This window comes from Pogona vitticeps, chromosome 1 (assembly GCF_051106095.1).
Source record: "Pogona vitticeps strain Pit_001003342236 chromosome 1, PviZW2.1, whole genome shotgun sequence".
NCBI classification, from domain to species: Eukaryota; Metazoa; Chordata; class Lepidosauria; order Squamata; family Agamidae; genus Pogona; species Pogona vitticeps.
The window spans coordinates 172,387,147-172,675,504 of NC_135783.1; the positions used below are offsets into that span (position 1 = coordinate 172,387,147).

Below are 288,358 nucleotides of genomic sequence, written 5' to 3' on the forward strand. Positions count from 1 at the left end.
CAATTTCATATTTCAGAAATTAAGCCATGTTTCACCTGTTCTTCAAGGCAGTCTCCAAGTGCATCATGAAACGATCACAGTGCCCGATACAGCCCAATTCCAAACAATACCCAAAGAAACCTTTAGCGTGACCCGAAAGCTTGCTTCCAGTAGAAAAGCAAAGACACAGATCCCAAACCCTGAGGATCATGCGTTACCTGAAGTATGAAATCCTCAGTCCCAGGACATATTTTGCCTATCAATAGCTTAATTGACACTCAGGTATTGATGATTTCAGGAGCATCTTTAAAGAAAATGGGTAGCTGACTGTAACAGCCACCCTCAAACCTCAGAGAGTGGTTGCTACTTCACTTTAATCTCTGCTGCCACCAACCTATCCTTTAAATCAAAAAGGACTAGGGTTTCTCTCAAACAAAACAGGTTTATTGATTCACAAAAAAATAAAAGTAGTAAATCACAGGTGTAAAATCAATTAATCAATCACTGTTTCTCAGACACTAGCTCTCACAGACTTTCCCTCACTGACAGGCTTTCTCTCTCACTCTTCCTAATAATCACTTTTTACTCTCATCTCAATCTCCAATCTCTAATCTCTATCTCTATCTCTCAAAACTCATTTCTCAAACACCATACACACCCCTTTATATCCCAGCTCCTCCCCCTTTAGCACCACCTTCCGTCCCTTCATTGGCTGCTGTTCCACTGCCCAGCTGTGACGGACAGGTGAGGGCAGGGCTGAACGTTACATACCTCCACCCTTAACAAGTTGTTTCATGGGGGAATCGCTATAGTGCTTTCCTCTCATGAACAACAAGGAGCTTGACAAAATTACATTATCCCAACATTACACTCATACTTACCACAACATTTACATAAACGATAATTCAACATCCTAATACATTAAATTTGCAATCCAATTAGCATATCTCAACACTTACATTGTCTATACAGGTGCAAACTTAATAACATATCATAACCTTTAAAATGTTTACATATAATTGCCTTTGAATACACAGCATATAACATTTATTAATGTGTACATTAACATTTTATTACTTTCACCATTATACCACAGTCCTTTTCTTTCTTATTCAGTCTTTGGCACACCTTGCCAGGTCGTCTGCCACACCATTATGAGTTTCTTTTGTCTGCACTTTAATCTTTCTCATTCCCTGCTGTATGGCATATGAGTTCTCTCTTACCACCTCGTTACAGTCCTCTCCAAGAGTCCAAAACTGTTGAAAGTCCAAAACTGTAGTCGTGAAGGAGTGATAGTGCTCTTACAGGAAATGTCCTCTCCTCCTGTGCGGCTGGAGACATGGCAAAGTCCACCTCCCCCTGCACCTTCACGATGCTCACAACTTGCAGACAGCTGGGATCCCTCATCAACCTGCAGCTTTCCTCTCTGGAACCACCTCAGATGAAGGATCTTGCAGTCATCTGCCTGGTTCGGCGCGACTCCCGACCTGAATCCGGACCTCTCCATGATGGCGACGCCTCTCTGGCACTCGAGCCCCCTCTGGACGTGGTCTGCCACTGGCACAGTCTTCCATCTCTCCTTCCGTCTTGAAATTTTAGCTGCTCTACAGAGTTTCACCTCTGGAGCTGCTAATGTGCTGCTCTTGATTAAACACTTTAAGCAGGGCACCTCCAGAGCTAGCCTATCTCTCGCTTCCCTTGCTCTCAGCACCACTGGCTGGGTTAGGCTGGGTTTCACCCTATTTATCCTATGATAGGTCACCCCTCTGCCTTCCCAATATGGCCATGCATGTTTTCGCAGGGTCTTTTGCCTCGTCTTGTTTTGGACAAACCTTGCTTTCCAGCCCCAAATTTTGGCTAGATAGGTCAGACCTCTATCATGTGTAACCAAAAGAACAAGGTTTATTGAAATAACAAACAGGGTAAATAACAGAATCAGGTAAATAGGAAACTGTAACGTGGCATAGCCCCAAACATACACATATAACAGATTGGTTCCCCCAGAACCCTTTAAGGTAACGCACAGACCCTGAACCTATCAGTTCTGGCTACCTAGAAAGAAACCTGAACCTATCAGGTATGTACTAACTGACACACAGTTGTACTCAGTCTGACACACAGACTCCCACTCCTAACTCTCCACATCAGCTCCAAATATATATACAGTACAGCTCCTCCCCCCGATGTCCCGCCTTCCACTCCCCATAGGATGGAACTTTCCCTCCAAACCCATGACAGACAGGTACCATCAGTGCTGTATGTGACACCTCCCCTCTTTATAAGTTGTTTTGCGGGGGAAAAGCTAAAGTGCTTTTCTCCAAAAAAACAACCAGGATCAAAACACAAAACAGTTATACATTATAATACAATACCCTACTTACTCACTCTAGGTCAAACATCTCAATTATGCATTTAAACGTTAATATTTGCAATACATTAAGTTACCTTTATTAATACAAACCAAGCCTGTTCAATAAACAGGTACATTTAACTTTTGGTCACCAAAATATACATAGTCCATAGTTTCTTCGCCGTCTTCACTCGTCGGGTCTTCTTGACAAGGCGTCAGCAACACAGTTCATTGACCCTCTGACCACCTTCACGTCAAAGTCAAAATCTTGCAGGTTTAAAGCCCACCTCATAAGTTTACTATTATGGGTTTTCATTGTCTTTAACCACTGCAGTGGTGAGTGGTCAGTGCACAGAACAAAATGTCTTCCCCAGATGTAAGGTTTGGCCTTCTGAATCGCGTATACTATGGCCAGGCACTCCTTTTCCACGGTTGCCAAATGTCTCTCACCTTTCTGGAGTTTCCTACTCAGGTAGGACACTGGATGCTGGTCACCATTTTCATCCTCCTGGCAAAGAACTGCTCCTACCCCGCTGTTAGACGCATCAGTGTAGATGATGAACTCCCGGTTGAAGTCGGGAGCACGCAGCACTGGATAATGGACGAGTGCCTCCTTCAACCTCTGGAATGCCTCCTCACAGTCGCTGGTCCACGGGATGCGGTCATCAGTCTTCTTCCGCGTCAGATCGGTCAGCGGAGTCACTATCTCGCTAAACCTCGGGATGAACTTTCTGTAGTAGCCCACCAACCCAAGAAATGATTTGACTTTTTTCTTGGTGTTGGGTCTGGGCCAATCACGAACGGCTTCTATCTTGGCCTCTAGGGGTTTGATCACTCCTCCCCCTACTATGTGACCCAAGTATTTTATTTCTGGGCTACTCAGTTGACACTTGCTTGCCTTTACTGTTAGCCCGGCTGCACTTAACCTCTGCAGCACTATTTCCAGGTGTTTCAGGTGATCTTCCCAGGTATTGCTGAAGATCCCTATATCGTCAATGTAGGCCACAGTAAAGTCACTGAGCCCTGCTAAGGTCTGGTCCATCAGCCTTTGGAATGTGGCTGGTGCATTCCTGAGACCAAAACTAAGGACTCTAAACTCATATAGACCAAAAGGGCTGCAAAATGCGGTCTTTTCCTGATCCCTGGGATCAATCCTTAATTGCCAGTAACCCTTTACTAGGTCCAACGATGAAATGAATCGACAACCCCCTATGGTTTCAATCAGGTTGTCTAGCCTGGGCATTGGGTAGGCATCAGGAGTGGTTACACGGTTTAATTTCCGGTAATCTACACAAAATCTAATGCTCCCATCAGGCTTGTCCACCAGGACTATCGGAGAGGACCAAGGACTAGAAGAGGGGACAATTATGTTCTCCCTAAGCATCTCGTCCAGCTCCTTCCGCACCTTGTCCCTATAGGGTCCCGTCACTCGGTATGGGGATACTGCTTGCGGGGTTGCATCCCCTGTGTGGATCCGATGCATCACTCCCTTCACTATCCCCGGCTTATTCGAAAAAACCTTATGATATTTAGTGAGCAGCACTTTTAGTTCTTGCTGCTGGTCTTGGGTGAGTGCAGGACTGATCTTCACCTCATCTGGGTTGTATTTCACTTCCCCTCTACCCTCCCAGAAGGGTAATTCAGCTTCCTCACTCTCAGCTGCTTTTATGGCAAATAAAACCCTCTGTTCCCCTCTGTAGTAGGGTTTCAGGGCATTCACATGTACCACCCTTCGTGTTTGGTGTTCCTCCTGTTCTATAAGGTAGTTCAGATCTGACATCTTGGAAATGACCCTGTATGGTCCTGCCCATTTGAGCTGCAGTTTGTTCTCTTTGCAGGGCCTAAGCCAAAGCACTTCCTCCCCTGGGTTAAAGCGCCTCTCCCTGGCTTTCTGGTCATACCAGGTTTTCTGTCTGACCTTCTGAGCTTGCAGGTTTTCTGCTGCTAGCTCTAGGTTTCTCTTCAGGTCGTTCATTAAAGTGTCTATGTACGTCACAACATCTTGTGGGTCATCCTGGGTGATCTGCTCCCAATTTTGTTTGATTAAATCAAGTGGACCTCTTACTTTTCTCCCAAACAAAAGTTCAAACGGACTGAACCCGGTACTGGCTTGTGGCACTGATCGATAAGCAAACAAAAGGGATTGCAGCTTCTGGTCCCAATTGTTTGGATTCTCTGCCAAGTAAGCCCTAATCATGCGCATCAGAGTCCCATTGAACTTCTCCGTTAACCCATTACTTTCGGGGTGATAGGCAGTGGTTTCCTTGTGTTTAATTCCACAGATTTGCCATAACCGTTTCATGAGTTTTGATGTAAACGATGTGCCCAAATCTGTGATTATTTCTGAGGCAAATCCCATCCTGGACATATACCCCACCAAGGCATCTGCCACTGTGTTAGTTTCGATGTTAGTCAAGGGAATGGCTTCGGGGTACCTCGTGGCATGGTCCACAATGGTGAGAATGAACCGGTTCCCCCTCTTTGTGGCCTTGGGCAAAGGTCCCACAATATCCACTCCTATACATTTGAACGGGGTGTCAATCACAGGCAAAGGGCACAACTTCGCTTTGGTCCTGTCACGGTTATTCCCCTGCCTCTGACACACATCACATTGTTTACAGAACTCCTTGATCTGCTTCCCTATTTCAGGCCAGTAAAAATTTTGTGTGATTCTCTGCTGTGTTTTGTTCACCCCTAAGTGCGCAGCAAACATGTCAGAGTGCCCCCTTTGTAAGATCATGGGGCGATACTTTTCAGGTACCACTAGCTGACTTCGGATCCCATCTCCCCCTTTTGAGATATTCATCAGGGTCTCTCTATATAAAATTCCCTTTTCCTCGCGAAATCTCGCTGGGGTTTCAGGTGTTAGCTGGGTGTCTGTCACCTTTTCAAAACACTTTCGGAGAGTGGCGTCTGCCTTTTGCTCTTGGCCAAATTTGCTGTCCGTGGCTAAGGTTTCCGCCACGGCTTCGGGACTACCCTCATCTGCTTCAACCTCGGGCTCTTCAGTACCCCCCTGAACTGTCCCCGTGGTAGCTTGTGAGCGTGTAATCACTAGCACCCGTTTCACATGTTCAGCCAGGTCATTTCCCACGAGCACGGCTGCTGGCAGAGTCGATGAAATCGCTAGCCGCCAAACTCCCCTCCAGCCTTGAAAGCTCACAGGTACCTCAGCTACTGGCAGTGAGATCACCTGCCCCTCAATCCCTGCCACCTTCAAGCTCTCATTTGGGATTATATACTTCCCAGGAATAATGTCTGGATGGCATAGGGTCACCTGGGAACAAGTATCCCTTAGCCCCCTATACTGATGGTCAAGTATTCCTACGTCCACCCCTGCGGTCTCAAACAATTGCGAATCTGTCCTCACTAGTAAGCAGCGCTTGACCTCCACAAGAGGACCATTTTCCCCAGCCTGATCAGCAGATGTAACTGGTCCAGAGTGAGTAGCCATGGTAACAGGCTCCCTCAGTGGCAAGGAGCTTTGCTCTGTCTGGACACAGAACACCGCTTTTGGCTTGGTTCCACTCAAATCATGAGGCAAATTTCCCTTTAGCTGCTTTAATTTCTCACACTCTGAGATTAGATGGCCCTTTCCTTGACAGAAATAACATTTTCTGATGTATTTGGAGTCTTTCTCATCTGGTTTTGGTTTTCCCTCCAAAATCTGAGGTCTTGGTGGTTTCATCTCTGAGGGCTTCCCTTCAACATGGGCCCCTCCCCCTTGCTGGTTTTTCCCTGGTCCCTGAGAGTACCTGCTGTAGGTTTCTTTGGGCTTACCCACAGTTTTCCCCTCAGCACCTAAGGGCTTCCTTATTTGGGAAATAAAATCTGCGATCTCGGCCGCTTCTGTCACCGATTTAGGTTTCCTCTCCCTCACATGGAACTTTAGTTCCCCATGCAGGACTGAATAAAATTGTTCCAGCGCTATCAGGTCTTTGAGCTGCTGGAAGGTCTCTGTCCCCTCCTGAGACAGCCATTTCTCTAGCAACCTCACCAGTTGGGCCCCCACTTGGGTAAAAGTCTGCTCTGGTTTTTTTGTGAGTGACCTGAATCTTTGCCTCAGCTGTTCCGCATTTATCCCATGTCGGGCAAACACCAGTTTTTTAAACTCAGAGAAGTCTTTCAGCAGTTCCACTGGCATCTCTGCATAGACTTCTGCCAGGCTGCCACTGATCAAAGATCGCATAATGGTCATCTTCTCAGTTTCCCTTACTGAGAAGTCTACAAACGCTCTTTCCACGAGGGAAAAGAACACCTCAGGGCAATCTCCCTTGTGGTACACAGGGAATTTCTTCAAGTCAGTTTTAGACAATGGGCCCACCTCAGAATCTCTATTGTTATTATTGTTCTGATTCATCAGTTCCAATTTTCTTAACTCAAACGCCATTCTCTCTCTCTCCAATCTTTCTTCTTTTTCCATTCTCTCTCTCTCTCTGTCCATTTCAAATTGTCTTTGCCTCTCCCTTTCCCTTTCCTGTTTCTCTTCCCTTTCCATTTCAAGTTGTCTCATCCTAAATTCATGCTGTTGGGCTAGGAGCATTTTTCTGAGTTCTGAGGTCAGTTCTCCCGCGCTCTCATCCTGCACTGAGCCAAATTCCTCCTCAGAACCTTGGTCTCCCTGTGGTTCTCTCACTTCCCCCATTTCTGCCATCTGGCTTCGAGTCAAGGGCATAATCCCCCCCCAGAACAGGCTGCCTTCAAAAGTCAAGCTTCAAAATAAAACGACGACTTTTTTCCTTTTGCCTCAGAAACAGCCTTCTATAGACTGCTGCTGTTCCTTCAGCACCAACTTGCAACTGTTGCCAGGCAGAATCCACCCCCTCTGCTAGGCCTCTCAGCAGACAGGCTAGATCACTGTTACTTCACACAGTTTTGCCTCAGCCCTTTCCCGCCAAAACAGGTTGCCTCAGAGCTCCCTAATCTAGTCCCCCCAATCCGAGTGTGCACGTTCTTCCACTAGCCTACCTCCCCGTGAGGTAAGCCTAGAAGATTACCTACGCGCCCTCAGATTGTCCCTGACTAGACCCCCCTTGCTCTGGGCACACTTGCCAAGGCTTTGCTGGACCACTGGACAACTGGACTAGTCGTATCCCACACGCTGGACACCAATCAATGTGACAACCCCAGACCTACTGGAGTAGCCCACACTGTAGTTATGCTGCCACCAACCATTCCCTGTAAGGAGTCACACAGACCAGGAATGGATTTTACTAAACAAAAGAACAAGGTTTATTGAAATAACAAACAGGGTAAATAACAGAATCAGGTAAATAGGAAACTGTAACGTGGCATAGCCCCAAACATACACATATAACAGATTGGTTCCCCCAGAACCCTTTAAGGTAACGCACAGACCCTGAACCTATCAGTTCTGGCTACCTAGAAAGAAATCTGAACCTATCAGGTATGTACTAACTGACACACAGTTGTACTCAGTCTGACACACAGACTCCCACTCCTAACTCTCCACATCAGCTCCAAATATATATACAGTACAGCTCCTCCCCCCTGATGTCCCGCCTTCCACTCCCCATAGGATGGAACTTTCCCTCCAAACCCATGACAGACAGGTACCATCAGTGCTGTATGTGACAGGCTGGGTTTCACCCTATTTATCCTATGATAGGTCACCCCTCTGCCTTCCCAATATGGCCATGCATGTTTTCGCAGGGTCTTTTGCCTCGTCTTGTTTTGGACAAACCTTGCTTTCCAGCCCCAAATTTTGGCTAGATAGGTCAGACCTCTATCATGTGTAACCACATGTGGGCGTGCATCCCCGGTGTCAAACCTATGCACTACACCCCTGGCTACTTTAAGCTTGTTGGAAAAACTATGCTTGACCCTCTGAAGCACAGCTCTAGCTCCTTTTTGGTTTTCTGGGGAAATTGAGGTACAGACTTGGTCCTCCTCTGAGGGGTATTTGAGTTCCCATCTCCCTTCCCCACAAGGTAACTCGAGTCTTTCTTTCTCTGCCCCTTTCAATTCTAGCAAGACAAGGTCTCCTTTCTCATGGAAGGGCTCGATTACTTTCCCCTGGTCTCCTGTCTGACTTGTCTTTCCCTCTAACGTATTGCCGTAACTTCCCTCGTTCACTTGGGAATTTACTCGCATCATCTTATGAGGGGAATAGGTTTCCAAACTCTTGACAAGCTCTGAAGTAAACCTGCTGCTACCCAACTGCCTCAGCAGAGCATCTCCAGTATTCTGAGCCTGAATATTTTCCAGGGGAACTGCTTCGGGAGAACATGTTGCACCCTCAGTTATGTTCAGACTGATTTCGCTTCCAATCATGATATCTCTGGTCAATGGCTCAACTATGCCAAATTCAACACTATGGTCTGGGTTCAACACGGCAGGTAAAGGACACAGCTTGGCATCAGATTTGCCACTGTAGTCCCCTTGACCCTGACCTCCTTTACACCTCTGACCAAATTCTTTTACCTGCTCCTCCACTTCAAGGCAGTAAAAGTTTTGTCCTAATTTCTGGTCAGTCTTTGTTATGTCCATATGAGCTACAATGGTACCAGCATTCCCCTGCTCCTCTGTCCCTACTGGATCCACAAAGGCCTCCTTGTCCAACTGGTCTTTTCCTGGGAAGACCCTATCTGGACTCTCTGGATTTAATTGCTCTTCACCAAAAGGCTTAACACAGTGATACAACTTGGGATCAGTATTTTGTTCCCTTTTAAAAGTGTTTTCTAGTGGGCTCTCAATTGGTACTGATTCAACTGTAAGGTCCTCTCCCCTCACCAGCTCTGTCTGAATTTCACCCATATCCTCTGCTTTGCCTATTTCTTCCTGCTGGGCACGAGTTTGTACTAAAACACTTTTGACATGCTCAGTGATATCATTCCCAGTTAAAGAACGTACAGGCAATCGATCAGCCACTGGCATAGTAATCAGTTCTGCGCCTATGCCTTTAACTGACAGGCTTTCACCTTTCAATATTTTCTCAGGAGGGATTATGTCTGGATGGCTCAAAGTGACTTGAGAGCAAGAGTCTTTCAGAGCCCTACATTTGGTCTCATTTACGAAAATACTGTTCACAGAACTTTTAAAAATTTTCTGGTTGGCCTCTATTAAAGAGCAATGGCCAATCTCAGCTACAGGCAGCTGTTCTGTTCGCTGTTCATGACTCTCTTCCCTAGCTGTATTTGTACTATGAGTTATTGTTTCGCCATTTTCTGAGGTAACTTTGTTAGGCTGCACATAATACACTGACTTAGGCTTGGGTAAATCAACCTTTTGACCCCCTTCTCTGGCCTTAGCACTTTGTGAAATGAAATGGTCTTTCTCCCCACATCCCAAACAAGATCTGAAGTTTCTCTGTTCTGGGCTAAGGGTCTTATCTCCCTTCCCCTGACAGTCACTCTTTTCTTCAGCTGCCTCTGCTTGTGTTGCCATGGGTACTGACTCCTCCCCTTGTGTATTACCTTGTCCCTGCTGGACACAGTAAACACCTTTAGGTTTGCTTAAATTTACTTTCTGTGGTAAAAATTCTTTATTTTCTCTGCCTTTACCACACTGGGACGCAATGTGACCTTTCTCATTACATTTGAAGCAGGTCCGAGCACTCCATTGTTCATTTCCAGTCCCTTTTACTACTTTTCCTTCCAAATTTTGCCCTCTGGCTTGGCTCTGTTCTGAGGCTTTTCCCACAAAATGGCCGCCAACCCTCTGCTGGTATTTAAATTGTCCTCTGGGATATTTATTAGTGTCTTCCCACATTTTCCTCATGCCTTTTCCCTCAGAAAAATTCAGATTTTGAAGTTGAGAATTAACATGTGTGCCTACTCCTGGTTTCTGAACAGTTTGAGGCTTTATCTTTTTTTTCAAAATCATCACCCTTATCCACTTCCGCTTTGGACTGCAAAGCTTTTCCCTCAGCTTCTTCCTTTATGCCGTATGCCTCCTTAAAAACTTGCTTCAATAGTCCAAACCCAGCTCTCTGTTTCTCTTTCAGTTGTTCAATGTATTCATTTTCCATTTGCTTAAAAATATTATTAATATTTTTAATATCTTCCATATAACTATCCCAGTCATCCCCATTGGATTTTTCCTCACTATTTCTTTTCATTTGACAAGTGATGCAGCTCTGACAAAATTCTTTTATTTCTTTTCCCATTTTTGGCCAGTAGTACTTCTGGGATATTTTCTGCTTAGTCCCTGCAATACCTAAATGTCCAGATAAGGTGTCTGTGTGACATTTTTCCATTATTTTCAGTCTATATTTAGAAGGAACTACTAGCAGTTTTTCTCTCTTGGAGTTTATTAAGATCTTCCTATATAAAAGACCTTCTTCTTCAAAGTATCTCTCATGGTTCTCAGGGCTTACTGGATATTTGCTCACCATCTTAAAGCATGGTTGCAACGTTGGATCTGCTTCTTGATCCCATTTTCTGAATTCAATTGAGTCTTCTCCCTTTGAGGTCTCCATTTAATTTCCTGAAGTAAATTCTCCCTCAGCATCCCCATTTTCCTCATCTGACCCAGTTGCCATTACACCAGGCATCTGTTCAGTTTTCTTGCCTCTAGTCAAAGGCATTTTCCTTCCCACAGGCTTCTGTTCCCACTTACACGCCTTGATTTTAAAACGTACATTTTTCCCCGGTCAGTGAGTCTGCTATAAAGTTGCTGCTCCACCAGCACTGGCAAGCTAGCTACTGTTACCAGGCTTCAGCCTCCAGCTAGGCCTCCCGCCAAAACAGAATTCTTCTGCCTTAGGCTACTGGTTCTTAACCTTGGGTTACTCAGGAGTTTTGGACTGCAACTCCCAGAAGCCTTCACCACCAACTGTGCTGGCTAGGGTTTCTGGGAGTTGCAGTTCAAAAACATCCGATTAACAAAGGTTAAGAACCACTGCCTTAGGCAACAAATCTTACACACACACACAGCTTCCCCTTGTCCCAGGTTCAGCTGCCTTTGAGTTCCCTCAGCCTAACTGCCCTTGGCTCCGCTTTGTCCTCTCAGAGTTTTCCCCAAACTCAGGACAAGCCAGCCAATCTGCCACAGCTTTTGCTTTGGGCAACTCTTCACAGAAATGGTCACCACAGAGCCTCCCTGTCTTTGCCCCAATCTGAGGTCCCGTACCCTTCTACTAGACTTGCTCCCCGTGAGACAAGTCCTAGAAGGTTACCCACGTGTTTACTCAGACGTCCCTAACTAAAGACCCCTGCTCTGGGCACCTTTCCAGTCAAGGCTTCACTGGATCACATGGATCCCACCGCTGCCACCAATTTAGTGTAACAGCCACCCTCAAACCTCAGAGAGTGGTTGCTACTTCACTTTAATCTCTGCTGCCACCAACCTATCCTTTAAATCAAAAAGGACTAGGGTTTCTCTCAAACAAAACAGGTTTATTGATTCACAAAAAAAAATAAAAGCAGTAAATCACAGGTGTAAAATCAATTAATCAATCACTGTTTCTCAGACACTAGCTCTCACAGACTTTCCCTCACTGACAGGCTTTCTCTCTCACTCTTCTTAACAATCACTTTTTACTCTCATCTCAATCTCCAATCTCTAATCTCTATCTCTATCTCTCAAAACTCATTTCTCAAACACCATACACACCCCTTTATATCCCAGCTCCTCCCCCTTTAGCACCACCTTCCGTCCCCTCATTGGCTGCTGTTCCACTGCCCAGCTGTGACGGACAGGTGAGGGCAGGGCTGAACGTTACACTGACCATTAGTACAATGGGACCTTGAATCTTTTCAGTATAAAGTTATATTTTAAGCTCCTATCTACTCCTCTAGGTTCCTCACTCAAGGCCTCCTGAATTCCTGCCTGACACTTTGTCCACTATGACACCATAGCTTTTCACAGGTCATGAAGCATACCTTCAACCACCATCTTGACCTAGCAGGAAGATCCATCTTGACCAGATGAAGGCTCAGCCTTTCTGTTAACTGCCTCTCAGTTTGCAGAGATACAGGCCAGATTGTGACCTCATTCTGACATTGTAGGATTCTGACCAATGGCTAGGCAGGTTGGGAGAATGGTGGGAGCTGCAGTTAAAGAAAGCAACTTTATCAAGCTCTGCTTGGCATGTCATGAGCTTGCCCAAGGTGACACAGCCCAGTTCTTCCTCCCTAAAGGCACGGTGGGAAATCTCCCTACCTATTGCTCCACAAGCATCCTTCGTAACAATACCAACAATAACCTCTGGTGTGACCTGAAAGCCTGCTTCCACTAGAAAAGCAAAGACACAGATCCCAAACTCTGAGGATGACTCTTTACTTGAAGTGTGAAATCCTCAGTTACAGAACATATTTTGCCTATCAATAGCTTAATTGACAATCAGGTATTAATAATTTCAGGAGCATCTTTAAAGAAAATGGGTAGCTGACAATTAGTACAAGGGGGCCTTGCATCTTTTCAGTAAAAAAAATATACGTATTTTAAGCTCCTATCCCCTCCTCTAGGTTCCTCACTCAAGAACTCCTGAATTCCTGCCTGACACATTGTCCACTATTACACCATAGCTGTTAACAGGTCATGAAGCCCACCTTCAACCCTCATCTTGACCTAGCAGGGAGATCCATCCTGACCAGTTGAAGGCTCAGCCTGACTGTTAACTGACTCTCAGTGTGCAGAGATACAGACCAGATTGTGACCTCATTCTGACATTGTAGGATTCCTACCAATGGCTAGGCAGGTTGGGAGAATGATGGGAGCTTCAGGTGAAGAAAGCAACTTTATCAAGTACTGCTTGGCTTGTCATGAGCTTGCCCAAGGCGACACAGGCCAGCTCTTCCTACCTGAAGACACAGTGGGAAATCTCCCAACCTCTTGCTCCACAACCAGCCTTTGTAACAATACCCAAAGAAACCTTTAGCGTGACCCGAAAGCCTGCTTCCAGCAGAAAAGCAAAGACACAGATCCCAAACCCTGAGGACTACACGTTACCGGAAGTGTGAAATCCTCCATCACAGGACATATTTTGCCTATCAATAGCTTAATTGACACTCAGGTATTAATAATTTCAGGAGCATCTTTAAAGAAAATGGGTAGCTGACAATTAGTACAAGGGAGACTTGAATCTTTGCAGGATAAAGTTATATTTTAAGCTCCTCTCCACTCCTCTAGGTTCCTCACTCAAGGACTCTTGAACTCCTCCCTAACACATTATCTACTATGACACCATAGCTGTTCACAGGTCATGAAGCCCACCTTCAACACTCATCTTGACCTAGCAGGAAGATCCATCCTGACCAGTTGAAGGCTCAGCCTGACTGTTAACTGACTCTCAGTGTGCAGAGATACAGACCAGATTGTGACCTCATTCTGACATTGTAGGAATCTGACCAATGGCTAGGCAGGTTGGGAGAATGATGGGAGCTTCAGTTGAAGAAAGCAACTTTATCAAGCTCTGCTTGGTATGTCATGAGCTTGCCCAAGGCGACACAGGCCAGATCTTCCTCCATGAAGGCACAATGGAAAATCTCCCAACCTCTTGCTCCACAACCAGCCTTCGTAACAATACCCAAAAGAACCTTTAGCGTGACCCGAAAGCCTGCTTCCAGTAGAAAAGCAAAGACACAGATCTCAAACACCGAGGACCACACATTACCTGAAGTGTGAAATCCTCCGTTACAGGACATATTTTGCCTATCAATAGCTTAATTGATACTCAGATATTAATAAGTTCAGGAGCGTCTTTAAAAAAAAAATGGGTAGCTGACAATTAGTACAAGGGGGCCTTGAATCTTTTCAGTATAAAGTTATATTTTAAGCTCCTCTCCACTCCTCTAGGTTCCTCACTCAAGGAATTTGCTGCTGTTGTTTAAGGCACGAGCTGCTGGATAGCTCGGTGGTTTAGGTATCTGGCTGCTGAGCCAAAGGTTAAGTGGTCAATTTCCTACTGTGTTTCCTTGAAAGAGGCCGGAATCAATTATCCATAGGGTCCCTTCCAGCCCCACAGTTCTAAGATGATGATGATAGTGGTGATGATGATTGCATGTGCACCAGCATAACTAACCAATAAGATTCTGGCCAGTAAAAAATAGGAGAGACATACGGAGTCAACAGACTTCTTTTTCATTCATGTCAGAAGCAATCCAATGGTGATATCATTAGATAAAGGTAAAGGTAATTAAATGTAATTAGAGAGTGTATTAAATATTCATTCCCTGCTTCCATACTTTTTGCAAAAAAAGAACGTGAACAAGTTTGATGGGATATCACTGACTGTATATTTTTTAGAAAGTGGAGAAGATATGAGGCTTGGTGTTTTGGTCCTTCTCTTTTCTCTGCCGGCTCCCCAGGCTGATGAGGAAGGTTTGAAGAAAAGTTACTACTGCCTTTTGCTGAGCATGGTTACAGCACTCTGCAGGATTAGGAATCCTGATTGGACAGGCCTTCCAATTGCACAGAGCACCGCATGGAACATTTTTTTTTAAAGGAAGCCTTAAAGAAGACAGACAGCCACATTATTGCTATTGGTATAGTGTTCATGAAGCAAATTTATGAAAGTAAATTCATGCAGTGTGGGTTAATACAAAATTCTATGTACCACATATTGGCATTTAAATTGCCATTCACACAAGGAAGATGCGTTTCAACAGTCCACATCTCACACAGCCCCCTTCCTCCCCATCCTCCCCCTTCACTGCCAATCACCACCTTCTTACCAACTCCTTACACTGGTTTCAAATCCCTTCTTTTTTTAAATGGTTAAGAAGTTAAGTATCACTGAACTGACACTGAAAGTATTTGAATTCTGACTGAAGCAGTAGGGTACACTCCCATACTATGTTCCACTCTGGACACTGTCACTTATGTCATCTGGATGTGCCCAGAAACTACTCCAAGAGTATATGATCATGCAAGCTAAAAGCAAGACAATGTGATGCAACTGAAAACACTACATAACCCCATAGGTCCTGCCAGGAGAACAAAATATCCTGCATACTTATCTCAAAAGAGTGGTACTATACCATACTCCTCACTTGTGATTAGCGTTAACATTGCATACTGTAGTTGATGGAATAAATATCAAAAGGAACAGTGGGGAGTATGGCACAAACAGAGAGGCAAATAATTCCCTGGCCTCTCCCTGTGTTGTTGGTAAATGCACAACAGGGAAATATTCTCTAGTTCCCTCTGGACGGCCAGTCATGATGCTGCATGATGACAATATAAACATGCAAAAGGCTTGACAAAACCATGTTAAAAGAATAGCACAAAACTCAGCAGATTCTTTTAAATGTACCTTTTGAGAGTAACTAGAAAACATTGTTCATCTCATCAAAAAAGCAACTATTCTCTTTATTTCTTCTGGAATGTAATTTAATCACGTTCACATTCTACCCCCACAAGTAAATTTAACTTTTAATTCCTGAGCTCCTGCACTGTAATCATATTCAGACAAACACAGTTACCAACTTTCTATCTTGCTTATCAACATGAGGAGGTCAAGGGATGGAGAGGCAGGACAAGAGCATCCACCCGCACCTTTTTTCCATGCTTTGTATTTTCACACACTAAATAGGGCAATACAGTATATCTGGAAAGCTTCTCAGTTATCCAGGTGAGGTTATGTGGAAGTTGAGTCATGGCAAATGGACTTCTGTCTTGTCGGGTTGAAACGGTTTGCTACTCATCCAAGTAGCTTCTTCAGTCTGAGGACAGTTGGTGGGAGATCCCTGATATATCCTCCATGTATTGGTTTCACTTTCCTTTGGTCAGAATAGGCTCCTTAGATGGACAAAGGACCGGGGGTGAGGGATAATCACACAGTGATAACTGAATGATTACACTCCTTTCAATGTGATTAAAAAATACATGTTTCCAGACTCACCCCCCCAAAAAAAAAATTCTAGGTAGCAGATATGAACAAACTATCCCCTACCTCTCAATCTGAAGAAATAAGAACCGTTAAATATGTTGTTTGAGATTTATTTATTTATAGAAGAGTTACAATGATCAGCTACAACATTTAATTGTTTTGCCTGCAGTTACACACTAATGGAACAGGATCAGCTACATGATCCTTTAATTTGAAGAAGGGAAGTCTCATTTTGAGGGCTGAGACAACCATCCTGAAAGTTGGCACAGTAATTTGCTTAGGACTGCAGTAAGGAATTTAACAACACAGATTTGGTATTGCCAGAGACCAACTGGGGGGGAGAGAGAATTAGGATGGGACAGAAGTGCCCCTCTGTCCACAGGAAAGGAGTTCTGTCAGCAGGTCAATGTATTCATCCCATACACCCAACATATTTGCAAAAAGTTCTTGGGTCTCCACTAGTGGAAAGGGGTCAAAAGAGGACATGGGGGGGGGGAAAGCAAGATAACATTGGGTCTGCCAGCTCAGAAATCCTTTCATGTCCACAGCATAAAGTGAAAGTGGACCCCAAGGCTGGCCTACCTTCCCCCCCCCCTTCCTGCATTGGTTTTGAGAAAGAAAAAACCCAGGGGGTGGATGATGGGACAGAGCTACCCTTTCATCTTTTAACCTATGCTTAGCAAGCTAAGATGAATTGTTTGGTGAATTGTCTGCCAGATGATATAATATCCCCTACTTAGGATTGCTTTATAGTATGTTATTATTACATCAATATTCAGCTAACCACCATAGAGGGCTTTGGGAAAGTGTTCTTTACAGGCGCCCATACTATGACCAATTCCCAGCACTGGTATTGGTCACAGTACTCCCCACATGGCAAGAGAAAAAAAAACCCAAAGGGGCTACAACAAGAATGACCCTTCCCAAAAGACAAAGAAAAAAAAAATAGATGGCAATTCTTCTCCCGTTAATGTTTGTAACTGACAATACACCAACATCTTGTGCAAGAATTTTTCTTAACGAACTTTTCACATTTTCCTGGTAGGCAATTATTAAATGGAAATCATTAAAGAAACGTATCACTGCAATGGAAAAGAGGAGAGCCATCTCTGAATAAAATTCTTTTTTAAAAAAACAAAAAACACTTGACCTTGGAGGCAAGTTGCACATTGCTGGCATCAGAAACTCACATTCCTACAGACACACTCAACTGAACTGTGCAAATATGTTACAAAACCCATGACAGTAAACCATGAAGGCTCGGGTGCCTTAAACCACTTTTAATCCTGTATAGCCTTGTCCTTCCTTTGCCAAAATCCCTAGACGAAAAGGTGAAGAGGGCTCTAAGAGGTTCAGGAATCTGCACAGTCACAGTTGTTTGCAGACGAAAGCAGAGCCTGTCTAGACGCCCTCCCTTCAATCGTAAAGAGAGAAACGGTTGAGCTAGGAATTCTGCCTGGAAGTTCACACATCCTTTGCTTTCTATTGACCAAATTGGTTACACGGGTATGTAGGTATGGAAGTGACTTGTGCAAGTCTTTATTTTCTGTTTGTTTGTTTTAGTAAAGTACACCCACAAACTGCTCCCAGATATCCAAAGACAGTTGCAGGATGCCTCATGATCTACAAAACCAAGGCCCTTTTGCTCACACTCCTCTTCCTTCTGTACACTATCCCTTCTTCTACTGAGACTTTGATTTGCTTTTTTTGCTCACTCTTCCACCTTTGCCACAACATTTCCTGCAGCAGAACAGACAACACTTTAGTGAGATGATGAGAGCAAGAAGCACTACAGCTAGGAGGAAGGCAATGACATCAATAGAGTGGTACTGGACCCAGTTCAGGTCATGGGCTGCTGGCCGCAAATGGGCCGCTCCCTTGTGCTTCATAACGAACTCGACCCAATGCACCGCAAGATCAAGAGGATGGATGGGCCTGTCCAGGTGAAGTTCCGAGAGACGCTGGATGTTCTCTTTATATCTGAAAGCATTTTAAGAAATAGTGTTACTTAGAAACTTTATATATGCTGAGAAATAAAACACACCCTAGAAACCCCAGACTCTGTGAGTGGAAGGCAGAACCCAAGGAGGTGCTCAGTGGAGACTCTCTGTTTTGCCTATCATCTTACATTGTTTCAGTCTGAATGACCAATAAAGGTAAAGGAAAAGGTTCCCCTTGACATTTAGTCCAGTCGTGTCCGACTCTAGGGGGCGGTGCTCACCCCCGTCTCCAAGCCGTAGAGCCAGCGTTTGTCCAAAGACAGTTTCTGTGGTCACGTGGCCAGCGCGACTAGACACGGAACGCTGTTACCTTCTCACAGAGGTGGTACCTATTTATCTACTCGCATTTACATGCTTTCGAACTGCTGGGTTGGCAGGAGCTGGGACAAGCAACGGGAGTTCACTCCAATGCGTGGATTCGATCTTACGACTGCTGGTCTTCTGACCTTGCAGCACAGAGGCTTCTGCGGTTTAACCCGCAGCGCCACCACGTCCCGACCAATACATGCCAGCAAAAATGGTAAAAATGAACTACAAAAAAGGAGGAAAGTAGGCAAGAAGAAAAAGTTCCATTGGTCTTTAACCAATTTGCACACGAGAGGTATTTAGTTTTAAATATGGAACTTACTTAGGTACAACCAGAAACCCAGTTTGCTACTGGCATACCTTTCATTACTCACTTTTTATCATAAATGACAGCCTGGAGGGCATTGGATATGTCCTTCGCAGTCATTTCAATTATATTCAGGATCACTCCAGCACCTCGAGATTCCACCCGCTTTGCATTATCCATTTGATCGCCAAACAGTGGCATCAACACCATTGGTACTGCATTGCAGATCCCCTCATATATCCCATGAGAGCCGGCATGGGTTATAAAAGCTCTGGTTTTTGGATGAGCTGTGGAATGAGAAAGAGATGACAATGAAAAAAACACAAAGAGGTCTATTTTATTTGCTACTTACTATGCAACTAGAATAGCCTATATGAAAAAAATTGCATTGTTACAGATAGGGATGCAATTTTTGGACTACAAATCTCATAATTCTCCATTCTACTTGACAGGCAGATACCTAAATGTAGTTTAGGAAAATGTCCTGAACTGGAAAGCTTTTAGCTCAGCTCAGTTTCTTGTTCCTGCCCTAATGCTAGATGGGAGATTTATTTCTAAGCAGGAAGCTAGGCAGAGCTAGGCCTCCTGGTTTAGACCCTTTTCCCAGTTGTGACATATTTAAAAGTCTATAAAGTCTCAGAATTCCCTAAATGGAGAAATAAAAATAGCCCAAATAGTAAAAGCTGGTTTGGATTGCTTACTTCATACATTTGCCTAGCTTGCCTGTTGTAGTACAGTGGGGTCTTGACTTGAGAACTTAATCCGTATTGGAAGGCGGTTCTCAAGTCAAAAAGTCTGTAAATCAAGTCTCCATTGACCTACAGTGCATTGAAAACTGATTAATCCCGTAACAGGCCGTTTTTGTTCTATTTTGGTTTTTTTCTGGTCTGTAAGTCAAATCTCAGTCTGCAAGTCAAACCTAAAATTTGAGGCCAGAGAAGTCTGTAACTCAAAAAGTCTGTAAGTCAAGCCGTCTGTAAGTCAAGGGTCCACTGTAGCTCGGAGGGCTACCTGTCAGGCAAGGTATGGCAATAAGCTCTGCACAACAGCACCATTCCTCTGATGTTTTCTGTTTCCTTTCTTAGTTTACCATCAACCCTGGAAGCCATCACAAAATGCAGTACTTGAGCTATGGCTTCCTCTATTTCCTGTGCATGTTAGACTGTGATGATCAGATGGAAGAAACTGGCAGAAAGGTAGCTCTCTTGCCCGTAATTAGGCAAAATAATAATAATAGTCTGGTAATCAGGTAATGGATATAAACTGACAGAAGAAATTCAAGTCAATCAAGTATGGACTATTTTAAAACAATGTTTAAATGTAGGTTTCCAATCCAAATCTCAGACAAAAACAAAAGTAAAATGAAAAATAAAGAAGACAAAAACTTTGTGTCACCTTAAGGACTAATTGCTATATTCTAATGTTAGCTTTCATGGATAGGTTCAATGCCTCAGACCAAATCTATGTTTTGAATCTGAATTTTTAAAATTCCACTGAATGCAATCAAGTGAAATTAACATCATGAGAAAATGCAAAAATGAGGCTATGTGCACAAGATGTTTCCTAACCACACTTTTGCTCCAAAATGCAGCTATGGGGGAAATGGGCCAGTGATCATGGAACAGTGACAGCAAACAAAACAGCTTCGAAATGGAAATATTGACAGGACAAATGGCCAGTTTCTTTTGTTACTGCTTTGATCAGATGTGCAGCCCCATGTAGTTGGCATTTCAGTAAAACCATTGAAATCAACCACAAGTGTCTCTGATGCCATATTTCATTTGCTGCTAAATTCTACTGAACCCAATGTGATTTCAGTCAATCATAACTGATTTCTTCCTTATTGCTTTATTTGAAACAACTAAGTAGATACAGATTCAGAGTACCCAGTTTGTTGCTTGTGGGCATCAAGGTGCCCACACAGCTCTGTTCTCCTTATTGCCAGATTAGAAATAACAATGGCGGATTTGTCTATTGATGTCTGCTCAGTTCCTCCTACTATTCTAGTTGGCCCCCTAACTGGAAAAATAGGAGAGGATTAAAGATAGAGAACAGCTTTAATTGTCTTTCTTCTCACCACTAGTAGTGTCTGATAGAACCTTTCTCTGCCTTCTTTCTGCTAGTAGCATCTCATTAGGCCTATTCTTTATGAATTAATCAGAGATATGCACCCAGTTTTCCTTCTAATAACAAAGCAAGATACGCAGGGCTCCCTGTTATGTAGGACTGGGATTGCAGCCTCATTTAGAAGGTGCTTCTAAGTGAGATTTTGATCATACAACTCTTCCACATCAAACACAGAATTCTGTGGGAGGAGGGTGAATTCATCATATTGTCTCTGTTTCATATTTGTGTGTGTGTGTGGGGGGGGTTACCACTACTTCTTCTATCTTTTTTCTTATCAGAACAAAGCCCATTAAGGAGGATAGAACAGCTACACAATACCTTCTGAGTTGAAGGTCTAAGAATCCACCATCTGGAAGCAGCATTTTTTTACTTCTGTCCAACCTCCTTTCAACAATTTCCCTTCTTAGTAATGCTTGATATGTAATTTTCCTTCTCTAATCTTCTCTTGTAAACTAATCTCCTTGTGATGTTCATACATAGATTCATCTGAGAACACGTCCTTTCAACTTTATGCTAACTTTTTATATAGTATAGACTGGCTGGATATCTCAGTGAGGTAGGAAATTATTGGTAGTTCTACCCCCCCACTGTGCCTCTTGGGAGAAGAGACAAGCCTGTGTAGCCACAGGCAAGCTCAGAAGCAGGGAAACTTGTTCTGAGTACCTGGGGAACCTGGCAAAGGTAGCCATAAGTCAGAATCGACCTGACAGCACAGATTTATTTTCACCTGAATTTTTTCAACACAGTGTATCCTTGTTCCTTAGGAAGGAATCAACACTTTAATTTCCGACCAAGACATACCAAGCAGGTCATTCTGTGGAAGCCACTTAACAAGCTTTGTGTTTTTGGCAAGATTCGGCGGGACTTCTCCTGTATATCTCCACAGCACCTGCATAGATTAAAGCATTTATAAAACCTTCAAATGATAAGCACACACATATAAAAGAAGCACAGTTCCTTCTTTCTTTCCTAGGAGGGAATTGCCTCTTCCATAGTAAAATTTGGTAAAAAGACAAGATACCACTCTAAGAAATAAACAAAGAACAAAGCTGCCTAAATTGTCTAAAACCAAGTATGATTATTGTGACACAACAGTATTTTACTATTATGCAAATTTAATTTGAATTAAGAGTCTTCATGACATGCATTTAACTAAGAGGTTTTTTACATAGTTGCAATCCTAGCCCTGAAATGGAGAACATTTTGTTCTTTTTAAAAATATATCCTTAGAAAAGTACAATTGTCAATTTACTGGTGGAAAACTTAGGTTCAGGAACTTATTCAAAGGTAACTCAGTATCCATCTTCAGACAATCAGAGCAAGTCTTCTGTTTATCTATAGAACCCTTTTGCTCCTCTCTTTGAATTGTGAACAAGCAAACGAGAAAATCTGCAATTAAATCACTTGCTGAAATTCTGTTGATTAATATAGTAGGTCACAACAGAATAAGGCCACTGATACTGATTCACATGGGCCTCCTCTATGACTTACTATGCTAAAGCAAGTCACAGAGGAGTTGATTATTTGAATCAATGGAATTTACAGAGGAGTTAACCAACCAAATCCCAACTAATTCAATGGGCCTAGCGTAGTGCAACTTATTGCACTAAGAAGTAGGATTTCAGCCATTGTTTCCCATTTCATGCAGACATTAGTAACTATGTATATTGGCTTTAAACAAGCCAGAATATTTAACCAACTTCAAATGGTACTTTAAAACCTAGCTCATTCTTAAACTGAAATATCTCATTTCCTGGTTTAGATGGAATAGAAAATGGTGTTTAATCAGATACTTTTTGATTATCCATGCCACTAAAGGAAACATAAAGGTGTTGTGTGCATAAGCATTTATATATCAGTTTATTCAAATCTGAACAAACTACTAGCCCAATAAATCTATGAATAAGACAATACTGGAATTATAATCAGTGAATATTATAGATAAATTATTATAAATATTTGGTCAGAACTCAGCAAAAAACATGTCAGGTATTAATAGGAAATAAAGATATTGTTATTTACCTTGCAATAAACACTATGATGTACATCATACATTATTACCTTTCACCAAATTCTTGGTATGAAAACTAGTAGCTTCTCTATTGCCAAATCTTTGCAATACTATGCTTGCTGAAAATTATTCTTATTCCAACCTCTAGCACTAGATTCTCTGCTCAAAAAACACAGACTACAACTAATTCTGATAAATTTGTACAAGTGAAACTAGAAGGGAAACTGCCTGTACTGATTGTTCATAAAAGAGAATATAATAAATAGAAATAATAGAAATATATCATTATAACTATTTTAGACCCTAAGGTGCAGAATCTGCACATGGGTCATGTAAAGTCATCCCTGTGGCAGCAATTTTTGGGAATCAGTTTCCAGGCACCCTCTCCAGTGGCCCCCAACAACTTCCTGACAACAGAAGTAATTCCATGGAACCTTCAAGGGAGAAATCGGGAATGTTTTATTTCTCAAAATATTGCTGCAGCTATCAGCCTTATGTATGAAAAAAGATTCCAGCCAATAATTGCAACCTTCTGGCTCTGCTACAGTTTCAAATGAAAAAGCTGTGGTTACCTGAATCAGGAAGAGGGCTCTAGAAGCCAATCCAATACTATCTTGTAGTAAGATAGGGCTTATGGTAACAGGAACTTCTGAGTTATTTTAAAACAGAGTGAAACATACTGTGTGTGTAGTGAATGTGTTCTCAACAAATAAACAAGAGATGTACTTGTTTTTCTTTCTTACCGTCTGAGGTATTGTTCCCAGTCCTTCAGCAATCTCCATGGCCTTTTTCATTGGAATTTCAGAGACCATTGAACCCAAGGAAAACACTACAATGCCATGTTCACCAGAGTTGTTCACTATAGCTTCAAATTCCTACAAAGGAACAAATTTCTAATCAAAAGTTGGTATCTGGGATAGCGTATCATTTGGGTAGAGCATCTCTCATCTTAACAAGTAGCTAGAAAAAAAATAACATTCACTGTGATTTCTCCTAATACAGTGGGGTCTCGACTTAAGAACTTAATCCGTATTGGAAGGTGGTTCTCAAGTCGAAAAGTTCTTAAGTCGAATCTGCATTTCCCATAGGAATGCATTGAAAACCATTTGATCCGTATCTGCTCTTTTCTGTCCATAGAAACTAATGGGAAGCTGCTATTCTGCCTTCTGCCACTAGAGGGGGATATTTTCTTTCTTTTTTCCCCTTAGGTTCAGGGAAGGCAGGGAACACTAAAGGCAGCACTTTAGAACTCTTTTTTTTAAAAAAAAACGAAGCCAATTTTAAATAATGTTTTAAAGCATGTTGTGCTGATTTTTTCAGCACAAAGGCACTCAGGCAGGCTTTTTAGGTGCTGAGCAAGCCTCCGGAAGCCTGCTCAGAGCCAGCCGATCAGCTGTTAGGCGGGGAGAGGAGCGGGGAAAACCACAAAATGGCTGCCAGGCTCTTTCTGGGTGTCGGCTTTTAGCTCTTTCCTGCTCTTTTTCCTGTGGTTTGGGGGCTACCAAGGCCTGGTAAGTGACTTTATTTAACAGTACAGTATTTATTTTTAAGTTTCTGACCCTTTTCCCCCCTCCAGAAGCCTCTAAGGGGAGGGAGGGGGGACTTTTTTCCCTGTTCGTAACTCGAGGGAAGTTCGCATGTCGAGTCCTTACTGTCCCTATAGGGCAGGTTAGTAACTCGAATTGTTCGCAAGTCGGGTCGTTCGTAAGTCGAGACCCCACTGTACTGTCTGGTAAAATTGTACATACTTTTATACAACTTGACAACTGATTTGGAACATGAATAGGAACCCGGTAATTCCAGTATTATTCTGTTTTAAGGAACTAAATTATGCTTTATTTCAGTGTGAAGAACTGTTGTGACACCGAGAAAGGTATTATGGAAGAAATATACCAATTCAGCATTGAAAGACATTGGGAACCTTTTAAAAAAACACCCTACTACCAACACTTGTATTTGTGACATTTTGATGACTCATTGTGCATAACAATGCTTTGTTATGTGCCATTGAATGGGAACCAACTTATAGCAACCCTAACAGGGCTTTCAAAGGAAGGGCTTCATCATACCTGCCAAAAGAACCCCTGTTATACTGAATCATTCCATATGTCTATTGTACTGATACATTTATTTTCATGGTCATGGAGTGTTCAAAAAATATTTAACTGTATTGATTCATTTATTTCTATTTGAACCATTATAACAGATTACACTGCTCTCAATCTGTATTGATTCATTTTTTCGACTGTTTCTTGGGGCAATCAACACCCCCTTATCCTTTTTTTGAAAAATAACAAAAGAGATACATTTGACAATACAGTAGAGAGATCCAAGCCTTCTCTCCTCTTCCCCTTTTCCCTTCCCTCCTTTACCAGACCCCTTTGCAAAAGAAATAAATTGACAATACAATATTTATGAGACTTTTGTACAGCGTTGGGAGGAGGAAACAGCTTTGAAAGACTTGCAAGGTATTGTGAAGAGCAGGGTTAAAAAAATAGAGAGAAGACACACAACACTCCTTTCTTTACAGTTAAAAGCAGGAAATGTGCCTATTCAAGCCCTCTTTCATCTGCAAAGGAGGCGTGGAAGACTGTAGCCTTTGAGTTGTCTCCTTCTGAGCAATGTATTTATGTTGTTTTTGCTAGCAGCAGCAGCTGTTACTGCTGATGTGTAGATATACCTTAAAAGATTTTTTTAAAAGGGACACAAGTACAATGCCCATGAAGTGGCCATAGGACCTAGAAACCCAACCCATTTGCAAAGGAAATAATAATAAAAAAAGGAACAAGCACTTAGATCACATAAAGGAGCCATTGAATCTCACAGACTGCCTTGGACATTGGTAAGATTCCTAAAGGGAGATTTACCACTGCTTGACAGATTATTAGGGATCCGGGTATTAGAATTAGTTATGGAAGCTTCTATCTAGTTTATAATATGGGTTTGTTTGTAAAAGGCCAGCAATATGTCTGATCCTCTCCAAAAATGATGTATCTCCCCAACCTAGTAGGTACTCTCAGTCTGCTGAATGAAGGTAAGTGTAACAAAAACAAACAACCAGTGGCACTTCAAAGATTAACAAATTTACTTCATTGTGAGCTTTTCTGGATTATAACCATCAGACACTATTTCCTTGGTATCTCCACTTACTTTGACTGGCATTTTAAAATTTTTGTTGCTTGTGCTAAAACAGACTAACATGTCCAGCTTTTGGAAAACTATACGAAAATAGCAGATTATTTTTCCATTTCCCCAATTATCTTTGATTCTGGCTACATGAATCTACAATCTAGAAGTGACACAGAGTTGCCTAAATCTGTCCTTGGGCTTAAAAAAACACCATTTATTTTAAATTTGTTTTCCAGTCATCACATAATGGCCAAAATCTAGTATTACATTGACTAGATGCTTTGAAGCAATGAAACGTACAGAGGAATTCACCAAATCCCCACATATTTAGTGAGTCTACTCTAGCTGCAACTTACTACAGTACTTGATTTCAGCCAACATCTCTTAGTTCTAATGCTATATAATCTGTTCAAACATTTCAAACCACCTTCCTCTTACCATTCTTCAGGGTTTTTTTTAAATACAAAAGCTTTAACAATATGCATGACTGGCAAAAGATCCAACCTGTGCAAGCGGACTCTTTTTTCCACAGTTTATTCCACCTATGAAGACCATATTGGGCATGACAGGCCTTGGATATTCAAATACAAAGTCATAGCGCAGAAGCCAAACAGATGCTTGACTATAAAGCTCTGGAACAGTCATGTCTCGGTGCAGGAATTCCTTGCTTAGGAGTTCATATGGTGAATAAAGAAGATAGCATATTATGAATTCAAATGAGCCAACCAAAAAATTCTTGACTCTCTGATTAAATGTCATGTGATCCGTATGGGCTGTGAAGAACTTTGGGACATAAGAATGTGGGTTTGGACACTGAGTTGCCACAGAATCTAAACCACATGGTATTCCACGTAAGTAGTAAATAGAAGGAAGGGATAAATACTCAGCCAAGATCTGTCCACAGGGAGAGACTGGGTCCATAAATATAACATCAAATCTGTTTTCTTTGATGTAAGTAATCATCTCCTGGTTATTCAAAAGTTGCTTGCAGTTACTGAAGAAAAGTGTTGTGATATTTCTTATTCTTGCAAATGTCTCGGTCATTTTGGATAGGAAAGACTGCTGTGCAAAAATCTTGTGGCCAAGCTTCTGGAATTCTGCTTTCAAATATTCCATTGTGTAGGGTACAGCAAATGTCTTCATTGTGTAGTGATCAGATGGTTTCATCCACAAGTTTGCATCAGGAGCAATAACAACTATTTGGTGTCCTCTCTGCTGAAGGTGTTCCAGAACTGGATGAATGCTGAGCCAGTGGCTGCCATCCATGGGTATTACCAATACTTTCCCCCCATCAGAAGGGGTCCAGAGAGAGAAAATAAGTAGAAGCCATGCAGGTAGGTGAAATATGCCTTGACCCGTAAAAATCTCCTTGCCGGTTGCACGGACCTTAATTCCAATGATGAATCCCTTTAAAAATCTCATGGTACACAGCATATGAAATGTAAGAAATGAGTGAGCCTTCAGCCTTTTTCGCTCTGTTAATATTTGTCTTCCTCAGCACTCTGATTGGGAAGTTCTGAGCCTTGACCAAAGTTTAGCTTTGCAGTCCAATTTTGACTAGATGGTAAACAATCAAGATATTTGTGTGACTTGCAGCAAATTCAATTTAAGCCTGGAGATTACCTTCAAAGGAAGGTACCTAAAAATGCCAGATGCAGGGGAGGGATATCAGGAGACAGGTATCTAGTTGTCTTTTGTGTTCTCGGAGGTATCTGGTGGGGCCCCTGTGAGATAAAGGGAGCTGGACTAGATGGGCTCCTGGCCTGATCCAGCAGGGCTCCTCTTATGTTCTTAACAATAGAGCAATAATGGAGACAGACTGGACAGACTCACTTTCTTCTAATTCACAAAAACAATTAATCAATCTGAAAGCCAGAAATATTTAATTTTAACCATTAAGCACACATCACTTTCTAAGTGTTGTCATTAGGACTGGAGGAGGGGAGAAGAGAGTTAATGGACCAGAATACCCACTTAACATTCGTCTGAACTCCTGGCCAAGTCTTGCCCTGTAAAGAAGTTGACCACAGACAATGTGTGGCAGTTTTCCAAACACTGGCTGGAATCCAAGCCTCATAATGTCACCAGCCACAGCGGTATTTGTTAATAGAAAGCTTTATATCCTCCATCTCCTAAGGTTCTTAGGCTCCCTTTGGTCCTGAGGAACACAGGACAGGGGAGAGAGTCTGAAAATTACCACAGCCACCAGGACTAGAAGTGGCAATTTTTAGACATTTGAGACTCCGCCCCACTCCCACCTGCTGGTCTCAAAGGCTTCTCCAGGGCCAGAGCTGTCCTAAGGAAAACAAGGAAAAGGAATGGTTGTTCTGGGTTTTTCGGGCTCTTCGGCCGTGTTCTGAAGGTTGTTCTTCCTGACGTTTTGCCAGTCTCTGTGGCTGGCATCTTCAGAGGACAGCAACCTGTGCTCTGGTGTAGTTGGCTTGGGAGTGCAGGAAACCTCTGATTACCAAAATATGGCTGCGGGTGATGATGTCATAAGGCTTATATGTGCTGTAACTGTTAGTGGATTTTAGCCACAAATCATATTTTAAAAATTAGACATTGTGTCAAACACTTTGTCTAGGGGGCTATAACGAGTCACCCTTCCTTTCACATTTGGAAGGTTCTTTCCTACATAATTGCATCATTTCTGAATATTTCTGTACAGCCTGATCCCCTACACCACATTTTCATTCAGATGATTAAAACAACAACGTATTTCTTCACAAAAACATTCATAGCTCAGAGTACTACAGCCTCTAAAGCACCTTTGTCCCCATTTCACCTGCATGCTAAGCAGCAGAAATCTCTCCTTTCTCCATGCTCTGTGTGGGACATCTACCCCCTCACCAAGATCCCTAATTCCTCATGTTCATGCATCCTCCAGCCCTCTCTTTGAAGCTCCTTCTCTATCCATTGTTCATAAACACTTTTCATAAAAATGTATCTGCCCACGTTCATTCATACTTTCCTTTTGGAAGGTTCTGTGATACTCCCTCAGTGAATATGGTGGGTTGGCAATATAAAAGTGATTCAAAATTTATCCACTCCCTTTATTTTATTTTGTGAAGAAGAAGAAGAAGAAGAAGAAGAAGAAGAAGAAGAAGAAGAAGAAGAAGAAGAAGAAGAAAAGCAAAATGTGCTGCTTATATACTGCTCCATAGTGCTTCAAGCACTCTCTGGGTGGTTTACAAGTTAATTATGCAGGCTACACATTGCCCTCCCCCCCAGTGAGCTGGGTACTCATTTTACCGAACTCGGAAGGGTAGAAGGCTGAGTCTACCTTGAGCTGCTACCTGGGATTGAACCCCAGGTTGTGAGCACAGTTTTGGCTGCAGTACAGTGATTTAACCACTGCGCCACGAGGCTCAGTACTCCTGATACTCCTGGTAGCAATTGGTGCTAATAATCTTTAATCATTAAATATATCCTTTAAAGTAACTACCCCATGTAAATCAGCAGATTCTGGAACTATAACGATGGTTTTATTTTCAAAGCACACAGTAGTTGAGACCCAATACTAAACTGCAATTAGAATAGTCCCATTGAATCAATGGAACTTATGGATGAGTTGTCTCATCAAATTCCCATTGACTCAATAGGCCTGTTCTAGTTAAAAGTTACTACTGGATTCCAGGCATTGGGGGATACACTTGAGTAGATGCTCTGTTTATGTACAACAGACATAAGGATTAAATACATCCACTCTTGGTTGGTTTATACTCCACTGGCAACACTGCGAACTCTTAACCAGTGAACTGCTCACTAAAAGCTGGGTTATTCCTCCTCCTTCTGGGGTTTAATGCTGAAGCAAGGCTGAAAGGACCTATTACCATCACCTGCTGACACCTAGGACAAGGGACGTGGTGGCACTGTGGGCTAAACCGCAGAAGCCTGTGCTGCAGGGTCAGAAGACCAAGCAGTTGTAAGATCGAATCCACATGACGGAGTGAGCGCCCGTCGCTTGCCCCAGCTCCCGCCAACCTATCGGTTCGAAAGCATGCAAATGCAAGTAGATAAATAGGGACCACCTCAGTGGGAAGGTAACAGTCTAAGTCGCACTGGCCATGTGACCACGGAAGATTGTCTTCGGACAAACGCTGGCTCTACGGCTTGGAAACAGGGATGAGCACCGCCCCCAAGAGTCGAACACGACTGGACAAAATTTGTCAAGGGGAACCTTTACCTTTACCTTACTGACACCTAGGAGAGTGGCTATTATTTTACAGCTGGTCCACTAAATTGCAGGCCTGCAAAAACAAAATTCACCAGAGACCAGATACAGCCGGATTCTGCAGACTTTGATCCAGATTACCAGCCAAAACAACCTTACCATCAGTCATTCTTAGAATGGGCTATCTGCTTTTACTTCCACTACCAAAGCATAAAAACAAAAATAGGCAATACTTTTACAGACCACTAAAAATCATCATTCAATCCACAAGCTTTTGTGGATTAAAACATAACTTCATCAGGTTTGTATCAGAGTGAAGTACTTAACATCCAAAAGTTTTGGAAAGATGGGGGTTTTCCCAGGAAAGTTACTATTAGATATAAAGTCCAAAAGTTCTTGGCAAGATGAAATTCACCAGGCACGTCTCTCTTAGATGTAAGTTAGGAAGCAGTATGGTTGGTGTTTTATGGTTACAGCTGAAGCAGCTGTGGATTGAGTGTAATACCGCAGTTCTGCTTGGCTGGGGATGGGGTGGGGCCAGGGAGGCAACACAGATTCTCCAAACAGAAACATGTCCTTTACAAAGAAAGACCAAATGGAGAGGTGTGTGCCCATGTATGGCCTGTGCTTCTCTGTTTGGAGAACTAGGCTGTTATACTCAATCTACAACTACTTCAGCTGCAACCATAAAACAGCAGCCATACAACTACAATGCCAGGCAGTGTTGCTAGAGAGGATGAAAAGATAATGAAGCACCACAGAGAAAAGACATGGAAAGTCATGGATTTTCCAGCATAGACTTTAACTGGCTTAGCTGGGTGAGAATATTGTTTAAATGTTTTGTTTGTATATTCTTAATACACTTAGAGGCTAAGCAATGCATTTTAATTTATTTTATTTTATTTACTTTTAAGATCTATGACCATTTTCCATGCTTTTTAAGTACTGCTAAGGAGTAAGTTACAATGCTTTTTCTTTTCACTGATTTGTTTTAGAGATGTATTCTCTGCCTTTATAAGCTGTAAATACTACTTGTATTTCTGGAATGTAACTTTAAAAATTCTCATTGTTCTTTTTTACTCTTACACATTTGCTCCTGTGTTTTATATTCAAATATGACTTACATTCTGCCTATATCTTAACTTTCTACATGTGTACCTTTCAACAAGTTGCAGGAATTGATTTTTAAAAGTATTTCTGCCTACAGTTTTCTTCGTAGCTGAAAGGTTTTTCGATTTTACAACAACTTTGAAGTATCTTGTGCATATGGAACATAGAAGCAATGTAGGTAAATAAAATTTATAAAATTAGACTAGGTGATGTTTCCTGGAATTATTGCAACAGTGAAAAGACGTTGACACTCAGATGGATTTTAATATGATTATCTGTGATCTTTGGTTTCATTCTGGAATTAACACTTTACTGCAGTAATTTTGAATCTTGGGCAACCCATTGCCCTTGGACTGAAATTCCCAAAAGTCTGCACAAGGTTTCTGGAATTGTAGTCCAAAAACACCTGGGGTACTCAAGGTTGGGAACCTCTGCTTTACTGGGATAAATGCCAGTTGTGATGAACACAGGCTTCTAATTCCCCCCCCCCCCCCAATGTCTATGAAATTCTGTAGGACTTTAGAGGGGCAGGGACTTCGGATATTAACTGAACTAACCTGACAGCATAATCTTGGGAGCTATAACAGTGCCCATGGAGTGGCAACATGCAGTCGAAGGACCCTACTTTCCCCACCACTGATACAGGGTCTACACCAAATGGAAATCTTTGTTGAGACTCCTCTGACACATAAAGAAGATGATTAGAGGGAGCAGAGCTAAGCACTTGCCTCTAAGTGAGTTGTGGAAGAAGGATCCATTAATACCCAAACAGTGCATCTCTCTTTGTCTTTCTCTGGTAACCAGGTGGGAAGCAGAAAATCTCCTCAAAGGTAAGTTGCAACCTATTGGGCAAGAAGGGTTATGTCTAAAAATCTCAAAGCAGTGCCCATTAGAGAAGCACTGGGTCTCCAGAGTGGCCCTCAGACCCTCCTCCAACCACACTTGAATGTAACAATGCAAGAGACAGAAGACCTTGTAAAATAACAAATATGTACTTTTACAATAGAGAGTTACACACCTTGGAGAGCGGCTTCTTCCGTGCACAGTTAATGCCCCCAATAAAGACTATATTGGGCATCACTGGGCGGGGATACTCAAAGACAAAGTCATACCTCAGCAGCCAAATGGATGCATTATTGAATAGTTCAAGAACTGTAATCTTCCTCTGCAGAAAATCTGAAGCAAGATGTTCAAAGTTCGTGAAAAATATGCGGCAAAGTACAAAATGAAAAGGCACAGCTAAGAAATTCTTCACACGTTCCGTAAATGCCATTTGATCTGAGAGACCAGTAAACCCCAATGGTATGTAAGACAGTGGGTTTGGGCACTGAGCAGCTTGGAAGTCTAGGCCACAGGGAAGTCCACGCAAGAAATACACCGTAGGCAAGGCGAGATGTTCAGCCAGGATAGGACCACAAGGCAGGACGGGGTCTGAAAACATGGCATCAAAGTTGCTCTCTCGGAGAAATGTGACAAGCTTGGAGTCATGTAAAAGGCTCTTACAAGAAGAAACAACGAAGTCTGTAAATTCTGTTATATTTGCATAGATTTCAAAAACCTTCAACAGGAATGGAGAACTATGAAAAACATTTTCACCTATGGAATGATACATTTTGTCCAGCTCCTCTTGAGTATAAGGCACTGAAAATGTTCTTACAGTAAAGTGTTCAGAGGTCCGCATGAGAAAGCTGTTTTCTGGCATTACAACCACAATGTTATGTCCCCTTTCTGCGAGCTTCTCTAGTACCACCTGCATGCTAAGCCAGTGACTTCCATCCTGCGGCATAACCAATAGCTTCTCGCTTTCAGCAACACGGCACAAAGAGAACAAAAAGATGAGCCCGACAGCTGCCTGACAACCTGAATTCAGCCGTGCTGTCATTATATTCTGGACACCTGAACGGTTTACGTGCTTTAGGTCTAAGGTATCAAAGTACGTATCACATACTATAATAATATGACTTATTTAAAAACCCAACTGGTTTTACATATGTTAATATTTAACTGATGCTTTCCCTTGAACCTGGAAAGTTTAGGACAAGGGTTATAATGTACTATTTGAATATTAACAAAAATTGCTTTAGCAACAAAGTTTATACAAGGTGACTCAGCACCATTGCACAGATTGATTCTACATCACATGAAGATTTCATAAGCATGCTTATTGAAGATACTACGGAGTATATGCCTGTCTTTTTAACTTACTTTAAAAGAGGGAGGATATGTGTTACCTTGTGTGACAATGGAACAACATAAAATCTCCTATCTTTCTCAAGACATTGCCACGAGAAAAAGTGGATCTTAACCCTCCAAGCACATTGAGGCGAGTGTGACCTCAACTCTTTTACACTTACGTGCATGGTGTACAAAATAAAAAGAGGTGGAGCAAATAAAAGGAGTAGCAGTGGAACAAAGGTGAATATCAGATTAGTAAAGTTGTGCAACATAAATTGCTCATTATATAACTATCACCAACACGAGAACTCTATACAGAGTAACTTTAATGTTTAATCCCATCGTATCTGAATAGGAATCAAGTTTTTCTGCAAAAAAAATATCCTTGGTGACATTAATGGACTCTTGAACTAAATGAAATGCCACAGATTTCAGGGTTCAGTGTGTGTTGTGAATGCAAGAACACTAAGTGATTAAGTGGATAAAGACAATACATTTAAGAAGAGCATTGAATTTGGAAACGAAGGGCATAATACTATACAGTAAAGAAGGAGCATGGTTACACTAGAAAAACATATTTGAATCAGATTTAGTATGTTTTAAATCGATTTTTAAAAGGTGAGTACATGACACACATGTAAGCACAGACTGTTTTGACCGAGACTCATGTTACTTTGATTGGAAGTGAGGTATTTGACTCTTCCACCAGAGGGTTTTTCTAGTCAAAATGTCTCTGGTTAGTTTCAGTCCTGACTGGTGCTTCCCTGCTTCCCCTACTTCTCCACCCATGGTGGAGTGTGTGTGTGTGTGTCTGTCTGTCTGTCTGTCTGTCTGGGCACACCAGCACAGGTCTTCCTCCTTTGCAAGCATAGTCATGTCTCTAGTCAGTTTCAGCTCCAGTTCTGTTTCTCCCTCCTCATACATGCCTGCCTCTGTGTTTCTCTCCTTCCTATGTTTAGTCTCATCTCCAGTCAGTTTCAGCCCTGCCAGCCCTATCTCCCTTCTCCCTCCTTGGAAAGCCTAGAAGTGCTGCTCTAGTCAGCAATGCCTCTGGTCAGTTTCAATCATGGCTCCATTGTTACCTCTCCTTCTCCCCCCCCCTCTCTGTGTTTGCGCACACGCGCAGATATGTCTGTTTGTCTCCCAATATGTGTTGGGCTGCAAGGAAACTTCTGGGTTAATTTTTTTCTGTCATTTGATTCTAGCACTATTCCAGATTGCAAGAAATAAAAATATTTAAAAATTTGTAAAAATAACACCACAGCAGCAGCAGCTAGTGATTGTGAGGGGCAACTAGTGCAAGGGCAGGTGGGTGCATGGCAAAGCCTCAAATGCAATGATTGTGGGTGGAGAGAAATTCAGATCTGGAGTAACTAAACCCCTTACCCCTTTTTATGCCCCTTTTTGTGGCTCTTCTGCCAGCTGATCTCAGCTATCACAGCTGCTGTGACATCAGCTGGCACATGAGGCTTCTGCCCATTCTAAACCTGCTACAGATGGCATATCTTTGAATTTGGAACTATCTTCAAACCTGATTTTTCCCCATCTTTCAGCTTCAGTTCACCAAACTGTTAAGTGTTGCCAATTGTCAGTCTCCACTAATATAGACTCACTGAATAAAAGACACTAACATAAACTCTGACTTACAAAACTCCCATTAATTCAGTGGGTCTACTTAAGTTTAGAATTACAGAATTACAGAAGGCTTTCAAGGCTGTTGAGTGCAATAGTGGGAAGGTAAAGGTAAAGGTAAAGGTTGCTCTTGACACTGAGTCCAGTTGTATCCGACTCTAGGGTGCGTTGCTCATCCCTGTCTCCAAGCCATAGAGCCAGCGTTTGTCCATAGGCAACTTCCATGGTCACGTGGCCAGCGCAACTAGACATGGAATGCCGTTACCTTCCCACTGTGGTGGTACCTATTTATCTACTCGCATTTACATGCTTTTGAACTGCTAGGTTGGCAGGAGCTGGGACAAGCAATGGGAGCTCACTCCGTCATGTGGATTCGATCTTACAACTGCTTGGTCTTCTGACCTTGCAGCACAGAGGCTTCTGCGGTTTAACCCGCAGTGCCACCATGTCCCTTTGCAACAGTGGGGAATATAAGACCAAATTCTGTTCTAAGGAGGTGCCAATCCACCCACCCCTCTGAGCTTTTCCAGATCACTGAACGTTTTCCCTATGAACACAATTATTTCATTTTGCTTCCCCAGCTTTCAAATGGAAATTTCCCCATTCTAATAGGCTGAAATGCTCTCCCTAAGGGGCCATTCCTGGTAGTAAGTTTTTCAGCTAACGTGTACTGGTGGTTAGGGCCCCCACCATTTTGAGCAAACCTAAGGCTTTTGAAACATTCACACACTGGATTGTGTCTCCCCCCCCCATTCAAATTATTTGAACGTGAATCCAGCCCAAAGTTCTCCATCTTTGCTCAACCTCAGTAAAGACCATGTTAGGGATTATTGGTCTAGGATAGTGGTTCTCAATCTTGGGCAGCCCAGGTGTTCTTGGACTGCAACTCACAGAAGCCTTCACCACTAGCTATGCTGGACAGGGTTTCTGGGAGTTGCAGTCTGAGAACATCTGAGTTACCCAAGGTTAGGAACTACTGGTCTAGGATATTCAAATAGAAAACCATACCTCAACACCAAATAGATGAATTGCTTAACAGAATTGTTACATCATAGAAGAAACTCAGAAGATAAATTGTCAAACTGAGAAAACCTACTTGCAACAATAAAAAACCCAATGACTAAACTAAGGTGTTTGCTACACACATTGGACATAGTGCATGTGGTCTGTAAAAGATAAAAAAAAAATCTTCTAGGAACCAATGAAGGAAGGCTTGGGGACTGAATAGCTGTAATGTCCAAACCATAGACAATGAATCAGAAAAAACTTAACAGCAGGAATATTCTGTTAATATTCTGAAATATGCATAGGGTGTTCCAGTGGCTATAAAGATAGCATCAAAGTGAGTCTTACTGAGATACTTTTTCAAGACTTCATTGTACAATAAGTAACAACAGGTAGCGTACATCACTTTAATATGCTTTCTCAAATGTTCATGTGTTAAAAGATCTCTGATAAAAAAAACACTCCATCATAAAAACTAGAATGCCCAAATGCCACAGACGCTACCTCCAGTTCCTCCTGCATGAGAGGTACTAGATAAGTCTTGGTCTTATATGGTAGATTTTTCAAAAGTAAGCCTGTTGCTAACACACAAAGTACATTTTCATGACCTATCAAACTGCGTTCCTCGGCACCTTATTCAAACTGAGCCAGTGGCTTCCACCCATAGACAATGCTAATAGCTTCCCACCCTCTTCAGGATCAAAGGAGATCAGAAGAAGAAATTCCAAAGGAACCAGGGAGTGCAATAGCCATTTTTCTGTTCTGAGGTGAGGAGAAAGGAACTCATTCTGATAGTTACAGCTCAAGGCTTTATGCCGTGAAGCAAATGTTTAATTAATCTAGATTTGTCCATTATAGTACATAGCAAACCATATCAGGTTTGGACACAGCTAGTTGTGAAAATCAGTTGGGGTCAATTAATGGGACTTTCAAGCGAAGACAGAGAAAAATCCTTTTTGAATCAGAGTAAAATTCCACATTGGTTAAAAAACAATGCTGTCATGTTGCCACAGGGTGTCTCCTAGCCTCATGTGGAGGTTTATTGTCTGCCAGTACAAATGGCTGTGGTATTCTGAAGGGCAGTGGGCCTGTTGGAGATAGTCCACCACTATAGGCTGTTCTTCAAAGCTGCAGGCAGGATGAGCCACTTAAAGTGGCTGTCTTATCTGTTGCTGAAATCACTGGTCTTTCAATGGAGTTTGGTGTTCAGTACCATGACCATGGTGGACACTATCACTCCAAGTAACTTTTGTACTGCTACAGCCATGACACATTGCTTGCAGATGAATGATGTGGCTGACGATGATTTTTGCAAGCCTGTCCCTTGGAAGAAAGGCTCAAGCAACATAGGAGTCCAGGACTGGTCTAATGTACTGGACGACACAGGTAGGTCTGAATTGGAATTTTTAGGTTTCACACAGAGACAAAGACCTTTCAGAAGGCACACAGTGAGCAGTAGATAACTGCTGATGCCTACATTGGGTGGGTGCTACCCACAGCAGTATATTTTAGGAAGATCCTTGAAACTATGTCTATGCTACCCTGAAGTGGCAAATGTTGAATTCTAGGACAAAGCAAAGAAAGTGGTGATGTGCAGACCTGATTATCACATGGAAATAGGTGTCTTTCCGCTTGACTACTGCAAAGTAGTCTCGTCTCTTGAGCAACTGGGATAATGGACAGAAACTTCACTTCTTTAGGGCAATGCAGAAAGGGTAGTTGTGCAATCCATCTATAGAAAGATACATCTGGGTTCTATAATAACTATACTGGGTCACTAAAAGGTTACAAAAATGGTGATTTTTTTTTTTGTTCTCCAGAATTCTTCATCACACAGAGATGGTATAAAAACCACAATTAAGGTAAACTGTCCCAAAACTGAGCCCGATGTGATGCCCATTACTCTTGAAACTGACAAAGAGCTGAATACGATACTTTGCAGATTTTACACAAGATGTCAGTACTTAGAACAAACAAATGTGGCATAGATCTTAGAATGCAGGGAGGGGGAGATGATGTCCAGCCTCCTCACTTATTTATTAACTCGCTTTAAGGTATCCAGCGTGGTGGTGTGGATAGAGTGATGGTCCAGGAGTCAGAAAGCCTGGCTTCAAATCACTGCTTAGCCATGGAACATCGCTGGGAATGTAAAACTAATAAAACCATTCCATAAATATCTGACTTACCTTGAAATCCCTATTACGGTTACTTTAAGTCAGTTCCAGTTTGAAGGCATATAACATAACAAGTGACTGAGGCAAGTGCTTTTGTTAGGATTTAAAAGCAAATAACTAAACAACTGTCCTGTCTCTTGCTAAATGACAGTTTTTTTAAAAAGCATAAATTACCTCCCTGTTATGAAAATGCCAGAAAAGTTCAATATAATCTCCACAATACATTGTGGAAGCCTTGTTCACGAGGAGACAAATACCCATCATGGTCACTTCACTGAACTAGAAAAGCTTTGCATCATCATTTTACCCATAAGTAGAATGCTAGTCCACCTTAAGGAATTTGAGGATAAGCCAATGTCTTCCATTTCTACATCCTCTACAGAATTCAGGCATGCTATGGTGGGTTTTTTAAAGTGAAAAGTTTTACAAACCTGAGACAATGGTTTCTTCCAAGCACAATTTATCCCTCCAATATTAACCATATTCGGCATCAGGGGTTTGGGATAACTAAACACAAAGTCTTCTCTCAGCAGCCAAACAGATCCACCACTTAATAGCTCTACTACAGTCATATCTTTTTGCAAGAACTCTGAAGCGAGGCTTCCATAGGGAGAATAGACAAAATGACAAAGGAAATATTCTGTAAAGTAAAACAGCATATTTTTCACACGCTGGACAAATGTCATATGATCCGAGTATTTTGTAAAACTTCTTGGCACATAAGAAGGAGGGCTTGGGCACTGAGCAGCATCAGAGTCATAACCACACGGAATTTTTAGCAAGAAAAACACAGAAGGTATGCCAAGATACTCAGCAACTATCTGGCCACAAGGCCAAAAAGGATCTGTAAGAAGAGCATCAAAGTCACTCTGCTTAAGATAAGTCATCAGTTCTTGGTTATACAGTAAATGTCTACAATTAGAGTAGAAAAAATCAGCTGTTTCTTTCATTTTTGTCTTCATGTTAGAAACCATAACTAGGAAGGGAACATCTTCAAATGGTAGTTTTGCGAAGCCCCGCATATTTTCATCCATTTCCTCTGCGGTGAAAGGCACGGGATAGGTTTTCAAAGAAAAAGCATCATCTGATTGTTTTATGAGCAGATTTACTTCAGGGGCAACAACAACTATCTCGTGCCCGTTCTTGTTGAGCTGCTTCAGAACTGGCTGCATGCTGAGCCAATGGCTTCCATCCATGGGTATCACCAGGAGTTTCCCACCAGTAACAAAGTCCAGGGAAGGCAAGAGAAGCAACAGCACTGCAATATACCCATTCGGGCGAAACAAAGGAGCCATCTCTTTCTCTCTGTGCAGAGGTTGGGTGTATCCTTGCAGTGGTAGGCTTCAAATAATCGGTGGACTTATATACTTGATATAAAGTCAGCCCTCTTATGACTTCTTGAAGTTAATGTTTAACTAAGGGAAACATTACCTTTGGACAGGAGGTGTAGCCCAGTGGCACAGTACAGTATATGCTTCATATTCAGAAGGTTCCTTATTGAATTTGTTGCACCTCCACTTAAAGAATTCTAGGCAGAAGGGATAGGGGGGAGACTGCTCTGCCTGGAGCCTGACTCATTTTTTAACTATGTGCTTTCTCCCAGTCCTGTCCCAGGGAATTAATCTGCACTTGAAAATGGAAACATTTCCCAGAGTAGAAACTCTGAAACAGGAGAATACATCATATCTGAAAGCATAACTCCATAAGAACTAAACAATTAAAAGTCCATATTTAGAGATCCAATATATATAAAAATCCAAATTTGGAGTTCAGCTCCCACACTCATTAGCAGGCAAACTCCAGGAATGGGGGCATCCACCAGGGGACACGCCCTACTGCTGCCAATTTTATTTTCATACCACAGAAGGCAAAACAAAAACAAAAAACAAAAACAAAACCATACACTTTCAAAACAAGGTGCATATGGAGTGCACACATTTTTGAGCTGAATTATGCTACCAGGAGACTCTGGGGAGCATGTTTTATATGAAAACATGATGCATGATTCTGGTAATTTGTTGTTAAAGTAAACCCGAATGGTATTGCCCCTACTGTCACACTGCCAATATCCAACAATACAGCAGCATGATGGCGTTTTCAGGACCACCATGTGCTTCTTTTATTGTTGTAAACTGCCCAAAATAGTGCATCACACTAATGGGACTGGTAAATTATATAGCACATGGTGGTAAATTATAAATAACAAATTAAAAACATTTAGTGAGATAAGCAGTGGCACCAAAGACAAATTCTCTATATGACAGCAGGACCACAGGTATAAAATCAAGCAGGATCAGTGTGGAATGCCTCCTGAAGAAATAGCAAGGCCTTTTTTTTCTGTGCCAAACACGGCCCATATACAGTATCAAGGGCCCATATATCATGACTATATGCTAATGTGGACAGGCTCTTAGAAAAAACAAAGAGCCTCATGGCACCATAAAGACTAATAGATTTTATTTCGCATAAGCCTTTGAGGAGTGCAGCCCAATCATTCAGAAGTTGCAATGGCCTGCAGCCCATAAAAGTTCATGCCACATAACACTCATTAGCTTTCAAGATGCCATTCTTTGTTGCTATTACTACAACAAACAAGCACAATTACCTTTCTGTCTTAAGAGTGTCTTAAGAGACAATTAAAGGGAAGTCTAGCTGTGCAAGAGCAAAAATCAAAGATCTAATCATCCAGCTTTCTACTTTTTGGCTAATAATTTGTGTATTACCTCCCACGGCCACACATACGGATCTTTCTTCACTGTGCTTCCTTGAGGAGGGGCTAGACTTGATGATCCAGAGGGTCCCTTCGAGCTCTGCAGTTCTATAGATGTCACCAGGAAACTCATCCAGTGGCACATCATTCCTGCAGAAATTTCTTAACAGGAATAATGTAGAGCAACATTTTCCTAATGGGTGTATAACAATAAGCTGGGAATGCCTGCAGCCATTCTCTCTTGTGGGAGAGAGATCCCATGTGTAAATTTCTCATCTTTCACACTCTCTGCCTGCTTAGATATAAATTTCCATTGACATCAGGCGGAGGAGAGCAGCAGCTGAAGTATATTCTTGTGTGTTTTCAAGAGATCAGTACTTTAAGCATGTGCAGTTCTCCCAAGTTCTGCCTGTGGTTGCTTGCAATGCACACACAAACACAGACACCACGCTACAGCAAGTACGGTAGAAGATGCCATTATATATTTAGCATGTTGCAGAGTTTGTTCTGGTTTGTTGTAGCCTACCAGGCACTCCACAAAGCCTGTAGGGCTGAATTGGTTGCAAATTGTTGTCTTGTTTTTTCTTTTGCAATCTTGTATGCTGCCTCTAGTAGGTGTGGCTGGGAGCGGCCTTTCTTTGCTGTGGTAATTGTCACTATATCCAGCCATAACCAATATTTCTCTCTTGCCTCTGAAATCAAAGAGAGACCCACCTTTCTGCTCTGAGTCTTCCCCTCTCTCCTGTCTGTTGGATGCAGTCTGTCAGTGTGTTGAGGCCTCTCGTTTGAAACAGTCATGTTTTGTCAGTTTGCTATTGGATTGGTTCAGCTGTAAATAATGAAACCTTTTATTCTTTCTACTTCAAATGTCTCAGAGTGAATTATTGAGACTGTAACTGTAACAGTTTTATGAGAAAAAGGGGTAGACTAGTCTGGGAATCTGACACTAATTCTACTCTGTGAATCCCTGCTTTTCTGCTGTACAGTTAGAGGAATTTAACCAAAATTCGAAACTCTGCAACAGAATTTTCATACATCAGTCTCATAAACAACAGTTGAGGAAGTAAGTCTGTTTCTAAGCCATGTCATAAAAACCACAAGTGGTTCCTCAAAGGAATGAATGAAATAATCAAAGACTTTGAGAAGGGAGAGGAAAGTATGTGGCGGCTACATATTTGAGACCAAGACTGAAGAGTTCTGGAGTCAAATCTCCACTTGATCACAAGACACCCATTGATATGCATGCTGATGGGGGGGGGAATTGTCTGGGGGAGCCATCCTACATACTTCAGTCTCTCAACAATCACAACCAAGAACTTGTCTGCATGGTCTCAAATGAGTGGATTGGATCAAGTTAAATAGTATTCCCAGGCGGTCCAGTATGTCATTAGACATTCTTGCATCCAAATGGCATACAGACCTCAAGCAGCCAACAGAATTGTTCAGGGCAGAGGGAGATATAGTGGGGGGAACAGCAGTGACAGCATTAGGTAAGGGACAAGGACAAGAGACTATTGGTTGCCCCTAATCTGACCCCAAATTTAAATAATTTGGCTAGCTTTGGCGTCAGGTCCCCTGGGTTGAAAGTGCTGCTGCCTAAATGGGAAAACAACAGCCATCCAGGACTCGATCCTGGATGAGCAGGCTGATCCGGCTTGCATCACAGAGACTTGGTGGATGAGGCTGGGGGTGTCAATCTCACTCAGCTTTGTCCACTAGGGTTTTCTGTGCAGCACGGCAAGACCTGGCAGTGGTGAGGTAGAGTCACAGTGGTCTCTTATGATTCCATCCCTGACACCAGGTGTCTCATCCCCCAGTTTTCCAGGTTTGAATGTGTGTATATGAAAGTGGGAGCCCAAGACAGAATAGGGGTTCTGTTGGTGTACCACCCATCCCACTGCTCAAGAGCCTCCCTTCCTGAGATAGCTGGTCTGGTCTCAGAGGAGGGATAGAGACTAGATCAGCGATGGCAAACCTATGGCACGTGTGCCACAGTTGGCATGCAGAGTGCTCTCTGCAGGCACGCGAGCCATAAGTTGCCAGATCACTACTCCCCTCCTCCGCGCAAGCAAACCTGCGGAGGCAGCCGCAGCCGCAGTGCTGGCACTTCAACAGGCAGCGGGCCGTGATCTGGAGCAGCTGGTGCTGTATCTGGAGTGGGGACTTGAAGAACCTCCGTGCCCAGGATTCCCCCTTCCGCCACCACTTCCGGTTCTGGCACTGCCTGCCAGCTGCTAGTTTGCATTCCCCCCTCCCCCAGTTTGGGCACTCGGGCCCAAAAATGTTTGCCATCACTGGACTAGATCAATGATGGCAGAAAGTGGGGAAACTTTTGAAAAAACACAACCTACAAACAGTATTCAAGCCCACCAGAAAAATAAAGCAAATGTTACAGTCAGTAAAGGACAGAAGGGACCCTCTCACCACTGCAGGAGTATACCGGATACCTTGCAGTTGTGGCTAGGTATATATTGGAACCACAAAACGAAGCATCCACACCAGAATCAAAGAACATGAGAGACACTGTGGACTAAAACAACCAGAAAAATCTGCAGTAGCTGAACATGCCCTGAAACAAACTGGACATGAAATTCTATTCCAAAATACTGAAATACTGGACAACACCAGCAATTGTTACGTCAGACTGCACAGGGAAGCCATTGAAATCCACAAGCACCAGCAAAACTTCAACAGAAAAGAGGAAAGTGTGAAGCTCAACAAAACTTGGCTCCCAGCTCTCAAAAATACAGCATGCAAAAGGTGAATGAACTCTACCCAGCTACAAGGACAGGGGATCACTACACACAAAAGACCAGCTAATGACACCCATCAACCGCAGGAACAGACAATATCTTCTCCTTAGCACAACAATACACCTACAACAATACACACTAATCACCCATCTACAGAAAAAGACAAAGGCCTATCTCACAGCCATAAATACTGCACTCCCAAAGCCAACTACACCAGAGCACAGAGTGCTGTCCTCTGAAGATGCTGGCCACAGATTGGCGAAACGTTAGGAAGAACAACCTTCAGAACATGGCCAAAGAGCCCGAAAAACCCACAACAACCAACACGATGGCAGAAAGCTTAGAGTGAATCAGACCAAACACCAGCTAGGGCCCATTGGAAGTCCTATTCCATGGCAGTGAGGTGGCAAAGAAGTCATTCCTCTCTGCCACCACTGCATCTACAGAGTTGTTTGGCAGAGCTCCTTCGAGTGGTCAAGGGTCTATATTACATGCTGACCACACTAGTTTCCTGTGAAGAATTTGCATGACACCACATGTTTTTTGGACCTTTGCCCTTCCCGGCTTATAAAAGCTGCCAGAGAGGGATTGGCCAAGTGGGTAGGAGAAGCGGTGAATGTCTGCTTGCAGCAGGGTAGAGTCCCAGCATAATTGAAGGAGGCAATAAAAGACAATTGCTGAAAAATTCCTCCTTGGACCTCACAGTACTGGATAATTCCTGGCCAGTCTCTAATGTTCTATTTTTGGACAAGATGCTGGAGCAGGTCATGGCTTCTCTGCTCCAGGGATTCCTGGATGAGAAGAATTATCTAGATCTATTTCAATCTGACTTCAGGCTTGGTTATGGAATGGAGACAGCTCTGGTCACCTATGTGGGGAACTGGACATGGTGTGTGTTACTTTTGCAGGACCTCTCAGCAGTTTTTGATACCATCAAGCATGGTGTCCTTCTGGGCTCTCTCTCTGGGATAGGACTTGGAAGCACTGTTTTACAGTGGCTCCAACCCTTCCTGAAGGAGAAAACTCAGATGGTGATTTTGGGGGACTCCTGTTTGTCATCCTGGCTTTTGGTCTGTGGTTTCCCTCAGGGATCTGCTTTGTCCCCTATGCTATTAAATGTCTACATGAAACTACTGGGAGAGGTTGTCTGGAGTTTGAGGTTCCCTGACAACAGTGTGCCCATGACACCCAACTCTTATCTTTCCTTTCCATCTAAATTCAAGGAAACTGTTTTGGCTTTAGATCCAGTGTCTGGTGTCAGTAATGGACTGGGTGAACTAAAATGAAACTTAATCCAGACAAGACAGAGTCAAAAGCCAGTTTAGATAATAGGGATCCAGCCTGTGGTGGATGGAGTTATACTCCTTCTAAAACACAGGTGTGCAATTGGATATGCTTCCGGATTTGTCTCTGAGCCTGGATGCCCAGATTTGCACAATTAAAACTAGTGTGTCAGTTGCACACGTTCCTGGAGAGGTCTGATCTAGCCACAGTGAAACATGCTCTAGTTACATTCTGGCTGGATTACTATAATACGCTGTACATGGGGCTACCTTTGGGAAATGTTTGAGAAACTTCAGAAGGTTTAAAACGCTGCAGCCAGATAACTGGCACTGGTTACAAGGATCACATAACACTCACACACAGACACACACCCGTTACAGCAGCTCCACTGGCTGGAGATCCATTTCTAGGCACAATTCAAAGTGCCCACTCTAACCTATAAAGCCCTGAACCAGGGATGTTGGCAAGTCTTTGGACCAAATGGGAGTTGGGACACTGACACAAAGATTCGGAGTGTGCATGAGCCACCCAGCTGTTAGGCCGGTGCACGGACAGAAACAGTAGGCCACCCTACCTGTCACCACCACCATCATCCTCAGAGGCAACAGGCCTGGATTCCTTTCCCCAGAGCTGGCTCCTGCCTTTGCACATGTGCTAGCCTATCAGCTGGGTAGCAACTGTGTGGGCAGAAGCAGCAGCCAGCTCCTGGAAGGGAAGCCAGGCCTACTGTCTCTGAGGATGATGGCAGTAACAGTGGTAGCAATGGCAGATAGGGAGGCCCATCAAAATGCGACTTGGAAAAATGGTTCTGAGTCATGAGTTGGGCAGGAGTCCTTTTTTAAAAAAATCCAAGTCTGAGTTGAGTGGCCAGTGCAACTTCATTTGGACTCAACTGTAACTCACAACTCGTGAGTCCCATCCCTGCCCCAAACATTTGGGGTCCAAGTTATCTCAAGGATCATGTCTGCCTTCATGAGCTTTCCCTGGTGTTAAGATCATCAGGAGAAGCCTTTCTCTTGGTCCTTGTGGCTGGGTAGAGTTCGCTGACCTTTTGCAGGCTGCATTTTTCATTGTTGGGAGCCAAGTTTTGTTGAGTTTCAAACTTTCTTCTTTTTTGTTGAAGTTCTGCTGATGTGGATTTCAATGGCTTTCCTGTGCAGTCTAACATAATGATTGATGGTGTTGTCCAGTCAATGAACAATACCCAGCCACAAGGACCGGTGATCACTTCACACAAAAGACTACCTAACAACACCCATCAATCACAGTGACAGATAATCTCTTCTCCTTATCACAACAATACACCTACAACAAAACACACTGATCACCATAATCATCCATCTGCTGAAAAGGACACAAGCTGATCTCACAGCCATAAATACTCTACTCCCAAACAAACTGCACCAGAGCACAGAGTTCTAACTCCTGTCCTCTGAAGATGCCGGCCACAGAGACTGGTGAAACCTTAGGAAGAACAACCTTCAGAACAAGGCCAAAGAGCCCGAAAAACCCACAACAAACATTTGTTTAATTCTTTTAAAATATTTGTATGCTTTAAAATATTAAGACTCTCTTTTTAGTCATATAACCCTCCTTGGGTCCTTTTTAAAGGCCCAAGGTGGGGCTAAATAAATGAATAAATGAATAAATGAATAAATGAATAAATGAATGAATGAATGAATGAATGAATGAATGAATAAATAAATAAATAAATAAATAAATAAATAAATAAATAAATAAATAAATAAATAAATAAATAAATAAATAAATAAATAAATAACCCTATTTTTGTCCACAGAAACCTGCTGTCAATTTGCTAATATTATGAAATATTTCCATGGAGGGACTGAGGAAATGAAAAATTTTTAATTGTATTAAGGCAGCGCATATGCACTGCTTCACTTTTTTTAAAAAAAGCCAAGAGACAGGAAGGGGCAAGGACAAGGATTTTTCTTTGCTTTTATCTTGTATTTTTACATTTTTTCATTTATATTTTCCAGATTAAGTAGGACTTGGTTTTTCTGTATGTTTATTTTATGGTGGTCACCCATAGTGGCAAGGCCACTAGATGGTGCAGTATGGAAATATAATGAATGTCTCCAATATCCCATTATTGGGCAAGATGCTGGAGCAGGTTGTGTCTTCTCAGCTCCAGGGGTTCCTGGATGAGAAGGATTATCTAGATCCATTTCAGTTTGTCTTCAGGCCTAATTATGGGATGGAGATTGCTTTGGTTGCCTTGGAGGACAACCTATGCAAGGAGCTGGACAAGGGGGAGTGTGTTCCTGTTGGTTCTGCTGGACCTCTCAGAGCCTTCCAATATCATCGACCATGGAATCCTTCTGGGCCATCTTTCTGGGATGGGACTTGGAGGCACTGTTTTAGGCTTCAGTCCTTCCTGATCTAGAGAACCCAGAAGGTGATTCTGGGGGGCTCCTATCTGACACCCTGGCCACTGGCCTGTGGTGTCCCTCAGGGTTCTGTTCTGTCCCCTATGCTATTCAACACCTGCACGAAACTGCTGGGGGAGGTCACCCGGAGTTTTGGTGTTCAGTGTCACCAGTACGTGGATGACACCCAACTTTATCTCTCCTTTCCATCCAAATCTGAGAAGCTGTCTCAGTTCTAAATCAGTGTCTGGGGTCAGTAATGGACTGGATGAGGGTGGATAAATTGAAATGGGACTGGTTACAGGGAACATATAACTTCCTTGTTCCAGCAGCTCCACCAGCTGCCAATCAGTTTCTGGGCACAACTTGAAGTTCTGGTTTTAACCTACAAAGCTGTAAATGACTTGGGTCCAAGCTATCTAATTCTAAAAGACTGAATCGCCCTCTATGAGAGGGTTTTTAAATGGACTGTTGTGCTCTGTTAAAACTGTTGCTCTAAATGTGTTTTAGTGTTGATTTTACTTACCATTTTAAATATAATACAGTGGTGCCTCGCATAGCGAGGTTAATCCGTTCCGGATTAACCTTCGCTATGCGAAAACATCGCTAAACGGGACTAAAAAAGCCATAGAAGCGCATTGAACTTTGTTCAATGCGTTCCTATGGCTTGAAAACTCACCGTTAAGCGATGTTTCTTCCATAGCGCCGCCATTTTCGCACCCTCGGTAAGCGAGGGCAGGGCGCGAAAATGCGGCGCGGACCTTCCGGCGGCCATTTTGGAACCGCCGATCAGCTGTTCTCCCCCGCTTCGTTTTGCGAAGATCGCTAAGCAAATCGCTTAGCGATCATCGCAAAGCGAAAAATCGCCATAGGGGCCATCGCTGAGCGAACGCTCCAGCGATGGCCCGGACCCCCTCGCTATGCGAATTCATCGCATAGCGAAGCACTCGCTAAGCGAGGCACCACTGTACTTGTTTATTTCTTTCTTAAACTTTTAAATATTTGTATACTTACTGGTTTAGTTTTTAAATACTGTCTTTGTAATTATGTAAACCGCTCTGGGTTCTTTTTATGGAGAAAGGCAGCATAAAATTTTTTAAATAATCAGTCAATCAATTAATCAAGGTCAAGTTGAGAATCTGCCCAATTTGGCTTTTATTTTGTTTTAGGTGACACAGCACAAATGTGCTGCTCTAATACACTTAAATGTTTTTTTCATTTCTTGGCTCTTCCATGAAACTGAGGAATTGCTTAATTTGCCAGTATCCTGAAGTGGTTTTCTTCTTATTTGCCACAATATTCATAAATATTCACAATATTCAGCTTGTTTTGGATCATTTTGAGCAATCACATGAACTGGAAGCAATCCAAACCTGAGTAATCCTTCCTGTATCAAAAATATAGAAACCCTGGACAGGACCAGAAATGTAGGATCACTCTATGGTTGAGTTGGTTTGCTCCAGCAAAGGCGTTGTCTGATTGCTATCTTTGGAAGCACACCAGCCGGTCCCTGCAGTGGACCAAAGAGCAGGCTAAATGCCCATTTAGTCAGACTCCAAGTATATTTTTCAGATTTTATAAAATTAATCTCTGTCCTCTTTTCCTTAACCAGCAGCTCCAAGACTCTTCTGGACCCAAATGTCTATGTTCAGTCTGAATATCTGCAGACATATTGAGGGTTATATCTGCTTGTAATGTGCACAACCCTTTGCATGCGCTTCAAGACAAAGAGAGGGATTTGACGAAATCACTCTGTACAGCTGACCAGCATGATTACTTCAGCATCAGTCTTATAAACTGCAACTGAGGAAGTACACCTGCCTCTGGCTGATATCACTTGAGATGGTTGCTCAGATGACTGAACACAAGAAGTAAAATCCTTGACATAGAAAAAAAAATGGCATGTGAAGGAGTGACTTAGTGGCACTTTAGAGCACGACTGGGGAACCTTGGATTCATACGACTATCTGCACTTGGCTGTGACTTTCTCCATTTGACACTGCGCTGTTCACCACCACTCAGCCTCCTTATCTATTCCACTCAGCACTTATAAGCCTAGAAAAGAGCATTATCCTTGATGGTTTCAGTAGGGTTTAAATGCCAATGACTGCATTGGCAAGGAGTTAACTTCTGTATGATTCGGAGACCTTTAATATTATTCATTTTATCATGACACTAAATTACAAATATCTTTCAACTCATAATTGTATTTTCATCACTAAAATACTCAAAATTAAATGTCAGGAAAGTGTAATGCACTGTGTCCATAATCAGCAGAGAGGGAGGGAGCCCTGTGGATTTCACCATGATGTAAATGCACCCAATAGCACTGCACTGTGACCATCAATAGGAAAGCCTTGAAATCATTGTTCTGCCTCCAGTACAAATATTCTGCACTAAATTCAGAACCCTATCATGATGACTTTTGAAAAAGTGAAAGGACTAACAAACCTGAGACAATGCTTTCTTCCAAGCACAATTTATCCCGCCAATATTAACCATATTCGGCATCAGGGGTTTGGGATAAGTGGTAACCAAGTCTTCTTTCATCAGCCAGATAGTCCCGTTACTTAATAGTTCTCCTACAGTCATATCCCTTTGCAAGAACTCTGAAGCAAGGCTTCCATAAGGAGAATAGACCAAACTACAAAGGAAAGACTCTGACAAGTGAAACAGCATATTTTTCACACGTTGGGCAAATGTCATATGGTCTGAATATCCTGTAAAACCTCTAGGAACATAGGAAGGAGGCTTTGGACACTGGGCAGCCTTTGAATCCAAACTACACGGAAGTCCATTCAAATAAAACACAGAAGGTATCCCAAGATGCTCAGCAACTATCTGACCACAAGGCCAAAATGGATCTGTAAAAAGAGCATCGAAGTCACTCTGCCTGAGAGAACTCATCAGTTCTTGGTTATATAATAATTCTTTACAGCCAGAATAGAAAAGTGTAGATGTATTTTTCAGTCTCTCAATTCTTCTAAAAATCATATTTAGGAGAGGAATGTCTTCAAAAATTTCTTTTCCAAAGTCTCGGATAGTTTCGTCCAGTTGTGCCTGGGTGAAGGGCACTGGATAGGTTTTCACAGAAAAAGCATCATCTGATCTTTTTACATGCACATTTACTTCAGGTGCAACAACAACTATCTCATGGCCGTTCTTGCTGAGCTGCTTCAGAACTGGCTGCATGCTGAGCCAATGGCTTCCATCCATGGGTATCACCAGGAGTTTCCCACCAGAAACAAAGTTCAGGGAAGGCAAGAGAAGGAACAGCACTGCAACATACCCATTCAAGCGAAACAAAGGAGCCATCTCTCCCATACTCTTTTCTCTCCTTCTCTGTCTCTAAAGAGGTTGAGTGTATCCTAATATGAATATGTTCCAAACTGTTATCTTCTTGTGTCATTGATCATTAAAATTTGTCCTCTTATGACTTCTTGAAGTGAATGTTTAACTAAGAGTAACCTTTGGACAGTCCAGTGGCACAGTGCATGCTTCAAATGCAGATAGCCCCTTGTTGAATCTGTAGCCCCTCCCTTCTGCCTGAGGGCCTGTCACAAAACCTGAGCCATTTGTTTGCCTTTCCTCCTTTCCTCCCTGTTCTCTCCGAGAATCATCCTGCATTTAAAATATAAAACACTGCCAAACCAAAAACTGTCATCATTAAAAAAAACCACATTAATATGCATTTAGAATATACTTAGGGTATATAATTGAGGAGAGTCCAAATGTCCTAGAATGGGTGGAAAACATGCAGCCCAGATAATGGATATTACATTCCTAGGTGTGGTTTGTTTGTTTTTTTGGCACATATTGACACTTTTTGCATAGCTGAAATGGTGGCACTGCTGATAGTGCCTTGGACACCATACAACTGGCATTTGGTGCCACTACAAAATTCTGCTTTTAACTCCTCTTCCCTGCCAAAATAAAAAGAGATGCTGTGTCCAACACTTCTTCAACAGCTGTCTTTTACTCTTTGGTCCTATTTATTTCTTCTCTCAGAAAAGCCATGGTCTTATACATGAAATAAAGGAAACCTATCAAATTATAGGATTGAGTGTGTTCTCGGTTTTATCGCTATACATTTTGTTTTCACCAGCTTTCCTACCCAGAGTCATAGACTGATTAAACAGGACACAGAATATGTTATTTGCAAGGCTGGAGCACAATAACAAAGCACGCTAAGCCTTCAGTGCTTTTTAGATATTTAAAAACTGTAGCAGATAGCCGAGACATCACCTGTCTGTCACTACGGAACCTTGATGGGAGAGCCAATGGAGAGACAGGAAGGTGGGGCCAGAGGGGAGTTAGACAGTTAGAGAGGGACAGTTGGGAATGGGGAATAGGAGTTAGGGTTTAAGAGTGCTGAAAGAGGGTTAGAGAGCTGGAGGCTTGGGACTTGGACCAAGGCGGTCTGAGATAGATAGATAGATAGATAGATAGAGTTAAAAGAGTTACCTGAATGAACCTAACATTGTTTAATATATGTGATTCACTTGTGATTTATACTGCAATTTCCAACTGATTATTAACCCCACCCTGTTCAATAGACTGATTGTGTTTGGCAGCATAAGTGTCCAGTACTTAACTGATGTTAAAGAAATAACATCTGGTCACAGCGTGAAGAGAAGGAAGGAGTGTGAGCCGTTGGGAGGATGAAATAAAACAGGGGTCACAAGGGCGAGCGCCACAAGTGGGGACCAGCAGCGGGATCTGAAAAAAATAATCCAGTAACGCCAAAGAAAAGAAAGAAGGTTTCTGGAGTTGCGAATATCTGTTAGTCAGGGTGATCTGCCATGGACGGAGTGGGTAACTCTCTAGAACCTTTGGGAAAAGCTTAGTGGAGAGGCTCCTAAGTGCATATCGGGGACTAAGATAAGGAAGAACTCTGAGGAAACAATTTCTGGTAAAAGTTTACCTTAAGCTGGAAAAGGACCAGTAGGCTAGCTTGTCCTAAGCTCTAAGGAGAGAGCACTCAGGGGACAAAGTGGAGGCCAGGGTTAAAATAAGCTGAGGTGATCTAAAACCATAAAAGCTGGGACTGTTTAAAACAAACATTTCAGTTTACTTTTGGGGGCTAGAGGCAAGCAGAAAATTTGTTTCTAACCAAGGGACTGGCTGAGTGCCAGAGGTATAAACAAAATAACGCAACTGCGGCTGCCATGGGGGGGAGGAGATACAATCTTACAGCAGCTCTCTAACTCAGAAAAAAGGTGCTCTTTTAAAAACTGAGGTTTTTAAAAGAGAATAAATTGACTCAAGAGAATAAATAAATAAACATGCCTACCAAGCGAGGAAAAGGGGGGGCAAAGGAAACATCATCTCTTCCTCAAGATTTACTTCACGAGGAGGAAGAAGTCTCAGAACAGAAGGATGAAATTCAGGAGGGTAATGTTTCAAGGGAAGAAACAGAGTCAATCTCCCAGGATTTGGTGAAATGGAAGCTGCAGGAGGAACTTAAATTAAGAGAATTGGAGATAAGAAACTAGGGCTGAGGTGGAGGAAAGCAGGAAATTTCAACTTGAGGTTGAGGAAAGACAGAGGGAGGCTGAGGAAAGACTGAGGGAATTTGAGGCTGAGGAAAGACAGAGGGGATTTCAACTAGAAATGAGATGAATGGAATTAGCAGCCCAAAATAATAACAGTAATAATAATGATAAAAATTCTGAGAGGGGACATTTATCCAAAGCAGACCTTAAGAGATTCCCCATATTTAGACCCTGAATCGTTTATTATTTTGTTTGAACACGCTTGTGAAGACTTTGATGTGAGGGGACCAGAGTGCATGATAGTGATGAAATCTGAAATAAGTGGTGAGTTGGCAGAGATCTACTCTCAGATGCCTTTAGCCCAAGCCAGGGACTACGAAGAATACAAAAAGTTGGTTTTCTTGAGGTTTGGAATCAATGCTGAACATTTAAGGCAGAAGTTTAGGGCATTGACCAAACAGCCTGAGGAATCCTATTCCCAGTTAGGGGCAAATTTAATAAAATACCTGGAAAAATGGCTACAACAAGAGGGGTCTGAGACAGTGCAAGACCTCAAGAATATTATGGGGCTAGAACAATTTTATTCACTTCTACCTGGAGACCTGAGGTACTTACTGAGAGATAAAAAGCCCAAAAATGTTCAGGAGGCAGACAAAATCACTGATTTTATTACCAAAATATGACACCTGAAATTTTCTGAGGTAAAAATTGGCAAGAGAGCTTGGGAGGATAGAAAAAAAAAGATCCCAGAGGCCTTAAGGACCAACAGGAAGTTGGAAGCCATTTTGTAGGCAAACCCTCAGAGCAGAGCCAACCACGATATAAGAACTGGGAAGGAGAGGGGGATAAAACCCTAGTTTTGAACAGAAGAACTTTAGATCTTGCTTTGGCTGTGGAGAAAAAGAACACTTCATAGCTCAATGTGCTAAAAATATGCAGTTTGGGCAACAAAAAAGAAATTTGCCTATGCCTAAGGCAGTATACTACGTGCAGCAAAACAAAGTTACCACAGGGACAGTAGACCTGGGAGCCACAGCAACCCCAGTTACTGTTACTGCTAGAGCTGAGAGCCAGGAACAATGAGAAGAACAACTTCCAGAAGCAGAAGGTCTTCATTGTTATCTAGTCGCAATTAACCAGGAGCTTTTTAAAAGTTATGCAGATAGTATTTATATAAATGAGACTAAATTTATGGCTATGAAAGATTCAAGCTCTCAAGTGACTTTATGTCATCCAGACATAATCCCTCAGGAATACATATTGAAAGGTGAAAGCCTAATGGTTAAGGGAATTGGAACAAAGATGATTACTCTACCAGTGGCTGAAGTACCAATAAAGTATTAAGGGTGGCAAGGGATGTGGAAAGCAGGAATAGATGATTGATTACCAGCACCATGTTTAATAGGGATAGATCTCTCTGAGCATGTTAAAAGTGTTTTAGTACAAACGCATTCCCAGAAAGAAAATAAAGAAACAGCTGAGGAAAAACATGAAATTCCTACAGAAATAAGGAGAGGAAATGAGACAGCTGATGTAATACTTATTAGAAATCCCCAAGAGAATACATTTACAAAAGAACAAAAAGCAGATTCTGCACTGGAGCAATGCTTTAAGAAAGTTAGCGAAGGACCGTTAACCCCTGAGAAACCCGAAAGGTACTTTATAGAAAAAGACCTATTATATAGAAAGATCTTAGTGAATCCCAGGACGGCAGGAGAAAGCATTCATAAGCAATTAGTAACTCCTTCCAAATATTGAGAGAAAATAATGGAGAGGGGACACGCAGGCCCCTTTTCTGCGCATTTAGGCATTACAAAAACTAAGCAAAGAATAGCTCTGAATTTTCACTGGCCTGAAATGGGGAAGCAGATAAAAGAATTTTGCCAGAGGTGTGACATGGGTCAAAGGCAAGGGAATAGTAACGACAGAACAAAAGCCAAGCTATGCCCTTTACCTATTATTTCTACCACTTTTCAACGCATTGGTTTAGACATAGTAGGGCCACTACCCAAAGCCACCCAGAGGGGGAACAGATTCATACTGACTATCATTGATTATGCAGCATGTTACCCAGAAGCAATTCCTCGGAGAAACATAGAAACTCAGACAGTTGCAGATGCTCTGCTGAATTACATAAGTCACACTGAGACCGTGCTGCAACGGTTAAAAGAATCAGGGCTAATGGTGAAGACCAGCAAATGCCAGCTGGGTAGCTTTGAATTGAAATATTTAGGCCACTTAGTGGGGGGGGGAAATCAGACCCCTAGAAGCCAAAATTGAAGCAATTAGCAATTGGCCTAGACCCACAACCAAGAAAAAGATCAGGTCTTTCTTAGGGCTAGTCGGCTATTATAGGCACTTCATACCCAGGTTCAGTGAAATAGCTGACCCTTTAACTGACCTGACATGTAAGAAGCAAGCTGAGAATATCCAGTGGACAAGCAGCAGCGAGGAGGCGTTCTCGAAGCTGAAAGGGGTGTTGATGACTGGTCCAGTCTTGAGAGTTCCTGATTTCCAGTGCAAGTTCACCATCTTTACAGATGTGTCCAACATCGGGTTGGGAGCCACGCTAAGCCAGAAGGATGACGACGGAGACCATCATCCAGTGTACCTGAGCGAGAAGCTGCAGGCAGGCAAGAGACACCTTCCCACCAGCGATTGTGAGTGTTTGGCAATTATATGGGCTTTGAGGAAGCTAGGAACATACATATGGGGAAGACATATTGTTCCAGACAGTGACCATTCCACAAGGTTCTGGTTGCAGACTAACAAAGAGAACCATAAGCAATTGTGAAGGTGTGACCAACTCCCACCAAGCTGTGACTATGGGTACCAGAGATGAAAGAGACTCAAAATGTTGTGGCAGATGCCCTTTTGAGAGGACCCAAAGATTGAAGAAGGAGAAAAGGACTATGGAAAAAGGCAAATGCAATGAAATGTAAATGGTTCAAAATTAAATGCTATAAAAAGTGTATTAAAATGAAAAAAAATGTAAGTATATAGAAACAAATGGTAAGAAAAGCTGAAATGTAATGAATGATGAAAAGAAAGCCTAAAAGCTGAAACGTTAAGTAAGTTTAAAAGTAATTAGAAATGCAAAAGTAAATTAATACAATTTAAATGCATAAAGTAATAAGATTAAAATGTAGTGGTTTATAATTGATAATGACATGCATGAAAGCTCCAGGTTGTTCCTGAGGGTAAACCACCATAGGTTTTACCCCAGGAAACAACTTTTTAAGGGGGGAGGTGTGTAGCAGATAGCCCAGATGTCACCTGTCTGTCACTGTGGAACCTTGACGGGAGAGCCAATGGAGAGACTGGAAGGCGGGGCCAGAAGGGAGTTAGACAGTTAGAGAGGGACAGTTGGGAATGGGGAATAGGAGTTAGGGTTTAAGAGTGCTGAAAGAGGGTTAGAGAGCTGGAAGCTTGGGAATTGGACCAGGAGGGTCAGAGATAGATAGAGTTAAAAGAGTTATTTGAATGAACCTAACCTTGTTTAATATATGTAATTTCACTTCCTGTCATTTATACAGCAATCTCCAATGGAAATTAACCCCACCCAGTTCAATAAATTGATTGTGTTTGGCAGCATAAGTGTCCAGTACTTAATTGATGTTAAAGAAATAACATCTGGTGGTAGCGTGAAGAGGAGGAAGGAGTGTGAGCCGTTGTGAGGATGAAATAAAACAGGGGTCACAACGGCGAGTGTCACATGAAATAAAGGAAACCTACCAAATTATAGGATTGAGTGTGTTCTCAGTTTTATTGCTATATATTTGGCCATCTCATGAGAAGAGAAGACTCCCTGGAAAAGACCTTGATGTTAGGAAAGTGTGACAGCAAGAGGAGAAGGGGACGACAGAGGATGAGATGGCTGGACAGTGTCTGCGAAGCAACCAACATGAATTTGACACAACTACAGGAGGCAGTGGAAGATAAGAGGGCCTGGCATGCTCTGGTCCATGGGGTCATGAAGAGTCGGACATGGCTAAATGACTAAACAACGGTGATTTGGTTTCCACCAGCTTCCCTACCCAGAGTCACAGACTGATTAAACAGGACACAGAATATGTTATTTACAAGGCTGGAGCACAATAACAAAGCACGCTAAGCCTTCAGTGCTTTTTAGGGATGGACACCAATTTAAAAACAAATTATAAAATTCATTTAAAATGGCTGATTCATTTACTCATTTTTGCTCTGTTTTGCGGCTGTTTTCAGCCAGCCCCCAAGCCATCTACAACCTGTTCCTGTCAATCAGGCAACTCTCTAGGCCAGGAGTCGTCAACCCCTGCTCCACGGCCCCATGCCAGTCCATGGGCTTGCCGTAACTGGGCCACGGATATGGATCTCTGCCCCCCCCATGCACACACCACCAGGTTCCCCCTCTTATCAGGCATGGCCTAGCAGGCAGATGTGGGAGCCTCCCAACAACAAATGGTTAACAATTAATAGAACACTTTGCTGTAGGCCCAGCCAGTAGATAATACTAGAAAAGGTTCATCTTACGCAAAATGTTTTCTGAAAATATTTGAACAGTTTGTGCTTGGGCTACCTGGGGTCAATCAGGTGCAGAGCATACTAGAAACCCCAGGTGCACTTGGAGGGACACAAAGCCTTAGCAAACTATACATACCGGTGTCAGCGATTTCGCTTCCTCGCAATTTATGCCTCCTATGAATACCATGTTGGGCATGATAGGCCTGGGATACTCAAAGACAAAGTCATAACACAAAAGCCAGATCGAACCGTTCCGATAAAGAGTTGGTAGGTGAACATCTCTCTGTAGAAACTCTGAAGCAATATCTTGATACTTATTATATAGTGTCTTGAAAAGCGTTGTCTCGAAAGAATTAGCAAACAGATTAATCGCACGTTGGACGAAAGACATTCGGTCCGTGTGCACAGTATAACATCTTGGAATATAGGAAACAGGATTTGGAGACTTACAGATTGCATGCTCTAAACTGCATGGGAATCCTCGAAAGAAATACACAGAAGGGATGAAGAGGTATTCAGCTAAGATGACTCCACAGGGCAAAGCTGGGTCTGTGAATAGGGCATCAAAATGAGCCTCCTCCAGGTACTTAATGATTTCCCTGTTCTTCAGCAGGCTCTCACAATTCTCAAAAAACAGGTTTATAATATACATATTGTTCCAGTACTCCTGAAAAATTGTAAAAGGAAAAGAAACCTTCTTGAAGAGGTTTCTAGAGAACTTCTGAAATCCAATGTCAAGATCTGCCTGCGTGTATGAGACAGGATATGTTTTCCGCTTGTAATACTTTTCTCCTTTTAAAAGCAGATTCACTTCGGGTGCCACCACCACAATCTCGTGACCTTTTTCACTGAGCTTCTGCACAACAGCTCGCATGCTGAGCCAGTGACTTCCATCCTGAGGTATAACTAGTAATTTCTCACCTTCTGTGAAGGTGAAAAGGGCAAAGAGAGAAAAAAGCCACAAAGCCAAGCTGTTAGCCTGAAGAAAAGAAGAACCCATCTCTCTCTCTGTTCAGAAAAATCTTGGCAATGAAAGGAATCTCTACTGTATCTTGTGCTTCTTTTTCGTTTTGCAGTGTAGGGATAGGAAGGACAACTTGCTCTCTTTTAAAGGCTCTTTTTCACCTGAATTCTGTTTAATTATTAGTTTATTGTAATTTCAGAGGGCAGAATCTGAATGTTTTGCAAGATAGTGCCAGGTGACAGAAAACTGGGAAAGAACTATTGCAACTATGTGGCGCAACAACTACCTGGTGGATTAATTAATGAAATAAGTTCATGAAAGAGAATAAGTTACCCTGGAGCAGAAATGAGTAAAGACAGCTGTTGGGAACAGAGTGACAGAGAGAATGCATACAGAGTAAGCTTTTGATGAAAGAGTAGCTCTCATTCAGATACCACACTAAGAAGGTTTAACAGTGGTTTAGCACTGTGGTTTCCAATGTGGGGTATGTTTTCCCCAAGGGGTATGAACCAGGACATTTAGAGGTGCACAAAAATTGAATAATTGCAGGAAAATTGTGCAAAATAGTGAGGAGGTACAGTTTTCAAACAGGTAAAAAGAGAAAATATAGTGAAGAATACACAAAGTATGGATTTTCATATATAGGAGGACTGTGCATAGTATTATCCAATGGTAGCATTAAGCTTTCTTTACTCTTGTGGCATTTACAAACAAAACATGCTGTACAAACAAGGAATGCGGGATTCTTTGTTCTTCAGAAGGCTTTGACAATTGATTAAAACATTTCAAGCAGATGCAGCATGCTCCTATATCAGGGGAACAGGGGTAAATTACCCCAAATGGGGTAAAAGTGAAAATCCTGGGGGTAATGAGCAGAGTTCTACCCCCTCCCTTCCACCCCCACCCTCTGCAGCCAAACCTCAAATTGTAAGCCACCTCTCCCTGTTACTTCCTTGGTTGCAGCAGGACACTTGTAAATAAGAGATAAGCCTGCTTGATTGGTTACAGCTGTGGATTAGCCCTGGGCAATCAATCAATCCGGGGCTTCTGAATGACTGCTTCCTCCGGAAATGATTGCAAGCAAGCAGGAGGAGGGAAAGGATCAAGTTAACGAGGGAAGGAGGAAAGGAAGGTGCGAGAGACCGAAGGCTGCATCAAGCTTATTTAAATGCATGTAGAAATGGAGGGAGAAAAGGAAGGGAGGTTGGATGGATGTGTGTGTGAGAGAGAGAGGGATGGAGGGAGAGAGACTGACTCAAAACTATGAAAAAGAAGAGGCAAGCAAAAGAGAAAGCTTGAATTAAGATGGGGGAGGGTGGCTTTTTAAGGTGCTGTCTAGGTTTGTCATTGCTTTCCTCCCAAGAAGCAGGCGTCTTTGAATTTCGTGGCTGCTGTCCCCTTCTGCAGTGATCATGGAGCCCAAGAAAATAAAATCTGTCACTGCCTCCATATCTTCCCCTTCTATTTGCCAGGAGATGATGGGACCAGTGGCCATGATCTTAGCTGTTTTTGAGCATAACCTTGCTAGCATATGAAATGAGTGCAACTGTACAGTAGTTAGAGCACTCTTTGGCACTTCCCTTCTTTGGAATTGGGATGTAGACAGATCTTTTCCAATCCTCTGGCCACTGCTGAGTTTTCCATTGATGATGATAAAAAAAAGCACACTGGTCCTTTGATATTGGGCTGTGGCAGTAGGGTGGGTGACGTGACTTTTAGCCTGGTTTGTTCCTTTTTGCACACCACACATAGAATGATTAAAGTGGTAGGGAAAGCCCCTCCCCCAATTCTGCATTGGCTGTCTCTAGCAAGCATGTCATTGCTAGCACCACTCTGGTAGCCACTGATGATGATTAAATCCTCTGCGAACTAGCAAAAATTTAATGCAACTTGCTAGGCACGTTGGACACCTTACTACTCCCTATACCACACCATGGCTGGAGTGCAATGTGTTCCAGCAAAAATAGTGCACATCTTTATCAAATTTGGTGCATCCTACTAGTTCGGTACACAGCCTTTGTCGATTCAATAATTTTTTTAATTCAAATAATGTATGATTTCCTTCCTTTCAAATCAAGGGGTTAATGTCAGTGTATATAAATTTTGGGGGGTAAAAGGTAAAGATGTGATGGCAAGAGGAGAAGGGGATGACAGAGGATGAGATGGCTGGACAGTGTCTGCGAAGCAATCAACATGAATTTGACACAACTACGGGAGGCAGTGGAAGATAGGAGGGCCTGGCGTGCTCTGGTCCATGGGGTCACGAAGAGTCGGACACGACTAAATGACGACGAAAAGGTAAAGCAGTTCCCTGACCCCTGTCCTATATGCTCCTATTATCATGGCTGGAAAGGAGACTTCATCAAAGAGTTGCTTAACAAACTGACGAAGACAGAAGGCATAATTTTCTGGTGTATAGGGCACTGCAAACACTTTCGTAGTGTAATACTTTGATTCTTTCAAAAGCAAATTTGCTTTGATCATTATTACCCTGAAACATAAGGTTGCTGATTAACCAATTCTGACTCAGACTGCACTGTCATAGTGACAAGTGAACTGCTCTGACTGGGTCAGTTAAGGCAAAAGTTAAGTAACTGTGCTCCTCCACATGTTTACAGGCTGCAGCATTCATGATTCCTAACCATTGGCTGTGCTGGTCAGGGTGGACGAGAATGGGAGGACTAAAACATATGGGGGCATGCTGATCACTTAAGGAAAGTTCATACTGATTTTTCTTCAGAAACAGGTGTCAAGGACATTAAACTAATATGAAATGTGGTATGTCATAGGTGCTGTCCAGCACTGAAAAGTTCTGAATCAGTATCCTATCTACTGTTCATATACATGAAATTCAAACCATGCTATGGTGATCTGACAAGATGTTGGTTGTGTGCTTGGTCATGCACAACTGACTATGGACATTTCCACATTGATACGTATCAGATCACTGTGGAAATGCCCATAGCCAGATCTCTGCACACATGTAAACATTGATCAGGTTACTGCTCCTGCTGTACATAATTTTGTGTAAAATTTCAAATTGTTGAAATAATCATTACTTCTAAATATATTTAGAAGTAATTATTAGAGGTTATTTAAATATCACAAAGGGCAAAACACACCAATTATTTACCTATCCAAACTATTAAAATTATTTCTAAAATGAATTTGCACCTCACTGTCAGCTCATCCCAACTTAACAATCTATCTCCAGTTGTAATTAATTTCCATAACAGGGGGGCAGAAAATGCCACACAAAAAGGAAACTGGGAATGTTTTGCCCTTTGATCCTTTTCATCAATGTACTGTTACTCCAAACTTTTCAATTTTGTGTCATCCACACATTTGACAAGCAATTGCTGCACTCCCTCATCCAAGTCATTAATAAAAATGTTGAAGAGCACCAGACCCAGGACTGAGCCTTGGGTTACCCCACTTGTTACCTTTGCCCAATTGGAGAAGGAGCCATTAATCATCACTCTCTGAGTATGATTCTGTAGCCAACTGTGTATCCGACTAAGACAGTTGTTCTATCCAACCCACACCTAGTTAGCTTGCTGATCAGGATTTCATGGGACACTTTGTCAAAAGCTTTGCTAAAGTCAAGATACACTATGTCTACAGCATTCCCTTTATCAGGGAGGTTACCTGATCAAAAATGAGATCAGATTAGTCCAGCAGGATATGGTCTTGGCAAACCCATGTTAGCTTCTAGTTATTGCTGCACTGTTTTCTAGGTGCTTGCATAGTGACTGTTGTATAATTTTTTTCCAGAATTTTCCCTGGGATTGACATCAGGCTGACCAGCCTGTAGTTCCCAGCTTCCTCTTTTTTTGCCCATTTTGAAGATAGGGACAATATTAGCCCTCCTCCAATCATCTCACTCGTTTCCCATAATTTCAAGAAAATAATGGTTCTGAGAGTTCTTCAGTGAATTTCTTCCATACTCTTGGGTGCAGTTCATGCGCCCCTGGAGATTTGAACTCATTCAAGGTGGTAAGGTATTCCTTGATTATTTGTTTATCAATCTCCAGCAGCAGTCCTGTCCCCTCCACTTGCACTCCACATTTGTCTGGAAATTCAGTCTGTCCTATGGGAAAAGACTGAGCTAAAACAGGAACCGAGCACTTCTTCTATAATTTTTCCATCTCCATTGAGGAACTGAGCCACTGTTTCTTTTCTTTGTTTCTTGCTATGCACATACCTGAAGAATGCTTTTTAGTTACATTTTGTTTCGCGAGCTAATCTCAGTTCATTCTCAGCTTTTGCTTCCCTAATGCCATTCCTGCATTTCCTTGCTACTTGTCTGTATTCTTCCTTGGTGGCCAGGCCTTCTTTCCACTTCTTCTGCATGTCTTTTTTAGTTTTCAGGTCGACCCTGAAGTTACACTGGCCTTTTTAGCTGCTTCCCACCTTTTTGTTTGAATTTTTTGTAGCTGTGCTTTTAGAATTTCATTGTTTTTATGAAACTCCCGCCCTTCTTGAATTCCTTTTCTTGTTAGGTTCTCCTGCCAAGGGATCCTACCCATCCTTGTTCTGAATTCATTTAAATTGGCTTTTTAAAAATCCAGCATATGTATGTGGGGCTACACTCTGCTTTGGTTTCCTTTGAAACCAAGAATTCTAGTAGAAAATCGTCACTCTCACCCAGAGTTCCCCTTACTGCCTCTTCCTCCACCAAGCAGTCTCTTGGTGAATTTGCCGCCCAACATATATCCAGATAATTGAAATTTCCCATCACTACTACATCATGTCTCTTTGAAATCCATTGCAATTTGTTTTTCAAAAGTTTCATCAGCTTCCTCTCCTTGGTTGGGCGACTGGTAGTAGACTCTGATGACCATGTTCTTCTTTGTTTTTGCCCCAACTAGATTTATCCAGATGCTCTCAATGGGACATCCAATCTCTTCCTTCTTTATTTCTGTGCAGGAATGCATATCTTTTACATAAACTGCAACTCCACCTCCTCTTCTATTTGCTTTGTTCTTTTTGAACAATTTATATCCTTCAGTTGCTGTATTCCAGTCGTAGGAGTCATCCCACCAAGTTTCAGTTATTCCTATCAAGTTACCATATTTATCTGTTTATAAGCTGCCCTATTGTACAAGACAACCCCCACTTTTCTAACCCCAAATTAGAAAAATTGATTGCTGCTTTCCCCACCACTTCCTAAGCCCCATGGGGCTTAGTAAAAAGAGGAGGAAAGTAACGATCAAAGGGCTGCAGGATCACTTTGCTCACTGTTTCCCCCCTCCCTTTTATTAAGCCCCGTGGGGCTTAGCAAGTGGTGGGGAAAGCAGCAAGCAAAGTGATCCTGCAGCCCTTTCATCACTGCTTTCCCCCTCCTTTTGCTAAGCTCCGTGGGGCTTAGCAAGTGGAAGGGGAAAGCAGCGATTAAAGTGCGGTAGGATTGCTTTGATCCATTCCCCCCTCCACTTGTTTTTGTTCTCTCCTCAGCTTACCTCTGTGTATAAGATGACCCTCAATTTTTAGTCTAAAGATTTTAGACAAAAGTGTTGTCTTGTATTATACATGGGAAAATATGGTGTATTTGCCCTCCTGCAGCATGGATTCTTTCCAAATAAGATGATGGAGCCAACCATTTTCTCTCTCTCTCTTTAAAAAAAAGCAGTACAGGTACTGGTCTTTTCAATTTATGTACTGAAATCTATTTTAAATCTGGGATTGTTCGATGTAACCTATTTCTGAACTAGGAGGAAAACAGTTTTACTTTTTTTAAAACATACTTCGAAAGCCCTATGTCCAAACTTCCCCAAATTTGGTACGGAGCTGTCAACTACAACTGTGCCAAATTTAATGGGGATCCAAATACCAGTTTCAACATTATAAATGTTTGTTTGCACAGTCTTTGTCTTTTCTCTTCCTCTCTGGCCTTTTCCCTCTGAACTTCTGCCACACCCAAAGGAATTGTGTCTGCACAACTTACTCTGCCATTTTGAGTTATCAAATGAAAGTTTGTTTTCCCGCTCCTTCAGTTTTGGACTCAGACACTAAATACCTCTTGCTAACATTTAGCTCATTGTCAGAACAGTAACTCTGATGTCATGTTTGTCCATAACTAGTGATGGGCCAATGATTTGTGATGGTTTGTGGCTTACTCATGAAACATGAATCATGAAGTATCACACACATACACCAAAAACCAACCAGTTCACTATTCATTTTTTGGGTTAAAGAATGTCCATTCATGTAAATGTGACATGTAAAAGAATTTACTGAGAGCACAGCAGACTTCAGAATACCAACTGAAAGCGGGAAAGAACAAAGGCATGCACAGGATCAGACTAAACACTTATTGTTCTTTGTGGTCTGCCATCCATGGGTTTTACCAACTATATTTCACAAAGACAATCACATTGTGTTCGGACTAAAGACGGGGACAAAGTGGTCTCAGTTTGTGGGTCATCAACCTTGACAAACCACAATTTTACCCCATGGGGCTATCTAAAATAGAAAGGTGACCCTTACTGCCTTCCCACTGCAGCTTACCTTGACCAGCTGCCTCCTCCTGCTCCACCGCTCCTTCCGCCGAAACAGAAGCTAGATAGGCAGAACCATGTTCTCTGTTCCAGCAGCCTAGCTTTTGCAAGGAGCAGTGGGGAAGGCTTCCCCTTGGGCAAGCCTGACCGAGGAGATTCCCCCTGCTGCCTTAGCATGGAGGATTGCTTCAGTCAGGCTTCCCCTGTCTTTCTATGCCTGGCTGAGCACGGAAACATAAGGGAAGTTGGACCTAAGGGATCCCCTACCCCCACTGTCTTTGCAAACACACCAGGAGGGGAATTGTTTCAGTCTGGCTTCCCCCATCTTTCTATGTCGAGGCAGACATAGAAAGACAAGGGAAGTCTGGCCAAAGCAAAAGACAGTGGGGGGCTTCCTCTTTCTATGCCCCTGCAGCACAGACCAGGGAAGCCCGATTGATGCCCCCCAGCCACTGTTTGCAAAGACAATGGGGGGAATTCCTTTGGTCAGGTTTCCCCTGTCCATGCTGCAGGGGCATAGAAAGACGGGAAAGTCAGAGCAAAGCAATTCCATCCCCCCCCCCCGTCTCTGTAAACAGGGATGGCTGGGATTCCCTTCGGGCAAGCTTTAGCAAGCCACCGGAAGGGAAAACCCCTCTCTGCCTATGTTCCTGAGGAACAGCTGATCCGTGGGGGCATAAGTGGAGAGGGATAGATGAAGGGAGGAATATAACTGGGTTATATTCATTGCTTCACATTTGTTGTGGTCTATGGACCTCAAGAATACAAAGCAATGATATTAGTCGAATATCGCAATTCATGTTTATATTCATCCCCATGTCTAGTTCATACCCTTCTGTTATGATAAACATCTAACATAATTCATAACCAAATATTATGCTATATATCTTGTGTGTGTTTATTTGAATCCCCACTGAATTCAACAGGGCGTGAGGCCCTCCCTGGGCTCCCAGACCATCTCTATCCTCCCCAATCCTTGGCCAATAATTAACCCCCCAAATTTTAAACCAAGCTGTAGAAAGCCTCTGTGTGGTTCAATTTGTCCTTAGAATACAATGCCTTCTGAGGCTTTTCAGGTGTCCCAAAAAAAACCTTTAGAAAGGAAGTATGACTACACAGCATTACATTCACAAATCTATTTTACTTATATCAGATTTCATAGTAATAATCAGTGGACATACCGGTGTCAGCGATTTCGCTTCCTCGCAATTTATGCCTCCTATGAATACCATGTTGGGCATGATAGGCCTGGGATACTCAAAGACAAAGTCATAACGCAAAAGCCAGATCGAACCGTTCCGATAAAGAGTTGGTAGGTGAACATCTCTCTGTAGAAACTCTGAAGCAATATCTTGATACTTATTATATAGTGTCTTGAAAAGCGTTGTCTCGAAAGAATTAGCAAACAGATTAATTGCACGTTGGACGAAAGACATTCGGTCCGTGTGCACAGTATAACATCTTGGAATATAGGAAACAGGATTTGGAGACTTACAGATTGCATGCTCTAAACTGCATGGGAATCCTCGAAAGAAATACACAGAAGGGATGAAGAGGTATTCAGCTAAGATGACTCCACAGGGCAAAGCTGGGTCTGTGAAAAGGGCATCAAAATGAGCCTCCTCCAGGTACTTAATGATTTCCCTGTTCTTCAGCAGGCTCTCACAATTCTCAAAAAACAGGTTTATAATATACATATTGTTCCAGTACTCCTGAAAAATTGTAAAAGGAAAAGAAACCTTCTTGAAGAGGTTTCTAGAGAACTTCTGAAATCCAATGTCAAGATCTGCCTGCGTGTATGAGACAGGATATGTTTTCCGCTTGTAATACTTTTCTCCTTTTAAAAGCAGATTCACTTCGGGTGCCACCACCACAATCTCGTGACCTTTTTCACTGAGCTTCTGCACAACAGCTCGCATGCTGAGCCAGTGACTTCCATCCTGAGGTATAACTAGTAATTTCTCACCTTCTGTGAAGGTGAAAAGGGCAAAGAGAGAAAAAAGCCACAAAGCCAAGCTGTTAGCCTGAAGAAAAGAAGAACCCATCTCTCTCTCTGTTCAGAAAAATCTTGGCAATGAAAGGAATCTCTTCTGTATCTTGTGCTTCTTTTTCGTTTTGCAGTGTAGGGATAGGAAGGACAACTTGCTCTCTTTTAAAGGCTTTTCTTTCCCCACCTGAATTCTGTTTAATTATTAGTCTATTGAAATTTCAGAGGGCAGAATGTGAATGTTTGTTTTGCAAGATAGTGCCAGGTGACAGAAAACTGGGAAAGAACTATTGCAACTATGTGGCACAACAACTAACTGGTGGATTAATGAAATAAGTTCATGAAAGAGAATAAGCTACCCTGGAGCAGAAATGAGTAAAGGCAGCTGTTGGGAACCGAGCGACAGAGAGAATGCCTACAGAGTAAGCTTTTGATGAAAGAGTAGCTCTCATTCAGATACCACACTAAGAAGGTTTAACAGTGGTTTAGCACAGTGGTTTCCAATTTGGGATATGTTTTCCCCAAAGGGTATGAACCAGAACATTTTGTTGTTGTTGTTCAGTCATTAAGTCATGTCCGACTCTTCGTGACCCCATGGACCAGAGCACGCCAGACCCTCCTGTCTTCCACTGCCTCCCAGAGGTGGGTCAAATTCATGTTGGTAGCTTCGATGACACTGTCCAACCATCTCGTCCTCTGTCGTCCCCTGCTCCTCTTGCCCTCACACTTTCCCAACATCAGCGTCTTTTCCAGAGAGTCTTCTCTTCATATGAGATGGCCAAAGTGTTGGAGCCGCAGCTTCAGGATCTGTCCTTCCAGTGAGCACTCCAGGGTGATTGGTTTGTTCTCCTTGCAATCCAAGGGACTCTCAAGAGCCTCCTCCAGCACCACAATTCAAAAGCATCAATTCTTTGGCAGTCAGCATTCTTTATGGTCCAGCTCTCACTTCCATACATTGCTACTGGAAAAGCCATAGCTTTGATTATGTGGTCTTTGTCAGCAAGGTGGTGTCTCTGCTTTTTAAGACGCTGTCTAGGTTTGTCTTCACTTTCCTCCCCAGAAGCAGGCATCTTTTAATTTCGTGGCTGCTGTCCCCATCCGCAGTGATCATGGAGCCCAAGAAAGTAAAATAGGCTACTGCCTCCATATCCTCCCCTTCAATTTGCCAGGAGGTGATGGGACCAGTGGCCATGATCTTTGATGTTGAGCTTCAGGTCATTTTTTCTGCTCTCCTCTTTCACCCTCATTAAGAGGTTCTTTATTTCCTCCTCACTTTCTGCCATCAGAGTGGTATCATCTGCATATGTGAGGTTGTTGATATTTCTTTCAGCAATCTTAATTCCAATTTGGGATTCCTCCAACCCAGCCTTTTTCATGATGTATTCTGCATATAAGTTAAATAAGCAGGGGGACAATATACAGCCTTGTTGTACTCCTTTCCTAATTTTGAACCAATCAATTGTTCCATATCCAGTTCAATTGTTGCTTCTTGTCCCACGTATAGGTTTCTCGGGAGATAGATAAGGTGGTCAGGCACTCCGATTTCTTTAGTTTGCTATGGTCCACACAATCAAAGGTTTTGCATAGATGTTTTTCTGGAGTTCTCTGGCTTTCCCCATAATCCAGCGCATTTTAGCAATTTAGTCCCTACTTCCTCTGCCCCTTCGAAATACAGCTTGTACTTCTGGGAGTTTTTGGTCCACGTACTGCTGATGCCTACCTTGTAGGATTTTGAGCATAACCTTGCTAGAGTGTGAAATGAGTGGAATTGTACGGTACTTGGAGCATTCTTTGGCACTACCCTTCTTTGGGATTGGGATGTCGACTGATCTTTTCCAGTCCTCTGGCCACTGTTGAGCTGAATTTAAAGAAAGGTTCCTTATAAACTTTTGGCCAGGCATCAGTAGAGAATATGAACAGCTTTCTGACAAGGTGATTATGTTTCTGATGCCATTTACAAATATGGAGCTGGTGAAGGGCTTCCTCTTCTTATAACTTTTTAAAAATTCAATACTATAGTAAGCTGTAGTCTTACATCGGTTCAACCTGATATCAAAAAACTATATACCTCAAAACACGTTCAAGGATCACACTGAACATTTGTTGTGTATAAAATATCTGTTGTGTGTTTTATCACTATTATTTCAAAACAATAGTTTTTCAATTAATAGTAAATTCAGTAACAAATACAATGCATTAATTAATGGAATGTAGTTTTTAATGTAATTTGTGATGTATTTACTTGAACTCATGTATCTGTTCACCTTTTTATTCCATTGCTTTTAAATCTCATTATTGGCCCATTTAATTATACCGTATAAATTTGAAATAACAGCAACCATATTAATTACGAACATTTTGCTAATATAAAGGATACAGTTTATGGAAATGGGTTGCCAAGGGGTGATAAAATGTTGATCCTATGATGATCCTTGCCCCATTTCATCTTCTGCATTTTTAAAAAAGTATTTACATGATATTTGCACAATCTAAAATTTGAGGATTGAGTGCCATTGGAATGCTGATAACACCCAGCCACGCCTCTCTTTCTCAATTAGTAGCAATATGGCTGTTGCAGTTCTGAACTCTTGCCTGAATGAATTAACAAACTGCTGAGAGGAACAACTTAGTCAGGCACTGGGAATATACAGTACAGTAGCCTGTTTTGGATAAGGCTGCACCTGTTGTGTAGGTCAGAGTTTGAAGGCCCAGATGGCTGCTGTGGGTAGGAATGCCTTTGTTCACCTTTGGCTTGCGTGCGTGCTCTGTTCCATTTTTGGAGGATGATAGTTCTTCTGCCCTTCCCTTGTTCACTTGCAGATCAGATGAATGCAACATGATCTACAATGGGCTTGAAGAAGGTTCATAAAAATCTGGTTGTGCAAAATATAGCAAAGCCAGTTTGCTCTCTGATGCACATTTATCAAATAACAGTTTTTTCTATGTTCACATCCACTGCAACATTAAAATAAGTTATTTAAAACCCAGATATCGTAACTGAAGAAAATCTGGTTGTGGCTGTAAAGATTCTCAGGTTACATAGAGGATTCCTCTTACCACTCTGTCACACAGCCCTTCTTCTACCTGGTTTGGGTTATACCCAGGTGGGTCTGCGCAGCAATGATCAAGAATTGTTTCCTGTGAACCCACTTCTTCCCCAGCACACTCCAAGTCACTTATGTCTGGATGTTTCACTGAGGGTGGGGGAAAATACACCAGCAGGTTGTTGCTTCTGGTTGCAAACCAATCCTGCATGTAACGTATATTCTAAAGTATTATAAAACCTCTGAGTGCCTAAGACACCAGACTTAATACTTTCAACCCTTTAGCTCTCTGAATAAATCACAGCTTGTGTAAATATTTATAAGTTTATTAAAAAGAAAAAATGGCAAAGCATAACAACTTGACAAACATTTAAATGTTTCAGTAACAGCAGTGATACACAAAGAGCATCATCACATAGAACAAAAGCAGTTTTAGAGTTGAAGGCATTGTAGAACTTTCCCACAGAATATAAGAATGTTTGCCTAAGGCTATCCATACTTACAAGCATACAGAGTCTCCAACATAGTTGATTGTATAAAAGCATAGCGTGAAAGCCTAATCCATCCTAACTAGCTACCTTCCACTTTATATCCCATCATCCCCTCATGAGCTGGCTTGAGTGTTCCACTAATCACACTGGGTCTTTTAATTGGGTCTAGCTGTACCATCCAGAACTTCTTGACTGGCATCTTAGCGCTTACACTCACTAATAGGCAGTGGTGCAAGCAATCATGAAAATAATTCCTTTCCCTAGAACCTGTCAAAGGCATAGATAACAGTCTTCATGCTATCTTGAAACAGCTCTATCCAGTTCTCAAAATATGTTTGCTTAGTCTAGTCAGCTGAAGTATTTTACAAAATTTAGAGAGGTGATGTTAACTCCATTTCTGCAGATTCTTTCACAGTGACATGCTACGTTTTCTACTTGCAAAATAAAAGGGAATAATAACACTAGATTACACTACAGGTCTGGTGTAAACAACTCCTCAATTCTACTTTGCCTTCAACTATTTACTGTCAATTACATTAATCTTGTCTTCAACAAAGGATAGCAAAGAATTAAAATTTTCCAGGTCTGTGTGGAGATACAAAGGATTGAATTTGGAACCTTGTGAATGCAAAGCATGGGTTTTACCACTGAGCTCTAGCCCCTCCCCAAATCTACCACCTTAACTTCAGATGGGGTGCAATCCTTAACCTCCTCCTTGAATCATGTGAGAACATTACTGTGACGGTTGCCCCATGTCACTTCTGTCACTCACAGTCAGGTTCTCATTTGCATGAGCCTAATGAGAGGAGTGGAGGGGCGGAGTCAGCGGATATAAGGAGGTTTGGCAGAAGAGATGGGAAGAGAGGAGATATAAAACTGCAGAATGAGAGAGAAGGAATAATAATAGAGATAAGCTGGTCTAGAGCAGTGGTTCTTAACGTGGGCGATAATGCTCCCCAGGGGGCGATTTCATTTTTCAGGGGGGCATTAGAACGAAAAGGGGCAGCGTGGGGGCGCTGGAGCAGAAGGGGGGCGGTAGGGGGGCGCTGGAGCAAGCCAAACCTGTGAAGATGGCTGCAGCCTTTTTACAATGCGCATGAATATATATTTTCCTCCAGTCTTAATTTAGTTGCAGAGTTTTCGTCTTGAAATTTTCAGTTTCTGCATTGCGGTTTGTTTTTATGCCCTTTTTATATTTCTTTTTGCGTCTTAAAATTTGCTTACAACTAAATCATTAAATGGTACTTTTGGGGGGCATTTCATTTTCTTGGAATTGAATTTTGTTTTCAGGGGTCATTGGATTTAAGTGTCTTAAATAAATAAATGAATAAATAAATAAATAAGTAAGTAAGTAAGTAAGTAAATAAATAAATAAATAAGATCTCATCACCGCGGGGAGGGGGGGGCGATGATAACTTCCTCAATGGCTCAAGGGGGCGTTTCTTTCAAAAAGGTTAAGAACCACTGGTCTAGAGAAATAGAGCAGGTGGTGAATGTGGCAAGATATACAATATTTGAATGATTTGACTATATGCATTGAATAAATAACATCTGTGATTCTGGTTAAAGTTATTATAATTCAATAAATAAGTTATGTTGGCAGCAACCTGACAAGTGTCTGACTAAAGTTCATTATTTATTGTGGATAAAGGAAATCCACTGGTGGCAGTGAGAAAAATGGGGGAACGTCCCAATTGTTATCTGCTGGTGAGAAAACAGCATGAGTCCTTTGTTTGGGGAAACAAGCAGGAGTTACCTGGTAAATGTCACAATTACTTCAGGTTCAAATTATTACATTATAGCCGTTAATATCCAAGATGGTATTTTGAGATCTGAGAAGTTATCCCTTGATTATAACACCTCAAGTCTGCTTTTGCTGTAGAAAACTCTTTTCTAATTACAGTATTTTAAATATTTAATTCCCCTTCATGGATTGCTGCCTTGTCGTGGCGAAGGGGCTTGAGTAACTCAGAAAAGCTATGGGCTATGCCGTGCAGGGCCACCCAAGACGGACAGGACATAGTGGAGAGTTCCGACTAAACGCAATCCACCTGGGGTAGGAACCGGCAATTCCACTCCAGTATCTTTGCCAAGAATGCCCCATGATCAGAAACAAAAGGCTAAAAGATATGACGCTGGAAGATGGTGTCAGCAAACACGAGTTCGAAAACTCACGTGTAAGCCTGGACAGAGAGCAATCAGGAGTTTGCACATGCTAAAATGGGCTGAATGAGTCCAAATTCAGCTAGCCATGATACAACCTCCTTCTCACAGGTCTGCCCACATAAGAACACCCTGGTACTCTCAGATATTATTGTGAAAAGGTCAAGTGGGCTTTGTAGTCCTTAGACTTAGCTTGCACCACTGACAGGACTCTAAGTAAGCGAGGCCGAGGCAGCACTCTCAGATGACCCTATTGTTACATACAGCACTGATGTTACCTGTCTGTCATGGGTTTGGAGGGAAAGTTCCATCCTATGGGGAGTGGAAGGCGGGACATCAGGAGGAGGGGCTGTACTGTATATATATGTGAAGCCTGTGTGGAGAAGTTAGGAGACGCTGGGATGTGACGAAGCAGCAGCTGGGAAGAAGAAGCTGGTGTGGGAGTCTGTGTGTCAGACAGGGTACTACTGTGTGTCAGAGTACCAACCTGATAGGTTCAGGTGTCTGAATGGTTAGCCAGAACTGATAGGTTCAGGGTCTGTGCTTCAAGTTAAAAGTGTTCTGTGTGAACCAAACTGTGTGCCTGTATGAGTGAAACCAAGCCACGTTACTAGATCTTATTCACCTGATCATTTTATTTTTCCTGTGTGTTGATTTAAATAAACCTTATTCTTTATTTGTTTAAAAATCCATCCCTGGTCTGTGTGACTTCTTATAGGGAATGGTTGGTGGCAGCTTAGTTAACGTGTGGCAGATCCCAGTAGGTCTGGGTTTGTCACATTGATTGGTGTCCAGCGTGTGGGATACGACTGGTCCAGTTGTCCAGCGGTCCAGCAAAGCCTTGGCAAGTGTGCCCAGAGCAAGGGGGGTCTAGTCAGGGACAATCTGAGGCGCGTAGGTAATCTTCTAGGTGTACCTCACGGGGAGGTGCGCTAGTAGAAGAACGTGCCAACTGGGGAGACTAGATTAGGGTGCTCTGAGGCAGCCTGTTTTTGGCGGGAAAAAAGCTGAGGCAAAACTGTGAAATAGCAGTGAGCTAGCCTGCCTGCTGAGAGGCCCAGCAGAGGGGGGTAGACTCTAACTCGCTACAGTTGCAAGTAGTGCTGAAGGACAGCAGCAATCTATAGAAAGCTGGTTCTGAGGCAAAAGAAAAAAAAAGTGGTCGTTTTATTTTGAGGCTTGACTTTTTAAAGCAGCCTGTTCTGGGGGGGGGGGATTATGCCCTTGACTCGAAGCCAGATGGCAGAAATGGGTGAAGTGAAAGACCCCCAGGTAGACCAAGGTTCTGAGGATGAATTTGGCTCAGTGCAGGGTGACAGCACGGGAGAGCAGAACCCAGAACTCAGAAAATTGCTCATAGCCCAACAGCATGAACTGAGGATGAGGCAATTTGAAATGGAGGAAAGGGAAAGAGAGGAAAGATTAGAGAGAGAAAAAATGCAGGAAAGGGAAAGGCAAAGACAATTTGAAATAGAGAGAATGGAAAGAGCAGAAAGATTGGAGAGAGAGAAAATGGCGTTTGAATTAAGGAAATTGGAAATGATGAACCAGAACAATAATAACAATAGGGATTCTGAGGGAGGCCAATTGTCTAAAGCTGACCTGAAGAAATTCCCTGTGTACCACAAGGGAGATTGTCCTGAGGTGTTCTTTTCCTTAGTGGAAAGAGCGTTTGTGGACTTCTCAGTGAGGGAAACTGAGAAGATGACCATCATGCGATCTTTAATCAGTGGTAGCCTGGCTGAAGTCTATGCCGAGATGCCTGAGGAACTGATGAAAGATTTTGCAGAGTTTAAAAAACTGGTGTTTGCAAGACATGGGATAAATGCGGAACAGCTGAGGCAAAGATTCAGGTCCCTCACAAAGAAACCAGAGCAGACTTTTACCCAAGTGGGGGCTCAATTGGTGAGGCTGCTAGAGAAGTGGCTATCTCAGGAGGGGACAGAGACCTTTCAGCAGCTTAAAGATTTGATAGCGCTGGAACAGTTCTATTCAGTCCTGCATGGGGAACTGAAATTCCAGGTGAGGGAAAGGAAACCAAAATCTGTGGCAGAAGCAGCCGAGATCGCAGATTTTATTTCCCAAATAAGAAAGCCCTTGGGTGAGGGGAAAGCGATGGGGAAACCCAAAGAAACCTACAGCAAGTACTCTCAGGGACCAGGGAAAAGCCAGCAAGGGGGAGGGGCCCATGGTGAAGGGAAGCCCTCAGACATAAAACCAAGACCTCAGATTTTGGAGGGAAAACCAAAACAAGAGGAGAAAGACTCAAAATACACCAGAAAATGTTATTTCTGTCAGGGAAAGGGCCATCTAATCTCAGAGTGTGAGAAATTAAAGCAGCTAAAAGGAATTGTGCCTCAGGATTCGAGTGGGACCAAGCCAAAAGCTGTGTTCTGTGTCCAGAAAGAGCAAGGCTCATTGTCACTGAGGGAGCCTGTTGCCATGGCTACTCAATCTGGAACAGCTACATCTGCTGATCAGGCTGAGGAAAATGGTCCTCTTGTAGAGGTCAGGCGCTGCCTGCTGGTGAGAACAGATTCTCAGTTGTTTGAGACAGCAGGGGTGGACGTAGGAATACTTGACCGTCAGTATCGGGGGCTGCGGGACACTTGTTCTCAGGTGACCCTGTGCCATCCAGATATTATTCCTAGGGAATATGTGATCCCAAATGAGAGCATGAAGGTGGCAGGGATTGAGGGGCAGGTAATCTCACTGCCAGTAGCGGAGGTACCTGTCAACTTTCAAGGCTGGAGGGGAGTTTGGCGGCTAGCAATTTCATCGACTCTGCCAGCAGCCGTGCTCGTGGGAAATGACCTGGCTGAACATGTGAAACGGGTGCTAGTGATACACGTTCACAAGCCACCACGGGGACAGTTCAGGGGGGTAATGATGAGCCAGAGACGGAAGCAGAGGGGAGTTCAGAAGCTGTGGTGGAAACCTTAACCACAGACAGCAGATTTGGACAAGAGCAAAAGGCAGACGCCACTCTCCAAAAGTGTTTTGAACAGGTGACTGACGCCCAGCTAACACCTGAAACCCCAGTGAGATTTCTGGAGAAAAAGGGGATTTTATATAGAGAGACCCTGAGGAATATCTCAAAAGGGGGAGATGGGATCAGAAGTCAGCTAGTGGTACCTGAAAAGTATCGCCCCATGATCTTACAAAGGGGGCACTCTGACATGTTTGCTGCACACTTAGGGGTGAACAAAACACAGCAGAGAATCACACAGAATTTTTACTGGCCTGACATAGGGAAGCAGATCGGGGAGTTCTGTAAACAATGTGATGTGTGTCAAAGGCAGGGGAATAACCGCGACAGGACCAAAGCAAAGTTGTGCCCTTTGCCTGTGATTGACACTCCGTTCAAATGCATAGGGGTGGATATAGTGGGACCTTTGCCCAAGGCCACAAAGAGGGGGAACAGGTTCATTCTCACCATTGTGGACCATGCCACAAGGTACCCTGAAGCCATACCCTTGACTAACATTGAAACTAACACAGTGGCAGATGCCTTGGTGGGGTATATGTCCAGGATGGGATTTGCCTCAGAAATAATCACAGATTTGGGCGCATCGTTCACATCAAAGCTCATGAAACGCTTATGGCAAATCTGTGGAATTAAGCACAAGGAAACTACTGCCTATCATCCTGAAAGTAATGGGTTAACTGAGAAGTTCAATGGGACTCTAATGCGCATGATTAGGGCTTACTTGGCAGAGAATCCAAACAATTGGGACCAGAAACTGCAATCCCTTTTGTTTGCTTATCGATCAGTGCCACAAGCCAGTACCGGGTTCAGTCCGTTTGAACTTTTGTTTGGGAGAAGGGTGAAAGGGCCCCTTGATTTGATCAAACAAAGTTGGGAGCAGATCACCCAGGATGACCCACAAGACGTTGTGACATATGTAGACTCTTCAAGGAATGACCTAAAGAGAAACCTAGAGCTAGCAGCAGAGACCCTGCAAGCTCAAAAGGTCAGAAAGAAAGCTTGGGATGACCAGAAAGCCGGGGAGAGGCACTTTAATCCAGGGGAGGAAGTGCTTTGGCCTAGGCTCTGCAAAGAGAACAAACTGCAGCTGGGTAGCCCAGAAATAGAATACTTGGGTCACATAGTAGGGGGAGGAGTGATAAAACCCCTAGAGGCCAAAATAGAAGCAGTTCGTGATTGGCCCAGACCCAACACCAAGAAAAAAGTCAAATCATTTCTTGGGTTGGTGGGCTACTACAGAAAGTTCATCCCGAGGTTTAGCGAGATTGCGGCTCCGCTGACCGATCTGACGAGGAAGAAGGCTGATGACCGCATCCCGTGGACCAGCAACTGTGAGGAGGCGTTCCAGAGGTTGAAGCAGGCGCTCATCAACTATCCAGTGCTGCGGGCTCCAGACTTCGACCGGGAGTTCATCGTCTACACCGATGCGTCTAACAGCGGGGTAGGAGCAGTTCTGTGCCAGGAGGATGAGAATGGTGACCAGCATCCAGTGTCCTACCTGAGTAGGAAACTCCAAAAAGGTGAGAGACATTTGGCAACCGTGGAGAAGGAGTGCCTGGCAATAGTCTACGCGATCCAGAAGGCCAAGCCTTACATCTGGGGAAGACATTTTGCTCTGTGCACTGACCATTCACCACTGCAATGGTTAAAGACAATGAAAACCCACAATAGCAAACTTATGAGGTGGGCTTTAAACTTGCAGGACTATGACTTTGAAGTGAAGGTGGTCAGAGGGTCAGTGAACTGTGTTGCTGACGCCTTGTCAAGAAGACCTGAAGAATGAAGACGGCGAAAGAAACATGGACTATGTACATATGTCGGTGACAAAAAGTTAAATGTACCTGTTTTTTGAACTTGGTTTGTATGAATAAAGGTAAATTGATGTAATGTATATGGTAAATGTTTAAATGCCTAATTGCTATGGTTAACTTAGAATGTAAGTATAAGTAAGTATGGTATTATATGTATAACTGTTTTTGTGTGTTTTATCCAGGTTGTTTTTTGGGAAAAAGCACGTTAGCTTTCCCCCTACAAAACAACTTATAAAGAGGGGAGGTGTTACATACAGCACTGATGTTACCTGTCTGTCATGGGTTTGGAGGGAAAGTTCCATCCTATGGGGAGTGGAAGGCGGGACATCAGGAGGAGGGGCTGTACTGTATATATATGTGAAGCCTGTGTGGAGAAGTTAGGAGACGCTGGGATGTGACGAAGCAGCAGCTGGGAAGAAGAAGCTGGTGTGGGAGTCTGTGTGTCAGACAGGGTACTACTGTGTGTCAGAGTACCAACCTGATAGGTTCAGGTGTCTGAATGGTTAGCCAGAACTGATAGGTTCAGGGTCTGTGCTTCAAGTTAAAAGTGTTCTGTGTGAACCAAACTGTGTGCCTGTATGAGTGAAACCAAGCCACGTTACTAGATCTTATTCACCTGATCATTTTATTTTTCCTGTGTGTTGATTTAAATAAACCTTATTCTTTATTTGTTTAAAAATCCATCCCTGGTCTGTGTGACTTCTTATAGGGAATGGTTGGTGGCAGCTTAGTTAACGTGTGGCAGATCCCAGTAGGTCTGGGTTTGTCACACCTATGACAAGTGTACTGTTCAGAAAACCAATTGAGTTTTATAATTTTTATTTTATTAAAGAAAAAGCATGTTACTAAGTATCAAAGCCAAATTAAACCAAAACAAATAAACTAGCATTGTGCTGTTTAGTTACACAGATGTAGTGAGGCAAAGAAAACATGAAAAATATAAAAGAGCTCAAAAACCTTACAAAAACACAAAAAGCCATTAAAAAGAATAAAAACAGTTCCACTCCAGTAATTCATTAGTAAAAACAAAATAATCCAAGTAGGTTATAAAAAGGCTATAGTCCTCAGTGATCCTGTAGAACAAAAATCCCTAAACAAAAGTAAAAATCCATTATATGTCCCATAGTCCTTAGAAAAGAAAAATCCAGTAAATATACCATAGTCCTTACAAAATTACAAGAGCATAGTCCATATGGAGTATTCCAAGAAAAGAAGTCCATAAAGAATATTCCATAGAACAGTCTATAGAAAATAGTCCATGCACAGTCCTTAGGCAAAATCCCATAAATCCAAAAGTAATCCAGCAAAGCATAGGAACCAGTCCATGTAGGTAGGCCACCAGTCCGTCTCGAAAGACATTAGGGTGAGTCCCAAATGGCTGAAGAGTAGGTCACGAATGACTGAAAGGTCGGTCTTGGAAAGACAATGTCCATAGGCAAAAAGTTCCTTTTTCAAGAGTAACTGGCAAGGGCTCATCGCACCTTCCCACGATGTCATCCAATCAGAGTTTGTTACTAGGCAAACAGTCCTGTTGCATCACATGACTTCCTTCCCATACGCACCAGATGTTATTTGGGTTTTCTGTGGTTTATCAAAGAGTCACAACAATTCCCATCTATCTAATCACACCGAGTCCTTTCTCAGGCTTTCAGAATAACATTCTCTCTGCTTGCCTAGAAAACAACTTGTCAGCATAGCAAAGATACTTTATACAAAGAAACAAGATGGAACCTCTCTGGCTCATTTCTTAATTACAAATCCCATATGCTTTAAAAGATTTTAACTCAAAAACCCATCTCATCACAGATGGGACCCTCAGGTCAAAAGGCGTCCAACATGCTACTGAGGAAGAGCGGAGGACAAGTACAAGTAGCTCCAGAGCTGATGAAGTGGATGGGCCAAAGCCGAAAGGATGCTCAGCTGTGGACGTGCCTGGAAGTGAAAGGAAAGTCCGATGCTGGAAAGAAAAATACTGCATAGGAACCTGGAATGTAAGATCTATGAACCTTGGGAAGCTGGAGGTGGTCAAACAGGAGATGGCAAGAATAAACATCGACATTCTGGGCACCAGTGAACTAAAATGGATAGGAATGGGTGATTTCAACTCAGATGATTATCATATCTATTATTGTGGGCAAGAATCCCGTAGAAGGAATGGAGTAGCCCTCATAGTCAACAAAAGAGTGGGAAAAGCCGTAATGGGCTGTCAATACGTATCCAAGGCAGACCTTTCAACATCACAATAATCCAAGTTTATGCATCAACCTCCATTGCTGAGGAGACTGAAATTGAACAATTTTATGAAGATTTACAACACCTTCTAGAACTGACACCGAAGAAGGATGTTCTTCTCATTCTGGGGGACTGGAATGCTAAGGTAGGGAGTCAAGAGATAAAAGGAACAACAGGGAAGTTTGGCCTTGGAGTTCAAAACGAAGCAGGGCAAAGGCTAATAGAGTTTTGTCAAGAGAACAAGCTGGTCATCACAAACACCCTTTCCCAACAACACAAGAGGCGACTCTACACATGGAAATCACCAGATGGGCAACATCGAAATCAGATTGACTATATTCTCTGCAGCCAAAGATGGAGAAGCTCTATACAGTCAGCAAAAACAAGACCTGGAGCTGATTGTGGCTCTGATCATCAGCTTCTCATAGCAAAATTCAAGCTTAAACTGAAGAGAGTAGGAAAAACCACTGGGCCACTCAGGTATAATTTAAACCAAATCCCTTACGAATACACAGCAGAAGTGAAGAACAGATTTAAGGAACTAGATTTGGTGGACAGAGTGCCTGAAGAACTTTGGATAGAGGCTCGTAACATTGTACAGGAGGCAGCAACAAAAACCATCCCAAAGAAAAGGAAATGCAAGAAAGCAAACTGGCTGTCCAACGAGGCCTTACAAATAGCAGAAAAGAGAAGGGAAACAAAATGCAGGGGAGATAGGGAAAGTTACAGAAAATTGAATGCAGACTTCCAAAGAATAGCAAGGAGAGACAAGAGGGCCTTCTTAAATGAACAATGCAAAGAAATAGAGGAAAATAACAGAAAAGGAAAAACCAGAGATCTGTTCTGGAAAATTGGAGATATTCGAGGAAAATTTTGTGCAAAGATTGACATGATAAAAGACAAAAATGGAAGGGACCTCACAGAAGCAGAAGACATCAAGAAGAGGTGGCAAGAATACACAGAGGAATTATATCAGAAAGTTTTGGATATCCCGGACAACCCAGACAATATAGTTGCTGACCTAGAGCCAGACATCCTGGAGAGTGAGGTCAAGTGGGCCTTAGAAAGCCTGGCTAACAACAAGGCCAGTGGAGGTGATGGCATTCCAGTCGAACTATTTAAAATCCTAAAGGATGATGCTGTTAAGGTGCTACATTCAATATGCCAACAAGTTTGGAAAACTCAACAGTGGCCAGAGGACTGGAAAAGATCAGTCTACATCCCAATACCAAAGAAGGGCAGTGCCAAAGAATGCTCCAACTACCGGACAATTGCATTCATCTCACACGCCAGCAAGGTTATGCTCAAAATCATACAAGGTAGGCTTCAGCAGTATGTGGACCGAGAACTCCCAGAAGTACAAGCGGGATTCCGAAGGGGCAGAGGAACTCGAGACCAAATTGCCAACATGCGCTGGATTATGGAGAAAGCCAGAGAGTTCCAGAAAAACATCTACTTCTGCTTCATTGACTATGCAAAAGCCTTTGACTGTGTGGACCACAGCAAACTATGGCAAGTCCTAAAAGAAATGGGCGTGCCTGACCACCTTATCTATCTCCTGAGAAACCTATATGTGGGACAGGAAGCAACAGTTAGAACTGGATATGGAACAACGGATTGGTTCAAAATTGGGAAAGGAGTACGACAAGGCTGTATATTGTCACCCTGCTTATTTAACTTATATGCAGAATACATCATGCGGAAGGCTGGACTGGAGGAATCCCAAGTTGGAATTAAGATTGCAGGAAGAAATATCAACAACCTCCGATATGCAGATGATACCACTCTGATGGCGGAAAGTGAGGAGGAACTAAAGAACCTTGTAATGAGGGTGAAAGACGAGAGTGCAAAAAACAGTCTGAAACTCAACATCAAAAAAACTAAGATCATGGCCACTGGTCCCATCACCTCCTGGGAAATAGAAGGGGAAGATATGGAGGCAGTGACAGATTTTACTTTCTTGGGCTCCATGATCACTGCAGATGGAGATAGCAGCCCCGAAATTAAAAGACGCCTGCTTCTTGGGAGGAAAGCAATGACAAACCTCGACAGCATCTTAAAAAGCAGAGACATCACCTTGCCAACAAAAGTCCGAATAGTCAAAGCTATGGTTTTTCCTGTAGTGTTGTATGGAAGTGAGAGCTGGACCATAAAGAAAGCTGACCGCCGAAGAATTGATGCCTTTGAATTGTGGTGCTGGAGGAGACTCTTGAGAGTTCCCTGGACTGCAAAGAGAACAAACCTATCAATTCTAAAGGAAATCAACCCCGAGTGCTCATTGGAAGGACAGATCCTGTACTTTGGCCATCTCATGAGAAGAGAAGACTCTTTGGAAAAGACTTTGATGTTGGGAAAGTGTGAAGGCAAGAGGAGAAGGGGACGACCGAGGATGAGATGGTTGGACAGTGTCATCGAAGCAACCAACATGAATTTGACAAAACTCCGGGAGGCGGTGGAAGATAGGAGGGCCTGGCGTGCTCTGGTCCATGGGGTCACGAAGAGTCGGACACGACTAAACGACTGAACACACAAATATTTAATTAGGTGTGAAATGCTGCATAATCAACTACTTGTGCCCAAGAAACAGTCTCTTTGTTTTGGAGCCATGTATAATTGTATACAATATTTGCCATGTAGTCCGACTCTTAGGTCTGATGAAGTGGACCTGTCCAGAAAAGCTCACATTAAAATGCAGCACTTAATTTTTAAGATACCACATTTTTGTCTTTATTTTTTTCTTGTTTTTGCCAGATATGCTAGCACAGAGTAACAGTTACCTCTTCTAAAACTCCTTATTCTATTGATTGTTGTGTTTTTATATTTGAAAACCACCCAATGGTCACATATTAATAAATACAGAAAAAAGTACATTCTAAAATTTTTGCAATGCCTCAGGCAACATGTTACCATGTTGGCTTTTCTTCCAATTGCTGCTGATAGGTGATGCATAGTCTGTATTTATGGTGAAAAGATCTTGTGCTGCTTGCCACTTCGCCACTACTAATCCTCAGAAAGACGTGTCACTCTTTTCAAGACTTAGCTGTGCCTACAACACACCAGGTACAGAACTATCGGCTGAAGAGTCGGAAACCTCTGGAGCAGGGGGCCCTTGTTTCCAAATAACTGGACTACGGTGCAACCAGGAGACGGAAAGAGCGCACGGGGCAGGCAAGAGGAGAAGGGCGGCTGCTCCTTCTTCCCTGCTTTCTGCCAGGGAGAGGCAATATACGTATTGGGGAGTGAGCTGACTTCTCAACATGGGGAAGAGGAAGGAAGGGAAAGGAAAAGAAGAGGAGGGCCAGCGGGAGGAGTCCCCTGCCCCAGAGGTCTCTTCCCCGAGGGCAGCCCCCATTCTCCTTCATCATCATCATCATCCGACTCTCAGCTGTTGTTACTCTGCTGGTGGGTGCAAACGTTCACACGCACCCGCTCCTGCGCCCCCCGCTGCAAGCCCGTCCAGGGGGCCTCTCTTCCGCCGGCAGAGGACGCGCCCGCTCCCTGTTGAAGGAAGGAGAAGAAAGGGCCGCCGCTTCCGGCAACACGGACCAAGGCAAATGCCCCGAGTAGGGGCCGAGGCCCTGTCCGGCGGCCAAGCTCCCGCTTCCGGCCCAGGCAGGCCCCGCGGGAGGCTCTGCCCACCTGCGCTTCGGGTGCAGCGCCGAGAACTTGGCGAGCGTCTGAGGAACTACAACGCCCACAAGCCACTGCGAGCCGCCCGCCTCTGGGCCCGCGGAAGCCAGGGCCGATGCCGGCGGCTTGATTGCGATCGGGAAGGGAAGGGCAATCCTCCCAAGCTTCAGCTCCGCGGCCCGGGAGGACACGACGCGGCCTTCGGGTGGGTCTGGCTTTCGAAGCCTGTCTGGCGGCGTGGCTGAGGGACGCGGCCGGGGGTGAGGGTGGGGCCGTCTTCCTGGTGAGCGTGAAGGGGTGCGGAGAAAGGCGACGCGGGGAGGGGGGGGGTAGCTTTCGTACCCGGCTGCCTTCCGGGTCGGGCCGCGGTGGCTACCCGGCTGACCGGGCGGCAGCGCCCGAGGAGTTGGCCGTACTCTTCGTTGGGCGCCTGCCCGCTCTCCTTCCTTCCCTCCCTCCCGGGCCTGGCCTTTTCTGGGGTGGCGGAGCGCTTGGGACGCGCGGGTGGGGAGCCGGCTTCGTGTGGGGCAAGAGAGGAGCGTTCAGTCATAGGAGCCCCTGAGGACGATAGCCTGAGGACACGCTGTGCTAAAACAAAAGCTTTCTCCTTTTCACCACGTTTTTTGGGAGGGAGGGGCCTTGTTCGATATGCTTAGGCGTGGTTCGAAACTGGAATGTCCAACCATAAAGATTTTTTTTTTTAAACTATAGGGGCAAAGCTTTTATCCATGTAAAGCATTTTCTCAATGCCTCCTCTCCTGTTTTGTTCCCATTTGGATTTGATGCAGTGGTGAGAATCGCTGCATTGTGCTCTGCGAACTACACACGTGTGTGTGCTTCCGCTGGCAAATTTGTCTTCCTGTGATGAGAACACACAAAATGTTAACATGGGCAGGTGCTTTGCCATCGCTATCCTTTTCTGCCAAGCATCCCCTGAAGCTGCTCTTACCTGCTGAGGTTCTTCTTCATAAAACCGGCTTGTCCTATTCAGTATCCTGGCTGTGGATTTTCCTCCTTTTCCTTTTTAGCATACCCTCTCGAAGCTATTGTTTCTATGATTACAGATGTTTTTTCTAGTGTCTAATTGCAGTGTGGTAATCAGCGCAAGATATCTGTCATCCCAGTAAATAAGAAAATCGGTACATTTCTACCCTGTACATTTCTACAGATGTGACTGATGTTTTTTTAAACTTTTTTATCCTTTAAAGGACTCTTGGAAATCTACAATGTTTGGGAACTTGTTTGATGAAGACTTTTTCATGTTGCCAGACAGTCCATGTAAACAGCCCAAGTCCAAACTCAAAGATGCTGAACCACCATTTCCTAGAGAAAGCACCCATTTAAGTGGAATAAAAAACCAGGGTGGAACCTGCTACCTTAATTCACTTCTTCAGACCCTGCTGCTCACACCTGAATTTAGAGGTACAGTATTTTAAAGTTATAATGTTAAAAAATATCTGTTTCTAAATGTTGGATTGTTCACACAAAGTAGTTGAGCTTTACCTTATCAGTTATTAGACCCAGGAAGAAATATAGAAAAACCTGTTTCAAAATGTGTTTTCTGTATTGTTTACCTTTTGGAATGCAAAAAACAAAAAGAATAAGACCCAACAACTGTATAGTTTGGAAATACTTATTTCAGTCTGATTGTGTTTGCATGACATAACAAGTTACAAATCCTGGGTTTTCATAAACAGTCAGCATGTTAGGGCCTGCTGTTGGTTTGTTCCTACTTGCAGCAGGAGCAGATAAAAAATCCAAGAAAGTTCACTTGATGATTTGTTTAATGTGCCATGCAAATACTGGCAGCTACCAACTTCTAGTTTGTTTCTTGAGAAAGCATAGAAATTAAAAGGGTGTTCAGCTAGCCACCCAAAAACTAAAATGTCAAAGGTTGTAATGGCTATAGAAGGAGAAGGTTAAAGAGCCATTTGCTTAAGGTTTTCTTAAAGATAACAGGAGTGGCAGCATTTATAAGCGTGATGAAGTGGAAGGAGACACATAATTTGAATTCACAGGAGGGTTTGGAACTAGAGGAATGCTATTCCGCATGGAGAGAGATGTGTAGTAGAACAGTGTGTATCAGTACACTACCTGTTCATGAAACACCAGTACAGTGGTGCCTCGCTTAACGAGCACACTGTACAACGACGAAATTGCATAGCAATCCCTTTTTTGGGATCGCTAATGCGATCGCTCAACGAGCTTTAGATAGGCGAAATTCGCTTTGCGAAGATCGGTAAGCGTTTCGCTTACTGATCTTCGCAAAACGAAGCCCCGACGATCAGCTGTTCGGCGGACAAAATGGCCGCTGGAAGCCCCAAAATGGCCGCGCGCAGCGTTTTCGCGCCCTCCCCTCGCTTAACGAGGGCGCGACAATGGCTGCCGGCCATAGGAAACTTCGCTGAACGGTGAGTAAAGGAGCCTTTTGGAACGCATTAAACGATGTTTAATGTGTTCCAATGGCTTTCCCTGTCCCGTTCAGCGATGTTTCGCTATAGCGAAGGTTAATCCGGAACGGATTAACCTCGCTATGCGAGGCACCACTGTATTCCCACAGAACGTGGCTTCTTGTGTTGTGTGAGTACATCTTATATAACAACATAATCTTAGAATTGCAGAGTTGGAAGAGACCCTATATGTGCATTTGTAGCTTAAGATCTTGGCTAGGATATGTAGATTGCAAACAGGCACTTCACATTTCTAGATAGCAACAAATATGCTTTATGAAACCTCAAAATATCTGTCACTCTCAGTATTCCCTCCTGTGTGTAATATTATGGTTTGAATTATGGGTAATTCTTGGTGTTACAATGTCACAAATCAGAGAAAACATGGTATCCAAAACATTGTTGCAAAATGTGTATTTCCTAATTTGAGTATTAAATGTTTCTTCTACTAATGTGAGTTATTTATTTTTTAATGTAAATAAGTCTGTACTGGTGATACTTAGGGAGAAAGTATTATTTGTTCTCTTTGTCTTTACAGAAGCACTGTTTTCCATAGGCCCTGAAGAACTTGGTTCTTTGGATGACAACAGTAATCCAGAATCAAAGGTGTTGAGGTCTATTTGCAATATTCTCCATTTATTTAGTCATTTCATAATGAATAAGAATGTTTTATCATGTAAAGCAGGGAACATGTTTTTTCTTCATTTGAGCCACAGAATAAAATGGTTCCATTAGAGATTTTGGTGCAGTGTTCTCAGCATGGCTTAAAACCTCTTCTGGGCATCGAAAGGATCTGCAATGGTGAAATCAAATTTACCTCTTCAGACTTATTAGTGTTATAACAAGGGTGATTAAAGGTTATGATAAGGGTCATTAAATTTTAAGGTCATTGCTAGAGATGCAGCTGCTCTGTGAAGTAGTTAGTCTCTTAAAATGCGGACTGCTGACGTTATTTATAGGTAATACTGTAAACTAATTTGCAATACAGAAGACAGAGTGCCTAGGGATGAAGAGAACAAGGGATGAAGCTAGGAGGGCTGAGAAGCTGTTAGTGGACAGATGACAGATCGGGGTAGATATTTGGATAGTTAGAGGCAGAGCATTCCAAAAGAGCTTGGAAGGAAAAGGGTTTGTAAGCTGCCAGTGCATGTTGTAGTTGCTGCCATTGCAGCTGGTTTCCACACCACTATGAAATATTCCTGTTAGTGGATTGTAGCAGCATGTGCACAGTGGTGCCCCGCAAGACGGGCGCTCCGTTTGACGACGAAATCGCTTGACGTTGATGTTTTTGTGATCGCAAAACGATGTTCCCTATGGGGGAATTTTGCTTTGTGATGATCGGTTCCCTGTTTTGGGAACCGATCATCGCAAAGCAATGATTTTTTAACAGCTGATCGGCGGTTTCAAAATGGCCACCGGGTAAACAAAGCGGCCGCCCGCTGTGTTTTCGCATGGATTCCTCGCTGCACAGGCAGTGAAAATGGCTGCGCTATGGAGGAACTTCGCTGGACGGTGAGTTTCAAGCCCCTAGGAACGCATTAATGTGGTTTTAATGCATTTCTATGGGCTTTTTAAAGTCGCATTACAACGTTTTCGTTCTACAGCAATTTTGCTGGAACGAATTAACGTCATAATCTGAGGCACCACTGTACTTCCATACAATGGTGGTAGCATGTGGAGAACTGCTGCATGAAACAACTCTTACGGTAGATGTGATTTTAAATGGCATCCAAACAAAGATCATTGTATGTAGAAGCATATCTGAGGTGAGGTGATGGGCAGCTATGGGGGGCACACCCCATTATACGTATAGTATGCTCAGCTAAGAGAAAAATGATATTGACAATACAGTGAGAAAGAAGGGCTCTATGTGTTTTTCTCAAATGAATATCAATCCATTTTAAGATGAGGCGTTCATGATGTCAGTCTAGGAAAAAGCATTTGTCAGGATGTTGCATAGTGTTTCCCCCTGATGTAGTATAAACTTTTTGTTTGGTAGACGTTTTTGGCATTAAAGCTTTCTAGAGGTTTTAATATAAAATGGTAAAGGATTGTGTTGTTCTTTCAGGCTTCCAATTTATTCTCAGTGTTTGGAGGTCACACTCTAAGGTTGTAATCCTTTAGTCTTTGGAAGAAAGAAAAACTTGAATGCAAATTTTATATAAATCAAAGGAACTAATTTGAAGAAACGGGGAAGGAAGCATCAGCCTTTGGGGTTGGAGACAATTTCCTTAAATCTAGTTTTGCTTTGATATGCCTTGTCACAACTAGTAAAGACTAGCTGTTTATGGGCTGAAGGGGAGATGGAATCTCTATTTGGCTTCTTCCCCTGAACATGAACAATTGATGTCTGTGAAGGGATTCTCTTATTAATGGCCTTCTAGTTGTGGGTAACAGGAAGTATGTGTATGTTGCAAAGAGAGGACCAGGAGTCTTCCCTGATTTCTATTTTTAAGAAGCTCAATGATATTAAAATAAGTTTGGTAAAAAAAATTTAGAGCTATTTCCACAGAGATTACTCGTGTAAACATGGAGTCTTATGTGTCTTTACACTGTGTTTTTCACTACTTACGATAAAAAGAGCTAATTGATTCGTTGCACATTTGAGTGAGCAAGAAATTAGTTGGCTATAAAATATGGACTAAAAAACTGTAGTTCACCAATGGATGATCCATTTAGTGCAAACTTCAGTCTGCCTTGAAGAGGTGAACTATGCATAGTACTCTCTCAATAAAATTAATGTGAATTTAAAGTGCTTTATTTTTGCTGATCCATATTGTATGTTTCTGGGAGCAACTTCGATATTAATAAGAAAGCTTTTTATATTTAATGTAGCATCTTCACATATATGGTCATTTTGTTCAGGTTCGAATAATTCCTTTGCAACTTCAGCGGTTATTTGCCCAGCTCTTGCTCTTAGATCAACACGCAGCGTCCACAACAGAGCTCACTGAAAGTTTTGGATGGAACAGTCATGAGGTACAATATAGTATTTATTGCTACTATTTCTACTATTGCTCACAAGGCTTTTCTTTCTTTCCATTTTTCAGAAAAAGAAAATTGTGCAACTAGTGTGCTTAATACAGTAGAGTCATCTATTGTATCAAATATTGTTGTTTGGAACTCTAGATGTACATAATGATTTTTGTTAGAGAGTTGTTTGTGTGGTTTAAAATAAGTGTGAAATCCTACATTTCCTGTAAACATACCGTTAGCAGCTTTCTCAGTAGGTTATACAATTTCTCAAAAAAGGATTGAGGAACCTTTTTCTGTCTTGTGTGATGCTGCTACAGTCAGAGCTAATTTTATAGTTTCACTTCTTACTGTTGGAGCAAACACCTGGCCATAATGTTCAAATTTCCTTTGTGTGTGAACCCCTGTGCCACCAGTCTGGCCTTGTATCTCAAATCTCCTGCAACAGAGGATTTTTGTTTAAAAACCCACTTACATCCTATTGTTTTTTGATTCTCTGGTTGCTTCACTGGGGTAAAAATCTAATGTTCATACATTGCTTTCATTTTTCCCTCTATGGCATCTTGCCATTTACACGTTCTGCAAGAGGTACCGTATTTTTCGCTCCATAAGACGCACCTTTCCATAAGATGCACCAATTTTTTAGGAGAAGAAAACAGGAAAATATAATCTGTTTTCTTAGCTCCATAAGACGCACAGACTTTCCACACCCCTGTTTTGTGGGAAAAAAGTGAGTCTTATGGTGCAAAAAATACAGTAATTTCAAGACCTCTTCATAACTTTATGGCTCACAATATACATGGCATAGTTTAACTTCACCTACAGTGAAGCATTCTGGAGGAATACCCTTGTTAGGTCTAGAAAAGGGGTGCAAGAAGCCTAGTCCGACACTTTCACTGGTTTGACCCCCTCCTTGCTATTCTTGCACCAGCAGGCAGAAACATTCCTTTTTAAGTACTGTAGAAGTTTGGCATTTAAATGTGGATATTTTATGGGATGGTGGGTGGAAGCCGATGTACTTTAAAATTTAAATGTTTTAGTAATGTTTTAATAGGTTTTATACTTGTTTTATTATTCAAATTTTAATATTTTATCTGTCGTATTTTATACACTTAAAAATGTTTTAAACTGCCTTGAGTACTTTTTATAGAAAGAAGTGATATATAATTAGATTCATAAAAATATAAATAAAATAAAATCTCCAGAAGGTGGACCGTAGTTACCTGAGAGGCTTAAGGATGTTCCTAATTGTTTTTGTGCATATATGGCCCTAAGCTCCTTACATGACTGTCCTGCAAAATGTCTTGTCATTTGCTTATAATTTTAGATGCTTTGAAGTTATTTTAAATCAAATGTAGTCCCATGTTTTGTTTCTCTTATTTTTCCTTCAGGAAATGAGACAACATGATGTCCAGGAGTTAAATCGGATTCTATTCAGTGCCTTAGAAACCTCTCTTGTGGGGACCTCTGGCCATAATCTTATAAATGAGCTATACCATGGGACAGTTGTTAATCATATTATCTGTAAAGAATGCAAGAATGTCAGTGAGAAGCAGGTAAATCTCTATGGAAGTTCCAGAACTTGTTTCCTCTGGGAACAGACTGTGAAGTAAGCAATGACTAGTTTATATGCAAATAGCTGTCCGCAAAAGTTTTTCAAATATCTGCTTAAACATTATCCAGATAGTTACTCTGTTAGATGAGGCTTTCATATTTTTGGAAATTGTTACAAAGAATATGAACTAATTTATGTCTGAAGTTGTATTTAAATTAAAATGCAATGGCTGAAATCCTACACATGCATAATTTACACACATGGTAGTTCCAATTATGCCAAGGCAGAAGTGTTGTTCACAACGCACATCTACATGTGAAATGTGCAGTTGGTTGTTGCTGGGTCCTAACACCCAATACATTTATGCAGGTGTAATGTTGCATTTTGTCAGGATAAACAGGATTCTGTCTCATTTAGTAGTTGCATGAGAAAGCTTTTCTGCTTCTAGTTTGGGAAGATATGATGACCGATTTAGAAGTTATTCTGGGCTAGCCTAGATTTTCTCATTTGGTTTCACAATTCTGACTATTTTCCTTTATGGCTCAGCTATTGAAATGGGACTTGCTGTGGTTGATAAAATAGACATCACAAATTTGCTGTTTGTGATTTTAAAAAAAATTATCAGAATTGACCACCTCATTCTGACTATTCAAGCTTTGATATTCAGTTGACACCTGCTCGTTTGGGTGTTGGATTTGTGTCAGTGGGCTTTGAAGACTGATGAAGTCATAAAACACCTGTCTTTGGAAGAGTGAGAAAAATTAAGTACAGCTGTGAACATAATCATATTTATAGCTTTTTCTCTCAATACATAATATGTATATATTTATGGTATATATAAGGTAAAGGTTCCCCTAGACATTTAGTCCAGTTGTGTCCGACTCTACGGGACAGTGCCATAGAATTTTTCCATGCCTTAGAGCCAGCGTTTGTCCAAAGAGTTTCTGTGATCACGTGGCCAGCGTGACTAAACACGGAACACTGTTACCTTCCCACCGAGGTGGTACCTATTTATCTATTTGCATTTGCATGCTTTCGAACTGCTAGGTTAGCAGGAGCTGGGACAAGTGATGGGAGCTCACTCTGTTGCGTGGATTTGATCTTATGACTGCTGGTCTTCCGACCTTGCAGCTGAGAGGCTTCTGCGGTTTAACCCGCAGCGCCACCATGTCCCACGTATTATATATACATATCATATAGTGCACATATAATATACAAATAATATATATTATATGTGTATATATATATATATACAGTGGTGCCCCGCATAACGGGCGCCCCATTTAACGACGAATCCGCATAGCGATGGTAAAACATCACTTTGCGATGATTGGTAAGCTGTTTCACTTACCGATTTTCGCATAGCAATGTTTTTTCTAACAGCTGATTGGCAGTTCCAAAATGGCCGCTGGGTAAAAAAATGGCCGCCCGCAGTGTTTCTGCGCCCTTTCCTCGCTTACCAGGCAGCGAAAATGGCGGCCGTATGGAGGATTTTCGCATAACAGTGAGTTTTTTGCCCATAGGGACGCATTAAACGTGCTTTAATGCATTCCTGTGGGCTTTTTTGTTCTGCATAGCGACGAATCCATATAGCGACGATTTTTTCGGAATGGATTATCGTCGCTATGTGGGGCACCACTGTATATACACACATATACACATATAATACAGTATAGTATATTATATATAATATAATTTGGCACATATTTTGGCATAAGTATCTCATAATTAATGTTTCTATTAGAGAATTTGCTTAATTCCTTTTACAGTTAGTAGAATATCGAGTACAAATAAAAACTATACAGAGAAAGCATGAAAGAAAAGCTTAAATCTCAGTAGTCCATCCCTTTTCACAGTGACTTGCACTTTATATGTTAAAAATCACCTTGGAAGCATTTTAAAATAGAAAAAAGGTTTATTTACATTTGCAGTCTCTAATTACAGTCAGAAAAAAAATAGCAAAAATGGGACTCCACACATGGAAGAGACATTCTCCACGCTTGGTACCTGCTCAGAGGTCAGGAAAGGAGAGAGAGAGAGACTAACAAAGGAAGCAAAACAAACAAGCAGGAATATAGAAGGAGCACCAAAGTTGGGAAAAGACCTTCAGCACTAGGTTAGTGGGAGAAGACGATCATCTTTGATTGTCGAGAGCTTCTCTCACTGATAGCAGTGTTAGTGTATGCAGGATTGTTATTATCTCAATAACTTCGGCTATCATATTCCTACTCAGTCAGCTGACGGGTGAACAAGCCTTCAGTGGCACATGAAATCCCTTTATGTGAGGAAGCAAACAAATGAGAAATCTTCAATTAAGTTTTAGATTCCATTTCCCCCCTAACAAATAGGGATTATTGTACTTAATGGTTTTGGAACATTTCAGAGTATTTGATCAAACCATGGTTTAACATTTTGGCTTTTTCCTAAACTGTTAACCATAGATGCCATCTGGATCCTTTTTAACGTCAACATTGTTTTTACTGAATCGTATATTCTGTGATGTCTTCAAATGTTATGCTCCTAATACTTTGTAGGAAGATTTCTTGGATCTAACAGTTGCTGTCAAGGGTATATCTGGCTTAGAAGAAGCATTGTGGAACATGTATGTGGAAGAAGAACATTTTGAGAAAGAGAATCTGTATAGATGTGGAGAATGCAATAAATTGGTTGAAGCCACAAAGGTAATGTTTCACATCTGCTACGTTTCCAAATATAGTCTGTAATAGAGCAGAATAAATCCACTCTTGTTTGTTCTGCATAAAATTCACTTAAGTACATAATCTGTTTTTTGTGTCATGGAATTATAATATTGCATAGTAAATAATTTAAGTTCAGCATTGTTATAATGCTTATTATTTTTATATTTCTCAGATTTGTGTCTTCATTTTCTATGAAATTGTAGTCAAGTTGCCAAACAGTGATTTACCGTATATATAGAACTTCAATTTCTATACCACCCCATTAGTGCTGAAGCACTATTCTGGGCAATTTACAAAGGATTAAAAACAAAACAATTGTGATGGCTTTTAGCTAATACAATAAACTTAAACTTGGATTAAAAACAAAACTTTACAATAGAACACTACAATATAGCACAAAATTGCAATAATGTGGCAAGAGCATTAAAAAAAAAAAAGACCCAGTGGCACCAACAAATTATGACAGTGGAGCTGGAGGCAAAATGCTCAAGCAGGGTCATATTGGAAAGCCTGCCTGAAAAGAATTGTTTTCATCTGTCTCCTAAAAGAATACAGGGAGGAGCCAGGTGTTGCTCTTCTGGGAACTGTTTCTATAGTCTTGGTGCCAGCACAGAGAAGGCCCTACCTCTGGTGGATATCTTTCGGACTTCTCTCGGGGTGGCTACCTGGAGGAGCCTAGCCAGAGACAATCTGGTGGCCAAGGCAGGTGACAATGGGAACGATGCTGTGGCCAGTAATGTGGTCCCAAACCATGAAGGGCTTTATATTCGAGTGTCAAAGCCTCATGCTTTAGTTGTTCATATGCACATGTGTGCGCGTGTGCGCACACCCACCCACCCACACCACACTGGTCTGGAAATAATTGGACACTGACAGGTTTTGTTGTTTCGGCTGTTTACCAAAATAAATGCAAGTTACAGTGAAGTGAAATAATGACTATGGGCTTAAAGTGCAGACTCTCAGCTTTAATTTGGGGGCATTCACGTCCAGGTTAGAGAAAGGGTTTAAGAATTACAGCTATTTAATATGTAGCCCTCTCTTTTTTCAGGGAAACAAAAGTAATTGGATAGTTGACTCAAAAGCTGTTTCATGGACTGCTGTGGGCTATTCCTTCATTATTTTGTCATCAGTTAAGCAGGTAAAAGGTCTGGAGTTGATTCCAGGTGTGGCATTCCCATTTGGATGCTATGAACTCACAACATGCGTTCAAAGGAGCTCTTAATGCAAGTGAAACAGGCCATCCTTAGGCTGCAAAAAAAAGAGAAGGAAAGAAAAAGAAAAGGAATCCGAGAGAGAAATAGCAGGAACATTAGGACTGGCCAAATCAGCAGTTTGGCACATAATGAAAAAAAAGAACCAACTGGTGAGCTTGGCAACACAAAAAGGCCTGGATGTCCACAGAAGACAAGCGTGGTGGACGATCGTAGGATCCTTTCCATGGTAAAGAAAAACCACAACATCCAGCCAAGTGAGGAACACTCTCCAGAGGGTAGGCATATAATTATCCAAGTCTACTATAAAGAGAAGACTTCACTCAAGAATAGAAAGGCAAGATTAGACTTTGCCAAAAAAAAATCTTTGAAAGCCAACCCAGTTCTGGAGCAGCATTCTTTGGACAGATGAAACTAACACCAACCTCTACCAGAATGATCTGTGGGGGAAATTATGAGGAAGACTTGGAACAGTTCATGATCTGAAGCATACCACATCATCTGTGACACACGGTGGAGGCAGTATGATGTTATGGGCTTGTATGGCTTCCAGTGGCACTGGCTCACTAGTGTTTATTGATGATGTGACAGAAGACAGAAGTAGCCGGATGAAGTCTATAGGGATATATATTGTCTGCTCAGGTTCGGCCAAATTCAGCAAAGTTAATTGGATGGTGCATCACTTTACAGATGGGCAGTGACCCAAAACATACTGCAGAAGCAAACCAGGAGTTTTTTAAGGCAAAGAAATGCAGTATTCTGCAATGGCCAGGTCCATCACCTGATCTCAGCCTGAACAATTATGCATTTCGCTTGCTGAAGACAAAACTTAAAGTACTTTTACTTTACTTTTACTTTTATTGAATTTATACCCCACCCCTCTAGACAAAGTCTACTCGGGGCGACTTACATGAGTGATAAAACAGGATAAAATAACATATAGAAAACGTAATAGCCAATGTCTATATACATATCTACAAACAACATCTGAAGACAGCTGCAGCAAAGGCCTGGCAAAGCATCAGGAAACGCAGGCTTTGGTGATGTCCATGAGTTCCAGACTTCAAGAAGTCGTTGCCTGCAAAGGATTCTCAACAAAGTATTTAAAATGAACTTTTTATTTAGGATTGTGTTAATTTGTCCAGTTACGTTTGAGTCCCTGAAATAAGCCCCTAAACTGGTATCAGTTCCTAAACGTTTCATACAGTAATTTTGTTTAACCCCTTAAATTAAAGATGAAACTCTGCACTTCAGTTGCATCTCAGTGGTTTCATTTTAAATCCATTATGGTGGAGTACAGTTAGAATTATGAAAAGTGTGTCAGTTTCCAATTATTTTTGGACCTAATGGTATATAACGGGAGGGAGAGAGAGAGTATAATGCAGAAAAAGCAAATATATTACTGTGTCCTTAAAATATGAATACTTTCTTGAAACTTTTTGATCATTTTGCAGTCTGCAAAACTACGCAAGTTGCCTCCATTTCTCACGGTCTCCCTCTTAAGATTCAACTTCGATTTTGAGAAGTGTGAAAGATATAAGGAAACAAGCTGCTACACTTTCCCTTTCCGGATAAACCTCAAGCCTTTTTGTGAGCAGGTTGAAGTTTTTCTTTCTTGGTATCTAAATGTTCATACAGTTGTCTGGTATCATCCTGAATCATTAATGCAAGTTTGTTTATTTTGGATTCATTGTTGGTAGTTTTGCAATGTGTCCTCCTGTTTACCTGCACAGCCCTCATTTGCGCCTATGACCTGGACTGATTTAGTTGCTCATATCCAGTTTCTTAGCACAGAGATTGGAATACATTTAATATCCTTGGAGCTATTTGGCTAAATGCTTCATGACGTTGGTTATGGCAACCATTGGCCCATTTTGGGGTTTTAGTCCTTTTCCCAGCTTTACCTAGGCAAGTGAAAGTAAACCTTTTTAGGGCCTGAGTGCCCACACTCAAAACAAAATAAAACAAAAAAGTGTGCATGGTGGCGGAACCGGAAGTGGCAGCGGAAAGGGAAATCCCGGACACGGAGGTGCCTTGAGACTCTACTCCGGATCCGCCGCCAGCGCCAGCTGTTCCAGATCCTGGCCCATCGCCTGTCGAAGTGCCAGCACCACAGCTGCAGCTCCCTCCTGAGGTTTGGCTGCGGGGGGGGGGGGGGGGAGTAGCAATCTGGCAACTTACAGCTCGTGTGCCCGCAGAAGGGGCTCTGCGTGCCAGCTGTGGCACACATGCCGTAGGTTCGCCATTGCTGACTTAGGCTGCATCCAGAGCTTAAAATATATATCACAGGGAATCAGTGGGGCTTCCAGCCAGGCTGCAGAAGCTTAAACTGTGTTAATTTTTTTTGTATAACCTCAGTCTCATTATAGAACCTTCAGTATATTAGTCATACTACTTGATCCTCCTAGATCTGCATATCTGAGCAAAAAGAGCATTGCTTATCCAAGGAGCACATACTAAACTTTAAAAAGTTATTTTCATATAGGTTCTGTTACTTGTTTAATTATAGGCGTTGTTTTGGTTTATTTAGAACTTAGTAATTAAGGTCTTATTTTGCCCTCAGTAGTTTATCATCTCAAAATACATCTGCTGTTCAAAACTCATAATAGAGCAATCTAACATTCCCTATGTACAAGGAGCAGAGATACCATTGTACAATGGGCACATGTTCTATTGCCAAAGCTGAGGGGGAAGGGTGGACATAAAATCTGAAAATAGCAGCCAGTGGAAATACTAGAAGAGTTCGCTGATCCAGAATTATGTCAACTGTGATACACAAATGCTCCCCCACAGAAAGAGAGAAAGTGAATTAAAGGTGACTGGGACATAACCCTGGCATACCCATCCTTGTATGACAGCCTACAAAACACTACATCAACCCTATAAGCAAGGTTTGAATTTCCTTATGCTGCTCACAAGCAAGAGTTGGGGTACAAAGCTCGAAGGAAGGAGAGATCCCGAAGTTATGGTAACCACATAGTTCTTGAGGCAGGAGACCTGCTGTGCTTTGAAATCTGGAGAGGAAAAAAAAATCCTTTGCCATGTAGCCAAAGGGAGAAATGTTGATTGCACTTCATCCTGAAATCTTTGTGTAGAGAAGATAAGGTACACAGAAGTAACTACTGAAATCTTGTTGCTCAGCTTATGAAAAATTGCAGCTTTCAGTCCATTCTTATCCACTTATCCAGTGTTGAAATAATTCTCCACACTGGAGGGCACATAGCTTGCAGCAAACCAGCCTGTGCGCATGCTTCCAAGAATGGTGGCAGGGATTCTTTATTTGCCAAATAGGAATGAGCTGAAAGTTACTATTTTTGTTAATGATAAGCAATAGGAGTTTAACTATTAAATGATATGAGCAGAGCTTCCAGAGATAATATTGGTTTGTGGTAGGTTTCAAGATATTCAATTAGCTGACCTCCAGCTGTTTAAATGTTCAAAAGTTCTGTTCCTGTTCATAGTTCAGACTTGTCTGCTTTCTTATTTTCTGGTTTTATTGGTGTCTCTTGTCTGTAATACAGTGCATTGCAAAAAAAAAAAAATCAGCTTCTTGAAGATAGGTTACTGAGCCAAACTTCTGATTTGGGAATAGCTCTCTAACTAATGGCACTTAGTTATCATCTAGAGCAGTGGTTCCCAATGTTGAGTAACTCATGTGTTCTTGGACTGCAACTTCCAGAAATGACAGCCAGCACAGAAGGCTTCTGGGAACTGCAGTCCTTGGTTACCCAAGGTTGGGAACCAGTGGTTTAGAGCAATATGTTCTGTTTTATTTCCTCCATTTTGATCCCCCCACTTCTGTTGTAGAAATGATTTTTTAAACAACATGCACATTATTGTTTTGGTTTTTAGGCTCATTTGGATGATGTGGAATATATGTATGAACTCTTTTCTGTTATAATACACAAAGGCGGCTGTTACGGAGGACATTATCATGCTTACATCAGAGACATTGATGAACTGGGAAACTGGCAGATGCTAGTAAGTATTTGATTTCTGTTCAGTTTTTATGTCTGCTTTACGAGTACAGTTTGCGAAAATGGACACATCGAGTCAAGCAAAGTATCTGTTTATCACTTATATCGGTTTTCCTCTGAAGAGCTTAAAGCACTAAACAGTTATCCCATTGTACCTTCAGAGTATAAAAATATTAATCAATTTTGATTTGCTTACTTACTTCCCTCATAAAATGTCTTAAAGGAGACTATTTAGATGGGCAAAGATGATTTCTAGCAAAGTTCTTTGAGGGGATGCTGGAGTTTTGCAACTGTTTTTAGCCAACTTTAGTATTACAATGTGATTTCTGAGGTTCATCCTCCCACGTCCATTGTACGATAGAGCTGCATGGTTAAATGGCTGTGGGAGTGGGAAGGTAAAAGTTGGGATTCGTGTGGATACATAGTTTTGTCCAGTCATGTGCCAGAGCAGTGTCTACTGCTGTCTACTGCCCAGTCCTTCATGCAGCAACACACCCTCCCCCAGTCTCTTCTGAAGCATTGGACCTACTGGAACAGATTTGGGGGATGCTATGAGGAGATAGTCCTATGAAGTGAGTGGAGTTTTGCTTGTGTGATATATCTAGACCAAATACCTAGTAGTACCTTTTTCTTTCAGGTGGGCCAATGTATCAAAAATTCTTTTCTTTTCCTTTCCATTCTTTTTCTTCTTGCGTTCCTCCTCCTCCTCTTCCTTCCATCTCCTACCAAGAGACCTGATGTACAGCAGATCTAGACAATGGTATTTTGCATCTAAACAGTGATGTTATTTACAGTGGACCCTCAACTTACAGACGGCTCGACTTACAGACTTTTCGAGTTACAGACTTTTCTGGCTGCAAAATTTAGATTCGACTTGCAGCGGGAAAATCGACTTACAGACCAGAAAAAAAAAAATGGAACAAAAATGGCTGGTTACGGCATTAATCGGTTTTCAGTGCATTGTAGGTCAATGGAGACTTGACCTACAGACTTTTCGACCTGGAGCCATCATTCCAATACGGATTAATTCCATAAGTAGAGGGTCCACTGTATGTTGGCAGTCTGCAAAGTTGTTCAGCCAAGAAGTTCTTCCTCTGAGATTCCCATTATGTCCTGTATGGTTAGCTGTAACAATCTGTACTTTTTTTTTCTTATTACATGATTGAAGTATTCTGGTTTTCTGTATTTTATCTTGTCTTTATCTGTTTGCTTTAGTTCTTCCTCACTGGTCACTGTCTCAGCCCAATGTTCTTGGCATCCTGTAACAACTTCTGCTCTGGCATAACAGAAAGTACAGTTCTATTTTTGTAGTTTCTTAATTTGGTGCGCTTTTTTTGTTCTCTTGGAGGAAGAAGATAACTTGAATGATGAAGATAAGGATTTGAAATACAATGAAAACATGAAAGAGTGTGAAAATCCATTAACACTTCTGAAAAGCATATTATTGGAGGTAGAATATATTTAGTGCTACTTCATTATTAGAGTTTTATAATATTTACCAGCTATACGTTATGTGGAGAAATGCTATATGTCATTGCATTTCATATTTTTCACCTGTGTGCATGTGGGTTTTTCATGTGTGTGCATGTGGGTCTGGTCTCTGGGTGTCTGGTTGAATTTCGTTGTATGGGTATACTATGTATGCACTTACAATGACAATAAATTTATTTTTATTTTAAATGTGTGAAATAAAGGTCCACTGGACCTTTATGTAGAACTTTCTTGATTACAGAAATAACATGCAATATAAAAAAAGTCAGCAGTTAAGTGGCATAAAGAGGTATTTTTGTCAAGTCCGTACTTGCTGCTCTTAATGAGGATGAAATGTTTAAAATGATATTTGCATTCTAGTATGAGTGGCTGAAGTACATAATAAAGACTGATGTAAATTTGGGACCAGACTGAATTTGTAGAACAGCATTTGTCCCTATTTTGTACAATCCCTTTGTTTCCTCCTGCAGTTTTGTCAATAATTATCTGATCTTGTAGGAAGATTCCAAGGAAATTGCTGTAGATCGGTTGGCACAAAAGGTTTTGGAGAAAAAAAACGTGTCCTGGAATAAGAAATATCGTAAACAGTATGGACCAATACGGAAGGTATTATGTAAAGATACTTTGAACTATGCAATATATTTTATAAAATTTCCCATACCTTATCCTATGTTGCATACTATTTGAGGCTATAGTACTTTTCTCTTAATGTGAGTAGGCATTTTTATTCCAGGTTAGTGTGGCTGTTACACATTTACCAATGGTAGGGACATAAATTATGAGAAAAACAACATGAAATTCTAAATGATTTGAAGTTTTAACATGTAAGCAGTTGATAAAGTACTATCAGTTGTATTCTTCTACATTATTATTTGTGATATTTGGCAGGAAAAATGTCTGTCCTCCTAGAAGGCCTAGGTAAAACTATATGGTAAGACTCTTCAGTTTTCAAAAATCCTACTAGTATTTTTAGAATGCCAGAACAAATTATGGTACAGTGGTGCCCCGCATAGCGACATTAATCCGCTCCGGATTAATCATCGCTATGCAAAAACGTCGCTAAACGGATCGAAAAAAACCCATAGGAATGCATTAAACTTAGTTTAATGCGTTCCTATGGGGCCACAACTCACCGTTCAGCGAAGTTCCTCCATAGCGCCGCCATTTTCGCGCCCTCGGTAAGCGAGGGCAGGGCGCGAAAACACTTGCGGTGGCCATTTTGGAACCGCCGATCAGCTGTTGAAAAAAACATCGCAATGCGAAGATCGGTAAGTGAAACGCTTACCGATCATCACAATGCAATGTTTTACCCATTAAAACATCGCAATGCGATCGTATTAGCGATCTAAAAAATTAGATCGCTATGCGGATTCGTCATTAAACAGTGCGCTCGTTAAGCGAGGCACCACTGTATATGAATGGTTTTTAATTGAAAGTAAAGAGACTTCAATTTAGAAAATACTAAGAGAATATTAAGGAGCAGTTGCAATTTTTCTCCATAAAGATTATCACAGCTTCTTCATTATGGTCTCTGTGAATCGCACACACATGGTCTTTCTGCGCATGCACAAAGTGTCATTGGAAGCTTCTAGAGCTGCTGCATGAGATAGGAGAACCATTGGTACTGTTCCTCCTCCACCAAGTATATCTTGGCACTTAACAGCCCCCTTTCAAAAAGGGAGCAGACAAAGTTGTGTTCAATGAATTATGATTTCATGGTATATCCAAACCATGAAAGTGTAGTATTTCAGCTTTGGAAGAAGCCAACATACCAAGCTATCCTGGCTTATTTCAAAACTTTTAGCATTCAATTAGTGGTTTGGATGAGAGGTCAAGATAAAATTGTCTGCATATGGGCAGTGTACTGAACACTGAACTGCAGGGATGAAGATAGTTTGAGGAAGAATGGAGTTACATGTGTGATACGAACTTTGTTGGAAATGGTGGTGTCATTGGATGCAGCAAAAAATGAAAACCAGGGAAAGCTCATACTGTGCTTTCTGGGTACCTGGGCCTCCCAAGAGTGCCAATACCATTCTGCAGAGCATATACTTCCTATGTGCTTATCCTAGGAGAAGGGCAAGGCTAAGAAGACTAACAATGAATTTCATGGCTTAAGTCTCTCTGCGTTTTAGAATCTGGTGGAAGCTAGGCAGGGAGTGGAGAGTGCACAACAGGAGGTAGCCCCCTTCAGCAGGAAGGAGCGATAAAATGTCTCTTTCCATGAGAAGTCAGCAGGAACTTTCTTATCATAGCATCAGGAAAAGAGAACCATTTCAGAGATACATTGTTATTTTAAAAGGAAAAGCTAAGCCAATAAAAGTAAGCTGTGTAATCCTTGGATGTCCAAAATATATGTGAATATGAACCATTCACATTTCTGTATTTTGCTGCAAATTTCTGGTCCATTATAGAAGCTCATACGTATGCTAAATGGTGATTTATTGTTTTTGTGAACATAGCCAAATTCAGAAAAAAATATTAATATAAAAGAGAGTACCTTTAAAGAATCACAATTACATTACTTAAACTGGATTTTTAAACACATGACATTATGTGTTCCACTTGCCTTTTCTTTTTTTCCTTTTAGTATTTGCAGAGTCATCCTCAAACTTTTCTTATTTCGAATGAAAACAAAGTTAGGCTAAATGACCAAAGCCGTAAATTCCATTCTGGATCATCTTCCCAAAGCCACCTTCTGAATGATGACATGAAAATATCACTTGAAAGCATGAAAACATCAGCAAGCTTAAAGGAGAATTTTTTTGAACCCCATTGGTTTGATTTAAATGACTCCAAAGTTCATGCAATCAGAGAGGGAGAGATTGAGAAGCAGTTTCAGGGTAATGAGAGTGCATATATGTTATTCTATCGCAAATCGCAAATGGCAAGGCCCCCTGAAGGTATGGAAATTGCACAATGTGTTTTTTGAGTTTTCATATCATTTTTGGTTTTTTGCTCACTTTTTTGCCTTATGCTTGCAGAAGGCTTAAAAAGAAATAGTGCTGGAAACCCTTGATGAAATAACTTAGTTTTATTTATTTATTTCGTTTGGCATAGCAGAATACAGCATTATTATAGTAAGACTTCACAGAAACAGTATAAACTATGTATAAAATGTAAGAGCTTCAAAGAATAAATTCAATGAAATTTTGCAAACATCCAATATAAATAGTGGATAATTACTGAAATAAATTATATACTGTATGAGTGGTTGCTAGAGGGACTAAGCCTAAGGCCGGATATCTAATTCATTTAACCATTGAATAGCAGTGCCCTCAAGATGATGTAATTCTTTCAGGGAGCCAGGGAATCTTCTAAGGGGACATTGCATTGCAATGTGATATAAAGTTTGCAGGACATGCCCACAGTCACAATTAGAATTATCAGCAAGCCCCCATTTATGTTTCCAATATTGGCACCTGCTGTGGTTAGTTTGAATCTGGTTAAGCACTGCAGTTCACTGATACCAATAGCAAAACTTGCTGGTGAGTGTTGTGAAACTGCACAAAGCAAGTCTTCTTATCTGAACAATTGGTTTTTAAGACAATAGTTCTCTAATTTTCCAGGATCTCTTTCCAGGATTGGTGGTTATCACAAACACAGTTTCCTTGGTTTTCTAAGTGCTTAAAATCTCGTTGTGTAAGTTATGCCTGTGAAAGGGTGATTATGTCACTAACAGAGGAGATCCTCAGTAATTAAAGGCTTCCTGCTTCTGCCTCATCTATGGCCTTCACACAGTAAGCAGGATTACTCACAAGATGGGCAACCCAAAGGCAAAAGAGAAATATCTTTAATTACCAAAAATCACCCGTTGTCAGTGATGTCATCACCCTTCCACAAGAGTAACTTATGCAAAAAGATTTGGGCCAATGCATTGTTACCGAAAGGTAACAGGCTTCTTTATAAACAGCAACAGGATATTCACAAAATCCTAGATTTCAATACCTACTATGTAGTTCTTCCAAAATAATTGTTTTTCAGTTAATTAGCTTTTTCAACTCATTGACTTCTGTTGTATACAGCTCGAGGAAATCCAAGATACCGGGTCCCTATCCATCTCTTGAATGAAATGGATGCTGCTAACATCAAATTGCAAAAGAGGAGGTGAGGCAAGTAGTTAAACACTGAAATTGAATGTGTCAGTTATGTGGAGAAATGCAGAACTTGAACAGCCATCTTGTACATTTGGAAACTATGTATGACATAGACTTTCATGACAGCCAATTATATTTGGAGGACTCGCAAGTAGAAAGAAGATAGAGCAAGCTTGTTTTCCGCTTTTGCAGAGAATAGTACCCAAACTAATGTCTTCAATTTGGAAGAAAGGAAATTTTGACTCAGCTTTAGAAGGAAGGCCCTGAGAGTAATAATTGCTCAGTGGTGGAGCAGATTGCTTTGGAAGGCAGCAGACTTCCTTTTCATGTGAAGTTTCTAGGATTTTGTCATGTTTATGCCTCTACACAAAGCACCAGGCAAAAATTTCTTACACTTCAAGACTGTTTTTATTTTGTATTTAAAGAGAAACAAAATAGTATACACATTTAGAAGTAAAAGCGCTAGGAGAATGCTTATGAAAGCCTGCACAGTACAAATCATGATTATTTTAAAAAGAGTTGATGTAAAATTTTATTGAAATTAGGTGGGCATACTTATTTTAAAGTATGCCCACCAACTTATTTTAAAGTATGACTGATGGCAAGAAAGGTAAGAATGATAGTAAGAAAGTTAATATGTTTAAAAACACATTTATATTCAAAGGAATTTTTTCTTTTACTTTTTAAAGGGCGGACTATGACTTGGCAGACAATAACATTGATCTGCATCTCCATATATGCTCTCACTATAAATTTTATAATGGGGCTCTGCATCCACTGCTTTCCCAAAAGGAGAGTATTCTAGATCTTACTTTTGATAAGAGAAAAACGCTGGGGGAGCTTCGACGATCAGTATTGCAGGTATTTGCTCCTATATTTTTCCAGGTTTGTTAGTTATGAATTTCTTTTATAAAGATAACAACAAAGTTATAAAAATGTAATGGTGTTCAGTGCACAAAGTAGATTGGCCACATATGATTTCTTGTTGTCTGCTGTGCTAGGGTTCTAGAATGCATTACTCTTGTGGCTGTGTTCGTATATTGTGCTGTTGTTTGGTGTGACAGGAAGAGGGGTCTGCAATCCTGCCTCTGTTTTGGGTTGCAACCATGTGTAGAAGTTCAGGAACTTTTGTTCCTGTTTCTGCCTAAATACTGCTTTTCCTGTTTTCTGAATCTACTGTGGCTTCTTTCAGAAGAGTCAAGTATTATGGTGACAAGCTCGTTATAACATTTTTAAAAAAGATATGGATAGAGAAAATGTGCCTGCAGTGGCCATATTGGTTTTTAAAGTAAATTTTGTAAAATAAAATGTTTTTGTAAAACCAAATATTGAACCTAGAATCTACATTTTAAATGTAAATAAAGGATGTGAATAATTTCTGATGAGGATGAAAATAGTCATATATGCACTTTTGAAATATTTCAATATTTTATGACTAGTTACTGGAATTTTGGGAAGGAGACTTGGTTCTCAGTCTTGCAAAGCCCCTGCCAGCTGGACTGCATATAAACCAAACACTTGAGGGTAAGAAATCTTTAAAACAAAGTTTCAAAACTTTCTGTGTGTCACGTGTGTCTTCTAAAATTAAAGCAGAACATATATGAGAAAAATACATAAGACACATAGTAGCTGGGGTTTAATGAAGTGACCAAGTTATTTTTTTTAATCAGGATTGGATCAAAGAACTTGAAATTTGGACCCAAGAAATATCCCAGAACAAATTATTTAGCTAAATAAAACAAAACAAAAAAATGCAGTTAAGTTCTAAAGTGAGCTATATCTGATAGTTATAGTTTATTCCATGTCTGTAATTTGGATTGTGCCGTTTGTCCCTTCTGTAGTGTAGAAACTGGAGTTTCTCAGTTTCAGTTTTAGATGGAGAAGCATTTACTTGCATTGAACCCATTGCACAAGCGCCTACACTCACAGCGTGTACCTCTCATCCCCATAGCCTCCTCTTTCCTTTCCTCACCACCAACCTTGTCGGATCATTTTCAAAATGAAGTGGAGCCAGCTTTTGAAGGCTGCAGGCAACGTGGACAATACTCGTCCCACACATAAAAGTGAGAGTGCCTTCTGCTTGAATAGCAGGATCCTTGGGTCCAAGCCAGTTATTTATATTTCTGTTCCACCTTTCTCCCAATGAAAGGATCCAAAGCAACTCACAAATTATTTTAAAAAAAATCAGTTGAAACCACAGTAAATTATGCAATTTAAATATTAAACATGTACCATATTAGAACAATTAGTTAAAAACTGTTAAAAACACATATAAAATACACATAAAGTAATAATACCCAGCACACAAGATCAAAAACTGTCCAAGTAGTTGTTAAAAGCTTATCTAAAAAAGATAATCTCCACCTGTCATCAGAGAGACATGGGGAGGGGTCCAAGCTAAGGCTCCCAGAGTAGGGCATTCCACAACCTTGGAGCCGACACAAAGAAGGCGCTCTCTTGTGTCCCCACCAGATATGCCTGAGAGGGCAGTTGGTCTGACAGAAGGGCGTCCCCTGAAGAGCTTAAGAGCTAGGAAGGAGACAAGGCCTTGACCCAAATCACAGAGAGCTGGATAGTATAGATTAATGAATACAATGGCACATTCAAGGTTACCTACAGATTTGCTCTCGCAGGATAATTTTTGTGCTGAAATTTGCTGAGGTAACTTAAATTGACATTTCAGTATATTCTTTTGTGGTCAAAAAACTATTTTGTTTAATTCTATCAGGTGATGATTCCACCTTGAATAATGCTGGGCTTTTTGATGGAGCTGATATATTTGTGTGGAATGGAAAAGAGGTAAAAAAAGTTGCACTGTGGAGGATATAAATGTTTTTAAGGCTTTAAAAAGCTTGTGGTTTATAGATTATATAATAGTTTATGTTGAAACGCTCATTCCAGTTAATTACAAGAATCCAGAATGGCAGTGACCAAAAGCCAAAAAAGTGTAATGTAGGAAGGAATTGTCCAAGGATTCCATAAGTCCTCGAATAGAAACACTATTGTTTATATAAATATATTTTAATATCCACATTAGATAAATTTAGAATGTGTAGATATTAGCTGTAGAAATATTTTTGTCAGAGAAAATTAAGATTGTTATTGTGCTAAATAGCTTTTTCCAGAACTTTTGTATGGGTACCAACATTTGTCTTCCTCACTTTCTGATGTGTACTTTTGATGAAATTTCTATAATTAAATGAAGACGGTAAAATAACATTACTTTACACTGCTACAATGAATTTATTGAAACCATTAAGGTTTGCAATACAATTTTTTTACTTTCATGGCTTTAAAATCAATTATATATTCTGGCAGATCTACTTGCTGGCTGCTCCATGATTATGACTTGCTCATTTTGCTAATTAGTAATAATTTTTCACCATGCCAGTTCCAACTAATGGGAACTCTGTTCAGTTATAAAGTATTCAGACGTGGTTTATTGGTCCTCCTTCTGGTGGTACTCTGAGACTGTGCAGCTTGCTTCAAGGCTGCACAGGTGACTGTACATGTGACCCTATCACCCACAGATGCCCTACGTAGTCTTGGCTTAACACTCTCTTGGGAGGCAGAGTAAGGACATGAATACCTAAACCAGTGGTGATGAACCTTTTTGGGCTCGCGTGCCCAAACCAGGGGGGGGGACACAGGCAACAGTGGAACCGGAAGTGGCGGCAGAAGGGGGAATCCCGGGCCCAGAGGTGCCTCGAGACCCCACTCCGATTCCGCCACCAGCACCAGCTGCTCCGGATCCTGGCCCACTGCCTATCCGGGCACCAGCCTGCTCAGGTTTGGCTGCGGGGGTGGGTGGGTGGGGAGTAGCAGTCCCGTGACTTGTGGCTCACGTGCTAGCAGAAAGGGCTCCGCGTGCTAGCTGTGGCACGTATGCCATAGGTTCGCCATCACTGACCTAGATCCTGGTTTCACAGCCAGGCATTTGGATCCATAGAGTTAAACTTGCCATCATATAAGTTTCTAAGTATTGTTTCAAATGTGAATCTTAATTAGAAAGCTGGATCAGAGCATGCCTAGTATAAAAGGAAATCTAAGATTCACCTGTACAATTTTGCTGTTGGAATATTACTTTTGTAAAATATTCTTTGAACTCATTAGCTGTTTTCTAATCTTTTTATTTTATTCCCAAAGGTTAATGGAGTAGAAGTTCGGACTGGCGTTGACCATGAACCTGTTCTCATAAATGTTCTTCGTTTAGCTGGACATAATGAAGGACGAAAGGGGCAACAATTTGTGGAATCCCAGCATGCATTTCCTTGTGGTTTAAGCCTGAGCATGGTTTGTGAACTTTTAACATCATCTAAAGGTATAATCTTAAGAAGTCATTCAGAGTCTGAGAAAGAACCTGAAAACTGGAAGATTGTTCCAGAAGAAGATATGGAAAAGACCCTCAGGACTGTTGGCCTTACCGATGGAAGCTCCATATTAGTTTTAGACAGCCACGATCAAAGGTCAGTGTTGCACATTGGCTTCCCATTATAGTTGCTCTCCTTTCAGATTTGAATGTGGAATTCAAAGTTTGAAAGCTGTTTGGCAAACCAAATAAGCTCTTCATTTTTGTTTGTTTTTCACTTTGTTCTTTTTTATTTTAGCTCATGATATCCTTAGTTTAATAGTTCTGTGTCAATCTAGCCTAGCCTAATCTAGCCTCCTTTACTCCCAGATTACCTAGGCAGCTCATTTTGCTTGAGAAAACATATGGAGGCATTGATGGGATTGGTCTAGCCCCAGGCAGGTTCCAGGGAGGTAATTGGCTTCTTCAGCCCTGGAATGTGCCAGTGGTGGGATAATGGAACAAAAGAAGCCCTCTTATGTAAAAAAGATTAGCTGGGGCATCAACATGGTTGTCCAAATTTTTAAAAATGCTTAGAATTATGCTACCAGTTTTCATACGGACAGAGTTGGCTGTTGTAATTGCTACAAGTACTGACCCTACCACAACTGTTGTAGTGTTACCTCTGAGGCCCTAGTAGGGATACCCCCATGTCATTCCCATGCCACTTTGACTATTAAGAAAAGGATCCCACTGCATTGTACGAGTTGTGAGATTCCTGTGGGAAACTGGAAGTGTCCAGAAATCCCTTTCTGGTTTTGAAAAAAGTGTTTCCTGTTGTCTACTTAAAAAGATACAGAGTGGGGTGGGAGAACTGTTTTAAATAAGAATTAGCACTTTTGTAGGCTTTCCCTTTTTTTGCCACCATCAAAAACCTGGGCAGATGGTCACCTGCTACCCATTCCCTCTCTTATCTCCTTTTTATTTTAAATGAAATTTGTACCAGTACGTCTTTGCATGTAGAACCACACAAATATAGGACAGTCCACTGTCTCACAGATGGGATAGAAATATTTGTATAGGGCTTGAGGAAATTGTTTTCTTCTTGCCAAGTTGATCCCAGGGCTTAAATGACCTGTATTACTGTAGCAGAGAATACATGGATGCTATCACAAGCTGCCTACCTTTTCAGTTAGAGTATGTGTTGAACTAGGAGTGATGAGCTGTAGCCCTCCAAATATTGTTCAACTCAAGCTCCAGTAATGGACATCCAATGCAGTTTACTGTCAGCTATGATGGGAGTTACAGTCCAGTCTCTCTATAGCTGCAGTTATTAAAAGATTAGTGCTGCTGAGCAGAAGGTGGTAATAACAGTACATGTGAAGAAGTGTCAAGAACTGACCATGGTGAATAACTCTGAACAAGGCGGAATAGACATTTCAGAATCTGGTTCCCTGTTCCAGCATTTTTCTTTATACTCTTTAATGCTGCAGCTCTAAGATGGTTATATTACACTGCCTCTTTTCTCTCCATACATGTTCTATATATTCTTTTCTGTAAGATCGGCTACATTTAATTATTGTTTTCCAGATTTATTATTGTGAAGGAATTTTTGTGCCATTTGCGTAACTTTGTTTCTAATGATGGCACAAATCAAGTACAGTGGTGCCTCACTTGATGAGGATAATTCGTTCCGTTCAAATTGCTGTTAAGCGAAGTCCTTGTCAAGCGAAATGAAAAAGCCCACTGAAATGCATTGAAAACTGGTTCAATGCATTCCAATGGGCGAAATACCTCAGCGTCCAGCTAAGATCCTCCATAGGGCGGCCATTTCCCGGTGCCTGTAATGTGAGTATTCCTTCCTAAAGCACAGCGGGGAGCTATTTTGTACAGCGGGTGGCCATTTTGAAGACCCGACGATCAGCTGTAAAGATCAGCTGTAAAGATTGTCGTTAAGAAAAAAATCGGTTCCCAAAGCAGGGAACTGATAGTCGTAAACTGTTTTTTCCCCTATTAAAACATCGTTTTGCGATCGCAAAAGCGATTGCAAAAACTTCATCGTAAAGTAATTTCCTCGTCTAACAAGGTAATCATCAAGTGGGGCACCACTGTATAATAAAGGAATGCATATATTCCTTTGCCGGAGATTTTTACATGTGTTACTTTACTGTATTCAGTTAACATTAGTATCTTCATAAATTATGTACTAGGTTTTGACTGGATCCAAAGGCAGATTCTTGATTACATGGAGTGCTACTCAAATTTAAATAATCTGGATAGGTTATTTATTTATTAGACTTATATACTGCCCATCTAGAACATGTCTACTCTGGGCGGTTTATACAAAAAACGAAAACACAAAGGAAAGTTTAAATACATTAAAAGATGGGGGCCCAATTTTACTGCAAGAGTAAAAAAACAATAACAACCCCCCCCCCCCACTAAGTGATGGCTGTTGGGAAGGCTTGCCTGTAGAGCCAGGTCTTTAGTTTGCTCTTGAGAGCCCTCAGCGAGGGGGGCAGGTGGATCTCTAATGAAAAGATGTTCCAGAGAAGAGGGGCCACTTTGAATATCAGGCCACTGTGTCATCCCAGGCGATAGCAGAAACTTAACAAAAGCAAATTGCTTTGCAGAGTGGGGTACGGGAGGTTTAATATTCAAACAGTCACGATTACAACTGCCCTTGGAGCTCACAAAACCTGTGCAGTCCTGGTGTGTGGGTTGAAAGGGTTGTGGGAATTAGGTTTTAGTGTGTGTGTTACCACCTTTATTAAAGTGCGCAACTGGCAATGTGTATACAGTGCTTTCCCTAGTAATCTTGATCTGCAGCTGTTTTTCCTGTTTTTCCTCTCTTCAGTTTCTAAATTGAACTTTCCTTCCTTCCTTAATTAATTACAGAAGTAATTAATAATTAATTAAGGAATTAATAGGGATCCAAGTTTGTTTGCCATACATTAGCCAAAGTCCTGGGGCATAGTCACTATCCTATAACTTTTAGTTATGCAAGCATTTGCAAAACTTGTGCCAAATTTGGAGCAGGAAGGAGTTCTGTTGGCAGAGTTGCCAATTAGTTGCACAGTCTGTTGCACAGTCAGACACACAGTGTGGAGTGCCTGGGCATAACTTGTTCCAAACCTCCATAGTAACTTCATTATGCAAAATGGAGTGGGAGTTCACCCAAATAAAAGCAATAGAAAACTAAAGTACAGTAAAGTTACAAATACAAAAATAGAAATAAACTGGTGGTGTTATTAAAATGCAGCTAAGGTTAAAACACTTCAAAATCTTTTGTTGAAAGTATTCATACTGCTTTACCTTTTAAAAGAAGAGAAAACCAACCAGTTAACTGAAGTCTTGTGGTATGAGGTATTAATTGCGGAGGCTTGCCAAATTAAAAGGTCGTTGTTTGATATTATCTTATGAAATATGTCATACTTTATTCTGGCAGTTTTTGAGCAATTAATGAAAAAGTGGAGAAAATAGTTATAAATAAAAGATAAAGAAAATAATGATAAATAAAAAAGTGATAAAGACAAAGACGTATTTAAAACAATGTGACTTTTGATGGTTGCAGAACTGGGCCTGTCAGAATGTTTTCTTGATAATAGTGGGGCATAGATTGTACTGTGGCATATTTGCAAGGACAATTACTCTATAAAAATATGATTGTATTTTGTGGAACATTTATTTGCTTCAATTACTACATGTAATACATTTCCCTGCATTCTGTTCTACATGTGATGCGCAAATATGGATTCTAAGCATGTGTTGTTTGCAGCATGGTGAATGTGGCGGGCGGCAATTTGACTGCTTTTACGCATGATATCAGCTGGCTACAAGTAAAAAATTTCTGTAGCTTGGATTCTGAAGAGATGCAAGTTAAAATTACTGCAACTATTGAAACAGTAAGTAGATGATTGCGATTGTGCATGGCAGTAAGAGACTCCTAGGAACAGTTTTCTTCTTCCAGCTTACCTCCGCTTATTTTGTTATCTTTGCCTGCTTAGGTTTTTAGATAAGGAAGCAAAGGGTGTCCTAAAGATGTGCATGGGTCAGCTGCGAATCTTAAGCCTGATTCACACTTTATCTTTCAAACTAGGGTATAAAACTCATGGAAGTTTAAGGTGGCAAACACAGACCAGTGTTGTCTATTCTGAATGGCATATGCATATTTAAATAGTTGGGTTTCTCTGCAATAAATGTATTTATTTCTGTGTTGAGTTTTTGTACTCAAACATGTAATAGTTTTCAGCAAAGCTTAACAATATAGATGCTTTATACCTGCAGCTGATTGTTTGCACGCTACCAGTGCATGTGTTACTGAGTGTCTTGCATCAGCTTCTCTACATGCATCTCTAGCACACAAGCAAAGAAATGTATTGTGAAAAGTTACATTTTCTTGGGATGCAAATCAGTTTTTAAAACATAAAAAGAGGCTAAATGTAGTTTAAAACTGCATGTTTGTTGCTTGCCTCCCCCAAACCTGCAAGTTAAAAGGAGTTGCAATGATTACACTTTAGCTTATGGATAAAACTAATAAGATGCAGTATTGTTTGGACTGACCTAGCTGCTTTTTCAATACAAATTCTGTGAGTAAATGTGAATGGGTATTCTTTATTTGTATTTGCCATATGACCTTGCAAGTAGTACATAAAAAGTACTGAGATATGAAAGCAACATACTAAAATCAAGATAAATACATGGTAATCAAATATACACACTCTGAAAAAATACACAGGTAAGTCTGCAAAGAATTACAGTTTTGAAACCATATTTAACCTTATTTTAATTGCTGCTGCTAAAAGTTTTATTGACTGTAACCATCACCAGTTTATCTTGGCCTACAAGAAGTAAGGGACGTGGTGGCGCTGTGGGCTAAACCGCAGAAGCCTGTGCTGCAGGGTCAGAAGACCAAGCAGTCGTAAGATCGAATCCACGGGACGGAGTGAGTGCCCGTCGCTCGTCCCAGCTCCCACCAACCTAGCAGTTCGAAAGCATGCAAATGCAAGTAGATCAATAGGGACCACCTCGGTGGGAAGGTAACAGTGTTCCGTGTCTAAGTCGCACTGGCCATGTGACCACGGAAGATTGTCTTCGGACAAAACGCTGGCTCTATGGCTTGGAAACGGGGATGAGCACTGCCCCCTAGAGTCAAACACTACTGGACAAAAATTGTCAAGGGCGACCTTTACCTTACAAGAAGAAAAGTTACGTAAAAATCTAGTAAGTGGCCTGGATTGTTATTTAACAAAGGATAAACTAACTCTTTGCACACATTTCTGCAAAAAGAGCAAAATAATACATGAGCAAGCATTTCAGTACTATCACTGCATAGGCATATACAATTTTAATGGAATTCTTCTGAAATGACCCTCAGGTAGTTCTAAAGGCATGACATTAAGCCATGCTCATGAAAAGGCCCTATTGTATTTAGGAACTGTTAGCACTTGCAGATACTCTGCCATTGAATTTGAATGACATGTTAAAAAAATATGTGATTATTTGGTGGCAGGTAAATTATTTTGATGTTTTATATCATACAAGTACTGTTCTAGTAAATTCCTTGCATTGCCATGACCTATGGTATCAACAGGTATTGAGATGACAGTCCAAAAGCACATAGTTTGGACCTAATATTTTTAATCTGTTTGCTTCCATGTGGGTCCTGCCTAATAAAAGAAAGCAGACCAGAAGGAGCTTAATTCAGGTGTAGCCAAACATCTAATGCCCTCAGACAGGCCTATGTAGAAACGGAACTCCAACTTCAAAGAAAAAATTGAAGCACAGCCTCGTATGGCAAATATATGTGTAAGAAATTTAGACAGCACAGTTTCTCTCAATTTTAAGTTTGTATTGGCGCAGTCTTGAATCCCATATAGCAGCTGAGTAATGGTTTGTCTCCATAAACTTTTGGCATTGCTAGTATAAAACTCTGACTATTAGTGTAGAAAAACTGAGACAATGTTCCTCTCCCACTGCAGTCCCACGTGGCACTGTTGAAGCTATTTGGGAAAGCAGTCCCTGATCTTTTGGGAGCAAGAAACTGCAGCGAGAACTTAAAGAGGGAGATTGTTTGTGTGTTAATGTTTGTGCACATACTGTACAATGAAATGGAATATCTCAGTGACTTTGCTGTATTATTTCTTGTACTGCATTAACGGTTTTTCTCTAGGTGATGGCAGACATCCGACTTAAAGCGATAGAAGAAATGCAGTTGGATGAGGAGCTAGGTAAAATAATTTTATGTATTTAGTTTAATTTCTTTGAATAGATTATTTCAGATAAAAGAGTTGTGCAATCCTGTTACGCAGTCCAAAGACACAAATGGGTGATACTTTTATTAGGAGCCTTGCGGTATAGTGGTTAAACTGTAGTACTGCCGTGAAGACCCGGCTCGACTTGAGTTCAATCCCAGATTTAGGTAGCTGGCTTGAGGTTGATTTAGCCTTCCATCCCTCTGAGGTTGGAAAACTGAGTAAACAGCTTCAGGGGGAGGGGGGCAATGTGTAGCCTGTGTAATTAAATCGTAAATGATCCAGAGGCAGCTTTAAGCACATTTTGCTTCATGAGATCTCTTACCAGCAGTGAGTTGTTGGACTGTGTTACTATCACTTAGTCTGTTGTGTTGTATGTTGTGTGGATAATATGAGCTTTTGGGATTTAGGGATTGTTATGAGGTTGTGTGTGTGTGATTTTAGTCTGATCTCTGAGTGTTCCTTGTAAATTTTGTTGTACTGTATGTATATGTGGTGTATATACATTCAGTGACTTGAAATTGAAATTAACAAACAACAAATAAAAGATAGCTTATGTTTGTGATTTTCTTAGTAGTTTAATAAAGGTATCAAAGTTTGTTTGGATTATTTCAAAGTTTGTTTTAAAGACACAAAACAGGGTAAGAGTGTAGGGTAAAAACGAATGGTCTGGATTCAGAGTGAGCCTTCTATGAATGGAAGGGCTTTTTCTCCTTACAGCTAAAGAAATGTAATAATTCTCATAGAATTGTTGTGCAAAAACAGCAAAAAGAAATATCCCTCTTGCACAAAAAGAAAATCTTCATTTCTATTATTCTGAAAACAACACCTACAGTATATGATGAAGGAAATAAGCAACCTTTTATCATTTCAAAGCATGAATGTAAAATCAAAGCCATTTTTATTTATTTATTTTATTTATTCAATTTTGTAAAGCCAAGACAGTCTTTCCCAGTCATCTGCAACTTGGCACAGAAAATGCATAGGATCATGAGCTGGCCAGATTTTAGAGAAATGCCAGATTTAGCTGACAAAAATCATTCCTTTGAAGTGCAATACTGTATTTGTTATCTTTTTATTTACCCAGGAGATACAGCCAGACCCATGTTTGGTGGACATAGAACAGTGCTTTCTTTTGGAAGTTTAGATTGTCTCAAACACTGCAGGAAAGTGCAGGGCTCATTGAACGAGGTGTCTGGATGCAGAGCCAGAAGTTGAGAATTCGATTTCCCACTGTGCCTTGCAGGAGAAGATTCAACCTGTCCAGTCCCAAGTTGCCCCCAGAAGAAGGGAATGATAATCCACTTCAGACTCCTTGATAAAAAAAATTAACATTATAAATTATTTTATTTATATCCCGCCTATCTAGTCGATAGACCACTCTAGGCGGCTTACAACATGGGATACCACAATAAAAACAACAGAATTACATAAAAGAAAACTTTCAACAATTGGGTTAAAACATTAGGAAAGAAAAGAGAAGGGGATCAGGAATTATATCTAAGGGGATCAGAAATGATATCTAGAAAACCCTGAAAACGGTTGCCATAAGTCAGAACTGACTTATTACATTATTATTATTAGACTGTTATACAAACATATTAAATATACTTTGAGTACTCAGTTGTAGACATTTTCTGTTCATAGTTTTAACTAGAGATGGGCATGAAGCCCAAAATGAATCAGGAAATTCATGAAAAATCACCAGTTTGTTCCTTCGGATTGGTTTGGGTTCATCCAAATTGGAGAACCTGAACTTTCCCAAAGCAACATATTTTGAGTGATTTACAAACCTCCTGGTTTATCTGGAGCGTCCCCCCTCCTCCACCTGTCCCCGCTACCCCCGTCACCTCCATCAACTGACGACATGAGACATGCAGCCACCCAGTCTGCCACCTCCACAAACAGCACCCAGTTTCCCTTTGGGCCACCTAGCCTACCCTGCCTGCCTATGGCCCACCGATCAACTGATTGGTGGGCTATAGGTAGGCAGGGCAGGCTAGGCAACCCAAAGGGAAGCCGGCTGCTGTTTGTGGAGGCCTCAGAGTGGGCGGCAGAGGCGCGGGTGGGGGCAGAGCAGCTGGAGGTGGTGGAGGCAGACAAGGTAGAGAGAAGAGGCAACAGGCAGTGGGAAGAGAACGGGCAGGCTGTGGGAGTGGAGGCACTCCGCTTCCACTGGTCATCTGACCAGATAGGTGGGGTAAAAATACAATAAATAAATAATTTGTTTTAGAGAGCCACAGGCTGCCTTAAAAAAAGCATTGATGAACTGATTCGTGGTTCGTCAATAAAGCATTTGGAAATTCATGGTTCATATCTTTGATGATGTGGGATTCAGTTTAGAGCAACAATATATGAATAAATAGGCATCAAAGAAAAAGAAATGATCAGGAATAGTAGCAGATATAACAAAGGTTTCCTTAAGTTAATTCATAAAATAATCAGCAACAAATATATACTTTAATTATTAAAATGTTGATGTTCATCTGAATAATGTTTTCTGTTCCAGTTAGCTAAATCACTTATAAATGAATGTTTTTGAACCTCCCATTTAAACAAATTGTTTTAGTCAATGCACATGATACCAGGCTGTGTCTTCTGAAGTGGGGCGTCTTCTTAAAAGATAGTGACCAATGGGATGAGGCATGTAGATGCTAAAATACAGACGAAAGTGTGTAACAGCTGTGTCTGCAAAAGGGAGGAAAAAGGATATGCTTTGATCTATAGGGATGGGGCCTAGATCTTTCAGAGTTGTGTCTGTGCCTAATATTAGTATTGATATCATTCACCCTCTTGAAATGTATATATTGACATGTTTTAAAGAAAACTGTAGGAAATTATTGTGGTAAGAAAAGGGCATTGTCTGTTGTGGGGGTTAATACTGTACTCTAATATGCAAACATGTTGTGATTTGTCAGAGCTCAGATTTTGGCAGCCAAAGCATTTCATGAATTAAAATGGGGCTGTGTGGTATCTGGATCTGACTGCCTTAGATCTCCTGATTTAATGATTGTTTAGTCACAGTAATAGGTATCGAGTCTCTGTATACTGCACATATAAAAACCTTCTACATCGGAATAGCTTCGGTGGTAGCTCTTCCCTTTCTGTCTATAGTCCATGCTCCTATACACTGTTCCTCTGTTCTTCCTGGTCTCTGCATAGAACCATTGTAGGAACCTGTTGTAAGTCTATGTCTCTCTGCAGCCTTCCTTAAATGTTTTTTGGAATGTGGAAGAAAGATACTTCTCAATGATGGATGCATGAAGTGTTTATTTTGTCTGGAGGAACCAAAGGGGTTGAATGAGAAAGCTGCATGGAGGGAGGCCGAGTCACATGCGCCCAGCTTAGAGGGAACCTTGATTGCAATCATTCTGTCAGTCCCAGATCATCTCGTAGTCCTGACTCTGGTGTTCAATCATTCCTGATAGCTTGAATACTGGCATACCTTTTTTCCATCTCAACCACATCACACAGTGACAACCACTGCTTCCACAGAGGTCATAGCTGAGACCATTGCATTAAAGGCTGATGAACATCACCAGAGACTCTTCTCCGTGTAACTGTCTTAGAGCTCCTGAAAATATCTATGAGGTGTACAGTATTTACCCTTTTCTAAAAGAGCACTGGGGTTGCTACAAAAAGTACCAACAGTGCTTTTTGTGTCAACAAATGAAGAAACACAATGCAAGACAACATTATGGGAGTTTAGTCTAAGTCACTGGTATTGATGCCTTTGCAGATTTTTTTTCCTGGTGGTGATCCATGTTGTCAGCAAGCAGTGTCCTGAACAATCTCCTCAACAGAATGGATGGAAAAATTCATGATTAAGAATTGAATTCTGTTCTGTGCAAGAGAGTGTTCCTTATGTGGAGTCTGCTCCAGATAGACACGTTTGCTTTGTATACAAGCAGAAAACTCAACCTCTGTTGCAGTTTTATGGGATGTGGATGTGACTTCCTGGACAATGCATTCCTGCTATCTTGGTGAATTTAGAAGTTGTACATTTCCACCCTTTCCAGTGTTGCTCAAGATTGATCAAAACATTACACAAAATTACCTCTTGGTGGCTAATTCTGCTTAATCTATTCTGGCAGTATCCTGTTTTATGGTTGCCATGCTCAAGGCCTTACTTCTTTTCCTATCCTGCTTAATCTCTTCAAATGTACTTTTATTGGTTACCTCTCTGCCATGATGTCTACTGAGACACTACATTAGTGTTTTTATCAGCATGATAGGCATCTCAATTTGACTGCATGGAACAGTTTTGCATCAGATGAAAGAGTACTCAGAACCGTTGAAACTGCATGAAAATCTTGTACAAGATGATCTTATGATAAAATGGAAATGGTTTTTCCCCCCAGAAACAGAACTATTCTGTTTTGGTCTGACCAGCTATATAATATGTCATGTTCTGACTTTTCTGCTTTAATTAAAAAGGATTATCTTTCTTTTTCATTCATAATTGCTTGGCTGTGCTTTCATCCTTTATAGCTTCAACAGGTGTTTTGACTTCTCTCCTATTTTCACTGTACCAGAGGTAAAGAGACTTATTTGTAGCATACAACACCAAAATCTACCATTGCCTTTATTGTGTAGATTATTGTTAGTCAATCAGATGATGCCTCCTTTAGCATCTGCTTTTTTTCAGTGGTTTCTCACCCCATGAGTTGTGTCAGACAGCAACTTGATCATAGCCATCAACTTCCATTAGACAGTGTCACTGGGACACCAGGTCACAATAGAACACTTTGCTTAGTAGAGTAGCATTGTCGGGTTTTTGCAGTTAAGTGCCTTCCCTCTTACCTTTATTTCAAATATATATTTGCTAGTTTTTACCCATATGTGAGATGCACAGAAAAAGTGGTTAAGAAAGCGATGTACCTTGCTTGCTTGTAACCATTGTTCCTTGAGTGTTCATCTGTGTCTTGAGCCCTTTTACTCTGTGGCTTTTGCATTTGGAATCTGTATTTTTCATTGTGTTGGTCAGTTTCATTGAACTGTGGGATAGCGTACAGGAGCATGTGCTGTAGACAGGAGGGGGCACTGCTACCTTTAACATTTGCCAGATCTAGAAGGTTCCAAAGCAGGGCTCTGTGCAAGCAGTGATCTCTAAATGTGACTGCAGAGGAGATCACTCAGAAAACAGTAGTGACATGTAAGTTAACATTTTTACACTTTTCATTTCCCCAAGAGAATTTCTCTTTCAGAAACATTTACATTGTAAAATCACAATATTTAAGAGGAGGGTTAGAATCACTTACAAATTCACTTAGCGTGAAAAAGCATGGAAATTCTGCCTTAAGATGACCATCTCAATTTCATATGGCTGTGTTTATTTTATCTTCATGTTCTTTTCTTATGTTTCAGTTAACAATACCTGTCTCAGACCCATTAGCAAAAATGGAAAGCTGCTCTGTCCAGGTAACATTATATGGTAATCTTATAAATCCCTTGCACCTTACTTTCTGTATCCTTAGGGCTGTATTCCATATTGGTCAGAATCTTCTTGCTTATATATATATCCTCCATGCTATTTTAACATATACATGAAATCACTGGCACATGTTATCCAGAGTTTTGGGGATGACATACAACTCTGTTTCTCCCTTTCTGTCAAGTTTTAAGGACACTGTTTGGTTTTAAACCAATGCCTGGTATTAGTAATGGATTGGATGAGGTCAGAACACACTGAAGCTTATTCCAGAAAAGAAAGAGGTGTTACTGGTTAGTTAGAAGGGAGTAAGGATTGCCCAGTTCACAGGTTGGGTGTGCTCCTGGATTCATCCCTGAACCTGAATGTCTAGATCTTGACACTGAAATAAAATAGAGCCATGTGGTCATTACAAAATACAAGAATAGGCGACATCTTTATAGACCACTTTTTTAAAATCATCGTATAATCTGCTAACTTTTGTGGATCAGGACATCAGGCACGTACCATTTTGAAGAATTTAAAATCCAAAAGTTCATAGCAAGATGGATTTTGCCAGGAAGGTTACTCTTAGATGTAAAGGCCAGAAGTTTTTGGCAGGATGGATTTTGCCGGGCATGTCTTTCTTAGATGTAAGTCAGGAAAGATGCAGGCTGCTTTTAGGCTGTTTTTTTTTTTTTAAGTTACAGCTGAGGCAGTTGTGGATTGGATATCACATGGTGGCCGAGATGCTTTTGTACAATTAAAACTAGTGCACCAGCTGCGCCCATCACAGTGATGCATGCCTTAGTTACATCTTGCTTGGACTGCTGCAATGTACTCGGGGGCCCTGGAGCTTGGAATTTGACTGGTGGTTAATGCATGATGAATTTGGTGGTGGATTGTATGAGCTCTTATTTAAGGGTGCAGAGATAAACATACACCATATATAATTCAGGAGCCAGACAATCTCAATACATAGCTATTCTACAGATGCCAGCTCCAAACAAAATCTTTTCCAAGCATGTGGTGTGTTCATATTTATGTATATGCTTGGCTCATAATTAAAAATAGTTATGCAACATCAAGTAGATTCTAGCTAACAGTGACCCTTGCCATGGCTTCCTAGATATAAAGTTCTCAGAAGTGGTTTATCATTCTGGGGGCAGTGTTCTGAGACTATGCAGCTCACCCGTGACCACACAGTCTGACTCTTCTCCTGGGAGGCTTTGTGGAGAATCAGACTCCTGATCCCTGGCTCTGTAGCCAGGTACTCAAGTTCACTGAACTATCTAGCCAGTTAGCCCATGAATACAGTTCATGTAGTAGCACCTTTTTTGCTTTCTTTCCTCCACTTTCTTAAGTTAGAATTTTATTTTATATATTAACAGTGGCATGTTTAGTAACCTGATCTTTCTAATCTATATTAGTGCAAATGCATTTTGGGGTTTCTTTTCCACAGCTTTTTAAATAAACAAAATATTTGTTTTCTGGATTCCCTAAGTGCCAGAGGATTATACTGTTAAAGAAACAGAACTGAAAATGGGAAGCTTGCTAGGACTCTGCCCTGGAAGAGCTCCAACATCCACCCAGGTAAAATAAGCAAACTCAGATTTCTTTTTTTAAAATTTTCTTTTTGTTAATTCTAATGCCTTTTTTGTTTTTGTTTTTTTTATGTACTGGCATAACAGTAATAATTACGTGCCATCACGCTGCTTCTGATTTAAGGTAGCTCTCCTAGGCTTTGATGGTGATGATAATGTGCAATCAAGTCAGTTCTGACGTTTGGCGAACCTTTCCAGGGTTTTCTAGGTATAGAATACTCAGAAATGGTTTACCAGCCATTCCCTTCTTCTGAGAGCACCCTGGGACTGTGTAGCTTGCCCAAGGCTACACAGGCTAGCTCTAGTCCTGGGAGAAACTGGGGAACTGAACTCTCAATCTGTGGCTGCACAGCCCAGATACCTTACTCACAGAGTTTTTCTGACAGCTTTCTAGTCATCAAATGGTTGGACGTGATATGTCAGGGCCATCTTCTGGTGGTGCTGTAAAATTGTGCTGCTTGTTGAAGCTTGCACAGCTGACATCAGCTACATGTAGTCAGCTGGCTCCTCTCCCAGGGGACACAATGGAGATTCAAACTTCTGTGCCAGGTGCTCCAACCCATTGTGCTGTGCCAGCTCCCAGCTGGCGTATTGAACTATAACATAATGTAATGTACTTTTAAAAGACTTGATAAGTAACTTACTTGTCTGTCTACTACAACAACTTCTGTTAAATCCTTGCCCAATCCACATTTTCTTAGTTTTCCATCAAAATCAACAACAATCTCATGATTAACCACAGCTTACTAGGGCTGAAACTCTGTTGATATAGTTGCAGTTGTGGAGGAGTGGTAACCTATCAGTGACAGAAAATGGCTGCTGCTGGATTATTCAGTAATGAAGGATTTCCCACTTATCCTCACAGCTTTTCTGACTTGCAAACAATCCTTTTTTAATCACACAGAAGTTGTGGGACAAGAAAAGAAAGTCTTTCATTACTGAAAATCTCACATTTCCTGTAACAATCCAGCAGCAGCAAATTTATTTCTGAAAGACCTCCTATTAAACATAGGAAGAAATTAACCTGCCTTATAATGTTAGCATTGTGACTTTTGATGGACATCATGTCCTCATTGTCTACAGAAAAAAATGATTCCCAATCTACTACTGGAGATCCTTTTAACTAAAGATGCTGCATGTAGAACTTGGAACTTTTTGAATATAAATTCACCACAGAACTAAAGGCCTTTCAAACTATACATACTGTACAGTACATGAGTACGGACATATGTGCTTTCAGTCTTAAACCTTCATCTTAATTTAATGCAGTATTCCATAAATTCAGGTATTCATACTTCATACACAGAATTAGATATTTGCATGATCTGGGCTTGGCCAAGTTGCATGATCCCTGGATAGTCAAATGGGGGAGTTTTATTAATGAGAAAACTGCTATTCTCCTCTCAGGCGTTTGGCTACTGAGGTGGCATAGATGAGGTCGCTCAGCAGCATCCCAGAACATGAGACCAGGGACATGGGCTTGAAATGTCACATGTGGGGCAAGCAAGGTTGGCAGGAGACACAACTATTTCTGGTCAGTTGGTTGTGGAAACAAGTATGAGGGGAATCCATGTAAATATGTCCACAATCCAGATAAAATACAGCTAATAAGATAAAGTGACAATTCAGTGCTAGAGAGGAAAGTCCATTCTTGGCAGTCTCCAACCTTTTTGGGACCGTGGACCGGTTGGGGGGCAGGCTCCATTCATAGGGGATGGGGACACTCCTGTGCTTGCGCAAGGGGCGTGTTGTGATGTACTTGTGCAGGGGGCATGTTGCGCTCACGCAGGGGCACGTGGCTTTTCACTGCACTGAGATTTTGCTAACACAACACAAACCAAAACACCTTTGTGCCAAATCAGGGAGCCCTCGTGCCATTTGGGAATCAATAGAGGTGAGTGCACAAGATTTGCCTCCACTTCAGACAGAAAATCAAACTTTCTCCTCTAGCACCACTCATCTTGAGATTTGTGTCCCTGCCTGGAGAAGCAGGAAAGCACAGCAATTCCTGTTGGGTATTCTGCAACTTAGTGACCCTATGTACCTAGAACAAACTTAACGAAGGAGCTAGTGGTTTGCACGGCTTCATTTGCAAAGTTTCCATGTTGAATTATTAGTACACAAAGTGGTTTGGTGAGTCATCCTGTACAGATCTATTCAGAAGTAAGCCCCATTGAAATTAGTGAGGCTCACTCCTGTTTCAATGCATATAGAATTGTGCTTGATCTGACATTATCTGTGGCCCCTCACATGCTGTTGGACTCCTCTAATTCTCCAAGTCCATTGTTCTTGCTGGTGAGTTTTGGAATTAATGGGATGTCCCAACATTTAGTGTACTGACACCTAACTCAAGCTCTGTGATGGGTGAAAACAAAAGTTGAAAACCTGATGTACTGTTTTTCTCCCAGATATTTTTGTATTATATTGTGGGCCATGATCTTCAGTCTGGTCTGGAGGAAGAGATAGTAGTGGAGGAGACTGCCACTGTAAGAAAGGTAAATACAAGACCTTTAAAAACATTTGCTGTTTACAAATTTCAGAATTATACCACCATGTTATATTACTGGCTCTTTAGGCGGGCCTTCCCTCCTGTCAACAACTGATTTATTGTCATCTTCAATTGTATTAATGTTGTTGTTTTATTTTATTTTATTGGATTGTTGTTAGCTGCCCAGAGTAGACTTCAGTCTAGGTGGGTGGGGTAAAATTAAATAAATTAAAAAAAATAAAATACTTAGATGCCACATTAAAAGTGAATGTCCCAACCTGGAAAAGCAAATTAGCCTCACTCTGAGATGAAAATGTAATATGAAGTAGTGGGAATGTTTGATTATTTACTAATGTTTTATCCTTTGTAACAGAAAATAAATAAATCATTATAAATAAAATAGTAACAAACATAGGAGTATGAATACAGTACATGCCACATTTACATCTCTGTTAAAGGACGTGGTGGCCTGCGGGCTAAACCGCAGAAGCCTGTGCTGCAGGATCAGAAGACCAGCAGTCGTAAGATCGAATCCACGCAACGGAATGAGCACCCGTCGCTCGTCCCAGCTCCCGCCAACCTAGCGGTTCGAAAGCATGCAAATGCAAATAGATAAATAGGGACCACCTCGGTGGGAAGGTAAACAGCATTCCGTGTCTAAGTCGCACTGGCCATATGACCACGGAAAGATGGTCTTCGGACAAAAACGCTGGCTCTATGGCTTGAAGAGCGGGATGAGCGCCGCCCCCTAGAGTCGGACACGACTGGACAAAAATTGTCAAGGGGAACCTTTACCTTTACCTAAAGGCTTTAAGAAATGAAAAATAAAATACTAGATGCTGGGTCAGATCCAGACGTCACCTTTTGCATACAGAAGACTTTGATCCAATAGCAGGATCTGACTGGGAAAAGAAGGGAAGGTTCTGTTGCCAGTTCTCTCCTCCTACAGCTGGCAGAACCACCTTCAACATTGGTTCAGAGCTTTGCAAGAGCAATCTGCAAACATCGTTTCACATGGTGTGGCAGTGAAGCCCGCATCTAAGGCATCACCTTTTAATGTCCCAAAGTGGTTTGTTTTTTTTTAAAAAAATTAAAATTACATTTTAATCAAAATCTGGATCTTTGTTTTAAAAAGGAAATATACTTTCCAAGAAAGCATCTATGCAAGCACCTACTTTTTTTTTTAGCTTTCAAATTTACTCACGGTCAAATGAGACACTAAAGGTTATATGCCTTCCTTTTCCTTGATTTTTCCTCCCAACAGAAGGATTTCAGTATTTTTTCCAGAAATGTGTTCTTGATTTAATTTTCCAATGACTAGTTACAAAACAAAGCAAACAAAATACATGATATTTATTTATATGATTTTTATCTTGTTTTTCTCCCATACTTGGGACTCAAGGTGGCATACATTTTTTAAACTACAATTAGTTAAAACAAATTAAGATTTAAAACTATAATATACTGTATAATTAAAACTTTATTTAAAAACTAACTTTTTAAAAAAGACATTTGCATCTCAGTTGCCTTCTGACTCCCTAAAAGCCTCTAAAGAGGTACATTTTCAGCTGCCAGTGGAGGGAAAAGAGAGAAGGGGCCAACTATACTTCCTGAGACAGGGAGTTCAATAATCTGAGAGCAACCACAGAAAAAGCCTTCTCTTGGGCCTTGCCAGACATAGTTGTGAGAGCTGTGAGACCAAGAGAGGCAATCCATGAGGGTTGTAATACATAGATGAGGAAGATCTCATACTTGGAAGAGCAGACGTTTTACATCTCCTAAAAACATGTCAAAACTAAGTTGGTCTAAGTTGGTTCTCAGTTACTGATTCATTTACCCATGAATTACTTTAAAGGCAGATGGGTAATGGCTATTTTGGAAAAATATACTATTCCTTTCTGAATCAAATTGTTGTAGAATATCATCCTAAAATATTTAAAAATTTAAGAAGGCTTGATACATTAACAACTATTTTAAAAATATTTTAAAATTGGTTTCATTCTTGATTTTAATCTTGATATATGTTTAATTATTTTATATGGTGTTTTAAAACTGTTGATTACTGTATAGTTTTAGCTGCCTATAGTTGTGAGCTGCCTTGGGTCTCCATCGAGAAAGTTGGCATATAAATAACACAAATAAATAAAAATAATAATAATCATTTATGTGACAGTGCTGGACATCAGTGTCAATCAGACTTTTGTTGAGGAAATCATCATTGCCAAGGGGAAATGGTAGTTCTTTGGATTTTGATGTATCACCTAGGGATTGTTGCCTTCTAAGAATAGAGAAATATTCATCTTTACCAGTCTTTCTCTTCACCTTCCTTGTAGTGGCAAAAGCATCACCTATTAGTCTAATGAGCAGTGCAATAAATCTTACATGACATACAGTGGTGCCTCGCAAGATGATTGCCTCGTGGGACAATTAATCCGCAAGATGATTGGTTTTTGCGATTGCTGTTGCGTGTCGCAATTTATGTTTTCTATGGACGATTTTCGCAAGTCATTTCAATGCATTCCAATGGGGAACCACGTTCCATAAGACGATGTTTTCTATGGATGATTTTCGCAAGACTACGATTTTTCCATTGGAACACATTAAATAGATTTCAGTGCATTCCAATGGGGAACCACGTTTTGCAAGACAATGTTTTTGCAAGATAGCATTTTTCGCGGAACGAATTAACATCGTCTTGCGAGGCACCACTGTATATACACACACACACACTTTAATTATTATATATTATATATTGTATATAATACAATAATTTGTTTTCTGAAATGAATATTGCCAGCATACCTTTCGTTCTTTGGATCAATAAATTTTGCTGTTTGCTTGTACTTGTACTAATGTTAAATGGTGTTTTTCTCCTAGTGCCTAAACTTAATGCTGAAGAAATCTGGCTTAACAGGTTAGTATAACTATTATATAGTTGAATAGATGGAAGGGAAAAATGATTTCTAATCACCATCTATGAATTGACTGATTATCTTCATCACTTTTGTTAAAGGAAAATAGGATAAAGTTGAGAGAAATACTAAGACAATACAAGTATTTTTCAAAGATTTCTTGAGCATTTACAGCGAGCCTTCCTTTTTTGGATTCAGCAATTTGAAGTTCTTCATAGTTTAGTTATGTATTGCATGTTACGTATGAGTAATGTGAAAATTTATAAGTAAATAAAAAACCTAGTTAGTAGGTTTTTATCATTATGAAATATTAGGTTGTTTTAACAGGCTTAGGCAGGAACCTCAAAGTTGTCTTCACAGTTCCCCACATCTACATTTTCTGTGCAGATTGGCATTACAGAAATTGAATGTTATCAGAAGGAATCCACAAACTTCCTGCTCTATTATTTCAGATATTTTGTATATTGTTTATAATAATAATTTTAAAAATGTGTATCCATCTCTGTGTTTATCTTTGCTACAAAACTATGAAGTCTCACCACCAGAAGCTTTGCATGGATGCTGGGGGGAGGGCAGAGGTGGAAAAGTTACTTTTTTGAACTACAACCCCCAGAATTCCCTAGTTCACATGCCTTCTTGGCTGGTCTGGCTGATTCTGGAAATTGTAGTATGAAAGAGACCTGGGAATTATGCATTTTGAGGTTATTTTGTTTTAAACAATGAGTAGTTGATTTTAGTTAATTAAGATCTATCTGTATGTTACAGTAACCTGATTAGTCAGTGAGTGATAACCAACAGAGAGGGGTAAGGATTGGGATGTGCATTTCATCAGGGCGTCTGGGCATCTCCACAAAATGCCTGTGGAGAGAAAAGGGAAATCAAAAGTGAAAGAACACTTGTGGAGTTCGGCATCTCTGTTAGTATTCAATAAGCCGCTCAGTGTAGTGGCGAACCTTTTTGGGCTCGCGTGCCCAAACTGGGAAAAAAACAAAACAAAAAATAGCGGGGGGTGTGCCGCTGCCAGAACAGCGGTGGCAGAGGACCCGTAAGTGGCGGCGGAAGGGGGAATCCCGGCACGGAGGTGCCTCAAGGCCCCTCCACTGCCAGCACCAGTTGCTCCGGATCCGCCTGCCGAAGCGCCAGCACCGGCTGCAGCCGCTTCCTGAGGTCTAGCTGTGTGTGTGGGGGGCCAGGGGGAGTAGCGATCTGGCGACCTACGGCTTGTGTGCCAGCAGAAAGGGCTCCGCGTGCCAGCTGTGGCACGCGTGCCGTGGGTTCACCATGACTGGTATAGGAGCACAGTTCCAATTTGTTTTCAAATGTTCTGTTTTGCTTGCAGGGGACAACTGGCATCTGAGAAAAGTTGATTGGTGCTATGAAGCTGGAGAAGCATTAAATGAGGAAGTAAAGCAAATTTATTACGGAAGGGTTAATTCTGATAGATAATGAACATAGGGATTGATAAACAATGTGTTTTTAGTTACAATAACCCGTAACAGTTTTATAAACTGCTTATTTATGACGTTCATAAGTGTCCTTTACAAATTGGAAGTTTCTGTAGCTCTACTGCTTAGATTCTTGTTTTTCTCTCTTTTAAAGACAATTATGGGACATGGCAATTAATGATAAACTGACAAGTGATATGAAAATAAGTAGAGGCAAAATGAAAAATAACGATTTTAAGAAAATATGGAATGTATTTTTAGAACATGTATTTCGGAGAGGGAGGGGGTTTACACCGAGAGAAGAAACAATGACATTTTGGAGTGAAAATGGATGGAATGAAGTGTAATGCTAGTCCTGAAGGTGATGGGTGCACATGGGTAATTGTACGTTACTGTATTGTTTTGTTTTGTATTTTATAGTTTTTTTTCTGTAGTAGTAGGTGTATTTTGTATTCTTTTAATAAAATATTATTAAAATTAAAAAAAATAAAGACAAGCTTGCCTGTTTAACCTTTGACATTCACATGGCATTCTTTTGTGTTACCTTTTCTCCCCTCAGGATGTCACATTGAAAGAACTCAATCTCTCCAGTGGAGAGACATTGAATGTTGCTGAGGGGAAGCTTACTCCAAAGGTAAAACTTAAAACCTGGCTATTTGGGCAGGCTTTCCCTCCTGCCATATTTTAATTTCTTATACTTTCGCCACCTTGGATCTATAATACGTGTTTTTGGTTTTACTGTTTTTAAATTTGTAAACTGCCCAGAGTAGACCTTTGGTCTAGATGGGCGGGATAGAAATCCAATAAATAAATAAATAAAACACTTAACTTCTGTGTTAAATTGTAGCAGTTAGAATTTTGGGGAGACCTGGCTTCAGATCCCCGTTCAGGCATGCAGTTCACTTGGGGGCAGTCACTATCTCTTATCCTAAGTTACCTCATAGGGTTTGGCAGGATTATAACACACACATACAGTTTCTCTTACTCACCCAAGACATCTGCCAGTGTGAATACCAGCTGCAAGCATAAGATATAACAGGAAAGTCTTTTAAGCATGGAGATACTGCATGTGCTTATGCAGCAGGTGCTTTAGATCTAAGGCATTAGAAAGTTATCTAGGCAGCACTGATCACTGAGAAGGATGCTGGGCTGGGGACAGAGGACATGCATGGAGTACATATGCTAGCTGAAATTAGGTTTTGATGTGAGGAGAGTGAATGGCACACCACTGTGCCCTCTGCCTATGGAAGCTGTCTATCTCTGGCAGTGGCTCAGTAAATTTATTTATTTAATGCAACGAAGGCACTTCTTTTGTCTTTATGCTATTATTTAAATTTTTGTTCACACTACTGTCAGTATCTGTTCTAAAGCCACATTTTGATTGCCAATTTATTTGAACACTTATTATTAATTCTTAAAGGGATTCTTGAAAGTGCCCATCTGGTGGTATAAACCTTTCTCTCAGTTGAAGAACAGAAAGAATATTCAGGACCATGTGAACTGCTGGAGCAAAAACATGGGGGTTTGGGGACTATCTGCATCAGAAGGTAAGTTATCAAGGGAAGTAGAAACATAAAGGAAAAAGGCAATTAAGAATTTTTCAGAACTAGGAACAATTATCCCGATACTGCCCATCTCAAGAATAGTTTTTATTTAGATATATTTTTGGAAATAAATGTAAATAATAATTTCTTGGCCTGTTTTGGTAGTTTTTAGGAGGCTCATCTTTCTTTCATACCTAGATTTAGCTTTGGAAGTAGGTTGCTTCAAGTGAAGAAATCAGTGCAGACATTATTAGTTGTCAGCCACCTCAGTATATAACAGATGGTCTACAGTTAATCTTAGCTCGTGTAATTCTCCAAAAGTTACACCATATATGTTACACCAGCATAACTAGGCAAGAAGATTTTGGAAGTTGATTTCATTTATATGTGGCAGTAAAATCACAGCTTTTTGCAACATATACAACAGAAATAAGTTTCAGACTTGTTCTTGATGTCCCACCACAAACATCTGGATGAATATACCAGTAATTGGGGTGAAAAACAAAAAGAACATGGTTGTTGGAGTCTATTACCAACTGCCCAATGAAGGAGATGATGAAGATTAGTAGTAGGCATCCTTCAGTCTCAAGAGACTATGGTATCGTGTCCTGTATGGAGGACTTGGAACAGCGTCTAGTGTGGCTGAGAAGGCCAATTCGAGAGTGACAATCTCTTCCACACTGAAGACAAATCCATTCTGTCCCCTGTCCAGCTCCCTGCTTTTGCTGCTTTTGTGACTTCCTCTTTGCCTCGGCTTGCTGGACAAGGGTCTCTTCAAATTGGGAGAGTCCGTGATGCAACGCCTGCCTCCAGGCTGAACACTCAGATGTCAGAGTTTCCCATCTGTTGAGGTCTATTCCTAAGGCCTTCAGATCCCACTTGCAGATGTCCTTGTATCGCAGCTGTGGTCTCCCTCTGGGGCGATTTCCCTGCACTAATTCTCCATACAGGAGATCCTTTGGAATCCGACCATCAGCCATTCTAACGGCGTGCCCAAGCCAACGTAGACGTCGTTGTTTCAGTAATGTATACATGATGAAGATTAAGCCTTTGAAAAACAAATAGCAAGAGCCTCGTGGCGCAGTGGTTAAAACGCTGTACTGCAGCTAAAACTGTGCTCACGACCTGGGGTTCAAATCCCAGGTAGCCGGCTCAAGGTTGACTCAGCCTTCCATCCTTCCGAGGTCGGTAAAATGAGTACCCAGCTTGCTGGGGGGGCAATGTGTAGCCTTTATAATTAAAATTGTAAACCGCCCGGAGAGTGCTTGTAGTGCTATGGGGCGGTATATAAGTCCAATAAATAAATAAATAAATAAATAAGAATTTCAAAGATACATGATGGGAGAATTCAGTTCTTCATGGCCTCTGTGAATCACACCCTGGGTAATCCGCGCCTGCGCGGAGCCTTGTTGGAAGATTCTAGAGCTTCTGTGGTAGCAAAAAACCCACATTAGTGCAGACCCCTCTCCCTTAGTATAAGTACCTTGGTGCCAAGACTCTCCTTTCAGTTTTTTTCAACTGCCATGTTGAGAGCCCCATATCGATTGCTTCTGTGAGTTTTTCCTAAAGTGAAAGAAAGTTTATTCTCGATTCCTTTATTACTATTATTTTAAAAGAAGTTTTTTCTTTGTTGCTGTGGTCTTATGGCCAACCCCCCCTCTTCCTCTTTTCCCCTTATTTTCATGGCCCCTGTGGGCCCATTTAAACATTGCGTGGTCTGTGTCAACAAGATCCCACTTTCTGACAGCCACGTTAACTATCTTTTCTGTCTCGGTGAGGTCCACCAAACTTCTTCGTGCCCTCACTGTAAGAATTTCAAACATGGAGTTCTCTGTAGTCTTTCTATACTGAAGCTTCGGCTTTGGGAACAATTCCCTCCAGCCTACAAAGTCTATGGCTCAGCCTGCCTGTAAGTCCACCTCACAGGCTAAGGCCATGGACAAAGTCTTTTCAGAGATGCCAAAACAGCTCCCTTCCGCCATGCCATCACGCTCCAATGCCCCTTCAACATTGTCCACTAAGGGGCACAAAACCAAACACTCCATGCCGAAACCATTGACATAAAAAATGACCACCAAACAGAAGCCGTCCACCGACGTCCCTTTGGCTCAAGAACCCTTGCCACCAAAGAAACATAAATATTTGAAAGCGAAATCCCTGAGGGTTACTTCCCTGCAGCTCCCAGAATCTGAGGATCTGATATGCATGGGTTCACCCTTGGATGAAGAAGTGCTTCCATCTCATCAGCCTTATCCATCACAGTCACCAGAATGGTAGGAATGGGTGGATCAGCTCACATCCTCCCTGGCTAGTCCTCAACAGTCTGGCCCTCCTTGGTTGCTTCTCCCGATATGCAAGGAGTTGAAGTGCAATCTGATCCTGTGTCCTACTCCCATCACAACAGGCCTACCACCTTGGCCTCTGACACGTTATGAAGGGTATCAGCCATGCGAGACTGGCAACATATCTTCATGTGCGGCATCGACCCACACTCAGCACTATCATCGGGTAGCCATTTGCCCCGATCAGTGCACAACAGATAAGCCTGCCAAGCACTATCAATCAGTTGCTCTCCCTGGTTCGATGGCAGTGCCACATCAGAGGCTTCACCTAAGGCAGCCCTTGATGTCGAAATGATCTTACGTTCATGATCCTCAAGAGATACATACGGCTTACCACCAGCCAGCATCTAAAAAGCCCAGAATAGCTGATCAATACTCCTCGGCTCAGGGTGCATTTGCAGCTCCGGTGAACTATTACTTTCCTGCCTGTCAGGAGGATCAAGATCGATCATCCTGCTCGGCATCACTGGCATCTGTCTACTCCACAGCAATCCAGTGTGGTCCATTGACACTTATACCATCTCAGCAGCAACCTCCATTTTGCCACCATCAAGATACTGACTCCTCTATTGACCACTGCCCATGGACGCCCCATCAGTGTCGATACCAAGGGACGACCCTCAACATCAACCAGTGTTGACATCAACATCCAGGCATTGGTGCCAATACTTCGAGGCGCAGCCCCTCGATATCGATTTTGATCCTCAGTCCACGGATTCTCGAGACAAAGTCAGATATTCCAAAAAGAGCTCTAGACCGCAAACACCATCTATTTTTCTCACGTCACCAGAATCTGATTAAGCAGATGCCAGCCCTCCGTCTCCAGCGTAGGACTTTCAAACTTACACACAATTAATGGTGTGCATGGCTAAGTCCCTGGATCTCCAAATATACAGACCCACAACTGAGCCAGCGGATCTTCTCTACGATCCACTCTCCAAAGACACCACAGCTCGAGTTCACATTTCTGTTGCCATCCCTTCTTAGCACTGCCCACTGCTCGTGGACAAAATGAACTTCGTCTCACTCAATGTTGAAGTGCATTGACAACCTTTATTGAGTTCATGATCCAGGAACGTTTTTTCTTCAGAAACAACCAGCCCCAAATTTGATCTTTGTCGAGGCTTCCCAATCTCGACATTGCCAGATTCTCATACCGCCCAATAAAGACAGCAGGCGAATTGACTCCATGGGCACATGGCTATATTCTTCTGCTGCATTCACCATGAGAGTCGCCAACTATCAAGTAGCCATGGGTGCTTATCACCGGTTCCTCTGGGACAATATGTCCACCTTCATTGAAGCTCTTCCATAAAGGCTTTCAGTCGCCAAGCAGCAAATGCTGTCAGCCAGACATACTGTCGATGCCGCAGCTAAATCCATGGCTACCTCCATGGCCCTTTGATGTTTTTCCTGGCTAAGAACTGCTGGTCTCGCTAAAGATGTGAGAGCTTGTATTGAAGACCTCCCATTTGAGGGGTCAGGTCTTTTCAATGCTGAGACAGACAGCATTCTGGAAAACATCCAAAAGAAAAGAATGGCTGCTAGACGTTGGGGAGTCTACCCTACGTACCTGCAATGTCCCCAGCACACTCAACAGCACCACCCCTACAACTCCTACCAGAAGTTCCATCAACAGCCTCAGAGGCAAAGTTCTTACACATCTTACTACAAACAACAACCTTACCAGACCAAACCATGTCAATAGGCAACAACCAGGCACAATAATCGCAAAACCAAGCATCATATTTGACATCCAGCCAGCTGAGATCCAAACAACACACACACACACATTCCTTCCCCTACCCTCTGGAAACACCTGTATGGGAAATGATCACCATGGGTGTTTGGGTCCTCTCCTTTGTCAAAAGCAGATACCACATCCAGTTCCATCAGATGCCTCCGCCATCACATACCGTTACACTTCCGTCGCAAACCCTACAAGATGAAATACAGTCAGTACTACTCAAAGATGCCATAGAACAAGTATACCAAACAGACAGAGATTTTTTATCTTGTTATTTCACCATCCCCGAAAAGGAGGGAGGCCTCCACCCCATCCTACATCTTAGAGAATTCAATTGCTCCATCATTACCACCAAATTCCATATGGTTACCCTCGAGTCTGTCCTTCCCCTGCTCTGAAAAAACAACTGGTTTGCTGTGATAGACCTGAGGGACATCTATTTCCATGTATCTATCCATCCCTCCCACAGGCTGTATCTCCGCTTCCAGCTGGGATCCCAAGTCTACCAGTTCAAAAGATTTCCATTCGGACTCGCAACAGCTCCCAGAGTCTTTACCAAATGCATGGCTCCTGTAGCAGCTTACCTCAGACTTCACAAGATCTACATTTCCCCATACATCAACAACCGGCTTCTCGTAGCACACTTCCGTTGCAGAGCACAACAAGACATTCATTTTACACTGTCCCTTCTCCATGGTATCGGCCTTGCTGTAAACATACAGAAATCCAGGTTACAGCCCACAAGTGTTATCCAGTATATAGGAGCACTTATAGACTCCACTCCACGCATTCCTCCCAACAGACAAAAGACTCAATCTGATATCATTGCTTCGCATCTTCACCCCTCATGTGCTGGTATCCGCATTAACAGTTCAGTGTGTCCTCAGCACTATGGCATCCATGATATCAGTAGTGCAACACGTACACCTCAAAATGAGGTCACTCCAAGCATAGTTCCTAGCCCTTTTCAACCCACTAACAGACATACCTCAGACCTGTAACGGGTGACCCCGGAACTCCCCACCCAACTTTCTTGGTGGTGCTCTGCTCAAAACCTGACAATGGGACAACCCTTCCAACAACTGCGTCCTCAAATACAGTTCACCACCGATGCCAGTCTTACAGGCTGGGGTGCAAGTCTCTAAAGGTTCATGCTCAATGGTCAGAAAGAGAGAAACTGCATACAGCATATAGTTTGCTATTTGGTGCAGTTTTGGTGTGATTTGTTTCGCCCTGCTTTCTAGCAACCACTTTTTTAAAGTCAGAACAATCCATCTCACCTGCTGGTTTCTGGCACAGTGCCAAGGGCGCTATATTTGGTACAATTGGGAAGAATTATTCCATTATGCTGTCAATTTGGTTGCTTAATTCATTCCAAAATAGAGCAGTGGGCAATGTTCTCTTCTGTAAATACCCTGTGATGTATGTGACAGTAGAAAAATGTTGGAGAAACCCACTCCATCTTCTTCACGTGACACAGATTACTCCAAATTCCCCCATCTAGTTATACCTTGTGATTACTTTAAATTGATTTTTGAAGTGAATTTGGGGGGAAGAACTTCGTTCAAATTATTTTCAACTCTGCATACAATCCAAAAATATTGGGAGGGCTGACCAAGATATATGAACTTATTTTAGAAGAAAATTCAGTTATTGACAACTAACTGATGTTTTACTAATTATGTAATTGTGAAGAAATCTATATTTCTTTAAATTGTAACTGTTGATTTTTTTTTTTTAAGACTTACCAACATTTCTAGAAAGTGAAATAGACCTAATCTATATTGGTGACATAGAAATCTCAGAAGATGCTCTGTTAGAAGACCTGAAAATGCAGGTTAGAAATAATCTTTTATTGATGAGAGCTATTATCTTTTTAAAAATAGGTTCCATTGAACACCCACTCACATTTTATGTGTCCCCTATACATTTTGATATATATTTACTTAATACCATTTGGAATGGCAGTTACGAAAAATAATTTTTTGCTGAGGTGCAATTATTGACTTTCTAGAGTTTGCCATCTTTTGATTTTGGCTGCTCATTTCTTGCTACAGTTTTCATCAAAAATGCTCCTGAAGTATTACAGGACTTCTCATCTCTGTATATTAGTGCAAAATACCATTACAAATTAGGTTGCCAAAGTTTAGCAAATGAGGAAGGCTTTTAAATAAGAAAGAAGCATTTTATTACCAACTCAAGAACCTGTGTTATACTGAATCAGGCTGCTCTCCAAGATGTCAGTTTGTTTTCTTTTGTAGTCTGGTTACCTAAAATCCTTCAAATAAGATGCCAAGATTAAACTTGGACCCTTCTATGTGCAGACCAGACGCTCCATCATTGAGTTCCTGAAGAATAACTAATGTTTAAAAAACAAAACTTTCATGGAGCAAATATTGAGGCAAATATTGACTTCAGGAACAACAGACTTTTTTTGGTGAGACTAACTGGTATTGGTCACAAGCTACATCTTGATATGAAAAGAAAATGCTTGTGTTATGATTTATACAACTATGATTTATATGAAAAACATTCAGTCCAAGAGGGATTAAGTGAGAATTTCTTAACTTTACACAGTCAAAAAGGACTTGATGTGAGTCTGTGGGCCTTCTGTGACAGTGGTCACAATTTCTGCACATTATGAGATCTGAAGAAGGTTTTGAACACATGTACCCTCCAGTTTCCCTTTACTCTTCTGAGAATGTAACATGAACATTACTTATGTAATGGGGGTTCAGATTCAAGAAAGCATGATTCCTTCTGATCATGGTGGTGCACCCATATACCTGTTGGTAAAAAGTGGATATGGACCTGAGTAAGATGTGGTCAAAATTTCACTGTATATAGGTCATTATTGTTCTACTTTTCTTTCAAAATGCCTAAGGATGTGACATTTTTAGATTTTGGCAGTTAGTACTAAAATTAGTAAGTTTCCGACTTCAGAATGTTGGGAAAATATTGATTTTATTAAAAGCAACATCGTACAACGTATGGTTTTACACATTTGTATCGTGCAAGGAAATGCATAGGAAAGATAGCAGATTTCAATGTTTTGATTTTCAACCACTATTTGTTCTGTAATTTCTAGCAAAGTTATTTCCCTTTCAGGTGATGACTCTGCCATCCTTTCAAGAGTTTAGTGTTCCATTACCAGAATTTCTCCGGGTTTGGACAATGGAAAATAAGCACCCTTTCAAGCTTTTACGAAACAACAATGAGCAGCTTCAGTAGGTTCCTAACATCAACAATTACAATCTGATGCCCAATTTCCTGGGATAACTCAGTGGGATTTATCTTTGAGTTAAAAGTGTATGAGAGTAAGCTCAAGTGGAATTAAATATTTTTACCAGTAGATTTAAAACTCAACATTCCCTCAGTTGTTCTATTGCAGGCTTGTTTGATAGTTGTTGGGGTTTTTTAAGATTAATTGATTGATGGTGTTTTGTTGTTGTTGTTGTTTGGCATTTCAAGGATGCAGTTTATTTAGGTTAAAATGATTCTTGACTGTATAAAAATTTTCAACTTTACATCACCCAGCTTTGTGGCACACGTTTTTATTTACTTTTATTTAATTTTTCATTTTGTTTAGTGTTTCACATTTCCAATTGCAGTACTGAAATTAAATTGTATATATTTTTTTAATATCCCACTTTCCCAACATTCAGCACTGAATTTAAATTATCTGTTATATTTTCTCTTCAGCACACTCAAACTAGGAAACAGATTGGAAATTTGTATAGAACCTTTACACACAGAGGAAAATCTTGGGTAAGAAATGTAACTATTACCCCTCAAAACTTGGAGGTAAGGGGTTAAAGTCATTTCAATCCAAAATTGTTCAGCAATTTTCCTGCAAAATATTTCTTTCAAAATAGAACATGTGTGAGGCTACAGTGAAATGTATTGAGGCATCTATTTTGAAAATGATCATTTGGCTTTGTATATTTCTGATCGCAGACCAAAGGATTTGCTTCTACGAGTGCTGATGGGTATACCAGGGGAGAGAGATTACTACCATCCTGTGGATTTGATATGGGATATCTCCAAAGAGTGTACAGCATCTGCATTAAGACAGAGAATTGCCTTGTACTATTCCTTGCCAGTGGAGAACATTGAAATTGCTAAATATTCTCCTGGAAAATTTGAATGGATGCCAATATGTAGTTGGGTAAGATAAGAAATGAGTTTGGAAATGAAATATTACTTTCAACAGTTTTTTTCAGTGAAAGAATATTTATTCATTTTTAAGTGTTTAGTGTTATTTTAGGCTCCCTTTCTTCCAATGAGAAGACTCAAGGTGGTTCACAATGTTAAAATTAGTAGAATTTAAAACACAATAAATTATGCATTAAAAAGACATTAAACTATAATAATAATTAAAAATACAATAAGATTTAAAACTTTAAAAACAAACCTGCTCAGCTAAAAACGAATATGCAGAATTCAGTTATTAAAAGCCTGTCTAAAAAGTCTGGTCTTCCACTCTTGGTGGAAGGATAAAGGGGAGGGGGGAGGCAACCTGATTTGAGGGAATGCATTTCACACGCTGGGAGCTGCCATAGAGAAGACCCTCAAGTGTACCTTCAATGGCAGTGGGACTCCTCTGAGGAACCGAGAAGGCTCCTATATGGGGAGATACAGTCCTTCAGTTTCCAAACCAAGGCAGCTCCACATAGAGCACATCATCATAATCCAAGCAGGATATAACTAAGGCAGGTGTCACTGTAGTCAAATCAGACATCTCAAGGAACGGGTACAACTGGCATGCCAGTTTTAACTGCAAATGCAGTCTTGGGCACACTTAAACCTGGACATCCAGGCTCAGGGATGAATCCAGGAGTACATCCAAACTACAAACCTGAGTTTTCAGGAGAGCTGTAACCCCATCCAGCACACGTTGCATCCCTATTCCCTCATCTCCCTTTTGGCTGACCAGGAGCACCTCTGTCTTGTCTGGAATAAGTTTCATTTTGTTTGCCCTCATCCAGCTCATTACTGACATCAGGCACTAGTTTAGAACCAAGACAGCTTCCTTGGAATTAGATGGAAAGGAGAGATAGAGTTGGGTGTCTTCTGCATCCTGATGACACTGAAATTCCAGAGCATACTCTCACAGCTGGAATAGTGAAGCCAACAAGCAAGGATGAACTCTTCCATCTCAGATAGGTAGGGCCAAAACAAGACTTTTAGTTCCAGCGAAGAGGAAGAGCCCCTCTCTTCCACCAAACTTTGGGTGTGTTTTTCCAAGGTCAACAGGTTTCTCTTACTGCTTCTGAACAGATGCAGAAACAAAAGCCTGTTGGCTATTCAGCTTTTCTAGAAATGCTTGTTTTTATCTTCCTTTTCTCTGTCCTCCTCTGCCAAGGTTAGGCCTTACACTTGGAGGTAGGGGCAGCTATACCAGACCACTGGTCCCACTTGCTCTTCAGCCCTGTTCTTGAACTTGCACCACCTCAAGGAGTCCTGGCACCACCCAGCGCTTCCTTACCCTGGCTTGATGAGGCCTCCTTTCTTCAATGCCCAAAGTCCACACTTCATTGCCACACTGCACACATTCTAATCAGGAGAAAAGTACCTGCAGTGCTCCTACAGAAGGGAGTGGAATGCTCTGACTTTGGCATCCCGTCAACTTTCTATAGGATGACATTGAATGGGCAACACACACACCAGTCTATCAACTCTACTGGTACCTCTGGAAAGCAGTATAGTGACTGCCAGGAAGGCCCATGCAATCCTTTATCTCCACAACTTGGGAAAGCAGCCACTCCCTCCCCCCTTTTTTTTCCTTTTCCTTTTAACAAAAGTGCTGTTATCACTAGTGGCCATGGACCATCTGAGGTTGCCCTCAGGAAGACAGCATTGTGTCTGGTTTTACATCAGAGCTCGTCAAGGACTGGATAAAATCTCTCATGGATCCAGTGAAGAGATAGCATGATATTCCATTGTGCTGACACTTGCCTCATCACTAGCCCTTAATTTTTATCAGGTTGTCTTGTAATTAGAGTTCTTCTACTTCTCATACACAATACCCCGATAAAAGGTTTTAACTTTCAGTGCTTTCAGTATCTTGGTAACCCTGGTTGGTCATTTGAGATGGTCAGGAGTTTGCATTTGGCCCTGTATGGGCGATTTCCTCTTCCATACATATCCAGGAAGAAGACAAAAACACATAATGACCATCAGCACGCCTTGCTTGATGTGTTATGGTTTCATAGTGAATAAAGCAAAGAGTTCCCTCTATCTAGTACAGCAGGCACAGCACAAGGTGGTACTAAAAGGCTTGTCCAAGAAGAGGTTCTTCCTTTCTCAAAAGTGACAACTCAAATTGTTCCACTTGATTTATCTTTTCTGTTGAGAAAGAAAGATACCTACCATCATCTGGAGCAGTTGTGATTAGTGCTTTTCACTGGCCTTGGTCACCTTTGTTTTCCAGGCTACAAGAATTGAGTGTATCTCCACAGGTGGAAATTGCCACTTTGCCTGGATTCACTGAATCTGTGATATACAGGTCTGAAGTGGCTGTGCCTCTTTGCTTATAAGATGAATGGCAATATCTCCTAAATCATGGTGTGCCAAAAATGTAGCAAGTGTATTACTGGCCCCCAGGCAGGCATCTCTACCAACCAGATATGTTACTGGCTGACCTTCAAGATGTGGAATGGTTAAAAGATTGCCTCTTTTCCTGCAGCGTTCCTAGAATTATTAGCTTCTTCTGCATTCTGGATTAGAACTGGGTCTTGTTCCCAACATTTTCAAACACCAAATAGCAGCATGAGCAGAATTTTAGGACAGGTAGCCTAACATGGGTGTTGGCACTTCTGTTGGTATAACGGTTCTCCTCTTACCTGAATTTGATGTTACACACACTCATAACAGTGCTCTTTGAGCCATCCAGATTATTGCCTTAAAATGTTGTTCTGAGGAGTGGTCTTCTTGATGGTGGTCTTCTTAGCTAGGAGAATTTATTATATCATGTCTTTGTTTGACAGGAGCTCTGCCTTTCTCACTTTGACAGTCTTGTGCTTCTTACAGACACTTTTCCATTAAAATTAGTACACGGTCTTGCCGAGTCTCTGTTCTGCTGTACCCCATCCCAGAGATGAATTGTGGCATAAGTTGATTGTGTGAAGAGTGCTCAAAGTTTATGTCCAACATACTTTTGACTGCAGAAAGTCCGCCTTAGGTCCTTTTGAGGAGAATGGCAGGATAAAAATATATTAAATAAATAACAGGCTCTGTCTCCTATAAGACAAGGGATTGTGGCCAGAAGATGTCACATGGCACCACCAAGTGATTGGTGATAGACTGCTTTGTTCTAGCTTGTTGTAGAACAACCCTGTTCCTTCAAGCATGTTGTGATTCAGTCAGGGGTGTAGCGATGTCTTCTTTGTTTGATGGTACCTGTGGAAGATGTTTGTCAGGCAGCTATGCGAGCCATGCCTTCAACAATTTTCGCCAATATAAGATCAAGAAATATAATTATTTGAAAGTGTTGTTCATTTGCAAGGTGCTTAACACAAAGTATCACGTGTATGTCCAAAGTCATTCAGTTGGCTTCAAAGTGATTTGAATTTAGCTCTCCCGAGCTACACTGACTTCAAATATATTTTGTTATCGTGCTGCAAAATAGATCTATTAGTATGATAAGTTCAAAAAGCCAAGTTGAGATGCATTAAGTTCTGCTTACCTATGCACTGGGTTTTCCATTCCATACTTGCACCTGTTTCTCAAACTTTTCAAGCATGTGGATGCAAAAACTCCTCTGCTCCATTTTGGTGCTAATTTCTAGATATGTATGTGCACACGTTTTGCTTGAACATCAAAATATAATACTGTAGATTTGAAAGTGTCTGTGTTGCCTGATCTTAAATTGTTATCTTAAGTAGTGCAGATATTAATTGCTGGATAAAGCCTTATTGGCATTTGAAGGAGGCTTGTATAATTTGCTGCAACTGATTGACAACATTCCAAGGTATGCCTTGGTCATGTGTCTAATCCTGTGCCCAACTGTGCAACCAAGATGCATCTCAGCACCTCAGCATTTAGCTGTAATTAGTAACATGATAAGTTATACAAAACTTAAGTGAACATCAACAGGATTCTGATCAAGTATTAACAATTACTAATAGATCTATTAATATGATAAATTCAAAAAGCCAAGTTGAAATGCATGAAGTTCTGCTTACCTATGCACTGGGTTTTCCATTCCACAGTTGCATCCGTTTCCATTCCATTCCAAAATACTAATAGATCTGTAAGTAATTATTAATATTTTATCTCCCATCAGAAATAGATTGAACAAATCATATTACTGTTATCAGTATGCATGGAGTAGCCTTCAAAATGCAATTCGACAGGTTTTTTAAAAAAATTAAAATCCTAATTATTTTTTTATTTAAAAGTTGCTTTTTTACATAAGAGTGTAAAATACTCAATGGCTGCTCTCCATCTGCAAATAACACATAATCTATACTAGTTTGTGTTGTTCTTCTCACATCTGTTTTTTCTTTATCCAGACACAGCAAGTTTCAAAGAAAAAAAAGAAAAAGAAAAGTGACAGCTTACAGTTAAGTCCCTACAGTCTGAAGGATGGAGATATTATTGGTGTGAAGGTAAATGGTTGGTTTATCTGCTGTTACCATTTATTATTAACAAGAGGTTTTTTTCCCTATTCCCTGGAATAATATTCCAATCATATAATAACAATGTGCCATCAAACTAATTCTGACTTGGGCTATCAAGGTAGAGAGTACTCCAAAGTGGTTGATCATTCCTTTCTTCTGAGGGCATCCGGGGATTCTGCAGCTTGCCCAAGGTGACTGACACAGGCTAGCTCTTTTGAGATGCACAGTGAGGAATTGAACTCCCAACCTTTGGCTCCACAGCCAGAAGCCTAACACACTGAGCTATCCAACCAGCTGATACCAATCAAAGTTTACCATAATTTATAATGACAGGACACAATACAAACTTTGGGGAAATGGCTTCCACTGAGCAAGCTAAATAGCTACATTGATTAGAAGAAACGGACATCTGTAACGGAGGGACTGGGCAGTAAAAGGAGTCACTCCTGCAGAGAGTTAGAGAACTTGGTGGAATGAGAATGATAGGGCCAAATGGGAGCAGAAGAGAGTGTCGTTTTGGAGAGAAGTAGTGGTTACCTGGATGAATTTCTTAATAGGATTGCTTTGATCCTGTAAGATAGCAGCAGATGAATAAATTAAATAAAACCACTCAGCACTTACAGACTATGGGTCTTCGAATGATTATTTAATTATTAGCATATTGTGGTTTGTATTCTCTTAGTGTACAGAATTCTTGAAATGCTTTGTATTAGTAAGCTGTGAATTACAAAAAGGAAGCTAGATGTTTGCAGTCTTTTTAAGCAGATCTCAAAAATTACTTGCTTTGAAATGTCTCGGCAACTGTAAGGTACATTAGATTTAATAATCTGGGGTTGACTTTATGATATGGGTACTTGCTTGTTTTTTGTTGATTTTAACATAAAATTATTGTGTTGGAGATCAGGTTTCCCTTCTATCCCACATGTATTCTGCCATTTTTCATTCATACTTCATTTCTTCTTACATTGTTAGATGATTTGAGAGCCTTTGGTCTGGGGTCAGAATAGCCTTTTTTTAAAAAATGTATAATTAAACATTGCTTCACACTCCTTCACAATTCTATATTGACAAGACAGCTTTTCCAACAATTTTGTTACATTATATTCCACACAGCTTAAATTATCATTTTCACAACAGAGGCATGGAATACCAAATGTTCCTCCTAATGTCTTGGTCTGTACTGTATGACTTTCATTAGCTTTATCCACCATGGCTGATAGAGAGATATGCGAGTTTTTGCAAGAAACATTTTAAGAGCCAAAGTTTTCTGATTTCTGTTTTAGAATGAAATGTGTTAATGGGAATAGCATTAGAGAGTTTAAAAAAACGTTTAGGAAAAAAATAAAGAAAAATGAAAACAAGATTCAATATAGATTTAATAACGAGATTCAATATATTTTAATATAGTTAGTAAAATATTACTAAATAAATAAATAAATAAAATAAATAAATATACTGTCAGGAATTGTTTTTATAGCCATGTCAATACTTTTGGTAACAGAATCTCCTAGTTGATGATAGTAAAGACTTCAGTACTGTGAAAGATGACATCGGAAAACAAATGAAGAAGCAGCTTGCTGTTGAAAAGCAAAGGTAAATATATTTTATATATTTATAGAATTCATACCCTTAGTAAGATAAAACATGAAAAACTCAATAAAATAGATTTTCCTGTGGTTTCACATCTCCTTTTGGGATGCCTACCTTAACATGGGGAGGGGAGTTGAGTATGTCAGGGAGATATTAGGAGGCTTTGACTCCTTTGTGAATCTGAACTCCGTGCACTTTAGCTAGAACGGAAGGGTCAAAACTGAGACACCAGACTAATGGCCTGATCATTCCAACCAAATATACTCCAGTTCTATTTATTCTTTCCATACCTCTGTTGTACTGAATCACAGTCATGTGATATATATACCAGGGCAAACGTTCCCATTTGTTTTAGCATTACTGATTCATTTCTTCCAGTTTAAAACTTTATGGCCGCCTACACCATGAAACTGATTTATTTTCTCTCTTGTTTCCTGGAGCAGCACAGCCCCTTACTTTATATATATTTAAAAAAAAACATATTTTACCAGTGCATCAGTACGTTGTGAAGGGATTCCCGTTTGGGAACATTTTATCTGTGACATCAGTAGTGTTTGAAGAAATGCATTGCACACAATGGGCCAGCCTCTCCATGCCAGACAGTAGGTGGAGCAATGCAATACCTACCAGTGCCCTGGCATACTTGGCATAGTTGGGAAACTTCCCAAGCTGCGAGGCCGTTGACACCTGTGTATCAATTTACTGACTGTGAAAACAAAAGTGAATTAATTGCAGAGCAGCCACATGGCAATAATGGTGGTCACCTTCCCTGTGGTCTTGTCACTGGAAAAGAACCAGTAGCGACATTCACACATGCAACACCAGTAAGGAATTATCCAATATGTCATTGGAACAAAATAACACAACCCTTCTGGTGAGGGGGAAATAAACCGCAGATACAAGGTTGTATCTGGCTTGGGAAATGATTCAGTCATGGCTGTGCGTCATCTGATGAGAAATGTATGTAATGATACAACTGGAGTATAACTGAGGTACATTTGGCTTGTGTGATCAGAGCCTAAGATGCATCTATCTTCTTCCGGATGTAGCAGAGAAAGATAGTTCCAGTGCAGGATGGGAGCAGCTGGTGGAAAGTGGCACTGGTGGAAGATCTTTCACAGATAATGGCTATGACTTTTCAGGCTACTTCTTGTTAATGCTGTGCATAAGAAGCTACTTACAAAGTACCGTATTTTTTGCTCCATAAGACACACTTCTCCCTCCCCCAAAAAAAGTGGGGGGAAGTCTGTGCGACTTATGGAGCGAAGGTGGTGATTTCGCCCCCACTGGCCCCGTGGGGGGGAGCCTCCCAAGGGTCTGAGTGAGCCTTCCAGGACCCTTGCGGGGCTCCTCCCACGGGGCCAGTGGGGGCAAAATTGCCAGCTTCCAGGACCTTTTCTGAGCCTTTCAAGGGTCCGAGTGAGCCTTCCAGGACCCTTGCGGGGCTCCCCCCACCCCCCACAGGGCCAGAGGGGGCTAGGGTGTGTTCCACAAGACGGACCTCTCCATAAGGCTCACCAAATTTTTAGGAGAAGAAAACAGATTAATTTTTCCCTGTTTTCTTCTCCTAAAAATTTGATGAGCCTTATGGAGAGGTCCGTCTTATGGAGCGAAAAATATGGTACATCTGGATTATTTTATACCTCAAAACCTCTACAATAAGACTATCCAAAATGAAACAAGTAATCATGCTTAACTAGCTTAGGAGGCATTCAGCTTCTGTAGAAAGAGAAAAGGGTATGAATAACACTGTTCCTTATAAAGCAGAGGGATTGAAGCCAAATGAACATACTGTTATTGGTCTGTATAGATATAAATGGAAAGTTGAGAGCTATAAGAAGCATGTAATTGCAGCATGCAATGTGAGAAGTATGAACTAAGGTAAGTTCAAAATATAAAACAAGAACTTGAATGTTTAAACATCACAATAATTCCTTCCTATAAGTGAATTAATGTCTGGATTAGTCCATTTTCAATCAGGTGATGTGGAAATGACAAACTCAGAACAAGCAGTATGGCTGTGAAGCAAGATGTAACACAAAGAATTAAATCTGATCAAATAATGCCAGTCAGACTTTGTGGAATTGGTTCTCCGCATATAAATCTCTGGATCCAATCATTTTCAGTTAGTAGTTGTAACATGAATGTCTTTCCCCTTTTTCACTTAAACAATTCCAAAGCAAGTTCAACCCACATTTATTTAACTTAAGAGTTTCTTTTTTGTAACTTCTACATGCCTCATATGTAGAGATGAACATTACACAAAATGCAGTTGTAGTTTTAAAGTTACAGCTGAAGAAGCTTTTGATCAGATATTAGCTCAATTGCAGCCTGCTTCTTTCATAACTTATATCTAAGAAAAAATGCCTGGCAAAATTCATTTGCCATGAACTTGTGGGATCAAATGCAGATATGCAGTGGATATGTTTTTCCTGATGATTCCACCTTCAAGGGAGGGTCATCTAAAATTATGCAGTCCTGTAGAGGTCTGCACAGAAGCAGGCCCCACTCATTTCACTGATCCACCACTGACATGGTATTCTCCTTCAGACAGTTGCAGGAGAAATGCAGGGAACAACAACAGCCACTCTTAGTGGCCTTCATAGATCTTAGAAAAGCATTTGACTTGGTTAGCAGGGATGGCCTTTTAAAAATACTTCCTAAGATTGGATGTCCTCCTGGACTCCTTAGCATCATCAGGTCCTTTCATGAGGGAATGAAGGGCACTGTAGTTTTTGATGGCTCAATATCAGATCCCTTTGATATCCGAAGTGGAGTGAAACAGGGCTGTGTGCTCGCGCCAACCCTGTTTGGGATATATTTTGCTGTCATGCTGAAGCATGCCTTTGGAACTGCAACAGAAGGTGTCTATCTCCAGACTAGATCAGATGGAAAGCTCTTTAATCTCTCTAGATTGAGAGCAAAGACCAAAGTCCAGCTGAAATGCATGCGGGACTTCCTGCTCGCCGATGATGCAGCCATTGTTGGCCACTCTGCCGAAGACCTCCAACAACTCATGAATTGTTTTAGCAAGGCCTGCCAAGACTTTGGACTTACTATCAGCCTGAAGAAAACACAAGTCATGGGCCAGGGCGTGGACTCACCTCCCTCTATTACCATCTCCATGCATGAATTGGAGGTTGTCCATGAATTTGTGTACCTTGGCTCAACGATCTCTGACACTCTCTCCCTAGATCTCGAGCTGGATAAACGCATTGGCAAAGCAACTACCATGTTCTCTAGAATCACAAAGAGAGTATGGCTTAATAAGAAGCTGATGGCATACACCAAGATCCAGGTCTATAGAGCCTGTGTCCTGAGCACACTCCTGTACTTTAGAGTCCTGGACCCTTCATGTCACTCTTGAATTGGCCTTCTCAGTCACACTAGACGCTGTTCCAAGTCCTCCATGCAGAGCACAATACCATAGTCTCTTGAGACTGAAAGATGCCTATTCGTACTCTCAGTTCAGTGAGCACAGGATACAACCTAAAGGACATCAACTGTTCTAAAAAGGCATCTTCTGTGTAACAGCATTTCTTAATGCACAGTGTAGACATTCTGCTGCTGAGTGCCACTTGCTATAGCAGTTACCAAAACAGATTTGTGTCTCAGATTGAAGTTTACCTTGCATAGATTTCTAATACAGTGGTGCCTAGATTTACAAACTTAATCCGTATCGGAATGGCGTTCATAAGTCAAACTGTTCATAAGCCAAAGCACCATTTCCCATTGAAATGCATGGGAATGGGATTAATCCGTTCCAGCATTTTAAAAAAATAAAAATAAAACACTACACTACCCCTGGGGCTGCAAAAAAACAACAAATAAACATAACCCCACCAGCCCAATCCCACCCTGCAAAAGCCACCCAAAAAAGTTTTTAAAATGCAAAAAGCAGTACCTTACCTCACCACGAAGCCTCCTCTGAAACCTCCCAGGGCTTCCTCCGCTGCCGCATGGGCTCCGCCACCGCCAGGACTGCCATTGTTGGCGCCCTACAGGAACCCACCAGGGCTTCCGCTGCTGCCAAAACCACCATTGGAGGGTGTAGCGTTCAGCCCTGCCCTCACCTGTCCGTCACAGCTGAGCAGTGGAAAAGGAACCAATGAGTGAACGGAAGGTGGTGCTAAAGGGGGAGGGGCTGGGATATAAAGGGGGGTGTATGGAGTATGAGAGTCAGTTTGGCGATTTGTGAGTCAGTGAGCCAGAAAGTCAGTGAGAGTAGGGTTCTGTGTGTCAGTGAGTGAGATAAATTGATTAGCAACTTGTGATTTACCTATTATATATTACTGATCAAATAAACAAGTTTAAGTTTCAAAGCAACACATGTCTCAGTAAATAATTGGTACTGAATTGGTATTGGTGGCAGCAACTTGTGAAAAAGAGTGATCACCTCCTGGAGGCCTGAGATAATAGAGGCTTCAGCGCGCTCACAACAGAGGGAGCCCTCTGGGAGGCCTCCCAGGGCTTCTGCCGCCGCCGCGCGGGCTGCACCACCGCCAAGACTGGCGTCGGTGGGAGCCCACTAGGGCTTCCTCTGTCGCCGCAACCACCGTCAGCGGGAGCCCTCCAGGAGGCCTCCTGGCCTTCCGCCACTGCCTGGCCTGGGCTCCGCCACCGCTGCCTGGCTGGGATGCGTCCTTACCTCCTGGCCGTGCTCTGGCTCCCAGAAACCAGCCACGAAGCGAGCAGCGCAGATGAACCCAGTGCTGGGAGCCAGAGCCTGGCTGGGATGGGTCCTTGCCTCCCAGCCGGACCACCACCACCACATCCCTTTCCCAAACCGTTGGGGCGAAAGAACTACAAAGAAGCAGCCTCTTTACCACCAACAGTTAGTCTATTTGAATTTCCCACCCTTTTCCCCTGCCTTTTTCCGTTCATAACTCAAAAGCTCCGTTCGCAAGTCAAAGCAAAATTTTGCGAACAGAGTTGTTCGTAAGTCAAAATGTTTGTAGGTCAAGGTGGTCGTGAGTCAAGGCACCACTGTACTTGAGTTTATTAACTTCATAATGTATCTGTTTTTATTTTCCAGTAGTCAACAAAACGACTGTTTGCAGAAAGATCCTTTCCATGGGAAAAAACTGGCTAAACAACGTAAACCTGAAACTGCACTCTCCATCAGTGTAGGGGTTTTCAGCTGATTCACTGGGAATGGACAAATCTAACTACTGTCTTTCTTAACGCATAATGGAGTTACCTCAGTTGAACTAGCCGAGGAATAATCAGACACCAGCACGTTTAATGTGACAACTATCAGTGAACTGAGGATGCCTGGGGTCTCCTTGTATATTCTGCTGGGAGGAAATGCTTTAGTCCTGTTAACATTTTCAGCATTTACTCTCAGGGTGGGTATCTGATGCACTTTATTAATGAGAACATATATGGTAATTTAATATCTCGAATGCCTCTTTTGTAATAACCACAAATTTTTCATCTGTTGTATGCTGTATCACTGCTGTAAAGGTTGCTGTTCCCCATGGATTTATGTACACTAGAAGAGAATCTGAACACTGCTTCATGTCTTACCTTTTAAAGGTGAGATGCTGCTTTATTGCCTCCATGTTTGGATGACTCAAAATACTTCTGCAAATCTGATCTAAACAGTTAATATGTGTAGAAATTTCAAAGGGAATTTTTTCCCCACTGTGGTTTCCTTGGAAGAGAACACAGTAATCATTACTTCAAATTAATTTGTATTTTCTTTTCTCTGTATTGATCATATGTCCTTATGAAAAATACTAAGCATAATAGTTCAACACACATATCCAAGTGGTAATTTGATATTTAAATATGAAGTATTGGTCGTTAAACCCAAGTTTCTTTGGGGGAAGTGATGTGCCAAAATGCACACAAATGATCCAAGAGTCAATATAAAATACAAAAAGGGAAATGGCTATATAGACTGTGGTTTCTATCCAGAGATAGTACTTTTAAGAGTGGACAGGTAGCATGCATGATGTATATGTAGATTGCTCTGTCTGTGGAACTCTTTTGAAGTGCTGCTGTGGGTGGGCCCTAATCTTTGTAGCCATTCTTTGGGAAGAGAGAGAGTCACAGATGATACACATCAGAGAAACACGTGTTATTTCATTCTTGGTTGACTTGGTTTAATTTATATTCTCTCAGCTTTTCTTTTGATGCACAATGGGTGCTGTGAGATTACGCCTTTTCATCCCACATATCTGGCCTGCTTGTTCCACAAGACTGTGCAAATGTGAGATGAATTTTTTAGTATGGCATTTATATGTTTGCCTAAAGCAATGGATACTTCAGGCACACGGTTTTTCATGTCTTTATACTGTAATCAAATATTATTATTATGAATTGTTGTCTGCTGGAATAGATAAGAATTTTACTCTTTCCTCATACTTTAAGGAACGATGTATGAAATCTTCCAAACCCTACGATCTGTTCAGTCCTCTTTACGTAACAGTGGGTTAGAACTAGTAAAGCTTTTCTGCAAACAGAAGGACTTTCATTTATTCTTCTTTGGCCCTATAGACATCAGTACCTATATACAGTCTGGTATGAAGGGTCCCAAAAACCCTCACAACCAGTTTTTCAGAGGCACTGGGATCTCACTGGGAGGAGGAATTCAGAAAAAGTTGCTGCCTCCCATTCTTCCTAAGAACAACCAGGTTTGTAGAGCTCACCTTCATATAACTCTTGATCTAATAAAAACAGTGTGAAAATGAGAAATGGAGGAAAAGAATTGGGGATGTGGTCACATGTATTTTATTTATATAAATCAAAGAAAGTTTGTTTGACAGCAAAAGCTTTGTAATGGTATTTTCACATTACCCTCAAAGAACAAAGTCACTTTAATATATGACTGATAACATTGTTCATAGCATGTAGAAGATCATGGATATTTTTTTTTCTCTCAGAGTTCCCCTGGGGTGACAGTCCAGGATAATATATGGTTTATATTAAAGCAGCTTTGGAAAAATGACTGTCTTTTAACTTGGGTTTTGTGCCATTAGCTCATTCCCTCTGTCTGGCCTATTTCTCCAACATATTAATTCTAATATACTGTGTATTTAGACTGTTCAAGCTCTTTCAGCCTGTCCCTTTAGTGGGTACCTGATTGCCTATTCTGGACAAATGGACCATGAAAGTAGGGGGCTACTAAGAGTGTAAATGGGAAGAGTAAAGGATCTGAGCCAGCTGGCAAGAGGCAGATATTAGTGCAAGTAAAGGTCTATCCCTTCACTTCACTAATTGAGGGAAAGCTGTAACAATTTGCCAGTTATTTCTGTACATTGGTTTGTTTTTGTTCCATTTGTTTTTTGCAATTTTGGTTCTTGTTAACCAAAGCATACATTTTCAAAGGAATATACAGTGGGCTCGCACAACGATGTTAATTGGTTCCAAAAAAAAAACCGTTCTGTGAAAACATCGTTCTGTGAAACACCATTTCCCATAGGAATGCATTGAAAACCGGTTAATCCGTTCCAATTTGAACGGATTGCCATCCTTAAGTGAAAATCGGCATAGGAAACATCGTTGAGGGAAACGCGGTTCCCCAATTGAAATGCATTGAAGCCGACTCAATGCATTTGAATGGGTTTGCGAAGTCCCTTTTCGCTCCTGTAGAAGTGTCTTAAACTGTTTGAAACCTGTTTTAAATGCTTGCAATCGTTAGCCCACCTGCTGAAACCTATGCAAACTTAATTTGTTGTTGTTCTGAGTTTTCGTTAATTTTTGGTGAATTTTTTTATTCTCCATTGAAAGCCATTGAACGGTCCATCCAATGGCTTTCAATGGAGAATAAAAAAATTCACCAAAAATTAACAAAAACTCAGAACAACAACAAATTAAGTTTGCATAGGCTTCAGGAGGTGGGCTAACGATTGCAAGCATTCAAAACAGGTTTCAAACAGTTTAAGGCACTTTTAAATGAGTGAAGAGACGTTGTGCAAAAATTCCCCATAGGAAACATCGTTGTGTGAGGCGGCAAATTTTTCAGAAAAAGCCATCGTTGTGTGAATTTATTGTTGTGTGAGGCACTCGTTGTGCGAGGCACCACTGTATCCCAATTCTTTTTTAAGGTTCTCCAATACTGATCTGTTCTGATTGATTCACAGTATAGTGTGTTCCAAGAAAGAAGCACAAAAACTCAAGTTATGCTATCCTTGAGAATGCACATCTGACATAAAAGAGCTAAATGGTACCTTAGTGAGACACTAATGATTCTCATAAAGTGTGATTCATCCAAAATGTCACAAAAGGAGTCTGGAACTACCCTTTATGAGGTAGTGATTTTTTTTTTCAGATAGAGCTTTATATCTGGATCTTTTTTTCAGATACGGCTTTTTTAAATAATACTGATGTTGTTTAATGATGATGGGGCTCTATTTTTATATGCAGATAAAAGTATGTGCCTTTTATTAACATGCAATGCAGCAATAGTTACAAGCAAGCCAGTACTAAGTTCTTGGTGCATTTGCCTTGATTATTTTGTTAAAATATTATGGGACATTCCACAATTGAATATTGTTTAAATAACAATATTTTGTTTAAAATAACACCTTTGGAATGGGATGTTCTAGATCCAACAGTTATGGTTGTATTACATTGCAGATAACTTTTTTATATTTAATTTTGAATGAAACTGGTTTTTCATTTACTTGCAAAAAGAATAAAGAGTAAATGTTTCACTTTTAGTGTGTTAATAGTATATTTTTAACTAAGTCCAGCTGCCATGTCTTCAGCTGCAGTCAAGATGCCTGAGAGCTTGTGAATACAATCTTGTGTGCAGGAGTTTATAAACAGGCTTAGTAAACAGGCATTTTGTGTGCAATATTGGCTTCAGGCATATTGTTTGTCTGAGCTGTTTGGAGGTTGGTTTGTGTGTTTGTGGTGCTTTATTTGATTAGACCTGTTTACACTGCTCCAGGTACATGGTGCTAAAGGGAGAGGCTACAACTGAGAAGTTGCCACAGGATTTCCTGAAGAAGATGCTATTAGCTGCTTGATCTAGCTGCATTCAGATCCCTACAAGATTGTGAGCAGAGGCATTTTTGTGGGTGTTTAAACAGGGATGTTTGAGGGGGAGTTTTGTTTCAGCATTGGCATATGACAAAACGTGTAGATACGGAAGGAGCTTTTGAAGTGACCTGCAGTACATGTGACATTTCTCATCCTGCCTGAGGATGCAGAAACCTACACCTGTGACAAGCACCAACTGGTGGTCATGCTAGAAGAAAGGGTACAGCAGGGGGTTGGATTTAATGGGCTGAAAGGCCTCTTCCAACTCCATTATTTTGATTCTATGAGAGAAGGGGATGTCACTAGGGAATAAGAAAATACTAGGTCTTATTTTCAGGTTAGGTCTTATTTTTGGTAAAACGGTAAGTACAGGAGGCAAGTACTCAGAGAACACAGAGAAGCTAGACTATCAGAAACCATGTTTCATAGTACAGAATCAATATCAGCCCCTTGAACAATAGAAACAATCTCTAGCCCTTCCCATGGACAGGGATTCTGAGCTACTAGAAGAAGGTTGGTAGACAACAACAAGAATAGATGTGTCCTGGAGTATTCTGTGGAATGAGTTTTACCACTTCCTATAGAAGATGTGACTTGCTGTTAGGTGACTTGTTCCTTCAGGAGTGGCAGTTTTGAGTACCTGACATGATAGAGACCCTGTCAGGACTTATCAGTATAAGAGATGTGCACAAACTGTGCTTCAGCAGTTTGGCCCACTTCAGCACAGCCCCAAATAGGTTTCTGACGGGCGCTGTATGCTTCCCTCCTCCAGGTGATCAGCCACTCAGCAGCAGCAGTGCAGTTCCTTCCTCCACAACACCACTGGCTTCTCTGGGGAGGAAGTACATAGTGACCGCAGAACACCTGTGAGGGGACTGGACTACACTGCCAAAGTGTGATTCATACCCATCTCTAATTAAGACCAGTCACCATCTTCACTGCCTTCTGATCCACGTGGGAACAAATAATATTGACAGCCACAGTGTGATTGGGTTCATTAGAAATCTGAAGCAGTTCCTCTTTTTTTGCGGGAAATGACAACTGAGCCTCTTTTGAAACATCAAGAGATTTATTTGCCTTAACATTTGGCAATTCCACAACTTCTATAGGATCAAAACAACTCAGATTAGGTAACTGTCCATAACGTGATGATGAAAACTCCATTTGTAGATTGGAAAAGTTCATTGAGAGGGTGGTCCAACCCACTCCCGATCTGATGGTTTCCTCAGTGGAGCACTCTACATCATGCATATCATTCCACAACACGAGTGTCTAGCCCAGTCTCCCTCCTGTGGTGTTGGTTGAAAGACTGATTTGGTCTGATCACTTTTCTCCAGTGACCTTGCCCTCATGGAAAGACTACAACTGTCCATTCTAGTGTCTGTTACTGATCCTTTTTCCTTTCTTAATTCAGGATCTGGTAGCAATCCTCCCACTTTCAGGTTATGGAAGTCTTCTAACAATCTGCGTGTTTTTTCATATCTGTATTCATACTTTCTCATCTCTCTCTTCCTCCCTTGTTTCCTTGATATACTAAAAACTCTCCTCCCCCTTTGACCTTCTATATCCTCTTCCTATAGTGGTAGAATTAACTCCTCCTTTTTTCCTTTTCCTTCCACCAAACAGATTTCAACTTTTCATCTCTTCCCTTTGATTCCTTTCCTTCTCTTTCTTCTACAATCAATTCCTGCTTTTCTATTTTTTTCCACCTCTCTCTCTCTCTCTCTCTCTCTCTCTCTCTCTCTCTCTCTCTCTCTCCGATATCTCTATTCGTGAGGATGGCTCACTGTTCCTTCTGTCTTTTTTCTATCTCTCCTTCACACGCCTGCCCCCCGACGAATGTGCCGTCCTCTCCTCCAATGCAGCTCCCCATGCACCCTGTTGGGAAAAATAATCAGCATTAGTGTACTACCTTTCTTATATTAAACATTAAATGCAAACAGTTGTAAACATAGATGCCATCTTCTAGTCAATCTAGGATTAGTGTCTTTCATTCAATTCAGCCATTGTAGAGGGGCATGGTCTGTAACTAAAGTGAAGGGAGCTCCCAATAAATAATACCTCAGTAACTGTATAGCCCATTTTGCTGCCAATGCTTCTTTTTCGATAGTAGCATACTTTTGTTCTCATGGTGACAGCTTTTTACTCAAATACATGACAAGATATTACATACCTCCCTGAATTTGGGTCAACACAACATCTATTCCTCTGTCTGATGCATTGGTTTGTACTATAAATGGGGTATTCAAGTCTGGGGCATATCTACTGGACAAGCTATTTAACATCTCTTTCAATTGGTCAAACGCTTTTTGTTCTGCAAATCCCCATCTTATCCTACTGGATACCCTCTTCTTAGTTAAATCAGTGAGGGGTGCTGCAATCTCTGCAAAGTTATGTACAAAGTGACAATAATAACCTGCTAGTTCCAAAAATTGTTGAATTTCTTTTTCCTGGGTGGTGACCAATCTGATATTTTCTCTACTTTGCCTTGTACTTGATGAATTTTTCCTTGTTCTACCTGGAATCCTAAGAATTTCACTCCCCTCTTCACTATCTTACATTTAGAAGGATTCACCTTGAGTTCTGCTTTCCTCTACTCAATCAACACCTTCTCTAAATGCTCCACATGTTCTTTCCAACTATTACTGTAAATCAAAATATTATCGATATGAGCCCTGGCAAATGCTCGTACAGGTTCCAAAATTCTATCCATTAATCTCTGAAAGCTAGCAGCTGCTCCATGCAACCCGAATGGCATGCAGGTAAACTGGAATAATCATCTGGGAGTGAAAAAAGCAGTTTTTCCTTTATCGTTAGACCTTAATAGAATCTGCCAATAGCCTTTTGTCATATCTATAGACAAGAACTCAGCTCTCCCAAGTCTTTTTAACAGATCTTCTACCTTAGGCATAGGGTAAGTATCAAACTTGGATACCTCGTTTAATTTCCTAAAGCCAATACACAACCTCACACTTCCATCTGGCTTGGGGACCACTACTGCGTAACCTCTCCATGGACTGTAAGAGGGTTCTATCACTCTGAATGCCAACATTTCCTCTACTTCTCTATTAATTGTCTCCCTTAGGTGATGTAGCTAATTCCTTCCCCCTAACGACAACTTGAGGCAAGGTATTAATCTGACGTTCAACCATCATGGTGTACCCTGGTCTATTAGAGAAAACATCTTTAAATTTTTCTTCTATCTTTCTAACTTGATCAATTTGATCTGTTTTCAATTCTTCCCCTAAAGAGAGTTATTGTGTCACTTGCAAACAGACCATGGCCTCAGGACCTAAGTCATTTTCTTCTACTTCTCCCCACAATACTTCCCGTTCTGTCCATTCCTTCAATAAATTCACATAAAATATACTTGCAGCTCAAGAGTAACAGTCAAAACCTGTGAGATCCCAGCGTCAGATCTCACGAGTTTTGCTTACTGCTGTGCTGGGTGACTGGAGCCGGAGCTCCGGCTCACTCAGCAGTGATGGTCAGGCCGGACAGGAGCGGCGATGGTTGGGCCAGACTGGAGTGATGATCGGCGGGCCAGACAGGAGTGGCTCGCAGGCCGTATGTGGCCTGTGGGCCGCACTTTGCCCAGGTCTGACTTACGGTATATCACAAAAGTGAGCACACCCCCTCACATTTCATAAATATATTAGTATATATTTTCATGTGACAACACTTATGAAATAGCATTTGGCTACAATGTAAAGCAGTGAGTATACAGCTTTTATAACAGTATAAATGTGCTGTCCCCTCAAAATAACGCAACACACAGCCATTAATGTCTAAACCACTGGCAACAAAAGTTAGTACACCCCTAAGTGACAATGTCCAAATTGGGCCTAAGTAGCCGTTTTCCCTACCTGGTGTCATGAGACCCGTTAGTGTCACAAGTCTCAGGTGTGAAGGGGGAGCAGGTGTTATCACTGTCACTCTCTCAGACTGGTCACTGGAAGTTCCACATGGCACCTCATGGTAATGAACTATCTAAGGATCTGAAAAAAACAAATTGTTGCTCTATATAAAGATGGCCTAGGCTATAAGAAGACTGCCAAAACCCTGAAACTGAGCTGCAGCACAGTGGCCAAGACCATACAGCAGTTTAACAGGACAGGTTCCACTCAGGCCTCGCCATGATCAACCAAAAGAAGTTAAATACCCGTGCTCAGTGTCACATCCACAGGTTGGCTTTGGGAAATATGAGTACTGAGTACTCATGAGTACTGCCAGCATTGCTGCACAGGTTGAAGGGGTGGGCAGGTCAACCTGGTAGTGCTCAGACCATACGCCACACACTGCATCAAATTGGTCTCCAGGGCTGTCATCCCACAAGGAAGCCTCTTCTAAAGATGATGCACAAGAAAGCCCACATACGGTTTGCTGCAAACAAGCAGACTTAAGGACATGGATTTCTGGAACCATATCCTGTGGTCCGATGAGACCAAGATAAACTTACTTGGTTCAGATGGCGTCAAGCATGTGTGTCGGCAACCAGATGAGTACAAAGACATGTGTCGTGCCTACAGTCAAGCATGGTGGGAGTGTCATGGATCTGGGGCTGCATGAGTGCTGCCGGTACTGGGGAGCTACAGTTCATTGAGGGAACCATGAATGCTAGCATGTACTGTGACATACTGAAGCAGAGCATGATTCCCTCAGGAGACTGGGCTGCAGGGCAGTATTCCAACATAACTACTCCAAACACATCTCCAAAATGACCACTGCCTTTGCTAAAGAAGCTGAGGGTAAATGTGATGGACTGGCCAAGCATGTCTCCAGACCTTGACCCTCTTGAGCATCTGTGGGACATCCTGAAACGGGAGGTAAGAGGTGCGCAAGGTCTCTTAATATCCACCAGCTCTGTGATTTCATCATGGAGGAGTGGAAGAGGGCTCCAGTGGCAAAGTGAAACTTTGCTGAACTCTATGCCCAAGAGGGATAAGGAGGTGCTGGAAAATAATGGTGGCCACACAAAATATTGACACTTTGTCCCCAATTTGGACATTGTCATTTTAGGGTGTACTCATTTTGTTGCCAGCAGTTTAGGCATTAATGTGTTGCCTTCTTTTGAGGGGACAGCACATTTACACTGTTATACAAGCTGTTACTCACTGCTTTACGTTGTAGCCAAGTGTCAGTGTTGTCACATAAAAAGATATAAAAAATATTTATGAAATGTGAGGCTGTGTACTCACTTCTGTGATATACTGTACTTGTAGCAATGTATGGAAGTGAGAGCTGGGCCATAAAGAAAGCTGACCGCCGAAGAATTGATGCTTTTGAATTGTGGTGCTGGAGGAGACTCTTGAGAGTCCCCTGGACTGCAAGGAGAAGAAACCTATCCGTTCTAAAGGAAATCAACCCTGAGTGCTCACTGGAAGGACAGATCCCGAAGCTGAGGCTCCAATATTTTGGCCATCTCATGAGAAGAGAAGACTCCTTGGAAAAGACCTTGATGTTGGGAAAGTGTGAAGGCAAGAGGAGAAGGGGACGACCAAGGATGAGATTGTTGGACAGTGTCACCGAAGCAACCAACATGAATTTGACCCAACTCCGGGAGGCAGTGGAAGACAGGAAGGCCTGGCGTGCTCTGGTCCATGGGGTCACGAAGAGTCATACATGACTAAACAACAAAATGCGAGTAGATAAATAGGTACCGCCATGGTGGGAAGGTAACGGCATTCCGTGTCTAGTCGTGCTGGCCACGCAATCACAGAAACTGTCTATAGACAAACGCTGCCTCTACAGCTCGGACACGACTGGACTAAATGTCAAGGGGAGCCTTTACCTAAGACAGAAAAAGTTCAGAGTGGCTTGTTGAGCAAAGATGGGGAGCTTGTGGCCATCCAAATAATGGACTGCAATCTGCATCAACCAGAAGCACCATAGTCCATGGTGGGGAAAGACAAGTGTAGTGCAACAACATCTGGAAGCGCATCGCGTTTCCTATCCATGATGGATAGAAATAAGTGAGAATGCTCACAGTGTACTCTTTTTTCTTTTTTGCCTGTCAGACGAAACAGAAGGGCCAGTGACAAATACGTTGTGGCACTTTACAGGCTAACCGATGCATTTTACTGTAAGCTTTTGTGGATCAACCCTCCCCCCTTCCTTAGGCATCAGAGTGAGAACTTTTATTTTTATTTCTCCTCCTTTGGCCCTCAAGACAACCCTAAACTGGTCGGGAAATGAGCCACAAATGAGCGAGTTCCAACGCCGCCTTTTGCACCTGGAGCAGAGAGACCCTCTCCATTAACTATGAGGACTTGGGAGATATTTAAGAAATCCCTGGGTGTCCCGCCGGAATCGGACGTATAGCCACCCTAATAGGGTCTTCAAAGTAAGCGAGGTATTTGAGAAGCGGTTTTACCCGTCCCTTCCCACCCACCCCGGGGAGTTCCCTCGGCTGATCGGGGATTCGAACCTTGCCCTCCAGAATCCTAATCGGTCCGCTTCACCAGGCTGGGAACAATCAAGAAATCAGGAACAACACCTAAAATACTACAGTTGAAATTCTCCTGAACCTCAGGCGCTGGAAGGGGGGCCAGAAAAAGGCCACACGCGCGCGCCCCACTGACCGCGCCTGCGTCAACACTCGCCCCCCAACCCACGGACCGCCTCCGGACGCAGCCGCTCCAGAAGAAGAGCGGTCGCGGTTCCTGACGTCATCGCCTCCCGAATCCACCGCCCAATAGGAAGGCGGCGAAGCGGAGTCGAAGTTCCGAACGCGACCAAGGCCGCCCCCCCCCGGCCTGTTACCGAGGCCGCGAAGTCGCGTAGCAACGGCGACGAAGGTCGGGGCGCGGCCTCGCAGCGTGGGGCGTGCCGGGAGTTTTGCCAGGGCCTGGTTGGGGTTCCTGCGGAGGGTTGCCATGCAGGGCTCTATGGTCCGCCGTACGCAAGAGCTGCTGGGGCGAGTGATTCGGAAGCCGCCCCTCACGGAGCGCCTGCTCAGCAAGCCCCCCTTCCGCTATCTGCACGACGTGATAGGGGAGGTCAGGCTCGGCGAAAGGGGGCGCGGTGGGAGGGGGGAAATGCCTGGAGGAGGGACCGGGTCGCGTTCTCTGGTTGCCAGGCAACCAGAGAGGTAGCGTGGTGGAGGGATGCTTATAATCGAGGGATTCGCCACTTGGCCACTACCTGTCGCCCCTCGGCTGAAGCGCCCAGGCCGTCTCTCTCGCAATCCCTCATGCACTCTCAGGGCCACATCCTGGCCAGCGCGGTCCGCTTTGCAGCAAACTGCCCACGCCGCCGCGTTTAGGTGGAGAAGATGCATTGGTTTGGACCATAGAGCACAATGGCAACCTTAGTTAGGGGTGCAGTTGTTGTTAAGTCGTGCCCGGCTCTTCGTGACCCCATGACCCCAGGGGTACAGTACTAAACACTATTTCAGAATTCACGGCTACTGGCAATTAACAGGACTCCTGTGTGTTCAGGGTAGGCAAATGCGCCAGCAAGAACTGGTCAAGGTGGCACCTCCTGGCAGACCAACACATTAGTTCCTAATACCTGGTGTGCCATGTCCTCTTTGCCTGTATCCTCAAGATCAAATTTCTCCCTTCGATGGGAGAATGCAGCATACAAATAAAACTACTGCTACTAATAATAATAGATGGAGCAGAGAGGGAGACTGGTGGGAAAAGGATGATCGGGCTGATTAAAATCTGTTTGGGCCTCAAATCCCTGTAACTGATGAAACCACCTTCTTATGACAAACAGCTTTCTTGTGCCAGAAGATTCTGTGGGCTTGGGGCCCACTGTATTAGGTGCCTGACAGTTCTGAGCATGCATGGGCAGTTATGGATTCCTGGGGAAAGTTTAAAAAGTAGTGTCAAGAGACTGCTGGATTTGTTCTATGAGACTGGTATAGTACAATGGCTAGTGTATGGGACCCAGGTTCACATCCCTGCTCCCCCATGAATCACACTAGATTACTTTAAGACCATAGTCTCTCAAGAATGAAGGATGCCTAAACGGACCTTAAGACCATCATTATTAGTCTTTACCACCGGGTTATTGTGAGATTGATAAAGAAATAACTTTATTATATTGGTTTGACTTCTGAAGGAGAATGGAATAAAAATGTAATCGAGAATAATAATTACTGACCCTGTAAAAACAACTAAGAGTTGTGTGGGAACTTAAATGTTTATTGCTTTCATATGTTTTCATTAAGTGGATTGCCTCAGGTAATGAGGGATATAAAAAAGGGATATGTGTAGTGTGATTGAAATCATCATGAAACATTTGCAGTAATAGATCTACAGAGCTGGAAGGTACAGAAGGAAAAGGTGATAAATATGAAACCAGGGACTTGACTTAACACTGTGGCCGTTGGCTCAGCAAAACATTATATACTTCTGTAGTCCTTAGACTATAGTTTTCTGATGACTTACCTGAACTGATTTCCAGGTAGATATGCAAAGGAGTGTTGGGCAGAGTAGACAAAATGTTTAGCCTGTAGCAGCAAAAATATCAAACAGTTTCTCTGTGAAATTTACTACAGAGTAAATTGTAAAAGAACAGTAGAGTCAGGTATCTGACTTCCTGAGTTTATCTGATATATGATATAAAAACCAGCCACTAGGTCAAGAAGATATAAACTTGGATTCCATGCTCCCATGTGAAGAACATTTGCTCACTAGTTATTCTTGCTGGAAGATGGGAGGGAGATGTCATTTTCAGTCAGCCCACCTTCCCTCTGCATCCCCCTGGGGCACCTCTGGAAGAGGGTAAGAGGAGCTGTGGTGGGAAGAGGGAAATCCACTTCTATCAGGCAGGAGCCTCAGTCCCTTCTGTGAATGGAAAGAGCACTTTTCTTCTCTGAAGGGAGTAAATTGATCTTTATTTGAGCCAGATATAAGTAATTTTTAGCCTCATAGTTTGAGTGTGAGAAATTTTAGCAAGACTTGGTTAGGTTAGAATTTAGTTGGTTTGTTCCTGCACTAAATATTTGCCAGAAGACCTATGCAGTAATGCATGTACTGAAAATCATGAAGTTTGTTAGTAGCAGTCTTACATTTTTAAAATTATCATTGTATACTTTAACTTAAAAAAACACCTTCCCTGTCCCAGATGAAATCATACAGGATATTTACCTGCCATTATTATTAATAATTTCTTGCTGTCAAGTTGATTCTTACTTACGACAGCCCTTTTCAGGATCTTCTGTGGGAGAATACTCATAATGGTCTAGCATGCCCTTATTCTTGGCACATCCTTGGGCTGTGCAATTTGTGCATGGCTCCACAGGTTGGCTCTTCTCCTGGGAGGCACAGCAGGAAATCAGCTCCCAACCTCTGACTCCACAGCCAGATATCTAAACCACTTAGCTGTCTAGTCAGCTTATACTGTACCTGTATAGTATTGCCAGTTCTTAAAGAATGGTCATAGCCAAAGGAAATTTTACTGGGCTCTGGATAATGCTAGTCATGGATTTTGTTACAAACACATTATGCAAATACTACAAACAGCAGGATATCCCTGGAGATAATCATGATTACCTCTGCCATTATCTGAACCTGTGTTCAAATAGGCTTGTGTGATTAGCAAAATACTCATTAAATAGAATTGTTATGTATATTAAGTCTTATAGAAAAGTGATAAAGCTGAAAACAATGGGCAGTGTCCTGTTTATGCAGGTGAAACATAAAGTTACATTCATGTAAATGTGCCAGACATTATGCCAGCAATGAAATTGTACAATCCAATTGTGAAGTCAGTTGCACAATTCCTGTTGTGGCTGCTGTGCAGTTCTCTGGCAGAAGTGCCTCATGGATAGGACATCTGCCTTGACACTAGTGTAGATACTGCTGGCATAACATTGAATTATACCAGCACCGCTAACCAAGGGAATTTTGCCCATTAATGTCTAAATCAAATTGCTAATTCCAAATAGAATAGAGCCAGTGATTCAATTACTGAATGACAAGTATGCTTTGGTATTGATATAGTACCCTATTGATACAATTTATCTATTCCAGTTGGGACTACCATTTGGATTTAGGTCTAGAATCCCTGTGGAAATGCAGGGATACTCCCACATCAAGTACTATTAGAAAGATAATCCTAAAACATTGGCATTTCATCTAAGAGATATAAGGCTGTTCTTTCTTGGATTTAAGAGAACACAGAATTTTAAGGACCTTCTGGTACATGTGGATATCTCGTGTGATAAAAATAAAATGATAAACTCCAGGGGACACTTTAGATGTGGTAGATGTTCTATTTGCACCATTACTGTGGAAACTAAAACATTTAGAGTAGATGCACTAAATGTAAATATATAACGAAAACCATTTACCACCTGTTCCACAAAAAGGTCTTATATTTGATATAGTGCTCATGTATATCTCTTTATGTAAGAAGTATGATGCACCCTTTGAGGATGTGTATTTTAGAATATCAGTTGCGTATTAAGAATAGAACAGTAGAGGCATCAATGGTGCCCCATTTCTTGGAATCGGGCCACAAATATGATGATTTTAAGTGCTTAGCCATATACCATGCAACTGGGAAAAAAGTTTGTAAACATTCATAAAGAACTCCTGAGGGAAGAGTTTTACTGGATTTATAGATTACAAACCATGACACTAAAAGGACTGAACCTAAATATTGATTATGCTTGTTTTTTGTGACAATATTAATTGTTGTGTATTGTACTTGTTGGCGTATCTGATTGTATCATTTTAAGACTATAATTTTAGGAATGCATGAACTGCTTTAAGGCTTAACACCTCTAAATAATTATGAGACTTTTTAAGGAAAGGATACCAACAGGGACTAAGCATTGCAGGAATACTGAAGTGGCATGGAGAATTCTATGTGTCAGAGTTGTTCGATCTTACCCATAAGAAAAAAAATTACACATGAACTCGTTACAAATAATATTCATTCATATTTAGCTGAGCAACTATAAAAGGCAGTGCACCCTCCCTTGACAAAGATGTAAAACGAAGATTCAGGCTAGTGAAACCATTGGAGATCATCTAGACATCAGGAACGGAGAAATAATAACTCAGATTAACCTCAGAGAAACAAAAAAGCAAGGAAAGGGACTGAGAGACACCTGATATTTATGTTTTTCATGCTTATTTGTATTTTTACTTAGTTGAAGTGTGTAAGAATTGCCTTAATACTGTTACATTTAAATTTCATTGTAAAATACATTTTAAAAACACATTTATCCATGGTAATTATTACTACTAGGCAAGATATGTGATGTTTGGAAAATCCATAAATAGAACACTAGTGATAATGGAGATAAACAATAAAGTTTAGGATACCTGACAAATCCATAAACAGAATGTTTTTTATTATTATTATTTTAAAGGTAATTAGATCAACTGGTTTCATGAGAGGCCTGTACACAGACGAAGAGATGAAATCTGATAATGTCAAGGTAGGTATGCAGTTCCATTATTTAATTGAATTGAATTTATGAATCATTCCATATGCGCATGGGATAATGAAGTGTGATTTAATGCCATTTCTGAACTTTACCAAAATACTAAATAGTTATCTTTTAAACTTATCGTCCTATCCAATAACATTTCACTGAATTATAGTCAATGAAGATCATCATTTATACTAATATCTGCATATTTTTTAAAAAAACATGTTCTGCTAGGATAAAGATGCAAAAATCAGCTTCCTGCAGAAAGCCATTGATGTTGTCATCATAGTGACAGGGGAACCCTTGGCGGTGAAACCAGCACGTATTGTTGCTGGACATGAACCTGAAAGAACAAATGAACTGCTCCAAGCAATTGCCAAATGCTGTCTAAATAAGGTAGGATTTCTACAGACATCTTTAATCTACCTGGTTCAATAATCTGGTTCACACACAGATCTAGAACTTGTAAATGGGTACAAGTAAGAAGGAGGAGTCTCAAGGGAAGTCAGGGATAGAGTGAGAGGTGAAAGATTCAACATCCCTTAGCCACTGCTCTTCAGCTGAAAATCCATCCCTTCTAATGCCTCTGTTATAAAGATACAGTAGACATGCACTTGTATACGTCATTGTGTAGTTACCTGTTCATTAGTTCTTCTCTGCAATATGTAATTAATTCATCTGATGGAATGCAGACTTTGCCTGAATTGCCATGTTTACATAATAGTGACCAAAATCATGTTGTGCAGCTATGCCTGTGTAGCTTGAAATTGCACAGACCCCTGTGAAATCTGCACCAAGCTGGAAGTCTTATACAAGAAGCAGTTGTGTGAGCACAATTGTATGGTCATTTGTACTGTTGGTGCATAATTAATTGCGCAGTTAGTTGCACAACTAGTTGCAAAGTCAGACAGACAGACTGCCTGGGTATAACTGCCCATGATCTTCCTCAGGTACAATTTTATGCTTTGCCAAATGCAATTGGATTCTAGCAAATGTGAGATAAAAATATTTTAAATAATGTAGAGAAATTGTAAACGTTTTTAAAAGAAGAGAAGAAGAGGTGATGTTTAAAATAATTAACAGTGTATCTCTTGGAAAATAAGCAAGCTGTTAGTTGCCTTTTTAGACTTTCAGCAACAGGTGCAGTTGTAAATATTTGGACTTTTACGTGGAACTACTGAAGGCTCAAATGTCAGCAAATTATGATGGCAGAAATGGGATATTAGAATTGCTGAATGTTGCCTGAATGCAGAATGATCTGAAGATGAGAAGAGCAAGCCCCCTGTGATACAGATATTTTAGAAAACATTCAGTAGTCCTAAATTGATTTGGATGCAGTTTAGAATCATAGAAAAATTGAATTGGAAGAATCCAGCTCCCTGCTCAGTGTAAGAATCCAAATCAAAGTAGATCTGATGGATGGTTGTCCAATTCTCTCTTGAATAGTTCCAGCATTGGAGCACTTCAGTGTTCCTGAGCCAAGTATCCCCCATCTTGAAACTGTGCATTTGTTTCCCCCCCGCAGCTATAGAACTTTGCACTTAATCCCTGTTAAATTTCATTCTGTTGTTTTCAGCCCAGTGCTAATCAGAATATCATGGGGCATTTTGTGAGAGGCTTTATTGAAATCACGGTTGTTTTGTTTTGTTTATACACCACCCCATTATTGTAAGCACTGTATGTAGCATTCACCCTGCTCATGAATATTTACATTGAAATTTGCGTGCACCAATAGGAGTTGGTGGGGGACAGAGTCAAGTGGATAAAAAAGGAGGGAGGGTAGAGTAGGTGGTTGAGAGTAGAGAAAGAAGGTTGTTTAGTTGAGAGTTAACAACATTGACTGGACATTTATCACTTGTAACAAACAATTTCTACTTGGTTCTTAAATGATAACATTGCCTGGACATCTGTCATTAATAGTGAATAAAGTTGATGTAATCAACTGGTGGCAGATGAACAACACGCAGCGTGCACCTTTGCTTGGTGAAACGACCAAGGGCCACGCAGGAATGTGACACTATACTGGATAGTTTACAGCTTAAAACATAAAACCTCATAAAACCCCACGTAATACATACAAAAGCTCATCTATTTCCAACACACCCAAATAATCCTTGCAACAATCCTGTAACCATTAGGTGTAAGTTAGGTGGCTGGGTGTAAGAAGCAGAAATATATCTCACTCCTAAACTGCATAGTTCATAATCAGACAATATCCCACATGCACGGCATCTTTGACTTATATCCTCAATTCAAGGCCCTTGGGGGGGATCCAGTAGACACTAACACTGGGTTTGACATGTAGCGTGGACTCATTTTCCACTTCCTACCAGCAAGGTTACCCAATCAAAAAATGAGACAAGATTAGTCTGGCAGGATTTGTTTGGAACAAACCTGTGTTGGCTTCTAGTTATTACTGCATTGTTTTCATGGCACTTGCAGAGTGACTGCTTTATAGGTAAAGGTTCCCCGTGACATTTAGTCTAGTCGTGTCCAACTCTAGGGTACAGTGCTCATCCCCATTTCCAAGCTGTAGAGCCAGCGTTTGTCTAAAGACAGTTTCCGTGGTTACGTGGCCAGTGCGACTAGACACGGAACACCGTTACCTTATTTATCTACTCGCAATTACATGCTTTCGAACTGCTAGGTTGCCAGGAGCTGGGACAAGCGACGGGAGTTCACTCTGTCGCATGGATTCGATCTTAAAATTGCTTGTCTTCTCACATTGCAGCACAGAGGTTTCTGCGGTTTAACCCGCAGCGCCACCACGTCCCTTCTGTATAACCTCCTTCAAAATTTTCTGTAGCATTGATGTCAGGCTAACTGATCTGTAGTTTCCAGGTTCCTCCTTTATGCCCCTTTTGAAGACAAGGAAAATGAGAGCTCTTCTCCAGTCATCCAGCACCTCACCCATCTTCCATAATTTCAAGAAAATAATAGATGGGGGTTTCGAAGTCTGTTTAGCCAGTTCCTTCAGTATTCTTGGATGCAGTTCATTCAGCCCTTGGAATTTGAACTCATTCAAAGTTAATGAGTAATAAAGTATTTTTGACTATTTGTTTATCACTCTCAAGTTGTCATCCTGTCCACTCTGTTTGTACTTCACATTTGCTGCTAGCATCTTTTACTTATATTTGATAAACAAAAATAAAAAAGTAGCCTCATGTAATGTTGCATGTTGTATAGACATCTTACATTACCTAAATATTTATGTAGTCCAATTTAAAACATTATTAAAGCAAAGCTAATCCTGCATGAAAACATATCATAACTGTAATGATGGGTACCAAAAACAACAGCTACACCAATGAATTCCTCCATATATCTCCTTTTTTTAAATCCTAGCTACATTTAGTCTGTGACTGAAAGCTTTCCCAATGTGGCAGCAGAAAAGCCTATTGCTGTCCTGCCAGGAGTGTTCTGTTGGCACTGGGGTCCAAGAATCAGGAGATTTCAAGAATGTGTCAGGGGTATGATGGATATACAGGTGTGGAGTTGAAAGGAATATACAGTGGTGCCTCGCTTAACGAGTGCCTCGTTTAGTGATGAATTCACATAACGATGGGGTTTTTTAGAAAATAATATGCACCATTTAATGATGTTTCCTATGGGCGATTTTCGCTTAGCGAAGTTTGGGACCATGCTTCACATAGCGAATGCGTTTTTAGGTCCCCTGCTTCACATAACGATGTTTGTTTTTTCATTTTAAAAAGTGTCTTAAAATGGTCAAAAGGTTCTAAATGCTTGGATTCATTAGAGCACCTTCTAAAACGGGTGCAAACTTAATTTGGCTTTGATCTGACTTTTCGTTAATTTTTGCTGAATTTTTTTCTCCCCCATAGGAAACAATGGAGCTGTCAAAATTTGACAGCTCCATTGTTTCCTATGGGGGAGAAAAAAATTCACAAAGAATTAACGAAAAGTCAGCAACTGTTTTAAATGCTTGGGTTCATTACAGGACCTTCTAATTGTGTGTAAGCTAAGTTTGGCTTTGTTCTGAGTCTTTGTTAATTTTTTGTGAATTTTTTCCTCCCCCATAGGAAATAATGGAGCTATCAAATTTTGACAGCTGTCAAAAGTTGGTGGGGGAGACAAAAATTCAGCAAAAATTAACGAAAAGTCAGATCAAAGCCAAATTAAATTTGCACCCGTTTTAGAAGGTGCAGAAGCTATTCCAAGCATTTAAAACCGTTTTTGACCCTTTTATGACACACTTAAATTTGCAAAAATTGACTTCGCTAAACCATTGAAATGCATTGAATAGGCTTCAATGCATTTCATTTGGGGAACCGCGTTTCACTCAACGATGTTTCCTATGGCGATTTTCGCTTAAGGACGGCAATCCATTCCAATTGGAACGGATTAACCGGTTTTCAATGCATTCCTATGGGAAATGGTGTTTCGCAGAACGATGGTTTCACACAGCGATGAATTTTTTGGAACCAATTAACATCGTTGTGCGAGGCACCACTGTACATGGAGTTGGAATACTTGTTTTCTTCAGTTATAGAAATAGAATTACTGTTCTGAACTAAAACATTGTAAGATGTTTGATGAGTTTTCTCTTTTTAGCTATCCAGTGATGAAGCTGTTAAAAAAGTCCTTACTGGGGAGAAACCAGATATCAAAGGAAAGACTCCATCTAGTAAACACCTAAACAGAGACTCTAGAACAGAGGAACAGAGGTCCCATAAAGAGGTACGTTGAACAATGTATTTGTTAGATTAATTATAAACCATATTTGTTTCATGAATAACAAAATAGAAGATTGTTTACAATTTAATATTGTTATATTTTATTATTTAGGGAAGAGGTGACTGTGAAATAAAAGAGAACACAGATCAAGACCAAAAATCCAGAGAAGAGTTAAAAGAGGAAGAGAGCAAACGAAAGGAAAAAGAAAGCGACAAACATAAAGATCATGCAAACCGTCAAAAAAATCTTGATAAAGACAATTTTAAAGAAGGTGAAAAGCCTGAAAAAGAAAGAACCAAGAACAGATCATCCAAGCAGGGAAGAGAAGCTGAGAAAATTAGAGACAAAGAAAAAGGAGATGTTGAAGGAGAAAAAGACCAACGTGATAAAGAAAGAGAAAGAGAAAGGAAACAACATGAGGGAGGAAGAGAAAAAGAGAGATCAAGAGAAAAAGACAAAGAGAGGGGGAGGGACAAGGATAAGGAGCATGAAAAGACCAAAGAAAGAGGAAAGGATAAAGAAAAAGACAAGCGAAGGGAGCGAGGCAAAGACGTGGAGTCATCAAGAGAGCAAAGAAAAGACCAAGATAAAAAGGTGACGTTTTGTGGAAGTTTTTCAAAGTATGTAAACTTGCAATTGATGGCAGTTCACACATTTTTGAGCTAATCTGTATTAAAAATGCATACCCTGTCAAGTAGTTTACAGTTAGATTATCTGCAGATTTTCTCTGTGTGTACGTAAAACTTCACCGTAGCATAGAGCTACAATCAGCGTTGTAGGTGTTCTAATTTTTACAAAAATCATTAAACTTTGGCTTTGAAGGAACCTCTGATTTGAATTTTTGTAAAAAATCTTAACATTGAATAAGGAGTTGTTATTCAGATGTATTTTGGCTTGCCAGAAACTAGTGTAGCAACATTACTGGTGGCAGGAGGCAGTGGCTATTTCTTTCATAATGTACAGTAACACTGATTGAATTGTAGCACTTATCAGAATACACATATTCTTTTTCAAGCACAACTCGGTATATTAGCAAAGATGCAGTTGGATTTCTAGAGACAAAATATTAAAAATGAATCACTGGCAATCTTGGCTTGTTGAGTGATTAATCAGATACAACCATTGGATTAAACTGCCCTCCTTTATTGTGAAAAAATATGTAAAACGTATATGAGAATGGTTGATAAAATAATGAAATACTACAGCCTTTCCTGCAGACATTTTACAATATTAGAATATTACTTGTGTTAGGTAAACTAACATATGAACAATATCTGAAACTACTCAATTGTTAGAGAATAGCCTAATCACACAAATTTCATGGATTTTAAGTGGGCAAGTTAAGCATATTCTTCAGTCTCTCTGAAATTACCTCTGGTTGAACCACACCACACTATCGGCCAAATCCTGTTTGGATTTTACATATACACATACAAAATCCTGTAGGTTGGTGAGCTAACTGATGAGGTACTGGGTCCATGCCAGTCATATGCCCAGTTATACCCCAAACCATGTGCATGGCACATGCAAAGGACTTTGTTGATTAGTGTGCAACATATGTGATTCTTCATGTGAATGTGTAAAATACCAACAGGATTTTAACCATTATGATTTAACGTAGTGTTTTCCATTTTTTCATATTTTATTTTTATGTATGAATATACATATAAGTGCAGGTTTACATGCATATATGATTTATTGGCAGGGGTTAATTTTTTTCAGAAGTATAATAAGAAAAATGATATATTTATAATTTCAGTGTTTCACTTTAAATAGTTTTCTTCTTCTAGGCCCCAGAATCTGATGAGAATGTGACTAAAAGATCTGTGGAACAATCTGCAAAAGATAATGCTGGGACAGATAAAGAAGTAAGTGCTATAATGTCATCACTTTACAAATAATTGAATCTTTCATTGGCCAAAATCTGATTGTGTAGTTACTCTGAAAGGTGTAATTTCAGAGGTGAACTGTTTTTAAATATTTATTTTTTATCAACTAAGAATAAGGCAGGGAATACAAAGGGTAAAAGGGAGTAGGGGGAAAGAAAAAGGGTTAGGGGGATAGGAGAACACAAAGTATACAATCATCCAATCTATTCATGTTACGATAACAAATCAACTTTCCGCTTTTTTACAATTTGATTACCCTCCAGCTTTCAACTTACAATTATGTCTTAGTTTAAATCTTTGTTACTCCAGCACTATCTGGGGACTGAGGCCATTTGTATAATAAATCCCATTGTTCAGTTTCCTACTGAATTGGACAGTCTTTCAACACGTCTGAAAGAATATCCATTTCTGCCACTTCCCATATCTTCACAAGTTCCTCTTGTTTCGGTATCTCTGCTTTCTTCCGATTTTTAACATAAAGCTTTCTGACTAGTTCTATATAGATCACTGGGTAACTCTTTATCTCATCTATGTTACCTGGTATCATACTCAAAAGCGATTATGGGATTAGTGGAGTTTCATTTAACTGTTGTTTGACATCTAATGTCATCTCTTTCATCTGATCTACTATTTAGCTAAGACGTTCATTTATCTTTTGCATGGTAGTCTGCCATTATTTATCTGATTCTTGTGCAACTAATTTTCCCAAACTTTGAGACTGGGCAAGAAAGGTCTCCAGCATTTGATGCTTTAGCTTTTTGGAGGCCATTTCGATCTTCCCAATGAATGGGGTTTGTATAAATAATACTATATCCTTCACCAAAGTGACCAACCCTCAAATACCTTTCAGAAGTTCCCACTATTTTATCAACAAGCCAAACCCACAATCTAAAAACTCCCCTAGGCTCTTCCTCCCATCTTTACACAGATGTTATATACCAAGTTTTAGCCCAGCAGTTTAAAATACAACTGTGGCAAAAATATTCCTTCTCCAGAAACCTAACAGTTCTATTATCAGAGTCCCATGCAATCCAGCGAAAAAGTCCAAACTAAACAGCAATCGTGGTTTCAGTCTCTCCAGTAGGTGTCCTTATAGTCCGCCGTATGTTCCTTTCATTAGTCCAAAGATTCAATCAAGAACTCCAGTCCTGGTTTTCCTAGCTCCACAGTCCAGCCTCAACAACATTATCTCTTCCAGATCTACAGTGGACCCTTGACTTACAGACGGCTTGACTTACAGACTTTTTGAGTTACAGACTTCTCTGGCCGCAAAATTTAGGTTTGACTTGCAGACTGAGATTTGACTTACAGACCAGAAAAAAACCAAAATGGAACAAAAACGGCCTGTTACGGGATTAATCGGTTTTCAATGCACTGTAGGTCAATGGAGACTTGACTTACAGACTTTTTGACTTGAGAACCGCCTTCCAATATGGATTACGTTCTCAAGTCAAGACCCCACTGTATGCTATCAAGAACTCTGGTACTGCGATGTTGTTTCTCAGTCTGGTTTCCTTGCTTCTAAAGGCTCATTCCTTCTCCTCCAGAAACCTAACAAAATTCTATTATGAGAGTCCCACACAGTCTAGGGGGAAGGTCCAAGCTAAACAGCAATCACAGGATTTCAGTCTCTTAAATCCCATCCACTGTTATTCACTCTGGGATTTTTTCCAGAAACAAACAAACAAAAAATTCTGTCTCACTCTCTCACTTTTGGCCTTGACCAGCCAGCTATCTGAGAGCCAGTTTCACTTTTGAGGAAGCAGACTGGTAAGCAAGCTTGCCGCTCTTTGCCTTCTTTCGGCTAAATATTTTCACTTTGATTTCTTTTTCCGCTTAATGGGGCTGTTCATAAATCAAAGGCTTCAACTTACTTTGTTGTTGTGTATTTTTAATGCCATATTTGTTTGTTCTCCTCTCCTCCAGGGTGGGTGGGTTACTCACAGCTGTGTGCCCAAAATGGCTCCCACCTGATCTGTGTTCAGGGTGATCTCTTCAGAGGGAAGAAGCACCAGGTTGCTGCCCAGCTTCCCTCACCTCCGCTGCTCACCATGCTTCAGGAAGACTTCTCCTAGTCACCCTTTTGATCCCTCATTTCTGAAGGATCCCCAGACCGGGAGGTTCCAGCTTTTCCTGGGAGCTCTTCCCAGAAGCTGCCAGCAGCACCGTGACAAGCCCCACCTTTTCGTCATTAGAAATCTCTATTTCTAACGACGAAATCTCTTATTTCGTCATTAGAAATAAATATTAGAAATCTCATATTTGTTTGTATGAGCTTAAGGAATAAACAAGTATTTTGTTTGTTTGGGTTTTGGGGGGGAGGGCTCTTTCCTTTATTTTAATTACATACATGAAAAAATGCATTTTCTGATTTTAGGTATTTCTCCAGTTTGATCAGAGTGCTGCATTTTTATATAAACATTAGCTATTTTGAGCTCCTACATGAAAGAACAGGATAAAAGTAAAATGAAATAAGTGAAGCCTCTGATTTCATTGCCTTCATAGTAAAAGCTTGGTTTGGGTAATTGTTGATCTGAAGCATCAAATTAAATCACAGAACAACATTATTGGGATGCAAGTTGTCATGCAACAGATAATGTCTATGGAGTTTTACTTACCGCAGTTTGCCTGTAAAAGTTACATCTTCTGCATAACTGTACAGCAGGAACCCAGCTATTGTAATTCTTTGCAAATGAGTAAAACTTAAAATAAGATGATTTAGATTTAAAAATAGGATACAATAATGATTCAGCATAAACCTGAAATTAAATTATTTCCTTCCATTCGAAGGAAAAAAGAGAAATAAGATTCCATTTTTAAATATTAATGAGATCATCTTTATTGTCTTCCAAGCAGTATTCCTAAAAATCTAATACCAAATTAGTCAAACTACATCCAGAGGAAATTATGTTATAAAGAAGTCTTAGTGTAATCCCATTAGTACAATATTAAATTAAAGTCATTAAGCGAATAATTTTATTGATTTATTTGTTTATTAGGTATTCCACATATGGTCTTGAATCTTTTTTCTAAAGCTGTTGGTTTTAGATGGCGCATCATCACCCTTACAACTCTTCTTATTGTAGAGTTTAGCTGAATGCACATCTAGAAAGAGGATTTTGGAGAAATACTTATATTTGTATTTTTGCTAAAGGACATGCTCCTGTACCGTAACACCTATGTAGCATAGGGGCTCCTTATATGAAAAGTGATACCTATGGAAATTCTGGGTTCTTTATAGCTACTACAGTGGAAGATTTTTGCCCATTCTGTGTCTCCCCCTGTGGGACTCTTTTAATTTATTTTTCTTTTCATGAAAAATGACCGTATACGTGTTCAATCTTCTCTTCCTCCTCATTGGTAGGAAGGACCAGTCACACTGACTCTCTGCTCTGACTGCAGTGTCTAAAACACTGATTGAACTGGAAAAATAGAGGGTATTTATAGAATTGACAAGCTCAGCCTATGTTGCCCATAATTTTGCCTAAATCATGGCACTAAATAGAAGCTAAGGTAGTTGCCTTACCCTGCCCTCTCTGTATATAGATTGCATATACTGATGGGGATTTTAATCTCTGTGCATCTGTGATCATTAGTTATCACTGCAAATTAGGACAAGAGGAGGAAGCGAAGCGAAGTGTGCTGCTTATTTACTTTTCCATAGTGCTTAAAGCTCTCTCTGGGCAGTTTGCAATTTAATTATGCAGACTACACATTGTCCCATCCCCAGCGAGCTGGGTACTCATTTTACCAACCATAGAGGGATGGAAAGCTGAGTCAACCACTACCTGAATCCAGGATCGAACTCATGGTATGAAGAATCTGCACTGCAGTACTGCAGTTTAACCACTGTGTCATGACGCTCTTGGGGAAGAACAGTAATGTACTGCAACTTTATGGCTGAACAACCTTTGTTCGTTATTATTTGTTTTTGCATATATTTTTAAGGGTGAAAATACAGCACGGTTGTCAAAGCAACATTCAGCGAAAGGACCAAGACAACGAGCCAAACCTGGAGTTGAAGGTAGTTACAGCAGAGCTCTCTGTTTCATTGAGTCCTGAAAGTGCCTCAACATCTGAAGCACTTCATGGTCTACAGCTCAGTTTGGTCATAATAGAACATGAGCCATGAGTTTATGTGCCTTAACCTCCCTTTTCATCCTGTTTTACGCATATGAGAAGTTCCATCTTGCATTTTAAACTAACCACATTTCCCCTTGCAAGTCTATACTTGGTAGTTCTAGCATTTGGAAGTCCCGATGTTGCAAGCAGCAGTTATCTGACACTAGCATAAAAGTTTGGTAGTTTGAAGAAATAATGTAGGGCCATGTGAGTAAACAGGCAGGTGGCTTTTTGTATCAGAAAGCTATACACAAAGTCTGTGTAAATCAGCTGATTTTAAACCTATTGAATAATTCTAACAGTATATAGAACATAACTCATGTTTTTTCATGTTAGGACGAAGGGAAGCTAGTAAAAGTTTATCTAGTGTTGCAGTTGAAGGAACAGGTAACGTATTAAAAGAGAAAGTTGAGCAAGTTATTACAGCCGAAGAGCCAGGTAAGAAAAGGCAAAGGTATCTTGCTTGATCTTTGAATGCTAAATAGGTGTTAGCATTTGTCATAAGCAGTACAACAGTATGGCAAGACAGGTTTTACTGTGTAATTGGTCTTGCATTGTGAAATCAACTAAAGCATTTTTAGAAACTTTAGAATCCAAGGTTGATATCAGATTTCCTGAGGACAGAAGAAAATGCTCCACCTGTTGAGCTCTGTTTTGTTATTACATAAGCATAAGATCATTCTTTTGTCTTCTTGTATGAGCTCCAGAAAAGCTATGAGCATACAGTATGTAGCAGAGTATTGTGTACAAATGGGAATTCTCCCAGCTCCCCAAAGCGGGTATTGTGTAGTGACTAACAGCCTAAATTAGGAGTCAAGAAGTATCTGTTACAGATCTTTGACCAAAGCTTAGTAGGTGAGTCTCACTCAGACTCAATTGTTTATTTACAGTATAGATAAAAATACTGTTACACCCTGCACATTTCTGTAAACAGCTACATAATGAGTGTTGTTATCACCGGTCTATAGTGACAGATTGCTGATAGATTTGATTTGCCAAATTTGTCAAAACAGAAGTGTTCTTTTGCTTGGAGATTTTTCAGCTCCTATCTCTTAATGGTGAGGATTTAAGGAAGGAGTGATTGTATGCACTGTGAAATTGATCTTCCTAGAATCTGGAAGTCACTAACATATGAGGGTTCCTAAGACCTTTTGAAGCATTCTTGCAAAGTTTTTAAAGGATGGACTGTGCATGTAGTACAAGGAAAATAAAAAATTGATCTCAAGCAATGACTTAAAATAATAGTCAGCACAGCACCTTTTCCTATTGTCCTTTAACTAGTTTAATGGCTTTGCACTGCAAACTTTTGTGCTAGGAATAATGGGAGCAAATAGCTTTGCAGCTAGACTTGCACATGAAAAACCAGCAACTATTTTACAAGGAAAAGCTGAAGCAGAACTTTCAATAAAGCAGAGAGGTAAGCAAATCAGGAGGCACTTCTTCAATACACTTTCTGGAAGGTACATGTTTAATCCATTTGATTAAATGTTATTTATATTTTTTAAGCTATTGCTTATTTCCAACTTCCAATCTGTATTTCAAATGCTGCGTACATTGTTGGAAATGTATCTTCCATTTTGATGCCTTCCAAGGAGTAACTCAAAGAGAACACATAAAAATTAAATCTACCAGCTTTCCAAACTTAACTTCCATAAGATAGAATGAATAGACATGTTCTAGATGGGCGGTATATAAATCTAATAAATAAATAATACATCCCCTTGTTGTTCTAATTATAGGCAACAAATTCTTCCTTTTCAAGAGTTTTGCAATGGACGCCTTGCTAGGCAGTTGCAATAAAACAGTCTAGTAACAGCTTAGAGACTACCAGCAGTATCACATTTGATTTACCATGTGTGGAATGGCAGTCATGCAAGCATTTTTCCCCATTTTCCAGATATCTGGCCCGCACCTGTTTGGACGCTCAGCTGCACAACCAGTGTGTACGTAGGTACACAGTGGACACCCCAGAAAATAAAGAACACTGCACAATTGTCATTGCAAATATGATAAATTGAATAGGATGCTGCCATAAATATATAGCCATCGTGCACTGTCTAGTCTCTTGATGTCTCCTAAACGATGTTGTTGCTTTCTCTAAAAAAAGAAATAGAAACTAATGATGGCATGGATCATGGTTTCTGATTAACATTGGAGGGCTTGAGAGACTACTATGTTTTTCTGGGGCCCAGCTGTAGCATCCTGCAACTCCTGAAGGGGAGCATGCTGGTTTCCTTTCATCTGCCCACCCCCTGCACACACATGCCCAAATGTGTAACCTGACCTCAGCATGTCTAAATTGCTCCTAACTGAAAAATAATCAAGATGCATTTATTTTGCAGGTGAATCGTCCAGTGATGCAGGTAAAATTAATGATAAATTTTAAAACTGATAAGTGTGAGGGAAATCTTTAGTGTATCTAAATGTCAATAATATATAACCTGGAAATATGTTGCTTTATATTCAGGTTGGACATTGATATGAATGTACAGTGGTGCCCCGTATAGCGAGGTTAATCCGTTCCGGATTAACCTTCGCTATACGAAAACATCGCTGTGCAGGCAAGGAAAGCCTATTGGAACGCATTAAACTTAGTTTAATGCGTTCCAATAAGCGTCCAAACTTACCCCTCCAGCGATGTTTTTGCGTCCGGCGGCCATTTTGGAGCCGCCGATCAGCTGATCGGCGGCTCCAAAATGGCCGCCGGATGACCCGAAATGGCCCCCTATCAGTGTTTTCGCGCCCTCCCCTTGCTTACGGAGGTCGCGAAAACGCTGCGGGGGGCATTTCGGGCCATCCGCGGCCATTTTAATTTTAATGGCCGCGGATGACCCGAAATGCCCCCCGCAGCGTTTTCACGACCTCCGTAAGCAAGGGGAGGGCGCGAAAACACTGATAGGGGGCCATTTCGGGTCATCCGGCGGCCATTTTGGAGCCGCCGATCAGCTGTTTGGCGGCTCCAAAATGGCCGCCGGACGCCCCAATCGTCGCAAAGCGAGTGCGGCGATTGGGGCAGATCCGTATAGCGATCCCCAAAAAGGGATCGCTATACGGATTCTTCGTTAAACGGTGCACTCGTTAAGCAAGGCACCACTGTATTGTGAATTTGCTTTTATCTTAGAATGTATGAGTAGAATGTAGAGTGTTATATGAGTAATCAAGGAGAAGGAGTTTTCAAATTGGTCTTGCTTTCATCTACTACAGAGAATCTCACTCTTCATAATAAAAGCTGTAAGGGCAATCTGAATTAGTAGTAGGGTGGAAAAAGAAATGTTAAAGAGTTTCAATGTAAATACAATTTTCAAAATGATATGTAATATCTGTTTTATTTAATAGAGGGTGATGTTCTGAACCCTGCTGCCAGTGAAAAGATAATTGTTCCTGAGAATACTGAAATTGCTAATGAACCTCCTCCCCAAGTTACTCAAAGGTGCACTTGTATCTCTTTCCTTTCATTTATGCTCATTAACTTCTTTACTAAGTTCAGGATTCAGAGGTGGAATTTAATTTCAGAATGATGAAATGTAGTAAAATTGGGAGGGGAATGATCACATTCCTCATGACTGGACTCTTCAGATTGCCTCTGGAGAGCTGTAAAACTCTCCCAGCTAGGTTTTTGGGTGGCATTGGCGTCTGTGGTGGGAACTATGCAATGTTGGATTTACCCCATGGTTGAATATATGGGTAGAAACCAGCCAGAGTTAATTGCATGCCGCTTATTTCAATCAGGATACTTAATCATGTTCTTGAATTGAGGTCAGTGGCATCTAAGATCTTTTTAACTTGAGTTGATTCTGCTGCAATCATTTAAACTGAAAGTGGCTTAGAATACATTGGCCTGGTTTGCATGCAGTGCTAAACTGTGACTTTATGTTAACATGCACAAGTAGGAAGGAGCATTGGGATGCAATATGCATGTGTACACACTTTGTCCCTCCCCATTTTTCTCCCCTTATGGCTAGAAGAATTCCATTCAAAGAGCTTGCTTTAAATCTCTGCTTCACAGGTAATGGAAGCAGGGTTAAATGAAACAAAGAGAAAACCAGTGATGCAGCAGACTCAGAATTGCATTATATAAAAGTAAAGTTAGTTGTCATGCATACATTTTCAATTCTCAGCATATTAAATCTTTTCTTGGATACTGTTAGATTTTTAAAAGATTAGAATGTTAAAACTTCTTGAAAATCTGTTTCAGATTATCATATGAATAGATAAATGTAGCATATTGGTCCGAAAGAGTGGAAATAAATTTGGGTTTCTGTATTCTTTAACTGTCAGTTATGCAAACGGATAATAGGGCACTGCCCAGTCAACATTATGTATGTTTCAGTCCCTTTGGTTTCATTGGAAGTTAAATATATGCTTAATGATTTCTGGTCAAAATCACAGGACTTTGTATATTTGTTTGGATTTTTTTTTAAAAAAATCTCTCCCCCCTTCTCTCGTATCCTGACTGATTAGAATAAATTTACAGGTGGGGTTTTTTTTTTTTGGTATAATAATACACATTCATTTATAAAGGAAAATATATCAAGGTTTAAAATGATGGATTTTTGGAGAATCATTTAAAATAAGCTTCATGAGTTGAATTCTGTTAATAACTGAAACACTTTTCTAACCCACTTCACAGAAGATTACCAAGACCCAACAGTGCAAGGCCAGCTCCTCCCAGGATAAAACGCCAAGAAAGTACAGATGCTTTAGTGCCAGAGAGGTAAGGACAAAATAAGTCAGTTATTTATAATGCTTTTAAGAGTGCTTTCATATAGTTCTCTAGTCTGTTTTTCTAGTTAAATGCAGTCCGTAAGCATTGCTGAAAACCTAGGCTCTAATATTTGCTAGCTTCAAATATATGCAATTAGCAGACAAAAATCATTAAAATATAAGGAGCAAAAGCATTTATCCCAAGACTGAAATAAAGAAATAAATTTATGAGGAAAATTGATGGGGGACACTGTGTTATGTGGCACTTTCAATACGTTCTGAGATGTTTTAAGGCTGTATTGTTCCATTTAATTAATACTTCTACAAATAAGGAAAAAATAGTAAAGAAAAGTTTCCATGGCTGACTGAGAAAACTCTTAAAATTGTCATAGAAATAGGGTGAGAATCCAGAATTTTAGTCATTTGCATGCAGGGACAGTAGAACTATTATAATAATAAGTGCAAACAAATAGAAGAGAAAAACAAACAGTAGGAAAATGACAGATACCTTCTGTAATGTCTTTAAAAATCAAAGGGAAATTTAAACTAAGATTAGGAATGCCTGAAAATTTATGGGGGAATATATAACCTAACCAGAGAAATGTAAAATAAAGATGGAAATAATGTAGTACTGTACTATAATATAGAAGAGATGCAAAGACGACAGATTCCTCCAAAGGAGAATTTTTTAATGAAGAACCTGTCACTCTGGAAAGTGAAGGAAAACTGATCTCAAAACAGTTGGAAGAATAGATGGGATAGCTAGTTCAGGCTACAGAGAATGAATCTGTCAAAATACTAACAAGAATGTGTGACAAAGGAAACAAAACAACAGCTGACAGATCAAACATTCACAATACTTTCCATTTCCGAAGAAAGGAAATGCCAAAGATTGCCATTTCTATACAACCATCTCACTAATTTTCCATGCAAGAAAAGTGAAGATCAAGATTTTACAAAGTCTTCTACCATATATGGACTGAAATCTTGTTGCACAGCTCCACCTGTGCAGTGGGAGTGATGTTAGGAGCAGTGGCAAATTCCTGATAATTAAAGGTGTGCTTTGGTGATTTTTGTCATGGAGACATCTTCATCCCATTGTATATAAGTTGTGTGTGCCCTGAAATTGCTAGTGAAAACCTTTAATCAAGGGTTATTTTCTGTCCCTGAGGATGTAATTCTCATAGTGCCACAGAATGTTTTTGATAGTTGGAAAGAGTTGAGCTGTAACAACAATGGCTATCCAGATTATACTCATGGAAAGAAGCTCTGCCAGGGGGATCAGAAGGGTCCTGTCCATGTAAAGAGATAGTTACCAACAGTGGTTCTCTTGCTGGGATTAACAGGCAGAAAGTGTTGAAACTGGAGACACCTGAATGGGTTGAAGCTGGTCTTGGGTTTGCATCCCTCATGTACCAGTCGGGATCAGGTGTAGCAATGTGGATATGTTGTGAAATAGTTGAATTTTAGCAACAGACCTTATTTTAGGGCAAACACAGTTTGACTGCTTTGATGGATGACCTACATGAGAGACTGGATGGAGGAGGGCTCTTTATTTTTCTGGACCTCTTGGTGTGTTCAACACCATTGATCATAGTATCCTTCTGGGCCTTATCTCTTGGATAGATACCAGAGACACTGTTTTATTGTGGCTCTGTTGCTGGAGGTAGTGCTGGGGACTCCTGTTTGACACTGGCTTTTGGCCTGTGGGGTTCAGTTCTATTCCCCAAGCTATTTAACATGTACGTGAAACTGTGGTGAGACACTCAACTCTCATTTCCATTTAACCTCTTTGTGCTAACTGGAAGGAAGGTGTTTTCGTTCTAAGCTGGTATCTGTTGTCAGTAATGGACAGATGAAGGCAAACAAAATGAAATTTAATCAAGACAAGACAGAAGTGCTTCAGGTCAGTCAAAAGGCAAATCAGGGAAGAGAGATTCAAGCCCATCTGGAACAAGTTATGCTCCTCACAGCTCCGCTGTACTCCTTAGCCTGGATGCCCGAAATTTCAGTGACATTATGTATGCATTTGCACAATTTAAACTAATGGGTCAACTGCACAAATTCCTGCAGATGTCTGATCCAGTTGTGGTGAAACACGTCATATACATCCTACATGTATTATTGAAATACACTCTATATCAGGCAGATGCAACTTGATGGTATCAACAGCAAAGCATTTCGAGACACTTTTCAGATTTTATCAAGCCGATGCTCTCCAGATGTGTTCGGCTGTGCCTCCCATCACCCTTATACCAGCATGGCCATTGACTGGAGAAAAATCAAGAGTTGCAGCTTAACGTATCTGGAAAATACTGAGTTGGAGAATACAGCCTTTGAGGACTACCACTTGTTGATTTTTCTGGATTTGATAGTTTTGGGGGGCCCTGCCCCCACTGTAAGCAACAAATCAATATAATCTGCCTCTCTTCCCTCTTCTCAGCTAGCACAAGGAGGATGACTGAAGGATCTGGAAACCAAACTCTTTGAAGAATGGTTGAAAGAGCTGGATATACTTAGCCCGAAGAAGAGAAGATTGAGAATTTATATAGTAGCCTGGTTTTTTGTGGCTTCATAGTGTGGGACCCATACTGATGTGTTTGAATTAAAAGAAATAGCTTTTTCCTCTCACAATCATAATAATTATGATTCTCTCTTTTCTTTCTTTTAGAAATGGAAGTGCCAAAATCATGTCAAATGTAATTATAGATAAAGAGGAAGAGGAGGAGGATGACCAGTTTGTGGTAGAAGCAGCACCACAGTTACCTGAAATAACAGAAATGGCAATGGTGGGTTCATTCATTTCCTCATTCAAATGTGAGCTTCCCACTGTTTGCTCTAATCTCTCCCATGAATTTATACATGGCTATTTAAGGCAAGCTTATGAATGATGGCATCCAATCTGGAGATGGAAGCACCCATCAGGATTGTTAGCCTAGTGTTGAATTGTCATAGAAAATCACTGCTGAAAGGAACAGTTAACACTCATCGTAGTATTAGCTAATAGAAGCAACCTAGAGGCATGAACCTTGGCTCATGGCTTTCTTCTCCAATTTTCAAAAATCTGTTACAGCCTTGGTAATTCAGTATGGATGCTGTAGGGTTATTCTTCTTTCACAAGGATTTGTTAGAATCTTCTGCATAATTAGCCACCCTTCAGTTTCAAACTGAACTGAAAATTCTTATCAGAGCCTATGGTTTCCAAATTGGAAAACTGAGGTTTGTTTTTATTTCACAGAAAAGAAAAATAAATATGTAAAATATAGCTCCATTCTCTGCATGAGTTGGTAACCTTCATTTTGGTTTCATTTATTTTTGGAAAACGAAGTATCTCTGAAAGACAGAAATAACTTCCACTGCCGGTTTGAAATACAGCTGTTGCTGTGTTTTTATAGGTTAAGGTTTTAGGCTCTTAAGTCATAGTAATATAAAACTTATTTCCCTCTTTTCTTCAACTGCTGTTCCTCAGGAGGCAACAGTAGAGCTGGAGGAAGATGAAAAGCACGGTAAGTGGTTTAATTTGTGGTTTTCTCCCTAAGCTTTTTCACATTTGTTCTAGCTAATTTTAGAAAACAGTAAATTTGGCTTAAATCATAGCCATTATTTTCTTCTCTGTCTTTTCGTGCTTGTTTCTTATTATTTGCTCAACGCTGTCAATCTCCACATTTTTATTCAGTTGCATCCCCTTATTTTCATGCTTGTCTCAGTCTAAGATGGCTTCTGAAAGTACATACTCATCCCTATTGTGTTTGACCCCTCTTCCTTTATTTATTGGATGTAACTCAGTCTTGGGCAAACGGAATGCAAACAGATACAACTGATCTTTGCATTCCTGTTCGGTATCTGGAAGCTTTCTGTACCTACAAAATAATCAGAGTGACCCGCAGAACATTGTAAACTACGTCCAAAAAAGAAATTTTGCCACCCAGTTTTGGGAAATTCCCTTCTCCCACTGAAACACTGTCCACAGTGATCTGTAGATCTCCCTGACAAGAGCCTTTTGATAGCTGCTGAGGGGAGGAGAAAAGAGGAAGTATCTGTTATTTGACATTGCCTGCTGTTAGCACAACATTGGTTTTTCTTCATGATCTGTGTGGGATAGATAAAAATCAATGATTTTTTAAAAAATCAAATTGAATTAAATCATGATTTAAAATTTTAAAATAGATATTTTTATTTAAATTCTGCGTTGAATCAAATCCACTCTGCATATGGGGTCCTTTTGTGCCTGTGAAAATGATCTCAAAATCTTCTAGAGCCTACGAACAGTGTTAAGACACACTCTCTCATACCCTGTTTCCCCAAAAATAAGACCTAACCTGAAAATAAGCCCTAGTATGATTTTTCAGGATGCCCATAATATAAGCCCTACCCCAAAAATAAGCCCCAGTTAAGTGAATCCCCATCCTCCACCATTGTGCAGCAACCAGAAGAAGATGACATGACTGTATTTGAATAAATGTAGATTGTTGTTCATGAAAAAAATAACATCCCCTGAAAATACGCCCTAATGCCTTCGTTGGTACAAAAATTAATATAAGACCCTGTCTTATTTTCGGGGAAACACGGTACTCCCGAACTTGACATTTGACCTCAGTTTCTTTTTTGCTGCCATTGAGAGAACACCTAGGAGCTTTCTCAGAGCCTTCACATTTTACCTCAGATTGCTAAGTTTTTATATAGTTCTTACCACTCAGTCGTTTGCCTTCTTCTCATTCTCCATTCTGCAGAACAAAAACATAGGTTTAGAGACTTCTTCTTGCATTCATTTAGTTGTCCATTAACGGCTCTTCCTGTTCTTTTTATGGCCTCAACCATGAAAGTGTATTAACTGTAGCAACAAAATTGCTCCTGATTGGCCATACCCACCACCCTACTACCAGTATCAACCGGCAAATGGAGACAAGCCTCCAGACCCACAATGCCACAGTGTTCACTCACCTTGGTGCTAAATGAACTTATGAAACCGTTGTTCAAACCCATGGCATCTTCACATCCCAGGCTTCTGAGCTCCAAGACTGGTTTCCTGGTCATGGTCACTTCTGCACATAGGGCTAGTGAGCATGGCGCACACAGGAGTGACCAGTCTCTCCTTCTTAAGTGGTCTGCAAGTTCCACATCAATCAGCCGTTAATGCTTTCAGCTTTTTTTCCCCACCACCTACTTTGGAATTGGAAAAATCACTCCACTATTTCAATGTCTACAGAGCATTAGCCTTTTACACATCCAGAACAGGGATTTCAGATTTTTTGTTAGCTACCAGAGATCAAAGAAGGGTGAATGTTACACCTTGAAGATTGTCTAAATGGATAGTTAGCACAATCACCTTATGTTACCAACTAGCAAAGAGACCACAACCTAATTTCTTTTTTATTAACATTTTATTAGTTTTTCAATCTATCTACATTCAGTTTGTTCTTGTTAAACATCGTATCACATGGGTTGCTTATAATTATGTGTTTTTGCTTCTTAGTGTCTTCTTAGTTGTCCCTTCAGAATATTTATATTTTTTGAACATTGACCCAATCATGTATGTATTTTAGTGTACAATATTGGTTACTATCATAATATTGCTCTTATAGTATACTGTACAGTGTTCTCAAAATCCTCTAATAAAGTACCTAATACAAGCAATTCTGGTTTCAAATCTATATAATTTTGAGACAATTTAACCAACCAACTTTATATTTTATACCAATAACAATTAAATAGGTTCTTAACACATAATAAATATTATCTAAAGCATTTCATATAGATTTTCTTTATATAATTGTTTAGCCAGTTCTGTCTCCACATTTTCTGTCAAGTCTATATCATATCTAATATATGTTAAGTAAGTACTATTTGTTTTACCTCTAATGTCTACCTTGGAGGTTGAAGGACACTTGCTCATCAGATAGTTCCCTTGATGTTTGTATTCTTGTAATGCAGCCCCAGAAGCAGTCCATTCCCATAATAATTCTATCCCAGCTTGTGTTCCAGTCAAGTTCAGAACTCAGGATACAGTTTAAGAAAAATTCCACTTTTGCAGAATTAGACTTTCAAGGGTTAATTTGTCTATATTTCACTCAGTCTTCAGAGAAAAAAAAGAAGTCAGAATCTCCACAGAGTCTTCAAGGTCAATGTTCTGGGCTTTTTGCCAACACTGTAGATAGCGGTAAATAGCCATAACATAACCAGTTTAACTGCAGAGTTGTTTAATTAATAATATTAGGAGAAAGATTTTTAAGTTTCTAATGCCAGAGTACTACCAAACTTCCTTCCTTGAAGTATAATTAAATATCTAATTAGTGTCCAATTTATTTTCTTTGCTTCTCTTTGCCTCTCTTCCTCTCTCCAGATTCACCGCTGCTCTTGAAGTAGTGAGGTTAAGAGATACTATTTCTGTTAAAGGGATTGTCTTGTCCAGGGAAAGTCATAAAACAGTATAGTTATAAATATTTCTCACCCAATGATAACAATGTTAATTAGCTGGTTTATTGCTTCTCAGTTTCCGGCTGCCGACAACTTGCAAGCAAGTTTTTCAGTTGCTTGTTTCCACCTGCTGGTTGATTGGGGAATTTCCCAGATCAAATAGGAGTAACCGCCGTCCCCCCCATGATCAACAGGCATCACTCTTATTTCACCACCTCTTAAGGGTGGTTTTAATGCCCTGGGGGGTCCCAAACAGGTCAGAATTCAGCCCAGGGGACGATGCTCCATCCTCCTGCTGCTGTCTCTTCGCAGCGTCAAGCCAGAAGTTCACAACCTAATTTCTTGAAGAAGCACTCAACTAGATCAGTTGCTGAATCAACAGCACTTCTCAAGAGAGTTTAACTGAGATATATTTGTAAAGCAGTGATCAGGGCTCAGCCTTCAATGCTCATCAACCATTATAGATCAGACATCAGGGCCAAACTCAATGCTGCATTTGGCAGTTCTTCAAGTGGTCATCTGTGCATTCGTGCAACCCACCCAGCCTCCCCTCAGTCTGCCACACAATTCCTATCTTCTTACCAGTGGCCGACTGGAGAAACTGAAGGCCTGATGTAAGGTTGGGAGTATGTGCAGTGGAGAGAATGTGTCTTAACACTTTCCTTAGGTTCTGGAAGTTTCCAGTGTCATTAACGCAAGCCTGGAAGGAACCCATATATGTGAATTCACAGCTAATCACTTGAAAAACTACAGCTACAGGTAAGCAAGCTGACCATTTCACTTCCAGAATTCCTCTTATTATGACTATTACTTATCTTTAGGTCCTGCTTTCCATATACTGTATCTATATCCATTGTTCCTAATGCTAGTGAGAATTATTTGTGTATGTTGCCTCTCCACTGTTATTACATTACAGCATCCATAAGGATTTAATTGTTGAAATCCTGCTGCTTAGCAAAGGAGGTTGGACAAGAGTAGGCCCACTGAATTAGTAAGGATTTGCTGAGTCAACTCCTCCCATAAGTTCTGTTGATTCAGATGAGCCTACTCTTATTCCAATTTGCAACACTAAAGTAACAGCTACAGTAAGCCCTTTGAATCAATGGAAGTTATGGAGGAGTTGATCCACCAAATCCCTGCTGATTCAGTGGGCCTACTCTAGTGAGGCATACTATGCTAAGCAACAGGATTTCAGCCAATATGCTATTCAAAGGAAAACAGCACTGGATTATCACCATGTTAGTGTAGCATAAAAGTATTGTTTTTCGATTTATAACTATACATTAATGTTCAACAGGTGGGCTTGTCAAAAGAATATTGGAAACGAAGAAAGATTATGAATTATCACAGTTGCCAAAATCTGCTGAGAAGGTAATATGCTAATAATTTAAAGTAGTGGGTCAGATCTTGGTTGGTTAATCTTTTAATCCCCAGCTTTTTTGTTGCTGTTATCTAGTTCCTTACCCAAAAAGCAAAATTAGCTCTTCAGTTTAAACAGTGAAAGATTTACATTTTTAATAACCTCAAAATAACAGTAGTGCTTCTGTTAAAGGCCATCCTATTCAGTGACACATATTTCCTACTTAGGACTATATTCATAGTTAAAACTAAAATTGTATATACTTTTCAATTAATGTTTTCCCTTCTTCACTGGGATTTTTTCAGAGATGACATGTGTCAGTGATCAGACTTGAAAATTAAGCCCCTGTTTATCTTCCAATGTTGTTGTTGTTGTTGTTTAGTCATTTAGTCGTGTCCGACTCTTCGTGACCCCATGGACCAGAGCACGCCAGGCCCTCCTATCTTCCACTGCCTCCCGGAAGTCTGTCAATTTCATGTTGGTTGCTTCGCAGACACTGTCCAGCCATCTCATCCTCGGTTGTCCCCTTCTCCTCTTGCCGTCACACTTTCCTAACATCAAGGTCTTTTCCAAGGAGTCTTCTCTTCTCATCATACGGCCAAAGTACTGGAGCCTCAGCTTCAGGATCTGTCCTTCCAGTGAGCACTCAGGGTTGATTTCCTTTAGAATTGATAGGTTTGTTCTCCTTGCAGTCCAGGGGACTCTCAAGAGTCTCCTCCAGCACCACAATTCAAAGGCATCAATTCTTTGCTGGTCTGCTTTCTTTATGGTCCAGCTCTCACATCCATACATCAAAACAGGAAAAACCATAGCTTTGACTATTCAGACTTTTGTTGGCAAGGTGATGTCTCTACTTTTTAAGATGCTGTCAAGGTTTGTCATTGCTTTCCTCCCCAGAAGCAGGCGTCTTTTAATTTTGTGGCTGCTGTCACCATCTGCAGTGATCATGGAGCCCAAGAAAGTAAAATCTGTCACTGCTTCCATATCTTCCCCTTCTATTTCCCAGGAGGTGATGGGACCAGTGGCCATGACCTTAGTTTTTTTGATGTTGAGTTTCAGGCCGTTTTTTTTGCACTCTCCTCTTTCACCCTCATTACAAGGTTCTTTAATTCCTCCTCACTTTCTGCCAGCAGAGTGGTATAATCTGCATATCTGAGATTGTTGATATTTCTTCCGGCAATCTTAATTCCGGCTTGGGATTCCTCCAGTCCAGCCTTCCACATGATGTATTCTGCATATAAGTTAAATAAGCAGGGGGACAATATACAGCCTTGTCGTACTCCTTTCCCAATTTTGAACCAGTCCGTTGTTCCATATCCAGTTCTAACTGTTGCTTCCTGTCCTACATATAGGTTTCTCAGGAGATAGACAAGGTGGTCAGGCACTCCCATTTCTTTAAGGACTTCCCATAGTTTGCTGTGGTCCACACAGTCGAAGGCTTTTGCATAGTCAATGAAGCAGAAGTAGATATTTTTCTGGAACTCTCTGGCTTTCTCCATAATCCAGCGCATGTTAGCAATTTGGTCTCGAGTTCCTCTGCCCCTTTGGAATCCAGCTTGTACTTCTGGGAGTTCTTGGTCCACATACTGCTGAAGCCTACCTTGTAGGATTTGAGCATAACCTTGCTAGCATGTGAAAGGAGTGCAATTGTACGGTAGTTGGAGCATTCTTTGGCACTGCCTTGCTTGGGGATTGGGATGTAGACTGATCTTTTCCAATCCTCTGGCCACAGTTGCGTTTTCCAAACTTGCTGCCATATTGAATGTAGCACCTTAACAGCATCATCTTTTAAGATTTTAAATAGTTCAACTGGGATGTCATCACCTCCACTGGCCTTATTGTTAGACAAGCTTTCTAAGGCCCACTTGACTTCACTCTCCAGGATGTCTGGCTCAAGGTCAGCAACTACATTGTCTGGGTTGTCCGGGATGTCCAACTCTTTCTGATATAATTCCTCTGTGTATTCTTGCAACCCCTTCTTGATGTCTTCTGCTTCTGTTAGGTCCCTCCCATTTTTGTCTTTTATCATGTTCATCTTTGCACGAAATGTTCCTCTAATATCTCCAATTTTCCTGAACAGATCTCTGGTTTTTCCTTTTCTGTTATTTTCCTCTATTTCTTTGCATTGTTCATTTAAGAAGGCCCTCTTGTCTCTCCTTGCTATTCTTTGGAAGTCTGCATTCAATTTTCTGTAACTTTCCCTATCTCCCCTGCATTTTGTTTCCCTTCTCTTCTCTGCTATTTGTAAAGCCTCGTTGGACAGCCACTTTGCTTTCTTGCATTTCCTTTTCTTTGGGATGGTTTTTGTTGCTGCCTCCTGGACAATGTTATGAGCCTCTATCCAAAGTTCTTCAGGCACTCTGTCCACCAAATCGAGTTCCTTAAATCTGTTCTTTACTTCCACTGTGTATTCATAAGGGATTTGGTTTACATTATACCTGAGGAGCCTAGTGGTTTTTCCTACTCTCTTCAGTTTAAGCTTGAATTTTGCTTGCAAAATCATGTGAGAAAAAGTGTGGGCAGTGACAGTCAGATATTTGCCAACTCTTGAGTAAGCCAAACATATGTTTTGGTTTGACTCGTATTTACAGACCACCGTTTAACCAATAAAGTCCTTGTTACTTTAGTTTTTTTCTTGTTCAAAAAATGCCAATAAATATTGTTATATTGCTAGACATCTTGGTGGATGCAGTGTGTTGCAGTAGATAGAGACTTTGTCTTAGCCTGTGGAGGTGTAAGTTTAAATCCTACTTACCATACAATTTTCTTGGATAAATATGGGCTAGTACCGATCTTCTAATATAACCTACTTCACCAGATTATTGTTGGATGAAACGGATGGCCAGAGGTAGTGTGGGGTGGAAGAATCACAAATGCCATGCTGAAGTCCTGATGGAAAATATACTGCAAAATAACACATTGTAAACTTTAGAGGTACTAATGAGTAAAATCCAGATTCTCCCACATATTCTTCTGCTCTCTCAAGAGGTTTGAATTTTGAGCAGGGCTGTTCTTGAAAAATTTGACAAAGGTCATAGTAAAGGAGACATATCCCAGTCCATAAAGGCAAAACCTAGGACCTTGAACTGGCAGCCAGGGTGAATACCTTGTCATATTGACTCTGTATGTTCTTTCATTTCTGCTTTATCAAGAGATGTGTTGTGTCAATCTGTGCCAATTTCATCTTCTGATATTTATATTTGAAGTCCCCCTTTTATCTTGTTAATGCTGTTTAATGGTTTCACCTAATGTTAGTGTTGGGTATATTTTTCTCCTCTCTAACTCCAAGAAATTTGTCTAAATCAGTGGAGGGCTGCACATGGCCATCCAGTAGATAGATAGGTAAGTTTATTAGCCAATGGTCATCAGACTCAAAGTGCTCCAGAACAGAGCTGTGACAAATCGTCAACAAGATTACATAACAATAACTTTCAATATTTGAGATTAAAAATATTTAAATTTATTTAAAATATGCACTACAGTAGCATTGTATATAATAAATTTTACATCTAAATAAAATCAGGCTTCTTATTTACAGAGCTACCAACCTGTACAAACCTTTGGTTTTGTTTACTATTCATCTTTATCAGTTTGGCTTATCCAATTTTCCCTCAATTTAATGGCTAAACAACCATATTTAGCGACTTTACAGATTATTTTGTTGTTTCTATCCACTAGCAACTTCTGGAGACAACCCTTCCTTTCTCTCCCCTCCATATTTGATATTATAGGATTAATATACCATTCCCAGATCTGTTCATGTATTTTGCACTCAGAGAGAACATGTTCTAATGTCCCAGTCCTCCCCTCGGCATACACACTTAGTTGCTTCAAATAGGGAATTTTCTTATATCTGCCTTTCTTATATCTACTCTGATTTTTCTTTAGATTGTATAAATATTTTGGCATCCAGTAGTTAGACTACAACTACTATCAGCTTTAGCCAGCATAGCCAGTAGTCAGGATGCTGGGCTTAGAGTCTTAAAAAAACTCACAAAGTTTCATAGTACAAAAATGGTGGTGGTGAATTTGGCTCAGCATTGTTGCTGTCACTGAGCAAAGGCCCAAACCCTGTTGCCAAATACCATGCATGTAACGGTGCAGTTTTCATAATTTGCTGGCTTCCAGTCACATAACTGATTGTGCAGTTGGTACATAGCACTTGCCCAGTTCCACCAGATTTCAGAAATGATTGCCTGGGGCAGGGCCTCCGTTATGACATTTGGTAACTGGAAGGGAGAAGGGCGAGGAACCATGGCAGCGGAATGCCTGATGACTGCTTTCATCTCACAGCCTCATGCAGTCAGTAGCTAGAGGACTGGGAAAATTAACCTGGAGGGATTCCTAGGCATGATGGAGGAGGACTACTTTTCATATGGTGGTACAGGTATAGATAATGCACCTTTATATGTGTATGAAACCTTAGGCGGATAGCCCAGCTGCGGTCCTATCTTGATGTGGGGGCCCTCACTACCTTAGTACATGCGCTTGTAATCTCAAGATTAGACCACTGTAATGCACTCTACGTGGGGCTGCCTTTGAGGCTGCTGTGGAAACTACAGGTGGTGCAGAATGCTGCGGCCAGACTTATCAGTGGTGTGAAAAAATACCAACATATTTCTCCCACTCTGGCCGCACTGCATTGGCTGCCCATCTGTTTCCGCATCGACTTCAAAGTGCTGGTGCTTTCGTATAAAGCCCTAAACGGCTTAGGGCCTCGATACTTGGCGGAACGCCTTCTTCCACCAAGTTCTACCCGTGTCACTCGCGCGAGTTAGGAGGTGAGGCTGAGGAGCCTAACGCCGAGGGAGGCCCGGAAAGAAAAGACAAGAAATCGGGCCTTCTCGGCGGTGGCTCCTCGCCTCTGGAATAACCTTCCCCCTGACATTCGCGCCGCCCCCTCACTGGGTATCTTTAAAAAACAATTAAAAACACTGATGTTCCGGCAGGCCTTCCCCACCGCCAATTCCTGACCTTCCCTATTTTTCCTTTGCCCTAGTCTTTGTTTCACTTCGTTTTTGCCTTTCCCCTACTTTAAAATTGTATTAATTTTTATTGTAAATTGTCATTGTTGTAAGCCGCCTAGAGTGGTCCTATGTGATTCAGATAGGCGGGATATAAATTAAATAAATAAATAAATAAATAAATAAATAAATAAATAAATAAATAAATAAATAGGTAAATAACAGGGATACTCGAGCAACTCTAGTGGATGCCTCATCATATCTAATTTGCTTTAACGTGTTCAAAAACATTTCATGAATTTCTTGTGATGCACTGAAGTAGATGAAGACTACTGAGAAAAGGAGTTTTCAGAGCATTCTTAACTACTGAGCTATTAATTATCCAGGGAGACAACTTTGGAAGAGTAGGCCATTTTATCTTGCATTTTTGCTTGTAAATCTGATATTACACTTTCACTGAGGTCTCTAATGCATCTGTGCCCATTTTCTACGATTTATGTTTTGCTTTTCAACCTATCGTATTTAGTTAAGTTTTTTATCATTGTGTACCTTCCCTCTTTTTCTTTCTTTTTCTTTTTAAAAATCAATTAGGAGAAGCCACTTCTATCAGAAGCAGCAAGGAGAAAAGAGAAAGACCTAGTAGCAAAAGAAATAGATAAATTCCGTGGATCCATTCAGGCTCTTTGTCGGAGTGCTCTCCCTCTTGGAAAAATCATGGACTATATTCAGGAAGATGTTGATGCCATGAAGAATGAGCTCCAGATGTGGCAGAAGGAAAATAAACAACTTGAAGAGGCCCTACAGAAGGAACAAGGGTGAGGATGTTGATGGACTTGCTTAATTTGCATGAAGCGACACTGAGGTTTAAGGGCAGATTATAACATACTGTATTTCGTAAGTCAGGCTGAGTGGTATCAAGCTGATCCGAGATGTCCATTAACTATTAAGATCATATAATTACAGAGAAATATTGAGGGAAGAGTCAGAGCAAACCCAGAACTACAGTGGTTTGAGGAAGGTGCATGAACACCTCACTCAAGCTGTCAGAACAGGCCACAATAGCAGAAACAATTATGTTGGTCCTGCTGTCTTTAGGAAGTTGATACTAGGTTGAAGAGAAATTGAGCAACCATTCATTCCACTCCTTGCCTATACATCACAAGGTTTCTTACTTGTTTTGTCAGGATTGGTACTCACTTGAACAGTCAGGCAGACTTTAGTTCCAGGAAGAAATCACAAGATTTAGCAGAGGTTGATGAGTACTCTGCCTGCTAACTATTCTGGGCTTTGCTATTGCTTATATGAGCCACAAAGGGGACAGGTTGGGCTCTCCAGAAGTTGTTAGGCTTCAGATTCCATCAGCCTCAGCTTGACCATGCTTCGGATAACGAATACGATTTTAGGTCCCCTGCTTCACTTAACAATGTTTCTTTTTTCAATTTAAAAAGTGTCTTAGAAGGGTCAAAAACAGTTCTAAATGCTTGGGTTCGTTAGAGGACCCCCTAAGTTGTGTGCAAACCTGATTTGGCTTTGATCTGACTTTTCGTTAATTTATGGTGAATTTTTTTTTAGCCCATAGGAACCAATGGACCTGTCAAAATCTGACAGCTCCATGCTTTCCTATGGGGGAGAAAACAATTCACCATAAATTAACGAAAGTTCAGATCAAAGCCAAATCAGGTTTGCACACGACTTAGGGGATCCTCTAACGAACCCAAGCATTTAGAACAGTTGCTGAGTCTTCGTTAATTTATTGTGAATTTTTTCTTCTCCCATAGGAAACAATGGAGCTGTCAGATTTTGACAGCTGTCAAAAGTTGGGGGAAAAAAATTCACCATAAATTAACGAAAAGTCAGATCAAAGCCAAATTAACTTTTGCATCCGTTTTAGAGGGTGCAGAAGCTAATCCAAGCATTTAAAACCATTTTTGACCCTTTTATGACACACTTAAATTTGCAAAAATTGACTTCGCAAAGCCATTGAAATGTATTGAGTCAGCTTCAATACATTCCAATGGAGGAAACATTGTATCGTTTAATGATGTTTCCTATGGGTTTTTTTGCTTAAGGACGGCAATCCGTGCCTATTGGAACGGATTAACCGGTTTCCAATGCATTCCTATGAGAAATGGTGTTTCACATAACGATGTTTCACATAACGTTTTTTTTTTTTTTTTTTTGGAACCAATTAAAATCGTTATGCGAGGCACCACTGTATATGGTATATCTCTACTGCTCCTGTTTTACAGATGGGGAACCGAGTAAGACATTTGCCTAAAATTACCAAGTTGCTGAATAAGTTACAGTTGACCACAAGATTCTCAGGCTCTGTATCTACAATCTGTTGAACCACTCTTGTTTCCAGCTTAATTTTGTTACGACAGTCTTTTTTCCCCTTGACCTCCCTGATGTACACTATGGGCAGAATTCCATTTGTTCCTTCAGTTCTCACAACAATCCATTCTACAAGTGGCTACACAATTTCCAATTTTGCACAGGGGTATGTTCAATAATATTGTCTTGTACAAACTGATAACCTGCCCAACCAGTCATACAAAAGATGGTTGCACAAGTGGAAAGAATAAACAAGGTTGTGCCCAATAATTTTTTCATACATGGTTGTATACTCAGGATGGATTCAGAAAGTGTAACATGCTGTTTGTATCCTTCTCAGTATCACAGATGGTGTGGTAGAACCCCTGAAAGCAGAACTTGCCGAATTGGACCAGTTGATCAAAGATGAGCAAGACAGAATTTGCGCAAAAAGAGCTAACATTTTAAAGAATGAAGAAAAAATTCAGAAGATGATTCATAATATTAATTCAAGAAGGTGAAAAACAGAAGGACATGGGACTGGAATTTTCTTTTCTACTAAACAGAAATGAGAAAGAAAAAATGTTCTAGTGTGTGGGTACAAAACTGTTGCATTCAATAGCACATGCATTTTTAAGTTAATTGATTCACATGGTTGTGCGTGACATTGGAATATTGATACCATTTAGATGAAATTTGCCATTCATTCAGCGTTTGAATTCAATGGAAAATATTCATTGGGTTGAAATCCTGTTGGCAGAAGTTGTGCTGTGTAAGGCTGTCTTGTGATTATTCAGAATTTGAACATTTCCAATCATCCTCCCTAGGTCTCGAAGCTCCCTTGGAATCCCTTTCATTATGGGGAAGCCATTGGGGGCCATGGGACTGGGAGCAGAGGAGTCTTTCATTTCCAAAAGACTGCCACAGCTGATGACATGCCTTACATGGCGTACGTTGCAGCAGAATTTGAGCCATTATACTTAAACCCTCTTGATAAATTTTCTCTTCTTGTTGACAGAAGTTACTTTCCTGATTCCTTTATGCCTGTATCCTGTGATACACTCTATACGTTCATTGCTGCTGTATGTAGCATTCTGAACAAAGAGAAGCAGTTCTGCTTCAGTCGTTGAAATACGAAGTTTGGGGAGTTAGTAGTGGTTAGAGTGAGCTGGAACATTTCTGGTGTTGGCAGACCCTGTATGAAGAAACATGTAAAGGACTTCTTATAGACTAAGAAAAAAAATCTGTTTACTTCTGTTTCCTCAACTCTTACAACATGTAAGAGAACAAAAGAAATGTAGCCAAATATGTTAATTACTGTTGTATGGCCTTGATTTACCTGAAAATGGGTGATTTAAATAACAGTTTTTCTGATGGTCGTGGGTTTTTGGATCTAAACAGTTTTTCTCCCCATAAATAAGCAGTCATTTATCGTTTCAGAGCCAATCATTCAGAGAATTATTAATCAAGGAGGAGACACAATTATGGATGTATGGTCTGGTTTTTGTCACATATATCAGTATCTTTTTGAACTAGGAAATGGGGCAAAAATGAAAATTCTCAGTTCTTCTAAGATGTGGTCCACTGCTGGGCCAGCTGATCACCTCTCTCAGTTGTCCTTTTTTCTTTTTCATTGAAATTATTGACTTGTAATGAGATCATTTTTGCACTAGGTGGCACTTGAAGCTGGTGCTGTATTCCATCCATCCCCTCATTCATTGATGGTGAATGCTACTCTGCTAATTACAAACAAAACAACATGCATACATTTTTAAACATTGTGTTTATATGTTTTATATAAGATTGATGAGATTACAATCTGCCATGTACTGAAATCACACATAACTCTTGACATGTGCATTAACTTCTTTATCAGAGATCAACCTTAGTGTTGTCATTTGTGGCAAAATCTACAGCTTTACAGAATATGTAAGTTCTTGTTATATCCTTTTATGGGTTGTTTCTCTTCACAGGAAGTGAGGTAGCACAAATGGAAGGACGGGTCCCTCACCATCACCCTTTATTTCTCTCATGTGCAGTTGCCACTGTGTAAGGTAAAGAATACAAGTTTGATTACATGTGTCATCACTCATGGAAACTTTTTCAAAAAGAAAAATGTGAATAAAGTTTTGAGTGTGTCTGCTACTGTGTAATGGTTGGGGGAGTCATGTGTTCTGGAGGACTGTGGGCTGAGGGTTGGTATCAGAGTCAACTTACTTGTCAGACAGCAATCTTATGCTGGTGCTGCTTCTTCATATGGGAATATAATATATGAAATGGGATATATTATATTCCCATTTTTCCTGTTACATCTTAGATGATGGTGAATTTCTTCTTCTTTGGGATGGTTATTTTGAATAGTTTGTGAAATAGATTAACAACATACTCAGGAGGAAGCCCAGCCAGCACCAGTGGAACACAGGGACGCTTATTCTCATTGTGCAAATACAGTCCTGTGTTGAATGTAGTTGTGTGGGGAAAAATTGAAGGGACGGAGACGAAAGTGAAGTAATAAGATAATAAATACAGATGGGGGTATTTGTATATGAATATCTCTGAGCATCTGGAGTTAAGGAGGGTCTGGCCCGCACACGTCCACTGGTGACAGTGGCCCCGCTCATCCTTCCAATTGCTCCTAAGTGCAGTTCTCTTCCCAGTCGTCTAGCCACTCCTAGAAGAGGGAGGGAGGAGGAGGCTTCCTGCAAGGCTGCTCTGGGGTTAGCCAAGTGGCACTCCGGAGCAATTGGAAGGAAGAGAGGGAGGGACGCTGCCACCACTGGACATGTGAGTGGACAGTTTAGCCCCAGGAGCTGGACCCTTATTAAGTCCAGCTGCATGGGGATATTCATATACGAATACCCCCATCTCTAGTAATAAACTTTATCTAAGACTCTTAAGAAATTGTAATCAGGACATTCCTAGTAAAACAACAAACTGCTAAAACTACAATTTTAAGAAGTAGACTAACAAAGCATACCAAAACAGTATAAACAAGTAGGGTGACAGCAGCTCAGGCAACACCCACAGCTCAGGGAAGCACACACAGTCTCTACCTTGCTTTGAAAGACTCCACTCTCAGTTGTTGAGCATTGGGTATGGGGGCAGGGCAAAGGGTGGCACAGTCACAAGGAGCTGACCCCTTTGTCTCTTCCCTCACAGCTTCCAAAACAGCATTTGCCTTTTTTGCAGCCACATCACACTGTTAGCTCATAGTCAGTCAACACAAGCAAGGAATTTCTTGGAAGAGTCATAATTGGCAGAATTTACCTCCCAACAGATACCAAGATAATTAAAATATCTCATTACTACTTGTGAAGGAGAGCATGTTAGTGAGCCGTCCTCAGTAAGAAGTGTGCAGGAGGAGAGTTGTGGATGTGTAGAAGGCATACTCATAAACTTAGAAGAAGAAGGAATGACAGAAAGGAAGGCAATAGAAATACAGTGGTGCCTCGCACAACGAGTGCACCGTAGAGCGATGAATTCGCTCTACGAGGCTGATTTTGCGATCACAAATGTGATCGCATACCGATGCCTCAATAGGGAAAAAAATCGCAGAGCGAAGATCAGTAAGCAGTTCGCTTACCAACCTTCGCTTTGCGACCCGCCGATCAGCTGTTCGGTGGCTACAAAATGGCCGCCGGAAGCCGCAAAATGGCCACGCGCAGCGTTTTCACGCCCTCGTTAAGCGAGGGGAGGGCGTGAAAATGGCTGCCGGCCATCAGAGAAACATCGCTGAACGGTGAGTACAGCAGCCGATTGGAACACATTAAACAGTGTGGGCTTTTCTGCCTCGCTCAGCAATGTTTTCACACAGCGAGGGTTAGTCCGGAATGGATTAACCTCACTGTGCGAGGCACCACTTTATGTCCATCAGAAGATCAGGGGGAAGAGAAAGGGAGGAGCAAGATCTAATAGTTTGGGAGGAAGTTATAAAGGAGTAGGGTGACGTGCAGAATTTTAGAATTGAAACGGAAGACAACGAAAGGGACAAAAAATTTGTATTCGCGAAGGCTTTCACGGCTGGGATCTAATGGTTATTGTGGGTTTTTCGGGCTTCTTGGCCGTGTTCTGAAAGTGGTTCTTCCTAACGTTTCGCCAGTCTCTGTGGCCGGCATCTTCAGAGGACAGCAAACTGTGCTCTGGGTAGGCTTGAGAGTGGGTGGAGTATTTGTGGCTGTGAGAAGGCTAGTTTGTGAGGTAGGCTATTGTCCTAATCAGGAGATGGTTGATTAATGTGTTTTGTTGTGGATGTATTGTTTTGATAAAGAGGGGAGATTATCTGTCCCTGTGGTTGATGGGTGTCATTAGCTGGTCTTTTGTGTGCAGTAATCCCCTGACCTTGTGGCTGGGTAGAGTTCGTTGACCTTTTGCACTCTGTGTTTTTGAGAGCTGGGAGCCAGGTTTTGTTGAGTTTCAGACATTCCTCCTTCCGGTTGAAGTTTTGTTGATGCTGGTGGATTTCAATGGCTTCCCTGTGCAATCTGACGTAATGATTGCTGGTGTTGTCCAGTATTTCAGTATTTTGAAATAGAATTTCATGTCCAGTTTGTTTTATGGCATGTTCAGCTACTGCAGATTTTTCTGGTTGTTTTAGTCTGCAGTGTCTCTCATGTTCTTTGATTCTGGTGTGGATGCTTTGTTTTGTGGTTCCAATGTATACCTGGCCACAACTGCAAGGTATCCGGTATACTCCTGCAGTGGTGAGGGGGTCCCTTCTGTCCTTTGCTGACCGTAACATTTGTTGTATTTTTGTGGTGGGCTTGAATACTGTTTGTAAGTTGTGTTTTTCCAGAAGTTTCCCCATGCGGTCTGTGACCCCTTTGATGTACGGCAGAAATACTTTGTTTGTGGGTGGCTGTTTTTCTTCTTCAGTTCGGTGTTGTTTTCTTGGTTTGATGGTTCTTGTGGTTTCATTTTTGGAGTAGCCATTTGCCTGTAGGGCCCAATTCAGGTGCCATACATCAAGGGGGTCACAGACCGCATGGGGAAACTTCTGGAAAAACACAACTTACAAACAGTATTCAAGCCCACCACAAAAATACAACAAATGTTACGGTCAGCAAAGGACAGAAGGGACCCCCTCACCACTGCAGGAGTATACCGGATACCTTGCAGTTGTGGCCAGGTATACATTGGAACCACAAAACGAAGCATCCACACCAGAATCAAAGAACATGAGAGACACTGCAGACTAAAACAACCAGAAAAATCTGCAGTAGCTGAACATGCCATAAAACAAACTGGACATGAAATTCTATTTCAAAATACTGAAATACTGGACAACACCAGCAATCATTATGTCAGACTGCACAGGGAAGCCATTGAAATCCACCAGCATCAACAAAACTTCAACCGGAAGGAGGAATGTCTGAAACTCAACAAAACCTGGCTCCCAGCTCTCAAAAACACAGAGTGCAAAAGGTCAACGAACTCTACCCAGCCACAAGGTCAGGGGATTACTGCACACAAAAGACCAGCTAATGACACCCATCAACCACAGGGACAGATAATCTCCCCTCTTTATCAAAACAATACATCCACAACAAAACACATTAATCAACCATCTCCTGATTAGGACAATAGCCTACCTCACAAACTAGCCTTCTCACAGCCACAAATACTCCACCCACTCTCAAGCCTACCCAGAGCACAGTTTGCTGTCCTCTGAAGATGCCGGCCACAGAGACTGGCGAAATGTTAGGAAGAACCACTTTCAGAACACGGCCAAGAAGCCCGAAAAACCCACAACAACCAGGACAAAAGATTGTGCGGTGCAGGCAGAAAGAAAAGAAGCCTCTTCAAAGGTCTGTAACTTGTTAAAAGATTTTCCAAACTTAAAAACAGGTGGAGGACTGCTGCCAGATCCGGATCTACCCAAAGTGGAGAAGAAAGGAGTAAAGCCCTTAGAATGGACAGTAGTAGTTTACCCCCGCAACCAAGGTGGAGGGAGGAAGGTGGTTCGTCCCAGTCCTTCTTACAACGTTCCACCTCTAGAAGGGGACTGGGTGAGACACCCTTGTTGTGGGACAGTGTGCGCAGTAAGGAGTACCCCCCTGAGAGAGATGACCGATCACGAGCACTTTGGTCCAGCCCCAATGTGAGAAACGATATATTTACTTCAAAAACAAAAACTCAGTTACAAGACGTTGCCAGAATTAAGCTGCTTTGATCCATTTGAGTTGGTTAATCATTATGTTGAAGTTAATAAAGTTGAACCTGTTGGAATTTTAAAATCGCCTCTATTTCTTATTCCTGCCAAAATGAGAGAACCGTCACCAACTCCTGAAGAACCTGATCACACTACTACATTGTGTCCCTTTGAAATACTTACAATTTATTTTTCAAAGGTTTTATCCACATCTAGAGATTTGATGAGTCAACTCCATGGATTCAAATGGATCTACTCTAGATCTGCTTACTTTAACGATATCCATTGTAGACATAAAGCAACCCTCTGAACTAATACTATTTATTATTTATTTAATATTTTAACTCCACTTTTCTCCTTCAAAAATATCCAATGTGGCCTTATATCATTTAAAAAAGTATTTAAAATGACAAACACTTAAGTATACAAATACCAAAAAGGATCCAGTCTAAGATATTTAAACAAAAGCAATACCAAAAACACATTCAAGGCAGTAAGGCATAACAATCCATTTAAAACCCCTACCCAGGCAGCCAGTCAATGCAGGAAAGCTTCCCTGGAGAGAAGGTCTTTACCTGCTTGCCCAAGAACAGCAAAGACTGGCTTCTTGTGGGAGGGAGTTCTAAAATCTGGGAGCTAGCAACAGAGAAGGCCTTCTACTGTGTCATCACCAAGCACACACGGGTGAAGAACGTGGGACTGAGGAATATCGCCTCTGATGAACTTAACACCCAGTTAGGCTCATAATGGGAGATGTGGTCATTGAGGTAGCATGGACCCAGGCCATTTAGGGCTTTATAGGTTAGAACCAGAATTTTGAATTGTGCCCGGAAATGGATCGGCAGCCAGTGGAGCTGCTGTAACGGGAGTTATGTGATCCCTGTAACCAGACCTAGTTAACAATCTGTCTGGCGGGTTTTGGACAAGCTGAAGTTAGAGTTAGGGTTCTTTAAGAAGCACACTTATCCACAAAGAACCGTTTAATATCTCTCAGAACACAGTCAGGAATTCCTTTGAGTAACCAACTCTTTGAAAGGCCCAGTGTATAACCTCAGGCAAAAAGCAAGTTCCTGTCAGAGCCAATACATTTCACAAGGAAGGCCAAAGCCGTAACATAACATCCTTCCAGGAAAACAAGCTTATAAGGGAAAATCCGTAAAATACTAAGGAAAAAATCTCAAAGGTCCACATTTTTCTGCCTCTGGTTTAATATTATGTAGAATCAAAGCACCAATATTAATTGATGCAGTTACTTAGCATAATATATATAATATGATTTCTAGGGTAGGGTGCCAGCAAATCAGAAAGAAAATATTTCTGTCATAGATGAAAATAAATATAGTCTACCCAGTACAAATCAGAGCTTGCCAGGAATAAATGAATTCCATCCAAAATATTATGTTTATTTCTTATTTCCATTTATGACATACTTTTCCTCGATTGAACTCAAGGTAGTGTACATCAGTGGTTCTTAACACCCAAGATGGACAGGTCATAGTGGAGAGTTCCAATTAAACGCGATTCACCTGGAGCAGGAACTGGCAAGCCACTCCAGTATCTTCGCCAAGAAAATTCCATGGACAGAAACAAAAGCTAAAAGATATGACACTGAAAGATGGGCCCTTCAGGTCAAAAGGCGTCCAACATGCTAGTGAGGAAGAGCGGAGGACAAGGACAAGTAGCTCCAGAGCTAATGAACTGGTTGGACCAAAGCCGAAAGGACACTCAGCTGTGGACGCGCCTGGAAGTGAAAAGAAAGTCTGATGCTGCAAAGAAAAATAGGAGCCTGGAATGTAAGATCTATGAACCTTGGTAAGCTGGATGTGGTCAAACAGGAGATGGCAAGAACAAACATTGACATCCTGGGCGTCAGTGAACTAAAATGGACGGGAATGGGTGAATTCAATTCAGATGATTTTTGTATCTACTATTGTGGGTACGAATCCCATAGAAGAAATGGAGTAGCCCTCATAGTCAACAAGAGACTGGGGAAAGCTGTCCTGGGATACAATCTCAAAAGTGATAGAATGATTTCAATATAAATCCAAGGCAGACCTTTCAAAATCACAGTCATCCAAGTTTATGCACCAACTGCCAATGCTGAAGAGGCTGAAACTGACCAATTCTATGAAGACTTACAACACCTTCTAGAACTGACACCAAAGAAAGATGTCATTCTAGGGCAGGGGGCAGGGAACTTTTTTACCTTTTACCCCCCCCCAAAAAATTTATATACATTACTCCCTTGATTCTAAAGGAAGGAAATCATACATTATTTGAATTAAAAATATTATTGAATCTACAAAGGCTATGTACTGAACTAGCAGGATGCACCAAATTTGATAAAGATGTGCACTATTTTTGCTGGAACACATTGCACTCCAGCCATGGTGTGGTATAGGGAGTAGTAAGGTGTCCAACGTGCCTAGCAAGTTGCATTAAATTTTTGCTAGCTCACAGAGGATTTAATCATCATCAGTGGCTGCCAGAGTGGTGCTAACAATGACATGCTTACTAGAGACAGCCAACGCAGAATTGGGGGGGGGGGCTTTCCCTACCACTTTAATTATTCTATGTGTGGTGTGCAACAAGGAACAAACCAGGCTAAAGGTCATGTCACCCACCCTGCTGCCACAGCCCAATATCAAAGGACCAGTGTGCTTTTTTTATCATCATCAATGGAAAACTCAGCAGTGGCCAGAGGATTGGAAAAGATCAGTCTACATCCCAATCCCAAAGAAGGGAAGTGCCAAAGAATGCTCCAACTACTGTACAGTTGCACTCATTTCACATGCTAGCAAGGTTATGCTCAAAATCTCCAAGGTAGGCTTCAGCAGTATGTGGACCAAGAACTCCCAGAAGTACAAGCTGGATTTTGAAGGCGCAGAAGTACTAGAGACCAAATTGTTAACATGCACTGGATTATGGAGAAAGCCAGAGAGTTCCAGAAAAACATCTTCTGCTTCATTGACTATGCAAAAGCATGGCAGAAAGTGAGGAGAATTTAAAGAACCTCTTAATGAGGGTGAAAGAGGAGTGCGCAAAAAATGGTCTGAAGGTCAACATCAAAACAACTAAGATCATAGCCACTGGTCCCATCACCTCCTGGCAAATAGAAGGGGAAGATATGGAGGCAGTGACAGATTTTACTTTCTTGGGCTCCATGATCACTGCAGAGTATGACAGCAGCCACAAAATTCAAAGACTCCTGCTTTTTGGAAGGAAAGCAATAATAAACCTAGACAGCAACTTAAAAAGCCACTCTTCCCCCCCCGCCTTAATTCAAGCTTTCTCTTTTGTTTGCCTGTTCTTTTTCATAGTTTTGAGTCAGTCTCTCTCACACACTCTCTCTCTCTCTCTCTCTCACACACACACACACACACACATACACACCCACCCTCCCTCCTTCCCTCCATTTTCTCCATACATTTTCTACATACATTTAAATAAGCTTGATGAAGCCATCAATCTCTCGCACCTTCCTTCCCTTGTTAACTTGATCCTTTCCCTCCTCCTGCTTGCTTGCAGTCATTTCTGGAGGAAGTAGTCATTCAGAAGCCCTGGATTGATTGATTGCCGGGGGCTAATCCACAGCTGTAACCAATCAAGCAGTCTTATCTCCAATCTCTGAAAGAACAAAGGATTTACAAGTGCCCTGCAGCAATCAAAAAAGTAATAGGGAGAGGTGGCTTACAATGTGAGGTTCTGCTGCAGAGGGTGGGGGTGGGAGGGAGGGGGGTAGCACTCTGCTCATTACCCCCAGGATTTTCACTTTTACCCCATTTGGAGTAATTTACTCCTGTTCCCCGACCACTGTTCTAGGGGATTGGAATGCTAAAGTAGGGAGTGAAGAGATAAAAGGAACAACAGGGAAGTTTGGCCTTGGAGTTCAAAACGAAGCAGGGCAAAGGCTAATAGAGTTTTGTCAAAAGAACAATCTGGTCATCACAAACACTCTTTTCCAACAACACAAGAGGCGACTCTACATATGGACATCACCAGATGGGCAATACCAAAATCAGATTGATTATATTCTCTACAGCCAAAGATGGAGAAGCTCTATACAGGCATTAAAAAGAAGACCTGGAGCTGATTGTGGCTCTGATCATCAGCTTCTTATAGCAAAATTCAAGCTTAAACTGAAGTAAGTAGGAAAATGACTGGGCTAGTCAGATATAATCTAAACTAAATCCCTTATGAATACACAGTGGAAGTGAAGAACAGATTTAAGGAACTAGATTTAGTGACTGAAGAACTATGGATGGAGGCTCATAACACTGTACAGGAGGCAGCAACAAAAACCATCCCAAAGAAAAGGAAATGCAAGAAAGCAAAGTGACTGTCCAACAAGGCCTTAGAAATAGCAGAGAAGAGAAGGGAAACAAAATGCAAGGGAGATAGGGAAAGTTACAGGAAATTGAATGCAGACTTCCAAAGAACAGCAAGGAGAGACAAGAGGGCCTTCTTAAATGAACAGTACAAAGAAATGGAGGAAAATAACAGAAATGAAAAAACCAGAGATCTGATCAAGAAAGTTGGAGATATTAAAGGAACATTTTGTGCAACGATGGACATGATAAAGGGCAAAAATGGTAGGGACTTAACAGAAGCAGAAGACATCAAGAAAAGGTGGCAAGAATACACAGAGGAATTATACCAGAAAGATCTGGATGTCCCGGACTATCCAGATAGTGTGGCTCCTGACCTTGAGCCAGACATCCTGGAGAGTGATGTCAAGTGGGCTTTAGAAAGCTTGTCTAACAACAAGACCAGTGGAGGTGATGGCATTCCAGTTGAACTATTTAAAATCTTAAAAGATGATGTTGTTAAGGTGCTACACTCAATATGCCAGCAAGTTTGGCATTGGAAAAGATCAATCTACATTCCAATCCCAAAGGACAGTGCCAAAGAATGCTCCAACTACCATGCGATTGCACTCATTTCACACGCTAGCAAGGTTATACTCAAAATCCTACACGGTAGGCTTCAGCAGTATGTGGACGGAGAACTCCCAAAAGTACAAGCTGGATTTCGAAGGGGCAGAGGAAGTAGAGACCAAATTGCTAACATGCGCTGGATTATGGAGAAAGCCAGAGAGTTCCAGAAAAATATCTACTTCTGCTTCATTGATTGCTTCAAAGGCCTTTGACTGTGTGGATCACAGCAAACTATGGTGTGGGGAAATTGTATGCTTTTACAATGTATATATCTGTGGCAGTAGCAGACATTGTGCTAAGCGCACAGGTCACGTACACAGCTACTAGCTTCCAGTAAGGATGATTCATTAACCTGCTTTGGTATCTAGGATAATTACCTGTCTCTGGGTAAATTGTATTAACTTATTTGTGTATTTAAGGTGTTATCTGTCTATGTTTACCCTGCTCGTGTATTCAGGAATGTTTACCCTGCTTGTGTATTTCGGGTTTACCTGCCTGTGTTTACCGGCCCCTCTGTTTACCGTACTTGTGTATTCAGGATATTACCTGCCTGTGTTTAGAATTGTATTTGATTAACTAGTGCAAAGGTAGTAGAAAACAATAAAAGGGGGGCGCGGCGACGGATTGGGAGGAATTCCCACTGAATAGCATTGCACAGCATGCTGTTTTGTTCATCCGGATCCCGTCCTGAAACACACACTCGAGTGCCTTGCCTCTTTCTTTCTCCTTGCTGGTCAAGAGGGGAAAAAGTTTTCATCTGCAGATCCCAACATTAAGTTTCATCTGCAGATCCCGACAAATGGTGCCCTCTCTGAGGTCAGCTTTCGACGACCATCCACTCATCTCGCCTGGCTCAGGCCCCAAGACACGTCAATCATCCGCAAGGATCCCTCGGTGAGTGGAATTTGTCAAGTAAGACACCTAGACTTCTTGCAACATGGGGACTTCTTTATCAAGTCTTCAGGAAAAATTTGTACAGGACCTCCAGTTCTTATTAAAAAGGAATGGTCACACGACCACACACACAGAAGTGGAAGATTTAATATATACTATAGGGGATTTGTGGCCCTGGATCCCTGAAGAAGGGACGCTGGACCTCAAGGAATGGTCTAAGATAGACAGCTATTTTCATGGACAGCCAAGAGTTAAAGCAGAAGTGATTTCTACATGCTCCAAAGTGCGTACTTGCCTTCAAGGTGCACGCAACATCCTTTTCGATCCAGAATTTGAGGCTAAGCTGCTCAAACAACTTCCTCAAATTCTGCCTCCAGCCCCCTTAGTTCCCCTGCTGCACTCTCCGTCTCATTCTGACCAGCCTGAGAACACCTCCTGGAAAACCCAGGATGACTTAGAAACATTGCCCCCTCATGCAACTGAGATTGATCACCGTCCTTCAATGGATACAACTGGTGCTTGTTCAGAAACTGGCTGTATCCTTTCTGCTTTTCCTGTCCTGCAGGAATCTGCCATAGCAGTTCCTGTTGGATCTGAACTTTTCCAGGCTCAAGGCATCCGCAAACTGCAAAGCAGTAGCAAGGACAGTGGGATGGACTCCTTATCTGCCTCATGGCTTGTCCTTAATGACTGCAAAGCCTTGATAAAAGATTCCTTTCCACCAGCAGAAGGACTCATTTGCCTTCAAGAATGGCAAGATTTAGTATTTAAGCAAGCGGAAATTAATGCTGGTGCAACCCCTGATAGTCCTCTAATTCAGCCAATGTTTATGGGAGGAGCTGCATTTGCTACTGCTGTTCAGCAAGGCTTCACGGCAGCAGCTCTAACTGAAGCAGCAGGAGTAGCTATAAACGCATTCCAATCAGCAAATCAAACTGCATGCCTGACTCGCTCCCTTGCTGGCCTGGAAGCAGCGGCTACCTCAGTGTCTCCACCTGTTCAGCCAAAGTTGCATGATGTCCCAGGGAATTGGGACCCAGGCCCAGAGAAAATAATAGAGGATCTGCAGGATTTCTTTGATGTCATGGGCCAGGGTACAAAAGCAGCTTTACAAGCATTAGATGCATCATATAAGGAAGGGGAGGAGGAAGAGAATCTAAGGGGGGTGGCTGCTACACCCCAACATGAAGCTTGTTTTGAACTGCTTTTTCCATGTGCTAATCCTGTTTGGGTGAAAAATCCTACTCAGCCGGACATGGCAGTTATCCAGATCCCAGGTGAAAGCCTGGCTCTTATCAGCGATTCCAGACATTCTGCCAAAAGAATGGCATTGCATCGGACAGTCTTTTTGCAAAATATGCTTTGTGCAGCCCAGAGAAAAATCAACAGACTGGGCACTGAAAGCCTTGTTACAACGGATCTCTCAACAAATTTTCATCTGGAAGCTGCGGTTTTCAAGTGCTATTTTTGGCTACTTCATGCCTGCTAAATGCAGTTCTCTACATCCCTGGAGAAAAATGCTTGTTAAATTGTCAGGAACAGATAATTAACTGTTTGTTTGCAGGGTGATGTTGATAAGAGCGCTTGACTTGTCTTTCCTCTGTCTATTATCAGTTAGCCAGATCTTAAAAGACAATATGCATTGAATTTCACAGAGAAACTTAATTCTAATGCTCAGAATTAGCTGCAGTTTTTTTAGCCTTTAAGTTTATGAATTTAATTTTGTTGTAGACACAATATGTTTATAAGTTTTTTCTTTTGCATTTGTTTTTTTTCCCTTATCTATATCCTTCTATTACATTTGATTGTGGGTTTCTTCATGGAGCCTAAATATGTCACAAGCTTTCCTTGAAAACTTTATCTGTTTATGCCTGAGACAGAGAAGCAAATTATTCCCTTGAGGGACATACACAAGATAAGGGACATGGTTTCCAAAATTACCCACATCACTTTAGCACATGAGGCAAGAAAATCTAAAAGCATTTTCCCTATTTCTTACAGTAATAAAAAGCACAATAACTTAACAACTTTTTACCTTTCTATGGCTCCCAAAGTTTTCTGCCTGAAGCAGCTGTGTCAGTGTGTCTAATGTTAGGGCCAATTCAACATATGCAAATGCAGATCCCGACACTATGGCAAGTTCTTTAAGAAATGGGAGTGCCTGACCACCTTATCTATCTGCTGAGAAATCTATATGTGGGACAGGAAGCAACAGTTAGAACTGGATATGGAACAATTGATTGGTTCAAAATTGGGAAAGGAGTACGACAAGGCTGTATATTGTCCCCCTGCTTATTTAACTTATATGCAGAATACATCATGCGAAAGGCTGGACTGGATGAATCCCAAGCCAAGCTTTCCGGAAGAAATATCAATAACTTTAGATATGCAGATGATACCACTCTGATGGCAGAAAGTGAGGAGGAATTAAAGAACCTCTTAATGAGGATGAAAGAGAAGACCTCAAAAATTGGTCTGAAGCTCAACATCAAAAAAACTAAGATCATGGCCACTGGTCCCGCCACCTCCTGGCAGATGGTGACAGCAGCCACAAAATTAAAAGACACCTGCTTCTGGGGAGGAAAGCAATGAGAAACCTAGACAGCATCTTAAAAAAAGCAGAGGCATCACCTTGCCGACAAAGGTCCGCATAGTCAAAACTATGGTTTTTCCAGTAGCGATGTACGGATGTGAGAGCTCGACCATAAAGAAGGCTGACTGCTGAAGAATTGATGCTTTTGAATTGTGGTGCTGGAGGAGTCTCGTGGACTGCAAAGAGAACAAACCTATCCATTCTGAAGGAAATCAGCCCTGAGTGTTCGCTCACTGGAAGGACAGATCCTGAAGCTGAGGCTCCAATGCTTTGGCCATCTCATGAGAAGAGAAGACTCCTTGGAAAAGACCCTGATGTTGGGAATGTGTGAAGGCAAGAGGAGAAGGGTATGACAGAGGACGAGATAGTTGGACAGTGTCACCGAAACTACCAACATGAATTCGACACAACTGCGGGAGGCAGTGGAAGACAGGCTTGCCTGGCGTGCTCTGGTCCATGGGGTCACAAAGAGTGGGACACGACTTGACTTAATGACTAAACAAGAACAGTGCATCATGTTGTGAGTGGGTTCTCTGTCTTTAAAGGGCTTTTCCTTACTTGGAGACACAAGAGAGGATTCTGAAATATTTAACGAAACATTTTTATTAATAAGCTCACTTGCCATTTCTTTGTTACTAACATTTGAACCATGAACAGACAACGAGGGAGGAGAACTCTCCCAGAACCATAATAACGATTTATCTTCATCTAACCCTTTTAGTAATAGGTTCTTGTTTTCTCTTCCTCTTCCGTGGGTAGTCTCAGAAAACTGTTGCGAACTGCGCACAGGGTCCCGCAACAAGGGTGGCGGGCCCAATCCCCCTCTCTCGATATTTCCTTCTCCACTTCTGGGGGAATGTGATGCACTATTCGAGCAGGACCACGCTTCTTCGGGAAGACCAATACGGTCCATTCTTCGGGGCTCAGACCGGGAATGATTGGTCTTGTCGCGCCGGTCTTTCCCTCCTCACTTCCACCTTCAAACAGGGCTTGAGCAGATCTCTTTACTGGAACTGAGAAGGCTTGAACATCTTCAATTGACTTTCCAGACTCTCTCTCTTTGAATACAGACACCTTCTCTGTCTCTTTAGAGATCTCTCCCTCTTCGGTAGTTAGGAAAACATCTATCTGCTCTCTTTCACGGTACACCTTGCTTCTCGCACCTTCTCTTTCCTCTCTCAACCGTTTCAACTGACTTTCTCTCACGCGCCTTTCCTCCTCGCCCGCGCGCCTTTCCTCCTCTCGAGCTTTCTCTACTCTGCCCGCGCGACCTTCCTCTATCTCCTCTGCTTGTTCTTTTATTTCTGGCTTCACTGATATCTCTGACTCCACGATAACTATCTGAGGGGACGGCTCACTACTTGTTGTTTCCTTACTCTCCTCCTCACACATGTGACCACAAATTGCAGAATCAAAGAGGGAGAACTGGAAAACATTTTGTTGGTGTGACCACAGCCTTAAACTCTCCTTTGGGAGGAAACTGAGCTAAATTATGTATTAAGCATTTCTGCCTTTTCTTTGTCATTTGTTATAATTTTTCCATTCCCACTGAATAGTTTGGCATCTGTTTCTTTCTGTCTTTTGCAGCACATACCTGAAGAATGTGTTTTGTTGCTTTTAGCACCTCAGCCCATTCTCAGCTTTTTGCTTAACATCATCCCTTTAATTCTTTGCTCCTTGTCTATACTGTTCCTTTGTGGCTGGCCTTCCTTCTACTTCCTATATGTGCCCCTTTTTTGTTTTCAGGTCCTCTCTGAGCTTTTTGTGAAGCCACATTGGTCTTCTTTTCTATCTTCCACCTTTTCTTCTTGTTGGAATCGTTTGTAGTTTTGCCTTTAGAATCTAACTTTAAAGAAATCCCCACCCTTCTTAGACTCCTTTTCCTGTTAGGATCTCCTGCCACGGAACCTTACTTGTCATGGTTCTGAGTTTATTAAATTCGTTTTCCTAAAGTTCAGCATACATGTGAAGCTACAATCTGCTTTTGTTTGCTTTGAAATCAAGAACTCCAGTATAACATGGTCACTTTCCCGCAGAGTTCCTTTTGCTTCCATGTCTTTTCACTAAGCCATCCCTACTGGTCAGAATGAAGTAAGGGATAGCTAATTCTCTAGTTTCTTTCTCCAATTTTAAAGACTTTTAAAAAAGCAATACAAACCAAGGCCATGTCTGGAATTTGCTCCCCAACAGATATCAGCTAGACATCAGTACAAATTAGAAAAACCGTGATTCATTTTGCTTTGTGATTCATCAAGGTTAATGAATCATTAATAACGAATTTACAATTTTTTTCTGATGAATTGAATCAATTTTTCAATTCCTTTTCACCTTTAAAACCCTATAAAATTCCTCCTCAAGCATCTAGAGATACCAAAATTGCAGAGAAGTTTGCCCCAACAGTCCTCTAGTCTTGCAAGAGTTTGGTGAAGTTTGGGTTTCGGATGTCCAAGTTATATACCCACAAAGAGGTCCCCCCCAGGCACCTAGAGACACCACAATTGTACAGAAATTTCTCATAACTCTCCTCTACAATCCTTCAAAGTTTGGTGAAGATTGGATTTCAAACATCCAAGATATAGAAAGTGCATTCCCCCAAGGAAAGTGCCCTTTAGCAGCTGGCTTGGGGAAACCCAATCTTCACCAAACTGTAGAGCAGTGGTCCCCAACCTTGGGCCTCCAGATGTTCTTGGACTTCAACTCCCAGAAATCCTGGCCAGCAGAGGTGGTGGTGAAAGCTTCTGGGAGTTGTAGTCGAAGAACATCTGGAGGCCCAAGGTTGGGGGCCACTGCTATAGAGGATAGTCATGGGAAGCTTCTCTGTGATCTTGGTGTCTCCAGGTGCCTGGGGGAACTTTCCTGGGGGGGCTTCATTGTGGGTGTATAGCTCAGACATCCAAAACCCAAACTTCACCAAACTTGGAGGAATTGTAGAGGAGAGTCAGAGGAAGCAACTCTGCAATTTAAGTGTCTCTAGGTGCCTGAGGGCCTATTTTATAGCCCAAGAAATTGACAAATCCATAATCACTAAAAATTCATTGATTCGTATTCATTGGGCATTGATTCATATGTATATGAATCGATAAATTAGCGGGGTTTTTTTTACAAATTTTGCAATTCTTTTTTCTATTCATGCCCATCTCTAATACTAACATAACAGAAGTCTCCTGTTATTATTGCGTTGTGTCTCTTTGAAATTTTTGCAATTCCTTCCGTAAAGTAGCACTCCTGTCCTTTGAAGATGCCGGCCACAGAGACTGGTGAATCATTAGGAAGAACAACCTTCAGAACACAGCCAAAGAGCCCGAAAAACCCACAACAACCATTAGGTTCTGGCCGTGGAAAGCCTTCGTGAATACAAAACAAAAAATTACTTCCTAAAATATAAATCCCACCATAGATGAAGGTTAAAACATCTGTCATGCTTCACTCAGGCAGAGAGTCTCTTTCCTGCCAGGGAGAACTCAAAGGACAGAGGTAGCCTGGCAGATATGTTTCATATTTGCTGAAGGGAACATCAGTGGCTATGGAAAAGGAACAGAGTGTTTCTAAAGTTGAACAGACACCTGATATCTAACTGGAAAACAACTGGAATCAGGGAGGGGGTGTTTTGAGAGTTGTGGATTCTGCTTTCTAAGCTGGCTGTAATATTAACAGCAATTTAACAAGAACCCAATTTGAAACACTATTCCTGCTACAGATCAAAGAAAATATATCCCCTGCAGGAACCAGCATTTTCCAGCAGAAGTACCCCATTCAGAATATTTCAGAATATTTGTATTACCTACATGCACCCTGTCTCTGTAGCGCTGTATACTGTATTCTCAAATAGGTACACTCAGATGTATGCTTGCCCTATATGACCTGCCTCCATTGATTTTACTTTTCTTTGACACAAAATTCTGGCAGTGTTCTATTCTATTCTGAATAGAATGGAAGAGCTAAGCAAATGTTTTCACGTGCTTGCTCACAATCAGATAAATAGGCAGTCTGACATACCGGAACAATTACTAACCAACATGGTCATGTTTGTCAACAGAAAATCTGTTTTACTCCCAATCAGTTTTCCAGATGTTACTCAGGTTGTGGAGAAAATTAGCAATCATAGTGGAAGTGATGGTGACAGATGCTGAATTTATATTTGTGTGCATTTCTCTAGAGTTTCACATAACTTTGCTGGAAACTAGACAAAGGATAACAAAAAGCTGTTTTCAAAACATATGCATAGAATTCTATTCTTTTAAAAGAAAAAGTTCTAATTCTAACCTCAAAAGAAAGGTTCTCTAAAGTGCCTGTGTGAAGCACACACATCTTCCTTCTGTGCGCCAATGTATTCTACATTGCATTGAAATAAATGTGGAAAATTTTATTGTGGAATATTTTGCAAACATGACTTGACATCCTTTTTCCATTCAGCAAGTACCTGTGAGCCAAGAGTTAGCCTGTGTACAAAGGTAGTCTCAGTAAGGTTGCAAAAGGTTCAAACTGAGTTGGGACACCAGGGAGCCAGTAACCATAGTCCAAGGAGGAAGGAGAATTGTCAGGAAGTCAGGGCTTTATGAGGTCAACAGTACAGTCAGGGAATAAGCAAAGGTGTAGTCAAGAAGCAGTCTGGATCAGCTTGCCTCAAGGTCTGTTGATCAGGGAAACAAGGAATGCTAGGAGCAAAGTAGCACGGCCAGCCAGAAGTTGAGGTCATTTCTGAGCCCTGCAAGAGTGCTCCTCATCTGACATTTATCAGCTCTTTGTGGCAGATGGAATGCTTTTGATGCAGATGCTCACTTTGCCTCAGCTGGGCTTTGATCATCAGCATTTTCAAGGGGTGTCCAGAGATTCTTCTTCCAAGGATTTGTCTCTGTCAGGAGAAAATGAATCTTGGCCGATTAGACCAGACCCTGTCTTGGGCGTCTCTGAGTGAGGACTGCTGTTTGAGGCTCATTCCCAGAATGCTTCAACTGATGTTGCCCTCTGAGGAGAAATCTGTCAGGTGAGACCCTTGAGCCCATGAATCCCTGTTATGTATTATTCAAAGTTCCTATGGGAGTAGGGGAATATTGGCCAGAGCTTCCTCCGTGGCTTTCTGCTGAATGGAATAAGGACACACTGCACTTTAAAGAACTTTGGCACATGAAGAGCATTCTATTAAAGCAATTACATATACATATCCAAGTTCATCACTCTAGTCATGGTGGCTAGAAACTAAATAAAATAAAAGTGGAAATACTGAGAAAAGCAGGGATACTGTCACTGGATATTTTCAAGGCCTTTGACTCGGTGGAATGATCAGCTTTAAAAATATTAATAAAATAGATTTTGGTGCATGTTTTAGAAATATTATTCAGCAACTGTATTCAGAGAATACTGCCATGGTACTTATTTTTAAGATGAAGGAGAGAAGAGAATAATTTTTTGTGCAAGTATGTTATTTCATAGCCCTCTTCAATAAGTTCCAGAAAATCTGCTTGTAGGTGAGCCCAGAAATTTGGAAGGGACTAGTCCCTGAATTGCAATATCAGAGCACCATCCATGGATATTTCTATGAGCTTGTCTTCCTCCACTGCTGTGAGCCCTTCTGGTTCATACACATTAACTTAAAATGGATCTCTAATCCAGGTTTTGCTTGCATTAGAAATAGGAAAATAGATGGGCAGGGTAAAAGTCTAATAAAATAAATAAATATACATTCCAGAGCTCAAGCACATGGTGCCGGGACCTCCCACACGCTGCCCTTAACCCCACCCCCCAACACTGAGTACCTCAGTTCCTTTCTTGCTGCCACTGCAGCAGCACCTCGTTAGGAACTTCCGACTCTTTTCAAAACCTTTTCCTTGCCTTATCTTCGTGGACCTCCCTGGTTTCTGATCCAGACCACTCAACAATTCTTCTATCTGTGAGTTGAAAGAAAAAAGAATAAAAGCGGACTGTTAGTTCTGGGGTGGAGAGCCATAACGCTGTTTATGGCTGCTCCGGGCCTCTTCAAGAGGTGTGAGACCTGCCCCAATAAAATAGCCCTCTCTGATGGGCACTTTCACGTTTTGTTCTGCCTGGAGGAGGAAGATCAGCCTGCTCTTTGCACGGTTTGTAAAAATTTCACTAAACCAGCCCTGAAGTTGAGGCTTCAACATCTTTGCTTCTATCTGTGGGAGAAATCCTTATCTCCATCCCAAGAGACTCCTATGGAATCCTCCCAGACTGTGGGGCAGTCTCCTCTTTCAGGTTTGCCTCCTCTGTCTAAGGCTCTGAAAACTTATAAAATGGTGTCTAAGCCTCATGCTTCTTTGGGCTTGAGCTCGACAGCTAAAATATCAACACCGAAGCCTCCCTTTGTTTCAGCCCTGAAGAAAAAGAAGAAGGCAGAAAAGGCTGGGCGCGTGGCGGAGACAGTCCCACCATCAACTCCGCTACTGGATATATCCCGGCAGGAGACGGTGTGTCTCAGCATACTGTGAGGGGACAAGGATGGTCTGCCCCCAGTGCCGGAGGCCTTGCCATCCCCGAGAGCCAGCTACTCACTGGACCGAGGGAACACCTCTGTTGAGGTAGTTCAATTGGCACAGGCTAGCCTGCAGTTGCTTCCAGGCTCATCTATTCAGCACATCTCAGTCTTGCCCCCAGAGTTGGTACGGGTCAATGTACCTACAAAAATGACGCACAAGTTTTGGCATTTGGAGTCACCAGTGGAGCCTGAGCCTCTTCAGTGTCAGCCTGCGTATGAGCCCGACTATCACGCTCAAGACTTTGAAAGGAGGTGGTACTATGATCACCACTCTTACTTCAAGCCCGATGACTTCGAGCCTGACCCATGGGTCTATTCGAGGCTTTACAGGGCCAATCCCTATTATCGGTACCATTGGCCTTGTGACTACTATACTCCCTAGTCACCGTCTCCATCACCTTCTCTTCCACAGTATGGCCGCATTAATGACCACCCCCTTCTCCCACACTGAGCCCATAAAAGGCAGAGGCCTCTGGTCTGTGCTTCTCAGGTGGAGGTGAAGCATAGTCATTGCTTGGTATCAGTTCGAGGTCGGAGTCAGCAGTGGACCACCCCTCTGCTCGGCAGCCATCTAGTGGAGACAGGAATACATGGGGCACCCGTGTCGACACTGGGATGCATCTTCCGATACCAGCTTGAGAGGATTATTCTCCCTCTCTTGACCTGGCTCCCCTCAATTCAGATTCAGCACCGTCTTATATTGATGAGGAATCCTCTCCAAATGTCCCTATGCCAGGTTCAGATGTGGTGGAAAATCACTCACCCTTACCTTCTGAGGATTATACCTCCTACTCCCAGCTTATACTTTGGATTGCGAAAGTATTTAGACTTAGCTGTGGAGCAGCCAGCATCTTGTAAAGTGGACAAGGTATGTAGCTCCATATCAGAGTCCTCCCTTGCATCTTGGCTTTATCCCTTCCTTGTCAGACCTCATGAGGGAATCCTGGACCAAACCCTCTTCTTCTTATCAGATTCCGAGGAGGGTGGAGAACATTTATAAAATGCATGGGGACAATACAAATTTTTTTGTTGAAGTTCCCTCTACCAAATTCTTTTGTAGTGGATGCAACACAAACTAGAGCAAGAAATCGATCTACTTCCACTCCTAATAACAAGGAGGGCAAGAAGCTGAATGTAATTGGCTGGTGTATGTACTCTTTCACCTCTTTTGTCTTAAGGGTGGCCAACTGCTTGACTGTTATGGGAGCTTACCATCAGCACCTGTGGAACTCAGCCTTGCCTATTCTGGAGGCTGCCACAGAGGATGTCCGCGCCCAGGGTCTGGCTTATCACCAGGAGGTGATGAGCCTGGCTCATCAAAAACACATTGTGGCAAGGCACATCTTGGATGCCGCTTCTAAACAACTCGCCACTGTGATAGCTTTACGCCGTCACGATTGGCTTCGTTCAGCGGGCATTTCAGAAGATGCAAGGTCTTGTATCGATGACCTGCCCTTCGATGGGGTGGGTCTTTTCGACGATAAAACAGATGAGATCCTTGACAATCTGCTGAAGCTGAGGAAGACAGCCAGATGCTATTTGGCACAGCAGTTTTGCCCTAGAAATATCTGGTGTCGCCCATTCCCTTCAAGGTCCTTCCAAGACCACCAGAGGCCTCAGAGTTCAGGTATGTCATCCATGCCCTTTCAGCAAGCTGGCAGGCAGTGCCCATGCCAACAGGCACACTGCCTGGACCGAAAGGCCAGGCAGAACCTTTGACATTTTTCTGGCACCAGCAGTCACAAACTCGTCCGTTTGCCTCTCACCATTCCTGCAATCCTGACACACCATCACTTCAGATTCCCGGGTCCTTTCCATCATAGCCACAGGCTATGTGATCAAATTCGACACTTCCCCTATCACACTATCACAGAGTTCCTCAAAACCACTACCCCTATCCTCCCTTGGAAGAAGATATTTGATCTTTGCTCCAGAAAGATGCCATTGTACATCTTGCTCATCTGGATGTTACATGTGGGTTTTATTCCCATTAGTTCACTTTTCCAAAGAAGGATGGTGGACTGCGCCCCATCCTCAGTCTCCACCATTTGAACTCGTATATAACTCCTTGGCGATTCTGTATGGTCTCTCTAGGTGCCACCATCCAGGTGCTCTGGGAAGGTGACTGGTTTACAGTCATAGATATCAAGGACACCTGTTTTCATATCAGCATTCATTCCGATCATCGCTGGTTTCTCAGATTCTCAGTCAAGGGTGTGACATACAAATTCAAAGCCCTGTCCTTTGGGTTCTCCACTGCCCCATGTGTGTTCACAAAGTGTTTAGCCCCTGTGGTGGTACATCTTTACCTCCAGGTTGTCACGGTGTTCCCTTACCTGGACAACTGGCTGCTGGTCATGTCATCCTATGCTCAGGCCGAGCAAGATACCACGTTGACTCTTTCTCTGCTGTCGGCTCTTGATCTCCAAATCAACATGGAAAAGTCCATGCTGCAACCCACTTAGCAGGCCTCCTACATTGGGGCAATACTCGATGCTTCAACAGGATGTGCCTCCCTGCCTCTGGACAGGATTTTAAAGATCCGGATCATGCTGGCTCGTTCGCCAGTGCACCTTGTTATCGGCCCTTCAGACTCAGCATCTGTTGGGTCTCATAGCATCGACCACGGCAGTTTTTCAGCATGCCCATTTGAAAATGAGATTGCTTCAGGCTTGGTACCTTTCCCTGTTCAGCGTGGTGCTCGATCCTCTGACCAAGCTCCTGGAGGTGACGGCAGAGCTGGCCTCCCAGTTGCCCTGGTGGAATTGTCTGTCGAACCTTGTGGTGGGAAGGTCTTTTGGCCCATTGTCCCCATCTGTCCAGCTGAAAACGGACGCCAGTCCAACTGGTCGGGGCGCACCTAGGTTCTTCTTCATGGTCTCTATGAATGCACACTAATGCAGCCTTGGAATCTTCTAGAGCTCAGGCAGATGGTGTCAGGACATCCCACATGCTGGCTATAACCCCACCCCCAGCACCAAGGGCCTCAGTTCCATTTCTGCCGCCACTATTACAGCTACTTGGATCGGAGCTTCACCTTTGGTATTTTTTCCTTTCGATCTCGTTAAATCATACAACCTCCCGGCTTTTTTGACCTCGGCTTCTTTCACTATTCTTCCAGATTCATGAGTTTAACATTAAGAATAGAACTGTGTTGTTTGACTGTTAATTTGCAGGTTTATGGCCACTTCGGGCCCTTTCAAACGCTGCTCGTCCTGTTTCAACAAGGTCCCACTTTGTGACAGCCATTCACAGTGTTTGTTCTGTCTCGGGGAGGAGGAGCAGCCTGCTTTGTGTGCCGTTTGTAAGGCTTTCACCAAGCCTGCCCTGAAGCAGAGGCTCCAAGTTCACTCCTATTTGTGGGAGAAGTCACTTTGCCCAGCATGAACCTCGGGCATGGAACCGCTGCTCCCCTGTCCGAGGCCTCTTCAACTGCAACTTGCTCACCTAAGTGTGCCCACAAGATGGCCAAACTGTCATTGTTGGGCTATAGGTTAACTGCTTTGGTATCTAACCCCACTTCGGCCTCAATGCTGAAGAAAGAGAAGAAACTATCTTTTAAGTCCTCTAGGCCCTTGGCCAAGCCTTTGCCATTGGCACCAGTGACCCATGCCCAGCAGGAGACGGTATGTTTGAGCATACCATCAGGAGATGATGATATTCCTCCCTCGAGGCTGGAGGTAGCGCCTTCACCACACTTAATTCTATCTCCAGATTGGGTGGATACCTCGGTGGAGGTACAGCTTGAGGCTCAAGCCAGCCCTCTATCGGTGCCAGGCTCTGTGTCGAGGCAGTTGTTGCCTTCTCTGCCTGCTTCTCTGGTTATGGATGCACCTCAAAAAAAGAAGCAGAAGACCAGACACCTGGAGCCCGAGTCCGAGCAGTTTCAGCATACACTACTGCCCGCGGAATACCCTCCTTATGGAGACTTTTGCCAACCTGTCTGGGATGATCCCAAAGAACACTACGATCCCAGGGGCTACAACTTCAATGCTCGTCAACCCCCGATGCCCTACAATCCAGGCTTGTATTTTCGGGCTCACCAGTGGCCGCCGTATTATGGGGGATATCCTTCACCACCTCGGTATCTAAGGTGCTCCGATTACTACTTTTACTTTGAGGATGACCATCAGACTTGACCTGTGCCTTGTAGAGTAGCTAAACGCCTGACACCACAGGAGCTGCTGCCATCCTTGGGCCCCTCAGACCCGTAGATCGGGCCCGACTACGACTCTTCCACCTTGTTCAGAACTGGCTCACCCACTGCTGATTTCGCCAGGCAGGGCTTCACAGCAGCCAGAGGAGGAGGCAGTTGAGGCCTCAGCTGTGCACCCTAACCGATATGAGTTGGCTTGAGCCCACTCAACTTTCTCCCAGTCGCCAGAACACGATTATGACTTCGAGACCAAGTAAGGGGATTTGGATGAGGAGATTGAGAAGGGCTCTCCGCCAAACATCCCAATGCTGCGGTCCGATGTCATGGAGAGTCATTCTCTGTCCCCTTCTGAGGATTATATGATGTACTCCCACTAGATCAAGAAAATTGCTGAAATTATGGACCTTGCAGTGGTGCAGCCTACTACTGAACAGGTAGACAAGGTTTACGAAGATGTCACAAAGGATTAAACTCCCCCTCTTCCTTTGGCCTTTATCTCTTCCCTTCTCAACCTGATTAAAGAACCTTGGTACAAGCCATCAACATCCCATCAAATCCCCAGAAGGGTTGAGAATCTTCATAAAACTCACAGCAAAGACACTGAGTTCCTTTCTAAGCATCCCCTGCCCAATTTTTTCATCATGGACGCTACGCAAAATAGGGCCAGGAATAGATCTGCATCCACACCCAACAAGGAGGAGAGGAAACTTGATGTGCTTAGACGTCGGGTTTACTCTCTAGCATCCTTCATACTTCAAGTGGCAAATTACATAGCAGTGATGGGTGCGTACCATCACCATTTGTGGAATACTGTCCTACCAGCACTGCAGGCTGATCCTGGGGAACTTAAGACATCAAGCCTCACCTGTCATCAGGAGGCCATGACCCTGGCGAGACAGGAAAGAATTGCCGCCAGGCATGTTGTTGACTCTGTTGCCAAGCAAATTACTATGGTTATCCCCTTATGCCGACATGCTTGGTTGCGTTCAGCCAGCATCTCTGATGACACCAGGGCCAGAAATGAAGACCTTCCCTTTGATGGGGTCAGTCTTTTTGATGGGAAAACGGATGAGATTCTTGATAATCTCTTGAAGCTGTGTAAAATGGCCAGGTCCTACAATCCCACCCAAGAAATTCCTGGCGCAGACCTTTCACATATTGGCCTTACCCAGACCACCAAAGGATGCAAATGTCTGGTTTTGCAGGTCAGTCCCAGCAACAACCTACTAGGCAGCGGTCTTGCCAACAAGCCCGCCGCCAAGACTATAAGCCTAGGCAGAACCTTCCGGGCCTTTGAACATTTCTGTGGCCGCGTGGTACAAGTAGCATCAGACAACACCACAGCTGTCTTCTACCTGCACAAACAGGGTGGGAAACATTCTCTGCACCTGCTGTATCTCTCAGTCCAGATTTGGGAGTGGTGCTACACCTGCCACATCTTCCCTGTAGCTGTACATGTGGCTTCAAGAGACAACATTCTAGTAGATCGACTGAACAGACACCAAGACTGCAGCCACGAGTGGTCACTAGACAGGGATGTATTCCTGTCTCTCTGCCACCACTGGGGAACACCGCAAGTGGACATTTTAGTCTCTTCTGCCAACAGGAAGTGTGACCGCTATTGTTCCATAGCGGGGATCAGTCGTAACTCGTTAGGCAATGCATTCATGATCCCCTGGACCAAGGGGCTCCTCTACATGTTACCTCCCATTCCACTAATCCAAAAATCTATAATCAAGGCTCATCAAGAGAAGGTGAATGTTATCTTCATTCCCCCTTGGTGGCTGCACCAGACTTGTTTCTCTGCCCTGCACCTGGACTCAGTGGACCTCGTTCGGCTCCTGTCACTACCTCACCTCCTATCTCTGCACAACAGCAAAACACAGCTGTGAAACCTACAGTTCAATGCATTCCAATGGGGGAGAAAAAAAATTCACCAAAAATTAACAAAGACTCCGAACAAAGCCAAATTAAGTTTTCAAAGGTTTTACAAGGTGCACTAACGATTCCCAGCATTTTAAACAGTTTTTGAACATTTTAAGACACTTTAAAAATAGCAAAAACGGACCTGTCAAAACCACTGAAATACATTGAAACCTATTCAGTACATTCCAATGGGGGAACCGCGTTTCGCTTAGCGATGTTTCCCATGGCTATTTTCGCTTAAGGACGGTAATCCGTTCCCATTGGAATGGATTATCCGGTTTTCAATGCATCTCTATGGGAAAACGTGTTTCGCTTAGCGATGTTTTCCCATAGCGATGTGTTTTTTTGGAACCAATTAAAATCGTTAAGTGAGGCACCACTGTATTGCATAAATGCAGAACATCTCAGGCAAAAATTTCATACCCTTACTAAAAGACCTGAAGAATCGTATACTCAGTTGGTGTCTAAATTACACCAGTATCTGGACAAATGGATGACACATGAAAAAGTTACTTCTCTAGAAGAGATGAAAATTGTGATAGGCTCAGAACAATTTTACTCTATTTTACCTGGGGAATTGCGCTATTTAATTAGGGACAAAAATCCTAAAACTCGAATAGAAGCTGGTGAACAGGCAGATCATATTAGAGAGTACAAAGACCCCAGATTCTCTGAGGTAAACATTAACAAGCCAGCCTGGAACAACCATAAGAAATCCTTTAACCAACCTTTTAACAAACAGTAGCACAGTAAAACAACAGGGAATGAAGGCCAGGGTGGTGCCTCAGCTAAATTAGTACGGCTTAGTCCTCAGAACCAAATGAACTCCGAGGAAAAGTTTACCAAATCTCCTCAGAATAAGAGAAGGAATTATAGGTGTTACAATTGTGGACAGCGGGGACATTTACAGTACCAGTGTATAAGTGATAAACGTAATACTGGGAAGAATGATAACCAAACCAAAAAAGTGTACTGTTTAAAACAAGTTGAATCCTCTGAGGGAAGCAGTAATCAGAGTCCTCTTTCCATGGCAACCACTGCTTCCACTGATCTTGAGGAGGACATTCCTGAAGTTCATATAGTACATTGTTATTATATCCAAAATGACAATACTCTTCTCAAAAATGCTGGTGAAGAGATATTAGTGAGAAGAAAGAAATACATTGCTATAAGGGACACAGGATGTCAAATTTCTATAGTACATTCTGATTTGATAGCCCTGGATGACATAATTCCAGGCAGAACTGTGACCTTAAAAGGAATTGGGAAAGAATCTGTAGTACTGAAAGTGGCAGAGGTTGAGATAAACTATGGGAATTGGTCTGGAAAGTGGCAGGTGTCAGTTTCAGATGAAATGCCAGCTGCTTTTCTAATCGGTTGGGACTTAATAGAGCATGTCAAGAGTGCTTTTGTACTTACATGCTCAAAGAGGGGGGCAAACATCACCCACTGCAGCAGAATTGGGGAAGGCCGAGAGAGAGTCCCTTGAATAACCGGATTAATAGTTTTGCTGAAGCTGATTTCATGCTTCTGAAGAATCCAAATAAACATTATTTTTTCCAGGAGCAGAAGGAGGACATTAGCTTGGGGGGTTGCTTTGAAGCAGCCAGAACACCCACTGTATGTTCTTCTGAATGCCTTGAGAGATTTGCTTGTATAAAGACCTTTTGTATAGGGAAACTTTAGCCACCTCATACAGAGGAAAAGGAGAACCCCAAAAGCAATTTGTGGTCTCAAGTAAATACAGGGAGAAAATCATAAATCAAGCTCACAGTAGTTTGTTTGGGGCACACATGGGGATCAAACAAAACAAAAGAAGGGTTGCCCAGAATTTCTTTTGGCTAGTAAACATATTACTTATTATTGGAAAACTTGTGATGTCTGTCAGAGACGAGGGGCAGGACAGGACTAAAGCCAAATTATGTCCTTTGCCAATCATCTCTACCCCATTCCAAAGCTTGGGAATTGATCTGGTGGATCCTTTGCCTAAAGCCACCAGAAGGGGAAATAAATACATTCTGACCATTATGGATTTTGCCACTAGATATCCTGAGGCAATTCCATTACATAACGTGGAAACTGACACGGTGGCAGGTGCCTTAATCAATTACATGAGCTGACTGGGATTTGCTAGCGAAATAGTCAGTGATTTGGGAACTAGCTTCACCTCCAGACTGATAAATAGATTATGAAAGGCCTGTGGGATCACCCAAATCAACTCTACACCATATCATCCCAAGACTAATGGACTAATTAAAAAATTTAATGGCACATGATTAAGGCCTATGTAGTAGAGAACCCAAATGATTGGGACTGCAAAATACAACCCCTATTATACGCCTATAGGAGCATTCCACAGGAAAGCACTGGATTCAGTCCTTTTGAGTTGTTACTAGGACAAGAGGTGTGCGGACCTTTAGATTTGCTCCGCATGAACTGGGAAGACCATAGTAAAAATGACCCAGAGTCAGTAATAGAATATATGAACAGGTTGCAGAACACCCTGCAAAAGTCACTGGAGATAGCTGGAAAAAAACCTAAAGGCTGCCCAGACCAAGCAGAAGACCTGGTATGACAGGAAAGCCCAGGAAAGAACTTTTGGGCTAGAAGATGGAGTTCTTTTACTTAGGCCAACCAAGGGTCACAAGCTACAATTAGCTTGGGAGGGTCCCTATAAACAAGTATCAAAATTGAACAAGGGAAATTATGTGATTCAGAAGGAGGAAGATGTAAGCCCTGATGCCTTAAAGAGGGACGCATCTAAAGATGTTCGGGAGGAGGAGAGGGAACTGCCTACCCTTTCCCAAGCTGAGAAAGTGAAGTCCCAAGCCAGACTTCACTATAAAATGACCATCAGATGACATCCAGTGGACAACTGAGTGGCTGATGACCGCCAGTCGATGGAAATGGTTGAGGAAGAAAGAGCCAGTGATCAACAGAGGGACTTCTGAGTGCCAGCAGACATGTGTCCAGCTGAAGGTGGCAGTAACAACCGGACCAATCCATGGCGCACCTTATTACAACATTAAGATAAAAGACTTGGACTATGCAAATTTGGACTTTGCAACAGAGACTCAGATCGTGCCTCGAAAGCCCACAACATTGTCGCGGATGCGCTTTCCAGGAGCCTAGTAAATGATGCAAGGACTTTTAAAATAAACTGAAATGGACTATGATTTACAGGTTAATTATTTATGTAAAAGTTTCCTGATTGTGATATTGCTGTATGGTTGAAAATGTTAAATGTAGAAAGTGTCATTGATAAGGTAAAGTATATTATTGAATAGTAGTGAAATGTTTAGTGTATAAGGTATCGTAATTGTTATGTTAAATGTGTTACATGGTAAGTAAAGTTTAAAGCAATTGTGTCTGTTTGTTTAGGAGGAAAAATGTGTTTCCCCTCCCAAACAAACATATTTAAGGGGGGGAGGTATGTAGCGTTCACCCTTAATATGTAAAGTAGTCATGCATATTCATGTTGCAGGTTAATGTTACTGAGAGGCAGAGCCGAGAGATATGTAATAAAGAGGCGGAGTCAGAGAATGGGTGAGTCAGTAAGAGTCGAAGTCAGTGAGAGAGAGTGAGAGAGAGTGGAGAGATAGAGTGTGGTATTTGGGAGATCTGAGGTGTGATTAGAGTGAAAAGTGAATAAGAACTGTAATGACAAATAGACGGTTGAGATTGATGATAATAGATTACCTATGATTAATATTCAGATATCTGTAATCAATAAAAGCATTTTATTCAAAAGACAGTGAAGTTTGGACCTGCATCTTCATCCTTCCATAATGAATGTTGATTTAGTGATCAACTGGTGGCAGCGGATGAAAAGGAGTAGTGATTTGCCTTCGTGTGTTTGGGGAGTCAGGCAAGGGGCACGAGGGGCGAACACCACACGGCATGCGAACCATAAGTCACCAGATCGCTGCTCCCCCCCCTGCACAGACAAACCTGAAAAGGCGGCTGTAGCCGCGGTGCTGGCACTTTGGCAGGTAGATCCGGAGCAGCTGGTGCTGGCAGCAGATCCGGAGTGGGGTCTTGAGACACCTCCGTGCCGGGATTCCCCCTTCCGCCACCACTTCTGGTTCCACTGCCGCCACTTCCAGTTCCGCATCTGCTGCCGCTGCCATAGTGGCAGCACATCACCCGCTGTTTTTTTGGGGGGGGCACACAAGCCCAAAAATGTTCACCACCACTGAATTAGGAGATAAACAGTATGTTTTACAAAACATTTATCTTGTGCTGATATCTAGTATAGTACAGTAAGGCCACTTTGTTTGTCATGTCTGTGCTTTCACCTAATTGCAGTGTAAAGTAGGAGGACATATGATTTTTTCTAATAATTGTTCTTTGATATTGACTGATTAACTTTCAGTTTGCTTCTTAACTGTGTCATTTGACAAAGGTATGAAGGAAAGGTTCTTGGCAGCCCTCTTGCTGATCAATACAGAAACCATGATTTTTGTACCAGGTAATATAAGTTCCTCAGCTATTGTGTGCAGTTTCTAGTTTTTGTTATTAGTTAAGAAACTTCAAATAAGGCCCTCACTGCATTTTCATGCACCCTCATGCAGCCCCTGGAGAAATCAAGCAGTGCTAAGATGGCAGTGTCTGTTTCTGCATTGATTTCACATTTGATGCCTGCCCCATGCCGCAGATAGATGAGCTATTACAAAATTTGGGACCAGCCCAGTTCCTAATTTCTGTGGACTTAACCAAAGGATTTTAGCCAACACCACTACGAGAACCAGAGGTAATGGAGAAAACAGCTTTTACTATGCTGAAGGATCTGTTCCAATTTACATATATGCCTTTTGACTTACATGGAGCGGTAGCCACTTTTCAAAGATTGCCTGCTTGCAGAATTTTGTGGCTGCCTACATGGATGACATCATCATTTTTAGCTCTACATGGAATAAATGTTTGTCTCGTATGAGACAAATATTACAAGCTCTGAGAGAAGCAGGTTTTGACCACTGTAGCATCCGCCCAGGTCATGAATATTAATTTTATATCTGCATAGACCAATGGGAGTGCTGGAGGGGCGGAGCCATGAGATATAAGAGACTCAGCAGAAGGAGGGGTAGTTTCTAGTTGAGATTGAGAGTTTGAAAGGATTGGGGAGTTTGGGTGGGATAGTGGTGGTTGAGAGTGGATAAAGGAGGATGTTTGTTTAAGAGTTAACAACATTGCTTGTCCTGTCGACATCTGTAACAATAAACAATTTCTATTTGGTTCTTTTTAAAATGACACATTGCCTGGACCTCTATTATTAATATTCAACAATGTTAATGTAATCAACTGGTGGTAGCTGAAACACACATAGTGTGACCTCTTAGTTTGGTTTCAGCTCTTAGTTAGGGGCCACGTGGGAATTGTGACAACCACCAATCACAAAAAATGTAAAGTAGCTCAAACATAAGTATGGTACTTAGTTTATATAGTGTGAGGGGAGGGGTTGAGCCAGTTTTAGAGAAAATTTGTAAAATATCCCAGTGAGCTTAGCCCTCAGCAAATGACATGCAACAATTTTAGTCCTAGTGGGATAGTCAACTCTAGAATGTGAATTGTGGTGGTGATAGGGTGGGGGAATAAGCATAGCTCTAAGAATTTGGATTTAAATGTCTCCATGTGTCAATCAAGTCATATTTATGTAATACACTATGAAATCCAGAATCTAATTGGGTTTAAGTATTTGCTTGAGTGGTGCTTTCTGTCTCCAATGACAGCAGCCACTTTACCAAATGTTGTTAGCATCCCTTAGTGTCTCATCTAAAAATTTGTCTTGGCTAGCATTCGGGCAGTAAATGGATGTTACCAAGTAATATTGATCCATTATTGTGCCTGTTATAAAGACATATTGCTTCTTTAGGGTCTTCTGCTTTCTTCAGCAAAGAATGTGGTAGTATCTAATTGAAGCACCACTACCTGAGCTTTTGAATTGCCTGACTCATAGAATTGCTTCCTGAAATAGCACTCATTAAATAGGCTGTGTTTGTTGGGGAAAAGAAATATTGGGTTTGACCGTTGTGATCAAACCATTTCCACACTCCCAGTGAGTTTCCATGGCTAAGCAAGGATCTCCAGAGTACTTGTGTGTCACTCTATCCACTACATCACACTGGATTCTCAGGATCATTACTGAATTGCCATTAATTCAATACATGGTATTGAAAGGTTTGAGGCATGTTGCGCAGTTTTGAATTTCTGGTTGAATTCCTCTAGCTCCGCAGTTCACAGATTTACAGAGCAGACTAGCTTCACATTCCCCATAGTCGTCCACCCCTTTTCCTTATCAACTGACACTTACAGTCTCAGTAACGTGTTCTGAGACATTTGTAAGAGAAAGAATAAAATGTTTCATTACTTCCAAATGAACAGATCAAACAGCAAATGGACAAACACAGCTACTTTCTTCAATAGACTACTAGCTGTGTCCAACAGACAAAAGAGAGAGAGAGAGAAAGGCACTGAGCAGAGAGGCAGGGCTCTCTTTGAACTAAGAGGCCGGGGGGGGGGGGACAATTGTTTAGTGCTGAATAGATTGACAATTACTCCAGCCCAGAAAGGTCTCTCCCAGCCACACCTTCTCCAGACAGTATATACAAGACTCTAAAAACTCCAACAGGATATAAGTACTAATGAAAAGTTAACATGTAATAAGGGACTGATAAGTAAAAATATATTTATAGATACTATGGGTAGATTTCATTGATTTTGTATTAATCAAGAGGAAGGGGCATACATCTTCAAAAGAATTGATGCAATTTTGGAAGGGGAATGGGGCTCCATAGGGATGGGGGGAATGGCTGTAATTCCCCAATCGTCCTGGAGATGAGGGATCATGGTTTGTATAGGATTTTTTTCTGCTTGTATAATTTTGTTTGTATTATATTTTAAAAAAGAAGTGCCATTATTTGCAAAGACCTCCCCCACCACATTTCTTCATCGATTCAAGCCATCACAACACCTGAACCAATGGAAATGCATTTGATGTGGTAAAAAGAAGGCCAAATAGCGAAGAGAAACAATATGGTTGGGCCGGGGTGTGTGTGTGTTCTATGCTGATTTACCTCTACCCTTATGTCATGTGGACACCGGCAACAAAAAAAATCTCTGTTCTGAATTTTTGTCGATATAGTCACAGCCTCTGGCAGGCAACGTATACACTTGCTGTTTTCATTCACTTTGGAGTAAAGGCAGCACCAGAATCTGCAAGCCTCTTGTTTTCAAGGTTGCCATTCATCCAGAAAAGGAACATGGAAAGTCAATATCACTTCAGTGAAATTATTCTTGCTATTATTGTGTGCACACAAGAAAGCTGGTTTACCATATTGTTCCTGTTTCCAGCAGCAGCCATTAAAATATCTCTGGAGAACTACAGAGTACAAAGCCCATGCCCTTCCCCTAGGACAGACATTCTATACTACAACCGAATGTGAAAATGTTTTAACACAAACATAGAGTTGGAAGCAACAGCAAAAGTCATATTTTTGTTGTTGTTGTTGTTGTGGGTCACCAAGTCACCTTCAACTCATAGCAACTCTACAAATGAGGGATCTCTGTAAAGTCCCATCATCAATAGCCCTGCTCTGCTCTTGCAAAGTCAAGGCTGTGACTTCCTTTATGGAGTCAATCCATTTCTTATTTGGCCTTCGTTTTCTGCTGCCTTCAACCTTTCCTACCATTATTATCTTTTCCACTGAATCTTGTCTTCTTCTTGTGATGTGCTCAAAGTACAACAGCCTCAGTTTCATCACATTTTCCTCTACAGAGAGTTAAGGCTTGATTTGATCTAGGAACCACTTGTTTGTCTTTCTCACGGTCTAGCTATTTGCAAAACACTCTTCCCCAGCCATATTTCAAATTCATAGATTATTTTCCTGTATGATTTCTTCATGGTCCTCCTTTCATAGCCATACATAATATTCGGGAACACAACAGCATGAATGATCTTGACCTTGGTTTCCAGTGACCAGTTTCCTTAATCTTTCCTACTTCTTTTATTGTTGCCCTTCCCAGTCTTAGTCTTCTTCTGATTTCTTGGCTGCAGTCTTCATTTGCAAAATAACAATGTCTTTATTTCTAACATTGAAGTTCTATAGTCATGATTTTTGTCTTCTTGATTTTCAACTGCAGTCCCACTTTTACACATTCTGCCATCTCCCCCGAGAATAATTTCAAATAATTGCTGCTTTCTGTCAGTAATATGGTGACATTTATATATCTGGTGTTTCTTCCACCAGGTTTTCACTTCTTCATCTGACTCTAATCCAGCTTTCTGTATGGGATGTTCTGCACACAGATTGAATAGAGAGGGAGATAAAATGCACCTTTGTCTAGCATATTTGCCGACAGGAAACCATTCTCCATCTCCACCTTCGTCCTAACACTAGCTTCTTGTACACAGACAACTGAGTGCTGTGGAACATCCTGTGACAAACCCAGACCTACTGGGACATGCCACAGTTTCACTAAGCTGCCACCAACCATTCCCTATAAAAAGTCACACAGACCAGGGATGGATTTTTAACAAATAAAAGAATAAGGTTTATTAAATAACACACAGGGAAAAATAAAAGGATCAAGTGAATAAGATACAGTAACGTGGCTTAGTCTCAATCATACATACACACAGTTTGGTTCACACAGAACACTTAACTTGAAGCACAGACCCTGAACCTATCAGTTCTGGCTAACCATACAGACACCTGAACCTATCAGGTTGGTACTGACTGACACACAGTAGTACCCTGTCTGACACACAGACTCCCACTCAAGCTTCTTCTCTCAGCTCTTCTCCAGCTTCTCCCTCCACACACGCTCCACATATATATACAGTACAGCCCCTCCTCCTGATGTCCCGCCTTCCACACCCCATAGGATGGAACTTTCCCTCCAAACCCATGACAGACAGGTAACATCAGTGCTGTATGTAACACCTCCCCTCTTTATAAGTTGTTTTGTAGGGGGAAAGCTAAGGTGCTTTTCACCAAAAAAACAACCTGGACCCAAAACAAACAAAAACAGTCATATAATAACATACAATACCATACTTACTTATACTTACACTCTATTAGGCATTTAAACATTTACCATTAACAATACATCAAGTTACCTTTATTCATACAAACCAACATGTTTAATAAACAGATACATTTGACTTTTTGTCATCAAAATATATACATAGTCCATGTTTCTTTCGCCGTCTTCATTCTTCAGGTCTTCTTGACAAGGCGTCAGCAACACAGTTCACTGACCCTCTGACCACCTTCACTTCAAAGTCATAGTCTTGCAGGTTTAAAGCCCACCTCATAAGTTTACTATTGTGGGTTTTCATTGTCTTTAACCATTGCAGTGGTGAATGGTCAGTGCACAGAATAAAATGTCTTCCCCAGATGTAAGGCTTGGCCTTCTGGATCGCGTAGACTATGGCCAGGCACTCCTTCTCCACGGTTGCCAAATGTCTCTCACCTTTCTGGAGTTTCCTACTCAGGTAGGACACTGGATGCTGGTCACCATTTTCATCCTCCTGGCAAAGAACTGCTCCTACCCCGCTGTTAGATGCATCGGTGTAGATGATGAACTCCCGGTCGAAGTCTGGAGCACGCAGCACTGGATAGTTGATGAGCGCCTGCTTCAACCTCTGGAACGCCTCCTCACAGTCGCTGGTCCACGGGATGCGGTCATCAGTCTTCTTCCTCGTCAGATCGATCAGCGGAGCCGCAATCTCGCTAAACCTCGGGATGAACTTTCTGTAGTAGCCCACCAACCCAAGAAATGATTTGACTTTTTTCTTGGTGTTGGGTCTGGGCCAATCACGAACTGCTTCTATCTTGGCCTCGAGGGGTTTTATCACTCCTCCCCCTACTATGTGACCCAAGTATTTTATTTCTGGGCTACCCAGCTGCAGTTTGTTCTCTTGGCAGAGCCTAGGCCAAAGCACTTCCTCCCCTGGGTCAAAGTGCCTCTCTCTGGCTTTCTGGTCATCCCAAGCTTTCTTTCTGACCTTTTGAGCTTGCAGGGTCTCTGCTGCTAGCTCTAGGTTTCTCTTTAGGTCATTCCTTAAAGAGTCTATGTATGTCACAACGTCTTGTGGGTCATCCTGGGTGATCTGCTCCCAATTTTGTTTGATCAGATCAAGGGGCCCTTTCACCCTTCTCCCAAATAAAAGTTCAAACGGACTGAACCCGGTACTGGCTCGTGGCACTGATCGATAAGCAAACAAAAGGGATTGCAGCTTCTGGTCCCAATTGTTTGGATTCTCTGCCAAGTAAGCCCTAATCATGCGCATTAGAGTCCCATTGAACTTCTCAGTTAACCCATTACTTTCAGGGTGATAGGCAGTGGTTTCCTTGTGCTTAATTCCACAGATTTGCCATAACCGTTTCATGAGCTTCGATGTGAACGATGCGCCCAAATCTGTGATTATTTCTGAGGCAAATCCCATCCTGGACATATACCCCACCAAGGCATCTGCCACTGTGTTAGTTTCAATGTTAGTCAAGGGAATGGCTTCAGGGTACCTCGTGGCATGGTCCACAATGGTGAGAATGAACCTGTTCCCCCTCTTTGTGGCCTTGGGCAAAGGTCCCACAATATCCACCCCTATGCATTTGAACGGAGTGTCAATCACAGGCAAAGGGCACAACTTTGCTTTGGTCCTGTCGCGGCTATTCCCCTGCCTTTGACACACATCACATTGTTTACAGAACTCCCTGATCTGCTTCCCTATGTCAGGCCAGTAAAAATTCTGTGTGATTCTCTGCTGGGTTTTGTTCACCCCTAAGTGCGCAGCAAACATGTCAGAGTGCCCCCTTTGTAAGATCATGGGGCGATACTTTTCAGGTACCACTAGCTGACTTCTGATCCCATCTCCCCCTTTTGAGATATTCCTCAGGGTCTCTCTATACTAAATCCCCTTTTTCTCTAGAAATCTCACTGGGGTTTCAGGTGTTAGCTGGGCGTCAGTCACCTGTTCAAAACACTTCTGGAGAGTGGCGTCTGCCTTTTGCTCTTGGCCAAATCGGCTGTCTGTGGTTAAGGTTTCCACCACAGCTTCTGAACTCCCCTCTGCTTCCGTCTCTGGCTCATCAGTACCCCCCTGAACTGTCCCCGTGGTGGCTTGTGAACGTGTAATCACTAGCACCCGTTTCACATGTTCAGCCAGGTCATTTCCCACGAGCACGGCTGCTGGCAGAGTCGATGAAATCGCTAGCCGCCAAACTCCCCTCCAGCCTTGAAAGTTCACAGGTACCTCCGCTACTGGCAGTGAGATCACCTGCCCCTCAATCCCTGCCACCTTCATGCTCTCATTTGGGATTATATATTCCCTAGGAATAATATCTGGATGGCACAGGGTCACCTGGGAACAAGTGTCCCTCAGCCCCCGATACTGATGGTCAAGTATTCCTACGTCCACCCCTGCTGTTTCAAACAACTGAGAATCTGTTCTCACGAGCAAGCAGCGCTTGACCTCCACAAGAGGACCATTTTCCTCAGCCTGATCAGCAGATGTAACTGTTCCAGATTGAGTAGCCATGGCAACAGGCTCCCTCAGTGACAAGGGGCTTTGCTCTTTCTGGACACAGAACACAGCTTTTGGCTTGGTTCCACTCGAATCCTGAGGCACAATTCCTTTTAGCTGCTTTAATTTCTCACACTCTGAGATTAGATGGCCCTTTCCCTGACAGAAATAACATTTTCTGCTATATTTTGAGTCTTTCTCATCTTGTTTTGGTTTTCCCTCCAAAATCTGAGGTCTTGGTTTCATGTCTGAGGGCTTCCCTTCACCATGGGCCCCTCCCCCTTGCTGGCTTTTCCCTGGTCCCTGAGAGTACTTGCTGTAGGTTTCTTTAGGTTTATCTACAGATTTCCACTCAGCACCTAAGGGTTTTCTTATTTGATAAATAAAATCTGTGATCTCGGCTGCTTCTGCCACAGATTTCGGTTTCCTTTCCCTCACCTGGAATTTCAGTTCCCCATGCAGGACTGAATAGAACTGTTCCAGCGCTATCAAGTCTTTGAGCTGCTGAAAGGTCTCTGTCCCCTCCTGAGATAGCCATTTCTCTAGCAGCCTCACCAATTGGGCCCCCACTTGGGTAAAAATCTGCTCTGGTTTCTTGGTGATTGACCTGAATCTTTGCCTCAGCTGTTCCGCATTTATCCCATGTCTGGCAAACACCAGTTTTTTAAACTCTGCAAAATCTTTCATCAGTTCCTGTGGCATCTCTGCATAGACTTCTGCCAGGCTGCCACTGATTAAAGATCGCATGATGGTCATCTTCTCAGTTTCCCTTACTGAGAAGTCCACAAACGCTCTTTCCACAAGGAAAAAGAACACCTCAGGACAATCTCCCTTGTGGTACACAGGGAATTTCTTCAGGTCAGCTTTAGACAATTGGCCTCCCTCAGAATCCCTATTGTTATTATTGTTCTGATTCATCAGTTCCAATTTTCTCAACTCAAACGCCATCCTTTCTTTTTCCAGAGCAATTTTCTCTCTCTCTCTCTCCATTTCCATTCTCTGTCTCTCTAATCTTTCTTCTTTTTCAAATTGCCTTTGTTTCTCTCTTTCCCTTTCCTCCATTTCCCTCACCCTCAGTTCATGCTGTTGGGCTATAAGCATTTTCCTGAGTTCTGGGTTCTGTTCTCCCGTGCTGTCACCCTGCACTGAGCCAAATTCATCCTCAGAACCTTGGTCTACCTGGGGGTCTTTCACTTCACCCATTTCTGCCATTGGGCTTCGAGTCAAGGGCATAATCCCCCCCCCAGAACAGGCTGCTTTCAAAAGTCAAGCCTCAAAATAAAGCGACCACTTTTTTTTTTCTTTTGCCTCAGAACCAGCTTTCTATAGATTACTGCTGTTCTTCAGCACTAACTTGCAACAGTTGCGAGCCAGAGTCTACCCCCCTCTGCTAGGCTTCTCAGCAGGCAGGCTAGATCACTGCTACTACAGTTTTGCCTCAGCTTTTTTCCCGCCAAAACAAGTTGCCTCAGAGCTCCCTAATCTAGTCCCCAATCTGAGGTTACACGTTCTTCTACTAGCGCACCTCCCCGTGAGGTACACCTAGAAGATTACCTACGTGCTCTCAGATTGTCCCTGACTGGACCCCCCTTGCTCTGGGCACTCTTGCCAAGGCTTTGCTGGACCACTGGACAACTGGACCAGTCGTATCCCACCGCTGCCACCAATCAATGTGACAAACCCAGACCTACTGGGACATGCCACAGTTTCACTAAGCTGCCACCAACCATTCCCTATAAAAAGTCACACAGACCAGGGATGGATTTTTAACAAATAAAAGAATAAGGTTTATTAAATAACACACAGGGAAAAATAAAAGGATCAAGTGAATAAGATACAGTAACGTGGCTTAGTCTCAATCATACATACACACAGTTTGGTTCACACAGAACACTTAACTTGAAGCACAGACCCTGAACCTATCAGTTCTGGCTAACCATACAGACACCTGAACCTATCAGGTTGGTACTGACTGACACACAGTAGTACCCTGTCTGACACACAGACTCCCACTCAAGCTTCTTCTCTCAGCTCTTCTCCAGCTTCTCCCTCCACACACGCTCCACATATATATACAGTACAGCCCCTCCTCCTGATGTCCCGCCTTCCACACCCCATAGGATGGAACTTTCCCTCCAAACCCATGACAGACAGGTAACATCAGTGCTGTATGTAACACATCCATTTCTTTTAGAACATTGATTCTCAAGCTGGGGTACATGTATCCCAGGGTTACAAACCAGGACATTTAGGGGTGCATGAAAAAAATTGAAAAATGCCCTATAAAGCATCTCTACTCACGCTCTTGAGAACTCTGGTTGGCCCAAAACATGCCATTAAAGCATTTATTGCCTACTGTAATGAAGAGTTACTGGAGATAAACAATAACAAATCCAAAATTATGATATTTTCAAAGTTAGCAAGACAGTCAAACAAAAGGTAGAAAATTGATACATATACATTACAACAAGTCAACAAGTTCAAATAGCTAGAGATTGTATTTCAGTCAAATCTAACATGGCCCAACCACGTTCAATATCTTAAGCACAAAGCCAAACTAGCCATGCTAACCCTGAAGAAGTTCTTCCACATTCAAGGAACTCAATATGTACCTGTGTTCCTGAAGGCATGCACAACTCTAGTGCTCCCACTTTTATTGTTTGACTCCCAGATCTGGATTTTGGCTCCAACAGAACAACTTGAGAAACTGTAGTTAAACTTCCTTAGCAAAATATTAACCTTGACACCATGTATTGCACCTGCAGTGATGCTTGAGTTGAGACTCCCAAAGATTTCAACTTTGATCTGGAAGGTGGCAATCAGCTACAAATGTTGACTGTTAAATGCTGAAGATATCCCAACCCTCACTACATTGGCAACACTGCTTGTCAAAATGGAACTATGCTGTAGACATGAAAGGAAGCAAACTGGGCTTATAGGACAACTGAGTGCTGTGGAACATCCATTTCTTTTAGAATATTGATTCCAAACCTGGGGTACTCTCATTTAGATCTAAATGAGAGAAGCTGAAGACTACTTATGAAAAACTGGAATGCCCTTCAAAAGGATGCTGGACAGCTGTGGTCTCCCTCTGGGCAATTTCCCTGCACTAATTCTCCATCAGCCAACCATCAGCCATTCTCACGACATGCCCAAGCCAATGTAGACGTTGCTGTTTCAGTAATATATACAAGCTAAAAAATTCCAGCTTGTTCTAGGACTACTCTATTTGGAACTTTGTCCTGCCAGGTGATACAAAAAATGCATTGGAGACAGCGCATATGGTACATGTTCAGCTTCCTCTCCTGCTGTGTACAAAGGGTCCAGAATTCACTGCAGTACATGAGTGTGCTCAGGACACAGGCTCTATAGACCAGGATCTTGGTATATGCCGTCAGCTTCTTATTCAGCCATTCTCTCTTTGTTAGTCTAGAGAACATGGTAGCTCCTTTGCCAATGCATTTATCCAGCTTGACATCTAGGGAGAGGTTATTAGAGATCATTGAGCCAAGGTACACAAAGTCATGAACAACCTCCAATTCTTGTGTGGAGATGGTAATAGAGGGAGGTGAGTCCATGCCCTGGCCCATGACTTGTGTTTTCTTCAGGCTGATAATTAGTCCAAAGTCTTGGCAGACCTTCCTAAAACGATTCATGAGTTGTTGGAGGTCTTCAGCAGAGTGGGCAACAACGGCTGCATCATCATCGAAGAGGAAGTCCCGTATGCATTTCAGTTGGACTTTGGTCTTTGTTCTCAATCTAGAGAGATTAAAGAGCTTTCCATCTGATCTAGTCTGGAGATAGACACCTTCTGTTGCAGTTCCAAAGGCCTGCTTCAGCACGACAGCAAAAAAGATCTCAAACAGGGTCGGCACGAGGACACAGCCCTGTTTCATCTGCTTCGGATGTCAAAGGGATCTGATGTTGATCCATCAAAAACTACAGTGCCCTTCATTCCCTCATGATAGAACCTGATGATGTTAAGGAGTCGAGGTGGACATCCAATCTTGGGAAGTATTTTAAAAAGGCCATCCCTGCTAACCAAATCAAAGGCCTTTGTGAGATCTATGAAGGCCACAAAGAGTGGCTATTGCTCCTTACATTTGTCCTGCAGCTGTCAGAGGGAGAATACCATGTCAGTGGTGGATCTAGTAGCTCGAAATCCACACTGTGATTCTGGATAGACTCTGTCTTCAAGCGCCTGGCGTCTCTTCAGCACAACACGGGCAAGCAGCTTCCCTACAATGCTGAGAAAAGAGATGCCATGGAGTTATTGCAGTCACCCCTGTCTCCTTTGTTCTTATACAATGTGATGATGTTTGCATCCTTCATGTCCTGTGGTACTCCACCTTCCCTCCAGCAAAGACAAAGCTTGTAATTATAATTATAATTATAATTAAGGCACTTTGTCAAAAGTTTTGCTGAAGTAAAGATATACTATGTCTACAGCATCCCTCTGTCTATCAGGGAGGTTACCCCATCAAAAAGTGAGCTAAAATTTGTCTGGCAAGGTTTGTTCTTGACAATCCCTGTTGGCCTCTAGCTGTTACTACACTGTTTTGTAGGTGCTTGCACAGTGACTGCTTTACTATCTGTTCCAGAATTTTCCCTGGGATTGATGTTAGGCTGACTGGTCTATAGTTCCCCAGTTCCTCCTTTTGCCCTTTTGCAAGACAGGGACAACGTTAGTCTTCTGGCACTTAGCTCCTGCTCTCGGAGGAAGAATCCCCCCCCCCCCCAATGTTACTCTAAATCCCATTTGCCATTTGAACTCATTGGATTTTTGCATTCTTGGTGAGCAGGGTTGGACTAACTGCAGCTGTCCAGATGTTGCTGGTCTGTAACCCCCCTCATCTTTTAGCTGGGAGTTTGCAGATCGACAGGAGCTGCAGGGGAAGGGGACGGGGAGGCCACTCCAGCTCTGGCAACACGGGAGACAAATCTGCTTCATCATCTCCTGCATCTCCGAAACGGACTTGCAGACGACGACCACGTCACCTCTCCCTCGTCTCTTCCCGCCAACTGTGTAAGAAACTGATTAAAACGTCGTGCTCTCAAAGGCGGTGATCCGCCCCCGCTGCCCCGATTTTCTGCTTTGCCCTCGGTTTTTTTTTTCTGCCGTAAACCAAGCCCGATCCCTTTTTAAAAAACAAGATCGAGAGAGAGACCGAGAACGCGAGAGCGATTGCGCCCGGCCATATGAACTGGGCAGGCGGAAGCCGCGGGGTTAGTCGCTTTTCCACCAATCCCGGTGGGAGGAAGGCCGGGCAGGCTCGGCGGCTCCCCCGCGAAGGGCGAGGGAAGGGACCTGATCCCGTGCGCCTCCTCGGGGGCTGCGCCGGCGCCGAGGGAGGTCCAGGCCCGGAGGGATGCTGAGGGGCGCCTTCTCGACCCGATGGCTGAGGCAAACAACCCAGACGGCCAGGCTGCGGACGCGGATGGCCCCGAGCGGGAGCCCAGCGCCGGCCCGGAAGCTCCAGCCGGCAGCGGCGACGGCGATCCCGGGGCTCCCCCTCTGAGTGCCACAAGTGGATATGCAGGTAATGTCAAAGGCAGCGCGGCGACGGCGGGCCCTGGGGCCTCCCCGACTTGGCGCGCCCCGAAAGCGGCGGCGCTTCTCATGCTTTGATGAGCAGCCGCCCAAAGGCCTGGGCAGCGAGCCGGCCGCTTGGTTTCCTCGGCAGAGGCTCCCCCAGAGGCTCCCCGGCGCTCCCTCCGGTTTCTGCGGACATGTTTTCCTGTCGTGATGCAGGAATCTCTCACCCGCAGGCGGTTCAAACAGACTGGATCTTCCAGACGAGCGTCTTTTGACACTAGCCAGAATGGACTTTGAAAAGCTTGAGCGCGCCCAACAGCGCCGGAGTTTTCCGTGGAAAGAGGCCAAGATGTTTAAATAGCGAGAAGAAAATACGTTGAGTCATATGCAGTGTATAAATACCTAAAGTTGTCACTGCTTTAAGACCCAACGGATGGCAACCGTACTACAGTAACTAGTTCAAAACATGGGAAGTGGTTAGGGATGGTTTTATTGTTGCTGCCCCACAGTGAGTTTCCCTGGCCAAGCAGAGACCAGAACCAAGGTCGAGTCTGTCACTCTTGTCTGCTCCACCACCCCTGGCTCTTTAGGTGACATTACAAGCTGTTATTTCCTATCTGTTAAAACTACCCTTTTGAGGCTTATTTGCAGAGAGGAATTGGTTGCCCACTTGATAAAAGTAGTGTGGAAAGGCACATTTCTCGCCTGCTTTTTGCCTCATCCCTTCCCTCCTACACAGGTGCAAACATCTTGAAATCTTGTGCCCACTTTTGATTGGCTCAACAAAGCAGTTACCTAACAAAGACAGGGATCTCAAAACCTTTCCGAAGCTACTTGTTGACCATATAATAGCCTGTTTGTTGGAATTCATTTAAAACCAAACAAACAAAAATGCAAGTGGCTCAGAGGTCAGGTGTCTGTGCTGTCAAAAAGCCACTGTTCAGAGCTCTTGCTTTACCATGCACTGCTCAGCCCTGTGGTCACCTAAACTTGTGTTGGGCGTCATGTGAACTGTCCTCCTGGCTCAGTTGCCAGATGCATCTGGGGGGAAATAGTGCATTCTCTGTTTTGCATTCTCTGGTCTGTTGATATATACAGTACAGTGGGGTCTTGACTTGAGAACTTAATCCATATTGGAAGGTGGTTCTCAAGTCAAAATGTTCTCAAGTCAAATCTGCATTTCCCATAGGAATGCATTGAAAACCATTTGATCCGTATCTGCTCTTTTCCTTCCATAGAAACTAATGGGAAGCTGCTATTCCGCCTTCGACCACTAGAGGGGGATATTTTGTTTCTTTTTTTCTTAGGTCAAGAAAGGTTCAGGGAAGGCAGGGAAAATACAGTCCAGGCAGTCCAGTACCAGGCATTCCGAAGACTGTCTCCCAATCCACTCTCTAAACGCTGGGAGGCGTGAGGAAGCAGACAGGCACCCTTTTCACTGGCCAACAGTTAACTGAAAGTTCACATTTTGCACTTTCCCTGCCTCCCACGTGGGTTTTTTTCAGTTCTTAACTCAAATCTAAGTATGTAAGTCAAGTCAATATTTTCCTATGAGAGCGGTTCTTAAGTCAAAATGTTCTTAACTCAAGCCGTTCTTAAGTCAAGACCCCACTGTATCTACCTTGGGAGGGGCTTCAATTTTCTACCAATAAGCATTAACAGTGAAAGAGTATATAGAAACACTGCATGTAAACATAGCCATCCTCATTCCCTTCTCTGACCTTGGTGGGAGCCAGGCTACTCGTTTTTTATGCTAAAGGACATGCTTTTGTCTGTATGGCAACAAGATTTCCATATGCTGCTCTTGACTTGTCTTTATAGCATGGGTAGGGAACTTTAGATGCTGGAGGATGGACCCCCATGGGGCTCCTTTGAAGGTCCTGCCCTTTCCTTCATAACACAATTATGTGGCAGTTTCCGTTTTTGTGCTGTCATTTCCCCTGTTCTGAAAATATTTACTCATCTGTGCAAGGAGAGCAAAAAGGTGAGGTGCTCCCTACTCCAAGCTGCTCCTTCCTCTCTGAAGGCTTAGTTAGAGACAAGAACAGCTTTAAGCTAAATGGCAGTATTTTTTATTTTTTGGCTCCACCTTTATGCCTTCGCCCCAGACAGCATCTCCGAGGCTGAATTCACACCTAAGGTGGACAGAAGTTCCCCACCTGTGTGCCCTGTAGGAAGAGACAGCAGTTGCTCGCTCTTTCTGGACTCCCTGTTCAGCTGGGATGGGAGAGAACCTGCCTCCTGCTCTGTGTGGGGACTGTAGGGTCTCCCTTGACCAGTAAGTCTGTCTCACTCACCCTTGAAGCGATGAAGCATATCATTCGCAGGGAGACCTACAGATGCTCCCCTCATTTTAAAAGATATCAACTGTTAGCCACAACACCTGTAATAATAAGAAACCTGTATATATTATTGGTAGTATAAACACTGTAGAAGAATGGCCTTCACATTCTTTAAATGGTGAATATCTTGGAATATCTATGTATTCAGTTTCAAGTTAGTTTAGTTTAGGCATCCTTAAGTCTCGAGAGACTATGGTAACGTGCTCTGTATGGAGGACTTGGAACAGCCTCTAGTGTGGCTGAGAAGGCCAATTCAAGAGTGACAATCCCTTCCACACTGAAGACAAATCCAATCTGTCCCCAGTCCAGCTCCCTGATTTTGCTGCTTTCGTGATTGCTTCTTTGCCTTGGCCTGCTGGACAAGGGTCTCTTCAAATTGGGAGAGGCCATGATGCACCGCCTGCCTCCAGGCTGAACGGTCCGATGTCAAGGTTTCCCATCTGTTGAGGTCCATTCCTAAGGTCTTCAGATCCCGCTTGCCGATATCCTTGTATCATAGCTGTGGTCTCCCTCTGGGGTGATTTCCATGCACTAGTTCTCCATACAGGAGATCTTTTGGAATCCGACCAAGCCAACGTAGACGTCACTGTTTCAGTAATGTATATATGCTAAAAATTCCAGCTCGTTCTAGGACTACTCTGTTTGGAACTTTGTCCTGCCAGGTGATACCAAAAATGCGTTGGAGACTACACATATGGAAGGTGTTCAGCTTCCTCTCCTGGCATGCACAAAGGGTCCAGGACTCGCTGCAATACAGGAGTGTGCTCAGGACACAGGCTCTATAGACTTGTATTTTGGTATATGCCGTCAGCTTCTTATTAAGCCATGCTCTCTTTGTTAGTCTTGAGAACATGGTAACTGCTTTGCCAATGCGTTTATCCAGCTCAACATCTAGGGACAAAGTGTCAGAGATCGTTGAGCCAAGGTACACAAAGTCATGAACAATCTCCGATTCTTGCATGGAGTGATGTAGTAAAATTGCTGATAGTGGATTCCTAGACTGCACAGTTGCTTGAAGTCATCATAGTAGATGGGTTTGGGACTTGTGCTGCAGGCAATTATTCTTGTTTCATTTTGTGCTGTTTTTAGGAAATGGTATTAACAATGTCCTTTACCTGATTTTCTACACAATTACAAAAAATGGTTCTTCACAGTGAAAAACATACAACCAGCCTTTTTGCCACATCGTTCCCTTCTCAGCAACTGCTTTCTTTTATGCTCAGGCTTTTGGGGTAGAGGGAGTGTGGAAAACATACAGGTGGCCCATATGAGGGGAGGTAAACTGTTAGCTGAGCCCTCAAAGTCCAGGGGTGAACTTCCGTCTTCTATCTTCCTCGGATCAAATCATGTAGAATCAGTTGAGCAAGCTTGTATATGGACGAACAACATAAGCAGACAAATCCTACATTCAGAGTAAGAAATTTTATTGAAATTATATGGAAGGGATCAGAAAAATAATGCAAGATAGCAATATTAATAGAATAATCAAATTAGCACCTATGTTGTCTACCAGTAAACATGTATAAAGCTAGATTGCAACATATTTGTGAATAGCATGGCCAACTTATACTGGAAAATAATTTCAAATGGGAAACTATTGTACTTCCTAGAATGGAGTGAGGGGAATGAGAGGCGAATAGGTTAACAGGAGGAAGCAAGGTAATGAGGAGTGCCAAAGAGTCTTTAAAAATGAGCTGCCTTTTGAAGGGGACAGCATCTGGAAGGAAGTTAGTGAATGCATTTCCTAGCCAGAGGAGTATGAAGAAAGGGGAGAACTGAGACACATCTCTTACTGAGAGACTCACCCTGTGGATTTGAATAAAGGCTGGAGTTCATTGGCAGGACACCAAACTCATAGGACGGGGGTACTATCCAGTGGGGCCAGAGAGAAGGATTCTTAAAGAGACATGGACGTTCAGATCCAAATGTTGTAGTATTAACTTTTTGTTTGTATTTTTAAAAGTGCAGCAGTCCTTGATCACTGTTCATGCCCAGTTTTTCCTTCAGTCATGATCCTTCCCTGTGTTGTGACTGACCAGTTATGATGTTCTCCATTTGTTACTTACTTTAATGTAGCCAGTAAGTTTGTTCTCATGGACAAGTTTCATTTTGTTGTTGTTGTTTCATTCATTCATTCCTACATTAATAACATTTTTATACTGCCCATTAAAATCGCTACTCTGGGGGGTGTAACAATAAAATGGAAAGAACATATATTATAATGTAGAAAACACTTATAACTACACTTATAAGGAAACACTTATAATCACACATAGAAAGGTGGGCAACAACCCCTCCCCAAAAAACCAGTTTCCAACATTCATCATTCATCATTCATCCTCCTCCTCCTCCTCTTGTGTCCCATTAACTGAGGAGGGCTTCCACAAAGACTTCCCTAAAAGGCTCTATTTTCAGGAGCTTTTAAAAAGGTTTCGGAGGGAGGGAGCCTGGTGTATTTCCTGTGGGAAGGCATTCCATGTAAAAGGCACCACTGCTGAGAAGGCCCAGTTTCTGGTGGTTCTTTTATGGGCTTCTCTAGGTGTCAACACCCACAGACACGAAGTCTGTGAACACCAGGTAAGATGGGCAGAAGAGATCCAGACAAGGAACATTCTAGATGAGGTGAGGAGAGGTCATCCTACGATCCTCGCATTGTGATGTGCCTGAATCTGAAATAAGGCATTCCAAACCGCTATCCAGGAATTGCAACCAAACTGTATGAAATGTTACTCTTTCTGTTCTTTAAGGCCACAGATGGCTACAATTATATAAAAGAAACATGATGTACCTTTAAAAAAATCTGAGATAGTTAGATTAATATTCTTACTTGCAGAACTGTCTCTTTATGGGTTTGTCAGTCTTTTATAGAAATTAGTTTGAAACAGCATGTGTTATGCTGATATTTCTTTGATATCTGCACTTGTGAGAAAGCAAACACCAAGTTCTCATCTTACTGTGGTAACCAAATTGTGTCTGGGTGGTGACATCTCAGATTGCTGGCAGAAGTTCATAAGACTGAATGCTCCCCTGTGTAAAACTGAAACAAACTACAGTATCTTAATATAGAAATAGGGTTGCCATATTATCTGGTTGGCTGGGTTTCACCTGGATTCTAGCCATGCTATCTGGTGTCCATTTGGGCCATCCCCTTGCTTGGATGGCCCACATGGACACCAGATAACAATAAAAACAAAGTCACTGGCCTTCGTAGAACTGGAGATATATGGCAAAATATCCAGTCACTGTTTTGTTCCTTTGTTCTCTAAGAAAGGAACATTTATGTTTACAGGATCTAGAATTTATCCTATTTTTATTTATTTATTTGATTTATACCCCGCCTATCTGGTCTACTCGACCACTCTAGGCGGCTTCCAGTATAGGATAAAACAATAAAACACAAGAACATTACATAATCATTTGATGCAGTTACAATAAAATAGAGTGAGAATAAAATAAGAAGGAATAGAAAATAAATCAGATATTGACTGGACGGAAGGCCTGGATGTACAACCATGTTTTTAATTGGGTTTTAAAGATTCCCAACGTAGGGGCCGCATGAATCTCTGAAGGGAGGTTGTTCCAGAGGCGAGGAGCCACCGCCGAGAAGGCCCGGTTTCATGTCTTTTCCTTCCGGGCCTCTCTCAGCGTCAGGCTCCTCAGCCTCACCTCCTGACTCACACGGGTGATCCGGGTAGACCTTGGTGGAAGCAGGCATTCCTCCAATATCGAGGTCCTAAACCGTTTAGGGCCTTGTAAGTAAGCTTTAAGACTTTGAAGTCGACGTGGAAACGAATGGGCAGCCAATGCAGTGCGGCCAGAGTTGGAGAAATACATTGGTATTTTCTCACTCCAGTGAGGAGTCTGGCCGCCGCATTCTGCACCACCTGAAGTTTCCGCATCAGCCTCAAAGGCAGCCCCACATAAAGCGCATTACAGTGGTCTAATCTTTAGATTACGAGCACATGCACCAAGATAGTGAGTGCCCCCGAGTCGAGATAGGGCCGGAGCAGTGCGATCCACCAGAGGTGGAAAAAGGCGGTGCGGACTACCGACGCTACCTGCGTTTCCATGGTGAGTGTTGGGTCCAGATGTACGCCCAGGCTGCGGACCCCACTCTTCGCGGCCAGGGTCACCCCCCCAAATGTGAGAGAGTCACCCAAGCCACCAACCACAGGGCCACCTACCCTCAGAACCTCCGTCTTGTCCTGATTCAGCCTCAGCCCATTTTCCTGCATCCACTGCAGTACGGCCCCCAGGCAGTGCTGTAGGGACAGGACGGCATCACCTGCAGTTGGTGAAAAGGAGGTGTAGAGCTGGGTGTCATCGGCATATTTACAGGTACTGTAAATTGTGCAATTTGGGTAAAGTCTCATACTACCCTGTTTGCAGATAAATGAGGTATGTTTCATGGAGCGTTCTGTAAACGAAGAAAGCAGTGAAAACACTTTTCCATACTCTGATAGTATGATTTGTCCCACGCACGCACCCCCCCATAAATTTTCTTGTATTTTCTACAGGTGTCTGGGATATTAGCTGGGTGTTAGCCTGTAGAAAGGAGTTGGACAAAACAAGAGGAAAGGAAAGATAGAAACATATTGAGCTTATGTTTCCTGTGAATCTCACCTTTCTGGAAATAAGTTTCAGGTAATGAGAAGAAAATAATATTTATCCACATATATATATCATACCAAGTCAGACGGGTCTTATACCCAAATAAATGTACACAAGGGATTGATGTATGTATTAAGGAATCGAAGATTGGGAATGTCACTTTCCTGGAGTACACTTTTGATAATCCTCCAAGGCAGTGCTGGCTAGGAAATTCTGGATGTTGTAGTTCTTCCCACAGTAACATTTGTAAACACTCTTAAGCGTCTCATTCGGTACTACAGTGTTTCCGAGAGCAGGGAAACAAAACAGCAGGTGTTGGTTGTAGTGTTGCAGAAATAATTTATGATGAGAGAACTGGAAGCAAAACATGAGAGGGTATTTTTATATCTTTGTCTTATACAAAGAAACAGCTTTTAGGGGTATAGCTGTATTAGTCTGTTGCAGCAAAAATAACAAACAACTGGCACCTTAAGAACTGGCAAGTTTAAATTTTTTTCAAAGTTTCCTGGACTGTAGTCCATTTCCATCAGATGTACAAGAAATTTATTATATACTCTCTCTATATATATACATGTTTTCTTAGGAGGGTGCATCCAGGGGGCAAAGACGTGTGGAGCTACGTAGAGCGCACAAGCATGGATCATTATCTTAAATGTAATTGTTAAGAATAGTGATGGGTTATAGCACAAACATCCTAGCACATGTGAGTTGATTAACACACAGAGATGAAAAATCAAATGAGACAAAGATAGTTAAAGAATATTTTCAAATAATCATGAAATACTTAATCTGTATCTCTGGAGGAAATTGCCCCATCTCTCTCTCTCTCTCTCTCTCTCTCTCTCTCTCTCTCTCTCTCTCTCTCTCTCTCTCTCTCTCTCTCTCTCTCTGTGTGTGTGTGTGTGTGTGTGTGTGTGTGTGTGTGTGTAATGATACCCAGTGTGGTGTACTAGACAAAGTAATGGACCAGGATTCAGGAGGCCTGGGTTCAAATCTCTGCTCAGCCATGGAAACTCATTGGGGCAGTAGAAGTGGTAGAACCACTCCTTAAATAGCTCACTCATCTTGAAAGGCTTGTTCAGGTCGCTATAAACTGGTTCCGACTTGAAGGCATGAAACAGTGATACTGTGTTTCCACGAAAATAAGACAGGGTCTTATATTAATTTTTGCTCCAAAAACTGCATTAGGGCTTATTTTCAGGAGATGCTTTATTTTTTTTCATATACAACAATCTACATTTATTCAAATACAGTCATGTCATCTACTTTTGGTTGCTGCACAGTGGTGGAGGGCAGGGTTTCACTTAACTAGGGCTTATTTTGGGGGTAGGGCTTGTATTATGAACATCCTGAAAAATCATACTAGGCTTATTTTCAGGGAAACAGAGTGTGTGGTGTGTGGGTGAGGTGGGTATATTTCTTGTGATTCTTACAGTTCATTTTCACTTTCACCTATATTTCCCCCCTACATATCAGGCACTAGTATGTCACTTGTGGCAAAGCTTTGTCTCCCCCTCCATCAGTAGAAACATGCCAAAGAATGACCTGAGGAGAATATAGATTGCTTTGTTTTAAGTCCAGCCCTCTAATGCTTGTACTAAATCGGCTCCTTAGGGTCAGTCACTGCTTACTCTAGAAACGATGCCAGGGGGGCAAATGCAACTATTCTTCATCTGATTTGCATAACATGCAAATTAAGAATTGTTGTTGTTTAGTACTGTCCGACTCTTTGTGATCCCCATGGACCAAAGCACGACAGGCCCTCCTGTCTTCCAGTGCCGCCTGGAGTTGGTTCAAATTCATGTTGGTAGATGGATGACACTGTCCATCCATCTCGTCCTCTGTCGTCTCCTTCTCCTCTTGCCCTCACACTTTCTCAACTTCAGGGTCTTTTCCAGGGAGTCTTCTCTTCTCTTGAGATGGCCAAAGTATTGGAGCCTCAGCTTCAGGATCTGTCCTTCCAGTGAGCACTCAGGCTTGATTTCCTTTAGAACAGATAGGTTTGTTCTCCTTGCAGTCCTGGGGGCTCTCAAGAGTCTCCTCTAGCACCACAATTCAAAAGCATCAATTCTTTGGCAGTCAGCCTTCTTTATAGTCCAGCTCTCATATCCATACATCACTACTGGCAAAACCATAGCTTTGACTATGCGGATCTTTGTTTGCAAGGTGATGTCTCTGCTTTTTAAGATGCTGTCGAGGTTTGTCATTGCTTTTCTCCCCAGAAGCAGGCGTTTTAATTTTATGGCTGCTGTCCCCATCTGCTGCAGTGATCATGGAGCCCAAAAAAGTAAAATCTGTCACTGCCTCCATATATTCTTCTTCTGTTTGCCAGGAGGTGATGGGACCAGTGGCCATGATCTTAGTTTTTTTGATGTTCAGCTTCAGACCAATTTTTGCGCTCTCCTCTTTCATCCTCATTAAGAGGTTCTTTAATTCCTCCTCACTTTCTGCCATCAGAGTGGTATCATCTGCATATCTAAGGTTGTTGAGATTTCTTCTGGAAAACTTAGCTTGGGATTCATCCAGTCCGGCCTTTCGCATGATGTATTCTGCATATAAGTTAAATAAGCAGGGGGACCATATACAGCCTTGTCGTACTCCTTTCCCGATTTTGAACCAATCAGTTGTTCCATATCCAGTTCTAACTGTTGCTTCCTGTCCCACATATAGGTTTCTCAGGAGATAGACAAGGTGGTCAGGCACTCCCGTTTCTTAAAGAACTTGCCATAGTTTGCTGTGGTCCATACAGTCAAAGGCTTTTGCATAGTCAATGAAGCAGAAGTAGATGTTTTTCTGGAACTCTGGCTTTCTCCATAATCCAGTGCATGTTATCAATTTGGTCTCTAGTTCCTCTGCCCCTTCAAAATCCAGCTTGTACTTCTGGGAGGACAATTAAGAATAGGGTAATCCTAAATAGAAAATCAGCTGTCAACGAAGTTATGGTTCTCTTTTATTCTTTACACAGTTGTTTGCTGTCACAAGGAGAGAATTCTATGGAAGACTATTCGGTCACATGAGTCCTCAGCTATTTTCTAGAGTGAGGAACCTCATCTCCAAGGCATACTCTCAGTGCCTGTCAGTGCCTCAGTTTTTGATATTTATTTTTTATTTTCATCTGTTTTTTTTTCTGTTGTAAAGTTACAAATACAATTCTAGTTTGGGGGGTCCAGTTTAAGATGCTGTTGCTGACCTTAAAGTCCTGAACAGTTTTGGATCCAGATAGTTGAAGAACAGTCTGAATTTTTGTGAACCTGAGCCACTGAGGACATGTTCAGAGATCCACCCGCAAAGGTCCGTTAGACTCTTGGGCAGAGATGTCAGCCCCTTTTTTCGGTTGCTCCTTGTTTGTGGAATTCCCTGTGATATCATAGCTGTGTTCCCCCTGATTTTAAGTAGATCCTGAATTCCTATTTCATTTACTTAAAATACATGTCTGTTTATTTAATTCAGTGCTGACCCCTGTTTGTATGTTTTTAAAATTGTATATTTTATATTGCCTTTTTGGGCTATGACTCTCTATCTTTATCATTATTTACTTATTTTTTTCATTTTATTTGCTTTCCCAGTTGAAAATTGCATTCAATAAAGATGCACACCAAAATAATAAATGTATTCTTTAGTTCATAATATTCCAGATCATTTATACTTTTTAGTTGAGGTAATTTATGATTCAAGCTGGCGGGGGGGTGCTTCACCCCAAAATTGGGGGCAGGTGGGGACCAAATCCCTACTCAAGCCAAGGGGAACCTGTAATTTCAATTAAGAATGAGAAATCATATTGTAAATCTAATAACATCTGACAGTGTGTGTACAGACCGGGAAGCACTATGTCCTATTATAATCAAATAGGTTTAGATCATATAGCCAAATCTATACAGCCGGTTTAAAACAAGACCATTCTGTGATAAAAGAAAATGAGCATAATTTAGCAGTGGCATATCTTCAAGTCTCTATAGAAAATTCATCATCTGTACAGAAATTTATTGATACCTCCTCAGGCCACCTAGAGTCTCTGACTCAAGTAACCTGGAATGTATTGCCTCATTCTCTTCCATCAGTTCTTCCTCTGGTAATAATAGGTACCTGATGGTCAGGACAAAGGTTTGTGGTCTAACAACAGCCACCATCTCTCCAGCACAGGTCGCAATCTGAAGGAGTGGTTGAAGGAGCAGTTCTGTGACCATCCCCTTGAGCACTGTGAAGACACCAGGCTGCACGATGCTGCTTATGTGGGGGACCTGCAGACTCTTAGAAGCCTGTTACAGGAAGAGAGCTTCCAGAGGTCGGTTTTCATCCTCTTGTAGCTAAACACAGATGTTCAGATTTGGATTATCCATACTGTTTAGCCCTGTGTAGAAACAGAATGCGGAGGTGGGGAAAGAGATCAGAATCATGTCCTTGATGCATTTAGGGTTCTATTTGCATGTTCTCTACATACATGTCATTGGTACTCTTCCTTTTTGGTGGAGCTGTGATTAATCCTAGGCCTTTTGTGCTAATTGGATGTGGAATTCAGCCATTCAGATGTATTTTAGGATTGCATATAGGTCCCACAGAAGATGTGTACATTCTATAATGGCATCTCTCCTAAATTAATCTAAGAGCACTACATGGGCATATTCGTGTGTCACGTCTGAGCCCAGCAAAGCACAACTTGTAGTGGTCATCCACCTGTCCATCCTGAGGATGGTGATGAAGTCTCACCAAATAGTGTAGCACTATGTGACTTGAGGTTCGGTACAGCATTGGCTTTTGCCTGATACCTGGCTTGCCCATGTTTTCTTCACATGCTTCCTCTGGTGCAATGTCAGTGCGGAGAGTGTGGCAGGCACCCATGGAGAATGCATACCTTCAGCATCCAGGGACAGAAAAGCTGCACCTTCTCTTTCATTTTTGCCACATGTTGTTTTTTTCAGAAGAGCTGCAGGTTCACAAAGCTAATGCAAGGTAAGATTCAAGGGTATTCATGGATGACTGAAGTCACATTATATTTTTGCCTTTCTTCAGCCGCATCAATGAGAAATCTGTGTGGTGTTGTGGCTGGCTGCCTTGTACGCCCTTGCGAATTGCTGCTACAGCAGGGCATGGAAACTGTGTGGAATTCCTGATTCGGAAAGGCGCAGAGATCGACCTTGTTGATGTAAAAGGACAAACAGCCTTGTATGTAGCTGTGGTGAACGGGCACCTGGAGTGTGCTCGGATACTTTTGGAAGCTGGCGCAGATCCCAACGGGAGCCGTCACCACCGCAGCACCCCAGTGTATCATGCTGCCCGTGTGGGCAGGGCTGACATCCTCAGAGAATTGATCCAGTAAGTACAAATTAATTTCACTTCATGTTCGCTTTCGAGCGAATAACCCGTCAGGTGTATCTTTGCTACAGAAATGATTCCCAATCTGCCAGTTACAACAGGCACCAGTTAGCAGGGTGGAAGGAGAGGTTAAAGTGGGAAAGGGTCCAAAGAAAATAGAGGACACCAAGTGGAAAGACTTCAGAATTCCTATTTTAAAGTGACAGAATTGCATATGTCCTTCATTTGTTTCTTCACAACACCTAAAAGTACTCACTTTTATTCCCTCTCACCTTTATCACTGAATGCAATATCAAGCCATGAACGACGTAACCCAAAAGTTCACATCTGCTCCTTAGCATTTTAAAGTCCCATTTTATCATTATTTATGGAAATATATTCACCTTACATCCAGCCTTATTTCAACCATTACACACATTCTCAAGACAGATAACAACAAATCACTCTGAAAATTTTACAACAGATAAAAATAGGTCCACCATTATAAATGGAACCCCAGTTAGCAAAAATCAGGAGAAACTTCAGCAGAATCAAAAGCAAACCTTGGTAAACAGGCATAATTAGTTACTGCCTATGCCCCCCTCACCAAAAAGAAAAAGAAAAAAGGGCGCACTGGAATGACCGTCTGTGGAAGCAGGCAGAGAGGAACCTGGCAGGCATTCCAGGCCCTCCAGAAGCCCACCGCAAAATGGGGACCACCTTGTGCTGCCCACCATCCATTCATTATACTTCAGTTCACAGTAGGACACAAGCCTCCTATGAAGAACTGAGCTTGGAATTGGGTTTATACAGAAGGCAGAATTAATTAAATGAGAGAAATTTAAGCAGTCTCTCACTGAAATAAGTGAGACGTGAAAGTGTTTCACTGATTTCTGTGAAATTGGCTCAGTGGAGCACAGAATATCTTGACACAGGACATCACGAAGCAAGACGGCTAAGTTTTGTACCAGATGTGAGTAACAAGTATGAACAAGTCTTAACTGCAAAGCCCCTGCTACTGTGGTTTCAGAATAAAAGTACAAGTGAGATGGGCACCTGGCTGGGGAGCCAGAATTTGGAAGTTTGATTCTCCACTGGGAAAAAAGCCAGCCTGCATGGCCTGGGGGAAACTGCACAGTCCTTGTACACCCCCAGAAGAAAGGAATAGTCAGCCACTTCTGAGTACTTGATACTTAGAAGACCCTGGCAAGGCTCACCACAAGTTAGAATCAACTTGTTGGCATTTATTATTGTTGTTGTTGTTGTTAAAAAAAACCAGGCACAGTCAATCAAAATTATAAAAACAGTGACTAGTATTATACAACAGATACAAAATCTAAGTGTCTGTTAAATATCAATTATTCTTATTATTTTAATTTTTTAACAAAACATATGAATAAAATATAAAATAAAAGTGCATTCTATCTGCACAAATTACATACAAAAATTAATAATAACACAAAACTCAGTGCTTGCTTCACCTTGGGGACCAATATACAGTATATTACTTAAATTTTTAACCTCCTTTTACATGGCCATCAATCCTTCATTCAACTGTCCCCATATCCCTTCCAAAAATACATATAATAATGGTTCAACTTTTCCCTTTATTCAACACAGCATTTATAAATTCACCCCATATCTCATTATATCTATTTGTCTATAACTATTATTATTATTGAAAAATTCCAGGCACAGTCAATCAAAATTATAAAACATTGACTTGTATTATATAGCAGACACTAGTTTTAACCAAAAACCCAAGTATCAGTTAAATACTGACATACAGTTGTGCCTCGCTTTACGATTGCCCCACATTACGACGAAACTGCATTACGATGATCTTTTTGCGATCACAATTGCGATCGCAAAATGATAGTCTAAATAGGGTTTTTTCACTTTGCGATGATCGGTTCCCTGCTTCGGGAACCAATTCTTCACAAAACGATGATTTTAAAACAGCTGATCTGCGGTTTCAAAATGGCTGCTGGGTAAACAAAATGGCTCCCCACTGTTTTCTGGGATGGATTCCTCGCAAGACAGGCAGTGAAAATGGCTGCCCTATGGAGGATCTTCGCTGGACGGTGAGTTTTGACCCCATTGGAACACATTGAAGGGGTTTCAATGCGTTTCAATGGGTTTTTTTTCGCTTTACGATGTTTTCACCTAACGGTGATTTTCCTGGAACGGATTACCGCCGTTAAGCGAGGCACCACTGTAGTATATATGCTGTTCCTAATATTGCTGGTTTTTCTAGTTCTGATAATGTTATTTCTGAAATCTGCAACTGCTTATAATACTGTATGAAACTTCTTGATGTTGTTCCCAAAGCCCCAATGACTATGTGGACCACTGAAGTGTGTTTCATCCACAAGTGAAATGTTTCGATTGCCGGGTCTCTGTATTTTGTTGGTTTTTCCAATTCTTCCTCCTCCTCCTCTTCATATACAGTACATAATTGACAAATCTGCAAATCTTTACCTGTAAAGCTTGACATCTAAAGGACATCACATTAAAGTGGCTCCTAGTTGCTTTCACACTTTGGAGAACCAAATGAAGCATGATAGTAGCAGATCTGTACACAAGATGCAGACTGGCAATAAAACCAAGATGGAGTAGTATAAGTGCATTGGGGCAACTAGTAATGCTGTTTCCTGAAATTCCTTCCCCAGATATTTATTTTTTTCTTTTGGAAATCAGGGGCAGTCTGTGGTCTGATTTGGTGGGGGCTCACCAGAATGATTGTGTGAGATGTGGCCCAGCTTGGACATTGAGTGACTAGCATTTGAACAACTCCCCTTGGTCTCATAATCCTACTTACTGGGAGAGAAACAGCAGGGGAAAGGCCAATTCTCATAATACAGTCATGTGAAATGGAAAGTACACCCTCTTAGAATTCTATGGTTTTACACATCAGGACATAATAAAAATCATCTGGTCCTTAGCAGGTCTGAAAATTAGGTAAATTCAACCTCAGATGAGCAACAACACATGACATATTTACACCATGTCATGATTTATTTTACAAAAATAAAGCTAAAATGGAGAAGCCATGTGTGAAAAACCAAGTACATCTTATGATTCATTAGCTTGTAGAACCACTTTTAGCAGCAATAACTTGAAGTAATAGTTTTCTGTATGACTTTATCAGTCTCTCACATTGTTGTGGAGGAATTTTGCCTCACTCTTCTTTACAACATTGCTTTGGTCCATTGAGATTTGTGGGCATCTGTTTGTGCAGAGCTCTCTTATGGTCACACCACAGCATTACAATCGAGCTTTTTACTGGGCCATTGCCACATCTTGATTCTTTCCTTTTTCAACCATTCTGTTGTAGATTTGCTGATGTGCTTGGGATCATTGTCCTGTTGCATGACCCAATTTCAGCCAAGCTTTCGCTGTCAGACAGATGGCCTCACATTTGAATTTAAAATACTTTGATATACTCATGGTTGACTCAATAACTGCAAAACAAGTGAAATCATCACCCCACCACTATTGTGCTTCACAGTTGGTTTGAGTTGTTTATGTTAATGTTTGGTTTTCACCATAATACTGTGCATTATGGCCAAACATCTCCAGTTTGGTCTCACCTGTCCAAAGGACATTGTTCCAGAAGTCTTGTGGTTTGTCCAGATACAACTTTGCAAACCTAAGCCATGCGGCCATGTCCTTTTTGGAGAGAAGAGATTTTCTCCTGGCAACCATTCCAAGCAAACCATCCTAGTTCAGTCTTTTTCTAATTGTACTGTCATGGACTTTAACATTTCACATGCTAACTGAAACCTGTAGAGTCTGAGATGTAACTCTTGGGGTTTTTGCACTTTCTCTAAGCATTCCACAGTCTGACCTTGGGGTGAATTTGCTTGGACATCCACTCTTGGGAAGATTGACAACTGTCTTAAGTGTTTCCACCTTGTCAGTAAGCTTCCACACTGTAGAATGATGGACTTTAAATTGTTTGGAAATACAGTGGTGCCTCGCATTACGACAATTCATTCCAGCGAAATTGCTGTAGAACGAAAACGTCGTAAAGCGAAATCAAAAAGCCCATAGAAATGCATTAAAACCCATTTAATGTGTTCCGATGGGCTGGAAACTCACTGTCCAGCGAAGATCCTCCATAGGGCAGCCATTTTCGCTGCCTGTGCAGTGAGGAATCCATCCCAGAAAACAGCAGGGGCCATTTTGTTTACCCAGTGGCCATTTTGAAACTGCCGATCAGCTGTCCGAAAATCATCGTTTTGCGAAGAATCGGTTCCCGAAGCAGGGAACCAATCATCGCAAAGCGAAATTCCCCCATAGGAAACATTGTAAAGCGATTGCAAAAGCGATCACAAAAAGTCTGTCATAACGCAGTTTCATCGTTAAACAGAGCGATCGTAAAGCAAGACACCACTGTAGCCTCCAAATCCTTCACAGATGGATGGGCAGCAACAATTACTTCTCTGTGATCACTGCTGATGTTTTCCTCCTTGGCATTGTGGTAACACACACTTTAATGCTTCAGACCAGCAAACTGCTAAAACTTCAGCTTTTATAGAGATGGTCACACTTGCTGATGATCAGTTACTCAAGGACATTTGGTTAGCAGCACCTGGCTTCCTATGGAAGCTTTAAAGGTGTACTTAATTTTTCACACATAGTTTCTCCATTTTGGCTTTATTTTTGTAAAATAAATCATGACATGGTGTAATGTCATGTATTGTTGTTCATCTGAGATTGTATTTACCTAATTTGCAAACCTTCTAAGGACCAGATGATTTTTATTATGTCCCAATACATAAAGCTATATACAGTAATTCAAAGAGGGTGTACTTTCTTTTCCCCATGACGATATGTAGGCAGTGCTTCCTATACATTCTTATTTCATTTAAATCCCCTTTCTTCTATGCCACCTGTCCTGGACTATATAGAGGCCTGACACAATCCACATTATTATTCCACTATCTCATCCAGTTTGACCCTAAGTCATCAAGAGAGAATGCTGCCTGAAGCAAGGAAGTGATATTCAAGGGGTTTCATGTTTGATCTGCTGATTTGATTCTTGTGCCCGCCTTTGGCATTCTTGCGGGGTAAATATGCACTGCAGGAAGCCACTATGACCTGTGTGAGGGTTCTCCTGTAAAAACAGGCCATTTGGTCTAAAGTAATGATGTGCAGATTTATACATCTGCTAGCAAGGACACTTGGCCAACAGCATTAAAATACAGACTTTGGAAGACTTTCAGATTTAAAATTAACTGAAACAGAGCCAATATCTTCTGGTTGTAGAATGTCTCTCTCAGGATGGCTATGCTAATACCAGACTGTCATGCTGAAATGCAGTTATTAATAAGTTTAAATTGCTTTGTAGAAAACTTAAAATTAAATTATGCCATTAATCAACATGGTGCACAAAATAGCTGCATTTCCAGCTAAATTGGACCTAACCATTCTGATAGCTTTTTAAACAACATCTTTCCTTATCTCTAAAACTGAAGACCAGAAACTGCATTCCATGGTGTCTTCTCTCCTCACAGTTTCTTACATCGGCGTTATTTTCATTCCACAGTTGGGCTACTGTGGCTGAAATATAGTGGGTTTTCAGAGACAAGACAAGGCAACATAAAGCGTTCTTCCAGTGCACCTTTGTGGTTCCCCTTCTAGCGGAATCATTTCCTTCTGGCATCCTGGCGTGATCAACCTACGTTTTCGCCTCTTTTCCTTCAACCTTTGCTGTAACACATATGTTGGTCCCACTGGAACTTAAAGTCTCATGACTCTTAGATCATTGGCACCAGTCCTCAGTATACCTCCTCTGCCTGTGCTCCTTTTTTCCACCAAATGCAGCAGAGGCCAAGCAGCACTTGGGGCCACTGCCCAGCAAATTGCCTCAGCCATAATATAATATAACGCAGTGCCATGTGGCTTGAATCTGAGGAAAATGGTAAGGGGAGATCCAAGGCAGTTGGCACCCCTACCCCTTCCTGTAGGCCACACAGCCACTCCTGGCAAGAACCCTCTCTTTCTTCTTTGCACAAAGGGCCAATGCAGATGTGGCACCAGACCAGACACTAAAGAGAAGAAGACTTATTTCCTCTTACGTTTCTCATTCAGCATATTAGCTTGATGAGCTCTTTTCAGAATTGCTGTGCACACTCCTGTCATGGATCTGGACGCTGGGAGGATTACTCTGAATGTACCTGTTGCATGCAAGCATATTGATGAAGGGAAATATTTGTGCGCCTTAACGGTGCTATTTTCCAGCTCTGGAAGGAGTAGTGTGCCCTACAGGCTCAACTAGCAGTCTGGAGCAGCGCATTACCCATTACATATTATCTGGGAGTGTGCAGGAGGGGAGGGAAATGGAAACGTGTAATTAGGAAAGCAGAAAATCCTCATTCTTGGATGGGATGACATAGTTATGTGTGCTTCATGTAATTACTCTGTAGGGACATCTTAAAATCTTTTGAAGAGAAAAGGATCCCGTTTCTGGACACAGCAAAGCCAAGTGCTCTGCTTCTGGCGTATGTGGGCTGGATCACTCTCACTGCTGAACCTTTTTGGTTTGCTTAGTTCTTTAAGCCTTGACAGTGCAAACATTGCAATGGCAACAAGTGTTGCGGGTGCAAGGCCCGTTTCCTCTATGCAGAATTTCTACATGTCAGACTAGTGCTTTTTTGTGTGTTTCTGCCCTTTCTCCACTTAGGGAAGAGCTTTCAGTAATTCTCAGGGAGCACTTCATTTGCAGTCTCCTGTCACATTTGCTTCAAGCTTATCCTTATCTGCTCTTTCACTGTCTCCGTTCTCCATTGGCTTCTCCCCAACCCCCCCCCCCCCGGACAAACCTCTAAAAACCACAAACTGGATACAAGAATTATTGTTTAGGATAAGTTCTCAATGATGGCTGGATTCTTTTGGGGGGGGTAACAGCCCCTCTTGCTGGAATAGTAGCTCTGGAACACTCCTGGGCTCTTTGAGGGGTGAGCAAGAAATGATACTCGCCTGTTCCTTTTTCACTCTTTGGGGGTTCTGCTGTGCCAAAGGTTATCATCCCAAGCTTTTGTTGCCAGAGGGATGGTTATTCAGTGCAGGTAGATGAACTTGGGTCTGGACTTGTTGTCTGAGATTCATTTGTACCATCGCTTGTCATACTTGCATGGCATTCGGCAAACCTGTGAGGGTCACTTGTGCATGCTTTTGTCTTTTTGCATTTGCACTTGGTTATCAGTTTTTCTAGTAAAGGAAGAAAGCACCCGGGTGGTTTCAAAGCGATATCTGCTGCCTTCCTTAAATACTGAGATAGTGAAAGGCAAGCTGCTGTCTCCACTGAAGACACAACTGCATGTCTTACGTCACAATACCAACTGGCCCCTGCACCCATTTTATTTTTTGTTGATATGTGTGCTTGTGTGCAAGCACGTGTCTGTATTCCATGTGTGTGTATCTATTTTTGCATGTAAAAATTCCTTTCCAGTGAAAAGGAATTTCTCTCTGCCTCTTTGACGCCTTCCAAGATGTAAACAATCCCTTTTCTTTATAAAGCTGAAGAGAAAGAATTTGTTTCAAAGCAATTTCTTTTACCTTCCTAGCAACTAATAGTAGACTCACCCTTGTTAGTGGAGAGGACAGTGCAGTGTACAGGAAAAGGCAAGAGCGCAAGATACTTTGTGTCCTAAAGAAAGCACTGAACTTCTCGAGAAGGCACTGGGAGCCACTGTAGCAAGTGAAGAAAAATCTGGCGGTGGAGAAGATAGGCATGTTTAAAATTCTTACGGGGCTGTGCATCCCTTATTTATAACTTGAAGCTTGCATCAAATCTAAGGCAGGTGTGATGTATAAAACAAGCACGGAGAATCTGGCCAGACTGGCCCTGATGAAGCATTTCCTGGACTGGTGTTGCACAGCTAATGTGAGCTAAAGTTCGGAAGGTGATCTACCAGAATTTGGAAGTGTTTATTTCTGTTCCTCTGGGATTAGGATCACAGCATGCAAAACCCTGCAAAGCAGATTGCACTGGCTACCATGGGGACACATTTGTTTATCTATTTATTCTGTTTCATTTATTTCGTGTCATGTTTATGTGGCCTTCCTCCTGGTGAAGGACTCAAGACAGCTATTCTGTAACTGCTATTCTTAGCCACGCAAGCCCCGCACAATCACAGCCTCTCCTTTGTACAGGGTTAGATTCAACATTTGCCATTGTTCAAGCGACTGGGGCCTGAGAATTGGATTTTGTGGCTGCCAAGCAACCCTCACCCCCTTCCACAAAACAATCTTCCAAAATGAATACCTGTTCTCTCCTCAGGTATGGAGCTGATGTTGATGTGAACCCCCACTTGGCCTCTGGGATCCCTAACCCATCTTCCAGGCCACTCACATCCCTAGTGGTCTGCCCCTTGTATATCAGCGCTGCCTATCATAACCTGCCATGCTTCAGGCTGCTTCTGCAAGCAGGAGCCAATCCTGATTTCAACTTCTGTGGCCCCGTGAACGTCCAGGGCTTCTCCAGGGGCTCAGCAGTGTGTGTGATGGACGCAGTCTTGCGACATGGCTGTGATGCAGCCTTCGTTTGCCTCCTGATTGACTTTGGAGCTAACCTGAATCTTGTGAAGTGGGAGACTCTGGCTGAAGAAGCTACAGGAAGAATCAGAGTGAACCCCGAAGCCATGCGGCTTTTCAGAGAAGCCAAGAGTGAGTGTTTATTATTCATAAAGATTGAAGTCAGTGTTCAGTTTTTAATTCTGTAAAAGGAGTTCTTTGTGAACTGCATTTTGCAGATAAGGGTTATCTCGTGATTAAAGTTTTCCAATTGTTTTAAATGATAAAAATTAAAAAAAATATTTTCAAATATTTAAGTGGAGAATGAATTAGAAATTAAGTCTTATCATAATATTGTTGTTGTGTGAATTATTTTTGTGCTTCAAAAGATCAGTTCAAACTAATTTTTTTTTCCCATTTGCAGAAAGGTGGAAGGGAGGAAGCTTCACAAAACATTTTTTAGATCAGTGTTACAAGATTTCTAGCACGTTGGTTACCTTAAAGAGAAGGCCCTTCTCTTAGCAGAGGCCAATCTAACCTCATCATACAGAGCATGGCCCCATCCCAAGATTTTAAGAGGGGGAGTCATACAGGAGGAAAGGTTCCTTGGCTTAATCAGAATTTCACAGTAATAAATGATAAGAATTTCTACTAAAAGCTCCCAGTACCATTTGACATAATCATAAAATCATGTATACAGTATTCTATATGAACTGAAATCCTCATTTATTTGACATAGCGTAAAGGTACGATACAAAGGAAGTCATGCCCCGTTATGTCCAGACAGTTCATTTTGCATGCCTGATTGCGCAGTGGATTGCTTGGTGGTTTGTGCAACCTACTGCATATCACACTGATAGAACTGCTTGCTGGATTTGACTTCCCCCTTAGCTCAAATTTCACAGCCACTTGCACAGTTTCATCTTACATGTAAAGTGTAAATACAACAGCCACATTCTAAAAGGAATCTATTGAGATTCTTAAAACTAAGAAGCAGCAGTTTGAATTGGACCTGGAAACAAAACAGGCAAGTTGTGCAGATGCTTCAAAACAGAGTAATTGTGGGTATCCATTCTGGATAGCTCTGTGGTTTAGGTCTGCAGAGCCAGAGGTTGGGAGTTTAATTCCTCTCTCTCAAGTTATGCACAATGTGTCTTAATTGGACTAAACTTAAGTTTATTCCTTTCTCTCCAGTGTTTTCAGTGACTTAGTAAGCATCAGAGACTCATTTGTCCATGAGAAAGCAACTGAAAATGGTTTTACTGAAATATAAAATTGATTTTCCAACGAAACCTCCCACATTTCCACTTCTTGTGAGATAGGTCCAGTTGAAAATAGACCAGGAACTCATACAACTAATTGTACCAGGCTGAAATATTTTTTTAAGTGTATCTTTCCTGCCGTTCATGCCTTGATCTGAGGAAGCAGTAGAGGCGCTGGAACTCTGAGACACTTTTACCTGCTCGCTTCTTTCTTGGAAAAATATATGCCTTCTCCTCGGCACCACAATGGGTCAGCTGTTTATTTTGTGAAATAGTTTATTGTGTCACTAGAACTAGATCTAATTACTCATGAGGAGCTATGCAGAGGCTGCAGTGCTATGTGTAGTTTCACAGTAGTGCTCTTATGTGCTCTGTGTGACTTAGTTTTTAAACATTTATAAGACCAGGCTGTCCTTTAGGAGCAAGTGATCCAAAAGCATTGTGTCACCTTAAAGACTAGCAGGTTTTATTCACTTTGTGGTTTTGTGCACTCCAGCTCACTCTGTCCATCAGATGCATCCAATGAAACATGGTATTTTTTATGGTGGTGGAACACCATGTTGGAACAGAACGGTCCAACATCCTTTCATGCCGTCAGAGAATTTATCATCTTTAAAAGTACTATCTTGGCAAAATAAACAACTTAAATGAACAGGGGACATTTACTGCAATACTAAGTCACGTCTTTTGCTCTCTTTTGATCTGTTTCTTGTTTAATCGCAGGCTGCCCTAGAAGCTTGATGTCTTTGTGCCGGGTAGCAGTACGGAAGGTACTCGGGAAACACCGTCTGCAGCTGATACAAACTCTTCCAGTCCCAGTTTCCATCAAAAACTTTTTACTTCATGAACAATAGTAAGATCTAGTACGATGTTCTGGAGGACAGTTTCTTTTCTTGGTGTTAGGTTCACACACACATCCCGTCCTGCCAAAACGAGTGATCTAATGAAAACAGAAGCAGTACTTCGTACGACTCTTCCATACTACATTGTTCGGTTACATAATGCTGTAAAGTTATTTGCCACGATAATACCTCTTGTCACTTATTGTTTGCAATTTGAATTTATAGTGGCACTACTTCCTGGTAACTATGGCATGATTTCATATACTGTTGGGCAACCTCTGGGGCTCCAAGGGCCGCTCCTGCTCTCCCCCAGACCTTGGTGGGGGCTGCACACACACTCCTCCATCCTCCTGTCTTGAAAAAAAAATTGATCAGAAAAATGGCAAAAGCTGATGTAGGGGAGTCACAATTTGTAATTTAAATGTTGTTGAAGCCTCCCTCAACCTAATTTAGTTGAAAACAGCTGTTCTTAGGAACAGGAAGTGCCTATTGTGGTTTCCAGCCCCCCAATTCCAAGAATTTTGAAAACAATCAATGTATTAGTTGAAATCCTGTTGGTTACCACAGTAAATCTCACTAGAGTAGTCCCATTGAATCAGTGGGGATTTGGTGAGTTTATAATAATTATGTATTGTCAAGTCAAGTCTGACTTACGGTGAGCTTTTCCAGAGTTTTCTAGGTAGAGAGTACTCAGAGGTGGTTTATTGTTTCCTTCTTCTGAGGTACATCCTGGGACTATGTAGCATGCCCAAGGCCAACCATATTGGCTCTTCTGGGAATCCAAGCGGGGACTGAATTCCCAGCCTCTGGCTCTGCAGCCAGAAACCTAACTGACTCAACTATCCAGTCAGCTTCTTCTGTAAGTGCCATTGATACCAATGACTATGGCCCAATGTTCTGCTACCCCCAAATATCTTAAAAGGGAGTGTGTTACTTATTTAGATTTATAATCCACCCTTTGCTGAGGAATTAGGATAAATTATAGAGCATTATACTACAAAAAGTTTGCCCTTCAGAACACTGCAGTTTAAATTCCATATATGTATATTGTCCTTTGGTTCTAAGATATTCTTTATACCTCACTATACAGTCAGCCCTACCTTTCCAGTGCAACTGATATGAAAAGTACCCTCATCCACTTCACACTCCAAAATGTCAGTCACAAACCCACTTCACATGAAAGGCCATAACGTGACATCGTATGGGTGTGATCACTTCATGCCCTGGGTCGTTTCTGAATAGCTGCTTCTATATGGGATTGTTGATACGCTCCTGTTATTGCTGTGGTTCTAAAAACCAGCCACAGGAATGTACTGTATCAGTTTACAGCCACCTATGGCATAGAAATTCTAAATTCCTTATACTTTTTTGCATGATCATGTAGTTGAAGTGACGAAGCAGATATTAGATAAGAGCCCCAAATTATTCTGGGTCCCTTTTCTTTATTCTAAGTACCTTAATCCGATTAATTCTGCCATTGTGCAAACTGATAAGGAAATAAGATAATAGGTGTTTATCTTAAAAAAAAAATAGTTCCTGAACAAGATAAGGTAAATATTTGCGGTCTGCCTCTACATCAGTGTAGCTTCTGTAGGACAACAGTTTAAAGATTTCACTGCTGCTCTTCACATTTTACTCAGAGACTGATTGATTTGTATAGATAATTGTGGACCACTTTCTCTGCCTTCTCATTGATTTGACATGACTCTTAACAAAACCTCTGTCCAGAGTGGCTGTTAAATGTCCACGTGGTGCTCTTGGGACAGATGTTGAGACTCACAAATCTTGCATGCCCGGTCCTGGAAAGACTGCTTTCTTATTTTTATTTTTTTAAGGATCTGAGGTTGAGCAAAAGCCTTCCTTTGCTGTGAAATAACTGTTCCTAACTACCTGCAGGGGCTGATGTCAGCCGATTCACTTGTTTTATGGCTACTAACAAGAAAGGAATACACAATCAGATCTAAAAACTTCTTGTTCTTCCTTCCATGTAAATAGACATTAACATAAGATGTTAGTATAATGCTTAACACTTGTCTTTCTCTCATTGACAGATGATTTGTGCAACATGTGTACATATTTTGTGCCACTGCAGTTTAGCTGTTCGGTCGGAAAAGGCTGAGAATCAGAAGACTAGGCATCATATATGTCAACTGGAAGGAAAATATCTCTCAACATGGTTCTGCTTTTCACACAGAATGGACACTTGCCCAAATGACAAATTACTAGATATTGTCTGGCTTACCTAACATAGCAATGATACTGCAACTTTTTGCTTAGCCACAAAGGGGCCCAGAGTGCCCTCTTGTGGCCCAAAAGGATGAAACTTGGCCCCCGTTCATTACAATCGTCTGCTTATGCAGCCACCAGGATTCCTCGCTCTAATCACTGCCTGACAATCTAAAAACATTTTCAGCTAGCTTGATGTTTGCTGTGGAGAAAAATGGGAAAGAGCATTGTGAGTGAAAAGCATTTAAAACTTATGGGAACTAAATAAGTTTAGCATGTGGGATATCATGTAGCCTCTGATTCTGCAGGCTGATTGGGTTGTGTGCACAGTATAAAATCTGTTTCAGGCTTAAGGGTTGCATTTGGATTCTGCAAAAAGAAATCCAAGGAGGAGTCCAGCTGCCAGTAGCTGAATCTATGGCACAGACCATTGCGTTTTTGCTCCAGGGGCCCTTCTGGTGCCGTCTGTGTGGCGGCTACAGTTCCTCTCGCAGTTGGAAGGTTGCTGCTTTGGGGCAAGGGTGGTGAATATCCAGCAGTCATTTGCAGCTGTGGTAGACCCATCAGATCAATGGAGATTTGGTGAATCAGCCCCTCTGTAAGTTCCACTGATTCCAGTGGTCCTACTCTAACTGTGACATAGTACTGGATTTCAGCCCTCCTCAGCATCTGTAGAGAGTTCCCATACACTGTTGGCCATCTCAGGATCCCCACATGCCCCCTCCTGATCTTCATGCACTGGACACAGAGGTCTGCAGAGGGATTCTAAATGCACCCCCCTGAACTCACCAGGACTGTGTGGAACGCTTGGACGTCCAGGGTGGGGCAGAGCAGGCACCCGTGGGGGATACATGGGTGGCTCTGGTTGTGTGTTGCCATATGTATCCCCCACGGCTGCCTGCTCTGCCCCACCCTCCCCCTCCCCATCCTTTGAGCCTTGGCAAGTTGAAGCTGAGAAGCCTGCCTAGGGCTGTCGTAGGTTTATTCCCTGTGCAGGGAACAAAACGGGTTGTGTCCTCCCAGCCGTTCAGTTCGCTAGCTGTGTGCCTCGTGCCACGTCGGATGCATCCGGATGCTTGCATGCGTACTGACCCCTGGGAGACGTTCTTTGTGTCGGTGCCCTCCCTCCCCAAGGAGCCGTATCCTCTCTAGGAGTTTAGACTCTGCCTGGTGTGCCGGCTTGATCAATCTTTGGTGGAGCTGGGGATATTTTAACAAAATAAAGCTATTGAAACAGCAGGTGTGACTTGCAGTGATTTATTAAAGGAGACGAGTACAGGATGGGCGTTCCTTTTGCATAAGAAATGCCAGTGCTTGTTAGTGCCTTGGATCAAAGCGAGCCGGAGAGGCCCCATGTTTGGGGGGCTTTGACAGTGTTTGAGCCTCAGCCCGAAGGTCTCCATGAACTGCTTGCCCTGACCTGGCTGCTCAGAGGCTTTCTTCCTTTCAGGTAGCCGGTTGAGCTGATCATTATTTATTTCGTAAATAGGTTTATGTAAATATTCCACACGGCTTCTTCTAACCATCCATACTCAAGTCTGCACAGCCTGCCTGCTCCCCGAAGCTACTCGAGCGAGTGCCTTGGCATCTCTGTTCCTGTCAGTCTTGATTCTGATTTGATCACCAACTTGTCATTATGGCTTTTGTAGATTTTATGTGCCCTCAAGATGACTCTGTTATTTTTCTACCACACCCTTGGCATTTTCCCTCACATCTGAACCATGAAGATATTGTATCTATTGGCAGAAGTATTTGATTTTTCCTCAGAGAATTTTTCCCGACAAGGTTTTCGAAAACAGTTGAGCAATATATTTCTATTTCTCTCTGTGTTCTGAAGTTCCAGAAGCCCAGAGCGGTTTTTGCTTTTGTACAAATGAAGTCCATGGAGATTTCTCAACCTTTTCGCAGTACCGGCGGGGGGGGGGGAACAAAGCCCACCCAATTCAGTCTGACCTGTCAGTACCAGCCTTCCACATTCACTCACAGTGCAAGGCCGAGAAACTGCAGCCAGGGCAAAGGCCATCCTCTTTATGTGGCACATTTTCCCACTGAACTGTTCTGGTTAGCTTTGTACTGTTAAAAGGGTTAGACTTGTTGGAGAGGCTTACATTTCATTAAAAAAAATTGGAGGAGCTGGTGAAGTGGGCAAGTAACTGATCTACAGGTTCAGAAATTCTTGCCAAAATCCTCTGGAAGAAAACTGTGCATAAGGGCAGTTTCCCCACTCTTTTCTCTCTCCCTCCATGGATTGTACTGCTGGGGCTGCAGTCATTTGCACGACTGGGGGTCAGCTTCCCAGGGAGGATTGCTAGCTCTCTTGCCCATTTGCACGGCACAATCCTTACAGAATTCTGGCCTCTTTATTTATTTACTTTTATTAATTTTTAATTTATATGTTGATTTTGCTAGAATTCACTAAGCAGGACATGTGCCATTTCCTCAACATGAGGATAACAAAAAGAAAAAATATGTACAGTCCTTTGAAGACGTGAAATCACTTACAGAAACACTGAAGTCACATTATTAACCTTTTGTGTCTCTTCGTTGTTTCTCTTAAAAGTTTTGTTGCATTATTTGTACAAGAGATTGCTGCGACCTTGAGGGCTAGACTTCACAAATGTATAAGCTAAAATGCTTGGGATGGCCAAACAAGCTTTGGTCAACTTGCAGAACTATCTTACATTTCTCTTTCCCCATCCCTCCTGCTTCAGTGGTTTTCCTTGGGACAGAATTACTTGCATTTCGCCCTGTGCATCTGGCTCACTGTCAAGCAGCTTTGTACAGCAGGAGCGTTCTGCCCTCTGGTTTTTGAATTATAAATGGAAAAGCCATACTGTTTTGGAATAAACAACACTAGTAGTCATTAGAAGGTCTGGCAAATTCCTATGGCCTTACAATGGAAGAAAGGATTGTTTTAGTGGGGGAAGAGACCCCAGAAACAGACAGTCAATTGTCACCTTTTCCAGCATGGAAATCTTTGTTTAAAATGCCCTGCAAACTACAAATTAGAATTCCAGGTGGAAAGTGCAACAACATTTCGAATGTCATTAACGAAAGTGTTGCAAAGGCCACCTGACGGTGGTTACTGATGTGTCGTCCCCATCCAAAGCTGTTACCAAGGTGGTGGAAGTGATCTGGAAGCACCTCCTAATACGTGTTCAGCTTCACACATATCAGATGAATGGTTGGTCCCAAAGTGTCAAGGACCACATCCACACCATCAGCTTCCAGTTAACCCAGAGCCATGAACTCAGCCAGGAATTGAAAGGACGGCTGAATGCCTGAGGCCCTCATTTGTGTGTTAACTGCTTCCATCTTACAATGATAGAATCATCTGTCTAATTCTCCATCTATATTCTCCCCTATAAATAAGCCTTCCCCTTTGTATAAATGTTTGGACCCTGTTTTGCATAGCAGCTGGGAAACTAAGATTGCAGTCAGGAAGTGTTTGGGTCAAACCCTGCTTCTGCCACAAGCTCATGAATGGCCTTCACAAGCCAGTCTTTTCATTTAAAAAAATTAACAATTTTAGCATGAACAAACTGGCAAGATGGAAGTGTTCCTGGTCAGATGAAAGGCAGGCAAAGGATTCTGCCAGAGAACTCAGCTTCATAGCTTGGGTGTCTACCTGGATTCTGTGCTGAGCCTGGATGGTCGAAGGCCTGGTCTCAGCAGTGATCAGGAGGTAATTCTAGCACAATTTTAACACAGTTAAAATTAGCGATCCAGTGGCACTAGTTCCTGGAAATACAGTGGTGCCTCGCTTAACGGTGATAATCCATTCCAGAAAAATCGCCGTTAAGCGAAAACATAGTAAAGGGAAAATAAAAAGCCCATTGAAACACATTGAAACTGTTCAATGCGTTCCAATGGGCTTAAAACTCACTGTCCAGCGAAGATCCTCCATACAGTGGCCATTTTCGCTGCCTGTATAGCAAGGAATCTGTCCCTAAACACAGTGGGGAGCCATTTTATTTACCCAGCGGCCATTTTGAAACTGCCGATCAGCTGTTGAAAAATCATCATTTTGCAAAGAATCAGCTCCCGAAGCAGGGAACCAATCATCACAAAGCAAAATTCCCCCATTTAGACCATCGTTTTGCGATCGCAATTGTGATTGCAAAAAGATCATCGTAAAGTGGATTCGTAATGTGGGGCAATCGTAAAGCGAGGCACCACTGTACCTGATATGGTTACTGTAATACTTTACTTACTTACATCTTGATTGGATGCCACATAGAGTACAACACTCTATGTGATGTTGCTTCTGAAGACTGTTTGGAAACTTCACCCAGTTCAAATCAAGGCTCATGTAACAAATTCACTGGCTGCTGGTCAGTTTCTAGGCTCAACTGAAAAAGTTGGTTATGGTTGAGCCAAAAAAAAAAAAAAATCAGTTCTCAAAATTTCTCTGGATTTTCTCAGCCTATCACCAACTCATCTCCTTCCCTCCTTTGTTCACAAGCAAGTTCTCTTTATTTTGTATTGAAGAAAGATTTGCTTGTAGAAGGGAAATGCTTTTACACACAGATGACAAAAGATGGCAACTTCTTTTATATTTACATGCACGCGTGCACACAAATTATGGGAAATCACAGAATTAATTTTAGCTTCTGTAGGCTAAGGTTGATGATAGGAAGAAGAAAGACTGGCCTAGAGACTTGTAATCAACTGGTATTCCCTTGTTCTTCTCTTTCTGTAAATTAAAAATATCCTTACACCTCTTCCCTTATATTGAGGGGACCAAATTAGTGCCATTCAAGGACTTACTTGCTTTTCTTTGGAACTAGGTGAAATAAACACTCTGTCTTTCAGTGCTTAGTCCCGTGCTAAATTTATTTCACACACATGGCAAGCATATGAATTTTATTTTAAAGTGAAAGAGACAAAGATGGAATTTTATGGGAGAGTTCTCATTTAGCATAATCATGACCAGGAAAAGCAACAATAAATCAGCTGAGAATTCTGCTGTCCTCAAATATGAGTTTAGTTTCCTGATATTGATTATATGACCTATATTCCCTTCAATCCAGGCTGTTTGAAGGATCTTCTGTCTTCACAGGCAGGTCAGAGGGAGAAACAAGGGCCAGCCATTTTTTAAAAAATCATTGCTCCAAGGCTATGAAACCCCTCATGCAAGTCTAGGCTGGGCCTCACTTTGTTGTCCTTCTGCCAGCAGGCAAAAACTTATTTTCAAGTTGGCTTTTGATAACTGAATGGTCTGGTGAGAAGGGAGTCATAATACCTGGAGGTGTATGCAGGAGACTTTGCCGTTTTATGACATGTTTTAAAGTGGCTTTAAACTTTTTTTAAAAAGTGACTTTTAAATATTGGTATATTTTAATTGCATTTTAATGTTGTAATGTACTGTGATTTCACTTGTACATGTTTCATGATTATGAGTACACCACTGTGGGTTCCTTTAATCAGAGAAAGGTGGGATAGAAATCAATTAAATATACTGTATAAGCAAACATACCGTGATAAAATGAACAATATCATACTTGTCAAATTGGGCAAAAATTAGGAACAGATGCATTCCATCATGGATGCCACTCAAATCCCAAATCGAAGCTGTAATAAAGTTTTTCCAGGTAGCCATCTCTAGGAGGAGAGATATGTACACAATTCCAGAGGCCCGCTGAAATGGTTGAGTATAGTGGAAGCAGCACAGGCTGGAGGGCAAGAGCATGGTGTCGCCATGGCACCGAGGGCCCTTCTTTTCCCTTCCCAAATGATATCTCCAAGTTGGGGGCGACTTCAAGTATGTGCACCTGGTGCTGTGTTTAGCCATGGTGCTGCTATGCATCACACGGCCCAATCAAGCTGTCCGAGATGGCCTCAAGCTTGGTGGTTGAAATGTCTAGGATGATGCCCTTGCCCCTCAAGCCATGCCAACAGCATGTGAGAAGTCTGCCAGCAACTAGGAAACAGGAATCCTGACCGTGACACTGGAGGTGATAAATAGACACTTAACTACTAGCAAGACAATGGCATTGGTGGCCACCACTGTCTCCTAGTGAATTCCATAGACTTAACAACGGGCTTTAGCAAACTGGCTTTCTCTCCACTATTTTACTGGAAAATCACAGATTTTATTATTTTGAAAAGGGGAGGGATGTGCCCAATCAACTTTATCCAGAATTCTCCCCTTTTTGCCTCTTTCTCAGCCAAAGAGGCCCAATCATTGTAAGTGAAAGGAACTGCTTCAGCTCCCTTTCTCTCCACCCCATGGTCATTTTGATGACCCATTTTTGCACCTTCTACATCTGTGATGCCCAGAATTATACACAATATTCTGAATGTCATTGCTTCACTTACTTCTCCATGGCTATTCCTAGACAGTGCAAAAAAACATGGGAAACGTTGCTGCAAATGCTTCTGGGACATTCTAGGGGCAGCAATTCACAGACTTGGCTTGCTTTGAATGATAGCACCCTGGAAATATCTGGCTTATTGAGTTTTTAAAGTATTTATATTATTCGGTTTAGTTTTTAAAATGTATTTGAACTACAGTAGGATCATGGTATCCATGGAGTGATTACCCACAGTTTTTAAAAGAGTGACCTCTTAATATCATATTTATGTTTGATTGTGTTTTAAACATATCCACTGCCTGATAATATTAAATAACACCCCACCCTGAAATACGTATCTCCAAGGTGTATTACCAGAACTGGCCACTAGAGGGAACCAGAGAATATGCTATATATAAGTAGTGGCGAACCTTTTTGGGCTTGCGTGCCCAAACTGGGAGCGGGGGGGGGGGAGCAGCCAATGTGCTGCCGCAGCGGTGGAACCAGAAGTGGCAGCAGAAGGGGGAATCCTGGCACAGAGGTACCGCGAGACCCCACTCCAGATCCTCTGCCAGCACCAAGCTGCTCTGGATCTGCCTGCCGCACAGCCAAACCTTCTCAGGTTTGGCTGTGCGAGGGGGGGGGGCAGAGTAGCGATCCGGCAACTTATGGCTCGCATGCCGGCAGAAAGGGCTCCGCATGCAAGCTGTGGCAAACATGCCATAGGTTTGCCATCGCTGCTATATACAGTGTTTCCATACCCGTGCTTTTTGGCACAGGGAAGGAATGCCAAAGATGGGCTTGGAACTGATCCCCTCTGGATACCATGGTCCTACTGTATTTTATTTCAAACCTAACTCCTTCTATAAGCAAAAATGACAACGATGTCACAAAACTGAGGCTACAGAACTTTTGGGCATATCATGAGAAGACAAGACTTGCTGCAAAAGACAGTTATGCTTGGAAAAGTTGAAAGCAACAGGAACAGAGGAAGACCAAGTATGAAACTCCCTAAAGGAAGCCATGGCCTTACGTTTCCAAGAACTGTGCCAGGTTGTTAACAAGCCCTTCTGGGGGCCACTCATTCATACACCGGCTGTCATAAGCCATAAGTGACTTGACAGTCCATCACAACAACAACAATTTGGCTTATTTACAAATATGGAAGTAAGACACATTTTATTCAGCACTTTTCTGCCAAAGCCACTCACTCTTCCTGAGGGACAATATAAAATAATTTTTATACAATCAATTTAATAAGCAGTCAATAATACTTTTTAAAAAGTAAAATGCAAATGTTTCTGGTTGTTTCTACCTGAGCATTTTCTTTTTCAGTGCAAACCCTCTGCTGCTTTCCTTTTTTGGAGCGCCGGATTCCCCTCCCACCTATTCAGAGAATTAACAACCAACTTTCTCTAATTTATCAACTGCTAGCAACTTGCTTTCTGGAAACGTTACTACCATCAGTTTCACGGCATCTTTTGGCCCTGGAAACTTCTGATGGTGTTAATTGGCTGTCTGAATAGAAACCCTTGAGAATAGTTTCATTCTTCACACACATTTCCCCAAACCTGCAACAGCGAGGCTGGTGTTTTATAGGCTTTCAAACTAACTAGAGAACTGGGTGTTTTACAATGTATTTGCTTCCCCCAGGTTGCTTAAACTCGTCCCCATCTGCTCTTTTCTTAAGACAGGCTACCACATACCCACCTGCCTTTTTTCTCCAGCTGTCCTGTATTTTGTATCACTAAAAGAAGAAAAGGTTTCATTTGGGTCCCAATCAGCTTAAGCTTGGTGCTGGCCTTTGTTGGCAGAACTGCGTTTTAATACCTTAAAATGCAGTCTGTGGACAAAAACTATTGTCATGGGTTTCTTGCTCTAGAAGAGGGATGGGCCTGATGACCCTCCAATGCTATGATTCTGGACAGAAAGTCCAGTATATTTTCTCTAGCATGATTGCTCATATCTAGCTTGCTTTGAGTTTGAGAAAGTTAGTAGAGATTATCAACCAAAACTTGGTTATAAGTGAACATTTATACATTTTTCAAACAAAAGGAAAAAGGAATGTTCACATGTTCACGGAACTATCCAGTTAGAAGCTATGTCAAGAAGATGAAAGAGAATGTTCTCTTCACATCATCCGTAAGTGGTACGTTATGGCCATGAGTCCATCTCACCTCACAGGTACCTATCGATTTAACTGCAACATCCTCATTGGAACATTTCTTATCTAAATAATAAAACTCCTATTTTTCTTTTAATGGTTTTTGTCACACAGATTCAGTAAAGCTCCAAAAGTGAAACTGGGAAATCTGAACTGCAACTAGCACATGACCGATAATTCTTAAAGCACCTTGCCAAAAAATGCATGTTACAATCAACAACCTTGTTCTCACCTGCCGGCTGGAGCCAAGCAAGGAAGACTCTATGGGCACAATGGTCAGAACAGAAGTGCTGGAAACATGGAGGGCATGCAGGTGGCTAGCAACCTGACACTTTTCAGTCCTCTGTCTTCCCCTCTTTCTTTTAGCTGAGCAGTACACATACGTATAAGCAATAACATTTGGGGAACAAAGTGAATACTGGATTTGAGACTAAGAAAAACAATACAATGGTGCCTCTCTTAATGGGCGCCTCGTTTAACGACGAATCCGCATAGCGACGAATTTTTTGTGATCGTTTTGTGATCGCATTGTAATGGGTTAGATAGGAAAATATCACTTGAGACCTGGGTGGGAGAGGAAGGTGGTGTCCCCCTCTCCCAGCTGTGTCCTCCTGGGTACTCAGTCCAGCACCAGTGTCGCTCGGAGGGTCGGGGAGGGGGAGTTGCTATAGTCTATAGGAGTTCTATCTCCTTGACCAGGCTTCCTATCCCCTTGAGAGGAGGTCTTGAGGGCCTGTATTGTGTGTTGGGCTTACGAGACAGATTAGGGATTCTGTTGGTGTACCGCCCACCCTGCTGCGTACCAACAGTCTCCCTACCTGAGCTGACGGAGGTGGTCTCAGACCTGGTGTTGAGGACTCCCAGGCTGTTGGTGCTGGGGGACCTCAACATCCATGCTGAGGCTGCCTTGACTGGGGCGGCTCAGGACTTCATGGCCGCCATGACAACCATGGGGCTGTCTCAATGTGTCATCGGCCCGACACATGAGAAGGGCCACACCTTGGACCTGGTTTTCACAACGGGACTGGAAGGTGGTGGTTTGGATGTGGAGGGGCTGGTCGTGACCCCATTGTCATGGTCAGACCACTTCCTGGTCAAGTTTAGTCTATTAGCTTCTTCTTCCCTCTGCAAGGGTGGGGGATCGATTAAGATGATCCGCCCCCGGAGACTAATGGATCCGGATGGTTTCCTGAATGCTCTGGGGGAGTATCCATCTGATATGGTCGGCGTTCCTGTCGAAGCTCAGGTCACCCTATGGAATAGGGAGATGACCCGGGCGGTTGACACGATTGCGCCTAAGTGCCCTCTCCCTGCTCGCCGAGCCCAGACAGCTCCCTGGTATACTTCTGAACTGCGGGCGATGAAGCGAGAGGGGAGACGGCTAGAGCGCAGGTGGAGGAAGTCCCGCTGGGAATCCGATCGAACACAACTTAGAGCCCATTATCGGGCCTATTTTGTGGCAATACGGCTGGCGAAACGGCAATATTTCTCCAGCCGCATTGCTTCCTCAGAATGTCATCCAGCAGAGCTGTTTTGGGTAGTCCGGGATCTTCTTCAACCGGGAAATCCGGTGGAGGTCCCGGACTGCTCATCAGCTCGCTGTGATGAGTTTGCTATTCATTTTGAGGAAAAAAATCACTGATTCGCAGTGGGCTGGACTCCACTGTTACTGCAAAATCGGAAGATGTGCCCAGTGTGCCGTGCTTAGGTCAAACTTTAATGGATGAGTTTCAATTGTTGAGACCCGAGGATGTGGACAGGGTGCTTGGATCTGTCCGTTCTACCACCACGCCGCTCGACCCTTGCCCATCTTGGCTAATTGGAAGATCTGCCAGGGGGGTTCGCACTTGGGTCTAGGAGGCCGTGAACGCCTCTTTGAGAGAGGGAGTGGTCCCTACCGCCTTGAAAGAGGCGGTGATTCGACCACTCCTTAAAAAGCCTAACCTGGACCCAAGGCTGGTGGTTAACTACCGACCAGTGGCGAACCTCCCTTATTTGGGCAAGGTGTTGGAGCGGGTTGTGGCCGGGCAACTCCAGGCGCTGCTGGATGAAACGGATTTTCTGGATCCATTTCAATCGGGTTTCAGGCCGGGTTTTGGTACAGAGACTGCCTTGGTCGCCCTGTATGATGACCTTTGCCGGGAGAGAGACAGGGGGAGTGTGACCCTGTTGATACTCCTGGACCTCTCAGCGGCTTTCGACACCATCAACCATGGTGTCCTTCTGGATAGGCTGGCTGGGTTGGGAGTTGGGGGCACCGTTTTACGGTGGTTCCGCTCCTTCCTGGCTGACCGTGTCCAGAGGGTGGTGCTGGGGGACAGTTGCTCTGCCCCATGGCAGTTATGTCATGGGGTTCCTCAGGGCTCAATACTGTCCCCCATGCTGTTCAACATCTAGATGAAACCGCTGGGAGAGGTCATCAGGAGGTTTGGGCTGAGGAGTCAGCAATATGCTGACGACACTCAGCTCTACCTCTCGTTTTCCACCAATCCAGGTGAGGCGGTTTCTGTGCTGAACTCGTGTCTGGACCTGATAATGGACTGGATGAGGGTTAATAAATTGAAACTCAATCCAGACAAGACGGAAGTGCTGTTAGTGGGTGCTTCGCCGGACAGGTTGGAGGGCCATTTCCCTGTCCTGAATGGGGTTACACTCCCCCTAAGGGACAGGGTCCGCAGCCTGGGAGTGCTCCTGGACCCCAGTCTAACTTTGGAAGCTCAGGTGGACTCGGTGGCCAGGGGCGCCTTCCTTCAGCTGCGGAAATTATACCAGCTACGGCTCTACCTGGACGAGCGGAGTCTCATGACAGTTACACACGCACTGGTAACATCTCGTATTGATTATTGCAATGCGCTCTACGTGGGGCTGCCTTTGAAGACGGTCCGGCGACTGCAACTGGTCCAGAATCGAGCTGCGCGGCTGGTGAGTGGTGGGGCCGCCAGAGAGCACATTAAGCCGATTCTGTACAATTTACACTGGTTACCAGTTGCTGTCCGGGCCCAATTCAAAGTGCTTGTTTTGACATATAAAGCCCTAAACGGCTTGGGCCCTGGATACTTGAAGGACCGCCTCCTTCCATATGAGCCTACCCGGCTATTAAGATCTAGCCAGGGGGCCCTTTTGAAAGAGCCATCCCTCAAGGAGGTAAGAGGGATGGCTTGTAGACAAAGGGCCTTCTCGGCAGCTGCCCCCAGACTATGGAACGCCCTCCCAACTGAAATTTGCCTGGCGCCGACACTGATGATATTTCGGCGCCAGGTCAAAACCTTCCTGTTCCAGAAGGCTTTTAATTGAAATAACATTAACTGTGGGTCTTGATGATGGCAATTTAAATTTTAATTTGTATTTTAATCGTATTTTAATCATTTTATATTTTATTGTGTTGAATTTTAATGGTTGTAAGCCGCCCAGAGACCTTTGGGTAGAGTGGGCGGCATATAAATAAATAAATAAATAAATAAATAAATAAATAAATAAATAAACAAACAAACAAACAAACAAACAAACAAACAAACAAACAAATAAATAAATAAATAAATAAATAAATAAATAAATAAATAAATAAATAAATAAATAAATAAATAAATAAATAAATAAATAAACGGGTTTTAATGCATTCCTATGGGCTTTTTATTTCCGCATAGCGACGAAATCCCTTTGCAGCAATTTTTGCTGCACGGATTATCGTCGCTATGTGGGGCACCACTGTAATAGAAAAATCACCCTAGTCCAGAAATTGGGGACAAATCTAGGCAGGAGTTACTGTACACCCATGCTAGGGAAAAAACCTACCACATTATGGCCCATGCCCTGGTCAATATTTGTATGTGTGGAATTCCAACCGCAGCAGCTGCAGCAGCTGTTCAAACAGACCATGCAACCAGGCATGAAACCACATGCAACTGGCACCCCATCCAATGGCCACTTGCAGCTTTCACAGTGGAAGCAATGCATGTATAATTATTGATTAGGATGTTGGCCTGTGGTGATATTTTTCAAGATTACGAGAACCTACAACTAGCAGCATATAAAATAACAAAAATCAAAACTTTACTGTGCAAAGTTTTGTTCAGTCTACACCTCACTCTTTGAGATAATGGCGTTATAGGGAGACTAGACTGTGACCAGATGGCTGAATTATCCCAGCCTGGGTTGGGCCAGATTGTCCTAAACAGAGCCACTTTGAGGTGTAGTCTGTCATTTTGGCAATCCTTGCACCACATGCAAAGATTGGGGAGGGGACTCTGGAGCAAGAAACCGCACTGTTCCTCAAAGCAATTCTATTTTGCCTTCATCCCTTTAACAGCAAAGGGGAGAAAAAAGAACAAAAAGACAAACACATATTGCTTGTCCCCTTCTGTCTCCTCTCTTAGGGAGTGGGAGGAAGCTTTAAATTTTTTTAAAAAATTTAACCACATCAGTGTTGCCTTTCAAGGACTTTTCGAAAGAGCTCATGCATGCTGGAACCAAACCAAACTTCTAGAAGGAGCAATCCTTCTAGCACCAAAACAGCAGTTGTCCCTGACAGGGATCCAAAAAGGTGTGAGTAGGCATGGATCAGAGATAGGCAGGTTCAGGGTGGCTTGTACCTCATGCAGTCATTGGGAAAAGGAGCAAACCAGCCTGTCCTCAAACCAGACCAAACAGTGTGAATCACTGAAAATAATAATAATAATAATAATAATAATAATAATAATAATAATAATAATAATAATAATAATAATAATAATAATAATAATAATAATAATAATAATAATAATAATAATAATAATAATAACAACAACAACAACAACAACAACAACAATAACAATAACAACAATAACAATAACAATAACAACAATAACAATAATAACAACAACAACAACATTATTATTATTATTATTATTATTATTATTATTATTATTATTATTATTATTATTATTATTATTATTATTATTATTATTATTATTATTATTATTATTATTATTATTATTATTATTATTATTGAGAATCTAATCACACCCTGTCTGTGGAAATAGTCTTACTGTTGTTTCACTTTGGCATGGAGTCCAGTCTCTCTTTCAGCTGCACATGACATCCTGATATAAATTAGCATTGTGGGCTATTGATTTAAAATTAATGAATCAATCCATTTTGTACTATGTGACAGTCCACACTGTCAGACATATGGTGTAAATCTTACCTAGTTATTCAGCCTTGAGCATATCTACCCAGTTGGAGTTTCTTTGGAAAAGGCTGTAAGTTTCCTCTACCATTTATTGCTGCAAACTTTGCAAAATGATTTCACAGGGGATTGAAAGGAGGAACAAATAAGTAATCTTTACTACTGTGTAAGTGTTTCCCATAATTTGCAAAAGGGCTGCTGCCGTGAGCTTCATTTCTCTCAGGATCTTGTACAGAACTGCTTCCTTCTAGGTATTCACATCATGATGCCAGACCTTTGGTTCTTGCTGCCAATAGGCTTATCAAACTCAGCTTTCAGTCACACCTTCAGGTAATATCCATTTCTTTGAATCTAATATAAGGATAGCTTTAAGAATAGCTATGAGAGCAAATGAACCTTGAAGACAGAGAACAAAAGCTGAACATTGCGCTAAAACAGAGCAATATACCTCCTAATATACAGACCTGTTATGTGGGAACATTTAGCTTTGCAGTTTGAGAAGACTTTGTCTAAGATTCAACTGAATATGACTGAAAGAATTAAGATCTCACCCAGCTCTAGCTGTGGAATGGTCAGGGAATTGCTGGGCCTCCCAGGATTCCAGGCGAGGGCAGCTGTAAGAGTAGAATGCGTCCTTAAATCCCGAATGTGTCTCTCTACCCATTCCCATTCCTGGGGGACCAGGGCTCATTGGCTGAGATCAAAGGTGTTTATCTGAGTGTTGCACTTGTAAAATGTCAGTGCCTGAGAAATCCAGGAGTTGTGGGAGTGAGCGAGTGGGTGCTTGCCTTTGGAGTAGGGGAAGGGGACGTTGTGCCTGCTTTCAGAGTCAGCTGGTGCAGAAGCTGTTCTGCCCCTCCCAATCTTTGGCTGTCCTACCTCTGTGACATCACCAGGCCTCTTGTCTCTGGTTCTTCAGCTGAAAATCTCAGGAAGAAAATGCTGCTGACTTGGCAACCCTAGATATTGTAAGTTTTTTTTTAAGACCCTGGTGGAAGGCGCTAAAGGGTTCACAAGAGGCACCACACTCCTGACCTGAAGGAAGCAATTGTTTCCGAAACTGAACACTTTCAAAAATTATGGAAAATATTAAAAACAATACAGTTGTGAAATTATGGCTACAGTTCATATTTGTTTTCAACAGAAGAGACTTGTTTAGAAGAGCGCCTCCCCGCTGCCCAATTTTTCTTTTTCTTTTTCTTTCTTTCTTTCTTTCTTTCTTTCTTTCTTTCTTTCTTTCTTTCTTTCTTTCTTTCTTTCTTTCTTTCTTTCTTTCTTTCTTTCTTGTAATTTTCACATGTGATTACACCAATTACTGTGGACAACGTCTGTAGTAGCTAAAGGGGAACATGTGTCGGGAAGCACTCCCACAGCTTTATGCTGTGACAGCGCATGAGAAGCTAGCAGGGAACGTCCTTCTCCAGTACAAACCGAAGGCTCCCGGCCCCCACCTCACCATGTCTTCCCAGATCGCACTGAAGCCCAGCAACAGAATGATTCCTATTCCAGGCTCCGGCTTCCACGCTAATTTAACCTGAACCATTTCCTGCTTTATGAGGGGAAAGCAGAGATGAAGGCTGCACATTTGAAGGGGAACTGAAAAAAGTATCAGCAATTTTATGGCTGTTCTTTTTCTTGGCAGCACATGAGGGGAATGCTTCCCTGGCCCCAAGGGGAAAAGGTGGAAGAATGCAAACACTGGGTCAGGGTTAGGTTTTTTTATTATTATTATTTCTAGTTTGTCCTCATAGTGTTTCCTCCCCAAACTTGTTTTATTAATATTCATGCATTCACTCTCAGACTACTGTTGATGTGCAATGCAGCTCAATGCCCTCAGTGAACATTTTGAAGTGACGGGCAACTGAACAGAACAGGCGTCTTCATGAAAGAAGATGAACCATTGAGTACAGCATACTTTGTAAAAATGAAGGTACTGTAATGGTTTTAGGATGAAACATACGTTTCATACTCTCTTGTAATTTTAGCTGCCGTATCCATCCCAGGCATTAAGTCAGTTTCCCTAGAGATGTGTAGTTTGGAGCCCATTGTTGTACGTGTTTTCGGCTGGAATGATACATGCAATTACAATTCAACAAAAGAGCATCTTCCTAGAAATATCAGATTAGCTCACTCCTTTGTTTTGTTGCTTGTAAAGAAAAACATTTCAAACACATCATGGTGTGCCCTCCGAATATGGAACAATTTTTTCTTGCAGAATCAGCAAAGCCTGAGCACTTTAAGGAAATATTGTAGATATCTTCAGTCATTACTAAATTGAGTACACTTACCATGGCAAGCATCCTCTACTTCTGGTTTCACCCCTCTGCACATGGGAAGCAACGAGGCTGAAGAGGGAAGCCTTTGCTCTCCATGGGGGTTCTCCATATGAGCCAGAAGAACTGGGTCCTCCTGACACACAAGGAGATTCCCCAGGGATCTGCAAACAGCTGGAACAGGGTGACACTGCTTTCCCCTGCCCTTAATGAGCATAACAGATCTAGTAATGACTGAATATATGATTATGTTGCTTATACAGTTTTCATATCTGGGTAACCATTTGATTGCAAGAGTTAATGTAGATTAAGACATAGATTTCAGTATTTAATATATCACTTCATGTTTTCCTGCTATTTCATGCATGTTTGAAAGTTGATGGAAAATATTGAAATGAGTAATAGTAATGAATGACTTCATGTTTTAAAAACAATGTGTAGCTTCTGGAATAATTGTATCCCCCAGAAATAAATATGAATCCATGAAGCTAGTAATGCTATCCTAGAAGAAGACACTTCCTCTTCCCTAAAGCAATGGCGTCAAACTTCAGTACTCACAATACCTTCATCCAATGGAATATTCATCTGGTACTGGAGAGTTTGGCCCTTCCTGCTCATGGGCTCTGAAGGACAGGTTCACCACAGACTTTTCATGCCCTCATAAATAATGGAGCCCATGTAAAAATGGAGCAGCATTTGTGTATCCAATTGCCTGGAAATGCTCTAGCCGTTTGCCAACTGCTAGGGATACTGAGAAAGTGTTAAATCTATGTGTAAGTTGCTGGGTGCAAGCTCAAAACTGTTGTGCTTTGGCTATTCCATGGCTTACAATTAGTCAATTTTACCTCACAGCAACTCATAGAAGGCATTTTGTTGTCCCTCCCTGCCTCCACCTCAATCAGGCACAGCTACTGTCACAGATGAGAAAGATCAAAGACCACGTTGAAAATAATAGTAGAATGGAAAGAATTTGTATTCTACATCTGGCAGCCAGAAGGAGCTCCAAACAATCCAGGGAGCAAGAAATAAAGACAGGAGGCTGGAAATAAGTGTCTGGGCCTTTAGAAGAAAAGAAAAATTACAATGGCCCTGTTATCCTGGCAGTCTTTTCAGAGGTCTGCATCTTAAGCCATTTAAAGATAAGAAATGTTATCATTCATTTTTTTTACATAATGTCATTGATAATTATGGGAAACCCATAGAAATGGAAAGCTGCTGCAAATTGGATTACAGCAAGACCAGTGTTCTCAAACTATGATATAAAGGATAACTCAAGGCCGGGAAATTCGAACTCTTGTCCTTCTCTTGGAAAGGGACTCTTCATCTCACCTCCCTCATTTTCATGACATGCAATAAGCTGTTGTTGTCCCTCTTTATAATGGCACAGATGCAGATGGTCATCAGCTGTATAAAATGTTACAGGAAGATGCAGGCAATTTGGCAAGATGCTGTTTCTCTTACTATCATCATCACTAACCCTGTATCTGTTAGTGCCACTGCCTTCATTCGGGCAGAAAAATAGATCTTTGCTGAAAGAAAGTGTTTCTCCTTGTTCCTACATGCTGAATATGCCAAACTTTTCTCTTTCTGCTAGAAATTCCTAGGGTTCAACAGAAAATGGTTGCTGGAAAGATTACAGGATAATATATGTGAAGTGCACTGAATATCTGAAACAGGTAGTACTGTTGAATTAAACAATGCAACATGAATCTGCAAACTGAAGTTAAACTACAAATGTGACTGTTGTTTCTCTTCTGCAAAACATAAAATACCACAGGGAAGCATATGATTTTAGTCTTATTTTAAAGGGGAGATACACTGTGAGTAATTTGTGGGAAACTGGTCTTCAAAATCTGATGGGTGAGATACATAAATAATATTCCTAGAATTACAGAGAAAATTCATTTGCCTATCATACAGTTTTGGGAAGTCATCCTGCAAGGGGAGCTGAAAGTGAGTAAATGTAATTAAGGTTAAATAAAGTAGATGGAAAGCATTCCATTCGTGCCATTGACTGACTAGCAATGGATAGATTTCTGGCTGCCAGATGAAGCATAAGACTTGCAGGCAGGTGAGAGTAGAGGGAGGAAGAGGAGAGAGAGGGAAGGCATACCATGCCAAGCACTGCATAATTCAAAGCATCTTTAGCTAAGTGGTTTGGTGAAAAGGATGTGGCTGAAACCAACTTTAACACAAAACGCAGAAAAAGATCAAAGCATGTGCTTAAATTTATTCCTTGTGACAGTGGCCTTTCTTCTTTTATTTTCCCTCCACCCACAAGGGTGTTTCATTTCTGGCTCAAGCTCTCAGATATGTCCATTATCTCTGGATTTGATCAGGGTTCAGCTGTTGATTGATGGGATGGAAGGCACCAAATACTACCAGATACAGAAGAATTGGAACAAATGCACTTCTACCAGTTAAATACTGGGGACATAAAGCTTTCACATCCTATTAATAACTGGGTCAAAAGGGGCATAGTAAATGTTAGCAGGTGCTGGCCTCAAACAGCAGGACTTGAGAAAACCTATATAGATCATAATTAATAACACAGCAGAGAAACTGCACCCTTACATTTGGTAAACGGGAGTGCAGTGTTATTTTTTTAGGCATTGCATCTCATATATGTAGAGTTGCTCTCAGTATTTGGGGATTATGCACAAAATCTTCCTGTCAAGGATCAATCCAGTAATGAAGGCGTGGTCTATCTGTTTGGTGAATCAACAGTGTCCTATGCTCAGAAGATGCTATAACATGACATAATAACTTAGCTGCCCCCCACACATAGACACATACCATGCACTTCTAGATGAAAAGGCTTCATAGTATCACTGTTTTCAATTACACAAACTCACTACTCAACTCTAAAAGTTGGAAGAAACAAAGGGCAGGAAGAGGTGGCTTCTGGTGTACCATGAGGACTCTTCTCAGAAGTCCTACGGCTTGTGCAAGCATGCGCACCCAGAGAAACCATCTGGCTGAACATACTCTGTATTCAATTTCCTACCAATATGTCACCAGAATTGGTATGGTACCTTTCAAGCATCTGCAGGCTGTATGCTCCTGTATCTGTGCAACCTAGGCTGTTATCACTCCAAACAAAGGTCATAGGGGCAACTTGCCAGAGGAATGGCAGGAGCCAGGGGTTCCATGAAGTCAGGTCTGAAACACAGGAACTTTTTAATTAACATTGTCTACCACTGCACACACGCATACACACAGTGCTTCCCCGGTTCCCTTGGCCTTTGTTGAAATCCTCACAGCTGCCAGAAGGAAAAGTGAATTTTTCCCAGCCCCAAAGTTCTCTGTGATCTCTGGCTGTTTCTATTCAAAAGATTCTCAGGTGGCTTGGTCTTGAGGGGGGGGGGCAGTTAAGAGCCACTGGCATTACAAAAGCTCCTGGTAGAGATGAAAACAGCTAGAACTCTGATATTGATCTGGATCAACCCAGCACCTTGTGTTTTATGTGCACAACAGTACACAGTACATTAAATGAGACAAATATTGGACAAGGTACCATTTCTTTTGCTTGCCTCTCCTCCCTTCATGCTTCTTGAAACTTCTCTATCAGATCTCAAAGGATATAAATGAGAATTCCTTCTGCAATGGGAGAACTGAAGAAGTCTGCACTCTCACTTTTCCAGTGAACTTGTTTTTTCATGCTTCGCAGGCAGAAAGGGACCACGTGTCTCTGTTCTTAATGAGCCTCTGCTTTGCTCCTCTGTAGTGCACCCTGTGCTGTGTTCTTCTACAAGCATAAAGACTTGGTTACTCGGTTTTATGAAATGCTGAAGCACACCGAAGCCATGAACTGTAGGTGTTAGGGCACTGGATGAGAACTTGGGAGATTCAGGTTCTAGTTCCCACTGAGACACAAGATTGACAGGGTGACCCTCTCTCCATCTGACTCCCCACCCCGACCCCCACCCCGGCACTTCAGGTTGCTATTGTGAGGATAATATGGTTAAGAGGAGAATCCTGGACATTGACTGGAATGCCTTGGAGGGAAGGTAGGATAAAAATATAACTAACACATCTCTTTGATCCGCTGCTCACAGTAATGGTTGCAAAGCATGCCTAGATTCATTGGCATAGCTAACCTACTGGGGTAGCAAAATGTGTAGCTCAGAGGAGTGGATCTTACAGCTTCTTGTCTTCTCCAAGGAGAAAAAAGAAAGAAAAAAATTTCCCTCTCCTTCTTGCTTTAGGATTTCACCTTCCAGGTCTCCTTGCAGAGAAATCTTACAGAGTTTCTTGGCTCTCTTGCAGTGTCCCCCCCCCAAAAAAACCAAAAAACCTTCCCCCCCTTATTTACCTTTTTTTTTTTTTTGGTTGTTTGATTAGCATTTTGTTGAAAGCTGCCCATCTTAGCCCTTGACACAGCAGACAATCCTTCCATTCCTGATCTCCATTGAAAATCAGCTGGCTTTCATGCCAGTTATTTGGAAAACACTGCAGGAAGGAACACTTTAGAAAATGTGTTGTCGATTGCAGGGCTGTTTGCTAGTGGATTAATAGCAGCACTGAAAGCATTCCACCCAAGAATGTCTAAACTTGCACAGAACAAATCACATGAACTGGGGCGGGGTGTGGGGAGCAGCCAGGATCATTTGCGGTGATCTTCAGGTAGCTCTGCAAATGGATGTCAGCTATCTTCAAAGAGCTGGGCTAATCCACAATTGCCATTTCTATCCATGAATGAGGAATAAGTGATTTGTCAGTTTATATATCAGCAAGACCCTGTCAAACTGTGATGGGTCCACACCAAAGGCTTGTTTCTTCTTAAATAATTGGCACAATCATCTCTTTTTTTCTTTTTCTTCTTTTTTTGCATTCTACCTTAACTTCTATAAGGCCTAGAACCTTTTTTAATATCTAAAAAAAATGAAAGTTGAAATCCAGGCCGACTGCCAAAATGGGCACCAGGAAGAGTGCTTAATATACTGGATAATATATCAAACATAACAAAAAATCAAAAGCAGAGATTTTCAACTCACAGATCCTCTTTTTCTCCACTACATGAAGCACAAATTCTTCAACATTTCCCAATCAGTTCATGTTCCCAACTTTGATGTGCATTAGAAATGTTTTCCCCCCTCTTTTCTTTTACTTGAAGGACATGTGATTTTCTCATCCGTGAGAACACTGGTATGGTTTCTACATAAACAAAGAGAGGAAGCCAAATTATAGCTGGGCCCCCTCCAGGAGGATTAGTGCTCGTTTCTGTTTTATTTAACATTTATTTCACTATTAGGAAAAGTGGCTAGCATTTATGTCAACAGCCCTATTCAGTTAATCAGAAAATTGATACATGCTCATCCTGAAAGATAGTTCCAGGTGGGATGGCAATCAACCACAATCTAACATAGAGTTCACATATATACCCAGCTGCGCACATGCTCCACAAATTACGGTTTGTTCCACTGGAGCCACTGCACTGTGTAGTTGCTTAAAATTTCCTTATTCACTTATTTCCTCATTTTATGGCTGACCTTCTTCCAAGGGAGTCAACAATGTGATTAGAAAACCAATACTGTACAATAAAACAAAATTTAGTTAACTTATAAGCATTTTATACAATTAAATGCATACTAAACAATGAAATTTAAAATTTCAAAATGCATCAAGTGGAAAAAAATAGCACCTTCCATTAAAAGCCTTCTTCTTAGTAGCCAGTGAAAAAGCCATCTTGAATATGAAGGTCTTCTCCTGCTGACCGAAGGGAAAAAGGGAGAGGGTTTATGTAACCATGGAGCGCTTGCAGGGTTGTCTTCTTAGACATCCTTCAGTCTCGAAAGACCATAGTTAATGTGCTCTGTATGAGTGTCCTCTCCAGAGCACGAAGCCTGGGTAGAGTAATATGGAGGATAGGCTGTTACCCAAGCAGCAAATCCCCCCTGTGGCATTGCTAACAAGGGCTGAATTTCAAATTGAGTGAAGAAATCTCATAACCATGCACTTCTGTGGCGTGAAAGAAAGAGAACAGAGTGCAGATGGAGGGGGCGGGAAAGCTCTCTTCCTGCCCGCTGCTTTCTCAGTCTCTTTGCTGGAAGGAATCTTTGGAATTCTTGGGTGATAAGCTGGCTCACATGGCAAGGGTAGGTTTAGCCTGGCTCTTTGAGATCGCTGGTCTTTTTTCACGGAATCACAGCCTACAAGTTTCTTTGAAGTAATTCATGATGGTTTAAATGGTTCACATCTACAAAGGAAGCTAGAGAATGCCTTTACAGTAGTTATACCTCACTCCCCAGCACCAAAGAACTCTACTCTGAAGTATAATATTCTCCTGAATGACTTATGGTGTAACAACACCGGAAAACAAAAGTGGAGTGATTCAGCTTTGTAACAATTTGATTCACAACCTGTGTTTCATTTGAAATGGCAGTCAGTGCTCATACAAGTGCTGCGGATTGATTCACCGGCAATTCAGTGTTCATACTGGATGTGAATCACATTCCAGCCCACCTCCCCCTCCCCTTTTCCCTTCCTTCCTCTGGTCCAACCTCTGACAATCTTTTTATGGGGCATAAATGTGGGAAATAACAAGTACCCAGCAGTAAAGATTGTAGGGTGATCTAGTACTAATCTCACAAATGTAAGAATTTTTTATTTTTATTTTTTAATTTGGAGGGCAATTGGGGCAGAGGAAAGAATGTGAGGACGTGTTCCCCTATTCCTGAACATCATGCCCCAACTGCTTATGTCACCGAAACACCACTTACAACCTGTCTTTACAAGAATGAATCACAAGTAACAGCATGGGGAAAAAATGATTCAAATTGTTCTGGCTTGGAAAAGTAAGTGTCTCTCCAGCAGCAGAAAAAAGAAACCAGTTCGGGATTTTAAAAAAAGGACTGGACTGATTCAAATTAGCCTTTGCATCATGTGGTCATTTAAAAAACACTTTGATTTCACCCGTTTTATAAGCAGACCAAATCTCATGGAATTTGACCATGTAGTTGCAGCCTAAGCAGAACAATTTTCTCCACTGTATGGAAGCACCTCAAGGTATACTGACAGACAAGGATTTCTCTGCGAAGGCAGCTGAGCTCTGTTAGCCTCTGTGTGCCTTGGTTGGCAGCCATTCTGTCTTTTGGTCTTATGTTGCAGTTCCACACAGTTTGAACGGGGAGATCACAAGCCGCAAGAAATGCTCAAACATGGTGAGAAAGAAAACCCTGTCGTCTTCATTACACTGGAAGGGAATTTTAAAAAAAACACCTCACAAACATAACAGGTTGTTTAGGCACTATAAAATAAATTCATGGTGGAATCTCAAATGGAAAACAAACTATTGATGTCTGCCTTTTGAATCTGGGATCCTGCAATACAGCCTCCAGTGGGAGATCCTTGTTTTGCTCCTTATCTCACTCAGACAAAAACAGCGCAAACTGAAAAACAATTACAACGTCTTTATGACTGACAGATTTGCTAAATTTTGCCATTAATTTTAAAAATGAAATCTTTAGATTCAAAGGGCTTTTTTTTTTTTTTTTTTTACTGTTGCGATACATGCCGAAGCAAACTGACATGGCCAGCGCTTTGAAAATGGTTGTTCTGCTCTTGTTGCTGAAAAGATGTGGACAGCCTCAAGCAAGGAGGAGCAGGGGGAAGAAGCAGCTCCTCATAAGCATGAGATGCTTTGATGTTGTCAGAGCCTGGACAATCAGGGCTTTGATCCAGGGTGTCAAAATTTGAAGGGCACAGCAACAACAACAACAACAACAACAACAACAACAACAACAACAACAACAACAACAACAACAACAACAACAACAACAACAACAACAACAACAACAACAACAAAAGCTACTACAAGGTCACAAACTTTGCCCTTGATATTTGCTTCAGGAAGAGAGGAAGAGTGAGAACCTGCTCCCTCTCAAGCATTTCTACTGCTTCTGGCTGCTTCTTCCCAGGCAGAAGGAAACACAAAACAAGTGGGTTCCATACAGAACCAATACCACTGTCACCCTCTCCTGACCCAATTTTTCCTCTTATGCCAGTCTCACATGTTTACCAATGGGGCAGCAAATCTTGGGTGCCTAGATGGCTAGCTACAGCTCTGGATGTGTTTTCATTTTGTATGAGCACCCACTTTCTTCATAGGGAGGAAAATGAGAGTACGGAATAGTCTGAGCTCAGCAAGTTCCAAATAACCATCCCGATAGCCATCCTAGAAGAAGATCCCCAAACAGGCTGCTTCCATAAGTTTGGCAGATTTCACCTCTTTGTATATAAAGCTAGTGATTGATTTAATGCAATTTAATTAAAATAAATTGATGTGTTTAATAAACATAAAAGGTAAAGGTAAAGGTTCCCCTTGACAATTTTTGTCCAGTCGTGTTCGACTCTAGGGGTCGGTGCTCATCCCCGTTTCCA

At 41.8% G+C, this 288,358-nt stretch overlaps 4 protein-coding genes, 2 long non-coding RNA genes and 1 pseudogene across 26 annotated transcripts; 3 read left to right on the top strand and 4 right to left on the bottom strand.

Annotated features, from left to right (window-relative positions):
• Positions 1 to 16,215: 16,215 nt before the first annotated feature.
• On the bottom strand, positions 16,216 to 58,460 carry LOC110086107 (UDP-glucuronosyltransferase 1A6). Of its 7 annotated transcripts, XM_020806832.3 has the most exons (6): positions 32,576 to 38,674; positions 26,509 to 26,777; positions 23,619 to 23,750; positions 21,666 to 21,753; positions 18,805 to 19,024; positions 16,216 to 18,104 (listed from the first exon to the last, which is right to left on the bottom strand). In XM_020806832.3, exons 1-6 carry the CDS (start codon positions 33,168 to 33,170, stop codon positions 17,807 to 17,809), a joined length of 1,602 nt encoding a protein of 533 aa, XP_020662491.3. In that variant the 5' UTR covers positions 33,171 to 38,674; the 3' UTR covers positions 16,216 to 17,806. The 7 variants fall into 7 exon arrangements, with proteins under 7 accessions (XP_020662491.3, XP_020662488.3, XP_078235030.1 ...); XM_020806829.3 differs by lacking the exons at positions 26,509 to 26,777; positions 32,576 to 38,674 and adding an exon at positions 57,546 to 58,460; XM_078378904.1 differs by lacking the exons at positions 26,509 to 26,777; positions 32,576 to 38,674 and adding an exon at positions 50,701 to 51,015.
• A 5,445-nt stretch (positions 58,461 to 63,905) lies between these two features.
• LOC144583997 (UDP-glucuronosyltransferase 1A6 pseudogene) lies at positions 63,906 to 67,451 on the bottom strand (annotated as a pseudogene). The gene has a single exon (XR_013537977.1). The product of XR_013537977.1 is annotated as a UDP-glucuronosyltransferase 1A6 pseudogene (transcript).
• A 15,849-nt stretch (positions 67,452 to 83,300) lies between these two features.
• USP40 (ubiquitin specific peptidase 40) lies at positions 83,301 to 152,584 on the top strand. Of its 4 annotated transcripts, XM_020806823.3 has the most exons (32): positions 83,301 to 83,425; positions 84,429 to 84,642; positions 86,209 to 86,276; positions 88,536 to 88,649; positions 90,035 to 90,199; positions 92,733 to 92,879; positions 95,563 to 95,706; positions 97,961 to 98,089; positions 99,434 to 99,535; positions 100,075 to 100,182; positions 102,167 to 102,479; positions 103,602 to 103,683; positions 104,363 to 104,534; positions 105,113 to 105,197; positions 106,402 to 106,472; positions 107,820 to 108,139; positions 111,740 to 111,866; positions 114,134 to 114,191; positions 119,583 to 119,636; positions 121,130 to 121,218; positions 123,638 to 123,724; positions 126,595 to 126,631; positions 127,969 to 128,033; positions 128,634 to 128,708; positions 129,495 to 129,621; positions 135,450 to 135,544; positions 136,816 to 136,934; positions 137,410 to 137,475; positions 137,665 to 137,875; positions 142,224 to 142,319; positions 143,833 to 143,924; positions 148,957 to 152,584. In XM_020806823.3, the coding sequence occupies exons 2-32, from the start codon at positions 84,447 to 84,449 to the stop codon at positions 149,063 to 149,065; spliced, it is 3,723 nt and encodes a 1,240-aa protein (XP_020662482.3). In that variant the 5' UTR covers positions 83,301 to 83,425; positions 84,429 to 84,446; the 3' UTR covers positions 149,066 to 152,584. The 4 variants fall into 4 exon arrangements, with proteins under 4 accessions (XP_020662482.3, XP_072833465.2, XP_072833466.2 ...); XM_072977364.2 differs by lacking the exon at positions 95,563 to 95,706; XM_072977365.2 differs by lacking the exons at positions 83,301 to 83,425; positions 84,429 to 84,642 and having other exon boundaries at positions 86,271 to 86,284.
• Positions 152,585 to 154,583: 1,999 nt separating this feature from the next.
• On the bottom strand, positions 154,584 to 159,480 carry LOC140701613 (uncharacterized). The gene is made up of 2 exons (XR_012080506.2): positions 159,343 to 159,480; positions 154,584 to 154,793 (listed from the first exon to the last, which is right to left on the bottom strand). It is a non-coding gene; the product is annotated as an uncharacterized LOC140701613 (long non-coding RNA).
• Positions 159,481 to 159,726: 246 nt separating this feature from the next.
• On the top strand, positions 159,727 to 201,007 carry TRAF3IP1 (TRAF3 interacting protein 1). Of its 10 annotated transcripts, none has more exons than XR_012080504.2 (19): positions 159,727 to 159,913; positions 164,251 to 164,319; positions 164,548 to 164,709; positions 168,886 to 169,011; positions 169,120 to 169,602; positions 170,799 to 170,876; positions 174,846 to 174,921; positions 175,356 to 175,457; positions 176,335 to 176,436; positions 177,362 to 177,382; positions 178,356 to 178,449; positions 179,650 to 179,733; positions 182,395 to 182,512; positions 183,193 to 183,229; positions 187,435 to 187,508; positions 193,053 to 193,276; positions 195,136 to 195,368; positions 196,748 to 196,828; positions 200,619 to 201,007. XR_012080504.2 is itself a non-coding variant. In XM_072977380.2 (18 exons), exons 1-18 carry the CDS (start codon positions 159,791 to 159,793, stop codon positions 196,752 to 196,754), a joined length of 2,136 nt encoding a protein of 711 aa, XP_072833481.2. In that variant the 5' UTR covers positions 159,727 to 159,790; the 3' UTR covers positions 196,755 to 196,919. The 10 variants fall into 10 exon arrangements, 5 of the variants coding, with proteins under 5 accessions (XP_072833481.2, XP_078235043.1, XP_072833486.2 ...); XR_012080501.2 differs by having other exon boundaries at positions 195,136 to 195,291; XR_012080503.2 differs by lacking the exon at positions 200,619 to 201,007 and having other exon boundaries at positions 196,748 to 196,919.
• A 34,698-nt stretch (positions 201,008 to 235,705) lies between these two features.
• Positions 235,706 to 265,318, top strand: ASB1 (ankyrin repeat and SOCS box containing 1). 2 transcript variants are annotated; one of them, XM_020806833.3, is made up of 6 exons: positions 235,706 to 238,988; positions 250,078 to 250,219; positions 250,945 to 251,247; positions 259,517 to 259,902; positions 261,735 to 261,864; positions 263,905 to 265,318. In XM_020806833.3, coding segments are annotated over exons 1-6 (1,107 nt in total). In that variant the 5' UTR covers positions 235,706 to 238,843; the 3' UTR covers positions 263,906 to 265,318. The 2 variants fall into 2 exon arrangements, with proteins under 2 accessions (XP_020662492.2, XP_072833517.1); XM_072977416.2 differs by adding an exon at positions 245,844 to 245,970 and having other exon boundaries at positions 238,852 to 238,988; positions 250,073 to 250,219; positions 261,735 to 265,318.
• Positions 265,319 to 282,186: 16,868 nt separating this feature from the next.
• Positions 282,187 to 286,016, bottom strand: LOC144584000 (uncharacterized). Its single transcript, XR_013537980.1, has 2 exons — positions 285,621 to 286,016; positions 282,187 to 285,133 (listed from the first exon to the last, which is right to left on the bottom strand). It is a non-coding gene; the product is annotated as an uncharacterized LOC144584000 (long non-coding RNA).
• Positions 286,017 to 288,358: the final 2,342 nt, after the last annotated feature.

What these genes read in the sequence shown, in the direction of transcription:
- USP40 (XM_020806823.3), top strand. Translation starts at nt 84,447, where the DNA reads ATGTTTGGGAACTTGTTTGATGAAGACTTTTTCATGTTGCCAGACAGT. An exon ending in AGAATGTCAGTGAGAAGCAG is followed by an intron (nt 90,200 to 92,732) that starts GTAAATCTCTAT and finishes AATACTTTGTAG; the next exon opens with GAAGATTTCTTGGATCTAAC. An exon ending in AGTATGGACCAATACGGAAG is followed by an intron (nt 100,183 to 102,166) that starts GTATTATGTAAA and finishes TTTTCCTTTTAG; the next exon opens with TATTTGCAGAGTCATCCTCA.
- TRAF3IP1 (XM_072977380.2), top strand. Translation starts at nt 159,791, where the DNA reads ATGCAGGGCTCTATGGTCCGCCGTACGCAAGAGCTGCTGGGGCGAGTG. An exon ending in AACAGAGGTCCCATAAAGAG is followed by an intron (nt 169,012 to 169,119) that starts GTACGTTGAACA and finishes TTTATTATTTAG; the next exon opens with GGAAGAGGTGACTGTGAAAT. An exon ending in GATGCTTTAGTGCCAGAGAG is followed by an intron (nt 179,734 to 182,394) that starts GTAAGGACAAAA and finishes TCTTTCTTTTAG; the next exon opens with AAATGGAAGTGCCAAAATCA.
- ASB1 (XM_020806833.3), top strand. Translation starts at nt 238,844, where the DNA reads ATGGCTGAGGCAAACAACCCAGACGGCCAGGCTGCGGACGCGGATGGC. An exon ending in TGCCACAAGTGGATATGCAG is followed by an intron (nt 238,989 to 250,077) that starts GTAATGTCAAAG and finishes TCTCCAGCACAG; the next exon opens with GTCGCAATCTGAAGGAGTGG. An exon ending in CAGGAAGAGAGCTTCCAGAG is followed by an intron (nt 250,220 to 250,944) that starts GTCGGTTTTCAT and finishes GCCTTTCTTCAG; the next exon opens with CCGCATCAATGAGAAATCTG.
- LOC110086107 (XM_020806827.3), bottom strand. Translation starts at nt 27,438, where the DNA reads ATGCTGTGTACCATGAGATTTTTAAAGGGATTCATCATTGGAATTAAG. An exon ending in TGGGAACAATACCTCAGACG is followed by an intron (nt 21,754 to 23,618) that starts GTAAGAAAGAAA and finishes TAATCTATGCAG; the next exon opens with GTGCTGTGGAGATATACAGG. An exon ending in TCCACAGAATGACCTGCTTG is followed by an intron (nt 19,025 to 21,665) that starts GTATGTCTTGGT and finishes CTCATTCCACAG; the next exon opens with CTCATCCAAAAACCAGAGCT.